The sequence below is a fragment of the Rhinoderma darwinii genome, chromosome 3 (genome assembly GCF_050947455.1).
Source record: "Rhinoderma darwinii isolate aRhiDar2 chromosome 3, aRhiDar2.hap1, whole genome shotgun sequence".
Classification (NCBI taxonomy): Eukaryota; Metazoa; Chordata; class Amphibia; order Anura; family Rhinodermatidae; genus Rhinoderma; species Rhinoderma darwinii.
This window is the reverse complement of record NC_134689.1, coordinates 234,602,750-234,891,107: the sequence shown is the minus strand read 5'-3', so window position 1 is coordinate 234,891,107 and position 288,358 is coordinate 234,602,750. Positions and strand designations below refer to the sequence as shown.

The 288,358-nt window shown below is 43.0% G+C and overlaps 3 protein-coding genes across 4 annotated transcripts; 1 reads left to right on the top strand and 2 right to left on the bottom strand.

Moving 5' to 3' along the window:
• Window positions 1-3,016: 3,016 nt before the first annotated feature.
• On the bottom strand, window positions 3,017-116,851 carry LOC142747990 (uncharacterized). Its single transcript, XM_075855103.1, has 20 exons — window positions 116,759-116,851; window positions 112,018-112,170; window positions 108,718-108,848; window positions 106,216-106,324; window positions 103,153-103,269; window positions 100,335-100,396; window positions 88,239-88,385; window positions 87,961-88,146; window positions 77,107-77,206; window positions 73,162-73,303; window positions 71,421-71,604; window positions 71,174-71,273; window positions 67,407-67,525; window positions 61,447-61,484; window positions 48,200-48,312; window positions 15,192-15,340; window positions 9,298-9,392; window positions 5,856-5,934; window positions 5,173-5,281; window positions 3,017-3,684 (listed from the first exon to the last, which is right to left on the bottom strand). The coding sequence occupies exons 1-20, from the start codon at window positions 116,841-116,843 to the stop codon at window positions 3,611-3,613; spliced, it is 2,292 nt and encodes a 763-aa protein (XP_075711218.1). The 5' UTR covers window positions 116,844-116,851; the 3' UTR covers window positions 3,017-3,610.
• Window positions 116,852-152,008: 35,157 nt separating this feature from the next.
• TMEM209 (transmembrane protein 209) lies at window positions 152,009-225,408 on the bottom strand. Of its 2 annotated transcripts, XM_075857525.1 has the most exons (15): window positions 225,153-225,408; window positions 213,205-213,346; window positions 212,391-212,449; window positions 201,735-201,866; window positions 192,778-193,019; window positions 189,194-189,398; window positions 186,764-186,939; window positions 177,422-177,493; window positions 177,234-177,330; window positions 173,224-173,349; window positions 167,898-167,995; window positions 164,782-164,896; window positions 163,630-163,727; window positions 159,779-159,852; window positions 152,009-153,292 (listed from the first exon to the last, which is right to left on the bottom strand). In XM_075857525.1, exons 1-15 carry the CDS (start codon window positions 225,196-225,198, stop codon window positions 153,235-153,237), a joined length of 1,740 nt encoding a protein of 579 aa, XP_075713640.1. In that variant the 5' UTR covers window positions 225,199-225,408; the 3' UTR covers window positions 152,009-153,234. The 2 variants fall into 2 exon arrangements, with proteins under 2 accessions (XP_075713640.1, XP_075713641.1); XM_075857526.1 differs by lacking the exons at window positions 152,009-153,292; window positions 159,779-159,852; window positions 163,630-163,727; window positions 164,782-164,896; window positions 167,898-167,995 and adding an exon at window positions 171,060-171,232.
• Window positions 225,172-284,469, top strand: LOC142749464 (carboxypeptidase A2-like). Its single transcript, XM_075857527.1, has 11 exons — window positions 225,172-225,398; window positions 262,437-262,518; window positions 267,174-267,308; window positions 267,495-267,593; window positions 267,848-267,949; window positions 278,260-278,358; window positions 281,104-281,214; window positions 281,734-281,824; window positions 281,947-282,146; window positions 282,380-282,464; window positions 284,198-284,469. The coding sequence occupies exons 1-11, from the start codon at window positions 225,355-225,357 to the stop codon at window positions 284,383-284,385; spliced, it is 1,236 nt and encodes a 411-aa protein (XP_075713642.1). The 5' UTR covers window positions 225,172-225,354; the 3' UTR covers window positions 284,386-284,469.
• Window positions 284,470-288,358: the final 3,889 nt, after the last annotated feature.

Here is a 288,358-nt window from a genome sequence, read left to right as displayed (position 1 = left end):
TAGAGGCCTATTTCCAGCAACCATCACTCCAGTGTTCTAATGGTACATTGTGTTTGCTAACTGTGTTAGCAGGCTAATGGATGATTAGAAAACACTTGAAAACCCTTGTGCAATTATGTTAGCACCGCTGTAAACAGTTGAGGTTTAGAGGAGCTATAAAACAGACCTTCCATTGAGCTAGTTGAGAATCTGGAGCATTACATTTGTGGGTTCGATTAAACTCTCAAAATGGCTAGAAAAAGAGAGCTTTCATGTGAAACTCGACAGTCTATTCTTGTTCTTGGCAATTTCTCAAAATGGAATAGCCTTCATTTCTAAGAAACTGAAGGGAGAAGTACACACCGTGGTAGGAAATCTTCAGAGGACGGCACACACAGGCTCTAACCAGAGTAGAAAGAGAAGTGGGAGGCCCCGCTGCACAACTGAGCAACAAGACAAGTACATTAGAGTCTCTAGTTTGAGGAATAGATGCCTCACAGTTCCTCAACTGGCAGCTTCATTAAATAGTACCCGCAAAACGCCAGTGTCAACGTCTACAGTGAAGAGGAGTCTCCGGGATGCTGGCCTTCAGGGCAGAGTGGCAAAGAAAAAGCCATATCTGAGACTGGCTAATAAAAGGAAAAGATTAATATGGGCAAAAGCACACAGACATTGGACAGAGGAAGATTGGAAAAAAGTGTTATGGACAGACGAATCGAAGTTTGAGGTGTTTGGATCACACAGAAGAACATTTGTGAGACGCAGAACAACTGAAAAGATGCTGGAAGAGTGCCTGATGCCATCTGTCAAGCATGGTGGAGGTAATGTGATGGTCTGGTGTTGCTTTGGTGCTGGTAAAGTGGGAGATTTGTACAAGGTAAAAGGGATTTTGAATAAGGAAGGCTATCACTCCATTTTGCAACACCATGCCATACCCTGTGGACAGCGCTTGATTGGAGCCAATTTCATCCTACAACAGGACAATGACCCAAAGCACACCTCCAAATTATGCAAGAACTATTTAGGGAAGAAGCAGGCAGCTGATAGTCTATCTGTAATGGAGTGGCCAGCGCAGTAGCCAGATCTCAACCCCATAGAGCTGTTGTGGGAGCAGCTTGACCGTATGGTACGCAAGAAGTGCCCATCAAGCCAATCCAACTTGTGGGAGGGGCTTCTGGAAGCATGGGGTGAAATTTCTCCCGATTACCACAGCAAATTAACAGCTAGAATGCCAAAGGTCTGCAATGCTGTAATTGCTGCAAATGGAGCATTCTTTGACAAAAGCAAAGTTTGAAGGAGAAAATTATTTCAAATAAAAATCATTATTTCTAAGCTTGTCAATGTCTTGACTATATTTTCTAGTCATTTTGAAACTCATTTGATAAATATAAGTGTGAGTTTTCATGGAAAACACAAAATTGTCTGGGTGACCCCAAACTTTTGAACGGTAGTATATGTGAACAGCCCCTTACATAAAATCAACACACATTATTATCAGTCACTAGCTTTGTCCCACTAGTCCTGCCCCATCTACTCATGCCTAAAACACGTGTGCTTTCTTTGCACCAATTTACAGATCCTACATACCGCCTGAAGGCAGAAGGTACACCAGAAATAAAATGGTGACCTTGTTCGCAGGCATTATAGCGATGTCATCTGTAGGGCAAAGAACATGTATTTGGTATCAGACATGGGAGAGGGATGAGACTGCTATGTAATATAACTTTTCTTAAACGAATTGTTAAATTATAAAAAATAAAATAAAGGGAACATAAAAAGAAAAAAAAAAAAAACGTTTTCAATCCAAATGTAGGTATATAGAGTTTAACCCACTAATTTTTCCCTACATAAAACATAGTAAAAAAAAAAGCAAAAACATACTGGTCTGTCTTGGTACCACATCAAAGCCCCATCTGTGGCCAAATGTTTTTTTGGGGTATAGTATAAAATGTATTCACCCATATGCGGTATACCAAAAAGGTGACATTTTGGGTATGTACACACTGCTTATTTTCGGCCCGTAAAATCGGAAGCGGACCACGAAAAAGAAGTGCATGTCACTTCTTGGGATGTTTTTCCACATACTCTATACAAAAACAGCTCCAAAAACGGCCGCAAAAAACGCAATGTGGAATAAAAAACGTCTGAAAATACGGAGCTGTTTTCAAGGGAAAATGGCTCCTGATTTTCAGACGTTTCTGGTTAAGCGTGTGAACATACCCTTATGCAGTGGAAGGCCTTGGTCTTGAAAGGGGTTAATGAGGGACTAAACAATTGCATTGGAGGCCTTGTAGCGGAGCCTATTCTACTGGGAGGGGTTATTTGGAAAGTAATGCGCCCTGTAGCCTGTGTTTGGATCATTCTACTCTGCATAGAACTGGTGTGGAAAGACTGCAGTTAAGACTTAAAATGGTCAATTTATCAAATTGCGGCTTTTGCCCTTTTTGCGCCGTCCCCACTTATGGAAAGGGTGCCTGGCGGCCAAAGTGGCGCGACAAATTTATTATCATTTACACCAGAAAACTGTATTATAATTAATATCTTACCGTGCCTTGTACCTTAACACACATCTGGCTACCCTTATCCAACAATTAAATATATTTTTAAAATTAAATTAAAAAAATTTGAATTAATATTCCTCACCTTCTCCCTCATCCAGGATTAAGCAGCTCATGCAAACTATCTCCTGAGGCTGCCTGCTGTGAATACGTTGTGTTACAGCACTCGTCATCAGTGCTGCGTTGCATACAACATCCTGATGCTGCTCGCGAGGATGTGGTTTTTGAAAAAATTATTCTATGGCCAATAAGGATAGAATTGATGTGGTACAATAGTAGCACATGGCGTTTGCCTCTTAATAAATGTGTTGTATCCTACTCCGGCTTTCTTTCCGGCTTGCCAGTCTTAATAAATTATTCCTAAGGCTAGCATTTGGACAAATTTTCCATTGTATACATTGGCCAGTGGGCCTTCTTACAAACCAATGATGTCCCATACACTAGACCACCACAGGAAACACTCCAAGGAAAATAATGCTTTAATCTTACAACTATTTACAGTACTTATCAAGTCAAATGATTCTAGTAATAACCATTTTATTAATTAGTTGACATACTTAATTACTACACAGCACAGGTTAATATTATACTATTTTATACACAGATTTGTATGAAATGTTATAGACCTATGTTCTTCAAAACATAATTGGAGAGTATTTTTAAGTAAAAGTCTTGCTGCTGACTTCTCTAAAACCACGAGAACACAAAGACCAAGGGTTGTGTAACAAGCCAATCACAGCAATATTTTTAGAGTTTGTCTGCTACGGTGTCCATCAAAAAAACAGTATGATAAAAACAGACTTCTATGAGCTGGATCATCCCAGGAAGATCAAAGAACCAAAACACATGAATAACCAGGATTGCTCGTGGTTGGGTTCTGCTCTGTGGATACTCCATATCCGGTTAGAGGTTTGCATAACATATTTCAATGGTCCGACAGCGGTATTGAATCGGAGGCATAAAGACAAAAATTCACTATTTTTCTTTATTAATGATCTTGTGCATGTCCTGCCTTAATTGAAGAAAATTCAAGTTACTACTCGATAGATTGCAAAGTCTTTGAAACGGATCCATCAGCAACCAGCAGGAGATGGTGCGAAGAAATACATGGCAAGTAGTATTAGGTAAACCATTACCAGGACAGTTCCTGTAAAAAGAAAATGCCTCGAATTACAGAATCTTTAGTTGAGGTTGAATCTGTGCAATGCTTTCCATACTAATGAATGTAGGTGTATATACAAGGGTCAACCATCCAAAAGCCTAAGCAATACTCCCAGCTCAGAATTTATACAACAGTCTGCAGCAGAGCATGGTTCTTCTGTGCATCAGTTTTGGAGGTACACAGGCTATTAACCCCTTAAACACCCATATGCCTTTTCACAGGGGTCATGGAAAGGGTACTTATGACCGTGCTATGAAAAAGCAGCACTGTGCCATAAGCCCAGGATCGGAGTCACCTCTGATCTCGACTCCCCGTTTTACTTCCTAGATGCCACGGTCGCTATTGGCTGTGGCATTTAGGTGGTCTCAAAGTGAGGGGGCAACACCATCGCACGGTGTCAATGGTTTCCATGGAAGCCTACTACAGGAAAACTACATGAAAAACAAGACAGTATTGCTGTTTTCTGTTCGTTCTGCCTTCCAAAGAAATTCAAACAAAAAGCGATTAATAAAAAAAAAAAAAAAAAAAAGCCAAATAAATGTCCAAGAAAAAGTACAATTCATCCTGCAAAAAATATAAAGCTCTCATACAGCTATGTCAGTGGAAAAAAAAAAAAAAAAGCAGTTATGGCTCTTCGAGTATGGTCACAAGAAGTGTTTTTAATGTGTAAAAAGTAGTAAATAAACAAAAAACCAACACTATAAACTTAGTATGTCCTTAATCATAACGATGAGCAGAATAAAGTTGTTATTTATACCACACGGTAAACGGTGTAAATTAAAGACACCAAAAAGAATGGCGAAATTTCTGTTTTTTCCATTACCACACAAAAAAATGTAATCGTCAATTTGTGCCATTTTTGGGTACATGTGATCATGTATGAATACATAAGTGTCTTACTTTATCAATGAATTATATCTATATTGACTGCTCAGCCAGCACACAAGTGTTGTGACCAATCAGGTGTTGTTCAGTTGGACAACCTGTATTCCCCATGACCACTTTTCCAGACACTGGCCCGTGTATCTCCAAACAAGACATATACAAAACCCTTCCCAAACTATTACGGAACTGGTAGGATGTACTTCAAAAAGGCGCGAGGTCAGGAGTGGTGCGCTCCATCAGCAGTGGGTGTCAGCTGTAACAAATATCCGACACCCTGCTGCAGTGGCTGAGACTGCTCCGATCCTGTTCTGTGGTCGCTATGGACTGTACCATGTAAGTGTTTCTGACAGAGGGAAGGGACTCCCTCTGTAAGCCCATCAGTGCTCCCGTGAAGTGATCGCAGGTTGCCATTGCAGCTGGGAGCCTACCAAAGCTCCCCAGGACTGACATGTAGGAGGGCCCAATAGGCTACCTCTCAGTATATGGCTAGGTTTACACCACATTTTTGCATCCTTTAAAAAGGTACTGGTTTGTTTGTTCTTTTTTAAGATGCCCAAAAGACTGGATCAGTCTGGATCCTCTCCTTACCTTGAAAATAGTCACACTTTCCATCCATAAAGATGTAGTTCATCAGGATCACGCTAAACATACTGGCCCACAGGTGCAGATCACTAAATACCAAAGTGAATCCGGTCGGCTGGATGGATTAAAACAAAATTAGGTCATAGGACAGAAATCACATCTGTACTGGTTTCAGCAGCACCATGTTATTTTAAATGAGGAAACAAAACGGTTACCTCATGATTCGTGCTGGATTTTATGGTCACAGCTGCTCATGTGATAGGTCACTGTTCTATAAAAGTGTATACTGTATCACGGTCATATGTAAAAGGAAATTGTTACAGATTGCAAGAGTGACAAAGTGTGTAACATCTCCCTTAAAAAAAAACATAACCTATGTTCACGTATTTCTTCTCAGTCAGGTTTCTAAGTATTTGTTCCCGAATAAAGCAACAGGCTGATTGACCCATTATAAGGTCGGTGGAATTGTGCAATAGACTTAAACCTGAAGGCCAGAATCACAAACACAGTTTTGACGCAGTTTGGGCCAAAGCCAGAAGTGGATCCAAAAGAAATGACAGGTATAAAAAAAATAATAATAATAATGAGACAAAAACTGCATCAAAACGGTTTGTGTGATACTGGTCTAAGGCGGAAGTGTATGAGAAGAAGATACAAGGAAGAGAAGAGAATGGTAAAAAGTTACTTACATAGAAAACAGAGAACAGCACTAGAATAGGAATCTGCAGCATGCACACCTGCACTGCAATGCAGCTCCCAATTTCTATGCTGGAAAGTAAAACAAAATATTAAAGTAAGGCCATCCAATCATAAATGTATACTCAATTACAAAGGTAAGAACAGAAAGATTCAGTATTACATAGCGCGTATATTTAAGAGTAACCAAAAAAAAAACACAACACTAGAGGGTTGAAAAACATTTACTGAGGAGCACGTTTTAATGACATTCTACAAAGCAGATGGTAGAGAAAGCGTTCTGATCTATACATAAAACCCGACATTATAATTCCTCAGACAGCTGTAGATGAATATCAGGAGTAGAGCAGTCAGAAATTTGTCTAACCTGCAGATATTTTTCCTTTCTGCAGATTTCTGTACCCGTTCCAATTTCTCTTTCCATGCCCAATAAGTGGATTGAATCTCCCTGGTGTGACGTTACAGCTCTGCTGTGTGCTCTGACCAATCACATTTATCCGCTTTGCTTATTCCCCTCCCCTTTTCCTCAGAGTGAGAAATTGCAGCTGCATCCCCCTTCTCCGGTTTGCACTACACACATTTTTTGGTGAGATTTCTAAACATTAAGAGACAGTCTGAATGAAAGTAAAAACAAAAAACTACAGCCTACTGGAGGGAGATAAAAACATACACAATAAGGCCTCATGCACATGGGCGTGCCTGTAATCACGGGCCGTGATTGCGAGCACGGCCGGCCGAGGACAGTCGCCCGCATATTCGGCCCGTGCTCCCATACAAAGTATGGGAGCACAGCCCGTAAAAAGCAAGAGATAGTAGGACATGTCCTATCTTTTACGGTACACTTCTACGGCCCGGACACCTTCCCGTAAATGAACGGGAAGGTGCACGTGGACAATAGAAGTGAATGGGTCCGTAATTGCAATTACGAACGATTTTGTATAGTTTTTTTTTCTTCTTGAACAGCTAGGACTCCGATATGACTAAAGCCTTTCCAAAATAATGCCCTGAACAGTTTAGTCTACTAGGAAAACGTTCTCAAACTTTACAACGAAGCAAAATCTATTATTCTTGATAAACACAAATCTAATCCTAATTAAACAAATTATTATCTTAAAAAGGCTATGTACACCTTTTAAAAAAAAAATTAAAAAATTAAAATAGATTAGTCAGTGTGTTTAGTCTAACTTAGTAAATAGTCTATTAAAAAAAATAATTTCACTTTGAGAAACAGCTGTTATGTAGAGAATACAGAACAGCTGTATCTCCAAAAGTAAATTTTTTTTTTAATAAAGACCATTTACTAAGTTACACTAAACACACTGGCTTATCTACCTAAAAAAAATATATATAAAAATAAAAAAAATGCCCTTTAAGAAGGTGTCTAACTTTTAAAAGGGGTTTTCCCAAAATCATAAAATTATCACCTATCCACATGATCGGTGGGGCCCTATCCCAGTGGTGAGGCCCCCAGCATTTAGGAAATGTATCACCTATCCTAACGATGGGTGTTTACAGAATACTAAAGAATCACCTCTTTAATTAAATAAATTCTTGCAGCAAAGTATAAATCTACATGTTTTGGCATGTTCACACATTCAGGTAGCAGTACAAAAAGAAGCTGAACTATAAGGCTACATTCACACAACAGTGAAAAAAAATAGCCATCAAAACGGATCAACAGTCAGGTTTTTAATGGCCATTTTGCATCAGCGGGTCTCCAAATTTTCATCCATTTCCAGTCAGCCTGTCATCAGTTATTCATGGCCATTAAAAATAAAGATTTTAATTTGTCAGGATTTTTTTTGACCCAACCCCCTGAAAACACCAGTGCACATGTAGATAGTGCCGCAATGTCCTTGTAGATAATGCCCACAAAGGACCAGTGCCCACATAATACACAGTGCACACTTTACAGTGCCAGTGCCCACATAGATAGTGCCCACTGTAGATAGTGCCACAGTGAAGTGCCATAGTTCCCACATATAAAGTGCCAGTGCCCATGTAGAGTGCCAGTGTCCCCTGTAGAGAGTGCCACACCTCCTATATAGTGCAACAGTGCCCATGTAGATAGCACCACTCCCACGTAAATAGCACCCCTCACATGTAGAAAGCACCCCCCTGAAGATATCACCACTAACTCCCTGTAGGAGTGGAATCCATCTGGCAGGGGATTCTGCTCATAGATGAAGCATCTGATGTCTGTCCATATATGGACTGACATCAGAGGCTCTCACTAAGAGAGCTGCCGTCAGCAGACCTCTGGCCGGGGATTTAGCTCCAGGAGTAACCCCTTGACGTCACTGCCCATATTTGGATAGTGACGCTGGGGGCTTCTCCTGGAGTGGAATCTCCGGCCAGAGCAGGGTCTAGTCGCTGGGGCTTCCACTCCTACAGGGAGCTACAGCGGCACTCTTCTGGGGGTTGGCCATCTACAGGCAGGGGGTGCTCACTATTGGGGGGGTTTGTGCTATCTTCATATCTACAGGGGGGGGGCAGAGGGAGTTCCTGACACCACTATCCATATATGGACAGTGACGTCGAGGGCTTTCCCAAGACAGGAGTCCCCGGGTAGAGATCTTGCAATGCTCTGGCCGGGAACTCCATAGTTGAAAACCCTGACTTCACTGTCCATATATGGACAGTGAGCGCGGAGCCCGTGGAAGCCCCTGACAGCAAAGTAGCGCAGTTTTCGGGGAGTCCTCGGCCAGGATCAGTTTTTATTGTCCGTTACAAGGATTGATTCCAGAAAAACAGCCGGTAAAAGAAAAAACTGATCCGTTGACTTCCATGGGAGCAGTCTAACCGTGAAAACGGACAAAAATAGGACATGGCCGTTTTTTTTTTAATGACCCGTGAGTACCAGCCGTCAAAAAAAAAAAATAGGACGTGTGAATACACCCATAGAACTTGATTGTTCTGAAAACTGATGCTTTTCATTCAGTAGGGGTTTTTTGTCCTAACCCCCTGAAAACAGCACAGTACCCATGTAGATAATGCCATCGTCACTAGATAGCAAAAAAAAAAAAAAAAAAGACACCCCCTGTAACAGCGCAAGACAGGAGTCCCCGGCCAGAGCCCTTGTGAGGGCCAGGATCAGTTTTTAAACAACTGTCACAAGGATGGCTCTCTCAAAAAGGCTCTTAAAAACTGATCTGATTGACTTCTTTGGGGTTGTGAAAAAGGCTCAGAAAATAAAGCATGTTCTATTATCGACAGCCAGTATTCACAGGACGTTAAAAGAAACGGGCGTATGAATACATCCATAGAACTTCATTCTTCTGAAAACGGTAGTCCCAAGGCTGTTTTTAACGGTCATCTGAATATAGCCTTAGGGATTATTTTATTTTTCCCCATAAACAGCCACATATTTACTATACAAATATACAAGACAGATTTCTTGACAGAAGTAATCGCTTGGTTTCTCAATTTACTAACCTTAGACTCAGGTTGTTAAGAAGAGCAAACTGGATTCCATTCACAATTTCTGGAAGTTCTGGGATCAATGCTAGGACAGTGACTCCAATAAAATACTGCCGCAAATGAAAAATACTTCTACATTAATGCTACAGTAAAACAGATCACACCCTCATCTTCAAAATTCTTAATGTTAATGAAACTGCACAATGCACTCAAACTATAATTAAACAGTACCTGAATGTACAGCCAATTTATTTAGGTCATATCCTTTTTGCCATTTTTACTGCAGAACTAAACATTTCCTGTTGCTACGTGACAACGTGTTGACAGAATTTATTATTGCACTATTATTTGTGGTGTGTGAACACCCAGGACAGAACGGCTGTCAAATTCATAGAATATAAAAATCAATGTTTATTAAACCCCCTCCAAACCATTCCCATTTTGCTTTTACACAACGATGCTTCAGCTTTGATCAGGTATATTTCGGTATAAATTTCCCGACTATTACAGGTTATAATTTGGTATGTTTGTTTAGACGCAATTGATTGGTTGAATGCCTCCTCTCACTATTCCATCCCCTCACTGGAAGGGGAATTGACAAAACCTTAGAACTTAAACACCAGGTACTCAACTCCCAAAAGGGGTTAAACAATCAATTGTGTTCAGACACGTTTCCTGAAAGGTACTATGGAAACGGTTTAAGCTTCCTTTCCTCCTGTCCAAACACATGCCCTTTTAGAGACATCCAGAGTTCCCGGTGGGGACACAAATTTGTGCAGTAATGAGTGGCCAAGGGGAATAATTTCAAAAATATTGTTGCAAGACCCTAGTAGTTGGCGGGCAAAGTACATAAATTGTCAATCATTTTTCTTATCGAAGGCAAAAGAAAGCCCGTTATTTTCCCCACTACACTAAATTACATATAGTTAATAACTACACTTTATGTAATATGTCATTTTGTTCATTAATAGAGTAAAATTACAATGTACAGAGAGGTGTAGTACTGAATACTAGAATTATTAGCAACTGTAAATGGACCAGAACGTAAGCTAGTCTGAGGTGATAGACTTAGGCCTCATTTACACGAGCGTGTGCGTTTTGCGCACGCAAAAAAACGCTGCGTTTTGCGTGCGCAAAAGGCAATTGACAGCTCCGTGTGTCATCCGTGTATGATGCGCGGCTGCGTGATTTTCGCGCAGCCGCCATCATAGAGATGAGGTAGTCGACGCCCGTCACTGTCCAAGGTGCTGAAAGAGCTAACTGATCGGCAGTAACTCTTTCAGCACCCTCGACAGTGAATGCCGATCACAATCTACACCAACCTGTGAATAAAAAAAGACGTTCACACTTACCATGAACTGCCTGCTTCCTCCAGTCCGGTCTCCCGGCCGTTGCCTTGGTGACGCGTCCCTCTCTTGTCATCCGGCCCCACCTCCCAGGATGACGCGGCAGGCCATGAGACCGCTGCAGCCTGTGATTGGCTGCAGCCTGTGCTTGGCCTGTGATTGGCTGCAGCTGTCACTTGGCCTGAATTGTCATCCCGGGAGGTCGGACTGGAGGAAGAAGCCGGGAGTTATCGGTAAGTCAGAACTTCTTTTTTTTTTTACACGTATATGTATATTGTGATCGAAAGTGGCTGTCCATGGTGCTGAAACAGTTTAAGTCTTTCAGCACCGTGGGCAGTGACTGTCTCCTGACGTCGCGTACCCGAACATTTTTTGCCGGGTTCGGTTAAAACGAGTTCGGCCGAACCCGGTGAAGTTCGGTGCGCTCATCTCTAATTTGACACTCCGTTTGGATGTTTGTAACCAGAAAAGCACGTGGTGCTTTTCTGTTTACATTCATCCTTTTGACAGCTCTTGCGTGATTTTCGCGCATGCAACGCAGGACCGTCAGTGTGGCATGCGTTGTTTTCACGCACCCATTGAAGTCAATGGGTGCGTGTTGCGTGAAAAACGCAAGAATATAGAACATGTCGTGAGTTTTACGCAACGCACTCACGCTGCGCAAAATTCACGCATCGTCTAAACAGCCCCATAGACTATTATAGGTGCGTACGACACGCGTGAAAAGCACGCGCGTATAATACGCTCGTGTAAATGAGGCCTTAGAGTGATAACGGGACATATCTGTAAGTTTATGCCCAGCCTCCTACAAGAGGCAATTATTGTTAGTCAAACTGTAATCACACTGAGCAGTAAGTGAAAATAAGTTGGCAAATGACCGATAATGATCAATAGTATGTGTCAGTAGCATGGTGCTTAAAAAGAAAAAAAAAATAAATCTGGCAAAACCCGCCCCCCTCCCGACATGTTTCACTACAACCGTAGTGTCTTCAGGGGTAAGGAGCAAATGGCGTCGAAACACGGAAAAGCAGACCTATTTAACAAATCCCCCCCAAAAAAGAGGGAGGAGAAAGCCAAATAAGCCAGTCGAAATGGCCCAACTGCTATGACCCCCTCATACCTCCTTGACTGTCATGTAAGGAGTCCAATAAACAGACCACAGTGCCAATGAACGGTGGACGCCAGCGCCGCCGCATTACATATAAAGGTAAACACAGAACAAGTGTCAGAACTCATACTGCGCATGTCACGGCACTTAGAAAATACTGGATCACGATCAGAGCGCATGCTCAGGCACTTAGAAATATTTTAATCCAAAAGGGAAACTAAGTGTCCCACGTTATCGTGGTGTACGGTGCATGCTCAGACGCTTAGAAAAATTTACAAATGTGGATTAGAAAAGGTAAGTAGCTATACCATAATGTTACAACCTATATTCTCAACAGAATGATGAATACAGATATGTAAATGACATTTCAAAGCAGTTATAACCAGCGAAAGCAGGACAGAGCAAAAGGAGGGGACCGTCAGAGATAAGAAAAATATTCAGGACTAGGAATAGAAAAAGTGGCTGATAGTAACAAATCATGATGATCAATAAAAGTAATAAGATATAAAAATATCTAATTTGAAAAAGAAAAGAAAAGCAGCACCAAAGAGAAAAATCTAATACGGTGTGTGCAAGCCTCAGGACCTCAACCTCCAGTTCCACATATAGATATCCAGAAGAATTGGAGAGTTTTCACATTACTGTCATGGAAGGGTCCTCAAATGCCGTTACATGCCCTTGTCCAAAGATGTATGTGGGCAAAACGATCCAACAGTTGAGGAGACGTATTTCTAAACAGATTGTAAAGAGGACACTTCCCCGTCTAGACATGTCAGGGACTTCCATGATAGTAATGTGAAAACTCTCCACATCTGGGGTAAAATTGGGCCCCAGGGGGAGATCTCAATCAGAGGCTCCTACAGGAGGAGGCATTGGATCCATCGTCTAAGCTGTTTGAGTCCGAATGGACTCAATGAAGGTTTTACCTTCACAGCTTTTCTTTAAATATCAGTTGGTTTTTCAAAAAATGTTTCAGTGACTACATACCCTCTTTATCATAACCTATCATCATAAGATCAATATATTATTTCTTAATACAATATATATATATATATATATATATATATATAGACTAATTCCACATTAAGCTATATAATTTTTCAAAATCAGATATTTTTATATCATTATTTGTTACCGTCAGCCACTTTTTCTATTCCTAGTCATGAATATTTTTCTTATCTCCGATGGTCCCCTCCTTTCGCTGGTTAGAACGGCTTTGAAATGTCATTTACATATCTGTATTCATCATTCTGTTGAGAATGTAAGTAGGTACACCATAATGTTACAACCTATCTTTTCTAATCCACATTTGTAAATTTTTCTAAGTGTCTGAGCATGCACAGTACACCATAACGTGGGACACTTAGGCACTTAGAAAAATAAAGATGTCAATATTAGAAAATACTGGATCACAATCAGAGCACATGCTCAGTTTCCCTTCTTGATTAAAATATTTCTAAGTGCCGTGACATGCGCAGTATGAGTTCTGACACTTCTTCTATGTTTACCTTTGTATTAATGCGCCGGCGCTGGCCGTTCAACAAACACACAACAGGAACCGCCAATGGACACCTTACATAACAGTTAAGGAGGTATGAGGGGGTCATAGCATTTGGGCCATTTCGACTGGCTAATTTGGCAGTTTCTCCTCCCTTTTTTTACGGGGAGTAGTTTTATTCAATACCTACAACTGCACTCATTTTGAAAACCTCACTTGGGAATTCAGAAACACAAAGCGCTTACTAACTCATTTGATGACTTGATAGGCAAGGGTGACTGTTGGCATACTGTCCATTTGCTGCACAGGTCTCTTAGAGATTGCCTGCTATCCATTCAGCCGAAAACGGTCTTTGAAAAGAGAGAGTGAATTCCGGGGGCTCCAGAAAAATATGAGAAAATATTACAAGTTTGGGTGAATGTTAGGGTCCTCAACGAAAAATGGAAGGGAAACATTGACACAATTAAATATATTGATTTAATTTCCCTGCCTCCGCCTTTTGACCTGATAAGACTCATGGCTTGCCCTAAATGCAAGGCACCATTAGTAGACCTCTGGCAAGGTACATGGCTATGCCCTAAAACATCACTCTACTGTACCGCAGTGTTCTGACACATTTCGTCCCTTTGGGAGTAACATTCTAGGTAGAGACCCGTTTATCATACGTTTCCACTCTAAATCTGAAGAGTCAATAGAAGCTGGGTGCTCTAAACCTAGGAGAGTCTTCCATTGCTTCATGTGATTCTTCTAGTAGCATTAATGAATTTATTCCTACAGGAAATACCCACTGTTCATGAGCTCATTGCACAACTGTATAAGCTTATCGGCCTAGAACGACTAGATGTTAATCGACAGAGAGACCCAGGCGAAAAAACTCTTAGACAAAAAAAAAGGTTTTTACTTAGAGGCTCTGTCACCAGATTATCAAATCCCCATCTCCTATTGCATGTGATCGGCGCTGCAATGTAGATAACAGTAACGTGTTTTGTTTTTTTAAAAGCGATCATTTTTGGCCAACTTATGAGCAATTTTATATTTATGCAAATGAGCCTTTCTAATGGACAACTGGGCGTGTTTTCTCTTATTTCCAACTGGGCGTGTATTGTGTTTGTAACATCTGGGCGTGTTTACTTGTTTTACTAGCTGGACGTTGTGAATAGAAGTGTTTGTCAGCATCATCCACTGAACCCAGCCTCATGTGCATTTTTCTAAATATGCTAATTTGCCTATCTATACCTGCCAAATGGTAGTTGACGCTTTCTTTTCCCTTTGGGCGGTGTAATGTTTTCTGTCTGACTGTCCAATCAGACTCATACAATTCTCTTCCCAGCCCAGCAAAACCGCTTCAAACTTGAGATTACGCTGGGCTGATTGGGCGGTGTAACGTTTTCTGTATGACTCTGTCCAGAGAGAAAAGAAAGTCACCTAGCATTTGGCAAGTACAGCCAAATTAGCATATTTAGAAAAATGCTCATAACTTTGCAAAAAATAAATGTTTTGAAACACAATTTACACACTAGTTCTCAGCATCACAGCGCCTATTTGATTAGTTAGGAGATAGGGAATTAAGAAACTAGTGACAGATCCTTTTTAAGCAGACAATTTTGGAATTCATCTTTAAGGCTTCATGCACACGACCAGGCCCGTAATTACGGGCACGGCCGGCCGCGGATAGACTGCCGTTTTTAAGGGCCGTGCTCCAATTATTAAGTATGGGAGCACGGTCCATAAAAAAATAAAATAAAATAGGACGTCCTATTTTTTTCGGCAGATTTCTACGGACATACGGGATGGTGTCCGTCGGCCATAGAAATTAATGGGCCTGTAATTACGGGCGATTTTACGGTCGTGTGCATGGGGCCTTGAGTATTTACACGTGCCACAATTAGAATACTACACTAATGGAGCTACACCGCCTTATATTAGTTTTTGGATAGAATTTACCTGACCTACTTACCTGAGACACAGTAGTTTCTTTAAGAATAGGGCTAATGTGTTCAGTAGCCAGATCTGCACAAGCCGACATTAATAGCGTAGATCCAATAAGAATGACCACTGCCCTCCATCGAGACCAGTGAACCACTGCACTGTGATGATGTCCAGGCACTAAGAGGTAAAGATAAAGCTAGCACAAATAAAGGGGACCGGTAAACTTAGACTTTTACAACATCAACAAACAAATTCAGATTCTTACACAGCCATCTCAATTCGCTTCATATTTTATTACATACCATTTGCGAGATTACATAGTGACATAGGTTTCGAAAAAAGGTATTTTTTTTCATCAATTACACGACTTTCACTGCTAGATCAGTTATAACCCTCAATGCCATTTGTCAGGAAATATACTGTACTATTTGGCAAAAATTATAGTAAATTTCAAATTGGGGTCTGAGAAGAATGCACGTGTTGGACATATTCAACGTTCGTCTGAGTAAGTCCTATGCGACGGCCATTAAAACAACGCCCGTCACACGGATGCATGTATTTCAATGGGGTCGTTAATACGGCCTTCGTTTCAATGGACCGTGTGAAGGGTCTGTTGAAATATAGAACATGTCCTATTTTCTTCTGTTTTCACGGATCCCTCTATAGACTCCATGTCTATGGGGATCCGTGAAAACGGGACCCGCATGGATGCAACGCAGACATGAAAAACTGCCGTTTTTCACATCAGACTCTCTTTTAGGGCTTATTCAGACGAACGTGGAGAAAGATTGTTCATAAGACCTGAATCTAACCAAGAGAAATGCTTATTGGCTCCTACAAATCACATATCCCAAATGGTCATGCAAAATGACCAAGCAAAATATAAAAAAAACAAACCCCAAAAAACTGAAGAAAAAGTTAAGCGGAATTAGATGTACTTAGAAATGTCCAAACATTTGGACATTTCTCATTATTACAGAGTTAAGGCTCATCGGCCATAGTATATAAATCCATTCAAATCATACCTTTAACTCTCTCGGCTGGATCCTTCATTTCTAACACTGCAAGTTTTATTTCATGGTATAACATTTTCTAATGTTATTTCTGTAACTTTGTCAAACTATTTGATCCTCATTAGGTTTTATTACATAGTTACATAGTTAGTACGGTTGAAAAAAATTACCATCAAGTTCAACCAAGGGATGGGAAAGATTTCTACACATAGGAGCGGATATTTATTTTGTTCAAGGAAATTATCTAAGCCTTTTTTGAAGCCATCTACTGTAGCTACTGTGACCAACTCCTGCGGTAGACTATTCCATAGATTCACAGTTCTCACAGTAAGGCCTCATGCACACAAACGTATTTTTGTCCTCCCATAAATACGGGTCCTTGGTCACACGTATTCGACCCGTATTGCACCAGTATTTACGGACTTGTGCCCGTAAATACGGGTCCGGTGTCACCCGTATTTACGGGTATGTATTCGCTGCAAAATTGCACTGCAGTAAATCGGCAGCCCTTCTCTCTAACCTGCAATGATAGAAAGAAGGGACAGCCCTTTCCGCAGAAAAAGTAAAAGAAATTCATACTTACCTGGCCGTTGTCTTGGTGACGCGTCCCTCTTTCGACATCCAGTCCGACCTCCCTGGATGACGCGACAGTCCATGTGATCGCTGCAGCCTATGATTGGCTGCAGCGGTCACATGGGCTGAAACGTCATCCCGGGAGGCCAGACTGGAGGAAGATGCAGGGAGTTCTGGGTAAGTATGAACTTCTATTTTTATTTACAGGTTGATCTATATTGTGATCGGTAGTCACTGTTCAGGGAGCTGAAAGAGTTACTGATGATCGTTTAACTCTTTCAGCACCCTGGACAGTGACTATCCCCTGACGTTGCCTAGCAACGCTCCCGTAATTACGGGTGCACACACGTAGTCACCCGTAATTACGGGAGCCTCATAGACTTCTATGGGCCTGCCCGTGCCGTTATTACGGCCTGAAATAGGACATGTTCTATATTTTTTAACGGCACTGGCACCTTCCCATAAGCATACGGTGAGGTACTCGTGGCCAATAGAAGTCTATGGGCCCGTAATTACGGGCGTTTTTACGTTCGTGTGCATGGGGCCTAAATAAGGCTTGTCGCATCTGCAGGTCGAACCTTTTTTTTTTTTTCCCCAGACGGAGAGAGTGCCCCCTTGTTTTTTGAGGGGGTTTTACATGGAACAGGATTGCACCATATTTTTAAAATCAATCATGTCCCCCCTAGTAGTCTTTTCAAGGCTAAATAGGTTTAATTATTTTAATCTTTCCTCAACTTAGATTCTCCATGCCCCTTATTAGCTTCGTTGCTCTTCTTTGTATTTTTTCCAACGCCAGGGCATCCTTTCTATGAACTGGAGCCCAGAACTGAACTGCATATTCTAGATGAGGCCTCACGAATGCTTTGTAAAGTGGTAATATTATATCCCTGTCCCGCGAGTCCATGCCTCTTTTAATACACGACAATATCTTGCAGGCCTTTGAAGCAGCTGATTGACATTGCATGCTGTTATTTAGTTTATGATCTACAAGTACACCCAGATCCTTCTCAACAAGTGACTCCCCCCAGTGTAGCTCCCCCTTGGACATATGATGCATGCAGATTGTTGGTACCCAGATGCATAACTTTACATTTATCTACATTAAACTTCATTCGCCAAGTGGATGCCCAAACACTTAGTTTGTTTAAATCCGCTTGCAATTCACGAACATCTTCCATAGACTGAACTATATTACATAGAAATAGTGCTGATGACACCAAGCTATTTTTGCAATTAATCCCATCCTCTACATCATTAATAAGTTGAATAATAGTGGTCCCAGCACTGAACCCTGGTGTACACCACTTATAACCGGGGACCATTCAGAGTAGGAATCATGGACCAAAACTCTCTGTAATTGGATGGAGAATTGGCTCAAGGACAGTATCCAAACGATACGATCTAAACCTATAGTCCTTAATTTACCCATTAGACGTCTATGAGGGAAAGTGTCAAATGCCTTTGCAAAGTCCAAAAACACTATATCCACAGCGGCCCCTGTCTAGGCTTCTGCTCACCTCTTCATAAAAACAAATCCGGTTGTTTTGACAGCTTCTGTCCTTCGTAAAACCGTGCTGGCGGTCACTTGTAATGCGATTTTTGTCACATAATCCTGTATATAGTCCCTCAGTAGCCCCTCAAACATTTTCCCCCACGATGGATGTTAAGCTTACTGGTATATAATTACCCAGGGAAGACCTAGAGCCCTTTTTGAAAATAGGCACCACATCTGCCCTGCGCCAGTCCCTTTGTAACTATACCAGTCACTAGAGAATCTCTAAATATTATGAGGGGGACAGAAATAACAGCACTAATCTCTTTAACCCCTTCAGGACAGCCTTCGGAGATCGTTTTCTCGTGACATTGTACTTTATGTTCGTGAAAAAATTGTCGATAAATTCAATATTTGTGAAAACATCAAAATTGAGAGAATTTGCAAAAATTACCATTTTTCGAAATTTAAATGTATCTGCTTGGAAGACAGATAGTAACTATTTTGTGTGGTATTACTATTTCACATATCCCATGTGTCTACTTTATGTTTGCATCGTTTTTTGAACATCCTTTTATTTTTCTACGACGTTACAAGACTTAGAACTTTAGCAACAATTTCTCATTTCAAAAGGCTATTTTTTCAGGGACCAGTTTAGTTCTGAAGTTGCTTTGTGGGCCTTATATATTAGAAATTCCCGATAAATCACACCATTTTGAAAACTGCACCCCTCAGGGTATGTTCACATGGCCTATTTTCAGACATAATTCGGGCGTTTTACGCTTCGAATTACGCCTGAAAAGACAGCTCCATTACACCTGCAAACATCTGCCCATTGCTTGCAATGGATTTCACGATGTTCTTTTCAGAGGAGGTGTAATCTTACGCGTCACTGTCAAAAGACGGTGTGAAAAATAAGACACCCGCGTCAAAGACGTGCATGTCACTTCTTTGGACGTTTTTGGAGCAGTTTTTCATTGACTACATTGAAAAACAGCTCCAATTACGTCCATAATGGATGCTGCAAAAAACGCGAGTACTTGCAAAAACGTCTAAAATTCAGGAGCTGTTTTCGCCCGAAACCAGCTCTGTAATTTTAGACGTAAATTTATTAAGACCTGTGAACATACCCTCAGAGTATTCAAAACAGCATTCAGAAAGTGTTTTAACCCTTAGGCGTTTCATAGGAATTAACCCCTTAAGAACGCAGCCTTGTTTTGGCCTTAAGGCTCAGAGCCCATTTTTCAAACCTGACATATTTCACTTTATGTGGCAATAATGTCGGAATGCTTAAACCTATCCAAGCGATTCCGAGACTGTTTTCTCGTGACACAATGGGCTTTATGGTAGTGGTAAAATTTGGACGATATATTCAGTATTTACAGGTGAAAAAACCTCTTTTTTATAAATTTTCTCTAAATTTTGAATTTTTTAGAATTTAAATGCATCTGCTTGTAAAACAGACGGTTATACCACCCAAAATAGTTACTAGTTCACATTTCCCATATGTCTACTTTAGATTGGCATCATTTTTTTTTAAAACTTTTAATTTGCTTGGACGTTACAAGGCTTAGAACATAAACAGCAATTTCTCATATTTTTAAGAAAATTTCAAAAGCCTTTTTTTAAGGTACCTGTTCAGTTCCGAAGTGGCTTTGAGGGGCCTATGTAGTAGAAACCCCTATAAAACACCCCATTGAAAACTAGACCCCTCAAAGTATTCAAAACAGCATTTAGAAAGTTTATTTAACCTTTCAAGCATTTCACAGAAATTAAAGCAAAGTAGAGGTGAAATGTGCAAATTAAATTTTTCTTGCTGAATTTCAATTGTATTCAATTTTTTTCTGTAACACAGAAGGTTTTACCAGAGAAACACTACTAAATATGTATTGTCCAGATTCTGCAGTTTTTAGAAATGTCCCACGTGTCTAGTGCGCTCGTGGACTAAAACACAAGCCCAAGAAGCAAAGAAGAACCTAGTACATTTTGAGGCCTCTTTTTTAACAGAATATATTTTAGGCAGCATGCCAGGTTTGAAGAGGTGTTGAGGTGCCAAAACAGTAGGAATCCCCCAAAAGTGACCCCATTTCGGAAACTACACCCCTCAAGGAATTCATTTATGGTTGTGGTTACCATTTTGACCGCACAGTTTTTTCACAGCACCTATTTGAATTGGGCTGTGAAATTAAAAAAAATTGAATTTTTTCCAATAAGATGTCATTTTTTAATCAAAACTTCTTATTTTCACAGGGAACAAAATACCCCATTTTGTTGCCCAATTTCTCCTGAGTGAAGCAATACCCCATTTGTGGCGATAAACTGCCGTTTGAGCCCATTGGAGGCCTCAGAAGGGAAGGAGCGCTGTGTGTTTTTTGGAGTGCAGATTTTGCTGGTTTGGTTTTCGAGTGCCATGTCGCATTTGCAGAGCCCCAGAGGTATCAAAGCAATGGAAACCCACCAGAAGTGACCCCATTTTGGAAACTACACCCCTCAAGGAATTCATTTATGGGTAACGTGACCATTTAGACCCCATAGTTTCTTCACAGAACTAATTTGAATTGGGCTGGGAATTTAAAAAAAAAAAATTTTTTTTCCAATATGTAGTTTTGGCTGAAAATTTCTTATTTTCACAAGAAATAAAACACCCCATTTTGTTGCCCAATTTGTCCTGAGTGCGGCAATGGCCAATTTATGGTGATAAACTGCCATTTGGGCCCATGGGAGGGCTCAGAAGGAAAGGACCACCATTTGACCTACTGGGGATTTTCTGGTGCGAAGTCATGTATGCAGAAGCCCCTGAGGTACCAGTACAGTTAAAACCCCCAAGAAGTGACCCCGTTTTAAAAACTACACCCCATAAGGCATTCATCTAGAGGTGTAGGGAGCATTTTGACCGGAGACATACACCCCATAAACTGTAATGTAGGTTCTCACGGGTATGGCAATACCCTCAATGTGGCTGTTATCAGCTGCCTGGGCACACAGCAGGGCACAGAAGGGAAAGATGAGGGGGATAAGCTGTGCGGAGTACATCAGGGTAAGTAAAAGTGGGGTAGATTAAAAATCAAGGGATGTATGATAAATTTTGAAGCACTCTTTCATACGAAGCCTTCGTTTTTCGGGACACGTCACATTGATATATTGTGTCCTCCCTTATCCCCCTCTTATAGCAGACTTTGTACCTCTTTTGACTTTTTCCTTTCTCGCCAGTTTGGGGAACTTCCCCTGGAAAGTGTTGCCCTGGTACGATGTGTGTGGCCTCGCTTCCAGAAGTAATGGGTGCCCCCCCCCCCCTTCTTGGTCCCTAAAAATTAGTTTCTTGATAACCACCTCTTGAAATTCCAGGAAAGTTCCCGTCTGGCCTGCACATCGACATACATACAGATGGCATTATACAATGTGTACGTGCTATGATGTGCACGGCCAGCTTCTTATACCACACCCTCGATTTCCGCATGGCGCTGTAGGGCTTCAGGGCTTGATCTGACAAGTCCACCCCTCCCATGTACCTATTGTAGTCCAGGATGCAGTCTGGTTTGGGGGTCTCTGTACTGGTAACTCGTACAGGTACATGGGTACTGGTGTGGCATCTCTTGTCTTGTACTTGACAGACAACATGTTGCTGCTAGTTTGTGCCCTGCTCTCACCCCTTCTGAGTGTTTGTCCAAGCAGAGTCTTAGGGAGGCCTCTCAGATTTCTTCTAGCAGTGCCGCATGACTTCTGGAAGCGAGGCAGTTGAAGAGTGGGACGCTGGTATAAAAATTATCCAGGTAGAGGTGGTAACCCTGGTCCAGCAGTGGGTGCACCAAATCCCAAACAATTTTTGCATTAATTCCCAGTAAGGGGGGGCATTCTGGGGGCTGAATACTGGTGTCCTTCCCTTCATATATCCTAAATTTGTAGGTATACCCTGATGCACTCTCGCACAGCTTATACATCTTCACGCCATACCTTGCCCTCTTACTGGGCAGGTACTGGCGGAATTGAAGCCTCCCTTTAAAATGTACCAAGGACTCATCAATAGAAATACACGTCTTGGTGGTGTATGCTTTGGAAAACCGGGCACTGAAACGGTCTAATAGGGGTCTCCGTTTATACAAACGGTCAAAACTGGGGTCATCTTGGAGTAGGCAATGCTCATTAGGAGAAGCGAAGAATTGCCTCATTTTTTTTATTTTTTTTAAGGGTCCAGTTCAGTTCTGAAGTTGCTTTGAGGGGCCTATATATTAGACACCCCTATTAAACACCCCATTTCAGAAATTAGACCCCTCAAAGTATTCACAACAGCATTTAGAAAGTTTATGAACTTTAGGTGTTTCACGGGAATTTAGAGCAAAGTAGAGGTGAAATTTACATATTTATTTTTGTCAGAAAATCCTCTTTATACCATTTTTTTTATAACACAAGGTTTTACCAGAGAAACGCAACTCAATACTTATTGCCCAGATTCTGCAGTTTTGAGAAATATCCCACATGTGGCCCTAGTGCGCTAATGAACTGAAGTATCGACCTCCGAAGCAAAGGAGCAACTAGTGGATTTTGAGGCCTCCTTTTTATTAGGCACCATGTCCGGTTTGAAGAGGTCTTGTGGTGCCAAAACAGTGGAAACCCCCCAAAAGTGACCCCATTTTTGAAACTAGACCCCTTGAGGAATTCATTGTAGTTTTTAGGTGGCGTGGTGACTAAAAAAAAAAGCAATTCTACTATTGCTTTTTTATTAATTTTTTTTTTACAGCGTTCACCGGGCGCTATAAATTACATTAACTTTATTCTGCGGGGCGATACGATTACGGCGATATCATAAGTTTATAGTTTTTTTTATGTCTTATGGCGTTTGTTGTGCATTCACTTTTTGTGTTATCTTATTCTAAGAGCCAGAAGTTTTTTATTTTTCCATCAAGAAAGCCGTGCGAGGACCTATTTTTTGCGTAACGAACTGTAGTTTCAATCATTACCATTTTTAGGTACATGCGACTTTTTGATCTTTTCATTCCATTTTTTGGGAGGTGAAGTGACCAAACAATTGTGATTGTGGTACGGTTTATTATTATTTTCTTTTACGGCGTTCACCGCACGGGATAAATAATGAAATAATTTTGTAGTTCAGGCCGTTACGGACGCGGCGATACCAATTATGTATAGTTTGTTTATCTTTCTATTTTTATTAATAATAAAGGACTGATAAGGGAAAAACATTTATTTTCTTACGTTTACACATCTTTTTTTTACTTTATTATTTTGTCCCACTAGGGGACTTGAGGGCAGTGGGCCCTGATCGCTATTTTAATACACTGTACTACATGCGTAGTGCAGTGTATTAGAGCTGTCAGCTACTCACTGACAGCAAGCATAGTGGGTCCTGTATCGGGAGGACGGCCGAAATGGCCGTTACTCCCGTGACGTACTATTAGGTCATGGAGCGCGAATGATACAGCTACCATGACCTAATAGTACGTCCAGGAGCGGGAAGGGGTTAAAGCAATCTAGAGGTGAACTTGACAAATTTCCCTTTTTTTTGGGCCAAAATTCATATGTAATACAGAAAAAAAAATGTAACAGAACGTTTTTCCCCAAAAATTCAACTCAATATTTATTGCCCAGATTCTGCACTTTTTAGAAATATCCCACATGAGGCACTAGTGTGCCAACAGACTGAAGCACAGGCCTCAGAAGCAAAGGAGCACCTAGGGGATTTTGGGGCCTCCTTTTTTTAGAATATATTTTAGGCACCATGTCAGGTTTGAAGAGTTCTTGTGCTAAAACCATAAAAACCCGGCAAAAGTGACCCCATTTTGGAAACTGCACCCCTCAAGGAATCTTTCTAGGGGTATAGTTAGCATTTTGACACCACAGTTTTTTTGCTAAATTTATTTTAGTTGGTGTGTGAAGATTAAAATCATTTTTACAAGGAATAAAAGGAGAAAATGGACCCCTACATTTGTAAAGCAAATACGGCAATACCCCATATGTGGTAATACACTGCTGTTTGGACCCACAGCAGTGCTCAGAAGAGAAGGAGCGTCATTTGGATTTTGGAGCACAGATTTTGCTGGAATAGTTTTTTCAGTGCCATGTCGCATTTGCAATGCACTAGAGGGACCAAAACAGTGGAAACCCCCCAAAAGTGATCCCATTTTGGAAACTACGCTCCTCAAGGAATTTTTTCTTAGGGTGTGATCACTTTTTAACCCCATTGTTTTTTTTTTTGCAGAATCTTGTGGATATCTGGCATGAAAAAGAACATTTTAAATTTTTCACAAATGCTTCATTTATAGGACAGATTTTTCAGACACAGAGCATGCAAGTGAAGAAAAGCACCTCAACATTTATTGGCCCATTTGTACCGAATTCAGAGATGCCCCCAAAGTGGTCCAAATATGTTGTGTGGACACATGTAGTGCCTGGAATTGAAGGAGCAGCCTTACATTTTCAGGGCCCAAGTTTTAAATGATTAGTTCAACAGCCCCATTTGATCTTTGAAGAGATTCTGAGCCCCCATAACGATGGAAAACAACCAGAAATTACCCCATTTCGAATTCTACACCCCTCAAGCAATTTATCTAGGGGTGTGATCACTTCTTTGACCGCACAGATTTTTTTGCAGAATCTTGTGGAAATGTGGCTTAAAAAATAACATTTTAAACATTTTTCACAAATGCTTCGTTTATAGGACAGATTTTTCAGATAGAGCATGTAAGTGTAGAAAAGCACCTCAACATTTATTGGCCTATTTCTTCGGAGTTTAGGGCCAATTTGAAGGTATTTCCAATCTGTTTTGCTGGACATATGGCAGGGGCAGAAAGTATTGGACCACCACAAGGATTTTAGGCCTCATTTTACTTGGATGATTTTTGGGCACATGTCATGTTTGCAAAGGCCTAAAAAATTGTGCAGATACTACACAATATTACAAATCCTAGGTATTCATCTAGGGATATAATGTTTTTTGGGTTTTGTTATGGGGGATCTTCAATTTTTGAATGGTGAAATGGTTATGGTAAATCAAAGGGACGATAATTATAAATGAAAGGGACAGATGAAAATAAAATGTAGTACTCCAGAGAGGTGTGGTATATCCGGAAGCACTCCTTTATACACAGTCCAGGGTGGGTGGGACAGGTGTTGCACTGGTATGTCGTGTCTTTTCGCATGCCTCTTCTGGCACAGACAACACTTTTTCTGGGGGCGCCTTTTTTTTTCTGTGGGCGGCACTTCACCGGGAAAGTGCTGCCCTTGAACTATTCTGGGGACATCAGTACTTGCAGAGGTAGAACTTTCTCCTACCTCTGCCACATTCCCAAAGTGAAGGGATTTGATCACCTTCTCCCGATACTCCAGGTATGTCCCCTCCTGACCATTGCTCCTGTACAGTAAAAAGGAGTTGTACAATGCCAGTGGCGTAGCGTAGTTTGTATGTGCCATGATGCCAGCACTTCCTGGTTAAGGGCATGGTTTGTTTAGACGTCACAGTCATATGGTACACTCAGTGTACCATGTCACTGTGACGTCACGAGTGGGGGCGTTCCAGCCACTGTGGAAGAGCAGATTCGGAAGAGCATGGAAAACTGCAGGTGAGCTGCAGAGGGGGCCCGTAATGTATGTGTGTTGTATTATATTGTCTGTGTTTGCGGTGGAGAGAGGAGAGGGGGGGGGGGGCTTTAAATTACAAGCCCCCCTCTCCACCGCAAACACAAACTGTACGACACAGTACATTACAAACTGTGGGTCGCACTCCCCCCAGGGGGATCGTGTGAAGACCTCCGGGGGGATCGCGAACCACTCACCGAGGTCCTGCTTCCAACTGTATTTGCGTCCTTAGGACGCAGATCCAGTTGAATTTAATCCTGGAGCAAGGAGCTGACGGCTCCTTCCTCCAGTATTCACTGCCGTGAGCTATTAGCGGCTCGGCGCAGACAGGCGCGATTTAGTGATGTCATCGCGCCTGTCTGCGCTGAGTCACTCAACACAGGGCAAAGGAGGAGAAGGATCTCCTCCTCCACTCGTGGTGGGAACGGGGGATAGGTAACTTTATTATTTTTCTATTATGTACATACGGAGGAATTATACTGTAGAAGGAGGGGGGCTGATATGGTGGCAGCTACGAGGGACATTATACCGTATGGGGGCATTATACTGTCGGGGGCTATTATGGTGGCAGCTATGGGGGCATTACACTGTAGGGAGACAGCTATGGGGGGCATTATACTGTGTGGGGGTCCGCTATGGGGGGCATTATACTGTCTGAGGGTAGCTACGGTGAGCATTATACTGTGTGGGGGTAGCTACGGGGAGCATTATATACTGTGTGGGGGCAGCTACGGGGAGCATTATATACTGTGTGGGGGGTAGCTACGGGGAGCATTATATACGGTGTGGGGGCAGCTACGGGGAGCATTATATACTGTGTGGGGGCAGCTACGGGGAGCATTATACGGTGTGGGGGCAGCTACGGGGAGCATTATACTGTGTGGGGGCAGCTACGGGGAGCATTATACTGTGTGGGGGCAGCTACGGGGAGCATTATACTGTGTGGGGGCAGCTACGGGGAGCATTATACTGTGTGGGGGCAGCTACGGGGAGCATTATACTGTGTGGGGGCAGCTACGGGGAGCATTATACTGTGTGGGGGCAGCTACGGGGAGCATTATACTGTGTGGGGGCAGCTACGGGGAGCATTATACTGTGTGGGGGCAGCTACGGGGAGCATTATACTGTGTGGGGGCAGCTACGGGGAGCATTATACTGTGTGGGGGCAGCTACGGGGAGCATTATACTGTGTGGGGCAGCTACGGGGAGCATTATACTGTGTGGGGGCAGCTACGGGGAGCATTATACTGTGTGGGGGCAGCTACGGGGAGCATTATACTGTGTGGGGGCAGCTACGGGGAGCATTATACTGTGTGGGGGCAGCTACGGGGAGCATTATACTGTGTGGGGGCAGCTACGGGGAGCATTATACTGTGTGGGGGCAGCTACGGGGAGCATTATACTGTGTGGGGGCAGCTACGGGGAGCATTATACTGTGTGGGGGCCGCTACGGGGAACATTATACTGTGTGGGGGCCGCTACGGGGAACATTATACTGTGTGGGGGCAGCTACGGGGAACATTATACTGTGTGGGGGCAGCTACGGGGAACATTATACCATATGGGGGCATTATACTGTCAGGAGGCTGATATGGTGGCAGCTATGGGGGCATTACACTGTAGGGAGACCGCTATGGGGGCTTTATACTATGTGGGGGCAGCTAAAGGGGGCATTATACTGTGTGGGGCAGCTAAGGAGGGCATTATACTGTATGGGGGCATTATACTGTATGGGGCAGCTATGGATGGCATTATACTGTATGGGGCAGCTATGGATGGCATTATACTGTATGGGGGCCGCTATGGATGGCATTATACTGTATGGGGGCCGCTATGGATGGCATTATACTGTATGGGGGCCATTATACTATATGGGGTCCGCTATGGGGGGGCATTATACTGTGTGGGGGGGTAGCTACGGGGAGCATTATACTGTGTGGGGGGCAGCTACGGGGAGCATTATACTGTGTGGGGGCAGCTATGTGGGGCATTATACTGTATTGGGGCATTATACTGTATGGGGTCCGCTATGGGGGGCATTATACTGTATTGGGGCATTATACAGTGTGGGGGCAGCTACGGGGAGCATTATACTGTGTGGGGGCAGCTACGGGGAGCATTATACAGTACGTGGGCAGCTATGGGGGGGGCGGGGAGTATACTGGGGGGCTGTTGGGCAAGGCGGCTGGCCATAGGCGCGGCAGGGGTCTTGTGGTGTTGGGGAGGCCCAAGCTGAATTCTTGCACCAGGGCCCATGACCCTTTAGCTACGCCCCTGTACAATGCCATTTGGATGAAGTACACCGCAAGTTTTTTTTATACCAAAGTTTGGCTTTCCGCATGGCATTGTACGGCTTGAGCATCTGGTCCGAAAGGTCCACTCTCTCAATGAACTTATTATAGGCCTGGATGCAGACAGGCAGTGACGTGGTGGTCGGTGTTGCACCGCGCACAGGGACAAGAGAGCAGGTGGCGTCATGGATTGAGGTCAGCATTAAGACATCCTTCTTGTCCCTGAATTTCAAAAATAGGACCCCTTCGCTATGGAGCGCCCTGCTCTCTCCACGCTGCAGTGGTTGGCCGAGTAGGGTTTTTGGGAGTGGTGTCTGGTTTTTGGGGACCGTCCCACACGCCACCATTTTTTTGCTCCGCCAGGCTCCCCTGATTAAACAGTCGGTGCAGGAGGTCCCAGACAATCTTCCCAGTTGTGGTCAGGACGGGTGGACAGTTTGGGGGCTCAATTGGACTGTCCCTTCCCTCATATTTTAAACGTGTGTGTGTAGCCAGAGACGACTCACACAACTTGAACTTCACCCTTCCCTTGAAATGCACCAGGGACTCTTCAATGGCAATTTCTCTGCCAGGGGTAGAAGATGAAAATTTTTGGGCCAAATGGGAGATAAGGGGTCTAATTTTGTCTATCAAAATTGGGGTCATCCTGGGGGGGGGGGGGGGGGGGGCACTGGGAATCATTGAAATGTAAAAATTTCTGTATTACCTCAAATACCTGGGCATTGTGGTGCGGTATAAGGGGCAGTGGTACAGAATATCTGTGGACCAATAAGACCTCGCTGATGGCTCCTTTGTTAGGCCCATATTCAGTACAGCAGCATTTCTGCTTGGTCGGTGGGATGCCACCTCTATGGCCTGGCATATAAAACTACTGGGGTTGACAGCAATTAATTGTTGAGCACAAATTTGTTTGCTCAACAATATTTTCCACAAGGCTATCCGAAAAATAGAGCTGGAAAGACTCAATCTCGGACAGCCCTGCTGTCTGAACTTGGACCCCTGCAGCAGCAGTAAAGTCCGGTACTGGGGGGGGGGGGGTGTAGGAGGTTGGGGGAAACCAATTAGGCTCAGGTGCAGGTGTAACTTGAGCACTAACCCTGCGGCGACTGCAAGGGGGTTCCTCGGTGTCGCTTGAGGAGGACAGAGCAAAAGCGGACCCAGCATCACTCGCAGTATCGGTATCCGATGCGAGCATCTCATACGCCTCCTGCAGTAAAGGTTTTGCGGGCCATTTTTATTGTATATGATTGAATGTATACAAAAAAAATTTTTTTTTCTTTTTTTTTTTTACATAAAACACGAATATATTTTTGTCTTTTTATTTTATGACACTAAAACTAACTGACTAAACTAAACTGACTAAAAAACAATGACTAACTGAAGCTAACTAACAGACGGTCTGACGCGGACTAACAGACTGTCTGAAACGAAGTGACGCTGACACTGACTGACTAAATAAAGACTGACTAAATGGACGCTGACTAAAACTGACTAAACTAAAAAGAGTTATGAATTAAAAAAAAAAAAAGAAAAAGCTGCCTTATATAGACTGAGAGGAAGGTGAGGGGCTGATTACAATTACACACTGTGATCAAGGGGTTAATGGGGATATTATGTGATTTTTTAACTTTCTTTTCTCTTCACACGACACGAGGCTCTGACTCCAACAGAGGAGATCAGAGCCTGTGACGTATTTCCTTCTAAGAAGTAAGATCTGATTGGTAAGTCTGCACAAACTAACCAATCGGAGCGATCTACAACAAGGGACCGCTTCAATTGGTCCCGAGGCAGGACCTAATATGCGAACTGCCAGATGATGAATGACAGTTACAATACACTGCACTACATAAGTAGTGCAGTGTATTGTCCCGGGGATAAGAAGACCAGATCTTCAAGTCCTCGGGTAAGTGTAAAAAAAAATTCAAAAAAAAAGTTTAAACTAATAAAAACAACAATCGCCCTGTTTCCCTGATCAACTCCTTTATTATTATTTTAAAAAAAATTAACATGGAAAAAAAAAAAAACTATACTTAATAGGTATCGCCGCGTTCGGAACGGCCTGATCAATAAAAATAAAATCACATTATTTTTACCGCACGGTGAACACCGTAAAACTTTGTAATAAAAAACAATGACAGCATTTTATTTTTTGGTCATCTTGTCTCAAAAGAAATGTAATAAAAAGTGATAAAAAAGTTGCAAGTAACACAAAATGGTACCAATAGAAACTACAGTTAGTCACGCATAAAACAAGCCCTTCCGCAGCGATATCAACTAAAAAAAAAAAAAAAAAGTTATGGCTGTCAGAATATGGCGACACTAAAACATGAATTTTTTTAAGAAAAGAGTATTTTTATTGTGGGAACGTAGTGAAACGTATAAAACAATATAAAATTTGGTGTCGCTGTAAGGGTATGTTCACATGAGGTCATTACATCCGTAATTGACGGACGTATTTCGGCCGCAAGTACCGGACTGAACACAGTGCAGGGAGCCGGGCTCCTAGCATCATACTTGTGATGTCTCTGCAGGACAACTGTCTCATACTGAAAACATGATTACAGTACGGGACAGTTGTCCGGCAGCGAGGCAGGGACTCCTAGCGTCGTACATAAGTATGATGCTAGGAGCCCGGCTCCCTGCGCGGTGTTCGGTCCGGTACTTGCGGCCGAAATACGTCCGTCAATTACGGACGTAATGACCTCGTGTGAACATACCCTAATCGTATCGACCCGCAGAATAAAGTTAACATGTTGTTTATACTGCACGGTGAACACTGTAAAAAATAAAAAAACAAAACCGTGCTAGAATTGCTGTTTTTTGGTGTCCTCCTCTCCCAAAAAATTGAATAAAAATAGGTGATAAAAAATAAATAAATTTGCATGTACCCAAAGATGGAACCAATAAAAATGACAGCTCGTACCACAAAAAACAAGCCCTCACACAGCTCCGTCAACGGAAAAAATAACACGTTAGGACTCTCAAAACACAATGATGCAAAATGATGCTAAAGGACGGCCCAGACTAATTTTTTAGGTCCAGTAGAATTTCATTAAATACCCCCACATCATCATTTGCTGGACCCCATAGGTGAACCCTGTAGACGCAGCGGAGATTAGGAAACTTTAGGGCCTTGTGCTGCTTATAGGGCTAGTGAAGAAGTAAGAGATTAGGCAATACTGGAGTGCAGATATTTTGTATAATACCCAATAAACCCGGCCTGTGCATAAAGTATTGGTTCAAAGCGTACCACACCAATCTATGGATTATTCATTCAACCATTACATCATCCTATTATGACCTGATGTACTCCGCCCAGCTTACATATACCCTGATGTACTCCGCCCAGTTTACATATGCCCTGATGTACTCCGCACAGATTACATATACCCTGATGTACTCCGCCCAGTTAACATATACCCTGATGTACTCCGCACAGCTTATATATACCCTGATGTACTCCGCCCAGCTTACATATACCCTGATGTACTCCGCCCACCTTACATATGTCCCCACATTATAAGCTGAAATACCAGTAAAACATCAAGCAAAATCTGCGCTTCAAAAGCCAAATGGTGGTCCAACTGAGCCTGGCAGTGTGCCCAAACGGCAATTTATTACCACATATGGGGTATTACTGTATTCTGAAGAACCCGCTTAACAATTTATGGGATGTGTGTGTCTACGGTGGTACAAGCTGGGCACAATACATTGGGCACTGAAATGTCATATCTGTGGAAACCGGCAATTTTCAATCTGCAACATCTATTGTTTACTCATTTTTGCAAAACACTTCTGTGGTCAAAATGCTCACTACACCGCTAGATAAATTCTTTGAGGGATCTAGTTTCCAAAATGAGGTAATTTTTCGGGGGTACCACTGTACTGGTACTATAGCTCAATGCAACATGGTGTCAAAAAACGTATCTTGTAAAATCTCCACTCCAAATACTAAATGGCGGTCCTTCCCTTTAGAGCCTTGCTGTGTGTCCAAATAGCAGTTTATGGGGTATTAGGGGTATTTCCCTACTCTGAAGAAGTTGCTTTACAAATGTTACGTGCTTTTACTCCTTTATTTGTTGAGAAAATGAATTTTTTTTAAACTAATGCTACGTCTTATTGGAAAATAATGTAATTTTTTATTTTCACTGCCCATGTCTAATAAAATCTATGAGACACCTGTGGGGTCAAAATGCTCACTACCCCCCTAGATGAATTCCTCAATGGGTGTAGTTTGGAAACTCCCCATAAGTGACTCCATTTGGCACTGTACTGGTACCTAAGGTCTTTGCAAAAGCGACATGGTGCAGAAAAAAAAAAATCAATCCAGCAAAATCTGCTGCCCAAAAGTCAAACGGCGCTCCTTCCTTCTGAGCCCTGATGTGTATTCATACAGTGGTTTATTACCACATATGAGGTATTTCCATATTCTGGAGAAGTTGCTTTACAAATGTTGGGGTGCTTTTCCTCATTTATTTGTTGAAAAAATTTAAAAATTCTGGGAGGTAAAGCTACATCTTATTGGAAAATAATGTAATTTTTCATTTTCACTGCCCAATTCTAATGAAATCTATGAAATACCTGTGTGGTCAAAATGCTCACTACACCCCTAGATGAATTCCTCTAGGGGTGTAGTTTCCCAAATGGAGTCACTTTTGGGGGGTTTCCTTTGTTTTTGCACCACAAGACCTCTTCTAACCGGACATGGTGCCTGAAATATAATTTAAGAAAAGGAAGGCCGAAAAATCCAATAGGTGCTCCATTGCTTCTGAGGCCTGTGTTTCAGGCCTGTAGCACACTAGGGCCACATGTGGGATATTTCTAAAAACTGCAGAATCAGGGCAATAAATATTCAGTTGTGTTTCTCTGGTAAAACCCTTCAGTATTACTGGAAAAATTGATTAAAATGGAATTTCTGCAAAAAAATGAAATTTGCACATTTCCCTTCCACTTTGCTTTAGGCCTCGTTTACACGAACGTATTATACGCGCGTGCGACGCGCGTGCTTTGCACGCATGTCGTACGCACCTATATTAGTCAATGGGGCTGTTTAGACGATGCGTGAATTGCGCTCAGCGCGTGTGCGCAGAAAAAAACTCACGACATGTTCTATAATCGTGCGTTTTTCGCGAACTCACGCACCCATTGAAGTCAATGGGTGCGTGAAAACCACGCATGCCGCACGGAAGCACTTCCGTGCGAACTGCGTGACTCGCGCAAGAGCTGTCAAACTCCTGAATGTAAACAGAAAAGCACCACGTGCTTTTCTGTTTACAAACATCCAAACAGAGTGTCAAATTCGAGATGAGCGCACCGAACTTCACCGGGTTCGGCCAAACTCGTTTTGACCGAAACCGGTAAAAAATGTTCGGGTACGCGACGTCAGGAGACAGTCACTGTCCACGGTGCTGAAAGCGTTAAACTGGTTCAGCACCATGGACAGTGACTTCCGCTCCGAAAATCCATGAACCTGTAAAAAAAAAAAGACATTCTGACTTACCGATAACTCCGGTCCGACCTCCCGGGATGACAGTTCAGTCCAAATGACAGCTGCAGCCAATCACAGGCCAAGCACAGGCTGCAGCCAATCACAGGCTGCAGCGGTCTCATGGACTGCGGCGTCATCCTGGGAGGTGGGGCCGGATGACAAGAGAGGGACGCGTCACCAAGGCAACGGCCGGGAGCCCGGACTGGGGGAAGCAGGAAGTTCTTGGTAAGTATGAAAGTCTTTTTATATTCACAGGTTGGTGTATATTGTGTTCGGCATTCACTGTCGAGGGTGCTGAAAGAGTTACTGCCGATCAGTTAGCTCTTTCAGCACCTTGGACAGTGACGGGCGTCGACTAGCCTCATCTCTATGATGGCGGCTGCGCGAAAATCACGCAGCCGCGCATCATACACGGATGACACACGGAGCAGTCAAATGCCTTTTGCGCGTTTAAAACGCAACAAGGCTGCGTATACGCAGTGCATACGCCATACAAACGTGCGCAAAACGCAGCGTTTTTTGCGCGCGCAAAACGCACACGCTCGTGTAAATGAGGCCTTAATTCCTGTGAAACGCATAAAGGGTTAAGAAACTTTCTAAATGCGGTTTTGAATACTTTAAGGGGTGCAGTTTTTAAAATGGTGATTTATGGGGACTTTCTAATATATAAGGCCCTCAAAGCCACTTCAGAACTGAACTGTTCCCTAAAAAAATAGCCTTTTGAAATGTTCTTGAAAATGTGAGAAATTGCGGCTAAACTTCTAAGCCTTGTAACGTCCTAGAAAAATAAAAAGGATGTTCAAAAAATGATGCAAACAAAGTAGACATATGGGAAATGTTGACTAGTCATTATAATGTGTGGTATAACTATCTGTCTTACAAGCAGACACATTTGAATTGAGAAAAATGCAAATTTTTGCACACTCTAAATATGTGTTTCACAAAAAAAATATTGAATTTAGCGACCAAATTTTTTTATGAATATAAAAGTACAATATGTCACGAGAAAATCTCAGAATCGCTTGGATAGGTAAAAGCATTCCAGAGTTATTACCACAAAGTAACACGTCAGATTTAAAAAATGAGGCTGTGTCATTTGGTCCAAAAGTGGCTGCGTCCTAGGGAATGTGTTGCTAGCAAAACATGTTTTGTTTTTTTTTTATTAAACATTTAGTGTGTAGGTGTTTAAACATTGTTCAAATTTTTTTTATTTTTTTCACGAGTCAGGAAATATTATAAATTAGATTCTAATTTATAATATTTCCCATTGCTGGTCACTAGATGGAGCTATTCCCAAAATTGCAGCATTGCATGTGGTAAAGCAACCACATTGCTTTTTGCTGCAAAATTGGGTAAAAAGCACTCGCTCTAGTGAGCTCTGAGAATCCCCCCCTCCTTTATCCTGGCTAGTGCCGGGATAAACGAGGGGATTGAACGGTCTAACCTCCTACACTGTGTGTCGCCATTTTTTGAGCTAACACACAGTGTAGTAGGTTTACATACAGTAAGTAGTAAACACACACAAACACGAACATACATAGAAATCTCTTACCTGCTCCTGCCGCCGCGGCTCCCTTCGGCCCGTCCGCTCCGTCTGCTGCCGCTGGTCCAAGTGCACAAGTCCGGAAGCCGCGGCCGGAAGTAGTAATCTTACTGTCCACAGGAAAATGGCGCCGGACGGCGCGCATTTCAAATTGGACTGTGTGGGAGCGGCGCATGCGCAGTTCCCACACAGACGGCGTACACAGAAGTGGATGGGACGGGACCCGTTCGCAGTCCCTATGGGACTGGCTGCTGTATTCCATGTCTGTATGTGTCGTTAATCGACACATACAGAAATGGAAAAAAAAATGGCAGCCCCCATAGGGAAGAAAAAGTGAAAAAATAGAAAAAAGTAACACACAAATAAATAAAAACGTTTTTAATAAAACACTAACATTAAACTGACATGATTTTTTTTTTTGTGGTGACACTGTTCCTTTAAGGGGTTAAAATTAAGTGTTTTTGCCCACAGTCTGTTTGTTTATGATCTATCGTTTATTCTTGCATTTCCACCGAATAGGTCGTTTATTTGATTAACCCCTTAATGACAACCAATTTTTGTTTTTTCATTTTCGTTTTTTAATCCCCACCTTCCAAAAGCCATAACATGCCGGACAAGTTGTAGTTTTTAATGGCACCATTTACTGTACCATATAATGTACTGGGAAAAATTAGAAAAAAATATTTGTGGGGTGAAATGGGCAAAACAAATTTTGCCTTTTTTGTGATTTTATTTTTACGGCGTTCATCGTGCAGTAAAAACTACATGTTCAACTTATTCTAAGGGTATGTGCACACGAGGGCATTACGTCTGTAATTGACGGACGTATTTCGGCCGCAGGTACCGGACCGAACACAGTGCAGGGAGCCGGGTTCCTAGCATCATAGTTATGTACGACGCTAGGAGTCCCTGCCTCGCTGCAGGACAACTGTCCCATACTGAAAACATGATTACATCCGTCAATTACGGACATAATGCCCTCGTGTGCACATACCCTAAGGGTTGATACGATAACGGCAATACCAAATGTAGAATTTTTTGGGATGTTTTACCACTTTTATTTATAAAAAAAAAATAAAAAAAAAAATATTATTTTTTTTTAATAAAAATAAAATTTTTATTGGTTTCCGAATATGGAGACACAAAAAAAATTATATTTTAGCGTCTATTTAGCGGTGTGATGGCTTTTTTTTTTTTGCGGGGCGAGCTGTAGTTTTTAATTGGTAATATTTTGGGGTACAAGCGACTTTTTGATCACTTATTTCGTTTTTTTGGAGAGCTAATGTGAACATAAAAAAACTAAAAACTGCCAAATTGCGGTTTCAAACTTTCACGGACGCAGCAAAGGTTTTTGTTTTTTTAAAATAAATAAATATATATATCTATATACAAAATGTTCGCAGCACTCCAAAAGTTGATTTAAAATAAAGATGTGGTTTATTATTCCACGTTCAATATCAAGCTACGTTTCAGTCCTCTCACAGGACCCATCTATCGATCTATCATTTTTTTTTTTGGTACATTAAAAAAGTTTGTTTTTTTTGTTTTTTTATTTAAGAAGTAGCAGACTTTAACCAGCAATCGTTGGATTGCTTGCAATTAGAGATGAGCGAACCGGGACAACCGAACCCGGTTTCGGTCCGAACTTCCGGAAAAGTTCGGTTCGCAGCGAATCCGAACTTCACCGGGTTCGGCCGAACCCATTTTGACCGAACCCGGCTACATTTTGGCGCCTGCCACATGTTACATCTAAAATGGAGGATTTCACAAGATCACCTGACATCAGGCTACCCCATAATACCTTGCAAACGGCTCTCCCAGCCAATCGGGAGGCAGCATAGGGGCGGGCTCAAGCCTGCAATAAAAGTCTATGCACGGAGCTCAGCGGCCATTTTACAGACAGGAGCTGTAGGGATAGCATCTCTGTGCAGTAAGGGAAAGCTTTAGGAATCTAAAAGGCAGGAATCCAGCAATCGAAGGGGCTCATCCACTACTCAGCCAGTGTGTGAATACGCTTTTATAAGGGGCTCATCCCCGTTGCATCCAACTTGCAATACAGGCAGGCTTTGTAGTACTACAATGCCCAGCATTCCCTGAGTCAGTGCACAGTGGCTGATAGAAATTCTTATTCATTGCCATTTGCCAAGCCAGTGTCAGTGTGTGAATACGCTTTTAGAAGGGGCTCATCCCCGGCCGTTAACAGAACAAACAAATAACAATCCAACTTGCAATACAGGCAGCCTTTGTAGTAGACGTAGTACTACAACGCCCAGCATTCCCTGAGTGCACCGCGGCGTGGCTGATAGAAATTCTCATTCATTGCCATTTGCCAAGCCAGTGTACGTGTGAATACGCTTTTAGAAGGGGCTCATCCCCCGGGTTTTGATTCAACTTGCTGCACTACAGCAGTGAAATGTCTGGTAAAAAAAAAAAAAAAAAAAAAAAAAAGTTGTGAAAGGACGGGGTAGAGGAAAAAACACCCATGCCGTCTCCTCTTCCAGTACAAATGTTGGATCTGTTGGTGCCAGACCCAGTACCAGCATTTGTGGCACAACACATGTGCCCAGTTCCACTAGTAGCAGCAGCCATGTGCCTGCTGGTAGTAGTAGCAGTATCAGCAAGCCAGACTTGTCCATCTCCTCCGGTGGGCGGGTTACTTTAGACAATACGGCCATTGTGGACTGGTTGGCTGGCTCGCGGTCATCTCAGCAGGAAGACTGATGATCTGGCTTCAAGCCAGGTTTCGTTGGATTCCAGATCCTCTACAGTTCCTTGGCACAGTGACAGTAGTAATATAGGTATTTCTAGCGTTTCCATTCTTCGCTCCCCCTTCCTAGCGGGAAGCCATCTTTCCTGAGAGTCCTAAGAGACATCTCCTCGGGTGCGAAGGAAGATACTGAACAACATAGTGATGATGACTATTTGTTTTCCGCGAGTCAGCCAACGAAGTGTGTTGCGGCAGTGGTGGAGGTGGAAGCGGTGTCCGAGACGCATAGCTGCGGTAGTGGGGGTGTTGGTGGTGGTAGCCGTGGTGGCAGACGCAGTAATGAGGGGGGCATGGAGCCCGCCAAGATGTCACATCACATTCACAACACAGTGACAGAAGTGGCGGGGATGATGAGGAAGGCTATGATGATGATGTGGTTTTAGACAGGACGTGGGAACCAGGTGACGAGGTGATGACGGCGTCAAAGGAGGAGGGTAGTAGTGGTGGCACTGGCCGTGATAAACAGCCAAGCCGAGGTAGGGGCAGAAGTCAATCTGCAAAACGTTGCAGCGGTAGGGTCAGCTCAGGAGTCTGTGACGGCGACACGGATGCTGGTGTAGGCTCCCGAAAAAAGCCTGCCAGACAAGGGGCAAGCTCGGGTGGTGGTGGACGTGGTACTACCTCTTTACGGTACTCTGCCGTGTGGCAATTTTTCTGTACCTTCCCGGAGTACGAAAACATGGCACAGTGCCGTATCTGCAAGCAGAAAGTAAGGCGTGGGCAGGGCAGCAATGTAGGAACTACTGCTCTACGTAAACACATGGATCGGCATCACAAGGCCATGTGGGACAATCGACATGCCCCACCATCATCATGTACATCTAATGAAGACCCCTCTGCCGCTGCTGCTGCTCCGAGTCCCTGTCATCTAAGTAGTAGCCAGGCCTTATCCACCATGTCTTTGTCATCATCATCACTGTCATCTAGTGCTCCTCCTACGTCCCGTCAGTTATCCATTACGGAATAGTTGTCCAATAAGCAACAATATATACCCAGTCTTCCACTTTTCGTGCCGCTTAATTCACACCTGGCTAAGTTGTTGGTGGTGCATTCGCTGCCATACCACCTGGTCGACTCCGCCGGCTTCAAGCAATTGATGGCGTGCGCTCAGCCTAGGTGGCAAATACCTAGCAGACATTACTTCTCCAAAACAGCTGTCCCTGCCTTGCACAAGCACGTGGAGGAAAAGATGCCAGTCCTTGCAATTATCCGTGTGCAGCAGGGTACATGCCACAGTCGACACGTGGAGCAGCAACTATGGGCAGGGACAGTACATGTCTTTCACGGCCCCCTGGGTCAATATTTTGCAGTCCGATGCACCACCGCAGCAATGCCAGGACTTACCACCTCCACGCTTGTATCTTTCTGGTTCAACTCCGGACACCAGGCACCGACCATCCTCCTCCTTGGAGGTCTTCCCGTCCCCGACAGGACACAGCGTATCTTCCACTCCTCCTCCCTCCTCTTTTCATAGGTGCAAGGTGAAGCGCCACAACGCTGTCTTACACCTGCTGAGCCTGGGCGAGAAAAGCCACACAGGGCAGGAGCTGCTGCTGTGCATCAAGGAGGAAATCGCACGCTGGCTGTCTCCTCTGAAACTCACACTGGGCAATGTTGTCTCTGATAACGGCAAAAACGTTGTGACTGCACTGCGTCTAGGTGACCGGACACATGCTCCTTGCATGGCACATGTGATCAATCTGGTCATAACACGCTTCTTAAAGTCATATGTTGGTTTGAAGGGTGTGCTGGCCATGTCCAGGAGGGTTTGCGTTCGCTTTAGACGTACGTATGCATTTAAGCACGCCCTCCTGGACTTGCAGCGTCAAAACAATCTCCCAGAACACAGTCTGATTTGCGACGTTCCAACACGCTGGAATTCCACCCTGCACATGTTGGACCGTCTGTACGAACAGCGGAAAGCCGTGAATGATTTCCTGATGCAGCAGACGGGCAGCGTTTGGAGCCAGTATAATTTCGAGCTCAGGCACTGGCAGCTGGTTAGAGACGCATGTCGCGTTTTGAGGCCCTTTGAAGAGGCCACACGATTTGTGAGCCGTGACGCTAGCGGAATGAACGTTGTTATGCCGCTGATATTCATTATGGAGCAAACGCTCACAGCGATGATTCAGCAAAAGGATGGAGGAAGGATCACATCTGGCTATGGATGTTGAGGAGGAGGAGGTGGAGGATGAGGAAACAGGACCTGAAGAGGAGCTGGATTTGGAGATGGAATCACAGGAAGGGATAGGGGACGAGGCAGCCGCACAACATGACAGTGATGGTGGTGATGACGAGTCGGACGACGACCTTGATGGACAACCATGGCAGTATGGGGCGGAGATGGAACCAACCGGGCCCTCTGAAACGCTGGCCAGGATGGCGAGCTGTATGATTCGTTACTTGCGCGCTGACTGTCATATTGTTAGCATGAAGCAAAGAGATGAGTACTGGATAGCCACACTCCTAGACCCTCGGTATAAAGCCAGAATGGGGGAGTTTTTTGCGCCTTCCGAGAGTGAGGCAAAATTGGCTTATTATCGAGAGAAGCTATGCAGCCAGCTTATCACGGCTTTCAAACGGCAAACACCTGCTGCAAGCATGTCTGACCAGGGGGCCGCTCTCCGCTCCCCACTGTCTCATCGTTCCACCGCCTCTGGCAGAGCTACCTCTGCAATAGGCGGCGGCAGCAGCAGCCAATTCAGTTTGGAAAATATGACAACAACATTTTTCCAATACCCAGACCTGCCACACATCGTAGTCACCAAAGGGATGTTCACCATCACCAGGTACAGCACCTAAACAACCAGGTTCACTCGTACCTGGACTGTGCCCTTTCTCTGTCAGAAATGCTGATCCCAGACCCCATGGACTTCTGGGTCAGCAAATTGGATCATTGGCAAGAACTGGCCCAGTTTGCCATGGGTGTACTGTCTTGTCCACCCTCCAGTGTAGCGTCAGAGAGGGTATTCAGCGCGGCAGGGGGCTTAGTCACCCCTAAGCGAACAAGATTGTCCGCCAACAGCTTGGAAAATCTCACGTTTCGGAAAATGAATCAAGCGTGGATCGGTGTGGACTTTAAAACCCCTGTGCCTGATGCCACTGATTAGATCTGACATTGCTGCTGCTGACGCCGCCCCACCACAGGGCTTTGTCCTGTATGGATGAACCCCGGCAGGAATCTGCCAATAAAAAGGGTCAATTTTTGGAGGGCTTGTGAAAAGCCATTGCTTGTTGCTTTTACATCCATGTATGGATGAACCCCGGCAGGCATCTGCCAATAAAAAGGGTACATTTTTGGAGGGCTTGTGAAAAGCCATTGCTTGTTGCTTTTACAACCATGTATGGATGAACCCCGGCAGGCATCTGCCACCATAAAGGGTAAATTTTTTGAGGGCTTGTCACAAGCCATTGCTTTTTCTTTTACCACCTTATATGTATGAACCCTGTCAGGCATCTGCCGCCAAAGATGGTTAATTTTTGTACCTTTTTTAACAATGCATTAAGCATACAACATGCACAAGTGCAGTGGTTTCTGTTAGTCATCACCGTGTCCCATCCGTTTTACTATAGCCATACAGGTTAGCGTAACTTTGACACTAACTTTGCCTTAAAGACAGCTCAAAAGTACTTGGATACACTCATGGGTGACCTAAGAGTGTTATACAGGGCTTCTAAACAGTGTTATACACGATTTTTAGGGGCTTTCTTGTATTACAGGTTCGGTCAGAACTAGTTCGGTCCGAATCGAACTTTTTCATGAAATTCGGCGAACCTGCCGAACCGAACTTTTCATAAGTTCGCTCATCTCTACTTGCAATATATACTGCAATACTAATAGTATGCAGTATATAGCGATTTTGACAGGCTCCTTAATAGGTGCACAAACATGGCAGACCTCAGGACCTTCATTAGGCCCCCAGGCTGCCATGACGACCATCAGAACTCCCCGAACACGTTGCGGGGGAGGGGGTGGCACGTCAGAGGGGGCCGCCACCCTCATTCTAACACCTTAGATACCGTGGTAAATTGCGAGCACTACTCTAAGGGGTTAAACGGGCCGAATACAAGTGATCTTTTATTCCGCCAATTGCAGTGGTGTCGGCTGTATTACGCAGCCAACACCCGCTAAGTTTGGAGTGCGCTCAGCCTGTGCAACCACTTCATACTTCCCCTTAACGCTATGTCACGTACATGTACGTGGCAGCTATTAAGGGGTTACTGGATGAACGAGTTTTATTAGGCCTAGATCTTTGCTACAACTACATTTATAGGGGAGCAGATGCTTGGGGAAATGCCGCAGTGGGGGGGGGGCACGAGGACAGAAGTCTTCTTTGGCAAAGTCTTCTTTGGCTAAGTGTCATTGTCAAAGCGTCGCTGCAGTTATAGCTTATCCTTCTTATGCCCTGTCTAACTGCCATGTATGTGATCTAAACAAACTTACATACATTACAATTAATAGTTTTTTTCGTCCTTTTTCCTTTAAAAAAAACAAAAAAAAACACAGCATGTTCACTGCCTTAGTCTTTGAATGAAGGCAAACAGCTAAAATAGACAGCCAATTTATGCCTTTGGTGGATTCTATCCACATCAGTCCCTCTCACCTTCCCTCACCCATGTACAGCTCCCATGAACTATTTACTTTCCTCATCTCATCCCACTGTGTAACATAAAAGTTGCTCTCATAACTCCCTGAACCATCTGCAGTCTCTCTCCATTCTCCTGCTTTTAGCAGCAGGGGACATCTCTTAACCCTGGTCTTCCCTTTTCTAACCTCTTGCTTGCCACACATAGAAACCCTGAAAATCTTAACATTCATTGTACTGTACATCTTTCTCCCGTCTTAACTGTGGGCTCTGGAAAGCTCGGTGCGTCTCTAACAAAGTCACCCTTGTTCAGGACATTCTTTTCTAACTCTCTCAACCTCCTGGCACTTGCAGAAACATGGCTTCACCGGTCTGACATGGCTACCGCTCTAAGTTATGGTGGTCTACACTTCCCTCATGCCCACAGACCTCCACCCTGCCTGTTCTCAGGAGTAGGCATACTTCTTTCCCCATACTTTGGTACCCTCACCTGGTTCACCCAACCAGTTCCTGGATCCCACTGCTGCCTCACTTCCACATTTTCTATCCTCTGAAACTTAAACTCACCGATTTGAACATCCCCATCTTCTCATCTGCCTTCCAGTTTCTATCTAACCTCCTCTCTAGGCCTTTCACAACTTACTAATTCTCCTACACATGAAAGGCGGGAATTCAATCGATCTGGTCTTCTTCCGGCTCTGGTCTGTTTCTGACTTTATTAAGTCTCCTCTCCCGCTCTTTGACCACATTCTCTCTACTACAAAAAAATTCTCTGCCTCTTCGGGACATACCTACCTATCAGAAATATAGAAATCTATATGCTATCAATGCTCAGCAACTCAGTCTTTATTTTTCCCCTAGATCCTCTCCTACCCCATTGTGTCTTCCAAACAATATAAGAAAACTCTCAAAAATGCCTTGGATGAAACAGTCCCCCTACACCCGACAGAGTCAACCTTGGCATGCGACTAGCTCGCTTTCTTCAGCGGTGCACCAAAGGACTGGAAAAGAAAAATCACGTCAGCAGATTTCCTCCTTTACCAATTCATGCTCAAAACTTACAACTCTGCCCTCCACCATGCCAAACAAGCCTTTAACCGCTCTCATCTCCATATTATCTAATAATCCTAAACTACATATTTTTCACTCAATCCTGCAGACGCCTTATCACAGATCTCAGTGCTGAAGACCTGGCACTTACTTTTAAGTTAAAATTTACAACATCCGGCATGATAGAATCTCCAAGCCTCTAAGTAGCATCTATCCCCTTCCCTCCCACACTCCCTATTCTTCACTTTCAGTATTTGACCCAATAACAGAAGAAGCCTCTAGGCTCCCCTCCTTGTCCCTGCATTAGTGATCTCATTTCCTCACACCTGGTTCTGTCTCTCCCCAGCTGTCCCTAGTCATCCAACCAAAATAGTCGACTGCGCTATTGATTCCGTCAAAAACTACTGAACCCTGTCACAACGGTGACAAACGGAAACCTTTAGCAAAACTTCCGTCACCATTGATATCTTACTCTTCTGGACCACTTACAATCTTGTTTCCGCACTCTACAAAAATTGCACTTACTAAAGTCTCAAATTATTTCCTGATGGCTAGATCGAAAGTCAACTACTCTATTGATTCTTCTGGATCGCTCTGCAGCCTTTGACACTGTAGGCCACCAACTCCTACTCAATATACTCCATTCTATTGGCCTTTTACGGACCAGTGTCACGAAAAAAATTTTTTTATATCAATTTGCTTTTAATGTTTTATTCAAAAAAAATTGTATTTGTGTGTTTTATTTTATCACTTTTTCTTCCCTATGGGGGCTGCCATTTTTTTTTCCATCTCTGTATGTGTCGATTAACGACACATACAGACATGGAATACGGCAAATACAGTCCCATAGTGAATGCGAACGGGGCCCATTCCATCCACTATGCTGTACGCCGTCTGTGTGGGAACGGCGCATGCGCCGCTCCCACACAGTCCAAATTGAACTGTGCGACGTCCGGCGCCATTTTCTTGTGGACCGGAAGTCGCGGCCGGACAGTAAGATTACTACTTCCGGTCGCGGCTTTCGGACTTGTGCACTTGGAGTGGAGGTAGCAGACGGAGCGGACGGACCGGAGGGAGCGGCGGCGGCAGGAGCAGATAAGTTAGATCTGTGTATGTACGTGTTTTACTGTGTGTTTTTACTACTGTATGTTAACCTACTACACGGTGTGTTAGCTCAAAAAACGGCGACAGTGTAGGAGGTTTGACCATTCAATCCCCTCGTTTCTCCCGGCACTAGCCAGGATAAAGGAGGGGGGATTCTGAGAGCTCACTAGAGCGAGTGAGTGAGTTTTCTCAAATTTTGCAGCATAAAGCAATGTGGTTGCTTTACCACATGCAATGCTGCAATTTTGGGAATTGCTCCATCTAGTGACCAGCGCTGGGAAATATTATAAATTAGAATCTAATTTATAATATTTCCTGACTCGTGAAAAAAATTAAAAAAAAATTAGAACAATGTTTAATCACCTATACACTAACTGTTTAACTAAAAAAAAAAAAAAATTTCTAGCGACACATTCCCTTTAAGGACACTGCTCTCTCTTGGTTTTCTTCCTATCTTTCTGCCTGCTCGTTTAGTGTATCATTTGCTAGTTCTACTTTCTCTTCCCCTTGCTGTTGGGGTCCCTCAAGATTCAGTCCAGGTCCGCTTCTATTTTCGCTCTACACAGACCCTATTGGACCATCAGCAGATTTGGCTTCCAGTACCATCTCTACGCTGATGACACCCAGTTATATACTTCTACCCATCGCATCACCCATGCTCGAATACAAGACGCCAGTGATTGTGTCCGCTGTCTCAAGCTCAGTTTTAGAAAGATAGTTTCAGATAGAAAGAGGACATGATGTTAATAGTCTTTCCACAATCTACTAACCTACCTAAACCTGATGTCTCCATTTCAGTGTGTGGTACTACCACAACTCCTAGGCAGCATGCCCGCTATCTTGGGGTTATTTTTAACTCAGATCTTTGCTTTACTCCTTATATTCAAATCACTTGCACACTTGTCACCTTCACCTCAAAAACATTCCCAGAATCTCCCCTTTTCTTACTGTGGAAACAGGCAAAACTCAATGGTGGCTTTGATTCACTCTCGTCCGGACTACTGTAACTCATTACTAATCGGTCTTCCCCCTCACTAAACGCTCCCCTCTTCAATCCATCCTGAATACAGAGGACAGGCTCATCTTTCTGACAAACCGTTACACCAATGCCTTTACCCTGTGCCAGTCACTGCACTGGTTGCCCATTCCTTGTAGAATAAAATGTAAACGTATTACTCTCACCCACAAAGCTCTCCACAATGCTGCACTTTTACATCTCTGTCTACCACCCTACACGTGCGCTACGCTCTGCAATCGACATTAAATTAACATCCTCCATAACCTCTCACTCCCATCTCGAAAAGGTTTCTTGGGCTGTACCAGTCCTAAGGAATGCGCTACCCGAGACAATCCGATTATTCCCCAACATTCACTGTAAAGCGTGCCCTGAAAACATGTTTTAAGACAGGCCTATCACATTCCCTAATCAGACTTCTTTCCTTTGCCCCCTATTACATTAGCCATGAGAACCTGACCCCTTCATTTAGCAGTATCCCCCACACTCCTTGCCCCCTAACGCACTTAATTTCTATCATACACAAGTACTGGCTGGTGAGTGGCTCATGCAGCGGTGTACTACCCTATGTTTATAAAAATAAAAATTACAACAAAAAAAGAAAAAGAAATTCCTGGACCATTGTACTTAAAAAGGAGTTGTCCGGGCATGGGTGTTTTTTTTTATACTAATAACCTATCCATAGGATAGGTCATCAATATACAATTATTGGGGGTCCGACACCCAGACCCCCACACATCAACTGCTCTGGCACCGGATATTTTGCAGTGGCCAGTGTCATAAGCAGATGGCTCCGGTCACAGTATAGCGGCCGTGCTGCAGCTCTGCTCCTATTCAAGGAGGAGTATTTAAAATCTCCCCGTTCCTGGACAACCCCTTTAAACATGGTATGATCATACCATATGTCACCTTTGCCACAAGTCAGGCAGTTCTAGCAGACCAGAAATATCACAAGCGAAGTGCAATTATTGTGAAGAAGCGTCTAGGAGTAACAGCTCTGTAATAAAGTATCAGACCACAGACTCACAGAGCGGAGCAGGGTTCTGGACCGTGTGGCGTATAAAAAAAAAATAAGAAATTAAAAATCACCTATCTTCGGTTGTATCACTAAATACAGAGTTCCAAAATGCCTTTCGAAAAGACACTAGCAAAAGAACTATTTCGGGAAGCTTCATGAAATGTGTTTCCACGGTCGAACAGCTGCACACAGGCCTAAAAATCACCATGCGCAATGCCAAGCGTCCCCCGGATTGGCGTTTTGGATGCTGCCACTGGACTCCGGAGCAGAGGAAGTGTGTTCTCTGGAGCCATGAATCACGTTTCACTATGCATGAATCCGGGTTTGACAGATGCCATAAATTTATACTGCCTGATGTAGAATTTCAAACAGCACAAGGTTGCTCACCACATCTCCTTTTCCAAAAACCATAATTATATATATATATATATATATATATACACACACACACACACTTTATTTATTATTAATGTCCCCTAATAATAGTTTTGTTTTATGGTCTGTCCCTCAAATGTAAAAAAAACAAACACCACAAATACACAGTAAAAAATAACCCTCAAAAAAACAGTCATACTGCTAATCCAAACTCCATTATCCTAAATTAGACATGTAAAACATCAAAACATACAACACAAAAGGACGAAACAAGAAAAAATAAAAGTCTTTTATTGCGAATACTATATTTTCATTAAAAGTATAAAAAAAAAAAAAAAAAGATAAATTAGGTGTATAAAAATAAGAGAAACCTACTTGTTCAAAAAAAAAAACAAACAAATAAAAGTAATAGCCAAACGAGCGCATACTAGAAACAGCTAAACACAGTCTGTTCCTGTTGGCTCAAAATACCCTGGGACCTGAACCGGTTAAATTCCCTAGAGTTCATGGATGTCTGTCTTTGTTGGCTCCCAAGAACAATCCACTAAATAAATATGATATTCAGCACCTCTTTGATAAAATGGATTCCTTTTATTTCAAACGCATGCAAAGCATGTTGTGTTATGGGACATGGCCTATGATTCTTACGCGTTTTGAACACGACCAGTTGTGTTTGAAACGCCTAAGCGTTAGAGATCAGGTTTACAAATCGCAACAGTCTTTCATTGCATTTGAAATAAAGGAATCTATTTTATCAAAGGGGTGCTGGATATAAAAAAAAAATTCTACAGTAAAAATTGGTGGGTGAGGAACAACGGTATAGGGATGATTTGCAGGGTTTGGCTCGGCCCCATTTTTCCTTCAAGGGTAAAGTTAATGCTACACTATACAAAAGGACATTCCATTTGCCATTATTTACTATGGTGGGGAAAACCCCTTTAATATAATTAACTTCATTAAAAATGACACCGCATGCAACATTATTAAGCTATATGTGTGCAGCAACAACCCCTTACAGAGATTCTCAAAATTAAAGGGTCACCATTCAAGAATGTGCTCCTTGCTTTGAGAATCATCTTAACTGCAGTGCAAAATACAACATGTTTTGTATAAACCAATCTGGTGTAGTCTTACCATGACAGTCACTGATGTGGATATCATAAATATGGGAATGTGTCTTCAGGGTGAAAATGAGTCCTATGACATAGGCAGCAGGCAGAAGAATGGACACTGTGTATACCAAGGGCCTGAGCAAGAAGATGAGAACACAAGTTTACTAATGAAACCACACGATTACCTATAATGTATTACCACTATACAATAAAATGTGAAAATTATTAGTCAAGAAACCAGCTCTAGATAGTATTCGAAGCCTTTTCTCAATGTTAATCTGAATAAAGCCTTATTTACACGAACGTGTGCATTTTGCGTATGCAAAAAACGCTGCGTTTTTTGCGTGTTGCAGTGATGTGTCAGTGTTTGCTGCGAGGCTGTGTGATTTTCACGTATATGCCATCCTTATGACACGCGGTTATGATGTTTAGAAAAATAAATGGAGGTGGTTTTATTTTTCCCTTCATTTCTTTATCTACTGTTGCGCGAATCACACGCGACACAGGGAAGTGCTTCTGTGTGCTGCGCGTGATTTTCACGCACCCATTGACTTTAATGGGTGCGTGATGCGCGAAAAACGGCCAAGTATAGGACATGTCTAAACGGCCCCATTGACTAACATAGGTCCGTGCGAAGTGCGTGATTTTCACTTTTCACGCGCGTATCACGGATATTAAACACGTTCGTGTGAATAAGGCCTAAGTGTCACTGCCATAATACCCTATGTGGGCAGGACTTTCTGGACATTTATAGTGGCACACAAGGTTCATGAAGTATATTAAAGGGGGGAGGATCATAAACCGCAGCAAAGTCATATGCAGTCGTATCGTACGAAGAAAAGACACAGATGGACACTCAGGTGGGGGAGAGAAATTAGGACTTACATTCTTGAGTGGAGGGGTTTTTTTCAGTTTTTGTTTTTTTTTGGAAAAGCAATCTACTATTAAGTACTGCATCATATATCATAGCAAGATGTAGAATCTACATATTAAGCTTTCTGCAATATTGTACATAAGGCCACATTCTTTCACCATTGCATGGATACAAACTAGATAACTCTTCCACCTCTGAAACACCCTTTTAAAGCTTCTAAAAAATGTTTACATTAAATGATTTGTGACTTTGTAAATACTTTTGCATCACTTATTGAGTACGGATCCTGAGCTACAGCAAAGTTCACAACGTTATCATGGTTTCCATAATGGAGATTTTTTATTTTTTATTAACTGGATAGAATTGCACAGCACGCCCGGTATCCTGTGAACAGAGCGTTAGTGTATTGTTCACACAAGGCCTTTCTGGCTCATTTGCGACATGCGAGCATACCCTTATGTCCAGAGGTTCAATATTGGAACCAATGGTCAGACACAGGTTAACTAAACTCCAACACCACAATGCTCTGTGCTTCTCTGATTTCTTGGAGAATTTGATGGTTTTGCATTAGAGTCATCTGTCCTGTGGTACCTGGCACCAAGATGTTAGCAGCAAATCTTTTAAGTTCTCTAAGTTGCGAGGTGGGGCCTCCATGGATTGGACTTTTTTTTCCAGCACATCCTACAGATGCTCGATTAGGTTGAGATGTAGGGAATTTAGAGGTCAACACCTTAAACTCAGTCATGTTTCTCAAACCATTCCTGAACAGGTTTTTGCAGTATGGCAGGGTGAATTATCCTGCTGAAAGAGGCCACTGCCGTTAGAGAATACCATTGCCATGAAGGGGTGTACTCGGTCCGCAACAACCTTAAGGTAGGCGGTATGTGTTAAAGTAACAACCACATGAATGCCAGGACACAAGGTTTCCCGGCACAACACTGACCAGAGCATCACACTGCCTCCGCTGGATTGCCTTCAACCCGTAGTGCATCCTGGTGCCATCCCTCCCCCAAGTAATCAATGCACGCCTACCTACCTGACCATCCACATGATGTATAAGAAAATCGTGATTCATCAGACCATTACCCCCTCTTATATTGCTCCATTTCCAATGCTCACGTGTAGGCGCGGTTAGCGGTAGACAGGGGTCAACATGAGCACTCTGGCCGCAGGCGTGCAGCCCCATACGTAGCAATCTGCGATGCACTGTGTGTTAAGACACCTTTCTATCATGGCCAACATTAACTTTTTCAGCAATTCTCACGCGCATCAATGAGTCTTGGGTGCCTATGACTGATGCCACTTCACCAGTTGGCTTTCCTTGGAACACTTTTGGTAGGTACTAAACACTGCATACTACGAACACCCCACAATACCTGCTGGTTTGGAGATGCTCAGACTCAGTCGTCCAGCCATCATAATTTGGCCCTTGTCAAAGACGTTCAGATTCAAACACTTCTCCCAGCATCTAACACATTAACTTCAAGAACAGACAGTTCATTTGCTGCTTAATATATTCCACCCCTTGAAAAGACGCCATTGTAACAAGATAACTCATTCTATTCAGTTCAACAGTGTAAAGGATCTGCCAGACACAGCTTCTGTGTCGACGCCCATGGTTAGTCAGTCTGCACCTGCTCCTAAGTCTGATAGAGTGACTCCCTCTTCTACCACTCAGGCTGGGAGGCTGAGGAGTGGGAGAGCCTATCACAGCCTGGCCAGACGGAGCTAGCTCCTGCCCTCTGTCTATTTATACCTGCATTTCCTGCTCCTCCTTTGCCTGTGATTCTGCTTGTCTCCTGGTTCTGCTGCTTGTTCTATTTGTCCTCTGCTTCAGATTGACCCTGGCTTTACTGACTACTCTCTTGCTCTGCGTTTGGTACCTTGTACACTCCTGGTTTGACTCGGCTCGTTCACTACTCTCGTAGTTCACGGTGTTGCCGTGGGCATCTGCCCCTTTTCCCTTAGCTTCTTTGTACCCTTGTTTGTCTGTCTGTCGTGCACATAGTGAGTAGGGACCGTCGCCCAGTTGTACGCCGTCGCCTAGGACGGGCCGTTGCAAGTAGGCATCGACTGAGTGGTGGGTAGATTAGGGCTCACCTGTCTGTCTCCCTACCCAGTCTTTACATAATCACAGGCCCATATACCTTTTCTAACCTGGTCCCTGACACACTATGGACACCCCTTGAGACCCAGGCTCAGCAAATGAAGGGCCTCTCCCTACAGGTTCAAGCCCTGACTCAGACGGGCAACCTGCATGATGCTACCCTGGTAGTGCCCCCCACCTCACCTCTTGAACCCCACCTCAAGTTGCCTGACCGGTTCTCAGGGGACCGGTAGTCTTTTCTCCTTTCGGGAGAGTTGTAGGCTCTATTTCCGTCTAAAGCCCCACTCCTCAGGTTCTGAGAGCCAGCGACTGGGTATAATTATGTCCCGGCTCCAGGACGGGCCCCAAGAATGGGCCTTCTCCTTGGCTCCCGACGCCCCTGAGCTTTCCTCTGTTGACCGTTTTTTTTTCTGCTCTCGGGCGCATATATGACGAGACTGAGAAGACTGCCTTTGCCGAGAGTCAGCTGGTGACCTTACGTCAGGGTAAGAGACCCGTTGAGGAGTATTGTTCGGACTTTAGGAAGTGGTGTGTTGCTTCTCTGTGGAATGACCCTGCCTTGAGGTGCCAGTTTAGATTGGGTCTGTTGAACGGCCTGAAGGACCCGTTAGTTAGCTATCCCTCGTCTGACTCTCTAGATCAGGTAATGGCTTTAGCGGTACGTCTTCACCGACGTCTCAGGGGAACGACGACTTGAACGTTTTTTGTGCCTTCTCCTCTGGCTCCCCCATGAAGGCTCCCGAAGTGCCGTTGCTTCGTTCTTCCACGGAAAACTCGGATGAACCTATGCAACTCCGTGTCTCCCCAACAACATAGAGAGTTCCGCAGGAAGAATGGTCTCTGCTTCTACTGTGGGGATGACAAGCATCAAGCGAACAACTGTCCTAGGCGTAAGAATAAGCAGCCGGAAAACTTCCGCGCCTAAGTGACCGTCGGGGAGGTCGCTTGGGCGCACAGGTATTTCCAGTTAATATGAAACCTAATAAGATCTTGCTTCCCTTTCAGGTCTCTTTTGGTGGTAGGTCTGCTACCGGCAATGCCTTCGTGGATTCAGGGTCTTCTGCTAATATTAGGTCTGTGGAATTTGCTATGTCTCTAGCTATGCCATTGATTGAATTGCCTAAACCTGTCCCGGTAGTGGGTATCGACTCCACTCCTCTTGCTAATGGTTATTTTACGCAGCATACCCCTGTTTTTGAACTCCTTGTTGGCTCCATGCATTTGGAGCAGTGCCCTGTACTGGTGATGCAGGGATTATCGTCCGATTTGGTTTTAGGCCTACCCTGGTTGCAGATGCATAATCCCACGTTTAACTGGAATACTGGGGATCTTACCTAATGGGGTAATGAATGCATGAAGTCATGTTTTTCTGTTAATTTTATTTCTCACCCTGAGGAGGTGAACACTCTACCTGAGTTTATTCAGGACTTCGCTGAGGTTTTTTCTAAAAAGGCCTCTGAAGTGTTACCTCCTCATAGAGAGTACGATTGCGCAATCGATTTGGTACCAGGAGCTAAGCTCCCTAAGGGTAGGATATTTAATCTCTCTTGTCCCGAACGTGAAGCCATGAGAGAGTATATCCAGGAATGCCTGGCCAAGGGTTACATTTGCCCCTCTACTTCTCTGGTAGGTGCTGGCTTCTTCTTCGTAGGGAAGAAGGATGGTGGTCTTAGGTCGTGCATCGATTACCAAAACTTGAATAAGGTCACTGTAAGGAACCAGTATCCTCTTCCTTTGATTCCTGATGTCTTCAATCAGGTTCAGGGGGCCCAATGGTTCTCTAAGTTTGATCTACGGGGGGCTTATCCCCCTCTTTGATGCGGATAAGGTTATGAGTGGAAGACTGCGTTTAACACGCCCAAAGGTCATTTCGAATACCTAGTCATGCCCTTTGGGTTGTGTAATGCTCCCGTGGTCTTCCAGAATTTCATAAATGAGATTTTAAGAGACTACCTTGGGGTATTTCTTGTAGTGTACCTTGATGACATACTGGTGTTTTCCAAGGACTGGTCCTCCCACATTGAGCATGTCAGGAAGGTGCTCCAGGTTCTTCGAGAAAACAAACTGTTTGCAAAGACCGAAAAATGTGTGTTTGGGGTGCAAGAGATACAATTTTTGGGTCAAATCCTCACTCCACATGAATGCCGCATGGACCCAGCCAAGGTTCAGGCTGTGGCTGAATGGGTCCAACCTGCCTCCCTGAAGGCGTTACAGTGCTTCCTGGGGTTTGCTAATTATTACAGGAGATTTATTGCTAACTTCTCGGTCATCGCTAAGCCTCTTACGGAACTTACTCGCAAAAGGTGCTGATCTCCTCCACTGGCCTCCTGAGGCCGTCCAGGCTTTTGAGGTCCTTAAGAAGTGCTTTATCTCGGCCCCAGTGCTGGTTCAGCCCAACCAAATGGAGCCATTCATCGTGGAGGTTGACGCCTCCGAGGTGGGAGTGGGTGCTGTCTTGTCCCAGGGTACCAGGTCCCTCACCCATCTCCGTCCCTGTGCCTACTTCGCCAGGAAGTTTTCACCCACTGAGAGTAACTATGACATTGGCAACCGCGAACGCTTAGCCATTAAATGGGCATTTGAAGAGTGGCGCCACTTCCTGGAGGGGGCTAGGCACCAGGTAACGGTCCTTACCGACCACAAGAATCTGGTTTTCCTAGAATCTGCCCGGTGGCTAAACCCGAGACAAGCTCGATGGGCGTTGTTTTTTACTAGATTCAACTTTGTGGTCACCTATAGGGCTGGGTATAAAAATATTAAAGCTGATGCACGGTCACGTAGCTTCATGGCCAGCCCTCCTTCGGAGGAAGATCCTGCTTGTGTTTTGCCCCCAGGTATAATCATTTCCTCTGTTGATTCCGACTTAGTCTCCGAAATTGCGGCTGATCAAGGTTAAGCTCCCGGGAACCTTCCTGAGAACAAGCCGTTTGTTCCCCTGCAATTCCGGCTAAGGGTACTCAGGGAGAATCATGACTCTGCACTATCTAGCCATCCAGGCATCCTGGGTACCAAGCACCTCATTGGCAGAAACTATTGGTGGCCTGGGTTGCTTAAAGACGTTAAGGCCTACGTCGCCGCTTGTGAAATTTGTGCTAGGTCCAAGACCCCCAGGTCCCGACCAGCGGGCTTACTATGTTCTTTGCCCATTCCCCAGAGACCTTGGACACATATCTCCTTGGATTTTATCACCGATCTGCTTCCATCTCAAGGCAAGTCGGTGGTGTGGGTTGTAGTAGACCGCTTCAGTAAGATGTGCCACTTTGTGCCCCTCAAGAAACTACCCAATGCTAAGACGCTAGCTACCTGGTTTGTCAAACACATCCTGCGTCTCCATGGGGTTCCTGTCAATATTGTTTCTGACAGAGGGGTACAATTTGTTTCATTGTTTTGGAGAGCCTTCAGTAAGAAGTTGGAGATTGATCTGTCCTCCTCGGACTTCCATCCTGAAACTAATGGCCAAACAGAGGACTAATCAGTCTCTAGAACAATATTTAAGGTGTTTTATCTCTGACTGTCAATATGATTGGGTCTCCTTAATTTCCCGCGCTGAATTTTTCCTTAACCCCTTAAGGACGCAGCCTAGTTTTGGCCTTAAGGCTCAGAGCCCATTTTTCAAATCTGACATATTTCACTTTATGTGGTAATAACGTCGGAATGCTTAAACCTATCCAAGCGATTCTGAGATTGTTTTCTCGTGACACTTTGGGCTTCATGTTCGTGGTAAAATTTGGTCGATATATTCAGTGTTTATTGGTGAAAACGTGCAAAATTTAGAGAAAATTTTGAAAAAAATTGCATTTTTCAGAATTTAAATGCATCTGCTTGTAAAACAGACGGTTATACCACCCAAAATAGTTACTAGTTCACATTTCCCATATGTCTGCTTTAGATTGGCATCGTTTTTTGAACATTTTATTTTTCTTGGACGTTACAAGGCTTAGAACATAAACAGCAATTTCTCATATTTTTAAGAAAATTTCAAAAGCCTTTTTTTTAAGGTACCTCTTGAGTTCTGAAGTGGCTTTGAGGGGCCTATGTATTAGAAACCCCCATAAAACACCCCATTTTAAAAACTAGACCCCTCAAAGTATTTAAAACAGCATTTAGAAAGTTTTTTAACCCTTCAGGCATTTCACAGGAATTAAAGCAAAGTGGAGGTGAAATTTGCAAATTTCATTTTTCTTGCTGAATTTCAATATTATTCCATTTTTTTGTGTAACACAGAAGGTTTTACCAGAGAAATACTACTAAATATGTATTGTCCAGATTCTGCAGTTTTTAGAAATGTCCCACATGTGGCTCTAGTGCGCTCGTGGACTAAAACACAAGCCCCAGAAGCAAAGAAGCACCTAGTGCATTTTGAGGCCTCTTTTTTATTAGAATATATTTTAGGCAGCATGCCAGGTTTGAAGAGGTGTTGAGGTATCAAAGAAATGGAAACCCACTAGAAGTGACCCCATTTTGGAAACTAGACCCCTCAAGGAATTCATTTACGGTTGTTGTTATCATTTTGACCACACCGTTTTTTCACAGCACCTATTTGAATTGGGCTGTGAAATTAAAAAAATGATATTTTTTCCATTAAGATGTAATTTTTGTTCAAAATTTCTTATTTTCACAAGGAATAAAACACCCCATTTTGTTGCCCAATTTGTCCTTAGTGCGGCAATACCCCATTTGTGGTGATAAACTGATGTTTGGGCCCATGGCAGGACTCAGAAGGAAAGGACCACCATTTGGCCTACTGGAGCTTTTCTGGTGCTAAGTCATGTATGCAGAAGCTCCTGAGGTACCAGTACAGTTGAAACCCCCGAGAAGTGACCCCATTTTAAAAACTACACCCCTTAAGACATTCATCTAGAGGTGTAGTGAGCATTTTGTCCCCACAGTTACTGTGTAAAAGATAATGCGCAGCAGATGGTGCAGAGTGAAATTTGCAATTTCCTATACATATATGCCATTTCAGTGTCCGATATATTGTGCCCAGCATTAGCCACCGGAGACATACACCCCATAAATTGTAATGTGGGTTCTCCCGGGTACGGCAATACCCTACATGTGGCTGTTATTAGCTGCCTGGGCACACGGCAGGGCTTAGAAGGGAAGGACCACCATTTGGCCTACTGAGGATTTTCTGGTTTAAAGTCATGTATGCAGAAGCCCCTGAGGTACCAGTACAGTTGAAACCCCCGAGAAGTGACCCCATTTTAAAAACTACACCCCTTAAGACATTCATCTAGAGGTGTAGTGAGCATTTTGTCGCCACAGTTACTGTGTAAAAGATAATGCGCAGCAGATGGTGCAGAGTGAAATTTGCAATTTCCTATACATATATGCCATTTCAGTGTCCGATATATTGTGCCCAGCATGTGCCACAGGAGACATAAACCCCATAAATTGTAATGTGGGTTCTCCCGGGTACGGCAATACCCTACATGTGGCTGTTATTTGCTGCTTGGGCACATGGCAGGGCTCAAAAGGGAAAGATGAGGGGGATAAGCTGTGCGGAGTGCATCAGGGTAAATTATAAATCAAGGGATGTATGGTAAATTTTAAAACAATCTTTTATACAGAGCCCTGGTTTTTCGGGACACGTGTCGCATTGGTGTATTGAGTCCTTCCTTATCCCCCTCTTATAGCACACTTTGCACCTCTTTTGACTCTTTCCCTTTCCACCGGTTTGGGGAACTTCTCCTGGAAAGTGTTGCCCTGGTACGATGCGTGTGGCCTCGCTTCCAGAAGTACTGGGTGCCCCTCCTTCCTGGTCGCAAAAAATTAGGTTCTTTATAACCACCTCTTGAAATTCCAGGAAAGTTCCCCTCTGGCCTGCACATCGACGTAGCACGTACGCATTGTACAATGCCATCTGTATGATGTGCACGGCCAGCTTCTTATACCACACCCTCGATTTCCGCATAGCGCTGTAGGGCTTCAGGACTTGATCTGACAAGTCCACCCCTCCCATGTACCTATTGTAGTCCAGGATGCAATCTGGTTTGGGGGTCTCTGTACTGGTACCTCGTACAGGTACATGGGTACTGGTGTGGCCATGTATTGTTGTCAATACAAGGACATCTCTCTTGTCCTTGTACTTGACACACAATATGTTGCTGCTAGAATGTGCCCTGCTCTCACCCCTTCTGAGTGTTTGCCCAAGCAGTGTTTTAGGGAGGCCTCTAAGATTTTTTCTAGCAGTGCCGCATGCCGCAGTCCTTCTGGAAGCGAGGCAGTTGGAGTGGGACGCTGGTATAAAAATTATCCAGGTAGAGGTGGTAACCCTGGTCCAGCAGTGGGTGCACCAAATCCCACACAATTTTTGCGTTAATTCCCAGTAAGGGGGGGGCATTCTGGGGGCTGAATACTGCTGTCCTTCCCTTCATATATCCTGAATTTATATGTATACCCTGATGCACTCTCGCACAGCTTATACAACTTCACGCCATACCTTGCCCTCTTACTTGGCAGGTACTGGCGGAATTGAAGCCTCCCTTTAAAATGTACCAGGGACTCATAAATGGAAATACACTTCTCGGGGGTGTATGCTTGGGCAAACCGGGCACTGATATGGTCTAATAAGGGTCTCAGTTTATATAAACGGTCAAAACTGGGGTCATCTCGGGGTGGGCACTGCTCATTATCGGCATAATGTAGGAAGCGAAGTATTGCCTCATAACGCATCCTGGACATGGCCATACGGTACATCGGGGTGTGGTATAGGATGTCCGTGCTCCAGTAGGTCCTAATGGATGGCTTTTTCAGAAGCCCCATGTTCAAGAGCAGTCCCCAGAACTTGCCCAACTCTGCTGCGTCTACAGGAGTCCACCTCTGGGATTGGGCATAAAATGAGTTGGGGTTCTTGGTGATATACTGTTGGGCATATAAATTAGTCTGGGTGACCATTAGCTCTATAAAGTCATCAGTGAAGAAGAACTTGAAAAAGTCCATCTCACTGAACCCTGCCGTGTTAAATTTGATCCCTGGGCTGCCCGTGTACTCAGGGATTTGGGGTTCATAATGGTCTGGTGTGGGCGTCCAAATGGGGTCACTTCGATCAGGGGTATCACTTGTTGTGGGGTCACTTCTCTCAGGGATTTCTACTATGGTGGTGGTCCTGGGGCGTCTCCTAGGGGGTGGTCCCTCCTCTTCATCGCTGGATGAGGAGGTAGACAAATAAAATAGTGTATCACCATCCGACGAGTCTGTGTCGGAGGCCAGAAATGCATACGCCTCTTCAGCAGTAAATGTCCGTTGGGACATGCTTGTTGTGCTAAGACAAAATTTATATACAGCAAAAAAATAAATCCCTAACTGGGAGCAATAGGCTAGCACAACTAGCACAAATGTGTGTTTTGTTTTTAGAGAGCAAGTGGACTTCCCTGACACTAAAGCTAACTAGGGCGAGGGTTCCTAACACTAAACCTAACTAAATTTTATGTGGACTTCCCTAACGCTAAACCTAACTACGGCGACGATTCCCTGACACTAAGCCTAACTAGATTATTTCAAGCTTCCCTGACACTAAACCTAACTACGGTGACGGGTCCCTGACGCTAAACCTATCTAATTATTCTGAGCTTCCCTGACGCTAAACCTAACTACGGTGATGGATCCCTAACGCTAAGCCTATCTACGGTGACCGATTCCTGACGCTAAATTCCCTGACACTATACCTAACTACGCTTTTTGACGGTTCCCTGACACTAACTAACCCTAATACTAAACTAACCAGTTAAATTGTCAAAATTGGCTAAACTAACTATTTTTTTTTGTTTCTTTTTTTCTTTTTATATTTTTTTTTTTGTTTTATATGTTTTATATAGAAAAAAAATGAAAAAAAAATCTCCAGGGACCAAGAAATGTGGTCCTGAAGACTGAAAAGTGGTCAGTGATAGGAGATCACTGACCAAAAAACGTGGGTAGAACTCAAAGAGGAAGGGAACAGGAGTGGGTAGTGGATGGGGTGGTGGGAAGCAAAAAAAACTTTGTTTTAGAAACTTTTTTTCACTTTTTTAACTTCTTTTCTCTCTGACTCTCTGCTCACAACCGATCTCAACGCCTCGCTAACTCCAACAGGGCGTTCAGGGCGGTTGCAGCAGGATGTGAGGTCAGAGAGAGGAAGTGAAGAGAATGATCGCTGCTATTGGCTAGTTACTCACTGACTAGCCAATAGCGGCGATCGGCGAGGCGGGACCATAGTAAATGGTCCCGGCCCATTATGCTGTGATAGCGTGCTGTCAGAAACAGCAGCTATCACAGCTCATGAACGCGCCGAGCGCGCGCACCGCTGTGCTTAATGAGACCGATCGCTGATATTGGCTAGTTACTCACTGACTAGCCAATAGCGGCGATCGGCGAGGCGGGACCATAGTAAATGGTCCCGGCCCATTATGCTGTGATAGCGTGCTGTCAGAAACAGCAGCTATTACAGCTCAGGAACGCCGGGCTCGAGCACTGCTGTGCTGAATGAGACCGATCGCTGCTATTGGCTAGTTACTCACTGACTAGCCAATAGCGGCGATCGGAGAGGCGGGACCATAGTAAATGATCCCGGCCCATTATGCCGTGATAGCCTGCTGTCAGAAACAGCAGCTATCACAGCGCATGAACGCGCCGGGCGCGCGCACCGCTGTTCTAACTGCAGGACGTACTATTACGTCATGGAGCGCGAACGATACAGCTGCCATGATGTAATAGTACGTCAAGGAGCGGGAAGGGGTTAATAACCGGGTCAGTAACTAGTCAGGGGTCTCCCCCTTTTTCTGTAATTTTGGGTTTAATCCACGGTTCTCCTCCGTTTCACTTGGTGGTTCCAACAATCCTGAGGTAGATGTCGTTTATCGGGAACCGTGCACAGTCTGGGCCCAGGTTCAGAAGAACCTAGAGGCGTCCCAGAGCATACAAAAGACTCAGGCAGATAGAAGACGTTCTGCTAACCCCTTGTTTGTGGTCGGGGATCTGGTGTGGCTGTCTTCTAAAAATTTGCGCCTTAAAGTCCCGTCCCCAAAAAATTTGCTCCCCAGTATATAGGGCCGTACAAGGTAATTGAAGTCCTTAACCCCGTCTCCTTCCGACTGGAGTTACCCCCGTCTTTTCGAGTACACAACGTGTTAAATGCCTCCCTCCTTAAACGCTGCTCCCCGTCCTTGGCTCCCTCGAGGAAACCTTCGGTCCCTGTTCTCACCCCTGAAGGGGTAGAATTCGAGGTGGCCAAGATTGTGGACAACAGGATGGTCCAAGGCTCCCTCCAGTACCTGGTCCATTGGAGAGGATACGGGCCTGAGGAGAGGACTTGGGTACACGCCCGGGATGTTCACGCTGGGGTATTGCTCAGGAGATTCCATCTTCGGTTCCCCAATAAGCCAGGTCCACCTAGAAAGGGTCCAGTGGCCCCTCATAAAAGGGGGGGTACTGTAAAGGATCTGCCAGACACAGCTTCTGTGTCGACGCCCGTGGTTAGTCAGTCTGCACCTGCTCCTAAGTCTGATAGAGTGACTCCCTCTTCTACCACTCAGGCTGGGAGGCTGAGAAGTGGGAGAGCCTATCACAGCCTGGTCAGACGGAGCTAGCTCCCGTCCTCTGTCTATTTATACCTTCAATTCCGGCTTCTGCTTTGCCTGTGATTCGGCTTGTTTCCTGGCTCTGCTGCTTGTTATATTTGTCCTCTGCTTCATATTGACCCTGGCTTTACTGACTACTCTCTTGCTCTGCGTTTGGTACCTCGTACACTCCTGGTTTGACTCGGCTCGTTCACTACTCTCGTAGCTCACAGTGTTGCCGTGGGAATCTGCCCCTTTTCCCTTAGCTTCTTTGTACCCTTGTCTATCTGTCTGTCGTGCACATAGTGAGAGTAGGGACCGTCGCCCAGTTGTACGCCGTCGCCTAGGACGGGCCGTTGCAAGTAGGCAGGGACTGAGTGGCGGATAGATTAGGGCTCACCTGTCTGTCTCCCTACCCCGTCTTTACAAACAGAGTGTAGTTTTAAGGTTATGGCTGAACGGTGTATGCACTCATAAGTGAGCAAAATTGTAAATGCAGCTATGGATGACATTTGGCTACAATACAGGAGGTAATTCAGGGAAAAAAAAAAAAAAAAAAAGGGGGTAAAATGGGTCAGACTCAGCATTGATCACAAATGAGGCCCATTAACCAACTTCTAAATTAGCATAGAAATGCATACATGCGCTCTATGCAATAACTATAATTGGAAGAAAAGTACCCATCACCCCTTAATCAACTGACTAATTTTATTTTTAAAGAAATAGGAGCATTAAAGAGAGTCAGTACTTACTTAATGTCACTATAGAAGGCTGTGCCGTTTTGTCCCATCTATAATTAGAGATATTTTCAGTGATGCATGCAATTTAGTTCAATAACAAAATTCAAAGTAAACTACCAATTGTCAACTCTTCAAGCCCATTTAAATAACCACAATAAAAGCAAAATGCATAAAAGGTTTATGAAGAAGAAGTTTCAACACAATGCCTCCCCTTTATGCTTCAACAGTTCCAATGCCGCTTAGCAGTAGAAATCTATCTATGACCAGATTATTTTTGCATTTTGTACCATGGACTGATTAAAAGCTATAATTATAGCCTTAAAGGGGTTGTCCGAGATATATTTTTATTTTAAAGTTAAACACACAATGCACACATTAAGTATTCCCTAATATACTTACCTGTGCAATCTTGCTTCTGTTCTCCGTTCTGGCAGCTCTTTTCTGCCGATCACATGTCTTCTGACGTCACGTTTTCTTCCTCCTCCACTGTCGTGTCGTGTCCCGATCACATGGTCTCGCCCCAGCGAGACCTCGGATGGGACACGACACGTCACTGGAGACGTGACGTTTCTGCGCGTGCCCGCCCACCCAGCCTATGCATCTTTTCACTGTGAACGCGCCTATGCGTGTTCACAGTGAAAAAAGTGAAGAGGGACGGCACCCGCGGACTAGAGAGGTAAAGTGACCTCTGTACTTTTAGTTCTTCCCCTATCAAAGCCTACACATAGTAGGCTTTGATAGGAAATTATACAACACTATGCAGCACACGGGTCGCATGCAGCCCTTGAGGCTGTTATCTGCGGCCCGCGGGACACCGTGCACTGTTTAACAACTGGTTCCCGACCGCTGGCTGTATTTTTACGGCCAGCGGTCAGGGACGGGTCCTTAAAACCCGAGCCATAGACTTTCTACGGCTCGGGTTTTAACTTGCTGCCCGCGCGATCGGGCAGCTGAATGTCGGGACTCCGGCTGTCAGTGACTGCCGGGGACCCTGAGGAGAGGATAGAAGCAGCTTTAGCTGCTTCTGTCTTCTCCAATGTCTTTTTACACAGCGCTCAATGAACGCTGTGTATAGGAATAGAGACAGCGGCCCCGTGTCGCTGTCTCTATTCCTCCCGGTGATCATATGTGGTCACATGATCACCGGGTGCCGTTACTGACAGACTGTTGCTGGGTCTTACTAGACCCAGCACAGCCCTATTAGTGACAATCGTCACTATGAGAGGGCTGATTTCCCCTGTAACTGGGGCTGCTGTGCAGCTCCAGTTACAGTGGAAAAACATGTAAAAGAAAGAAAAAAATATATATAAAGTTCCCCAAAGGTCTTTTCTGACCTTTGAGGGACAGACCATAGTAAAAAAAAAATAGTAAAGTAAAGTGCAAAAAAAAATACAATAATAAATACACATAAAATACCCACCCCAAAAAAATACCGTTCCCCCCGCCAATCATTGTTGTAACGCTAGCGCTGACCCAATTACCCTAATATAGACATGTAATATATACAAATTTACGGTAGACAATGACGATCACAAATAAAAGGTCTATTTTAGGGTAAAACTATGTTATTACCCCAAAAAAAAATAGCTGAAACGTAAAAAAGCTTTTTTTTTTACTATTATTTTCAAACTTTATGAAAGAAAATTCTAAAATGGCAAAAAAGGTGTGTATAAAAACGATAAAAAATGAAACCTGCATTGTCTACGGAAAAAACGTCGCAAAAATCACGTCGTTAGCCCAACAAATGAAAAAGTTATAGCCATTTAACGAACACGTGCTAAAAATGGCTAAACGGTATCTGGTCCTGAAGGCGCAAAATAGCCCGGTCCTGAACTGGATAAGATCTTCTGGGGTCCTGTATCTAAGCCTACATTGTTAGGGTATGTTCACACGAGGGTGTCCATAACTGCTGAAATTACGGGGATGTTTCCGCCTGTTTTTTTTTAAGCGGAAACAGCGTAGCAAAACTTGTAAAAAACGGCCCGAAAATTCGTACCATTGATTTCAATGGGAGGCGTCGGCGTCTTTTTCCCGCGAGCAGTAAAACTGCCTCGTGGGAAAAAGAAGCGACATGCTCCATCTTCGGGCGTTTACGCCTCTGACCTCCCATTGACTTCAATGGGAGGCAGAGAAAGCGTATTTCCGTTGTTTTATGCCCGCGGCACTCAATTGCCGGAAACATGACGGAAAACGACGCGAAAAACGCAACAAAAAAAGCCGCAAAAACAACGCCAAAAAGGCTGCGATAAACGCAGCGAAAAACATCGCAAATAAAGCCGCGAAAAAAGAGGCAAAAAACGCCACGAAAAACGACAGGAAAAACGCCACGAAAGACGCAACGAAAAACGCAGAAAAAAAAACGCAAACAGCGACGCAAAAAAAAGAGGCGAAAAAGGACGCAAAAAAGGATACGATAAACGCCACGGAAAACGTTGCGAAAAACATCGCGGAAAAAGCCGCAAACAAAGAGGCAAAGAACGCCGCGAAAAACTACTGGGAAAACGCCACGAAAGACGCAACGAAAAACGCAGCAAAAATAGCCGCAAACAACGATGCAAAAAAAGAAACGATACGAAAAAGGCTACGATAAACGCAACGGAAAACACAGCAAAAAAAGACGCAAACAAACAAGCAAAAAACGGCAAGATAAACGAAGCGAAAAACGGCCCGAACAAAGCGGCAAACAAAACCGCAAACAAAGCCGCAAACAGCGCACAAAAAACTCCGGGAAAAATGACGCAAAAATCAACGTGCAGGGAGAGGTAAATCTGCCGCAAACTTCAAGACGGAATTTTGAGGCAGATATTCTTCCTGCAAAAAAACTGTGTGTGAACATGGCCTTCGTGGAGAGAGACATGAGATAGAAGAGGGTGGACGAGGGTGAGGGAGACACGAAGAGGTTTATAGACCTGAAAAGAGAAAGAAAACATAAATGTGAAAAACATAATGGGGGGAGAACATTTGCTCATCATCCTTCAAGAATGTCAGCAAGGAGACAAGTCCAGTGAAGGAGGTCAGCGGGAGGAGCAAGGACAGCTCACGTGAACTCTTGGAAGGTACGTGCACGCTCATTGCAGCCTGCAATGAGCGTGCACGGGAAAAAAGTTTCATAACAAGGAAAGATCAACAAACCAGAGCTGAACTGCATGTAAACAAGCTGTGCTAAATTCAAAGAAGAAATGTGCTAAGTAGAATTTTTTTTTAAAATGATGCTTTATTTAGGTTGTCTGTATAAGGGGTAATGTATGACACAGTTTTTGAAAAAATGTTGGTATCTCGGACAACCCCTTTAAGCTTATGTCCAGACTGCATACAGGGTTTTTAGTTTGTAACTATGGAGACACACGTTTGCATAGGACCGGTATACACAACAGATTTTTTTTAATTTTTTTTTTTTTTTTAAACCAAGGCCAATTGCAAATGTTTATTTCTTGTGTTTTCCTATGTTATAAAGCATTGAAGCAATACAAATAAAATGATGATATACAGAAAATTAAAAAAAGATACCAAAAGCAGACCAAGTTCATATCTCAGAAAGTGGATAATGGACTGAAAGTTGGCAAGTCTTGTACAGACAGCTGGGTGCTGTAGTTTCTGTGATGGTCTATGGCACAAAAATTTTACATTTTCACAGCTTAGAGCAGAGGTCTCAAACACGCAGACCGCAGGCCACAGTCGACCCCTGAAGCGGTCATCTGCAGCCTGCTGAGAGCAGGCCGAAGGAGCAGCACCGCACACATCCCCCTGTAGATAGTGCCACACCACACACTGTGGACAGCGCTAAACCCCCTATCTATATAGATACATTGGGGCTCTAGGTGTGGAATCCCCAGCCAGAGCCCTTTGGCCAGGGATTCCGCTGATGGACGAGGCCTCTCACGTAACAGTCGTATATATGGACAGTGACATCAGGGGCTCCTCCAGAAGAAGGGGGATTCCACTCCCAGAGGGAGTCATCTATAGGGGGATGTGTCGGGAATTTTCTACAGAGGGCACTGGGGCTCTATCATACGGAGGGGTGGCAGTATCTACAGAGGGCACTGTGGCACCATCTAAAAAGGGGCTGCCCAATCTTGACATTTTTGTCTCTGCCAAACGCTGCCAACTGAGCAGCCAAACTGCATTTAGCGACACAAACTGAAAAACTGGATTGTTAAAATAAGCACGTGGCGCAAACTCACAAATTTCCAGTAAGTTTAAACCAAGTGGTATTATTATAGTAATATAGTATTGTTATAGTAGTTCAAATAACGAATTGATTAACAATAATTTTGTATTTGATCAAATTTGAAAGGAATGCGGCCCGTCAACTTCTTATTTTTTCTATGTGCGGCCTATTTACCTGGCCAAGTTTGAGACCCCTGGCTTAGAGGCAATGTACACTCTTGAAATAGACCTTTTTTATTAATAAAACAAAAACCCCCCCAAAAAAAACACTTTGTGTGATTGGTGCAACTTTCTAAATACTTTTTATTTAAAAAAATAATAATCTTTGAGATACAGCTGCTTTGTATCCTGTATACAGAGCAGCTGTATCTTGAGCGGAGACCTGAATCTGTCAGGTCAGCAGCACAGACGGTTCAGTCAAAGTAGTTCCTGCGTGTCTGACACGCAGGATCTACCGGTTATCCATCACATCTAAGTTACAAACTTAGATGGGTAACAGCTCGATCCTGGGTGTCAGAGAAATGCAGGACTCGCTGCCACTGAACCCGTCAGTTCCGCTGACCTGAGAGATACAAGTTTTAACGCTCGATACTGCTGCTCTGTATCCTGTAAAGTAAAACATTTTAATTTAAAAAAAAAAAGTATTTAGAAAGTTGCACCAAACACACTGATACATTTTTATGAGGGCGAGTCAAAAATTACCTGCACTCTGGCTGTAGAATTTATTTTTAATCAACTTTCAGAAAAGACAAACATAATTTTTCAAAATAATCTTCCTGCTTTTCAATACACTTTGTTCATCTGTCATCAAGCTTCCGTATTCCTACATTAAAAAATGCTTTAGGCTAAAATGCGAACCACGAATGCACCACGGTCTTCACCTCTTCATCAGACTTGAATCTTCTTTCTCGTAGGGGACCAAACAGGTGCTAATCCACTGATATGCATCAAATAGAATCAGTTCACGCGCACGCTTAATGTGGTCATCAGTTGTAGACGGGCGTCTGTCTACCCATTTATACACACTTCTTCGCGACAAAACACTTTCTCGATACTGTGCATAAAGTCTTTGATAAATATTGGTACCAGAAACACCCTTAGGCTATGTTCACACGGAGTATTTTGGGGGAGGAATATCTGCCTCAAAATTCAGTTTGGAACTTTGAGGCAGATTTTCCTCTCCCTACACGCCGATCTTCGCCCGCGGCCATTGAGCGCCGCGGGCATAAAACAGCGCAAAATACGCTTTCTCTGCCTCCCATTGAAGTCAATGGGAGGTCAGAGGCGGAAGCGCCCGAAGATAGGGCATGTCGCTTCTTTTTCCCGCGAGGCAGTTTTACTGCTCGCGGGAAAAAGACGCCGACGCCTCCCATTGAAATCAATGGGAGGCATTTTCGGGCCGTTTCTGCAGAGTTTTGCGACGCGGTTTCCGCGTCAAAAAACTCGGCAAAATACCCCGTGTGAACATAGCCTTAGACCACAAAAAAACAAATCACTGCACGCTGCTCTTCTTTCATGCAAATGACAAGTGGGGCAGCCATTGTTTCCCGCACTGTAATCACAAACAGACGTGCAAGTTTGAACGTGTTACAGCAGTGACTGGGGAGACAGCGGCCTCATACGGAAAGTGCAACTGAAGTTTTAATATAACTGGACTGCAGATAATTTATAACTCACCCTCGTATTAATAAAAAAAAATATTAAAATATATACATATACACAAACTTCAAAGGAGTACATAACCTTTAAATTGTTTAAACAATTGTATTTTACTTCAACGATCATGCAAAGACACTACTACTTACCAACTCAGTTTGGCAATTCTGACAGATGTACTTATCTGTTCCATTTTGTCCAAAATTCATACACTCTGCACAGATCATTTTTCCATATACTTTGGAGAAGAGAGTGGGTGCAAACACACCTGGAACATGAAAATATTCTTAAAGATTGTACAGCTGATAATACATACAAAGTGCATATTGTATGGTGCAAATTATTAGTATATTAAATCTACTGTACATACACAAAGCAATCAGAGGTCAGTTTTGAGAACAAAAATGTAAGTAAAAATAAATAAATCAGGGAACTCAGAGGGAGAAAAGCAAAAAGCACAGATTAAATTTTTTTTTAAATTACCTCAGTATGCTGGAGGTGTTTCTCTAGTGAGCTTTCCAGCATCTATAATGCCAGCTACAGGTAATTAACTATTTTATGCACAATTAAGTTTACTTGTGGCCTTGCACTTTGTTTGGGAATATGATCTAGACAGTTTTCCCTGGATAAATTTAGTGTGATGGATTAGACTACATTACAACTTTGTGGCTGGAAGAGTTGATGGTCTCGTTTGAGAGTGCCATAATGGAACGTGACGACATGTGTGACCACCTCACTGCTGCAAACAGGTAGACAGAGGACATTGAGGGACACACATTATATTTAGAGTCAAGGGCCACTTGATTGTTGGGGTTCCAAGCTGTGGGGCCTCCAGCAATCAGACAATTATCACCTATCTAGTTTATTAGGAATTCTGGTAAAACCTCATTAAAGGTGGTTTAGGGCAGGAAAATGGAGCTATAATTTATTTCCATTTCATCTAAATAACTCCAAAAATTCTTTAGAGTTGGTCAAACCTCTGTTTTATGATTAGAACTACAATTCCCAATATACTGTAGTCATAGGATAAAAATTCAATTTGCAGATACCACTATATCAGTATTTACAGTTTTTTTTATTAACCTCTATAATAAAGCCATATTTAGTGAGAAGAAAGATTTAGGCCCTGTTCACACGGAGTTTTTTGACACGTTTTTTGACGCGGAAAACGCGCCAAAAACGCGCCAAAATGACTCCCATTGATTTCAATGGGAGACGGAGGCGTTTTTTTACCGCGAGTAAAAAAAACGCCTCGCGGCAAAAAGGAGGGACATGACCCTTCTTGATGCGGTTTCCGCGTCCAAAACCGCATTGAAAGCAATGGGGACACGTCAAAAAACACCTCGAACTAGTGAGGTGTTTTCTGACGAGTATATTGCCGAGAGTTTTGGAGGAGTTTCTTGCAGTCTCCTGCTGCTAGTCCAGCCCAGAAAGGGGCTGTCATTTCCTGTCTGCTCGTGGAGGCTGAAAAACATCGTGGACAGAACTCAGGGATACAGAAAACCGAAGTCCTGCATCCAAATACAAGTAAGTGCAATTGCTCCTATGTTCCATACATGCTATACATGTATGGAGCTGTGCATTTTTTTTTTAGAATTTTTTTTTTAATTTTTTTTTCTGATTTTTTTTTTAGATTTTTTTTTTCAATTTTTTTATTTTTAATTTTTTAATTTTGTTATGCAGTTGTTCATGGATGTCATCTCTTTTTTATTTTTTTTTAACATTTCAGGAACAGAAATGACGACAGCAGAGGTGTACCACCGAATGGACATTGATGTTGGGAAATTGATTCAAGAAGTAAGTATACTTTTTTTTTTTTAATGTGGGCCTGTTCACATCAGCGTGGTTTCCGCTGAGGGGTTCCGTCGGTGCTTTCAGTCAGGGGAACCCCTCAACGGAAAGGCAAGTGTGAAGTGGTGACAGATCCGTTGCTAATGGTTTCTGTTTGTCCCCGTTGTGCAAAGGGTTCTGTCGTTTCGACTGAACCAATACCGCAGTGTAGGGAATCCCATTAGCAACGGATCCATCAGCATTGAAGTCAATGATGATGCAAACAGAAAACAATGTTTTTTTTAATGTGGGCCTGTTCACATCAGCGTGGTTTCTGCTCAGGGGTTCCGTCGGTGCTTTCAGTCAGGGGAACCCCTCAACGGAAAGGCAAGTGTGAAGTAAGTTCCGTTTGCATCACCATTCATTTCAATGGTGACAGATCCGTTGACAGAAGGCTGTCAGGCTGGGTTCACACGACCATGTTACGTCTGTAATGTACGGAACGTATTTCAGCCGGAAGACCCGGACCGAAGACAGTGCAGGGAGCCGGGCTCCTAGCATCATAGTGATGTACGACGCTAGGAGTCCCTGCCTCGCTGCAGGACAACTGTCCCGTACTGTAATCATGATTACAGTACGGGACAGTAGTTCCACGCAGAGGCAGGGACTCCTAGTGTCGTACATCACTATGATGCTAGGAGCCCGGCTCCCTGCACTGTCTTCGGTCCGGGTCTTCCGGCCGAAATACGTTCCGTACATTATGGACGTAACATGGTTGTGTGAACCCAGCCTCATGCGTGTGAAAACCTCGGCAAAAACAGCCTGAAAAACCGCCTGGAAAACCACGTCAAAAACCACGTCAAAAACCACGTCAAAAACCACATCAAACATGAAAACCTCCAGGGTCAGTTTTTACAGGAGGAATTTTCCTCCTGCAAAAAACTCCGTGTGAACAGGGCCTTAAAGTGGTTTTCCAGGACTTTTATATTGATGGCCTCTTCGGATCTGTCATCAATATAAGATAGGTGGGGGTCCATCTCAGTAGCCTTGCCAATCAGCTGACTGAAGGGGCTGCAGCACATTACACTTCCGTAGCGGCTGTGCCTGGGTTTGCAGCTTCCCAGAAACAGCCGCTACGGAAATGTACGGTGCTGTGCCTGGCAAACACTAAAGAGGCCGCGGCGACAAATGCGGTGGCCCCTTCAGTCAGCTGATCGGTGCGGGTGCCGATAGGCCATCACTATAAAAGTCCTGGAAAACCCCTTCTTTAACTTGGTTTCTCATGAACAGCTCAAGGGGGAGTGGGGGGATTCCAACCATTCCTAAGCACTCCGATACCATTAGATTTTTTTTCTTTAATCTGAAAGGGGTATTCTGAGGAGAAACATTTTTTTAAATGACATATTTAAAGTGTCTGATAGGTTAGAATCTAAAATATATAAATGCAGAAATCCACACACATGCACGGACAAGCTTTACCCTTCGACCTCCAAACGGTTTCGGTCTTATGGATATGCCATGAATGTGTTTTGTTTTTTTATTGGAAATACTTTTCAAATCAATTTACAGTGGCCTAATAATTTTTTACCTTTTAGCTGTAGTATACAGAATGCTTAACACTAGCATGAAAAAGGCGTCATATGTTATGAGTTACTGTCTCTTTAAATTTGTATTGTTTATTTCTGTTTCCATGGCATTCCACGTGACACACATAAGTAGCGTGATCATGTATTCTGTCATTAGAAGGCTCGCTGTGGCCTGTAATAGTCTCCGTTCATACCCTTTTTTTATTGAGCAATAAAGTAAAGAAGAAGAAAATTTTAAACTGGGCGAGTGCCACTTTTTCTCGACATTTGCACTATTTTGAATAAATTGCTGTTGGGTTTCAATTTTTTTTACACTTCCAATTAATGTTAAGCAAGGCCTTCAACACTTGGAAGACTCTTCAGAAGCAGCACTTGTCCTGCACTCTTTCTATACTGTAAAATCTTGTTCTAAAGCTTTGTGGGGAGGTTTAGGTAGATAACTAGTTGTGTTGTTGTTTCATGAATCGGACAGACTTTTATGCTTAGATTTCAAAATACTGTCAATTGCCAAGTTTCTTAAATGACCACACGCATTAGCCTACAACTCACAGGTTTCTTACCTCCAACAGAAATGAAGAGGAGAGCAGAGCCCACACCAGCCGAGCGACTGTTAAATCTTTGTTCCCGATGCTTTATTCCTCCAATCACCATGCACAACCCCTAAAAGTCAACAGAGCATGTTTGAGAATGCTTGCGAATTATTGAATGCATTCATTACAAATAGATTCTTATGAAATACTGTTTTATAGTCAATATTTAAAAAATAAAAACTTTACATATTAAGAATTTGAAATGCAGAGGACTCACAGGAACTAAGAGGACACACCCCAGCAATGTGCCAGTCAGGGCAGACTTCACCACTTCCTCATAGCACTTATCATCCTCCCTCGCCCCCTTAATCAGTGCAGTGATGTAGAAGGTCAGTTCGGTAATTGAGCCAAATGTAGCATTCACCACTGCTCCCAATGCAAAGTTACTCTGAGCTGAGATACTACAGAGTTTCACAAGATGGCAGCAGAAGAAATAAAAAAATAAAAATAAAAAAAACAAAAACACAGGACACGTTAACAGTACACACAAAATACAATGTAAAGCCTTAGCACGCTGTTTTAACTGTGAAACACACACACACTAGATTATATATACACACACACGCATATATAAAAAAATCGACCTGACAAAACACACCATGTGAACATACCCCAGCTCCTCTTATGATCTAAGGATGCTGCTTTCACCCAAACCCACCCCCTCTTAAGCTTTATACTTAATCTCTGATTGTTCATATTATTTTCTATGTATAGGAACACATTGGAGTGCTGCTTTCCATTACAGAAACCAATTGGGGGAAAAAAAAAAAAAAAGAAATAAAGCTTGGCAGCTACACATTAACGGAGGTACATGAGCCCCAGTAAGGAGAATGGATCCCAAAAAAATAGGAGGGATTCTCCCATCTGTGAACATAAATTCTTATAGTTGCATTTCTGAGCACAATAATAATGAGCTCTAATGGCAGAATTAATAAAGTAAAAATGTAATGGTTGATAAAATCAATACTTTTGATAAAACGTATGTAGACATTTTTCTTGCTCGTCTAGGGTAGTTGTAAACAGAAGTGAAAAATAAAGCCATAGTAAATATTTTAAACACTTCCCGCCACAGCCATTTCTCGATTTTAATTTTTTCCTCCTCACCTTCCAATAATTTTCAAACCAAAAATTGTTCTTTGGGACTCCTACAAAACTTATTTATGGCCTGTTCTTGGGTGACGAATATAAAAATATGGCAAAATACAAGTTATCATAAAGACCTAAATCTTGTTGGATGCAAAGTTGTTCATTCACATACTCAACAGGTAACACCAGAAGCGGCGCATGAGCATTTACACCGTTTGGGTATGTTCACACGTATTAAAAAATACAAGGCAGATTTCAAAAGAAAACAGCCTCTGAATCCAGGCATTTTTGGAGCTGATTTTCAATGTGTTTTTTGGAGTTTGCAAGCGTATTTTTCAGAATCAATGGAAAATCAGCTCCAAAAACAGCTCAAGAAGTGACATGCTACTGTTTACAAGCAGTTTTTTTGGGGGTTTTTTTCTTAAATCCAGCAGCATAAAAATACGCCTTATATGAACACCACCATCTATTTTCCATTGTATTAATAAGAAATTCCTTGCAGGTGTATTTCAAGTATATTTTAGAGAGTAATACGAGCATTTTACTCTCCAAAATGCCTGAAAGCTGTGTGAACATAACCGTATAAGATAAACGGGAGGATTCATCCCTGTGTTCTTATACCAAGTTACCCCATGGATTAGCTGGATTGTTGATTTTGCTGCACTTATTACACCTTGTGTGCAATGGGCATATTTAATTTATAAAAAACCTTTTATGTATGTGTGACACATACATTTTGTATTTAACAAATTGGTGCTTGGCCGATTTTATTTTATTTTTTTTTTAAATAAGAGGATTGCCTCTTCACCCAAACAAAGACCTATTTTTTGTTTGTGGTGCCCGCCGCCAAAGATGTACAAAGGTGCACTTACCTTGCTATAGCCATTCCAATGTAGTAGGACAGCGGTATTATGGAGAGCAAAGAAAGTGTGAATTTCACAGGGGAGCTTGTGTAATTGTTGTGACTGTCCACATAGCCAAGTACCAGCGACACAATTACCAATACTAGAAGATCTGCAAGAAATAGTTAAGGTGCTTGCCTGAAAACATAGTGATAGGAAAGAGAGAATACTTTATCAGATTGCAAACTCTCACCCGCCAGAAAATGTATCTGCCCACTTAAGCCAGGTTCCCATGAATCAGATACGCTGCGTAAAACTATGCAGCATATCCGACCTAGAACCCACAGCTCATTCGGTCCGAAAAGCCGCACCGAATTTCCACTGCATAAAGCAATGCTAGAAAATAAAAAATAAAAAAAGTTTTATACTTACCCTGGACGTAGTGATGATGCGTGCCTCAGTTGTCGTGCACCCCGGACTCTTGGGGTGACGCTGCAACCCATGTGACCGCTGCAGTCTGCGATTTGATGCAGTAGTCACATGGGATGAAACGTCATCCCAGGAGGCCAGCCTGGAAGAACAGAAGAAAGCGTCGCTATGACAATGCCCGGGTGGTAAGTCTAAAGGCTTACTTTTTTTCCCTGAGTTGCGACTTTTGGCTATTTGATGCAGGTTTTACATCTTCATTGAATTCACTGGGGAAAACCCACAACAGAAAGCAACGAAAACACATCGTAAATGGACATGCTGCGGATTTAACCCCTTAACGACCGGCATATAGTGTTTCTACGTCGGCCGTTAAGGGTAGTTCTTCTGAAGCGCCGCCTTTTCACGTCAGCGCTTCAGAAGTTTTTCCGCATCAGGCAGGGTGCTCCTGAAGCCCGGGCTGTTGCTAAGAGCCTCGGGCTTCAGGGCAATGATCGGGCTTTAGGGCAACGATTGGAGACTACTAGCAGTCGTCCCAGATCATGTTTAACCCCTCAGATGTGGTGCTCAATAGCAAGTGCCACTTCCGAGTGGTTTCAGAGGGAGGGGGCTCCCTCTCTCACACCACTGGCATCCCGCGATACAATCGCTGGGTGCGGATGGTTTCTATGGCAGCCTGGGTGCCCTAGCAAAGGCCCCCAGTTCTGCCATTAGATAATGCCCGTTAGGCCATGCCAGAGTCCGGGCCTAACAGATGCCTGTCCGTTTTACACAGACAGGCATAATACACTGCAATACAGAACTATTGTAGTGTATCATAAAAGCGATCAAGAGATCGCACCGTAAATCCCCCTAGTGGCACTAATAAAACAGTTAAAAAGTTTAATAAAGTTTCTAATAAAAGTCCCAAGTAAAAAAAAAAATAAATACATTACCCTTACAAAATGCTTTAGGGAAAAAACTGAAAAGTTACAAATTTGGTATCATCGCATCTGTAACTATCCCAACTCTAAAACGATTGCATTATTTAACCCGCATGGTGAACGCCTTAAAAAATAAAATGAAAAAAACAATGCCAGAATTGCTGTTTTCTATACATCAGGTCTTAAAAAAAAAAAAAAAAAAAAGTGATCAAAAAAAAAAGTCGCATGTACTGCAAGATGGTACCAATAAAAACAAGACCTCCCTCTAAAAAAAAAAAAAAAAAAAAAAAAAAAGGAGTTAGGGCTCTTAATATATGGCGACAAAAACAAATTTAGAAAAAAAAAAAAAATAGTGTGTAAAAGTGGTAAAACATGAAAAAATATATATATAAAATTTGGTGTCGCAATGACCCACTGAATAAAGTTATGTTCTTTATACCATGTTCAAAACGGGCTATCTTCAGGCCATAAACGTCCCGAGAAACGGCTGAAAAATCAGTAGCAGAACGCCTCCAAACATCTGCCCATTGATTCCAATGGGAAAACGTCGTTCTGTACCGAAGGGGCATTTATGCTGCAGTTTTGAAAAACGGCCGCGTTAAAAAACGCCCGCAAAAAAGTGCACGTCACTTCTTGAGCAGTTCTTCATTGCCTCTATAGAAAAACCGCTCCAAAAAACGGCCGTAAAAAACACTGCGAAAACCGCTAGTTAATTAAAATACGACTGAAAATCAGGAGTTGTTTTCCCTTGTTTTTTACTAAGCGTGTGAACATAGCCTAAGCGGCGTAAATTTAAGACTCGAAAAAGTGGCGAAATTTCAGTTTTCCTATTACCCCACCAAAAAAATCAATAAATTATAAGTACCCCAAAATGGTGCTATTAAACAATACAACTTTTCACACAAAAAACACACAGCTAGGTCGACGCAAAAATAAAAACTCTAGTTCTTTGAATGAGACGATGGATAAACTTAATATTGCTTGGTCACTAAAGTTTAATACCTTCGGTATTAAAGGGGTTAAAATCCACACTGTAGGTCAATTTATGAACATTTTCACTGCATGTTTTTTTCCGCAGCGTGGGCATGAGATATTCTAAATCTCATTCACTTTGCTGCGCATGTAAATTCTGCGGAACTTCCCCGCAGAATTCAATTACAGGTATTCTGTAGTGTTTATGCTACGTGGGAACCCGGCCTCACGGTTTGACAAGCACAGATTGTAGCGGATAAAATTGTTCCAATACTAACAAAATAGCTGAATTAGAAATCAGACAAAAAAAAAAAAAAAAAAGTCCCAATATTGACAATGAATGACTGAGGTCAAAATCAGATAACCCAAGACTGGCCAAATACATAACAGTCTTTCATTCAATTTGATACCTTAGATAGATTTTGTTTTATCAAATGGATTCAATGTTCGTTCCATAATAAAAAAAAAAAAATATTCAAATGAGTCAATCTATACAACGCTAGTAGAAGATGGGAAGGGCAGGCATTGATGACATCAGGGCCCTGTGGCTACAGCCTATAGCTGCACGGCAGTGACTGGTTTTTAGCAGCCACTGTCGCTCTCCCTGAATCATGGGGCAGTGGTCGCTAAAAAGCATTTCCAGGTAGAGCTACTGCCCGAACACCTCTAGAAAAAGGATTTAAAGGCCATGTACACCTTTGAAGGGCATTTGTCTTTCTTTATAAAACACAGGTCAGTGTGTTTGGTGTAACTTTTTAATTAATCTTTAAAGAATAAAAGGAAAACTAATTTTTAAATCGACACAGCAGCTCTGTATCGAGAATACAAAGCAGCTGTATCTTTCGCCATGGTCTGAATCCATCAGTCCCGCAGACCTGACTGGTTAAATGCCAGCAGGTCCTGCGATCCACCTGTAATCAAATATAAGTTATGAACTCAGATTACAGGTAAATCCTGCATGTCGGAGTCCCACGGGCCTCAGCGCTACATACAGCTGCTCTGATAAAGAATACCAAGCAGCTGTATCTCAAAGTAAAATACATTTTTAATAAAGTTACACACTGACAGACCGGCTTATTTAAAAAAAAAAAAAAAAAAAAAGAAAAAGGAAGAAGCAGCCCATCAAAGGTTTACATAGCCTTCAAAAACATTCCCCATTGAATGTCCATTCTCTTTGCTCACTTGCAATATGAATGTAACATAACACCCTTACATGGTGACATAATTGTATAGTTTAATAGCAAGCCAGTGACAAAAATCGACCATCTGGCAAAATTACATTCCACCAAATTGATAAATGACTAGCACAGATTTGGGATTGAATAATTGGAGACAAATGTGAGATTCATGTACCTGAAACTGTACAAACATAAATTTTCAATCATGGCCATGACTAAATGGTCATCAAATGAAAATATTGTTCCTTTTATGGGTAGATAAACGATACCAACCTAATACCATTACCTTTAGCAATTGACACCATGTAAAAATCACACCATGATGTGGATGCATGTACATGCCTCAATCTACAGAATTTACTTTTGCAATTTGCACAGTATCATGGAGTAAAACTACTGTCCGTTGTATCACAATAAACTTCACGCGGATAATAGAACACAAAAACACTTACATGTTCTCACATGGCAAAGGATACTAATAGCAAATACATTAAGTCCATCCACAGTGTACTTGTAGTAATAAACGTTAATAGCAGAATAGCAGCAGAGAATAACATCTGTATCATAGCAGTTCACCTAGAAAGTATATATAAAAAAAAAAAAAAAACACTTAAGATCCATTTCTATTGTTCTATTTTTTTTCTATTTTCACTCCCCTTAAGTGAACTGCTGAGATCAAGAACACAGACTTTTCCACCCACGTGAAAATCACTGCTGACAGATCTTGTAGGTGGTTGTAACTGGTACCACATTGGTGACTGAGGAAGGAGACAGTTATCACTTTGTCCGACAAGATTTTTATGCGAGAACCTTTTAGTCTGTCGACTACTGCTTTTAGGGTTTCCCAGACTGTCCGCAATTCTTAGTCAAAGTCATCAAACTACAATTTCCCAAGTCCATAGAGAATGAATTGATATCTAGAAGAGGAGCTCCCCAGCCTTACCAGCTTGTGTCTGTGGTTATCATGATGAGGGGTTCTTTAAAGTGTTGTCTGGGTACAACAGCTTAAATCTCCTGGTAAAAGGAGCATGGATTCTTGTTCCAGGATGAGATTTTGTAATAGCCTTGAAATGAAAAGATATTATATATGGCTCCAGTTTGGATGTATGAGGTCATTAATCCCAAAATTCTCATGCTCGCTCTTTTAAAAGAGGTGGAATATTTTTGTTGGAAGGAAAGGGTTTGGTTTTCTATTGTCATTTCTACAGGGAGAGATGTGGAGTCTAAAAGGAAAACTTGTCTGGGAATTCTTCTAGAGGAGAGATCTCACTTCTGATGCAGGCTAGATATTGAATTAAGGCTAGATTCACACGAGCGTTGCACTTCTCAGACGTGAAAAACTTTAGTTTTTCACGTCCGAGGTGCAGCTGTGCTTTTCCCTGTGGGATGCGTCATCACGCATCCTCCATAGACTAGTCCATGGAGGGACGCGTGAAGCGAAAAAAAAAAATATAGGACATGCCCTATTTTCTCATGGACCCTTCACACAGTCCGTTGAAACAGCCCAATTGAACTACATAGGTCCGTGTGACAGCCATTGTTTTGACGGCTATCACACGGACTTATAACACGTTCGCGTGAATAAGGCCCAAGTCTGAGACAATTTGCAAATGCTGGCGAAAAATGGATTCCGATTCTGCCACTAAAGAAGTTGTCCAGATAGGGGGATGAGGTTTATTTCTTAATTTTCCCAGAAAGCAAATTTACTAAGATTTAAAAAAAACAACAAAAAAACAAAAACACCAAAACCCTGGGATCGGATTTAATCCCAAATGGAAGACATTGGAATCGGTAGTATTGCTCTGAATTGTTCCTTCTTCCAGCAAACCTGAGAAACTGTTGATACCACAGATGTATCAGGACGTGGTAGTATGTGACCTTAAGATCGATCGTACACATTACCTAATCTCTAGGTATGAGAGGAATGATAGTCCTCATCGATTCCATTTTAACTTTTGATATACTACCCAACGATTGCCATTTTTAAAATTTATAATAGTTCTCTAGGCTACACTAGATTTCTTGACACCCATTGATTTAATAAAAAACGCTCTAAAAAAAAGTGCAGGCAAGTCCAAATCTGCCTCAAAATGGTCTAAATGAGGTTTGCTGATGCTTTCCAAGGTTTTTTGTAAATAGATCATCTGACTTGAGATCCATCGGATCATGAAGCTTGTAAGAATTCGCAAATGGAATAGTGGTTCATTTAATTACTTATATGCCCATTTTCAAGATTTCAGCCCAAATTTGTGCGTCCTAAAAGAGAAAAGTCTCTTTTTAGCATCTTCCTAGTCTTAAAGAATTCGTTACTTCAAGTTCTCATTAACTAGGAAGACTCCATCTCCTTGCCACGATGCCCCAACACAACCCATCTTGTATCGAACTTGGGGTATTCAAGTCCTCGATATTCAAAGTGCTACTGAATTTTAGGTGGAATAGATTCTGGAGGGGTCTGTAGACAGAGCAATGGGGGGGGGGGGTAGAATTGGCGCGCAGAATTGATAAGGACGTTGGGAACCCTGTGAGAATGGCATCCCACACAAGCAACTGCTCGGTAAAATGCTCATTCTTATACGGCTTGTAGAAGGGAGCAGACAACTAGCCCGGGACCCCTGCCCACAGGAGTATTGGTGTGGCATTAGGGAGAGAAGGGAGGTGCCAAGCACAGACCCGATCGGACCACGCTGCAGGTAATTTATTAAAAGTCGAACTACAGCGACCTCCATGCTGTATGTCTCTGGTGTTTAATATGGGGAGGGGCTATTGAACCTCTATGTGTTAGGCTGGGTTCACACGGCCTATTTTCAGACGTAAACGAGGCGTATTATGCCTCGTTTTACGTCTGAAAATAGGGTTACAATACGTCGGCAAACATCTGCCCATTCATTTGAATGGGTTTGCCGATGTACTGTGCAGACGACCTGTCATTTACGCGTAGTCATTTGACAGCTGTCAAACGACGACGCGTAAAATGACTGCCTCGGCAAAGAAGTGCAGGACACTTCTTTGCAACGTAATTTGAGCCGTTCTTCATTGAAGTCAATGAAGAGCAGCTCAAGATTACAGGCGTCAAAGACGCCTCGCATAATACGAGGAGCAGCATTTATGTCTGAAACGACGCAGCTGTTTTCTCCTGAAAACAGTCTGTCCTTTCAGACGTAAAAGCCTCTCATCGTGTGCACATACCCTTACTGCCCCTACAGTGGTCAAGAGGCAAACTACAATGTGTGGTCATGAAGGGGATGTAGTAGAAAAACAGCCAAGGCTCCCTTAAAAAGCCTCAGAAGTGCCGAAGACGTAAATAGTCAGTTATACACTATTGTTGATCATACTGAGGAACTTGTGTAGTTTGGGACGGTCAAACATTTACGTTTTTGTAGGGTTTTTACAGTGTAGACTTTGCCCATAACCAGTGGCAGATCATCATATGAGCGAACCACACCATTTAAAAAAAAAAATATACAAAAAAAAAATAAAAATCTGCATTGCAGCGCTGCTAATGGAGAGGGCAGGGCCGCATCGTCCAGCCTGCTGCCTCTGAGGGGGCGGCGGTGCAACTGAAGCCAGCCACTGTCACCCCACTTCTGCACGAATTGTATCTGTATCTATAGAACACAGGTACAATTACATGCATAAGCGCTGAATGGCGGGGTACGTTCCATGCCCACCATTTAGCGCCTTATAAGGACGCTGATTGGCAGGGCAGAATGAGTTCCCGCCAATCAGCGCCTTCCGTTGTTGAAAGGCACTGTTTGACGGGGCAAGTCATTCTGCACTGGCAATCAACGAATCTAGCGACGCAATGGCTTCCATTGTTAATGGGCGCGGATTGATAGGGCAAGTCATTCTGCCCTGCCAATCAGCACCTTTCAGCGACGCAAACGGTGCGATGTCATCAGCCCCAGCAGATCTGCTCAAATGAGAGCAGACCTGCATTGACACAGGATGGCGTGGGAACGGGATCAAGGTGTGTATGTAAAGTTTCGGTTTTTTTCACTTAAAAGTGTGAGCGGCATTAGCTACAGGAGGGGGGGGGGGAGCTATATGTGGGGCACTACCTACAGCAGGCACTGTATGTGTGTGTGACTGTGTCCCTGATTAGAATAGCACCATACACTGTGGATGGTTCCATTATAATTAGAGGTGCAGTGTATGGAACTATTATATTTAGGGTATGTTCACACACAAACTCAAAAAAAGTCTGAAAATCAAGAGCGGTTTTCCCTTGAAGACGTTTTTTGTGCCACTCGCGATTTTTGCAGCGTTTTTTACGGCCGTTTATGAAGCTTATTTCAATAGAGAGTCAATGGAAATCTGCTCCAAAACGTCCCAAGAAGTGTCCTGCACTTCATTTACGCATAAAAAAAAACGCAGCGAAAAACACTGTCAGAACACAACGCTGTTTTCCCATTGAAATCAATGGGCGGATGTTTGGGGGCGTTCTGCTTCCGATTTTTCGGGCTTTTACGGCACGAAAAACGGCCGTGTGAACATACCCTCAGGAGAGTAGCGTGAGGCACCATGAGAATGTTATTTGTTTATAGGTGCAGAAATGTTTGAAAAGTGAGAAGCTGAAGACATCTGAGTGGCAAACTGCAGAAATTGGTTGTGGCCGGGAGGAGTCAGTCATCGGAGAGGTCTGGACCGGATGGAGAAGGAAAGCGAAAAATAACTTCTAGAATATGAGATGAAGTCACTGGTGAGTCACTTTACGTAAATGTTTATTCTACCTCTAATATGTATATATGTACCGAGCTTTGTTCTGGTGCTGTATATATGTACAAAGCTTTGTTCTGGTGCTGTATATGTCAGATCTTGGTTCTGGAGCTGGAATTATATTGGATATATTTATAACAACAAAATTGCAGGGCAGATGGAGATGTTAATAATTCATTGTATATTTAATGGGAACCTGTTGGATAGTTTTAACCCCTTGACCCGCCACCAAGCGGTAATACAAGACCTGAAAAGATTTCCAAATATTCCCATATGTTTTTTTCAGATGCAGCAAAATCTATAAAAATCAACTTTTAAAACGGCGCACACGGGGCGGTGCCGCTATCATGAAGAGTCACATAGTCCGGACTCCAAAACCACCTTTCCATGCTTGATTGACATCCACATGGCTGTTATACATCACTACCAGTCTCCTCCAAATTTCTCGGATGCGCCATTGCCTGGTACTACTTGGGCACACACCATGCAGCGGGGTGTACTCTGCCCGGCTGCACAACGCATGCCAATACAAGGCAACGGCGCATCTGCAAGAGTTAGAGGAGGCTGCTAGTGATATAGAATAGCCAGGGGGATGTCAATCAAAATCTGGGGGGCACCATTTCAATTTTCACCTCAAGCAGCAGGAAATTAGGAATCAGCCCTGGGGGAGGGACAGCATTTGCAGGGGCAGGATAGGACACATCCGCTAGTGGTAGAAGTTAGTACGAGTCTCTTTGACGATGCACACACCGCCAGAGACCAACAGGAAAGCAGGGTGGTGGTCATGCTGTGAGGTTAGTGTGGTACTCGCCTCCTTCCACAGCCAAAACTTTAAACTGATCGGCCGACGCTAGGTAAGGGTTATATGGGGGGGGGGGGGTCCACCTAACTCACTGCAGAGGACTCTATTGGGGGATAATAATATCCCCCAATAGAGCACTCAGACGCTCAACCCCCCCCCCTGCTGTATAGTAAGTACTGAGGGCTCTATGGGGGGGGGGAATGGGGGAGGATTATTCCCCCCTTCAGAGTCCTCGGCAGTCACTTCTAAGGTTAGACCCCCTCCTTTCAGTATAATTCCCCCCTTCCCATAGAGCCCCAAGTCTTTACCCCCCCCCCCCCCCCCACACACACACACACACACACACACACACACACGTCAGAGTCAGACACTCAAACCTCCTATAGAGCCCTCAGCAGTCAGTCAGACAATCTGACCTCCCCTTGCAATATAATCTCCCCCATACAGCCCTCAGCAGTTATTTTAGGTCATAAACGTCAGACAGATGTGGCTCCCACCTCTGGGACCCGCACCTATCTCGAACGGGCCCCCTAAACCAAGTTCTACCTCTTTCTGCTCTCGCTGCCTCCCGGCCCCTTCCTGACTTCATGGTCGGGAGTTACGAAAACAGCGTAGCTCGCATGATACGCTGCTTCTGTAACTGCTATTCACTACTATGAGAGTTACGGAAAGTCCATGAAGTGGCTGGGAGGCAGAGAGAGCAGAAAGAGGTAGAATGATGTTTAGGGGGCCTGGTTCTAGAGATGGGTGCGGGTCCCACAGGTGGGACTTGCATCTATCGGACAGGATATGTCATAAATGTCCCTCATGGGAAAACCCCTTTAAAAAGTGTAACAGAGGTTTTTCAGAACTTCTGACATTTCATTGGCATGTCTAAAATTCTAAACTGTGGGGGTCCGAGCGATTAGACCCCCATTGATCACTAAAACAAAGTGGCAGAAGCGCTCAGGTGACCGCTGTGCCGCTTAGTTTCTGAATATATACATACATACATACCACACACACAGTTCAAAAGTTTAGGGTCACTTAGAAATTTCCTTGTTTTTGAAAGAAAAGCAGTTTTTTTTCAAAGAAGATAACATTAAATTAATCAGAAATACACTCTATACATTGTTAATGTGCTAAATGACTTTTCTAGCTGCAAACGTCTGTTTTTTTAATGCAATATCTACATTGGTGCATAGAAGCCCATTTCCAGCAACCATCACTCCAGTGTTCTAATGGTACACATTGTGTTTGCTAACTGTGTTAGAAGGCTAATGGATGATTAGAAAACACTTGAAAACCCTTGTGCAATTATATTAGCACCGCTGTAAACAGTTTTGCTGTTTAGAGGAGCTATAAAACTGACCTTCCTTTGAGCTAGTTGAGAATCTGGAGCATTACATTTGTGGGTTCGATTAAACTCTCAAAATGGCTAGAAAAAAAAAAAAAAAAAAAAAAGAGCTTTCATGTGAAACTCGACAGTCTATTCTTGTTCTTAGAAATGAAGGCTATTCCATGCGAGAAATTGCCAAGAAACTGAAGATTTCCTACAACGGTGTGTACTACTCCCTTCAGAGGACAGCACAAACAGACTTTAACCAGAGTAGAAAGAGACGTGGGAGGCCCCGCTGCACAACTGAGCAACAAGACAAGTACAGTGAAGGAAATAAGTATTTGATCCCTTGCTGATTTTGTAAGTTTGCTCACTGTCAAAGACATGAACAGTCTAGAATTTTTAGGCTAGGTTAATGTTACCTGTGAGAGATAGATTATATAAAAATAAAAAAAAACTGAAAATCACATAGTCAAAATTATATATATTTATTTGCATTGTGCACAGAGAAATAAGTATTTGATCCCCTACCAACCATTATGAGTTCAGCCTCCTCCAGACCAGTTACACGCTCCAAATCAACTTGGTGCCTGCATTAAAGACAGCTGTCTTAAATGGTCACCTGTATAAAAGACTCCTGTCCACAGACTCAATTAATCAGTCTGACTCTAACCTCTACAACATGGGCAAGACCAAAGAGCTTTCTAAGGGTGTCAGGGACAAGATCATAGACCTGCACAAGGCTGGAATGGGCTACAAAACCATAAGTAAGACGCTGGGTGAGAAGGAGAAAACTGTTGGTGCAATAGTAAGAAAATGGAAGACATACAAAATAATCGACATCGATCTGGGGCTCCATGCAAAATCTCACCTCGTGGGGTATCCTTGATCCTGAGGAAGGTGAGAGCTCAGCCGAAAACTACACGGGGGGAACTTGTTAATGATCTCAAGGCAGCTGGGACCCCAGTCACCAAGAAAACCATTGGTAACACATTACGCCGTAATGGATTAAAATCCTGCAGTGCCCGCAAGGTCCTCCTGCTCAAGGCACATGTACAGGCCCGTCTGAAGTTTGCAAATGAACATCTGGATGATTCTGAGAGTGATTGGGAGAAGGTGCTGTGGTCAGATGAGACTAAAATTGAGTTCTTTGGCATTAACTAAACTCCCCATGTTTGGAGGAAGAGAAATGCTGCCTATGACCCAAAGAACACCGTCCAGCATGGGAGGTGGAAACATTATGTCTTGGGGGTGTTTCTCTGCTAAGGGCACAGGACTACTTCACCGAATCAATGGGAGAATGGATGGAGCCATGTACCGTCAAATCCTGAGCGACAACCTCCTTCCCTCCACCAGGACATTAAAAATGGCTCGTGGCTGGGTCTTCCAGCACGACAATGACCCGAAACATACAGCCAAGGCAACAAAGGAGTGGCTCAAAAAGAAGCACATTAAGGTCATGGAGTGGCCTAGCCAGTCTCCAGACCTTAATCCCATCGAAAACTTATGGAGGGAGCTGAAGATCCGAGTTGCTAAGCGACAGCCTCGAAATCTTAATGATTTACAGATGATCTGCAAAGAGGAGTGGGCCAAAATCCCATCTAACATGTGTGCAAACCTCATCAACTACAAAAAACATCTGACTGCTGTGCTTGCCAACAAGGGTTTTGCCACCAAGTATTAAGTCTTGTTTGCCAAAGGGATCAAATACTTATTTCTCTGTGCACAATGCAACTAAATATATATAATTTTGACAATGTGATTTTCTGTTTTTTTTTATATATAATCTATCTCTCACAGGTAAAATTAACCTAGCCTAAAAATTCTAGACTGTTCATGTCTTTGACAGTGGGCAAACTTACAAAATCAGCAAGGGATCAAATACTTATTTCCTTCACTGTACATTAGAGTCTCTAGTGTGAGAAATAGACGCCTCACAGGTCCTCAACTGGCAGCTTCATTAAATAGTACCCGCAAAACGCCAGTGTCACCGTCTACAGTGAAGAGGCGACTCCGGGATGCTGGCCTTCAGGGCAGAGTGGCAAAGAAAAAGCCATATCTGAGACTGGCTAATAAAAAGGAAAAGATTAATATGGGCAAAAACATACAGACATTGGACAGAGGAAGATTGGAAAAAAGTGTTATGGACAGACGAATCGAAGTTTGAGGTGTTTGGATCACACAGAAGAACATTTGTGAGACGCAGAACAACTGAAAAGATGCTGGAAGAGGGATTTTGAATAAGGAAGGCTATCACTCCATTTTGCAACACCATGCCATACCCTGTGGACAGCGCTTGATTGGAGCCAATTTCATCCTACAACAGGACAATGACCCAAAGCACACCTCCAAATTATGCAAGAACTATTTAGGGAAGAAGCAGGCAGCTGATAGTCTATCTGTAATGGAGTGGCCAGCGCAGTAGTCACCAGATCTCAACCCCATAGAGCTGTTGTGGGAGCAGCTTGACCGTATGGTACGCAAGTGCCCATCAAGCCAATCCAACTTGTGGGAGGGGCTTCTGGAAGCATGGGGTGAAATGTCTCCCGATTACCTCAGCAAATTAACAGCTAGAATGCCAAAGGTCTGCAATGCTGTAATTGCTGCAAATGGAGCATTCCTTGACAAAAGCACAGTTTGAAGGAGAAAATTATTTCAAATAAAAATTATTTCTAACCTTGTCAATGTCTTGACTATATTTTCTTGTCATTTTGCAACTCATTTGATAAATATAAGTGTGCGTTTTCATGGAAAACACAAAATTGTCTGGGTGACCCCAAACTTTTGAACGGTAGTGTATATATATATATATATATATATATATATATATATATATATATATGCATGCAAACAAATAGATCCAGCAGCACCGGCAAACAGTGGGTGCAAATCCTCAGTAACAGACCACGTTCCAAACTCGATAGTATTCAAAAAATAGGCAGCACTCCGCAATAAATGTGAATAAAAGGGTACTTTTTATTGCCCCGTGCACAGGGGGCAATAAAAGTACCCTTTTATTCACATTTATTGCGGAGTGCTGCCTATCTTTTGAATACTAATATATATATATATATATAGTTAAAAAGCGCTACTTCATCCAAACGGTGGAAAAGAAATTGAAAGTATTTATTAAGGTAACACGTTTCAGTGCCGGACTGGCGCCTTCATCAGACCTAATTCATGTATTAGGGCTGATGAAGGCGCCAGTCCGGCGCTGAAACGAGTTACCTTAATAAACACCTAACCCATTTCTTTTCTACCGTCTAGATGAAGTAGTATGGGGGATGTTAATTAGCAACAATTTTGTGCGGATAACTGCCTGTCTTACAGGCAGATACATTTAAATTTAGAAAAATGCCCATTTTTGCAATTTTTCGCGAAATTTTGGTGTTTTTTACAATTGAATACTGAATGCATCGAGCAAATTTTGCCAGTAACAAAGTTTAAAGTGAAAATCTCAGAATCGCTTGGATAGGTAAAAGCATTCCAAAGTTATTACCACATAAAGTGAAACATGGCAGATTTGAAAAATGAGGCTGTCAGGAAGGTCAAAAGTGGCCAAAGAGGGGAGGGGTTAAAGAGGTGTTACAATTTTTTGTTATTATATAATTTTTTTTCTTTAACCCCTTAAGGACACGGCCAATTTTGGCCCTGAGGACAGAGCAATTTTTTTTACATTTCCCTCTTTGCATCCCGACGCTCATAACTCTTATTTTTTGTACGACGTAGTTGTACGAGACTTTGTTTTTTGCGGGACGAGTTGTACTTCATGTATTTGTACCAAAAAATGGTACCTACATAATAGTTTAATTTCTATAAATGTTTAATTAGATTAAAATGCAGAAAAAGAAGCAGTTGCGCAGCAGTTTTAATATTTATTTTTTTTACACCATACACCGATCATAAATGTTATACATTTGTTGTACAGGTTGTTACGGTCGTGGCGATACCAAAGATGTCTATATTATTTCATGTTTTGGGACTTATATTTTAAAAACTTTATTTTTTATTATAAAAAATGTTCAAAGGGTTAACAGCGGAGAGAAGATTTTTCTCTCCTCTCCGCTGTCAGAGCGGGGCCGTGGCTGTGTATTACAGCCGTTGCCCCGCTCTCGATCGCACACACAGAGACGGCAGAGACTGCTGTCACACAGGACGAGTATGCTCGTCCTAATGCGCAAAGTGCTTGCCGCTCAGGACGAGCATACTAGTCTTGTGTCGGCAACCAGTTAATAAAAAAAACAGTGTTTCAGTGTGTTTGTTGCAACTTTCCAAATACTTATTAAAAATTATTTTTACTTTGAGATACAGCTGCTTTATATCCTGTATACAGAGCAGCTGTATTGTATCCGTCAGGTTAGTGGCACTGACTGGTACGGTGTCAGCGGGTTGGGTGGGGTTCAATTGCGTGTGAGGGGGAAGGAGGGGGCCCATGTTGTGTGTCAACAGCCCAAGGCCCATGGTACACTTAATCCACAACTGCCCATAACACACCTTGTTTTCCTGACAGATATGAACATGCTCTGGAGGCATTAGAAGCACAGTGGATAAAACCCTGCCATTCATCCTTGACACTGGGATGAAAAAGACCAAGATCCAGGAGATGAAGCAGGCAAACCCATGGACTAATGCAAGCACAGGATACCCCAAGAAGAGCCAAATGTAAGTGCTGACACGCCACTGGAAGATACAAAAAGGGAGAAAACAAAAGTGTGGTTTCAACAAGGTATCATCAGCTGTAAGCACAGTATGGTTAAAAGTGCTAGTCTTACCCAGTAGTTGACCTTCGGGCCTTGGGAATCTGCATGTAGCCGCTCACATTTTTCTATAAGCAGAGTCTTCTCCACCTCATCAACCTCTGGTATGGCCTCGCAATTGGAGAACCTCACAAAGCATTTTCTATTGTGCGTTATAGGACTCTAGATAAAAAAAAAGATAGCACTCTAAATATTACTATACAAAAGTGCCAACACTTTGGGCTCAAGGATAGGTAGTTAAAACATACATGTACATTTTACTGGGTTGACAATTCACTAGTTTTTGAACAGCTGGCATACAAGTAATGTCTTGATAGTTTTAGAATCTCACAAAAACTACAGTTTACGGCTGGATTGACAGTGTTTTGCTGTGTTTTTAGTGTGGCCTGATGTTACAGTAACGTCTGTAGTAAAATATAAAATGCACTACACAAAACTGTGTTTTGGTTTGCGGTGTTTGGGAGGGAAAAAAATAAATAAAATCCCACTGACCTCAAATACAGCATGATCTGGGTATGGTGTTTTTAACCAAAGGTTTCTCTTTGGCACAGTTAAGTTCTTTTTACGCCGATTTTGACATGAAAACAGTGTTGGAATCAGTGCCAGAAAGAACTCCCGAAACAGCCTCATTGATTTAGAAAAAAAAAAAAAAGCGGCATGCTCTTTCTGCAGTTACGCCTCTGACCTCTCATTGATTTCAATGGAAGCAGAGAAGGTTCATTGCGACTTTCTTTGCCCGCGGCGCTCAATGATCACAGCAAAAAATGCAGCAAGAAATTGCAGGCATGTCAAAATCTGCCTCACAATTCCTGAAGGAATTTTGAGGCTAATTTTTTCTCTGCCTGCAAAAATAAAAAAATAAATTAAAAAGTGTGAACAGGGCCTCTGAACTGAGTGAACAGGGCCTTAACCCGTTAGTGACCGCCAATACACCTTTTCACGGTGGCCACTAATGGGCTTTATTCTGATGCATATGCCTTTTTACGGTACTGCATCAGGATAAATAAACAGAGCAGGGAGCCGTTAAATCTCCCTGCTCTCAGCTGCCAGAGGTAGCTGAGGGCTGGGGGCGTCCCTGCTCGAACGTGTGAGATCGATATTAGTATCGGTCTCACCCGTTTAACCTCTCAGATGCGGTGCTCAATAGCGAGCACCGCATCTGAGTGGTTTTGGAGAGAGGGAGGGAGCTCCCTCTCATCCCACTGACACCCGGCGATAAGATCGCCGAGTGTCTGTGTCTCCAATGGCAGTCGGGGGCCTAATAAAGGCCCCCAGGTCTGCCTGTAGTAAATGCATGCTAGGTCATGCCGGAGGCATGTCCTAGCAGATGCCGGTCCGTTTAAATGGACAGGCAGTAATACGCTGCAATACAAAAGTATTGCAGTGTATTATAATAGCGATCGGATGATCGCATATTAAAGTCCCCTAGTGGGACTAGTAAAAAAAAAGTGAAAAAAAATTAAACCCACCTTTTTCCCCTTACAAACTGCTTTACTATTAAAAAACCAAAATAAAAGGAAATAAGTTAATAATTTGGTATCGCCACGTCCGTAACGACCCCGACGATCAATTACATTATTTAACCCGCACTTAACGGCGTAAAAAAATTAAATAAACTATGGAAAAATTTCTGTGAATCCTGACTTAAAAGAAATGTGATAAGTAATCAAAAGGTCGCACCTACTCCAAAATGGTACCAATAAAAACTACAAGTCTTCCTGCAAAAAAAAAAAGCCCTCATACAACTGCATCGGCAGAACAATGAAAAAGTTATGGCTCTTCAAATATGGAGGCACAAAAACAAATAATTTGGAAAAAAAAAAGCATTTTTTTACTGTGTAAAAGTAGTAAAACATACAAAAACTATACAAATTTGGTATCATTACAATCGTAATAACCCGCTGAATAAAGTTATTGTTGTGTTATTTATACCACACGGTAAACGGCATAGATTTAGGACGTGAAAAAGAGTGGCCAAATTTCAGGTTTTTTCTATCCCCCCCCCCCCCCCTAAAAAAGTTAAACAAATAATAATATGTACCTCAAAATGGTGCTATTAAAAAATACAACTTGTCCCGCAAAAAACAAGACCTTATACAGCTATGTCGACGCAAAAATAAAAGAAGTTATAGCTCTTGGAATGAGACGATGGAAAAGACATAAAAAATGGCTTGGTCATTAAGGGGTTAAAGACTTCAAAAAACGCCAGGAAAAAACAAAAACAAAAGGAAAAAATAAAATAAAAAAAAAGTAGCACGTACTAAATCACACCAAATGGAAAAAAAACGCCACCAAAAATGCATGTTACATTTTATTAACACTAGCATTTTTTTGATGCATTCCGAATTGCCTAAAGAAGGCCTAAAAGATATTGATAGAAGGGAACAATTTAATAAAAAGCATACACGAATGATAAAAATAGTAAGGCCCCATGCACATGACCGTATCCACAAATACTGAGGTTTTTACGGTCGTGTGCATGGGGTCTCATTTTTTTTTTTTAATCAGTTCAAGTTTATTAAACAAATAACCAATCATTACAGGTCATTACACAATCTGACATGCTGTTAAATCAGAGCTTCAAAGACCCAAGAATGAATTACCATCAAAACAATTCACCCTACCCCCAACTTCCCCCTCCCCCCGCAACCGTCCTTCTTGCCACAGGCTTTCCTACACTATCTCCTTCTCCTCCATATTACAACTCCCCGCCTCCCTCCAACTCCCCTTGTGCACACCCCAGTCAGTACATCAGATCCCGAATGTGGAACCCCTCCACCCCCTACTGAAATGCTACCGTGCCCCATGTGCCAGTGTTATCCCCTGGAACTTCAGGACATTTTAAACTGGAACAACCGAGCGAAGCGCCAGGAGTCGAGGAAGCACAACCAGAGTGATCAATCCACCTAGCCCATTGTTTCTGGACCCCCTCTTGGAATATATCCTGTATTCCATCAAAATCTGAAAGTTAAGTGTACGTATAATTTCTTGCTTCGAGGGTGGTTTCGCATCCAGCCAGGGTTTTGCTATACCCTTCCTAACCTGGTACAATATTTTCGTGATTGCCAAACAGGTCATCCGATCCCCCTCCAAATCACCAACATATCCCAGCAACATTACCATGGGATTCAACGGGATCTGCACCTCAAACACTCGTCCCATTAACTCTGACATCTTTCCATAGGGCCCCCAAAATCCTGCAAGACCAAAATACATGAAAAATATCTGCCTTTTCTTCCGGACACCGAGGACACCTGGGATCCGCACGTAATCCCATATTTTGCAGCCTCCCAGTGGTCCTTGGGAATATGACCCACATCTCTTTCCCATTTAGCTTTAACTGGTGCCATAAGATCGTCCAGATGTTCCGACAGTAACCTGCAATAGACCAACGAGATCAACCCTCGTGATGTAACTGCTTTCGCAATATGTTCCAACACTCCCGTTGCATGGATCGTCATGTCCACCCTAGCAGCTTGTGTCTGCACAGCATGACGGATCTGCAGATACTGATAGAACAGGTGGGAATCCAGCTGAAACCCATCCCTTAGTTGCTGAAAGGATTTTAGTATGTCCCCCTCGTACAACTGACTCAGTCTTATAATGCCTCGCTGCTCCCACCCCTGCATCCCTTCCAATTTATACAATTCCCACAGATATGGATTCCACCAAAGTGGAGTATATTTATTGCATTCTTTTATCTCCATCAATTGCTTACATTGCCACCACACCTTATGTATGAGAAGCAGAGTGGGTCGATTACTCGCTAGCCTCTTATAACTGTGCTTCCAGTGGATTATCCCCACCCCCCAGATATGATAGAATCCGAGCACAGGACACCCAGGTTTCCTCCCGCTCCCACCCCCAAAAGTGCTGGCACTGAGCAGGCAAGTAATACACCCATGCATTGGGCAGAGCCAAGCCCCCATCGTCCTTAGGCAATTGCAGCTTCTCCAGTTTAATCCTGGGCACTCCCCGTTTCCACACTAGGTCTCTAAAAAGGTTATGCAGCCTCCTAAACCAATATTTGGGGATCCAAACCGGGGAATTATGGATGACTTATAACACTTGAGGCATAAGGATCATTTTGATTAAATTAGTCCTACCTAGAGCAGATAGTGAGAGCTTGTTCCAAGCCTCCACTTTGGACTTTATCTTCGTTAACATTGGCACAACATTAAGGGACATATAATCCTGCACTTTCGCCGTCACCTGAACCCCCAGATATTTAAACTCCGTGACCACCGGTATCGCCACTTCCCCATCCCCAGTCTGGATAACCCCCGGATCCATGAACATTAGAGCAGATTTTGACCAATTTATTAGTAATCCAGAATATATCCCAAAGCGTTTAATCAGGGCCATAACTAACGGTCGGGTGTGCTCAGTATCCACCATGAACAACCGCATATAATGCAATTCGCTCCTCCACTCCCCCATATCTGAACCCCTGTATGTCTTCAAGTTGGCGGACTGCACATACCAATGGTTCCACCGCCAGAGCAAACAACAATGGTGACAAGGGACAGCCCTGGCGTGTTCCGAGCCAGCGCAAAACGATCAGCGAAGGCACCATTCACCCTTATTCTTGCAGTTTGGGCTACATATAACAGCCTCACCCATTATATAAATTTAGGACCGAACCCCATTTTCTCCAGGACTGACCATAAATAACCCCACTCCACACAATCGAACGCTTTAGCAGCATCTAATGAAAGAATGGCTCTCCCCATAGGATTATCCGGAAGCACTGCAAATTCAAGAACAACCGTCTCAGATTCACTGCCGTTGACTTAGACGGCATAAAGCCTCTACTCTAGAAAGCCTAAGCGCCAAAACCTTCGCCATAATTTTAATATCCGCCGTCAATAGGGACACTGGTCTATAGCATTCTGGCAACTGAATATCCTTACCCTCCTTAGGCAGAACCACTATAGTGGCTTCATACATTGAATCCGGGAGCCGCCCCCTATCAAAACTTTCCAGCAGAGTAACCAGCAACTGAGGTGTTAGCTCCTCCCCATACTCCTTAAAAACCTCTACTGGAAGACCATCCGGCCCCGGCGCCTTTTCGTTTGCTAGTATCCCTATGGCTGCCTGGAGCTCCTCCAGAGAAATAGGCTCCTCCAATGTCGTTCTCTCCTCCCCTCCCAATCTGGGAAGACAAACCTCCCCTAGATACTCCAACTGTTGAGGCGTGTGCTCGGCTCTCGAGGCATATAAATCTGAATACAACTGCTGAAAGACTTTCAATATCCTTCCTGTATCAGTCTCTGGCCTTCCCCCCCTTATGGTGTATATATAATTATTCTCCTGCTGGGCTTGTGCCATTTTGGCTAACAACCTCCCGGTTTCCCCTTGCTCATAATATTGGCGCTTCAGAAACATCCTCTTGTTATCTGCCCTCTCCAACTAGTTCTGTTTTGACAACCTCTGCGCCTCCACCCAATTCCTCAAAGTATCTGGCGTATTATCCGCTATATGCAACCGTTCTGTCTCCGCCACCCTTTCCAACGTGTCCCCCAACTGTCTAGACCTGGTTTTTACCGCCGTAATGTGCTGGGTGAACACCCCTCTCAACCATGCCTTCATTGCGTCACACAGTATCTCCTGTGGCACTGTACCAGAGTTGAACTGAAAATATTCCTTTATTAGGTCTAGAATCTTATTTATCAACTTCAGCCAAAATGCATTGAGCTTCCAGCACCCCTGACCCTGCCCTGTCCTCCCCTCAGTCTCTACCTTCATTAACAAAGGAGAATGGTCCGATAAAGCTCTCTGCAGGTACTCTATCTGGGCAACAAAGGGTACGGCTGTAGGCGAACACAAAACTAAATCAATCCTGGAGAGAGACTGATACGTTGAGGAAGCACATGAGTACTAATACCGACTTCAATGCTTATCTCGCCATATATCCCGCCAACCCAGCTCAGCAATAAGACGACCAAACGCTGTTATCACTCTCCTCACCGTACCAAATTTATCCATACCAGTATTCATCACAGCGTTAAAATCCCCCATCAAAAGTAAAGGCACCCCCGGGAATCTAGACAGTTCTTCCACTACTTTCCTAATACACCCACTTGAAAAGGGAGGAGGAACATACAGCACCACCAACACACGTTCCCAATGATAGAGAGAACAATGTACCCCTACATACCGCCCCTCCCCATCCTGGAAGGAAGAATGACAAATAATTGTTACTGCCCTATGTATGAGAAGACTCACCACCCTGGAATAAGTAGTGTGGTAGGAATGAAAACTATGGCCTATCCAGGCCCTATGTATCATGGAGGCAGAGTCCCTAGTCATATGAGTCTCCTGTAATCCAATCACCACCCGTGCCTCCTGTTGCTGGAGAAGTTCAAACACCGCCTGCCGTTTCCTGGAGTCACGCAAGCCCCGAACATACCAGGACAGACAATTAAGTGATCCCATCAACCCTCAACATAACCCAACACTTCGTACCCTGTAGCTGTATTTGTACATATCTGACTGGCTGAGTCAAACTCCCCCCCACCCCTTCCCTACCCCCCCACTCCCTGTAACAACCCCAATAAACCTACCCCTTCAAAGGGTCGGGGCGACAGTGTCTGTAATAGCCCATAATGACAAGCATCGGCAGGCAATCACCGCCCAATTAGTGATACCATATCCTGCATACCACTCACCATACTCAACTGACCATTATTCCCACTGCCCTTTGCAAATAGGCCATCCCTTCAACATATTATTTTCCTTCCCCCAATGTCCATAGACAAACCCCCCCTCCCCTAGTCCTCAGTATTTACTGCAGAAAGGCCCAGAGAGGCAACCAGGAAACCATACACAGCAATAGGCCGTCAGTGCAAGTTCTTGCAATAGTCTACAGCACCTGCCATAGTCCCGTATCACCGGCCTCGTCGTCCCAGCCGGTCCACTCCAGATCAGCGTTGTCTCTCCGCATCCTCCGGTCTCAGTTGGCTTGCATGGCTGTCCAACCATCTAACCGCTTCTCTCGGCGTCTCAAAGAATGAAGTCGTTCCCAGGGCCAATACTGTAAGCCTCGCAGGATACATCATGGAGTATTGAACTTGCAAAGCCCTGAGGCGCCTCTTTATATCCACAAATTGCGATCTTTTCCGTTGCACTTCCATAGATAAATCAGGGAAGAAGGATACTCTCACCCCATTGAAGGAGATATCTTGACGTTCTCTTGCTTTCCTCAGGATCTTGTCTCTATCCTTGTAGTGTAAAATCTTTATGAGAACGGGTCTCGGCGGTCTCCCCGGAGGACCGGGTCTGGTCGGCACCCTGTGCGCTCTCTCCACTGCAAACAGAGGAGTCAGTTCCTCTCTGCCAAACGTTTCGATCAGCCATTTTTCAAAGAAATCATCCGGATTCGTGCCCTCCACTCGTTCCGGAACCCCCACTAAGCCAACATTGTTCCGTCTTAGCCGATTCTCCATATCGTCTGTCTTTGCTAGTAAGGCAGCCACAGCCTGAGAATGTGCTTGTACATCCAGCTGTATGTTAGGAATAGCATCCTCCATATCTGATACTCTCCCCTCCACAGCAGTGGTGCGTTCCGCTGCTTAGAAATGATCTGCAAAAAGTAACAAAACGTCCTCCTTCAATCCACCCATCTAGCATGATAAGGCAGTGAGGACCATGGAATTCCGCTTTACTGCAGTAAAAATGTCCTTCAATGAGGGTTCCCCCTTTCTTGCGCCACTCTGCCCTCCAGCACCTGGCTGAGCCCACATGGCACCGCACACCTCCTCGTCCCCTGCCAAAGGGGAATACCTTGATCCATATGAGGAGCCTCCAACAGCCGATCTCCTGCCGATTTTCCCTGCAGTGCAGCTGCGCCCCCTGCTCTCGGCGTACGGGCGAACCGCTCCAGCTTCTCTGCTTCTTCCTGCCTGAGGCCTCTAGTCCGGCCATCCTTCTCGCCAGCGCCATCTTGGGAGCAGGACCCGGGACTCCCCGGCGGCGATTTCTGCTTCTTCGAGCGGGTCATCACGACCGGGCACTCCACCACCACCTCCTCCAGATCGAGGTAAGGCACAGGGGAGAAAGTTTTCCCAGAATTCAGTGGGATATATAGGGCTTACAGGATGGGTACAGCAGGAGCTCCGGTCACACACAAGTCCTCTCACATTCACCGCTAGGCCACGCCCCCGGCCTCATTCATTTCTATTGGCCACGGACACCTTTCAGTATTTTTACGGATGGTGTCCGGGCTGAAAAAAACAAAAATTGAATCTGTCCTATTCTGGTCAGTAATTACGGCAAGGACTCTCCCATAGAAGTCTATGGAAGCTTCTGTAAATATGGACGGCTACTGATGTGCATCCGTATACAGTCCGTATTTACTGAAGCATTGCTAGTCAACATGTTGATGACATAATTTGCAACCTCCCTCTTTCGGTAAGGAGCCGTATATACGGATGGAATACGGACCGTACTTACGGACACCCTTCCATATATACTGATGCCTACTGATCCATATTAATGGACAGTATTTCGGGATAGATGAAAATACTGTCGTGTGCATGGGGCCTAAGTGTGACAACCATTTTAAGACTGTATCGGAGATATGATCATAGAATTGCCAACAACATTTATAAGTGAAGTGTTGGGTTATGGATTATTCTTGTATTTATTTGGATCCAAATAAAAATGCACAGATTTGCTACTATTCTAGGTCACATAGAATGTCGATATTATTGTATGTGGTCATTCGATTCGACATAAAGGATCAGTGGAAATACTGTACCTGAGAGACATCAGAGGAGGATAGGTCATCAGGACCTGGCAGGCTGTAGTCTTTGGGCTTATAAGATACTTGAACAGGGACGTAGGCAGCCCAGCCATCCACAGAGGTGGTGTACCTGGGAAGAAGAAGTGCTCTGTCCGGGGACTTTTGCCCTGGGGAAGCTCATGACATCAGTGTCCATATTTTGGCAGAGACACCAGGAGCTTCCTCAGGGCCGGACTCCCTGGACAGAGCATCATGTAGTGATCTGCCTGGGGGGGGGAGGGATAGAGGGGTTGGGGCTGCTTGTATAAGTGTATACTGTGATACGTTGCAGGCATACATCGAGAGTCATCCTGACGTAAGCCTCAAACAGAAGGCTATAACACGGTGAAGGGGGCCAAGGCCCTTGCAACGCACACTAATAAAATGTAAACATTTTACACCCAGTTTGTACACAACCGTCCTGACCACTTCTGGATTGAGAACCATTACACACTAGTCATAACGGTTTGAAGAAAAGTTGAGTGAAGGTGTTAGCTGTATTTTTATAAACCGCATGTTATGTGCCTTCTCCAAAAATGTTGGATTTTAACAGTTCATAGCGGTTGTACTATTTATTTATATATCAAGTTTGCAGATGAAGGGCAACATTGTATATACAAACTTTACACACCTTGATTTTTTATTTTAACAGTGTATTTTGTGGGTAAGCTTCTGAATGCATTGGATTTTTTAGGTGCAAATGCAAGATTTAAGGCTTTTTTAATTTGTATTATTCTTAATGGTCACAAAAGTTGCATGATGGTGTAAATGGCTGTAAAGAGCAGGTTAAAACAATGCAATTGTCAGACTGTCTTTCAGGAAATATATAGCATGTGGCATTACATTCACGTTTCAAGGCATGTAATTCCGGTTTGCAGTGTTAGTTTTTACAATTTTCATCTTAAAATGTTAGATATTCTGCATGACAAGCCCATTTTGCATGGGCGTTTGGTGCTCTGGCATAAATATGTTCATATTACGTAGAATGTATGTTACCCGAAACATAAGAAATAGCCCTGGCCACCATTTTAGGTCTGTTCTACCCCAGCCCTACTTGAACTTGTATCTTCACTTAAATTTTATACGTGGGGGACTTAAAGAGGCTCTGTCACCAGATTTTGCAACCCCTATCTGCTATTGCAGCAGATAGGCGCTGCAATGTAGATTACAGTAACATTTTTATTTTAAAAAAACGAGCATTTTTGGCCAAGTTATGACCATTTTTGTATTTATGCAAATGAGGCTTGCAAAAGTACAACTGGGCGTGTTGAAAAGTAAAAGTACAACTGGGCGTGTATTATGTGCGTACATCGGGGCGTTTTTACTTCTTTTACTAGCTGGGCGTTGTGACGAGAAGTATCATCCACTTCTCTTCAGAACGCCCAGCTTCTGGCAGTGCAGACACAGCCGTGTTCTCGAGAGATCACGCTGTGACGTCACTCACAGGTCCTGCATCGTGTCAGACGAGCGAGGACACATCGGCACCAGAGGCTACAGTTGATTCTGCAGCAGCATCAGCGTTTGCAGGTAAGTAGCTACATCGACTTACCTGCAAACGCCGATGCTGCTGCAGAATCATCTGTAGCCTCTGGTGCCGATGTGTCCTCGCTCGTCTGACACGATGCAGGACCTGTGAGTGACGTCACAGCGTGATTTCTCGAGAACACAGCTGTGTCTGCACTGCCAGAAGCTGGGCGTTCTGAAGAGAAGTGGATGATACTTCTCGTCAGAACGCCCAGCTAGTAAAAAGTAAAAACACCCCGATGTACGCACATAATACACGTCCAGTTGTACTTTTGCAAGCCTCATTTGCATAAATACAAAAATGGTCATAACTTGGCCAAAAATGCTCGTTTTTTAAAAATAAAAACGTTACTGTAATCTACATTGCAGCGCCTATCTGCTGCAATAGCAGATAGGGGTTGCAAAATCTGGTGACAGAGCCTCTTTAACATACATTAATAATGCACATACATATAACAAGTTTCGACTAATTGTGACTGTCTTATGATAGTCTCAATGCATGAAGACCCGCAGATGACTACTCTAGAAAGTTGAGAAGTTGTTTGCAAGGAGGAGCAAAATCGCTGGGTGTGAATGCAATCGCTCAATGGTCTAACAAAACGAGTGTTGCCATGCAAAAACCATCTAGTAGTGTAATAAGTCACCCTGAGGATAGTCACTCAACAGTATTTTGGTCAGGCCTCATGAACACGACCGTAAAAACACCCGTTATTGCGGGTCGTAATTACGACCCGCAATAACGGGCCCATAGACTTCTGTTAGTCACGGGTACCTTCCCGTTTTCTCACGGGAAGGTGCCCGTGCCGTTAAAAAAAATAGAACATGTTCTATTTTTTCATTTTACGGGCCGTGCTGCTATACTTTATAATGGCAGCACGGCTCGCAAAAGCGGCCGGCTGCCCGTGGCCGCCCGTGCTCATGAGGCCTCAGTATTTGTAAGCGAAGACCAGGAGTAGAAAATGAATTTAGAGGGAAAAACAAATTAAATAAGTTGTATTAAAAAAGGAAAAATTTGTACCTCTTCCGTATTTTGGCCCTAATCTTGGTTTTGGCTTAGGGTATGTTCACACGACAGCGTCCGTAACGGCTGAAATTACGGGAATGTTTTCAGGAGGAAACATCCCCGTAATTTCAGCAGTAACGGCATGTGCAGGCGCTTGACATAATTGGCGCTGCTAATCATTGGAGTCAATGAATAACGGCTCCAATTACGCCCCAAGAAGTGACAGGTCACTTCTTTGACGCGGGCGTCTATTTACGCGCCGTCATTTGACAGCAAAAACTCCCGAATTACGTCCGTAATTAGTGTGTGTGCACATACCCTTACAAATACTGAAGCAAAATACCGGCCAATATACTTGCGTGTAAAAGTGGCCTAAATCAATCGAAATTGCATGTAAAACCAAAATTGGATGCCGCGACAAAAAAAAAAAAAAATGGCCAAAAATCGGGTCCCATTGATTTGAGAGGTGGAGGAGTTTTTTTTTCGTGAGCAGAAAAAAAAAAAAAAAAAAAAAAAACGGCATGCTTTCCTTTCCGCTGTTCCATCTCTGACCTCCCATTGAAATCACTGGGAGGCAGAGAAAGCGTTTTTTCGCAGCGTTATTTGCCCGCGTCGCTGATTGACCGCAGCTGAAAAACTCGGCAAAGAAAGTGCAGGCAGGTCAAAATCTGGCCTTAAGTTCCTGAAGGAATTTTGAGGCCGATTTTTCTGCCTGCAAAAAACTGTGCATTTTCATGTTTTTGGCAATGTTCACAGACAGGCAAAATAAATAAAAAATATAAAAAACATCCATTCTTACCTTCAAAATAACTTTTCCAAATGGCCAAACAAAGTACCTTGCAAGCCTCCAACACAGCACACCTACATTAGGTAAAAAAATAAATAAAATCACACATTGACGAACTACCATAAAAAGTGTGACATTTATAGGCAGATGAAATATGTTTTTCATGTAGAAGTCACATATTGTCTTTTTACAAACACCATAGTTCCATAGTTAGTACGGCTGAAAAAAGACATGTCCATCAAGTTCAACCAAGGGACGGGAAAAGGGAAGGAAAAATTTCTACACATAGGAGCGAATATTTTTTTGTTCTAGGAAATTATCTAACCCTTTTTTAAAGCCATCTACTGTCCCTGCTGTGACCAGCTCCTGCGGTAGACTATAGAGGAAGTAGATTAATAACAGTGTAGCAAAATCGGTGTAAAACCCAGCAGATATGGCCCAAACTGGTCAATCATTAGAAATAAAGGGGCCATCCAACCATTGTTACACCGTTCATCCTTGGAATCACTAAATTCCCAACAATAGCAGTCTATAATGCATATTACGTGTGGATTTGCCACATAGATTTTCTTGCAGCAAATTGCTGAATCTGCCTTCAAAAGAAGGCTGATTTTGGATGCAGATTTTAAAATGCATGATGAGCAAGCAGTTTTGTTACTTTTCAGCTTCTCATTGCGTAAGGCCCCATGCACACGAACGTAAAAACGCCCGTAATCACGGGCCCATAAACTTCTATTGGCCACGGGTACCTCTCCCGTATGCTTACGGGAAGGTGCCCGAGCCATTGAAAAATATAAAACATGTCCTATTTTAGGCCGTAATTACGGCACAGGCAGGCCCATAGAAGTCTATGGGGCTCCCGTAATTAGGGGTGACTTCGTGTGTGCACCCGTAATTACGGGAGCGTTGCTAGGCGACGTCAGGGGATAGTCACTGTCCAGGGTGCTGAAAGAGTTAACTGATCGGCAGTAACTATCAGCACCCGGGACAGTGACTTCCGATCACAATATAAATCAACGTGTAAAAAATAAAAAATAAAGTTCATACTTACCCAGAACTCCCTGCTTCTTCCTCCAGTCCGGCCTTCCAGGATGACGTTTCAGCCCATGTGACCGCTGCAGCCAATCACAGGCTGCAGCGGTCACATGGACTGCCGCATCATCCAGGGAGGTCAAGCTGTATGTCGAGAGGGACGTGTCACCAAGGCAACGGCCGGGTAAGTATGAATTTCTTTTACTTTTACCTCGGAAAGGGCTGCCCCTTCTCTCTATCCTGCACTGATAGAGAGAAGGGGCTGCCGATTAGTGCAGTGCAATTTTGCAGCGAAAACGTGCCCGTAAATACGGGTGGTATATTGGTGACACCGGATCCATAGTTACGGGCACAGGTCCGTAAATACTGGTGCAATATGGGTCGAATACATGTGACCAAGGACCCGTATTTACGGGAGGAAAAAAATATGTTCGTGTGCATGAGGCCTTCATGGGAATTTATGCTACAAATTCTGTGCTAAGACGGTTTTCAGCGAGCGAATTCCCAATGGAAGCAACGCGAGCCAGTAGAGACACATTTTCAATGTGGATTCTGAAAAAAAACAAAAAACGAATCATATAACAAAAAAAAAAAAGCTATGTGAAAACCTGGCCTTATGCTGCCAAATATTAGGCGATGTTCAGGATAAAAAAAATAAAATGGTGGATTTAAATAAAAAAAATAAAATAAAAAAAATGGCAATGAAATCCAGGCGTTTTTTGGAGATTTTTAAAATGGTTTTAGATTTTACAAACTGTTTAAGTGTCAATGGGAAATTTAAAAAAAAAAATAAAAAATTACTACTAAAACTTCAAGAAATGTCATTTTTATATATAAAGCGTAATGTTACAAGATGTTTTTTAATTCAGCAGCGTAAAAATATGCCTTGTATGAACTACAAAGCGTATTTCCCGTTGAAAAGCAACGGTAAGCTGTTTAAAGGCACATTTCAAGCGCATTTTAGGGAATAATATGGAGCGTTTTACGTGCCGAAATACTCCTGAAGATATGCCGTCTGAAAACAGTCTTTGAAGGGTTATTCCCAGATTCGCATAATTATCACCTATTCTGTGGATAGGTGATATTTTAGATCACACCGCTGGGACACCCAAGGTCCTTTTACATGGGCCAATTATCGGGTAACGATAGTTCATAGAATGCTCGTAGCCGATAATGGTCCTGTGCAAATGCTCGTTCGTCTGCTGATCGTATAGTTCCAAAAAAAGATTAATCGTTGTCGGCAGCACATCTTCCTGTAACAGGGAGACATGCTGCCGACAGAATAATAATGTACGGGGACGAGCTATCGGAGTAATGAGCACTCGTCCCTATACTAGCTCCTTGTGAAAGGAGAAAACGAGCCCCGATCAACGAGCTGTCTCAATGATCGGCGCTAGTTTACACGGCCCAGTACGGGACGTGTAAGAGCACCTCTACCAATTAGAACGGGGGTCCCAGACCCCCAGATTCACCACCGCAGCAAGGAGGACATTGAATTGAGCAGTGGTTAAACATGTACAGAGGAGTACAGCGCTCGGCTGTTTCCATTAGTCATGTAAACATTGACTAGATCGGTGTGTGCATGATGGACTGCCGCTTCATTCATTCTCCTCCAAAGCAGGGTGCGCAGCGAGGAGGATCTGGGTGTTCGGGACCCCGGTTTTCGCCATCAGTGGGGATGACAGCGGTAGTGCCCCAAGTGATCACACCATTATCAACTATCCCGTGGATAGGTGAGAATTATTGATTCCAGGACAGCCCCTTTCAGCACAGAAATTAATACTGCTGTTTAACATACCATAGGGAAATCCAAGTACGGAGATAAACATCACAATTGAAATTAGGAGATAAAAAAGGCAGATCCACCATCCAAACAAGAGCAGATAGAGAATATTCCCAAAAGTAAGAGTCGAGTCTGAAATAAAATACCAGTATATTAGACTAAGATGTTGAAGCAATTATGGCCCAAATTATATTATAACAAAATTTTAGACGAGTGTATCAACCGACACTCTCAGGGAACTTGCCCAGATCCAAATCATAGGTTATAGCGATATATCGGAGAGAAGTAAGAGACTGCTTGTATGCTCAAAAATACTCCTGACGTTTATTGATCAAGCAATTACAATAATAGCTTTCATAAAAGTGTGTAGGTTTGAAGTTAACCAGAGGCAATGTGACAATAACCGATTCAGCCAATAGCATAAAATGAGAATATTTCATGTTAACCAATCACAGACATACAATACACTTCAAATGTAAAATTATAGTTCTAAACTTTACAATATGTCTGCACCTGCTATCCACATTCCCAGGCCAGAATATAATTTTGTCTCTTGCCTTGTTCCCTGCTACATAGAGAGAGTCCACTACTCACTTGGGTATTAAGAACAAAATTTGCATAACACTCAAAATGCTCATTACTTTGTCAAAAATAAAAGCTTATATATAAAAAAACAAAAAAAAAAAACATTACTTATCTACTTTAAAGCACCTATTAGATTAGGTAGAAGATAGGGCTGTTATAAATTGGTGACCGAGCCTCTTTAAAAAACTGTGGATGTTCAGAATTAATCTGATTGTCTGAGGTAGCACATTCCAGGGAGTTTGTGCAGCATGAGAAAAATCTTAGAAACGGGAGGCTCGGATTATGGAGGATTTTAATCTAAGGTCGTTGGTAGAGCGTAAAGCGCAAGTAGGGCGGTAGACAGAGATGAGGGAGGAGATGTAAGGAGGTGCAGCACTGAGAAGAGCTTTGTGGGTGAGTAATAAGTGTCAATTATATTATAAAGTGAATGGGAAACCAGTGCAGTGACTGGCACAGTGTAGAGGCAGTGGTGTAAGAGTTGGTCAGAAAAAGGAGCCTGGCTGCTGCATTAAGGATAGATTGGAGGGGGGAGAGTTTGAGTCAAGACGAGAGTGAATCAGAGCAACAATGAGAGTTTTGGTTGTTTCCACAGTAAGAAAATGTCGGATTCTGCTGCCTAGGTGATATGGTAGAGCCACACACTGAGATGGAGACATCAGGTTTAGGTAGGTTAGTAGATGGTGGGAACACAAGGAGCTCAGTTTTAGAGACAGCGGACAGACAATCACTGGTGTTTTGTATTAGAGCGGGGGTGATGTCATGTGAAGAGGCATATAATCGGGTGTCATCAGCGTAGAGATGGTACTGGAAGCCAAATCTGCTGATGGTTTCTCAAATAGGGGCTGTGTAGAGAGAAAAGAGGAGCGGACCTAGGACTAATCCCTGAGGAACACCAATAGCAAGGGGAAGAGTAGTAGAACCAGCAAATTACATACTGAACGAGCAGTCAGTCATAGGAGGAAAACCAAGAGATTGTTTGTGACTTAAGTAAGGGCAGTTGAGAGAGAAAAAAGAGAGAGAGAGAGAAAAAGAGAGAGAGAGAGAGAGAAAAAGAGAGAGAGAGAGAGAGAAAAAGAGAGAGAGAGAGAGAGAAAAAGAGAGAGAGAGAGAGAGAAAAAGAGAGAGAGAGAGAGAGAAAAAGAGAGAGAGAGAGAGAAAAAGAGAGAGAGAGAGAGAAAAAGAGAGAGAGAGAGAGAGAAAAAGAGAGAGAGAGAGAGAAAAAGAGAGAGAGAGAGAGAAAAAGAGAGAGAGAGAGAGAAAAAGAGAGAGAGAGAGAGAGAAAAAGAGAGAGAGAGAGAGAGAGAAAGAGAGAAAAAGAGAGAGAGAGAGAAAAAGAGAGAGAGAGAGAGAAAAAGAGAGAGAGAGAGAAAAAGAGAGAGAGAGAGAAAAAGAGAGAGAGAGAGAAAAAGAGAGAGAGAGAGAAAAAGAGAGAGAGAGAAAAAGAGAGAGAGAGAAAAAGAGAGAATTACAAGGGCAGGTAGTATTAATATTAATTGATTACTGTAGTTTAGTGAGGTAAAAGAGTCCCTTTAAGTGCCAACCTAATTTAGAGAGTAATCACTGAGTTAGGGTGGAATGTAAATAAACTAAAAAAGGTATACTGACTAATATCAGGGCAGAAACCGGACACTTACACTTTTCCTTTCTTGACAACAGTCAAAGGCTGGATTCACACGAGCACATTACGTCCGCAATGGACGGACGTATTTTGGCCGCAAGTCCCAAACCGAACACACTTCAGGGAGCCGGGCTCCTATCATCATAGTTATGTACGATGCTAGGAGTCCCTGCCTCTCCATGGAACTATTGTCCCGTACTGAAAACATGATTATAATACGGGACAGTTGTCCGGCAGCGAGGCAGGGACTCCTAGCATCGTACATAACTATGATGCTAGGAGCCCGGATCCCTGCAGTGTGTTCGGTCCGGGACTTGCGGCCGAAATACGTCCGTCCATTGCGGACGTAATGTGCTCGTGTGAATCCAGCCTTTGGGTAAGCTCACGCCACCGTTGATACAAGTTTACCTCTATTCCGTCAGAGGAAGAGAGGATTGAAACATTAAACGGAAAGCAACGGTTCCGTTAGAATTACCATTGATTTGAATGGTAATTCTTTTGTTTCAGTTGCTTTCAGTTTGTCTCCGTTCGCTAGGTTTCTGTTTTGTTTTTTTTATGGAAGCAAAAAGCGGTCTGCAGAACTTTTCTTTCCGTGAAAAAAAAACTTAAAAAACATAGCGAACAGAGACAAGCAGAAAGCAACTTAAATCAATGGCAATTCCAACGGAACCGTTGCTTTCCGTTTAATGTTCCGATCCGCTCTTCCTCTGACGGAAGAGAGGTAAACGTATACTAACACTAGTGTGAAATTACCCTTATATCCATCATATCTTACGATACCCGGAAACATTAATGGAAAAGTGAAACATTTGTAGACGTTTCCTTATGATACTCAGACTTTTACCATGAAACCACTCATATGAAGGTTGTATTACCAACTGATGATTTCACTACATTCAGTTCAGAGTAGAGTTCTTTTATAATATCAGAACGATCCTCCCATGGTCTCTCGGTCACATGGCTTTTCCATTTTTTGAAACCAAACTGTTAAACAAAAAAAATATAAAAATAAATGGAAATACGTGAAGAAAAGATTAGTCAACAAAAAAAGTGTAACATTAACTAGAAAACATTTTAAAACAGGTTCCTACTCATTTTAACCCTTTAATGAGCAGGACATTTTTCTGTTTTTTCATTTAAATTTTTCCTTCCTTGCCTTCTAAGAACCATAACATTCTTATTTTTGATATAGCCAAATAAAAGCTCTTTTTGTGGGACAAGTTGTAGTTTTCAATGGCAAACTTTTATGTACCATATAATATACTGGGAAACTTTTAAAAATTATTTTGTGGGGTGGATTGGAGAAAACAAAACAAAAACACACGTTTTAACATTATTTTTTTTTCTTTATTATATCCCCCCTAGGCTACTTGAACTAGCGATCATTGAATGACTTGCACAATATACTGCAGTATATAGTGTTTCAAGCTCCAGACTTAAAACGGGTTTACGTATGATCGCTAGGGGTCCCACCGCTCCATTCAAAGTTTACGCTGTACTTGGCTGTCTTTTTTCGGCCCCATAGACATTTAATGGAGTGGCAGCGCACCTGTGCAATCACCGCTCCATTCAAAATTCTCCTCAATGCAATCATGCAGTCAGGAGGAACGGGGGTCGGGACCCCTGTCCTAGAGAGGACAGTGGTGAGGCCTTCAGCAATCATACATTTATCACCTATCCTGTGAGATGTCCTTTGTGTTAAAACCCCTTTAATAAGAGGAGAGAGATGGCAGACCTGGGGGCCTTCATAAGGCCCCCAGTCTGCCATGACAAGCATCAACAACTCTCGGGGGGGGGAAGAGTTGCTGGAGGGGCTTAGATGCTGCAGCCACTGTAGACTTTCCACCGCAGCCATGTTTCGGATTTTAATTTTTGCTTTTTCTTCCCCACCTTCCTAAAGCCATTATTTTTTTTAATTTCTCCATCTATAAAGCCGTATGATGAGGGTTTGTTTTTTGCGGAACGAGTTGTAGTTTTTCATGGCATCATTTAATGTACTGAGAAACTGAAAATAAAATTCTTTATAAAAGGTGGAATGGGAAAATAAAAATATATAAGAGTGACATGTTAACTTTATTCTGCGGATCAATACTATTACATCAAAACAAAATAGATATATATATTTTTTTAAATGTTTTAATACTTTTACAAGAAAAAAACGTAATTGTCTAAGTGGTGTGAGGGCTTATTTTTACAGGGCGAGATGTAGTAGTCACATCAAAGTCTGGAATGTGCCAGGAAGCACAGTAAAAGGTAAAAATGTTCAGGTGAGACACAAATTTAGCTTTTTGGACAAAATTCTAAATTCTGGGAGTCGCAAAACTAACAGCCCATTCCACAGCCCCCATGCTACGGTTCTCACCGGAGATGTGGACCCTTAAATGGTATGGACTTTCCCAGTCGGATTCCCAGGTTGTTTAGTCACCAATTGGCAGCAAGTGCCCTGAAGAACTATAGCGTAGTCTGGAACTAACCCATTAGTTGTTACCAGAGGTGAAGGCAACCCAGACTAGAGAAGCAGGTCTGCGGCTGCCAACATCGCTGGAGTGGAGAAGAGAGTCCAGTTGCCTAGTAACAACAGCGAAGCATTGTTTGGGCAGCATCATGCTGTACAAATTATTTTCCTTAGCAGAGACAGAGCATCTTGCTTAAAATGAAAGGACAAGTTAATGGTACAAAACACAGGGAGATAGTATAGTGCAAGATCACCAGCCTCAGTCTGCTGAAAAAAACCGAAATAAGCACGGACAGCAGCTTGTCTGCCGCAAACGGAAAGGATCAGCCATTTTGACATTTTTACACCTGATCCTTCTTTCCCGCCCCTCATCTTCTGCCAGGGGGGGAGGGGGTTGAGTTGGGAGATCTCCATACACATTAGTCGACAGATCCTGCCAAAGTTGCTGGATTCGGACAACAATCTAACGTTTTTGTCCGGAATTGCAGACAGGAAGATACGCAGCGGAATACAGTAGCAGAATAGAGCGTTAGATTTAACAAATCTCATCCAGACGCTGCGTAAAATTCGTCCAGAACGTCACACGTGGTGCGTTTTTTTTCGGCACATGGCACATTGAAAAACTGCCACGTAAAAGAACGCACGTGAAAAAGAAGTGCATGTCACTTCTTGAGCCGTTTTTCATTGACTATAGAAAAACCGCTCCAAAAACGGTCGTAAAAACGTAGCGGAAAACGCGAGTTGCTTAAAAAAAAAAAAAAAAAAAAAAAAAAACGTCTGGAAATCAGGAGCTGTGTTCCCCTGAAAACAGCTTCGTATTTTCAGACGTTTTTTTGCTAAGCGTGTGAACATACCCTCACCCTGCTTCAACTTACCAAACAAGCAAAAGTAACAAAATTTTCCCCCTTAACCCAAGTCTTGCCTTGTAGTTGTTAGACAGTTTAAGAGCTTCAACCTCATTCTCTGCAGTTATGGTGGTTTTAGTAAGACAGATGTTGCAGGGCTGGACCTCTTCTGAGTGATCAGGACAACAGGATGGAGTGGAGGCTGCTCCTACAAGATAAAGAAATCAATGAGAGTTAGGCCCCATGCCCACAACCGTAATAAGGACCCATTCATTTATATGGCCGACGGACACCTTCCCATATATTTACAGCATGTAGAAAGCTTCCGTGAAAAAGAGGATAGGTCCTATTTTTTTTTATTTTATGGACCGTGCTCCCATACTTTATAATGGGAGCACTGTCCGCAAATACGGAGGACTGTTCGCAGCAGTCCGAACCCATAATCACAGACCGTGATTACAGGCAGGGTCGTGTGCAAGGGGCCTTACCGTGCATTCGGATAGTCTTCAGACCCTTTCACTTTTTTTTCATATTTGTGGTTATGTTGAGGCCTTTTGTTAAATTATTAAAATAAAAAGTGGTCTTTCTAAACATTTCTAAAATTCGATTAAAAGTGGAAAAAAAAAAACCAAAAAAAACAAAAAACAATAAACCTCAAATTTCACATGGACATAAGTATTCAGACCCTTTGCTATGACACTTGAAATTTAGCTCTGGAGCCTTCCATTTCTCTAGATAATCTTCAAAATGTTTCTACACCTTGATAAACCTGTGGTAAAGTCATTTGATTGGACATATTTTGGAAAGACACACCCCTGTCTATATAAGGTCTCACAGCTGACAATGCATATCAGAGCAAAAACCAAGCCATGAGGAGGAAAGAACTTCCTGTAGAGCTCAGAGATAGGATTGCGTGGAGGCACAGATCTGGAGAAGGGTACAAAAAAAAAAAGTTTGGAACAGCCAGGGCTCTTCCTTGGGCTGGCCACCCCACCAAACCAAGTAATCGGATGAGAAGGCCCTTGGCAAGAGGTGACCAAGAACCCAATGGTCACTCTGGCTGAGCTCCAAAGACCCTGTGTGCAGATGGGAGAAAATTCCAGAGTAGCAAAAAAGCCACCTCTCCTCAGTGAGACACACATGAAAGCCCGCCCGGGCCTAAAAGTCCTAGAGGACTCTCAGACTGAGAAACAAGATTGGTCTGATGAAACCAAGATTCAACTTTTAAGCGTCATGTCTGAAGGAAACAAGGCACGGCTCATTGCCTGCCCAATACCATCCCTACAATGAAGCATGGTGGTGGCAGCATCGTGCTGTGGGGGTGTTTTTCAGCGGCTGGGTCAGGGAGACTGGTCAGTGTTGAGGGAAAGATGAATGGATCAAAGTACAGAGATATTCTTAATGAAAACCTGATCCAGAGTGCTCTGGACCTCAGACTGGGCCAAAGGTTCACCTTCCAACAAGACAATGACCCTAAGCACACAGCCAAGACAGCACAGGAGTGGCTTAGTGACAACTCTGAATGTTTTTGAGTGGCTCAGTCAGAGCCAGACTTTAACCCAATTGAACATCTCTGGAGAGACCTGAAACCATCTGTCCACCGAAGGTCCCCATCCAACCTGACAAGAGCTTGAGAGGGAGGATCTGAAGAACAGCAGAAAATTCTCAAATCCAGGTATGCAAACCTTGCGGCATCATACCCAAGAAGACTGGAGGCTGTTATCACTGCCAAAGGTTATTCAACTAAAGAAGGAGTAAAGGGTCTGAATACTTATGTCAATGCAATATTTTAGTTTTTCCTTTTCAATAAATTAGCAAAGATTACTAACATTCTGTTGTCGCATTGTCATTATGGGGTATGGAGGGCAGAATGATGGGGGGGGGGGCAACTTGAATTTTATTTTAGCACAAGGCCTCAACATAAAAATGCATATGGTCCGAAGACTTTCCAAATGCATTGTATAACAAGCAAGATCAGGATTTTTATAGCATACCAAGATTTGATCAGTATTTTGTGTAACCATTTTGAAGCCTAAATCAGGACTGCATCCTAAACACAGGGGAAATATAATGGAAAGATTATCTTCTCTTTGCATCCCCTCCAGATTTTAGCTTTAAAACACTGATGCAAAACAGACCAAAAATATTGAAAGACAAATATGGCAAAGTTGAATCGTTAAAAGGAGTGGTCTTATCTTGACAATCCCTTTCCATATGCCCTATTTGAGCAACTGCACATCATAGTGGGACCCCTCTCTTTGAAAAAGGCACGCTCCCTCTGGCAGACCTAGTCCATCCATATTAAATGGATGGCAACTTATGTGAATTGCCAAATAAACCACTCTATCCCAGGAAGCTTCAACTATGATGTAGTAGATCACACCTCGAAGATCCGTCTAAACATTTAAAATTGCACTGATAAGTTAGTCACACGAGATTTGGACTGCCGTTTGAGACTTCCTGCTTCGGAGCTGGGAGAGCCCTGGGGTGAATGAGGGGAATGTGTGCTCCGGTCCGGTAATTGTGGGACACTCAGTGGACAGATGAAAAATGAATTAGGCTGGAATACCCCATTAAATAATAAAATGCTGTCTGCATGCAGTCACCATTAGGGGGAGCTTACTGCATACAGAAATATTACGGCGTTCAGTGGGAGCCATATGCAGTGATAGCTGCAGACAGCCAAAACATTAGGATTTAAAATCTATGACTGCGTGAAGGTAATCAGGATATCTGGAGCAAAACCCAGAGGGTATGTTCACACGCAGTGGTTTCAGATGTAATTCGGGCCGTTTACGCCTCGAATTACGCCTGAAAAGACGGCACCATTACGCCTCCAAACATCTGCCCATTGCTTGCAATCGGATTTACGGTGTTCTGTTCCCACGATGCGCAATTTTACGAGTTGTCAAAATACGGCGCGTAAAATGTTGCCGCGTCAAAAGTGCAGGTCATTTCTTGGGACGTTGTTTGGAGGCATTTTTCATTGACTCCATTGAAAAACAGGCGTAAAATACGCTGCGAAAACTGCGAGTTGCTACAAAAACGTCTGAAAATCAGGAGCGGTTTTCGCTTGAAAACAGCTCCGTATTTTCAGACGTTTTTTGCTAAGCGTGTGAACATACCCCGACTCACATGCACTGTGAAATAAAACCAGCAACTTTGGAACCACAATAAAAATTGTAAAAGTTAGATATTCATTTTAAAAGGGATCTACTGGTTTTATGTAAATAACACTTATTCTGGTTTTACATCCAGATTGTTTCTGTTTGCAGACAAAAGTGGCATTGTACACCTTTTCATTGGTGCACAACTCATCACCACAGAGAGCTAAAAAAAAAATATAAATATAAAAATAGATTTTTCTTTTCACTCACCTGGCAAAAGTCTTGGCGTAAGCAGACTATGTTGGTGAGATCCAGAATGAGTGTCTACCAAATCAGCCTGGACGTTTATGGCACAATGTCTATCACAGAGGGATCCTCTCCGATGTTGTGCGTCAGCACGGTGTTCAAATTCACGTGGGAAGTCTGGAACAAAAGTGCCAAGGCAAGAATTCACATCAACTAAAACAGCACACAATTAACAAAGAAGAAGCTACTAATCTATTTGCTCTGCTTTTGTAGAGTAAAACAGATAAGAGCAGCCATCATGTGTTTTTGTTAAAAGTACAGACACCATATCAGTTACTCTTAATCAAGTAAAAATTAACGCCCAAGATGAAAAGGACAGGCACTTCCATCACATCCAACTGAGAATCCCATACGACCATTAATAAACTTGCTGCCTTCGATGGCACTGTGCTCTCCTACATTTAGTGCCATTGGTAGGATAGAGTTGTCACAATGACAGCCGACTACTGAAATAATCAGTTCCAATTCACTAAAAACCCAGAACATTGCGTAGTTGGTCTTCAAAATGCAGAAGCCGCGGCTTCTGGCTATCACACAGCAGCTAGGGAACACCAAGACGTCATTGATAATCAGGGATCTAACTAAAAATAAATAAAGGCAAGTGTAAAAGCAAAAACAAAAAAAACCGTGTGCAGAGGCTGCATCCTAGGCCTTATTCAGATGAGCGTATTTCACGTCCGCGTGCTGTGTTATTTTCACGGACACCACACGGACCAATGAATCTCAATGGGGCTATTCAGACATGCGTTGTTTTTCACGCAGCGTGTTTCCGTTGCGTGAGACACTGAATGTCCTATTCTGGCGAGTTTTTCCAGATCAGGCACCCCTTCATTTCAATGGGTGCGTGAAAATCACGGACGTCATCCGTGTGCGGTCCGTGATTCACGCACCGGTTGCTTAAGAAATAGACAAAAATAAATAAATAAATAAATAATAATAAAAAAAAAAAAAGTGCACCAACACGAACACACTGATGGCACACGGAACTGCAACGCAGGAAAAACCCTGCTTTTTTTGCGGACGCAAAACGGACACGTTTGTGTGAATCTAGCTTAAAGATAAGGGCGGGGGATATACTATATGGCTGAAAGTGTTTGCACACCACTCCACACGCAAAAAAGGTACAGTTAGGCCCCCTGCACACGGCAGATTTTGTGCTTGCTTACCCCCTCCCTCTTCCCTGCGCAAAGTCCGGCATGACGTTGCAGGCCATGTGACGCTGCAGCAAGTGATTGGCTGCAGCGGTCACATGGGGTGACAAGTCATCCCAGGAGGTTGGACTGCAGGGAGGAGAGACTTCTGCTTAAGGCCCCATTCACATTGTGTTTGTGCTATCCGCCGAGCGTATACGTTTCCAAGCACTAAAAAAAGCATTGAAACGTATAGCTCGGCGTATACAAAGACTAGAATGGGTCAAATGTAGACCAAAATAGCATCCGTTTGGTCTAAGTTTGTCATGGTTTACGTTGGGATATTTTTTAGGTTAAAAAAACGGACAGAAACGTATACCAACGTATGAGTATACGCTAAACGTACATGCTATAAAAAACCAGATGTAAACAGAAAATGGTACATGTTTGTACAAGCTTTCATTGGTCCCCGTTTTTATAAGAGAAACGTATACGGTCGGCAGACAGCACAAACGCGATGTGAATGGTGTCTAAGTTAGTTTTTTTTTTTTCCTGGATTCGCTGAGACTCCACCGCAAAAGTCGCAACACTTGGGCTTTCTGTTGCAGGTTTTGAATCCCATTGTCTTCAAATGGGGAAAACACGCAACGGAAAACGAACGAAAACGCAGCATAAATTGACATGCTACGGATTTAAATTCCACACCGCAGGTCAATTTATTAACGTTTTCGCTGCGTTTTTTTCCAACGCACGGGAATGATATTTTTTTAAGTCTCATCCACTTTGCTGCTGATGTAAATGCTGCCGAATTTCTGCACAGAATTCAGTAGCATAATACAGCAGCGTGGATGGGATTTGAACAAATCTCATCCACACGCTGCGTAAATAATGAGCGGAAAAAACGATCAGAAATGGACACGAAGCGCAGAATTTCACTCCGCAGCATGTCAGTTGTATTTGCGTAAACGCTGCTTATTTATTGCGGGTTTTCCCGTTTGAATTCAATGGGGAGGTAAAACTCACAATAAATAGCAGATGTTGCAAGGTTTTTTTGCAGCGATTCCGCCGCAAAAAAAACGCAACTCTAAAAAAACAAAAATCTTATACTTACCCAGAAGTCTTTTTCTACCTCCAGACCAGCCTCCTGCAATGATGTTTCATCCCATGTGACAGCTGCAGTCACATGGGATAAAACATTATCCCAGCAGGCCGGCCTTTATCCCATGTGACCGCCACTGTAGCCAATCAGAGGCTGCAGCGGTTTCCTCGGATGAAACGTCAGGCTGGCTAAATGCTGCCGTTTTCCACAGCGGACATTCCGGGCGAAAAAGTGAACCACAGTTTGGTGCGGTCTTTTGCCCGGAATTCCCTGCAGCCACCGGGGCGGATACGCTGCGTAACTTTTTTGAAGACCTCTTAAAAATAAAAAATATAAAAAAAAGGGGGGGGGGGGTATGTTTCAGTGCAACGAGTAACTAAACTAAGTCTTGGATTAACATCGGTATGGCTTCGTTCACATCTGCGTTAGGGTCCCGTTCTGATGGAGGTTTCGGTCAGGACGGGACACGGAGTAGACCCAAACTGACACCCACGGAAACCAGAGGTTTCCGTCTCCATCACCACTGATTTCAATGGTGACTGATCCGGTGCCCATGGTTCCAGTTTGTGTCTGTTGTGCACCGGACCCGTCGTTTTGCCGAAATCAATAGCGTAGTCGACCTATGGTTTCCGTTTGTTTTAGTCAGGGTTCCGTTCTGACGGAAAGCTCCAACGGAACGCCTGAACGGAGCCCTGAGGCAGAGGTGAACGAACCCTTCATTGCAAAGCAGAAAAAAACGAAACATACAATGCCATCCTCAACCCAAGGAGTTCATTGTATAGTAAACATCAAAACGAGACAAAGTCACAAGTCTACAGAGAGATGGAGACCGGACCAGTTCCAGCCGCCACATCAGGGAATGGGAATTTACTAAATCAAAGCAAAAATTGACCTTGTTCCCGGCTCCGGTTACATCCGGTCATAGTTTCTCTCTCATATTCACATACGATACAAGTAACCTCACACTCAGGCCGGATTTACACGAGCATGTGCATTTTGCGCGCGCAAAAAACGCTGCCTTTTGCACGTGCAAAAGGCACTTAACAGCTCCGTGTGTCAGCAGCACATGATGCGCGGCTGCGTGATTGTCACGCAGCCGCCATCATTATGACACTGTTTGTATGTTTGTAAACAGAAAAGCACAAGGTGCTTTTCTGTTTTCAGTCATAGTTTTTACTGCTGTTGTGCGAATCACGCGCGTCCCACGGAAGTGCCTCAGTGTGGTGCGCGTGATTTTCATGCACCCATTGACTTCAATGGGTGCGTGATGCGCGAACAACGCACAAATATAGGACATGTCGTGAGTTTTACGCAGCGAACACACGCTGCGTGAAACTCACGGACAGTCTGCACTGCCCCATAGACTAGCATAGGTCCGTGCGAGGCGCGTGAAAATCACTGACAGTCTGCACGGCCCATAGACTAACATAGGTCCGTGCGAGGCGCGTGAAAATCACGCGTGTTGCACGGACGTATATCACGTTCGTCTAAATAAGCCCTCAAGCTGGAAATGGCAGAAATAAACAACCAGCATCTATCGGAAGGTTTTCCCACCTGTTCAGATATATTCACACACGTCAGATTTATCACAGAAGTTTATGTGGCTGCTCCATTTATCTAGATGGGGCTTGAAAAAATCCACTCACAAGCGGCAAAAACAACTCCAACCGTATACATCTCAACAAACGTGAAAAACGTGGCTGCAAAAAATCTCGAGATGTTGGAAGAAGGTCACCACTGGGACTTATTACAGAAGCAATTTATACTTGTCACACGTGTACTGTAAAGCTGGCCATACAGTTTATGGTCAGCTGCAACACCACACCGGGAAAGGAGAGATAGATAGATCTATCGCTCAGGTAAAACAGGTTTCTTTTCAGCTGACAAGGGGCAAAAAAAATCCAGCCTGGCAGATTTGCGTATAAATTTTGGATTAACAATCCGGAGCATAAACTGTAAAAAAAAATTTTTTAATATCAGCCGACTTTTATCCTATGTGCATGGCAAGTTTAGGCTGTGAGAGTTCAAGTTGGGGAAGTGATTCATCCTCGGGAGCGTGCACATGGCCTAATAGAGTGCTGTATATATATATATATATATATATATATATATATATATACACACAGTTTTTTTTCTCCCCGGACAAAACTACTTTAAATTTCAATTTAAAAAAAAAACATAAAACGATGTCAGCCAAGAAATACCGTCACATATCACACACACATCCACTATGTAAGTTTGGGCAATACGTGACTTGTAGTTCGACAGCACAACTAACGCGGTTTTGGATGGAAGGAGCGCGCTAATAAACAGAGGAGCCGCAGCAGCTGGTCCGGGATGCGCACACACGGATCAGGTGTAACCGCTCACAGCATTTGGAAGCACTGACACAAATCACCTGCAAGTCACGACACCAGTCACAATATTCATCACGACATAAATATCAGTGTAGACATAGTCCCACAACTGCTCTTACCAAAGGTGTCATGCGTGTACCTCCTGCGCCGTGCATACTCCGCATCTGTAGACATGTCTCCGCCACTGACACACACGCACGCCATCCACAGACCTCAACGCTGTTTTAAGAAATAGGATTGCTTATGTGCGCATGCGTGGTTTGTGTTGCTCTGAAGCACGCCGGGATTTGTAGTTGCAATTCCAATTAAAAGCACTAGGGGGCACACTTGAGGAATGGCTAGATATTCTAGAAGCATAGCAAATGAGGCTATGCATGCGATACCGGATGGTAGGCGTTACTTGCTTTTGTCTATAGACGTTAATCATGAATATGTACGTTTGTAATATCTTTTAAATATTAACTTTTGGATTTAAAGGAAATCTATTATCAGACGGTTTCATAATTTTTAACATTTTGTGTGGTGATTGAATAATGTAAACGTGAACTATTAAATATTGCAGTCTCATATTGTTCACATAAAGTTTTGTGCAACTAGCTACACAGCAGATTGGTGAAGAAACATCTCCATTTACGGTCTGCTGTAAAACTGAAAGTTATCATGTCACTATCACTAGTAAGGGATGGGTTAATGTCAGAATGACAGCTGTCCTGTAATGCCTGAGAAATATAACAGCAGGCTTTCACACTGCTAATAATTTGTCGTGATTGTCTAAAAAAAACTAATTTTTTACAGGTAAAAGCATTCCAAAGTTATTAGCACATAAACATAATAACACATGTAACATAATAACATGTAACAACACATGGTAATAACATATTACCACATAATAACACATGTAACATAATATCATGTAACAACACATGGTAATAACATATTACCACATAATAACACATGTAACATAATATCATGTAACAACACATGGTAATAACATATTACCACATAATAACACATGTAACATAATATCATGTAACAACACATGGTAATAACATATTACCACATAATAACACATGTAACATAATATCATGTAACAACACATGGTAATAACATATTACCACATAATAACACATGTAACATAATAACATGTAACACATGGTAATAACATATTACCACATAATAACACATGTAACATAATAACATGTAATAACACATGGTAATAACATATTACCACATAATAACACATGTAACATAATAACATGTAACAACACATGGTAATAACATATTACCACATAATAACACATGTAACATAATAACATGTAACAACACATGGTAATAACATATTACCACATAATAACACATGTAACATAATATCATGTAACAACACATGGTAATAACATATTACCACATAATAACACATGTAACATAATATCATGTAACAACACATGGTAATAACATATTACCACATAATAACACATGTAACATAATAACATGTAATAACACATGGTAATAACATATTACCACATAATAATACATGTAACATAATAACATGTAATAACAAATGGTAATAACATATTACCACATAATAACACATGTAACATAATATCATGTAACAACACATGGTAATAACATATTAAGACATAACACATGTAACATAATATCATGTAACAACACATGGTAATAACATATTACCACATAATAACACATGTAACATAATTCCATGTAATAACACATGGTAATAACATATTAAGACATAATAACACATGTAACATAATAAAATGTAACAACACATGGTAATAACATATTAAGACATAATAACACATGTAACATAATGACATGTAACAACACATGGTAATAACATATTACCACATAATAACACATGTAACATAATAACATGTAACAACACATGGTAATAACATATTACCACATAATAACACATGTAACATAATAACATGTAATAACACATGGTAATAACATATTACCACATAATAACACGTAACATAATAACATGTAATAACACATGGTAATAACATATTACCACATAATAACACATGTAACATAATATCATGTAACAACACATGGTAATAACATATTACCACATAATAACACATGTAACATAATAACATGTAACAACACATGGTAATAACATATTACCACATAATAACACATGTAACATAATATCATGTAACAACACATGGTAATAACATATTACCACATAATAACACATGTAACATAATATCATGTAACAACACATGGTAATAACATATTACCACATAATAACACATGTAACATAATAACATGTAATAACACATGGTAATAACATATTACCACATAATAACACATGTAACATAATAACATGTAATAACACATGGTAATAACATATTACCACATAATAACACATGTAACATAATATCATGTAACAACACATGGTAATAACATATTAAGACATAACACATGTAACATAATAACATGTAACAACACAAGGTAATAACATATTACCACATAATAACACATGTAACATAATTCCATGTAATAACACATGGTAATAACATATTAAGACATAATAACACATGTAACATAATAAAATGTAACAACACATGGTAATAACATATTAAGACATAATAACACATGTAACATAATGACATGTAACAACACATGGTAATAACATATTACCACATAATAACACATGTAACATAATAACATGTAACAACACATGGTAATAACATATTACCACATAATAACACATGTAACATAATAACATGTAATAACACATGGTAATAACATATTACCACATAATAACACGTAACATAATAACATGTAATAACACATGGTAATAACATATTACCACATAATAACACATGTAACATAATATCATGTAACAACACATGGTAATAACATATTACCACATAATAACACATGTAACATAATAACATGTAACAACACATGGTAATAACATATTACCACATAATAACACATGTAACATAATATCATGTAACAACACATGGTAATAACATATTACCACATAATAACACATGTAACATAATATCATGTAACAACACATGGTAATAACATATTACCACATAATAACACATGTAACATAATAACATGTAATAACACATGGTAATAACATATTACCACATAATAATACATGTAACATAATAACATGTAATAACACATGGTAATAACATATTACCACATAATAACACATGTAACATAATATCATGTAACAACACATGGTAATAACATATTAAGACATAACACATGTAACATAATAACATGTAACAACACATGGTAATAACATATTACCACATAATAACACATGTAACATAATTCCATGTAATAACACATGGTAATAACATATTAAGACATAATAACACATGTAACATAATAAAATGTAACAACACATGGTAATAACATATTAAGACATAATAACACATGTAACATAATGACATGTAACAACACATGGTAATAACATATTACCACATAATAACACATGTAACATAATAACATGTAACAACACATGGTAATAACATATTACCACATAATACACATGTAAAGTAATGACATGTAATAACACATGGTAATAACATATTACCACATAATAACACATGTAACATAATAACATGTAATAACACATGGTAATAACATATTACCACATAATAACACATGTAACATAATATCATGTAACAACACATGGTAATAACATATTAAGACATAACACATGTAACATAATAACATGTAACAACACATGGTAATAACATATTACCACATAATAACACATGTAACATAATTCCATGTAATAACACATGGTAATAACATATTAAGACATAATAACACATGTAACATAATAAAATGTAACAACACATGGTAATAACATATTAAGACATAATAACACATGTAACATAATAACATGTAACAACACATGGTAATAACATATTACCACATAATAACACATGTAACATAATAACATGTAATAACACATGGTAATAACATATTACTACATAATAACACATGTAACATAATAACATGTAACAACACATGGTAATAACATATTACCACATAATAACACATGTAACATAATGACATGTAACAACACATGGTAATAACATATTACCACATAATACACAAGTCAGATTAGAAAAATAAGGCTATGTCAGGAAGGTCAAAAGTGTCTGCAGCGGGACCTTTAGGGCATGACCACACATGGCGGAATTCCTCCGCAACTGTCCGCATCAATGCCGCACCTAATCCGGGTTGCGGATTACGGCTGCGGATCTGCACAAAATGTGCAGTACATTGATGCGGACTGGCCGCTGCGGACTGCAGGAAAAGTGCTTCTCTTCTCCCTATCAGTGCAGGATAGAGAGAAGGGACAGCACTTTCCCTAGTGATAGTAAAAGAATTTCATACTTACCGCCCGTTGTCTTTATGACGCGTCCCTCCTTCGGCATCCAGCCCGACCTCCCTGGATGACGCGGCAGTCCATGTGACCGCTGCAGCCTGTGCTTGGCCTGTGATTGGCTGCAGCCGTCACTTACACTGAAACGTCATCCTGGGAGGCTGGACTGGAGACAGACGCAGGGAGTTCTCGGTAAGTACGAACTTCATTTTTTTTTACAGATACATGTATATTGTGATCGGTAGTCACTGTCCCGGGTGCAGAAACAGTTACTGCCGATCGCTTAACTCTTTCAGCACCCTGGACAGTGACTATTTACTGACGTCTCCTAGCAACGCTCCCGTCATTACGGGAGCCCCATTGACTTCCTCAGTCTGGCTGTAGACCTAGAAATACATAGGTCCAGCCAGAATGAAGAAATGTCAAGTTAAAAAAGCAAGACGCATCCGCAGCACACATGACATGTGCATGACAGCTGCGGACTTCATTGCGGAACTTAGAATCTCCATTGAAGTCAATGGAGAAATTCCGCCATGAGTCCGCCACTGCTCCGCAACAGACAGAGCATGCTGCGGACACCAAATTCCGCTCCGCAGCCTATGCTCCGCAGCGGAATTGTACGCATCGTGTAAACGAACACTGCTAAATTAAAGTGAAAGTCAATGGAGAAACGGCTCCGCTGCGGAATAACGCTGCGGAGTGTCCGCAGCGGAATTTAAGTGAAATTCCGCCATGTGTGAACCCGCCCTTAGGACACAGCCTGTTTTGGCCTTGTGGCACAGCAGATTTTTTTTCAAATCTGACATGTGTTACTTTATGTGGTATTAACTCCAGAATGCTTTTACCTATCCAAGCAATTCTGAGATTGTTTTCTCGGTGACATGTTGGATTTTACGTTAGTAAAACAATTTGGACGATAAATTCAATATTTATTTGTGAAAAACACCAAAATTGAGTGCAAATTTGCAAAAATTTGCATTTTTCTAAATTTAAATGTATTTACTTGTAAAACAGATATTAATACCACACAAAATTGTTACTAGTTAACATTTCCCATATGTCTACTTTGTTTGCAGCAATTTTTGAACATCCTTTTATTTTTCTAGGACGTTACAAGGCTTAGATCTTTAGCAGCAATTTCTCACATTTTCAAGAAAATTTCAAAAGGCTATTTTTTTAGGGACCAGTTCAGTTCTGAAGTGGCTTTGAGGGCCTTATGTATTAGATAGACCCCATAAATCACCCCGTTGTGAAAACTGCACCCCTCAAAGTATTCAACTCAGCATTCAGAAAGTTTCTTAACCCTTTAGGCGTTTCACAGGAATTAGGCTGGATTCACACGAGCGTTGCGTTTTTACGCACGCAAAAACGTGGCGTTTTGCCTGCGCAAAAGGCACTTAACAGCTCCGTGTGCCATCACATAGGATGTGCGGCTGCGTGTTTTCATTCATCCTTTTGACTGCTGTTGCGCGAATCACGCTGTTCGCATGGAAGTGCTTCCGCGTGACATGCGTGGTTTTCACGCACCCATTGATTTCAATGGGTGCGTGATGCGCGAAAAAAGCCCAAAAAACGGACATGTCGTGACTTATTTTCAGCGGACTCACGCTGAGTAAAAATCACGCACATGTCTTCACAGCCCCATAGACTAATATAGGTCCATGCGACGCGCGTGAAAATCACGCGCGTTGCACGGACGTATATCCCGGTCGTCTGAATAAGCCCTTAAAGAGAGGTGGAGGTGAAATTTACAAATTTCATTTTTTTTGCCGAACTTCATTTGTAATAATTTTTTTTTCTGTAACACAGAAGGTTTACTAGAGAAACTCCACTCAATATTTATTGCCCAGATTCTGCACTTTTTAGAAATATCCCACATGTGGCCGTAGCGTGCTACTGGACTGAAGCACAGGCCTCAGAACCAAAGGAGCACCTAGTGGATTTTGGGCCTCTTTTAATTGGAATATATTTTAGGCACCATGTCCGGTTTGAAGAGGTGTTGTGGTACCAAAACTGTGGAAACCCCACAAAAGTGACCCCATTTTTGAAACTACAGCCCTCAAGGAATTGATCTAGGGGTATAGTTAGCATTTTGACCCCTCAATTTTTTGCTAAATTTATTGGAATTAGTCTGTAAATCTACTTTTTTCTGAAAAAACATAGACATTTTTAATTTTTACAAGGAATAAACGAGAAAAAGAACCCCAACATTTGTAAAGCAATTTCTCTCAATAATGGCAATACCCCATATGTGGTAATAAACTTCTGTTTGGACCCACGGCAGGGCTTAGAAGGGAAGGAGCACTATTTGGCTTTTGGAGCTCAAATTTAGCAGAAATGGTTTTGCTTCGCCATGTCGCATTTGGAAAGCTCCTGAGGGGCGAAAACAGTGGAACCCCCCCAAAAATGACCCCATTTGGGAAACTAAACCCCTTAAGGAAGCTATCTAGGGGTATAGTGAGCATTTAGACCCACAGGTCTTTCTCAGAGTTTATTAGAATTAGGCCTTGAAAATGAATATCAACATTTTTTCCACTAAATTTTTTTCATTTTCACCAGGGATAAAAAAGGAGAATAAGCACCCAAACATTTGTAAAGCAATTTTTCCCGAGTACGGAAATACCCCACATGTGGTCATAAATGTTTTTTTTTTTCATTAGAAATTAATTAACCCTTTCAGGACTGATCCATTTTTTCTTTTTCCACTCCCCGCCTTCCAAAGAGCCATAACTTTTTTTTTTTTCGTCAATAGAGCGGTGTGAGGGCTTATTTTTCGCAGGAGGAGTTGTAGTTTCTACTGACAGACACCATTTAAAGTACCACAAAATGTACTGGGAAACTGAAACATAATTATTTGCGGGCTGAAATTGGAAATAACTGATTCCTCCATTGTTTTTTGGGTTTTCGTTTTTGCGGCTTTCTCCGTGCGGTAAAAACGACAACTTAACTTTATTCTGTGTCTCAACACGGCGATACCAAATTTATGGTGTTTTTTTATTTTACTAACTCCTACAAAGAAAAAACTATTTGTTAAAAAAAAAAATTGTTTTGTTTTACCACATTCCGAGTGCCATAACTTTTTTTTTCTTTTTTTTATTGGTCCATTGAGCAGTGTTTGGGGGGTTCCTGTTTTTTGTAGGATGAGCTCTAGTTTTTGTTGGTACTTTTTATTGGTAGATACAACTTTTTCATCACTTTTTGTTAAACTTTTTTTAAGCTAAGCTTTAGAGCTAAGATGACCAAAAAAAAATGTGATTTTGTCGTTTGAAATTCTTTATTTTTTACGGCATTCACCGTGAGAGTTATGCGTATGAAGCAGGCTCAGCACGTGGCCCACTTCACACATCACCACCCGCACCACAACGTGCTATTACGTCATGGTGCCTGAAGGAATTAATGCCCAGTGTATGGTGCAAAGTCCAAATTAGAATTTTCCACTGATATGCCATTTTAGTGTACAATGTTGTGCCCAGTTTGTGCCACTGAAGAGAAATACCTCATAAAATGTTAAGCGGGTTCTCCCAGGTATGGCGATGCCATATATGTGGACGTAAACTTCTGTTTGGGCACGCTGTAGAACTCAGATGTCAGAGAACGCCATTTGGCTTTTGGAGCGCAGATTTAGCTTGTTAGTTCTGTTTGGGGTTTTGCTGGTATATCAGTTTATAATGTGGGGGCATGTGTAAGCTGTGCGCAGTACATCAGGGCATAATAAGGGGGTATAATAATGCAGTAAATAAATACTAATCCGCAGATGCGTGACCAGTGTCGCACTGATAAATCCACTCTTATCCACTTTTGGAACACTCTGCACATTTTGCCTCGCCATTGTTGTGGGGGGGGGGGCTTATTTATTGCGGAACAATCTGTAGTTTTCATTGGTACCATTTTGGGGTTCATGCGATTTTTTGATCACTTTTTCTTCTATTTTTTGACAAGCAAGGTGACCAAAAACAAGCAATTCTGACAATGTTTTTTATTCTTTTTTTTTTTTACTGTATTCACCGTGGGCTCTAAATGCCAATTGTACTTTATTCTGTGGGTCGATACGATTACGGCGATAACATATGTATATAGTTTTTTTTATGTTTTGTCGCGTTTGCACATTAAAATCAGTTTTTTTAAATAATAAATTTTTTGTGTCACCATATTCTGAGAGCCATAACTTTTTTATTTTTCTGTCAAAAAACCTGAGTTAATCACTTTTTATTCTATATTTTGAGAGGGGTGGTGACCGAAAAATAGCGATTTTCTCATTGTTTTTTTTTTTCTTTTACGGTGTTCACAATGTGAATGCTGGAGCAAGGAGCCGACAGCTTCTTGCTCCAGCATTTAATTCAACTGTATCTGCGTCCTGAGGACCCACAGTTTGTAATGTATTGTATTGTGCTGTTTGTTGAGGAGAGAGGGGGGCCTGTAATTTAAAGCCCCCCTCCTCTGCAAACACAGACAGCACAATACAACACATGTTGCCTTCACTTTGATGTTCTCTTCCTGACCGGCTGGAACGCCCCTCATGTGATGTCAAGGTCACATGGTACATACACTGAGTGTACCATGTGACCGTGACATCTGAAGAACCCTCAGCCCTGCCTATCCATTACTAGGCAGCCTAAACTCACCATGAGCCATTCCACTGCCACAACACTGTCAGAACACCCCCAAGAATGGCTCATGGTGGGTTTAGGAATGTGTGTCATGAGATTTTCATGGTTTATTTATGATTACTACCATTCATGATATTGTGGTTCTATTGAGGTTGGAGGTTGTGTAATGTTAGGCTGGGTTCACACGACCTATTTTCAGGCTTAAACGAGGCGTATTATGCCTCGAATTACGCCTGAAAATAGGGCTGCAATACGTCGGCAAACATCTGCCCATTCATTTGAATGGGTTTGCCGACGTATTGTGCAGACGACCTGTAATTTACGCGTCGTCGTTTGACAGCTGTCAAACGACGAAGCGTAAATGGACTGCCTCGGCAAAGAAGTGCAGGGCAGTTCTTTGCCACGTAATTTGAGCCGTTCTTCATTGAACTCAATGAAGCACAGCTCAAGATTTACGAGCGTCTCAGACGCCTCGTATATTACGAGGAGGAGCATTTACGTGTGAAACGAGGCAGCTGTAAACGGTCTGTCTTTTCACACGTAAATGCCTCTCATCGTGTGAACATACCCTTATATATATAATAATACGCATGGAACATGGTTCATATATACTGATATTGCATGCATAGCATCACCATTGTTTGCCCTGCCTTATATTCAACACTGTCTATTTCTTGTACTGATTGTACATTGTTTTTATGGGTGTACATTTTTAGAAAGTCTTGACCAACTGTGTTGTTTGTCCTCAATAAAGTATTTTTGTATTTTTCTATGATACGATTGGTTTGATCTTATTGTAGCATTTAGGGCTAATTTTTTGGTGTTTAAGCTTAATAGAAGCCTGTCAGAATCACGATATACTGCAATACATTAGTATTGCAGTATATCGTGCAAGCGATCTAACGATCGCTGGTTGAAGTCCCCTAGGGGGACTAATAAAAAAAGTAGAAATTAGTAAAATAAAGTTTTTTTTTGTGTAAAAAAAAAAAAATGAAATTAAAAGTTCAAAAAAATAACCTTTTCCCATTTCCCCCTACAGCATAGTAAAAACAAAAATTAATAAACATAATTGGTATCGCCGCATCCGTAAAGTCTGAACTATTACAATATATCATTATTTAACCCACACGGTGAACGCCGTAAAAAATATAAAAATTGTAAATGCCAGAATCTCTATTTTTTGGTCACCTCATCTCCCACAAAAAATGAAATAAAAAGTGATCAAAATGTCGCATGTACCCCAAAATGGTATCATTAAAAACTACAGCTTATCGACGGAAAAATAAAAAAGTTATGGCACTAGGAATTTGGCGACACAAAATAAATTTTATTTTTTACACTTAGGTTTTTACTTGTAAAAGTAGTGAAATCTAGAAAAAACTGTATATATTTGGTATCACCGCAATCGTGTTGACCCACGTGTTGTTTTAATTGCACAGTGAATTCCGTAAAATCGACGCACAAAAAACAATGGAGGAATCGCAGTTTTTTTTTTTTTTTCCTGTTTCCTAGTACTTTATATGGCACAATAAATGGTGCTACGAAAAATTATAACTCTTCCCGCAAAAATCAAGCCCCCATAGCACTATATCGACGGAAAAATAAAAAAGTTATGGCTTTGGAAGGTGGGGAGGAAAAAATGAAAATCTGAAAAAGGGCTGCGGCGGGAAGGGGTTAAAGTAGAACAGATAAAATGAAGATATTCAGAAGAACCTAGAGGCGTCCCAGAGCGTACAAAAAACTCAGGCTGATAGAAGACATTCTGCTAACCCCTTGTTTATGGTCGGGGATCTGGTGTGGTTATCGTCTAGGAACTTGCGCCTTAAGGTCCCGTCCAAGAAATTTGCTCCCCGGTTTATTGGGCTGTATAAGGTAATTGAAGTCCTCAATCCTGTCTCCTTCCGACTGGAGTTGCCCCCATCTTTTCGATTACACGACGTGTTTCATGCCTCCCTCCTTAAACGCTGCTCCCCGTCCTTGGCTCCCTCGAGGAGACCTCCTGTTCCTGTTCTCACCCCTGAGAAGGTGGAATTCGAGGTGGCCAAGATTGTGGACAGCAAGATGGTCCAAGGCTCCCTCCAGTACCTGGTCCATTGGAGAGGATACGGGCCTGAGGAGAGGACTTGGGTACCCGCCCGGGATGTTCACACTGGGGTATTGGTCAGGAAGTTCCACCTTCGTTTCCCCAATAAATCAGGTCCACTTAGAAAGGGTCCGTCCGGTGGCCCCTCATAAAAGGGGGGTACTGTAAAGGATCTGCCAGGCACAGCTTCGGGGTTAACTCCCATAGGTAATCAGTCGGCACCTGAGTCTATGTCTCTGAGACTGACTCCAGCTTCCACCACTCAGGCTGGCAGGCTTAGGAGTGGGAGAGCCTATCGCAGCCTGGCCAGACTCAGCTATCTCCCGCCCTCGGTCTATTTATACCTGCCTTTCCTGTTCCTACTTTGCTTGTGATTCTTCTCGTGTGGTTTCCTGGCCTTGCTACAGCTTCTGACTATTTGATCCTGCTCCATACTGACCCTGGCTTACTGACTACTCTCCTGCTCTGCGTTTGGTACCTCGTACACTCCTGGTTTGACTCGGCTCGTTCACCTCTCTTGTTGCTCACGGTGTTGCCGTGGGCAACTGCCCCATTTCCCTTAGCCTTGTGTACCCTTGTCTGTTTGTCTCGTGCACTTACTGAGCGTAGGGACCGCCGCCCAGTTGTACCCCGTCGCCTAGGGCGGGTCGTTGCAAGTAGGCAGGGACAGAGTGGCGGGTAGATTAGGGCTCACTTGTCCGTTTCCCTACCCCTATCATTACAGCTGCTGTGTAAATCAATGGAGAGGAGTGTATGGCGCTGACTGGTCATTGATTGGTCAGCGTCATACACGTAAACACGCCCAGTTAAAAACACAATACACGCCCAGTTGGACATAACGAAAAAAAAACGGCCAATTGTCCATTTCAAAGCTCATTTGCATATATATATAAAATAGCTCATATTTTGGCCAAAAATGAACGTTTTAGAAAAAAAACGTTACTGTTATCTACATTGCAGCGCCGATCACATGCAATAGGAGATTGGGATTTGAGAATCTGGTGACAGAGCCTCTTTAAGGCTCCAATAAGTCAGGAAAGAAATAATATGCAGTTGTGCCGACCCGAGGGGAACATTTCTTCTGTTTCAAGTGGCGAATTATCAAGGCCCCTAAAATTAGGGAACCAGGAAGGGGAGGGCCCAAACATATCTGCTGGAAGCGAGGGTGCCCGTATTATACCAGGACAACACTTCCCAGCAAAATTCCTCAAACTGCAAAGATGCCGAGTGTGGACCAAAAGGGGGATAAGAAAGGACACCATTTATTAGTGCGACATCGGCCTGTGCAGAAAGGATTGTGTCACAGCGTAACAAATATCTATGGATTATTTTGTTGTTTTTTTTTACCCCATTATTATACCACCTGACTATGCCCCTTATATACTCCGCCCGGCTTACATGTACCCCCACATTATAAATGTAAACACCAGTAAGACTCCAAACAAAACTACTACCAAGCAAAATCCACGCTCCAAAAGCCAAATGGCGCTACCTCCCTTCTGAACCCTACAGTGTGCCCAAACAGCAGTTTACTTCCACATAAATGGCATCGCCATACCCGGGAGAACCCTTTTAACAATTTTTGGGGTGTGTGTCTCCAGTGGCATAAGCTGGGCACGACATATTTCCCACTAAAATGGCATATCTAGGGAAAAATTTTAATTTTTACTTTGCACCTTCCGCAGCGCAATCATTCATGGAAAAGGCCTGTGGAGTGAAAATGCTCACTACACCCCTTAATAAATGCCTTGAGGGGTGCAGTTTCCAAAATGGGGTCACTTCTCAGCAGTTTCTTTTATTATTTCACATCAGGGCCTCTGCAATTGTGATCCAATACTTTGTAAATTGCCAAATTAGGCCTTAATTTTACATGGTACACTTTCACTCCTGAGCCTGGTCGAATGTCCAGGCAACAGATTAGGGCCACACGTAGGGTGTTTCTAAAACTGGGAAACACAGCATAATAATTAGAGAGCTGTCTTGTTATGGTGGCACAAGCTGGGCACCACATATTGGCATATCTATGGAAAAAATCCCATTTTCACTCTGCAACATCGAGTGCACACCAATTTCTGCCAATCACCTGTGGGGTTAATATGCTCACTACACCCCTAGGTGAATACCTTGAGGGGTGTAGTTTCCAAAATGGGGTCACTTCTGAGGGGGATCCACTTTTTTGGTCCCACAGGGACTTTGCAAATGCGACATAGCGCCCAGAAACCAATCCAGCAAAATCTGTACTCCAAAAGCCAAATGGCGCTCCTTCCCTTCTGAGCCCTACTCTGTACCCAAACAGCAGTTTATGACTACATATGTGGTATTGCCGTACACAGGAGAAGCTGCTTTACAAGGGTTGGGGTGCTTTTTTTCATTTATTTGTTGAGAAAATGACAAATTTTCAGCTAAAGCTACGTCTTATTGAAGGAAAAGGATTTTTTTTATTTTCACTGCCCAATTCTAATAAAATCTATGAAACACCTGTGGGGTCAAAATGCTTACTACACCCCTCGATGAATTCCTCAAAGGGTGTAGTTTCGTGAATCGAGTCACTTTTGTGGAGTTTCCACTGTACTGGTACCTTAGGAGCTTTGCAAATGTGACATGGTGTCAAGAAACCAATCCAGCAAAATCTGTGCTCCAAAAGCCAAATGGCGCTCCTTCTCTTCTGATCCTTGCCGTGTGCCCAAACAGCAGTTTATGACCACAAATGGGGTATTGTCGTACTCCAGAGAAGTTGCTTTACAAATGTTGGGGTTCTTTTATTCCTTTATTTGTTGAGAAAATGAAAAATTTTGAGCTAAAGCTACATCTTATTGGAAAAAAATGATTTTTTTTATCTTCACTGCCCAATTCTAATAAAATCTATGAAACCTCTGTGGGTTCAAAATGCTCACTTCACCCGTAGATGGATTCTTCAAGGGGTGTAGTTTCCTAAATGGAGTCACTTTTTTGGTGTTTTCACTGTTTTGGTCCCTTAGGGGCTTTGTAAATGTGACATGACCTCCGCAAACCATTCCTGCTAAATTTGAGCTCCAAAAGCCAAATGGCGCTCTTTCCCTTCTAAGCCCTGCCGTATGTCCAAACAGCCGTTTATTACCACATATGGGGTATTGTTTTACTCAGGAGAAATTTCTTTACAAATGTAGTTGTGCATTTTCTCCTTTTAGTCCTTGTGGAAATTAGAAAAAATTAGCTAAACCTACATTTTCTTTGAAAGAATGTCGATTTTCATTTTCACGGCCTGATTCCAATAATTTCTGCAAAAAACCTGCGGTGTCAAAATGCTCACTATACCCCTAGATAATTTCCACAAGCGGTATAGTTTCCAAAATGGGGTCACTTTTGGGGGATTTCCACTGTTTTAGCACTGCAAGAGCCTTTCAAACCTGACATGGTGCCTAAAATATTTTCTAATAAAAAGGAGGCCCCAAAATCCTCTAGGTGCTCCTTTGTTTCTGAGGCCTGTGCTTCAGTCAATAAGCACACTAGGGCCACATGTGGGGTATTTCTAAAAACGGCAGAATCTGGGCAATAGATATTGAGTTGCGTTTCTCTGGTAAAACTTTCTGTGTTACAAAAAAAATAGATAAAAAATGAATTTCTGCAGAAAAAAAAAGAAATTTTAAAATTTCACATCTACTTTGCCTTAATTTCTGTGAAACATCTAAAGGGTTAAAGAGGCTCTGTCACCAGATTATCAAATCCCTATCTCCTATTGAATGTGATCGGCGCTGCCTGGAGCCGATGTGTCTTCTCTCTTCCGACGCCAAGGTTGAAGGACCTGTGGGTGACGTCACGTGGTGTGTCTGCAGTGAAAGAAGCTGGGTGGGAACGATGAGGTCACCCACAGGTCCTTCAACCTTGGCGTCGGAAGAGAGAAGACACATCGGCTCCAGGCGTACGAGAGAGTACAGTTGAATCTGCAGCAGAATTACCGTGTGCAGGTAAGCATAGTAAACTCCCTAGAGTCGAGCATATTACCCTCTCGGACGGCTGGAGCCCATGTATCTTCTCTGTCCGACGCCAAGGTTGAAGGACCTGTGGGTGACGTCACGCTGTGTGACGCTGTGTTTTAAATATAAAATTGCTCATAACTTGGGCAAAAATGATCGTTTTTAAAAATAAAAAAACGTTGCTGTTATCTACATTGCAGCGCCGATCACATTCAATAGGAGATAGGGATTTGATAATCTGGTGACAGAGCCTCTTTAAGAAACTTTCTAAATGCTGTTTTGAATACTTTGAGGGGTAAAGTTTTTAAAATGGGGTGACTTATCGAGGGTTTCTAATATATAAGGCCCTAAAATCCGCTTCACAACTGAACTGGTCCCTGTAAAAATAGCCTTTTGAAATTTTCTTGAAAATGTGAGAAATTGCTGCTAAAGTTCTAAGCCTTGTGATGTCATAGAAAAATAAAAGGATGTTCAAAAAATAATGCCAATCTAAAGTAGACAAATGGGTGATGTTAATTAGTAACAATATTGTGTGGTATTACTATCTGCCTTACAAGCAGATACATATACATTTAGAAAAATGCAAATTTTAGCAATTTTTCGCTAAATTTTGGTGTTTTTCACAATTAAATACTGGATGTATCGAGCAAATTTTGCCAGTAACATAAAGTCCAATGTGTCACAAGAAAACAATCTCAGAATCGCTTGGATAAGTAAAAGCATTCCGAAGTTATTAGCACATAAAGTGAAACATGTCAGATTTGAAAAAATTGGCTGCGTCCTGAAGGCCAAAACAGGCTGCGTCCTGAAGGAGTTAAGGGAAACACCACATTTTCATATATAGTAATCTATAAAACTTTAACCAATTCATGGCAATTAATTAATGGAAATAATTTTTTTAAGTGTATTCAGTTTGTAAGTGCGCTGCCTAACACACACACACACACACGCACACGCACACGCACACGCACACACACACACCTGTGTGTGTTGATATGTGCCTGTGGGTATAGTTATCATCTCCTACATGATCTGTACTCAGAATTATCACTGTGTTATTTGTGGTGTTACATAGGACTGCAGGTAACATCTACATTATCTGTACTCAGAGAGTGTTACATAGGACTGTATGTGAAATCTACTGCATTATGTGTACTCAGAGAGTTACCACTGTGTGTTATCTGTGGTGCTACATAGGACTGCATGTGAAATTTACTACACAGCCGTTTTTCACTGTCGTGTGAATAAGGCCTGAGGCTCCATTCCCATGAAAAAAAATTGACATTAAAAACTGATCAACTGTCACTTTTTCATGACCATTTTGCATCAGTATGTCTTCAAATTTTTATCCATTTCCAGTCCATCTGTCCGTTTTTAATAGCCGCTTGTCATCCGTTTTTCATAGCCATTAAAAAAATGGATGGATTTAATTTGCTAGGCATTTTTTTGTCTCATCACCCTGAAAACACCACAGTGCCCATGTAGATAGTGCTGCAATGCCCCTGCAGATAGTGCCACAGACACTGTAGATAGTGCCCACATAGATAGTGCCAGTGCCCACATAGTACCACAGTGACCACATAATGCCACAGTGCCCACATAGTGTGTTGCCGATGCTCTGGCCGGGGATTCCGCTCCTGGAGAAGCCCCTCGCGTCACTATCCACTATCCCTCGCACCCCTAGAGTGGAATCCCCATCCAGAGCATTGCTGACGCTCTAGCAGCGTATTGTGCTCTTAAATAGCACCACCACCCCCGTGTAGATAGCACCACTGACGCTCTGGCCGGGGATTCTGCTCCCGGAGGTGCCCCTGACGTCACTATCCGTATATGCACAGTGACGTTAGGGGCTCCTTCTAAGAGCAAAATCCCTGGCCAGAGCATCGGCAACACCCTGGCCGGGGATACCGCTCCTAAAGTGAGCTACAGTGGCACTATCTACAGGGGTGAGTAATGGTATCTACAGGGGGTGGTGGTGCTATCTAAAGGAGGGTAATGGTGCTATCTAAAAGGGGGTGGTGGTGCTATATAAGAGCGGAATCCCCTGCCAGAGTCTATAGAAGTTGTCGGGCCGTGAAAACGGGTAAAAATATGACATGTCCTATTTTTTGACGGCCATTATTCACGGGCCGTTAAAAAAAAACGGCCATGTGAACCCATCCATAGAACTTCACTGTTCGTAAAAAAAAAAAAAACAGCCATCACACGGCCGTTTTTCACTGTCGTGTGAATGTAGCCTAATGGACGGCCCCTGGATGCCAGGCTTAGAAATGTCCCCAATATGACATCAGTTAAAGTACAATGGGAGCTGTTTCCCCTTGCATTATGGGAAATTAGCAATTCTCATAACATATGTGTATGTTCAAATGAAGGTGTTAAGTGTATTAACACACTGAGGCCGGATTCACATGACTGTGTGCGTTTTGCGCGCGCAAAAGGTACTTAACAGCTACGTGTGTCAGCTGCGTATGATGCGTGGCTGCGTGATTTTCGCGCAGCCGCCATCATTGTGACACTCTGTTTGTATGTTTGTAAACAAAAAAGCACGTGGTGCTTTTCTGTTTTCATTCATACTTTTTACTGCTGTTGCGCGAATCCCGCGCGTCACACGGAAGTGCTTCCGTGTGCTGCGTGTGATTTTCACGCACCCATTGACTTCAATGGGTGCGTGATGCGCGAACAACGCACAAATATAGGACATGTCGTGAGTTTTACGCAGCGGACATACGCTGCGTGAAACTCACGGACAGTCTGCACGGCCCCATAGACTAACATAGGTCCGTGCAAGGCGCGTGAAAATCACGTGCGTTGCACGGACCTATTATACGTTCGTCTGAAGAAGCCCTTACAGCCAGTATTTTGTCAACTACATGTCAAGACCAAGATATTGAATAATCCAAAATAATTTTAAAACATGTACAATAAGGGTACCTACCGTTTGAGCAGATTTCCAACATTTGATCCGGTGTCATTAACAACATACCTATGATAAAAGTATTGTCCGCTTTGGCCAAGTCCCTTTTGTTAGAAGGGTCTCATAACAGTAAGTAGATCACAGTGTCCCACTGCTGTGACCTTCAGCGGTCAGCTGTAATCTGTGTGTGTGTGTGTGTGGGGGGGGGGGGGGGGGCGACAGGGTTGTCAACCTGAGGTTTTCCCTCTTCAAGACAATTTATCCGAAAATCACTGACAACCAACATTGTTTACAGACAAATAGGAAAACCATAATGAATCATATAGATTATAAGTAATAGATGTCTATAGCGTAGAATACTGATATGAACACATTAGCAGCATGTACTGTGACCTCTAAAATGATCATAATTACAATCCCAAAAATCTAGACAAGCTCCTTTAACTTCCAAAAAATGTTCGGACATATACACTGAGAAAAATTATCCTCTGGCTGTCCAGGAATTTACGGATGAGTGGCAACCCTAGAGAAAGGGGGGGGGGGGGGGGACGGACCCAGCAGCAAGTGTTCAATTTCCCAGCAGCACCACTGCAGGTGATATGAGGCGTTACATAGAGCGCATTTAAATCAATGCCCATAGTATACTGGGTCCTCCATGGAAACAGACACTCTTTGTAATAGCTCTCCTCTCTGGTTAATAGATGAAGGTCCTAACTTAGAATTCCCTAGGGTGTCAAAAAAAAATGGGCTGTCAAAATAGACACTTTTAGTGATCATTTTTTACATTAACTATTATCGTTTTGTGTATGACCTTCTTAATTCTAGTTTTATAACTGCACTGCTTGAACAATGCCATCTCTTGTGTGTGTGTGACTGGTAACATATAAATGAAACTAATTTGGTGCGGAAGTAAGGCAGGCTGTCCTGTCTGTTGTGTAATTGAATTGCAGACTGACTATGACAGGAAAATCACAGATTACAACTGTACCAATCTGTGCACACGCTGTTTAATCACGAGTAGCTTTGGTTTTACTTTTTTTAGTGTTACAAATCAATTACAGTTTAGACAGCAATATTAGCATCATGGAAGGAAGATGCGCCACCATTTGATGCAGTCACAAGGTATCAATAAGTATTTACTACTTTTCTTTTTCCATCATATCTACAGTATCAGAAGACTAGACTGAGGATAACTGCTTAATTTCTAATACAAGTTAGATACAAAGCATCATTAAAAGGTTTTAGATTCTATTTTATTCACATATTAGTTATACACTATCCGGACAAAAGTATTGGGACACACCTCTTAATCATTGAATTCAGGCGTTTCATTCAGTCCCATTGGCACAGGTGTATAAATTGAAGCTCCTAGCCATGCAGTCTGTCTTTACAAACATTGGTGAAAGTATGGGTCGTTCTAAAGAAGTCACTGAATTCCAGCGTGGTACTGTAACAGGATGCCACCATTGTAACAAGTCAGTACGTGACATTTCTTCCCTCCTAGATATTCCACGATCAACTGTGAGCGGTATTATTGCAAACCACAACAACTCAGCCACGAAGCGGCATACCACGTAAAGTTATAGAGCTCAATAACTTCAGAGTTCCAAACCTCCTCTGGCATTTACATTCCCACAAAAACTGTGTGCCGGGAGCTTCATGGCATGGATTTCCATGGCCAAGCAGCTACATGCAAGACTTACATCACCAAGCACAATGCCAAGCATTGGATGGAGTGGTGTAAAGCACGCCGCTGCCACACAGGAGCAGTGGAAACGTGTTCTGTGGAGTGATGACTGACACTTCTCTATCTGGCAGTCTGGGTTTGGCGAATGCCAGGAGAACGTTACCTGCCTCACTGCTTTGTGCCAACTGTAAAGTTTGGTGGAGGGATAATGCTATGGGGTTGTTTTTCAGGGGTTGGCCTAGGCCCCTTAGTGTCAGTGAAGGGAAATCTTAATACTTCAGCATACCAAGACATTTTTTACAATGCTTCCAACTTTGTGGGAACAGTTTGGGGAAGGCCCTTTTCTGTTCCAGCATGACTACGCCCCAGTGCACAAAGCAAGTTCCATAAAGGCATGGTTGGGTGAGTTTGGTGGGGAAGATCCTGATTGGCCCACACAGAGCTCTGACACATAAAATAACCCTATTCTTTTCGTATCACTCACTACAGAGTTCCAAACTGGCTCTGGAAGCGACAAGGCACATCGCCATTGGAGTCTGGAGCACTGGAAATGTGCTTTGTGGAGTGTTGAATAAGAGTTCACTATCTGGCAGCCTGATGGATGAATCTGGGTTTTGTGGTTTACAGGAGAACGTTGCCTACCAGAATGCATAGTGTCCAATATAAAATGTGATGGAGGAGGGATAATGGTCTGGGGCTGTTATTAGGGTTTGGGCTAGCCCCCTTATTTTTATGTTAGTACTACAGCATATAAAGACATTTTTAACAATTGTATGATTCAAATTTTGTAGCAACAGTTTGAGCAAGGCCTTTTTCTGTTCCAGCAATGCTGGATAACTGTGCACAAAGCAAGGTTTTTAAAGACTTGGTTTCACGAGTTTGGTGTGGAGGAACTCCCGTGGCCCGCACAGACCTCTTAACCCATCAAACACCTTTGGAATAAATTGCAACGCCGATTGCGAGCCAGGCCCTCTCATCCAACATTACTGTCTGACCTCACAAATGCTCCTCTGGATGAATGAGCACAAATTCCCACAGACACACCCCAAAATTGTGGAAAGCCTTCCCATAAAAGTGGAGGCTGGTATAACCGCAAAAGCGGGCCCAACTCCATATTAATGTCTATGGTTTTGGAATGGGATGTCCACCAAGCTTAAATAAGTGTGATGTCAGATACCCATATACATTTGGCCACATAGTGTACTTTTATTTAAGACAAATGCACATCCACATTAACCCCTTAGTGACCACCAATACGGCTTTTCACGGTGGTCACTAGGGGGCCTTAGGCTAGGCTGCCGCATTTTCACGGCAGCCTGCCCTAAGTTCTGCACAGGTGTCCTGTGCAGGCTGGAGCTGGTGCTTGGCTGGCTGATGACAGCCGGGCTCCTGCTCCAGCGGTAGTGATCGAAGTTTATTTTATTGCGGCTGTTTAACCCCTTAAATGCTGCGGTCAATAGCGACCGCGGCATTTAAGTTGTTTACAGAGGGAGGGAGCTCTCTCACCCATCGGTGGCCCACAAATCCTATCGTGGGCCTCCGATGGGGTGCCATGGCAGCAAGGGGCCTAACAAAGGTCCCCAGGCCTGCCCTGGCTATATGCCAGAGGCACGTCCTAATAGATTGCCTGTCAGTTTTACACTGACAGGCAATAATGCTTTGGTATACTCAGTATACCAAAGCATTATAGCAGGGATCAAAAGATGGCACAGTGAAGTCCCCCAGTGGGACTGGAAAAATAAGTAAGTAATGTGAAATAAAAATTATTAATAAAGATTACAGTTAAAAGAACAAACATTTTTTTCATTAAAAAGTGGGTTTATTTACTAAAAGTGTAAAAAATAAATAAATGTACACATGCACGGTATTGCCGCGACCGCAATGACCCAAACAATAAAGTTAACATGTAATTTAAACAGCAATGTGAACACTGTAAGAAAAAAAAAAAAAAAAGCTATAATCTATGGCGGAATTGCTATTTTTTTCCATTGCCCCCCCCAACGTAATAATAAAAGTTAATCAATAAGTCCCATGAACCCCAAAAAGCACCAATGAAAACTACGTCTCGTTCCACAAAAAACAAGCCCACATATCACTACATGAAAAATAAAAACGTTACGGCTCTTGGAAAGCGACGATGCAAAAACATATAATTTTAGTTCAAAAGTGTTTTTATTGTGCAAAAGTAGTAAAACATAAAAAAAAAAAACTATACATATCTGGTATTGTCGTAATCGTACCGACCGATAGAATAAAGGTAATATGTTATTTACGCCGAACGGTAAACGGCGTAAATTTAAAACGCATAGAACAATGGCGGAATCGCAGTTTATTTTTCTATTGCCTAAAATAGGCTGGTCACTAAGGGGTTAATAACAATATAATAGAAAAAAACAAAAAACCTCCAATGCTGCGGAAATCTCTGCTTTGCTTTTAAGAACCATGGGAGGGGAAGATATCTAAAGGTTTCCGCTGGTTTTCTGGCGTAAATAAGTTGCAAAATTTGGAGGGTGCCATAGTTGTGCTAAAATTTGCATCTTTGAAATTTCTCGCCACTTTCTAAAAGTAGTGAGGAGAGGGAATTTAACATAGGGACGAGCCTCTATCAGAACGGGGCCTCTATCGGAATGACAGATTTATCATAATTTGTAACAGAATCTGGCGTAAGTTATGGAGAAAATCTACGCTTGCTCTTAGCAGGCATAGAATTGCATTTCTGTAGCACGGAAAGACAAAGATGCTCCAAATATATTAAGAGGTGTGCACCTCTTTATACATTTGGGGCATTTTCTGACGATGTTAATTAGTTTAAGACTGGCATTTGAAACGTCAGTCTTAATATATTCCCCCAATGTGTGTACGACTGTTGCTCTGCAGCTGCTGATTTATAGACAGGGAGTTGTTCGTCATACAGCATCTACTTTAGGGCTTCCCAGAGGAACTTAATACAGAAAGTACCAAGATTAAAGGGAACCAGTCATGTTGAACATGCTGCCCGATCTGCGGGCAGTATATTATAGAGCAGGAGGAGCAGAGTATATTTATATATAGTTTTGTGCATAACTTGTAATTTATTCATTTAAACCTCTTCTGATACTGAATTTATGCATCTAGTGGGCAGTCTCACTCAAGTACAGCAGATTAAATCTTAGGCTGGATTCACACGAGCATGTTCTGTCCGTAATGGACGGAACGTATTTCGGGAACAAGTCCCGGACCGAACACAGTGCAGGGAGCCGGGCTCCTAGAATCATAGTTATGTACGACGCTAGGAGTCCCTGCCTCTCCGTGGAACTACTGTCTCGTACTGAAAACATGATTACAGTACGGGACTGTTGTACAGGGACTCCTAGCATCGTACATAACTATGATGCTAGGGGCCCAGCTCCCTGCAATGTGTTCGGTCCGGGACTTGCGGCCGAAATACGTTCCGTCCATTACGGACGTAATGTGCTCGTGTGAACCCAGCCTTAGAGGACAGTTCACACCCATGTAATAGCCTGTTTGAACTGCTACCATCCATCTGGAAGGCGATATTGTGTTATTAGAGCACAAATGAGCAGGTTTACCGAGAGTTTCTATCCTACTGAAGTACGATTTTGAAATAAGCAAATGTGATTGTATGACGTGCTGGCCCAATGTGTTTCTTCTTTGATATGTTCCGACCGTTTGTGCTTTTACATTTTTCAATGTCTAAATTGCAGATTTTTTATTCTTTGATTGTCATAGTTGGCAGTTAAGTTTTCTATTCTATTCTGATTGACAACTTTCCCTGTGTAAGTGTACATACAGAGATAGCCCCAGACTAAGGCATTTAGCGTTGTAACGCGGGTTGGGGCGGACGTCCGCTGTGTATTTACTCCGGCATTAATATGGGTATGTTATTTCCCTAGACACCTATTTGCATTGCTTATGTTATTACCTGCTCTCATCTCTATACTGACCCTCTATGAGCTACATTGCTCTTATTGCTGTATACCATTCGCTTTACTTGGCACTCAGACATTATCTTTTTCATTATACTCGATCTGTGTAGTTTCTTTGGGGGCTGCTTTTGTCATTAGCTTTTCATCTTTGGATCCTTTTTATCTTGTATTCAGCTTTTATTGCTCAATTTAAGGCCTCATTTACACGAGCGTAATATACGCGCGTGCGAAGCGCGTGCTTTTCACGCGTGTCGTACGCACCTATATTACTCTATGGGGCAGTGCAGACGATGGGTGAATTTTGCGCAGCGCGAGAGCGTTGCGTAAAACTCACGACATGTTCTATAATCGTGCGTTTTTCGCGCATCACGCACCCATTGAAGTCAATGGGAGCGTGAAAACCACGAAGGTTGCACGGAAGCACTTCCGTGCGAACTGCGTGATTCGCGCAAGAGCTGTCAAACTCTGAATGTAAACAGAAAAGCACCACGTGCTTTTCTGTTTACAAACATCCAAAAGGAGTGTCTTAGAAATGAGCGAACAGTCCGAACCGAACCGAACTTCACCGGGTTCGGCCGAACTCGGCAAAAAATGTTGCGGTATGCGACGTCAGGAGACAGTCACTGTCCAGGGTGCTGAAATAGTTAAACTGTTTCAGCACCCTGGACAGTGACTTCCGATCCCAATATACGTGAACGTGTAAAAAAAAAAAAAGTTCTGACTTACCGATAACTCAGTCCAAGTGACAGCTGCAGCCAATCACAACCCAAGCACAGGCTGCAGCGGTCACATGGACTGCCACATCATCCAGGGAGGTGGGGCCAGATGTCAGGAGAGGCACGTCACCAAGGACGCGTCACCAAGGCAACGGCCGGGAAGTTCTCGGTAAGTACGAACCTCTTTTTTTTTAAACAGGTTGCTGTATATTGTGATCGGAATTCACTGTCGAGGGTGCTGAAAGAGTTACTGCCGATCAGTTAACTCTTTCAGCACCATGGACAGTGACTGACGTCGACTAGCCTCATCTCTATGATGGCGGCTGCGCGAAAATAACGCAGCCGCGCATCATACACGGATGACACACGGAGCTGTCAAGTGCCTTTTGCGCATGCAAAACGCTGCGTTTTTTCCGCGCGCAAAACGCACACGCTCGTGTAAATGAGGCCTAATAAAGACTTTCCTATACTCTTGGTTGTTGTAGCATCTATTCTTTATAGATTTGTCATGGTCTTTTGATGGTTAGGATTTAACCCTAGGATCAGTCCTCAGGAACGGTGTATGGTCTTCTTGTGCATTTTTGTCTGGTCTATTGGATCCCCGCTGATATTTTGGTTTATTTATACAGATAGCCATCCATCATTGAGTGGGACCACACACTGGACTCCTAAGCCCAGAATGAGCCGATACGTAAATTAATTACAATAAATAAATTATAGGTTATACTTTTCCCACAAAACTATATATTAATATGCTCAGCTCATACAGGTCTGTATTATGATATATCAGTCACATCACAGGTTCCCTTTTAGCCTACTGCGAAGAAAGGGGAAGTCTCATCTGACACCCACTCTAAATATTCTCTATTAGGGCATATGGACATCATTGAGAGGAGTCCCCAGTTCACCTCTATGAATAAGAGGCAGACTCATTTCAATGTGCACCATCTTATGCTACATTTCCTCTGAGAGTTCACTGGGAATTTGAGACACCAGGGCCAGAGACGAAGTTGTTCAGCTCTTCAATGGTTTGGGAACTGTTTATTTTAAAAGAGAACTACAAGTATATCAAATCCGCTTTAGTGAGTTATATATATATATATATATATACATATATTTTTTTTAAATATATAAAACATTTTTTCTTATAAAATATGTTATTCCAAGGGCAAGTTATCAGAGACAAAAAAACATGTGGTCTGTGAAAAGATCCTCTGTCATCTCCAAGCTATCAAATAGACACTGAGGGCTGATTCAGACGAGCGTATATGTAGTCCGTGTCACATAGACTCATGCACTTCAATGAGGCCGTTCACATGACCGTTGTTTCAACGGAGCGTGTGAAGGGTCAGTGAAAGAATAGGACTTGTCCTATTTTACTGCGTGTCACGCATCCCTCCATAGACTCTAGTCTATGGAGGATCCATGACAAAGCACCCTGCATGGGTGCCCCTTGGACGTGAAAAACTGCAGTTTTTCACATCTGAGGTTAGCTACGCTCATCTGAATATAGCCTTAGGCTATTCTTACATTTTATTTCAGCATCTGATCATAGCAGTACTGAAACAAAAATACTTCCTAAAATTAATATATGCCTACCATTTCAAGTTCCTGAAGTATTTTTAGAATGAGTTTTATTTCCTTTGTAAAACTTGCGCAGACAAAGTGTTGCCTTTACATATTTAAAGGGGTTATTCGAGCTTATGAAAAATACAGAAAAGTACCTATATGTGTCTTCATGCTAGTTATTTTTCATTATGTTGCCCAACTCCATGCAGCACTGTTCATTTTGCTAGGACTTGCTGTGGGTGGAATTACCAAAGCATAGGACTACAGTTCCCATCTCACAGAAATTGCCTTTCTATCACAAGGCATAATGCGGTGCTGTAATGACTCACTATCTTCACACACTGCTCTGCTATGGCCACTCTATGATTTGCTGCCCCTCCATAGAAAAGGAGTGGGGTGAGCTAGTGGAGATAGCAGGAAGAGACTAGGTTGTGTCACATCTATGACTTCAGGGCCAGGTGATTAGAGTATGAGAAGTCACGCAAGTAGGAGATAAAAACCGGGAGCACGTCATGTGACTGTACGAGACTGGCTTATGGTTATTCAGGAGAGCGTGTATCATGTAAGTGTGACGGCCGTTAAAACAAGGAGAAGAGCTGCTCCTCACAGACACGATGATGAAATGTTGCTGTAGGTGGAAATACTTTATACTCCTCTGTAAAATACTATTCACCTCTTAGATACCTGGATAGTGTTATCCGTCAGTGGTCACATGATGTGTGGGTGGTGGGTCACATGACTGACACCATATTTATTCCATTCAATTATCTTATAGACGCATCAGCAAGTAATATGTGAGGTATGCAATTTTTTGTTTTCTTCCCCCTAGACAGAAAGGTCTGTGAGCAAAATTTCTAATACATGTTAGAAAACTGTATGATTTCCTATTCAATAAATAGAAACTGCACAACCCCTGTAAGTTGTCACAGATAGTGTAGAGCTTCGGGACACCTTTAACCATATGTCGGCGGTACACGTCAAGAACATTCCCTGACAAATTCCCCAGACGTTTGCGTCTGTATAATCAAATTGGAAACGAGGGATTTATAGATTTCCCTCATCAATCTAAGTGAAACAAGTGACCAGGCCTTATCTATTATTTGTATGGCCACCATGTCATGTGTCCTCACTCGTGTTCAGGTTACATGGCAGGACGGCCCTATGCTATGTTCACACTGGCAATTCCTTTACTGTTATTTTGTGTATTCAGCTTCCATTATCCCTTTGCCGCAGACAGTTTTCACCTTCCTGACAAAGCCACATTTTTCATATCTGTCGTGTCACTTTATGTGGTAATAACTTTGTAATGCTTTTACTTATCCAAGCGATTCGGAGTACTTTTCAAAATGTGCTTTTCTCTGCATGTAAGAGAAATAGTTATACCACACAAATTAGTTACTATAACATTTCCCGTATGTCTACTTTGATTTAATTATTTTTTAAAAATATAGCCGTTATTTCAGTGACCAATTCAGTTTTGAAGTGACTTTGAGACGTCTATGTTAGAAACCATATAAAACTGCACCTTTGAAGTATTTTCGAAGTTTCCTAAAACTTTAAGGATTTCACAGGAAATCAAGCAAAGTGAAAGTGAAATCTGAAGAATTTATTTATTTATTTTTTGCAGTTTTTTTATCCTTTTTTTCTGTAACACAACATGTTACATTACAATATTTATCATCCTGATTCTGCAGTGTTTTTGTTTTTTTTAAATATCCCATATGTAACCCCTGGTGTGCTACGTGACTGAAACACACGCCTCAGCAATGAGGGACACCTTGTGGTTTTTGGGGCCTCCATTTTCTTAGGATGTTTTCCAGGCATCACGATTTTACAGAGGCCTTGAGGTGCCAATACATAAGAAACCCCCAAAAGACCCCATTTTGGAAACTAAGCCCCCAATGAATTCATGGTAATGGGGAGTTGGTCACAGGGGATCAAGAGAAGGCAGAGTTACTAAATGGGTTCTTTAGCTTTGTATATACAACAGAAGAAAGAGCAGCTGATGTAGCCGGTGCCAGTGCTGTTAATATATCAGTTGATATACTGAATTGGATGAATGTAGATCTGGTCCAAGCTAAATAAAAGTGCACAAGGCCCCGGGACCAGATGGGTTACACCCTAGAATTCTTAAAGAGCTTAGTTCAGTTATTTCTGTCCCCCTTTTCATAATATTCAGAGATTCTCTCATGACTGGTATAGTGCCAAGGGACTGGCGCAGGGCAAATGTGGTGCCTATTTTCAAAAAAGGGCTCTAGGTCTTCCCCAGGTAATTATAGACCAGTAAGCTTAACATCCATCGTGGGAAAAATGTTTGAGGGGCTATTGAGGGACTATATACAGGATTATGTGACAATAAATAGCATTATAAGTGACAGCCAGCACGGTTTTACTAAGGACAGAAGTTGTCAAACTAACCTAATCTGTTTTTATGAAGAGGTGAGCAGAAGTCTAGACAGAGGGGCCGCTGTGGATTTAGTGGTTTTTGGACTTTGCAAAGGCATTTGACACTGTCCCCCATAGACGTCTAATGGGTAAATTAAGGACTATAGGTTTAGAAAATATAGTTTGTAATTGGATTGAGAACTGGCTCAAGGACCGTATCCAGAGAGTTGTGGTCAATGATTCCTACTCTGAATGGTTCCCGGTTATAAGTGGTGTACCCCAGGGTTCAGTGCTGGGACCACTATTATTCAACTTATTTATTAATGATATAGAGGATGGGATTAATAGCTATTTCTATTTTTGCAGATGACACCAAGCTATGTAGTACTGTTCAGTCTATGGAAGATGTTCGTGAATTGCAAGCGAATTTAAACAAACTAAGTGTTTGGGCATCCAGTTGGCAAATGAGGTTTAATGTAGATAAATGTTATGCATCTGGGTACCAACAACCTGCATGCATCATATGTCCTAGGGGGAGCTACACTGGGGGAGTCACTTGTTGAGAAGGATCTGGGTGTACTTGTAAATCATAAACTAAATAACAGCATGCAATGTCAATCAGCTGCTTCAAAGGCCAGCAGGATATTGTCGTGTATTAAAAGAGGCATGGACTCGTGGGACAGGGATGTAATATTACCACTTTACAAAGCATTAGTGAGGCTTCCTCTAGAATATGCAGTCCAGTTCTGGGCTCCAGTTCATAGAAAGGATGCCCTGGAGTTGGAAAAAATACAAAGAGCAACGAAGCTAATAAGGGGCATGGAGAATCTAAGTTATGAGGAAAGATTAAAAGAACTAAACCTATTTAGCCTTGAAAAAGAGACGACTAAGGGGGACACAATTTATATAAATATATTAATGGCACATACAAAAAATATGGTGAAATCCTGTTCCATGTAAAACCCCCTCAAAAAACAAGGGGGCACTCTCTCCGTCTGGAGAAAAAAAAAAAGGTTCAACCTGCAGAGGCGACAAGGCTTATTTACTGTAAGAACTGTGAATCTATGGAATAGTCTACCTCAGGAGCTGGTCACAGCAGGGACAGTAGATGGCTTTAAAAAAAAATAAGGGTTAGATAATTTCCTAGAACAAAAAAGTATTAGCTCCTCTGTGTAGAAATTTTTACCTTCCCTTTTCCCGACCCTTGGTTGAACTTGATGGACGTGTTTTTTTCAGCCGTACCAACTATGTAACTATCTACAGGTGCAGTGAGCATTTTGACCCTACAGGTGCTTCATAGATTTTATTCTAAATTTGAAAAGGCTTATGTTTTGCTAAAAATTTTGCAATCCCAGAAGGATTAGAGGAGAAAAAGCGCCTCACCATTTGTAAAGTAATTTCCTCCCGAGTAGACCAATACCTCATCGGTGTACAAAATTCGGCTTAGGAGGGAAGGAGCGCCCTTTGGCTTTTGGATCGCAAATTTTGCTGCATTGGTTTCTGGGCACCACGTGACATTTGCAGAGCCCCTGAGGTACCAGTACAATGAAGACCCTCCGGAAGTGATGCCATTTTGGAAACAACACCCCTCAAGGCATTTATCCAGAGGCGTAGTGAGCATGTTAACCCCACAGGTGTTTTTCAGAAATTAGTGTGCAGTGGATGTTTCAGAATGAAAATGTTTCCATAGATATGCCATTTCAGTGCCCATTGTTTTGCCCACCTTGTGCCACTGGTTTTGAAAACAACCTACATATGGCCTTAGGGCATGCTCACACGGCCTTAAAAAAAACACGGCCTGTAAAAGGTGTTAAATGCGCTAGCATTTTTGGAATGTTTTTTTTAACGCGATTTGTGCACACTTTGTGCGCGTCTTTAGTACTGCCATTGACCATGTAAACGTTTGGCGCGTTTTATGCTGTAAATAATTGGCCTGACTTTTTTTTTTTTTTTTTACACGACACATTGTGTAAAAATGCTCACGTAAAAAACGTGTATGCGCTAACGGCTTGCTTTCCCATTGATTAGAAATCAAGCTTTTGACGCGCATTTCAGTTTGTAAAATGAGAAAAACCATGAATAAAATACACGGCCTGTGAACAGGGCCTTAAAGGGGTTTTCCCAGCCGAAATTTTTTTATGGCTATTCTCAGGATAGGCCATCAATAGCCGATAAGTCTGGGTCCGACTCCCCTGCCAATCAGCTGTTTTGAGGGGGCCGAGCAAGGCTTCCCCTTCACTTCTTCTTGCTCACTGTGATTGTGCGACACATTTAGTGATTCACAGGTATTGCAGTCTTTTCTCCCATTCACTCCAATGGGAGAAAAGGCTGCACTGCCTGTGAATCGCCGCTAAATGTGTGTCAAACATTCAGGGCTTGTCCACACCAAACGGAATCATGCAAGACAATTTCTGCAGCACTCCGCAGAAACTAGCAGACATTCCACTGCGGAAAAATTGCACCATTTCTTGCATTTGTTTACTGCAGAGACTGGTGTGGGTTTTGCTGCGTTTTTCTCTGGGAGGCGGTGATATCTCCTTTGAAAAACACAGTAATTCAGTCCACTTTCCGCAGCAAGAACGGACATGCTGCGGTATGAAAAATACGCACCGCAGGTCAATTTCTGCTCGGAAATTTTACGCAGCGTGTGGATGAGATTTGTTAAATCTCACCCACTTTGCTTCTACTGTATTCTGCTGCGTATTTTCCATCCGCAATTCCGCTGTGGGGACAAGCGTGTACAAGCGCTGCGGCCCCTTCAAAACAGCTGAACGGTGGGGGTCCCAGGAGTCAGACCCCGTCCCATCAGCTATTGATGGCCTATCCCGAGACTAGGCCACCAATTTTAATCTGCTGGGAAACCCCTTTAATCGTTTGCCTGGAAATACAAAGAGCTCAGTTAAATAGCACCATGCGAATTTGAGGCCTAATTTGGTGATTTATGCAGCACTGGCCCACAATTGCAGAGGTTCTAAAGTCAAATAGTAAAAGAAACCCCCAAGAAGTGGCTCCATTTTGGAAGCTACACCCCTCAAGGCATTCAACTAGGGATGTAGTGAGCATGTTAACATCACAGGTGTTTTCTAGAAATTAGTGCAAATTGGATGTAGCAGAGTGAAAATGGCAACTTTTCCGCAGATATGCAATTTTAGTAGCATTACATTATGTTGTGCCCATTTTGTGCCAGACACTAAGTTGTTCAGCGGTTTCTCCCCAGTCTGGGAACAGAATGACGTTTTTCCCATTGAAATCAATGGGCAGATGTTTGGAGGCATTCTGCTTCAGATTTTTCGGCCGTTTACAGCCTGAAAAACGGCCGAAAATAAGCCATGTGAACATACACGAAGTGGAAAATGCCAAGAGTCGCACATCCAAAACAATTTAAGTTACTTTATTACAATATACATGAAAAATTACAGTGGGCACCGAAGAACTCAGAAGGGAAAAAACTGAGAAAAGAAGAACACAAGTTACTGGTCTGAATATTTGCCCAGGAGAACCCATGTTACTGCCCTGTTAGAATTTAAAACAGGAAAAGGTCACTAAAAAGGGACACCCAGAAAAATCTGCACTTAAATAACTGGAAATGCAATATCAAATACAGTCTACAAAGACAGACAGAAAGGCAGAGAGTTTTAGGGGCGATCTACCATTTTAACTTTTGGAATTTTCGTCCTAAACAACAATCTTTGCAGGCAATCCTTGAACAAGAAGTCACTCAGGAAACAACCGTCTGAAATCACTAATGTATGGCCAACTTTAGAGTCTATTTGGATTTGCTCTGTAAATTCAGTTATTAAAATAGCTGTACCCTTAACTGAACATTTAGTTCACACGGCCTATTTTCAGACGTAATTCGGGCGTTTTACGCCTGAAAAAACGCCCCTAATACGCCTACAAACATCTGCCCATTGCTTTCAATGGGTTTTACGGTGTTCTGTTCCCACGAGCCTTAATTTTACGCGTCGCTGTCAAAATACGGCGCGTAAAATGACAGCTCAGCAAAAGAAGTGCAGGACACTTCTTGGGACGTTTTTGGAGCAGTTTTTCATAGACTTGAATACCGCTCCAAAAACGGCCGCGAAAAACGCGAGTTGCTCAAAAAAGTCTGAAAATCAGGGGCTGTTTTCCCTTGAAAAAAGCTCCGTATTTTCAGACGTTTTTTGTTAAAGAGGCTCTGTCAGCACATTATAAGTGCCATATATTGTACATGTGATCGGCGCTGTAATGTAGATTACAGCAGTGTTTTTTATTTAGAAGAATTATCATTTTTGACAGTTATAACCTATTTTAGCTTTATGCAGTGTACCAGAATAGCGATCGGAGGATCGCATATTAAAGTCCCCTAGTTGGACTAGTAAAAAAAAAAGTTTAAGTTAAAAAAATAAATAAGAAATGGAAAACCCACTTTTTCCCCTTACAAAATGCTTTACTATTAAAAAACAAAATAAAAGCAAAAAAGTTACACACATTTGGTATCACCGCATCCGCAAGAACCCTGACTCTAAAGCCATTACATTATTTAACCCGCACGGTGACCGCCATAAAAAATAAAATAAACAATGGAAAAATTGCTGTATTCTATGAATCCTGACTGTGATAAGTGATCAAAAACTCGCATCTACTCCAAAATGGTACCAATAAAAACTACAAGTCGTCCCGCAAAAAAAAAAAAAAAAAAAAGTTCATACAACTGCATCGGCGGAATATAATACAAAAAAATACAAAAAAAAATAAAAAATTATGGCTCTTCAAATATGGAGACACAAAAACAAATAATTTTGAAAAAAAAAAAAAAAAAAAAGCGTTTACTGTGTAAAAGTAGTAAAACATACAAAATCGATACAAATTTGGTATCGTTGCAATCGTAACAACCCGCTGAATAAAGTCACTGTTCTTTATACCACACAGTAAACGACGTAGAATAAGGACGCAAAAAAGTGGCGAAATGTCAGTTTTTTTTATCCCCCCCCCCCAAAAAGTTAAATAAATAATATGTACCCCAAAATGGTGCCATTAAAAAAAATACAACTTGTTCCGCAAAAAAACATGACCGTATACAGCTGTCGACGCAAAAATAAAAGAGTTATAGCTCTTGAAATGAGATGATGGAAAAACGTAAAAAATAGCTTGGTCATTAAGGTTTAATATAGGCTGGTCATTAAGGGGTTAAACTACAGGACAGACCTGCTGTATATTTACTAACGGTTTATTCCAGCATTCCAATTGCATTTGGTTTGATCTCTAAAGTTTCCCATAACAAGACAGATGCCATTGGTTATATCTGTCGCTCTACACATCTTATGATTTGCATGGGACCATTTCACTTGTATGTTGGGTAATAGAGCGTACTCCAACATAAAATTACAAGTATAGAATAATCCACCACTGAGGTAAATAAAAATTTCCCTCTATCTGTGCCCGACTACCCTTACAAACTAGGGAACAACTTTGCAGTAAATAAAAAAATTACAGAAAGATTAATCATGAAATTCAATAGTAAAAAGCACCATTTAGGTGGATAAACTGTATCTATTTTTAAAAGCTCTTAGTCATTTGTAACCTGCATTTATGTGTGTACATTAGTAATTGGCAGAACTAATTGAATTAGCTATGCATTACCTGTGTAATGACCACGTAGAGGTTAATCTTTCTTCCATGGCCACACACCTCTCCAACACCTGATCTATAAATTGGACATTGGACTCTCCTGGTGTGTGATGACTAAAAACCGAGAGGTTCGAAACGTGTAAGCGCTCTGTGCCTGGTATTTTATTTATTTTTTCTATCACCATTTGATATAAAAAAAGCAGCATTGTTTTTTAAGTATCATTTTTTGCCGGACCCATCTCTAAAGTACTTCTTTGGAAGCCAAAACCAGGAGTGAAACCTGCACAGAGAAAAGTATAATGGAAAGGATTGTACCTCTTTCCGTATTTTGGACCCACCCCTGGTTTTGGCTTACAAATACTGACGCAAAATAGTGACCTAAATGCTGGCGTGTGAAAGAGACCTTAATTTTGAATTCTATTCTGTGTTCAGGTTACAGTCCTGATTTTGGCTTTAAATTATTATTTATTTTTTTTTTTTTTAAAAAAAGGATGGGCATACACACCACTTATGAACCGTGTTAAAGCGGTCTTGGATGGGACCTTGGGTGTCATGTACACAGTCTAAATTTTGTCAGTATTTTATGTTTTTTTTTTTAAACCAAAATCAGAGGAGAACAGATATACAAAATACGGACCAAATCTGCACTGTGTACATGACACCAAAGCAGGAAAGTCTTTACAAAAGGTGTTTTCTTTACAATCTCCCTCCTGGCATAAATCAATATTTTTTTTTACAGTACCCCATTAATATTGGTCGGCAAATGCATTAACTTTTTTTGCTGGTTTCACAAATTTGGTAGTGGTAACAAAAAAACACGAAGGGCCCCAATTTAGACCTTATATGGAAGCACAAAGTCCCTATGGCTCCATATTACAGAGCCGTAGAGACTAGCTGCAGCCGGGACACAGCAATGCTTCCAAGGTTCATTTTTTTTTAATAGTATGCAATGTGGTGTTCCTCCTTGTGAAATCTGAGGCCTACAGGAGGTACGGTATGGGCCCATGGATCTGGGATAAGCCAGATTATAGATCAGAAATGTACACGAGCCCTTTGATTGGGTATTTTCCTCCTAGTAAAATAAACCACACAGTGGAACGTGGCACTGAAAAAAACTGTCCTAGTGACAGATTCCTTTTAACTCAATGGCTTTGTGAATGGAGGCAGGAGATTTTGAGCTAGGTAAAAAAAAAACAAACAGAGCTCCGACACTATACAGATGTATTATAAAATTAATCAGCAACAGACTTTGGGCCTATTTATATATTATTTTTTTTAAATAAAAATACAAAAACACTGATAGAGGTCTAAAGTATCTGTACTTTAATTCATTAGGTTTAATTAAAATGATCTCAGAAAAGGGGTCCTTTGTTGCCCATATCAACCGAAAAGGACCTGTGGTTCTATTGGAATTTAAAAACGGAATTCTGACTGGCTGCTTTTTTTCTACCACCTAGTCGCTTCAAGGGACGATTTATAAAATGCTTGACTAGTCCAATCTCTATACGGAGGTTCCATACGCGAAATTTTAAAAAGTTTATTTAATAAACAATTCCATATAAAATACCTTCAGCCAATTCAAAAATGAATTACAAAAACAAGCACTGTACAGAAATGAAAGGCATATGTAAAAGGAAATACTGTTCACATTATTTATCTTCATTTAATACTCTTCAATATATACATTCCTTGTTAATGCACAGGTCTAAATATTGTAACTTTTTTACTGCAATATGTATTTTTAGGGCCTGTTCACATCAGTATCAGGGTTTTGTTCCTGGGTTCCGCTAGAACTTTCCTTCGGAGGAACCCATCAACGGAAAGGCAAAACGCAAACCATAGCTTCCGTTTGAAATACTATTGATTTCAATGGTAATGCTTATGTTGCAAATGGTTTCCGTTCCGTAAGGTTTCAGTTTATTTTGGCTGAAATAATAGCACAGACGACTACAATATTGTTTCCACCAAAAAGACGTAAACCTCACGGAACAGAGACATACAAACCATTAGAGAGGAAAGCATTACCATTGAAATCAATGGTAATGCAAATGTAAGCTATGGTTTCCATTTGCCTTTGCACTGATGGGTTCCCCCGACGGAAAGTTCTAGCGGAACCCATGAATGGAACCCCGACGCGGATGTGAACACAGCCTTAAATAAAATAATTGGATAACTCAATAAAGATTAGGATTTCTACGGACATCCCTGGAATCCGATGAATCGCTTCACTGTTCTAAAAAGTGACTTTAAACCTCGATATAATGGAGGTCAGATTCAATAAGAAAAACATTAGAAAAACTGGATCACAGACAAATAGGAATTATCCAGAAAATATAATGTATGGCACCACATGGACATATTTGTGAGGAGGACACACAATGTTTCTACCAGAGGAAGAACAGTAACCCTTCATAATGTCAAAAACCTGGACTTGACCAACATGAAATATTTTTTTTAAAGACACTTATGTAGTTCACAATTCACACACTAAATGGGGGTATCTGGGAAAGTGGTTAAAACATAGGCATTGGAGTACAACTTTCTAATACACTGTCCAGTAAACAATAAATTATATAAGGTCTGTTAATATGCCGTCCATATGGGAAGGGAAAATAAAACCCGACCAAATATAATAGAAAGTTAATAGCACATCTAGAACCTTTGTTTTAGCCAGGTTTTATAATTTTCCAGGAAACCCCTTTAAATTACTATCAAAAAGTAACATTCATGTCAAAGATTATCATCATCATCAAAGGTCGCCAAAAATCCACAATATATTGACTCCAGATAAACCAAGATTGACTCTCCTAGAAGAGAAAAAGAAAATTAGAACAGGCGACTACAAAATAGTAGATCATACACATGATTTGACAACGGGATCGACCAAATAAATTCCTTACTGATAATTCTGCTTCCTGTAGAATGAATGGGAAAATTGGACTGTGGGTCGAGCATTAGGCGATGCATAGACATGCAGCATCTGAACCCATGGACAACGCGGTCATATGGAAGATCTTTATTTACATGCAGCCACTGTTATTATGGAGTACTGACTAGGAGGCAAATTAAACCAAACTTTCTATAAGGAAGGGACTTCAATTTATCAAATTTAAGGCAGCACAACAAACCAGTGACATCATTTCATTGCATAGTTCCAAGAGACATTATGAGCAGACATTGGAGAGAAGCGTAACATGCCAAGCTCTAATGACTTTCATGCCTCATGGTGGACATGGCTTTTCAGCGAATGCAGTTTTTGAACAGTTAAAGAGGCTCTGTCACCAGATTTTGCAACCCCTATCTGCTATTGCAGCAGATCGGCGCTGCAATGTAAATTACAGTAACTTTTTTATTTTTAAAAAACGAGCATTTTTGGCCAAGTTATGACCATTTTTGTATTTATGCAAATGAGGCTTGCAAAAGTCCAAGTGGGTGTGTTTACAGTAAAAGTCCAAGTGGGCGTGTATTATGTGTGTACATCTGGGCGTTTTTACTTCTTTTACTAGCTGGGCGTTAGGAATGGGAGTGTATGATGCTGACGAATCAGCATCATCCACTTCTGTTCGTTAACACCCAGCTTCTGGCAGTGCACAGACACACAGCGTGTTCGAGAGATCACGCTGTGACGTCACTCACTTCCTGCCCCAGGTCCTGCATCGTGTCGGCCACATCGGCACCAGAGGCTACAGTTGATTCTGCAGCAGCATCGGCGTTTGCAGGTAAGTCGATGTAGCTACTTACCTGCAAACGCTGATGCTGCTGCAGAATCAACTGTAGCCTCTGGTGCCGATGTGTCCTCGCTCGTCCGACACGATGCAGGACCTGGGGCAGGAAGTGAGTGACGTCACAGCGTGATCTCGAGAACACGCTGTGTGTCTGCACTGCCAGAAGCTGGGCGTTCTGAAGAGAAGTGGATGATACTTCTCGTCAGAACGGCCAGCTAGTAAAAGTAGTAAACACGCCCCGATGTACGCACATAATACACGCCCACTTGGACTTTTACTTTAAACACGCCCACTTGGACTTTTGCAAGCCTCATTTGCATAAATACAAAAATGCTCATAACTTGGCCAAAAATGCTCGTTTTTTAAAAATAAAAACGTTACTCTTATCTACATTGCAGCGCCGATCTGCTGCAATAGCAGATAGGGGTTGCAAAATCTGGTGACAGAGCCTCTTTAAGACAATACAATAGCCAATTTGGGGGAAAGAGGCATTTTTCTTCAATAACTTATCACAAAGTATATTATCTGCATTCTACTATTGATTTATGGCGGAAAATGTAAATGATAGGTGGGCTTTATATAAGGACACATTCAGAATGCTGTACTCCTAGATTGTGTTTTATCCCCTAAAGGTGGTAGGAAAATTGCCTACTTTTGCATGATTGGAATGGATAAGTTTTTCTTGGCAAGATAAAACAAACTGAAAATACGGCTGTGTAGATACGTCCTTAACCCCTTCCCTCTTTAGCCACTTTTGACCTTCCTGACCGAGCCTCATTTTTCAAATCTGACATGTGTCACTTTATGTGGTAATAACTCCGGAATGCTTTCACCTATCCAAGCGATTCCGAGATTGTTTTCTCGTGACACATTGGACTTTATGTTACTGGCAAAATTTGCTCGATATGTTCAGTATTTAATTGTGAAAAACACCAAAATTTAGCGAAAAATTGCAAAAATTAGCATTTTTCTCAATTTAAATGTATCTGCTTGTAAGACAGGCAGTTATACCACACAAAATTGTTGCTAACTAACATCCCCCATATGTCTACTTTAGATTGGCATCGTTTTTTGAACATCCTTTTATTTTTCTATGACCTCACAAGGCTTAGAACTTTAGTAGCAATTTCTCACATTTAAGAAAATTTCAAAAGGCCATTTTTACAGGGGCCAGTTCAGTTGTGAAGTGGCTTTGATGGCCTTATATATTAGAAACCCCCAAAAAGTCACCCCATTTTAAAAACTTCACCCCTCAAAGTATTCAAAACAGCATTTAGAAAATGTCTTAACCCTTTACACATGTCACAGGAATTAAAGCAAAGTAGAGGTGAAATGTACAAATTTCATATTTTTTTGCAGAAATAAATTTTTAGTACAATTTTTTTTATAACACAGAAGGTTTTACCAGAGAAATGCAACTCAATATTTGTTGCCCAGTTTCTGCAGTTTTAGGAAATATCCCACATGTGGCCGTAGCGTGCTACTGGACTGAAGCACCGGCCTCAGAAGCAAAGGAACACCTGGTGGATTTTGGGGCCTTATTTTTGTTAGAATAAATTTTAGGCACCATGTCAGGTTTGAAGGGCTCTTGCGGTGCCAAAACAGTCAAAATCCCCCAAAAGTGACCCCATCTGGGAAACTACACACCTCAAGGAAATTATCTAGGGGTACAGTGAGCATTTTGACCGCACAGCTTTTTTACAGAAATTATTAGAAGTAGGCCGTGAAAATTAAAATCAACATTTCTTCAAAGAAAATGTAGGTTTAGCGATTTTTTTTCTCATTTTTACAAGGACTAAAGGAGAAAAAGCACCGTAAAATTTGTAAAGCAATTTCTCCCGAGTAAAACAATACCCCACATGTGGTAATAACCGGTTGTTTGGAGACACAGCGAGGGTGAGAAGGGAAAGAGCGCTATTTGGCTTTTGTAGCTCAAGTTTAGCAGGAATGGTTTGTGGAGGCCATGTCACATTTACAAAGCCCCTGAGGGGACAAAACAGTGGAAACCCCCCACATGTGACCCCATTTTGGAAACTACGCCCATTGAGGAAATTATCTAGGGGTATAGTGAGCGTTTTGACCCAACAGGTTTATTGCAGAAATTATTGGAAGTAGGCCCTGAAAATAAAAATCAAAATTTTTTTCAAAGAAAATGTAGGTTTAAGCTTATTTTTACTCATTTCCACAAGGACTGAAGGAGAAAAAGCACCACAAAATTTGTAAAGCAATTTCTCCCGAGTAAAACAATGCCCCACATGTGGTAATAAACGGCTGTTTGGAGACACGGCTTGGCTTAGAAGGGAAAGAGCGCTATTTGGCTTTTGGAGATCACATTGAGCAGGAATGGTTTGCGGCGGCCATGTCACATTTGCAAAGCCCCTGAGGGGAAAAAACAATGAAAACGCCCAAAAAGTGACACCATTTAGGAAACTACACCTCTTGAGGAATTCATCTAGGGGCGTAGTGAGCATTTTGACCCCACAGATGTTTCATAGAATTTATTAGAATTGGGCAGTGAAAATAAAAACAATCCTTTTTCTTCAATAAGACGTAGCTTTAGCGCAAATTTTTTCATTTTCGCAACAAATAAAGGAAAAAAAGAACCCAACATTTGTAAAGCAATTTCTACCGAGTACGGCAATACCCCATATGTGGTCATAAACTGCTGTTTGGGCACACGGCAGGGCTCAGAAGGGAAGGACCGCCATTTGGAGTGCAGATGTTTCTGGATTGGTTTCTGGGCGCCTGTGGGCCCAAAACAGTGGAAACCCCCCAGAAGTGACCCCATTTTGGAAACTACACCCCTCAATGCATTTACCTACGGGTGTAGTGAGCATGTTAATCCTGCAGGTGTTTTGTAGAAATTAGTGTGAACTCGATGTTGCAGAGTGAAAATGGGATTTTTTCCACAGATATGTGGACAATATGTGGTGCCCGGCTTGTGCCACCATAACGAGACAGCTCTCTAATTATTATGCTGGGTTTCCTGGTTTTAGAAACACCCTACATGTGGCCCTAATCTCTTGCCTGGACAGTCGACCAGGCTCAGGAGTGAAAGCGTACCATGTAAAATTGAGGCCTAATTTGGCGATTTACAAAGTATTGGTTCACAACTGCAGAGGCTCAGATGTGAAATAATAAAAATAAACCCCTGGGAAGTGACCCCACTATGGAAACTGCACCCCTCAAGGCATTTATTAAGGGGTGTAGTGAGCATTTTCACCCCACAGGTCTTTTCCATAAATGAATGCGCTGTGGATGGTGCAAATTAAAAATTTATATTTTTCCCTAGATATGCCATTCAGTGGCAAATATGTCGTGCCCAGCTTATGCCACTGGAGACACACACCCCAAAAATTGCTAAAAGGGTTCTCCCGGGTATGACGATGCCATATATGTGGAAGGAAACTGCTGTTTGGGCACGCTGTAGGGTTCAGATGGGAGGAAATGCCATTTGGCTTTTGGAGCGTGGATTTTGCTTAGTAGTAGTTTTGTTTGGAGTCTTACTGGTGTTTCCGTTTATAATGTAGGGCATATGTAAGCCGGGCGGAGTATATAAGGGGCATAGTCAGGTGGTATAATAATGGGGTAAAAAAAAACAATAAAATAATCCATAGATGTGTGTTACGCTGTGAAGCAATCCTTTCTGCACAGGCCGGTGTCGCACTGATATATGGCGTCCTTTATTATCCCCCTTTTGATCCACACTCCGCGCCTTTGTAGTTTGGGGAATTTTGCTAGGAAGTGTTGTCCTGGTATAATACGGGCACCGTCGCTTCCAGCGGATATGTTTGGGCCCTCCCTTTCCTGGTTCCCTAATTTTAGGTCCTTGATAAATCGCCTCTTCAAACAGAAGAAATGTTCCCCTCGGGCACAACTGTATATTTTTATTTCCTGGCTTATTGGAGCCATAACTAATTTTATTTTTCATAGACGTAGCGGTATGATTGCTGGTTTGTTGCGGGACGAGCTGTAGTTATTATTGGTACCATTTTGGGGTACATGTGACTTTTTGATCACCTTTTATCCTATTTTTTGGGATGCCAGGTAAACAAAAAAACGCAATTCTGGCACAGCTTTTTTCGTTTTTTTTTTTATACAGCTTTCACCATGCGTTATAAATTACATGTTAACTTTATTCTGCGGGTCAGTACGATTCCGGCGATACCTAATTTATAGAACTTTTTCATGTTCTACAACTTTTTGCACAATAAAATTACTTTTGTAAAAAGAATGTATTTTTTCTGTCGCCAAGTTGTGAGAACCATAACATTTTAATTTTTTTGTCGACGCAGCTGTATGAGGGCTTGTTTTTTGCGGCACGAGCTATAGTTTTTATAGGTACCATTTTTGGATACGTGCGACTTTTTGATCACTTTTTATTCTAATATTTGTAGGGCAAAGTGACCAGAAAACAGAAACTCTGGTAACGTTTTTTAAGTTTTTTTTTACGCTGTTCACCGCGTGCAATAAATAATATATTTTGATACCTCCGGTCGTTACGGTCGTGGCAATAGCAAATACATATGGTTTATTATTATTTTTCAATAATAAAAGGACTTGATAAGAGTAAAAGGGGGATTGTGTTTTATTTGATTACTTGAAACTTTTACTGTTTTCAAACTTTTATTTTGTGCACTTTTTTTTACACTTTTTTATACTTTTTTTACACTTTTTCTCAAGTCCCACTAGGGGACTTGAAGGTCCAACGGTCAGATTTTTTTTTTTCTAATACATTGCACTACCTATGTAGTGCAATGTATTAGATCTGTCAGTCATTCACTGACAGCAAGCCGATTAGGCTTCGCCTCCCGGCGGGGCCTAAATCGGCTTCCGTAATGGCAGAGCAGGAGACCATTGGGTCTCCTGTTGCCATAACAGCAGTCGCCAGTATTGATTGCCTGTCAGGACTGGCGATCTGCTAGTAACCGCTACGATGCAGCAATCGCTTTCGATTGCTGCATCGAAGGGGTTAATGGCAGGGATCGGAGCTAGCTCCGGTTCCTGCCGTTACAGGTGGATGTCAGCTGTACAGTACAGCTGACTTCCACCGCTGATGACGCCGGATCAGCTCCTGACCCGGCGCCATCTTGCCGGCAGCTACGGAAGCCGATCAGGCTCCGCCGCCGGGCGGATCTTGACCGGCTTCGGTGCTAGGCAGACCGGGAGGCCAGTATTAGGCCTCCGGTTGCCATTGCAGCCACCGGAACCCCGGCAATTTCATTACTGGGGTTCCGATGAGCTGCAAACACCTTAAGTGCAGCGATGATCGCGTTTGAGCGCTGCACTTAAGGGGTTAATGGCGGGGATCGAAGCTAATTTCGGTCCCCGCCGTTACAGCCGGATGTCAGCTGTAAGATACAGCTGAGATCCGGTGATGATGGCACCGGCTCAGCTTCTGAGCCGGTCCCAAACATTTGGCGTACATGTACGGCAAGATGCGGGAAGTCAGTACTTTCCATGACGTACATGTACGGCAAATGTCGGGAAGGGGTTAATAGAAGGAAAATTTATTTGTTATGAAACTGCAGTAAATAGAAAAAAATAATAAATTTCAATTACACTTACCCAAGCATTCCAGATTCTTTACTCTTTATTATGTACAGAAACATTAGCAATGTATGGAACAAGTTGTTTCTCCCCTTAAAGAATGAAAAAAAAAAAAAAAAACAACAGCAAAGCTATTAGAATATCTTTATCAATGCTACCTTATCTTGTCAAAATAAATAAGATATGGGGGGGGGGGGGGGGCTGGCTGGCGAGGTGCAATAATGGCCAATGAAAAATACGGTGTTCTCTGGATGGCCAAAACTTGTGAAGTCAATGATACACTTACATTGTTCGATATTGTAATGCTCCCAGCACACTATCCCGACATAGAGCTGTCCATAGCACTACTCCCAACAAACAGTTACCCAAAAACTGGCCCACCCACATAGAAGTCACCACACAAATGTTTCAAGCAGTGCCCCTTAAATGCAATACATCAGTCTACAAGATTCTGCACCGCTTTCTAGTTCAGAAACGTGAGCAGCCAACAAGCAGCTATCACCTTGTAGCAGATATCAGAATTGGGAAACTCCATCATGCACTACATCCATCACAATTCCATTATGATCTACAATTAATCTCTTAAAGGGACAGGAGTGAGGCATTCCAGGATTGTGTCAGATATCATGGGCTGTGTCACACATTGCTGGAAACTTGTTTTTCATTATGGAGTCAAGATTCACAAAATTGTCCAGAGAACAGCATATGTGGACACTGGCAAAATATGTATGGGCTAGTTTGCCACAAACATGGCACCACATCAAACATTTTATTTGTCCTTGGTCGAAAGAAAATCCAATATTTCCACCATAGAGCTCAAATCAGATTTGGTTCTACTGCAACTAATTTCCTGATGGTTTTAGAAGAACTACAGGATTCACCGAGGGCAAGAATATGTACACCGGCCTCCCAATCAGTCTCTTATCTTGGGAAAGGGGACTCACCAGGGTTGTGTACCCCCTTGTCTTTTAGCATTGGAACTCCTAGCACGCAACGGGAGGATGGAAATATTTATTCATGTATCAAGGTTGAAAGATGCGAGATTAAACTTGCCCTATTTGCAGATATCATTTCCATGTCGAACCCACAAACACATCTCCAATCTATCTTTGAATGGATCAGAATTGAATTAGAATTGGGAGCTCCACATTACAGCACCTTCTGGGCTCAATTAGGTATTCCCATTATACCGGCTTTAGAATTAGATCACCTAGCTAAGTATTAAAATAGGAAAATCTACTGATACTCTTTACAAGCTATATTAAAAAAATAAATCCTAAAATCTTGCAGTTTTCACACTGGCCACTGAGCCTCACAATAGACTGACACTTCCTGCTCTGTAGAGATCGCTTCTCATTATCACAGGCAGGATTACAACGAAAGGTAGCGCACACACGCTAATTTAACATTTAAACTCATGTTAAATAGTAGTCAGTACACAGATGCCATTATTTAAAGTGATTCAGTAACCCCCATATAAAGTTCAGCTGTTCTATTAGGATTTTCCTGACATTTTCTTTGTTGCACGTGACAGCAAAAGCCATGGCCCATAAAGAGATTACAACACAAAGGGATCTGATTGTTGAAAGGCATCAGTCAGGAGAAGGGTAAAATAATTTCCAAGGCATTAGATATACAATGGAACAAAGTGAAGACGGTCATCAAGAAGTGGATTACATTTGGCACAACAGTGACATTACCAAGAACTGGACGTCCCTCATGACTTGCTGAAAATATAAGATGAATATTGGTTTGGGAGGCTACCAAGAGGCCTACAGCAACATTAAAGGAGCTGCAAGACTTTCTGGCAGGTACTGGGTGTGTAGTGCATGTGACAAAAAAAAACTCCTGTATTCTTCATATGTTTGGCCTGTGGAAAGGGTGGCAAGAAGGAAGCTTTTTGAAAGAAATGTTCTGCAAAAACCTAGATCATGTCTGCCAAAAGCATGTGGAAAAGCTATGGTCTGATGAGATCAAGGTTGAACTTTCTGGCCATAATTCCAAAAGGTATGTTTGGTGCAAAGCCAACACTGCACATCACCAAAAGAACACTAAAACGACAGTGAAGAATGGTGGAGGCAGCATTATGCATTGGGGCTGTTTTTCTGCAGTTGGAACTGGGGCTTTAATCAAGGTGGAGGGAATTATGAACAGATCCAAATTGTGTGGCCGAGTCAAAGTCCTGACTAGAATACCATGGAGTTGCTGAGCTACGCGGTTTCCATAACACCCATAGTCAAGAATGGCAGTTACATTGTCCGAAATCACACAATTCAGTGATGCTAAATAAAGGAGGCACTGCAAAATTTTGTCACGGACTTACTGGGAAATTTTTCAAGCGATTTAAGGAATTGCTATTGCCTCAACTATTGGGGGTAGACTACTTGTCATAATGAAAGAGGCAATTACTGTAGTGTTGCCAAAACTGGGATAGAGCCGTCCCTACCCGAGTCTTATCACCCAATTTCCTTACTTCCCTCGGATATTAGGATCTTTGCTAAGACTCTGGCAAAGAGATTAATTCATGTAATTTGCCATATTATCCATGATGATCAAACTGACTAAATAAATCCAATGCCAGAAATATTAGGCGGCTATTCCTGGACCTCCAGCTGAGCTCCCCAGACACCGGGGTCAGGATGGTCCTTTCCCTCAACACTGCCAAAGAAAAAGACATCATCGGGTTGGAATATTTGTGACAGTTATGCAACGGATGAAATTTGGGTCACATTTTCACTCATGTGTCCCATTAATGTATTATTGGCCCTCCACTTGGATACGGGAAAATGGGGTCTGTCGGACTAGTCACCCCCTCGTCTTTGCTATTGCAATTAAGCCATTGGCATGGATGTTACAATCTATTCCCACTATTGTTGCCTTTATATGTGGCTTCTTAGAAGAGCGGCTTTCTTTGGGTCTCCCACAAAGAGGAGCATATCATCGACATATGGAGAGGTCCATAACTCAGTGATGCATACCACACAGGAATACGGCACCTGGTCAGGATTGACCATTAACTGGCACAAATCGGTCCTCCGCCAAGATGACCCACTGCCCTTTTGCCTGGCGCATATACAAGATTTCAAGAGAGTAAGTATTTGGGAGTAGAAGTCTCTGTGAGACCACTGGACTATACGGAGCTAAATTTTCACCCTCTGATGAGTAGGGATGAGTCCAAAGTTAATTCTTGGTGCAGACTGCTGATGACCATGATCAGACAAGGCAACCTGAACAAAATAGTCTTGATGCCTCAACTATTATACATTTTAAACAATACCCCAACTTGGGCTCCTATGTATTACTTTCATAAGCCTAACAGCATTTTCAGGGAGTTATTGTGGAGCAAGCAGTATGCTAGAATACAATTAGACAACACAGGGGTAAAGATGTGGGTTTAACAGTACTGAACGCTTAAATCTACTTTTTAGCTTCTCAGCTGCAACATCCGGGCTGGGGACAAAAAGAGCACTTGGGCATAACAGGCCATTTATTCATGCAAGTTTTAAAATACAACTACACGCTGCTAATTTGGAACCTCTCCATCATACCAACTTGGTTTACAAGGTATGGGATAGACCTAAAAAGATACAAGGCTTGAAGGGATTGCTAGCGGTTCATACCTATACGGGGGAATGCTAAACTAACCGAGACTTCTAAAATGGTATACATACCATTGACCAGATCCAGGAGGGTGATGCCCTAAAAAGCCAATTGTGCTCAGAATTGTATATACCCCACAGGTTATTTTATCAGTATCTGCAGAATTTGTGCACTACTCAATTCAGGCCAATGAAGGTCCTGGTACTTTTCTGTACTTGTTTAAATGGTTATCTGTATGCATGTTTTAAGAAAAAAAAAAATAGGGATACCTTTGGCAAGTTGTATACGTGCTTTTGGTAAACAAGCTCATAATGGGGAGGACTGATGCTGCTCTGGTGAATGCAAAAAACATTTTCATTTGTAGTATCTAAGAAGAGAGAAACATAAAAACCATTACATTAAAATCAATTCAAATATTATGCCATTGAGGCTGCTCACTTCTACAATAACTATTGCATCTGTGATAGCTGTAAGAGAGGAATCAGACCAATAACTTATGTCTGTTACTTCCGTTCCCCTGAAACAAGTTTACTTTGTAATATAAAGTATGAAATGTTCCTGAAATATCAAGGATCGTGCTGCATAGCTTGTGAGGACATCCCCAATCACATCCTACTGTCATGTAGGCAGGGGCCAGGAGCTACACGAGGGATTCTAGAAAGAAGTCTTATGGTGAATTTAATAAAAAATCACTTTGGGAAAAAAATAAATTATATATGTACAGTAATGTACAGATACAGCATAAGGAATGTATAAAAGAAAATTAGAGAAGAGGCATGAAGATACACGCTAAAACATTTTTTTTTTTTTTTTTCTAAAATGAAAGTGAATTATCACTTTCGTGGTGAAAGAATTTGCTGTTTTTTCTTTCACGTTACAAAACCTCCGCAATGAGTATCTGCTTTGGTTAGGATATATTTTAATTAAAGCAAGAAGAACTAGTTCAAATATCTTGGAATATGAAAGCATAAATAGTGCTTAAAGAGAACCTTTCAACCGGCCAACTTGTTGAGCCTTACTGCTTTCGTAACTGCTATTCACTACTATGGGAGTTACGGAAACAGCGAAGCTCAGCGGTTTTCGTAACTCCTGACCATAAAGTCAGGAAGTGGCCTGGAGTCCGTGATAGCAGACAAAGCTAGAACGGGGTTAGGGGCCCCAGAGGTGGGACCCACATCTGACATTTATGACACATCCTGTGGATATGTCATAAACGTCCCTGATGGGAAAACCCCTTTAAATCACGAGTTCCTATAGTGACGTTAACTGAACACTTTATGCTCTCCTCTGATACATCACTTACTAGGAAAATCAGGGGCTTGAAGAAAATTATGAAGATTTAAAAACTTGCACTTTGTGCTCCACCCCTCATGTGATAAAGACATGCGCCTCAAAACCTTTTAAACAGTTGTGTTACATACCAGGTTTATCGGGTGTCTGAACAAAGTGTTGAGAAGTGAAGGTTTTGCCATCAGGATACTTGGGATGAGGGGGCAGCCGAGAGTCAAGGTATGTACAGAACATATGCATGAGTATCTATATATATTTAAAAAAAAAAAAAAGTTAACACTTCTTTTACTAGACTTCAACTATATGAAAGGAATTCTAAACAAACTGTATGCTATAAAACATTAATAACCTAAGAGTCACATTAAAACTGGAAAAACCCATCCTGTGTCACTTTTTTATTGTAGACATTTAATTTAGGTCTCCTGTAAATATAGTTTAAAGAGGCTCTGTCACCAGATTTTGCAACCCCTATCTCCTATTGCAGCAGATCGGCGCTGCAATGTAGATAAGAGTAACGTTTTTTTTTTTTAAAAACGAGCATTTTTGGCCAAGTTATGACCATTTTTATATTTATGTAAATGAGGCTTTCTAAAGTACAACTGGGCGTGTTTAAAGTAAAAGTACAACTGGGCGTGTTTAAAGTTAAAGTACAACTGGGCGTGTATTGTGTTCGTTACATCGGGGCGTTTTTACTTCTTTTACTAGCTGGGCGTTGTGTATAGAAGTATCATCCACTTCTCTTCACAACGCCCAGCTTCTGGCAGTGCAGACACACAGCGTGTTCTCGAGAGAACGCTGTGACGTCACTCACTTCCTGCTCCAGGTCCTGCATCGTGTCGGACGAGCGAGGACACCGGCACCAGAGGCTACAGTTGATTCTGCAGCAGCATCAGCGTTTGCAGGTAAGTAGCTACATCGACTTACCTGCAAACGCTGATGCTGCTGCAGAATCAACTGTAGCCTCTGGTGCCGATGTGGCCGACACGATGCAGGACCTGGGGCAGGAAGTGAGTGACGTCACAGCGTTCTCTCGAGAACACGCTGTGTCTGCACTGCCAGAAGCTGGGCGTTGTGAAGAGAAGTGGATGATACTTCTATACACAACGCCCAGCTAGTAAAAGAAGTAAAAACGCCCCGATGTAACGAACACAATACACGCCCAGTTGTACTTTAGAAAGCCTCATTTACATAAATATAACAATGGTCATAACTTGGCCAAAAATGCTCGTTTTAAAAAAACAACAAAAAAAAACGTTACTCTTATCTCCATTGCAGCGCCGATCTGCTGCAATACGAGATAGGGGTTGCAAAATCTGGTGACAGAGCCTCTTTAAGCTCTGTTCACATCTGTGTCGCCAGCTCCATTAGGAACATCTGTCGCAGATTGTTATTTTTGCTAGACAAAAAAAATCCAGCATGTAGCGCTATTTTTTCTGGCATAATTGCAGAAATCTGACGGAAACCACTAAAGACAGCAGCTTCCATCTGGCAACATTATCTGGATCAGGATCTGGCACTTCAGTTTCTCTTGTTCCTATGACTGAGCAGAACTAAAAAACAGATGTGAACATAATGATTATGTTTTTTATTTCCCCAAATAAAGCATATTTGCAATTGGTTTCTATTAAAAAAAATCTATGCACATCAAGCTGCTGGCTTCCGTGCGATGTGGATACCGACAGCAGGCTTGCTAATGTTTGCTATCGGGCTCGAGTCATGATTTCGCCAGCAGGCCCTCCTCTTGGAAACATGCATCTGTGCTTAGCACAGCAGTAGTGCAAAGCAAGAACGTAACAAGCAGCAGAGGGGAAGAGAGAACATGACACACGGCTACAAGCTGTGAGTAGGAGGAGCTATGCAAAACAGCTACTGCAAAGGAGGAAGGGGGTTTTATGCACAAAAACGTCCATACCTTTTAATATAGCAGATTTTGGCCCTAAATACCAGTAAAATTGTTTACCCCTGCTTTTCTTTGGACAGAACGTTTTACATTTTTCATATATGTAAACGTATGGCAGACTTGTTTTCCAGGACGAGTTGTAGATTTTTAATAATTTTCAATGTATTTTATGAGCAAAATTAATAAAAAAAAATAAATCACAAAAACAAAGTTTTAGCACCAGTCCCACCCCCCCATTATTTACTGATCATCATGCATGCGATTTTTAAACAAGTTATTATAGATATGGGACACCAAATATAGGTTGTTAGTTTGCGAGATTCGATAGATTTTTTTATTTTGTAACATTTTATTGACGTCAAATAGAATGAAGAGGAATCAATCAGGAGTAAAGCAGAAAACAACAAGTCAGGGGTGATGAAGAGGAGGGGATAGGATACTTCAATACACTGTTTTCACGGTTACTGTACTAGTAGGTCAAATTGTAACGTAAAATATGCAGCTATCTTTGTAAAATGTTGAAAGCAATACAGGGAACTTCTAAGCAGATCTTGTTTATAAATGAAGCTCTGTGCCGCCTTCTATCCCCCCTAAGGCTTCGTTCACATCTGCATCTGACTGACAAACAAACCAAAGGCTTCCGTTTCCATCACCATTGATTTCAATGGTGACAGAACCGGTGCCAATGGTTTCAGTTTGTCTCCGTTGTGCAGGGGTTCCGTCGTTTTGACGGGATGCATAGCATAGTCGACTAGTGTATTCATCCCGTCAAAACGACGGAACCCTTGCACAACTGAGACAAGCAAACCATTGGCACCGGTTCCGTCACCATTGAAATCAATGGTGATTGAAATGGAAACCTTTGATTTCAGTTTGTCAGTCAGGGCTCCGTCCAACGGAATGGAGCGCTGACGCAGATGTGAACATAGCCTTAGCAACATTAGCCTTTTAATTATCATGTACAGAGAGGCTGCAATTATTCAGGAATGAGAAAAAAAACAAAAAAAAAAAAACACAAAATCCCTGTAGTACATGCAAATTTGACTGTAGAGCGCATTCCTTTACATAGCAATGGGTGAAATTCATGACAAATACAGATCAAATCAGCGGCAGAACAGAGCAGGATTTGAATTTGGAAATCTGCATAATTTAAAATTCTTATAAACCTTGTTCACATGCATTGCCCCTTGTTGCGGATTTTCGGTGCGGAATCTGCACTGAAGATCCACAACTAATAAACAATGTGTGAACATGGCCTTATACCCTCCTTCACTTCAGCATATGGACAACAACAATTAAGCTAGCCTGCACTAGCCAGAAAACCAGTGCTCAAAGTGACTACTATACCGCAGAGTCGGTAGGAAGGTCAGAGTCCCATTTCCGACCTTTAAGGTCTCCACCGCCATTCCACCGGAAAGAGCTCATGCATCCCCCTTGGGACAGTTCTAGAAGAAATTAGAAAACAGCATATGAAGAAAACCAAATGGCTAAACTCCTTTCATGAATCACAAACACATTGAATATAAAAGACTGGATTTTTTATTTAATTTTAAGCGCACCTCCAGATACCTACTGATAGAAGGCTCTTTACCATATACTTTAGTAGGAACCATGACTCGTTCTCAGTAATACCTGCTCACCCGACTCCGCAGAAATAAATTGTAGAAATCTCCTAGCGAGACAGTGGGTTTTTAGTCACCCATACTAACTCTGAGATCTGACACTAAACTCTAAGTGTGTGAGGCTTGCCAACACATTACCCTAACCCCTTCCCGCACCTTGACGTTAATGAACGTCAATGTGTGCAGTAACTTCGCGCACCTTGACGTTCACTAACGTCAGTGCTTTGACAGTTAACCGCCGCGCGGCGCTACACCGCAGCGGCGGTTAACTGTGCAGGGTGTCAGCCCTGCTCTCCCTGTTGCCGATCAGCGGCCTGTCGCCGCTGAAATCGGCAATTAACCCCTTCGATGCGGTGGTCGATTGCGATCCCCACATTGAAGAGGTTTACAGCGGATCGGCAGCCCCCCACATGTATTTGCGGGGGCTGGCGATCCTTCTCACGGCAACCAGAGGCCAGACAATGACCTCCGGGTTGCCATGTACGGAAGCCTCGGAGGATCAGCCTCCGGCCGTTCCTCCTCTGCTTCCTGTCAGTGTGACAGTTACGTCACAATGACAGTTACAACACATTACACTACGTGTGTAGTGTAATGTGTTCCAGCAGCGATCAGAGCTGCAAGTCTAAGTGTCCCCTAGTGGGACAAGTAAAAAAAGTAAAAAAAAGATAATAAAAATGTTTTGAAAAAGTGTAAAAATAAAAGTTAGAAGTGACATAAACAAAGAATGCTTTTTTTCCTATAATAAGTCTTTTATTATAGGAAAAAAATTAACACAATAAAAAAAGTACACATATTTGGTGTCACCGCGTTCGTAACGATCCCGACTATAAAACTGTAATATTATTTTTCCCGCACGGTGAACACCGCGAAAAAATAAACGAAAAACAGTGCCCGAATCACAATTTTTTGGTTACCACCCCTCCCAAAATCGACAATAAAAAGTGATCAAAAAGTCGCATGTACGCCAAAATGGTACCAATACAAACTACAACCCGTCCCGCAAAAAACAAGCCCTTACACCGCATTTTTGACTGAAAAATAAAAAAAGTTGTCGCTCTCAGAATACGGTGACACAAAAAAGAATTTATTTTATAAATAAGTGATTTTATTGCACAAACGCTGCAAAACATCAAAAAGTTATATACGTATGGTATCGCTGTAATCGTATCGACCCGCAGTATAAAATATAATGGTAATTTATAGCCCAGGGTGAACGCCATAAAAAACAGTTTCAGAATTGATGGTTTTTGGTCACCTTGCTTGCCAAAAAATTTAATAAAACGTGATCAAAAAAATTTCTAGTACCCCAAAATGGTACCAATGAAAACTACAGATTGTCCCGCAAAGAATAAACCCTCACCCAGCTCCGGTGGAAAAAAAATAAAACCGTTCTGGCTCTCAGAATATGGCGATGCAAAATGTGCAGTGTTCCAAAAGCAGATAAGATCGGGCGCCTTTTATCAGTGCGACACCGGCCACATATCTGCGGATTATTATTTATTTACTGCATTATTATACCCTCTTATTATACCCTGATGTACCCCGCACAGATAACATGTACCCTGATGTACCCCGCACAGATTACATATGCCCCCACATTATATATTGAGACACCAGTAAAACCCCAAACAGAACTACTACCAAGCTACATCTGCGCCCCAAAAGCCAAATGCTGCTCCCTCCCTTCTGAGCCCTGCAGCGTGCCCAAACACCAGTTTACGCCCATAGATATGGCATCGCCATACCCAGGAGAACCCCCTTAATATTTTATGAGGTATTCGTCTTCAGTGGCACAAACTGGGCATAACATGTAGTGCACTAAAATGGCATATGAGTGGAAAATTGTAATTTTTACTCTGCACCATCCGCTGCACATTAACCCCTGCGCGCACCACAACATAGCATGTCGTAGTGTGGGGGGGGGGGGGTGATGCATGGAGCGTCTCACGTGAAAAGTAAAGCATTTAAAACAGCAAAATCACTGTTTTTTGGTCACCTTGGCTCTACCTAAAAATGTAATAAAAAGTGCTCAAAAAGTTGTATGTACCAAAAAATGGTACCAATAAAAACGACCGCTCGTCCCTCAATAAATAAGCCCTCACACCGCTCTATTGACTGAAAAATAAAAAAGTTGTGGCTCTTGGAACGCGGGGAGGAAAAAACTAAAAAGGAAAAGAAAAAAATGGATCAGTCCAGAAAGGGTTAATTACTTTATAATGAAAAACCATTTATGACCACACGTGGGGTATTGCCGTACTCGGGAGAAATTGCTTTACAAATGTTGGGCAGCATTTTCTCCTTTATCCTTTGTGAAATTGAAAAAATACAACATTTTAGTGGAAGAAATGTTGATATTCATTTTCACGGCCTAATTCTAATAAATCCTGCAAAAGACTTGTGGGGTCTAAATGCCCACTATATCCCTAGATAGATTCTTTAAGTGGTGTAATTTCCACTTTTGGGGGGTTCCACTGTTTGGCCTCTCAGGGGCTTTGCAAATGCAACATGGCACCCAAAAACCATTTCAGCTAAATTTGATCTCCAAAAGACAAATAGCGCTCCTTCCCTTCTAAGCTCTGCTGTGGGTCCAAACAGCCGTTTATTACCACATATGGCATATTTCCGTAATCGGGAGAAATTGTTTTACAAATGTTGGGGTGCTTTTTCTCCTTTATTCCTTGTAAAAATTAAAAATGGCTACCTTTTTTCAGAAAAAAAGTAGATTTTTACCTTTACAGAATAATTCCAATGAATTCAGCAAAACAACTGTGGCATCAAAATGCTAACTTTACCCCTAGAAAAATTCCTTGATGAGTGTAGTTTCCAAAATGGGGTCACTTTCCGGGGGTTTCCACTATTTTGTTCCCTCCAGTGCAATTCAAACGCGACACGGCACTGAAAACTATTCCAGCAAAATCAGAATTTCAAAATCCAAATGGTGCTCCTTTCCTTCTGAGTCCTGCTGTGGGTCCAAACTGCAGTTTATTACCACATATGGGGTATTGCTGTAATCGGGAGAAATTGCTTTACATATGTTGGGGTGTTTTTTCTCTTTTATTCCTTGAAAAAATAAAAAAATTCTACGTTTTTTTCAGAAAAAAAGTAGATTTTCATCTTCACATACTAATTCAAATACATTTTGCAAAAAAACTGTGGGTTCAAAATGCTAACTATACCCATAGATAAATTCCTTGAGGGGTGTAGTTTCCAAAATGAGGTCACTTTTGGGGGTTTTTATTGTTTTGGCCCCACAAGACCTCTTCAAACCTGACATGATACCTAAAATATATGCTAAAAAAAAAAGGAGGCCCCAAAATCCACTAGGTGCTTCTTTGCTTCTGAGGCCTGTATTTCAGTAAATTAGCGCACTAGGGCCACATGTGGGATATTTCTAAAAACTGCAGAATCTGGGCAATAAATAATAAGTTCCATTTCTCGGGTAAAAACTTCTGTGGTATAGAATTTTTTTTATTACAAATGAATTTTGTAAAAAAAAAAATGACATTTGTAACTTTCACCTCTACTTTGCTTTAATTCCTGTGAAACGCCTAAAGGGTTAAAACACTTTCTGAATGCTGTTTTGAATACATTGAGGGGTGCAGTTTTCAAAATGGGGTGATTTATGGGGACTTTCTAATAAATAAGACCCTCAAAGCCACTTCAGAACTGAACTGGCCCCTGTAAAAATCGGCTTTTGAAATTTTCTTCAAAATATGAGAAATCGCTGCTAAAGTTCTAAGTCTTGTAACGTCCTAGAAAAATAAAAGAATGTTCAAAAAACGATGCCAAACTAAAGTAGACATATGGGGGATGTTAACTAGTAACTATTTTGTGTGGTATTACTATCTGTTTTACAAGCAGATACATTTAAATTTAGAAAAATGCTAATTTTTGCAAATTTTCTTCAAATTTTGGTGTTTTTTACAAATAAATATTGAATTTATCGACCAAATTTTTTCCGTAACATAAAGTACAATATGTCACGAGAAAACAATCTCAGAATCACTTTGATAGGCAAAAGCATTCCGGAGTTATCACCACATAAAGTGACACATGTCAGATTTGAAAAATCGGCTTCGTCCTGAAGGCCAAAACAGGCTCAGTCCTGAAGGGGCTAATGAAGCATATGGGAAACAGCTTTTTAGAAGTAGTGAAACATATTGAAATGCATTTATAACTACAATTTAATTTAAAAAAAAAAAAAAAGACGCACTTGTCAGATAAGTCTGTGCGCCATTAATAAGCAATACCAAGCCTTTAAAATGTAACTTCTCATCCAGACAATTCCTGCATACTTGGATATAATCTATAACATACGATTAGCTGTTTTTGTAAATGGTCAGTGACAGTATCATCGTGTGGTTACAGCTGCAAGCAGAGACATGGCGGTATGCTTTATGCCTTCCTACTTACTCCTAGCCAGCAGTTCTAGTTTAGCACTATATAGGGCCCCATGCACTCGAAAGTGCTTTTGAGGCCGCAATTCCGCCAAAAATCCACAGGAGAATTGCGGCCCCATTCATTCCTATGGGGCCATGCATGGACCGTGGTTTCCACGGTCCGTGCATGGCCCAGGAGTGTTCTGCGGTCCAGGCTCATAGCAAATAATAGGCATGGCCATGTGCGGGCGGCTCGTGGGTGACACTTCGCCCCCGGCCGACCCGAAAATCACGGCCGTGCACATGGCTATGGTCGTGTGCATGAGGCCTAGGTGTTCACACTATTGCATGCCATATGCAACCCCTTTAGGCCAGGATCTCACACATTATTGATGCAGTTTTGCCTCCATTTATTAAGCCAAACAAGGGAGTGGGCAGAAAAGAAAAAAGATGCATCAGTCTTTTCTTTATACCTTTACTTCCGTTTGGATTCACTTCTGGCTTTGGCTAAAATAACTAAATACTGCATTAAATCTACATGTGTTTTCCTGGACTTAATCACACTTGGGGACCAGTTGTATCTGGTGAAATACAGAAAAGTAGCCTAAATTGTTACTGTGCAACAAAAAAAACATAACTATTGCGTACCATATAAAATACAGAAGTGGTTACCTTTAATACGTTCAAAGAGGTACTCCTGACTTGGAGTGATGTCCAGATACTGAACAATAACAGTGAGCGACGGTATTAGCGGTGCCTTTACAAGAGCCGCTTGCTTTAAACTGCTAATGCTGGACTCTAGAAATAAATACAAACAATTATGCTTTTTATGACAAGATTGCTGGGATGTCTAAAGGCATTTATACTGCCCTCCTTTTAAATCTTCTGTATACAATATGATAACTATGAAATATAGCAACCAATTATCTAGGAAGGAGCGTACCACACATTAAGGGCTATGTAAACTTTTGAAGGCAATTTTTTTAAATAAAATCAGATGTTTTCATTTCGAACAACTTTAAGGCTGGGTTCACACGACCTATTTTCAGACTTAATGGAGGCGTTTTATGCCTCGAATTACGCCTGAAAAGACGGCTCCAATACGTCGGCAAACATCTGCCCATTGCTTTCAATGGGTTTGCCGATGTACTGTGCCGACGACCTGTCACCTTACGTGTCGCTGTCAAAAGACGCGTAAAAATTACAGCCTCGTTAAAAGAAGTGCAGGACACTTCTTGGGACGTTTTTGGAGCAGTTTTCTCATAGACTATTGAAAACCGCTCCAAAAAAACGCTGCGAAAAACGCGAGTTGCTCCAAAAACGTCTGAAAATCAGGTGCTGTTTTCCCTTGAAAACAGCTCCGTATTTCAGACGTTTTTGGGTCAGCGTTACCAGAATTGTTCTTGTTCACACAGTGCAGATGCATGCATTTTTAAAGCCGAATACAGAAGAAGATACTTTAAAGCCTTCCATTATACAGTGCCCACCAAAAGTTCCAGAACACCCTCATAACTGTTGAACGGCTCGAGGTAGAGGGTTGAAATTTGGTAGATTTTATGACCCCATTAAATCCCACCAGTTAATGCCAAAAAACAAAACAAAACACCCCCACCCCCTTTGCGGGGGCAGCAAAATCTTAAATGGCACGGGGGGGGGGGGCTCATTTGAAAGCTCTTTTCAATACAAAAATGATGCTGCAAACGATTTTGAGATCGAATTTTTTTTCGCTGAGATATTGAACATGAAAATTATCTTAATTATCGGCTACCGCCGGTGTTAGCATTACCCAAAATGTACCGCGAGGGTAAAATCCTAAATGTCTGTGGGCGTGTGTGCGTGGGAATGTCACATCAAGAGGACTTTAAATGACGTATTATTACAATCGGCCTCGGCGATACAAAATAGACCTGGTCTACAATTGTAACATGATTTCAAGTGTACACATTTCGGTAGTCGCTTGTTGTGCTCCACTGTACATGATAATCCGAATACATCTGTCTCCAGTGAGCAGAACATCTAAAGCATTTTCATCATTACGAGCATGTTTGGGTCTTCCGGATCTTGGTGCTTCTTTAATTGAACTGGTTATTTCGAAACGTTGAGCCGTTCTTTTAACAGTTGACAATGAAATTGGATCACGGATAGGATAAGTGGCATTGAATAAAGCCGCTACCTCGATAGGATCTTTTTTTTTTCTTCGCCATACCCTCAATAAAGTGATCCTTTCCGTTTCGGTCAAATGCATTTTGTGATAGGACAATAGAAATGTATAAAACTTACTCTCTGAATTAGCGCTCTCTGAAATTCACAAACGGCTAACGCAATGTGTACCGATGAAATCGTGATACAATCGTAGACAAGGTCCATTTTGTATCGCCGAGGCAGATTGTAATAATACGTCATTTAAACTCACCCTGATGGGACATTCCCAAGCTCTCACAAACGCGCCCACACACGTTTAGGATTTTACCTGCGTGGTACATTTTGGATAATGCCAACACTGGCATTAAAGTTAAATATCTTAGCGAAAAAAAAATCCTATCTCAAAATAGATTGTGGCATTGTTTTCGTATTGAAAATAAATTTCAAATGAGCCCCAACTCGACCCCCCCCGTGCCATTTCAAATTTTGCTTCCTCCGCCCACTCCACGTGGGTGGGAGGTGTTTTTTTTTTTGGGTGTTAACTGGTAGATTTCATGACCATTAAATCCCACCAAATTTCAACCCTCTACCTCGAGCCGTTCAAAAGTTATGAGGGTGTTCCAGAACTTTTGTTGGGCACTGTATAGTTCGGTTTAGGTTGCATTCCTGGTTTTGTCGTAAGAAATAAATTCAAAATCTACATCAAATCTGTGAACAAGGCCTGAGATAATCCTTTAAGGACTGTTCAGAGTTTTTGCGGCGGTTTTAGCCGTAGAAACCACGTCAAAACCGCCTCCCATTGATTTCAATAGGGGGCAGAGGAGTTTTTTTTTCTCCGCGAGTTGGAAAAAACATGCTCGCGAGAAAAAGAGACATGCCTTTTCTTTGGGCGTTTCAGTCTCTGACCTCCCATTGACCTCAATGGGAGGCAGAGAAAAGGTTTTTCACTGCGTTTTTTGCCTGCGTCGCCCATTGGCCGCGGACAAAAAAATGCGGCAAACAGTGTGCAGTCCAGCATGACTCCTCCCATGCAGGCACTAGGCTAATCAGTTTCTGAAAAAGCAAAAAAACTGTTAGAATTTGGTAAATGTATGTACCGAAGCCCAGGTGAAGACATGAGGCTGATGCCGCACCGCCCAGGATGCACTGACAGCACTTGTGGGCACTTAACCGAAGGAGAGGAAGCTTACCCTTGGACCGATGGGTTTCCATGATCACAGACCAAATCCAGGGAGCACTGGTAATTCTGGAGGCCTATAGACCTTTGCGAGGACCTTCACAAATGCAAGGAATCACAAATAGGGTGGTCGACGGACAATAGGACTCAGTAGCAGTAAGGTTGATGCACACGGCACTAACGACACAGATTGAAAACGAATGACCCAGAGGGAGCGGAAGAAAGAGTGGACTATTTCCTCATTGATGATGGAGGGAAAGGAAGGAACAAGTCATAACCCCACTATGCCCATGTTAAGAACTATGAAGGGTCTCCCAGTGTTAGAACTATAGTTTTTCTTAGTCTTTATTTCAGCCAAGTCAATACTGGTGAAGTATTAAAAATCTGTCACTGTGTCGGCTATCTCAGAATTATTTCGGTATGTGAATAAAAATTATGCTATGGAAAGAACTATTGCCTCGATTCAAGGGAATTATGGGTTCTACACCTTAAAATGAAATGAGTGGATTAACTATATGGCCTCATGCACACGACCGTAGTGATGTGGACGGCCGTGATTTTCTCCCCCGAGAACGCAGACCGGTCTCGGATGGAAGTAGTCTCGCCAGTGGTTGTAGTAACAAGGAGATCTCTTGGGGAAAACCAGGCATGTCTGGTTCGCTTTGGTGGCATGCCCCTTGGGGCCGAATTAGTCCTCCTTATAGGAGACACCGTGGAGGGACCAGCCTGAGTGGCCAGCCGAGGTGTCAAATGCTGCAGGGCACAGTCAAGATAGGTCTATGACCTGAAATCCTCAGGTTGTAGGACATCCCGACTGACAGCGTCAAAGGAATCCTAAAGCAGATAGGGAGCAGAGAATGAGAACTCTCGAAAAAGAGAAGAAAAAGAGGGAGTGGGACAGAGGTGGTTTCATTCGCCTGCCTGTAGTCTTCAGGTGCGTGCATGGAGAGTGGGTTTACCAGCATAGGTTTAGCAGGAGAAACTTGACCGTCAGAGGAGAAAGAAACAGTACAGTAGCCTGCTTGGTACCATCAGGGAAGTACAACTAGCGTGGTGGTCCAGCACTAACGACAACCCTGATGGAGAAGGTAAGAGGGATAACAGGAGTCTGACCCGTTTCAGTCACCACCCGTAGGGAGAGAAAAAAAAAAAAATAGAAAAAATGCAGCAGACCTGCCTCCTACGCACACTAGGCTAAAATTGCTTAGCCCAGTACACGTGGGAGGGGTATAGCCTGCATGGGAGAGGTCACGATCCCTAGTCCCCTAATGATATTACTAAGTACAGCTGTTTTTACATAGTCCTGGAGAACGGTTATAAAATAGACTACACATCTATTACAATTTAAAAAAAAAATCTCTACCCCCTATTTGCAGCTCAGGACATCCAAGCCTTCTCATCTGCATGTTAACAGTTTCCATCTCTTGAACCAAAGGCACCAAAATGGTTTCATTTATCCACTAAGGAAAAAAAACAAAAAACAAAATGTATGCAAAATTAACAGTTAATCTTCCCGGCAGATTACAGATTTCAAATATTAGAGGGACATACATTCCGGAATTTTTCGGTCCATGAATCCATATGGTCCAAAACTTGACGATTCATTGCAACTCTTGCCCAGATCTACAAAGTAAGAATAAATTATACGGTTAAACTTTGGAATTTGGCTTAATAGAAGCGTTCCAGTTAAGGACTTTCCCATGAGAGAAATTTAGGACATGTCCGAAGGATGTTATAAATGTCAGATAGATGCGGGTCCCACACCCATCTCCAGTACGGGGCCCCCTAAACACCGTTCAGCCACTCTGTTGCAGGTGAATACCGACCATGAAAAAGGTTATATGGATGCGGTTTCCGTAAGTCCCATAGTAGTGAATGGCAGTAACGGAAGCAATGTCGCATACGAGCTACGCCGATTACGTAACTTCCGACCATATAGCCTATTTTATGGTCGGAACTCACCTCATTCAGCCACAACACAGAGCGGCTGAAGGGTTTAGGGGGCTCTGTTCTGGATATAGGTGCGGGTCCCATATGTGGAAACTGCATCTATCTGACATATCCTGTGGATTTGTCATAAATGTCTCATGGGAAAACCTCTTTAATGACAAGTTCTACAAGTTTTGAATATAATTTGGGGTAGATTAACGAACACTGGCATTTTCGGTGGAGTAATGCAATTTATTAAGAGGCGAACACCTCTTAATAAATCTGTTGCATCCTTCAACTGCACTTGTGCCTCAATTGTGGCGCAACGACTGTGGCTGCACGCCATCCACTTAACCCCCCCCCCCCCCAACATAAAATAGATCCTGACCTCTTCGCTTCTCCCCCTCCGGCTTTCACTACAGGCTGTGGCTCATGCAAGGTCTTGACGTCGAGCAGCTTCAGTGCCTAATATGCAATGCGGCACTCAACGTCCTAAGTGCTGCGTCACACACAATGGCATAGGGTACGTTGTACGAGCTGTGGCATGCAGAGGAGACCCATATGGGAGAAGATACTTTTTTTTATTGTCCAATTGGAGGTGGGGAGGGGAACATGTCACGGGGCTCTACGTTGCTACATCACACAAAATGACATCTAATAAACAAATTCTTATAAATTTGTCGATCTGTGTTGGCCCGCCCCTTTTGCTATAAACGCTTAATTCCCCAAAAGTGGCAAAAATCGCGGAAAAAGACTTTAAAAAAAAAATAAAAAAAATTTGATTGCCAATAAAATTGCTAATAGATTTTTGTGTTGAGCTCATAGAAAAAAACAGCATTAGTAGATGTAAATCGAAAAGTTGCTGAAACTTTTCTTTACTGCATAGGAAGTATGAAAATTCCCCAAGAAGAGAGCCAACTACATATAGCTACGAGAATAAATTCAGAAATATTTAATAATTTACTGCAATGAATAGAGGAATACATTGTGTATCCCCCCAAACTATATAGCTCATTAAGTAATGATTAATTGTGCTAGAAAAGATGTAGTGTTTTCATATATAGTGCTTTTTTGCCAAAATCATTCTGTTGATTGGTTTACACCAAATATCATATTGACAGATCACCAAATATGAATGGAATACAAGTCTAGGTTGAACTTCCAAATAAAACATTTAATTTCCCAGGTGTGGACAGTAACATACCACTGATTTGTTAGGTCTTATTTCTCAAAACGTACAAGGTTCAGTCATGCGCTTGGGACTAAACACATCACTTTATCCAAAGAGAACACAAAGGCAAAATTATTTCATGGTCTATAAGGCAGTAATCCCTCCGTTACAATGAATAAACTCAATGTATGCATTAGGGTGTGTTCAGATGAGCGTTAGGAGGTTTCCGTTGGGTTAACGCCTTAGCGGAAAGTCAAACGGAAACCAAAACGACGGAACCCTGTCACAACGGTGTCAGATGGAAACCATTAGCTAGGTTTCCATCACCATTGAGTTCAACGTGAGGAAAACTGAAGCGGAGGTTTCCGTTTGACTCTCCGCTGAGGGGTTAACCCGACGGAAACCTCCAACTGAACCAGTCAGCGGAAACAAACGCTGATGTGAACGGGCCCTTATTCCAATGAAGTTAAGCAAGTGAGCGATATTCACTCAAAAAGATAAACAAACATTTTTGGTTACTCAATGTAAAGGCACTTTTGCATGCCCCAATGCAATATTCAGGGTAAGTTCACACAGGGCGGATGTGCAGTGTAAAAGGCACACAGCGTATCTGCCCCAGCAGCCGCAGGGGGTTCCGGACGAAAAACCGCTCCAAATTGTGGGACAGTTTTTTGGCCGGAATGTCCGCTGCAGAATTTAAAACGGGAAAACCCACAACAAAAAAGCAGCGATTACACAAATAAAATGGACATGCTGCGGATTAAAAAAACACCGCCGGTTAATTTGAGTGTTTCTTTCCGATCATTTACACAGCTTGTGGATAAGATTAGGTTAAATCTCATTTACTCTGATGCTACTGTATTAAGCTGCGGTAAATCCGCAGTATTTACGCTGTGTGTGAAACCGGCCTTAAAGGAACAGTGTCACAAATTTTTTTTTCTTTACATCAGTTTGATTTTAGTGTTTTATTAAAAACTTTTATATTTATTTGTGTGTTTGTGTTTTACTTTTTTATTTTTGAACTTTTTCTTCCCTATGGGGGCTGCCATTTTTTTTTCCATTTCTGTATGTGTCGATTAACGACACATACATACATGGAATACGGCACATACAGTCCCATAGTAAACGCGAACGGGGCCCGTTCCATCCACTATGCTGTACGCCGTCTGTGTGGGAACGGCGCATGCGCCGCTCCCACACAGTCCAAGTTGAACTGTGCGACGTCCGGCGCCATTTTGCTGTGGACCGGAAGTCGCGGCCGGACAGTAAGATTACTACTTCCGGCCGCGGCTTCCGGACTTGTGCACTTGGAGCGGGAGGTAGCAGACGGAGCGGACAGACCGGAGGGAGCGGCGGCGGCTGGAGCAGGTAAGTTATTTCTGTGTATGTACGTGTTTTAGTGTGTGTTTACTACTGTATGTTAACCTCCTACACTGTGTGTTAGCTCAAAAAATGGCGACACAATGTAGGAGGTTTGACCGTTCAATCCCCTCGTTTCTCCCGGCACTAGCCAGGATAAAGGAGGGGGGATTCTGAGAGCTCACTAGAGCGAGTGAGTTTTCTCAAATTTTGCAGCATAAAGCAATGTGGTTGCTTTACCACATGCAATTTTGGGAATTGCTCCATCTAGTGACCAGCACTGGGAAATATTATAAATTAGAATCTAATTTATAATATTTCCTGACTCGTGAAAAAAATTAGAACAATGTTTCATCACCTATACACTAATTGTTTAACGAAAAAAAAAATAATATTTTTTTTCTAGCGTCACATTCCCTTTAAAGTGCTTACCATCCCACTAAGGCAGTGTTCCCCAGCCACACGTGTTTCGCAACCCCCTGCTGTGTGGCTCACCAAAGGAACCCCGAGTTGTAACCATATACTCTGGCTACAATATGACATGCACATTAACAATATTACGGACATATCCTATCCACAGAATAGTGCCAGTTTGGGTGGTGGAAAACCAGTGCGTTAATTTCAAATTGGAATAATTACATACAAATTGAAATTTCATAATTTAGTGTTTCTTCAAGTTTAAATATGTTAAAATGTTTTACTTAAAAGGGGTTTCCCAGTTTCTGACAAGTGATGACCTATCCACTGGATAGATAAGCAGTATATGATCAGTGCGTGTCCGACACCCAGGCCCACACCAATCCACCACTCTGGGCGATGTTGACTGAGGCAGATGGCTCCGGTCAAAGAATAACGGCCGAGCTGCAGCTCTGCTCCTATTCAAGTGAATAGGAGCAGAGCTGCAGTTCAGCCGAACGGCCACAATGCAGTGGTCGGAGCAATCTGCTACTGGCTCCAACTACTGCATCCCATTCTACACAATACGGTGCCCGGAGGCAGCTGGAGTTGCAGATCTGTGCGGGGTCCGGATGTCGGACACGCACCGATAATATACGGAATACCTATCCGGTGGATAGGTCATCAAATTTTCAAAAAGTGGAGAACCCCTTTACATGTGGCTACCGGTAATAACTCAAAATTAAATGTGGCTCACAAGGTAGCAAAGGCCTACACTAGGGCCTTATTCACACGAACGTGTCCGTTTTGCATCTGCAAAAACCGGACACGTTTGTCATGCGTTGCAGCAGTTCCGTGTGGCATCAGTTGTTGACGTCTGTTTATGTACACATTTCTTAGGATCTTGTGCGTGAATTACGGACAGCACGTGGATGTGCGTCCGTGATATTCATGCACCAATTGACTTCAATTGGTGCGTAATGCGTAAAAAACGCACAAGACATGCAGTGAGTTTCACCAACGGAAACACGCTGCGTGAAAAACACTGTACGTCTGAATGGCCTCATTGAATTACATAGGTCCGTGTGACGGCCGTTTTAACAGCTGTCACGTGGACGTATTCAACGTTCCTGTGAATAAGGCCTAAGGGATATATGATACGCCTGACAGGCTTCCTTAGATATAATGCAAAACATAAATATCATAATGTGATTTACATGTTAAAATGTCCTGGTGTAAAATCTTTTATTAGACAAGCTTCGAGACAAAAATAGGATTAACCCCTTAGTGACCAGCCTATTTTAGGCCCTAACGACCAAGCCAATTTTTTCTTTTTTCTATAGTCGCATTCAAAGAGCTATAACTTTTTTTTATTCTTCCGTCTACATAACTGTATGAGGACTTGCTTTTTGCGGGAGGGGGGGGGGGGGGGGAATAGAAAAACCCCTGAAATTCTGCATTTGTTCTATGCGTCTTAAATTCACGCCGTTCACTGTGCGGCGTAAATAACACATTACCTTTATTCTATGGGTCGGTACGATTACGACGATACCACATATGTAGAGGTTGTTTTACTACTTCTGCACAATAAAAACTCTTTTGAACTAAAATTATTTATATTTGCCTCGTCGCTTTCCATGAGCCACAATTTATTGTTCCCATCAATGTAGTTATAGGAGGGCTTGTTTTTTGCGGGAAGACATGCAGCTTTGATTGATACGGTTCTGGGGTACGTGGGACGAATGAATGAATATATATATCTATCTCTCTCAATAGCAGTTTATTTGTTTTGTTAGCGTAGATATATAGATATATTTATGTTAGTGTGTGTGTGTGTGTGTATCTATATAAATAATCGGTTATAAAGAATAGTTTGTTTAGTTAGTGTTAGTGACATTATGGCGAGGGCGTCATATGCCATGCTGTGGTCAGAGTGAGACCGCATCAGAGATGGAACCGGTTTTAGGCAGGTACTATGATAGCGTCACTTCAGGTTCATCTTCAGGGGACGTTATCTCTGACCCAGTAGAAACAGCGGAACATGGAAGCGCAGGGCCTATTAGCGCTGTAGCACAGGTCAGCCTGGTCCCTCCAGTTCAGGCTCTTGTATGGGCACCTGCTCCATCATTTGGGCCTAGAATCCACAGATTTACTGCCACTCCTGGCATAACTGTGGACAATACAAATGGTGTCCAAATGGATTACTTAAATTCATTTCTTACAGACTACATCCTAAATAGGATTGTCCACGAAACTAATTTACATGCCGCTCAGTAGATCAAAGGCAGAAACCTTCATCCACCCATGCCAGAGATTGGACGCCCATCAATTTGCAGGAATTAAAAAAATATATACATTTGGGGCTCACCCTAAATATGGGTATTGTAAAAAAGCCCTCCATTGGGTCTTACCGGTCAACAAGACCCGCCCAAGACACGCCAGTGATTTCTGCAGTAACGCCCAGGTCTCGTTATGAAATAATGAGGTTCCTCCACTTCAATGACAACGCACAGGCTCCACCGATGCAAACCGTGATCGGTTGTTCAAAATAAGGCAGCGAATAAATTCCCTCAATTTATTTCTGCAACTCTTCACCCTTGAGCACAATGTAAGTGTGCGCGAATCCCTCCTCAATTTCCATGGAAGACTTAGCTTTCGCCAATATCTACCTTCCAAAAGGGGCAAGATATGGCGTTAAGCTTTATAAGTTGTGTGAAAACAGGCCAAGATATACCACCGCCTTCAGGATTTATGAAGGGCAGGACCGCACAATAAATGTTCCTGGATGCCCCCCTGATCTTTCCACCAGCAGCAAAACTATGTGGGAGATAATGCAGGCTCTGCTTCACCCATACGGCGACAATTTTTATTCTAGTGTGCCCGTTTAGGCAATTGCATGCTGCAAGGACCGGGGCATGTGGTACCATGCGCAAAAACCGAATTGGATTTCCGCAGCAATTAGTGGGGAAGCGCATGGTAAAGGGGACACCTGTGCTTATGCATCAAAAGAATTCCTGGCGGTGATGTACAGGGATCGCAAAGACGTATATGTGCTAAGCACGATTCATACCGCAGGAACAGTGGCAGTGAGGGAAAGAGGGGCAACATCGGACAAGCACAAACCAGTGAGCGTGTCCGAATATAACAAGTACATAGGGGGGGGTGGATTTAAGCGACCAGGTTTTACAGCCCTATTTAGTGAAACGCAAAACAAAAACCTGGTACAAAAAAGTGGCCATTTATCTTCTGCAGGTGGCAATCCACAACTCATTTGTGCGCTATAAAAAAAACAGAGGCAGAGACACATACCTGGATTTCCAGGAGAAAATTATTGAAGGCCTCATATTTGACGTTCAGGACACCAGAGAATGCCCCCAGTCTGAGGATGTCAAGCGACTGACAGACATTTTATCACCCCCATTCCCCCAAAACCAACCCCCAGAAAAAGTGCCACGTCTGCAGAATAGATGGGCGCTTTAAAGAGTTCCGATATTTCTGTCCCTCGCAACCAGGCCTGTGCATTAACCCATGTTTTAAAAAATACCGCACTGTTCTGTATTGTTGGATTTTAGTTAATTAGTTGAAAATATATTTGCCCTACATTACATATTTATTTTTCCAATGATTTTACTCCAAGGGTGAGGGAGGGAATGGGTGGGGGGTGGATGTCATGTTTGCATATTTTCTAAAGTTCATCTGCTGGAGAGCTCCATTTGCATAAACCTGCAATTTCTTATTTTAGGAAACCCAAAAAAATAAATTCCCATTATACCCCTAGATGAATATTTTGGGATTTCTGCTTCAAGAGCAGATATTTTGGAAGTGTTATAGAAACTCTGTTGAGTTTTGTAAAACCAGCTTTGAAAAAAAGCGATTTGTGAAATAAGCTTCTTCTATCGTCCGCCCTCCTACTTCTCTATGTGATAAATAAGACACACATATTTGGTATCCCCATGCACATAAGTGGCAGGATGTGAAAGGAGATTAATTTTGGCCGAGGTCTATACTGTGTGTGAAAAATGCTGGTATAAACTGACGCATTTGCTAAAAAAAAATAAAAAAAAAAATGCTAATTTTATTTAGTTCCATCCTATTCAAAGAAACTTTCAGAAGAAAACTGGACTTTCTAAAAATATGATAAACCCCTTGAAGGAAACCTTGTGGGGTCTACTTGTGTGAATGAAGTCATTTATGGGGTGTTTCTAATGTTTCAGCAGCATTAGGCCCCCCAGAAAACAGTATAAAGTAAAGTGCAGAATTCCTGGACCGAAAAGGCCAAAAAGCCTCCTTTTATGCCAAGCCCTGGCACATGCCCGCACAGTGAATAAAGCACACATATTTGGTATCCCCATGCACGGGAGAAGTGGAAGAATATTGAGAGATTAATTTTGTCCGTGATCTATACCGTGTGTGAAAAATGCTAGCATGAACTGACGCAATTGCTAAATTCTTGCATTTTTTTCCAATTTTGCCCACTAGAGAAAAAAATAAAAATGATGTATACTGACAAACGCCACTAAAACAAAGCCCTATCTGTCTTTTTAAAAGAGTGTCAAATTCAAGGATGAATTTTATTCACCTGCAGAGTTAATCTAAAGAAGCGCATAGCAAAATTGTGAAAATGTCTCTGGTCATTTTGCTGTAAAACAGCCTAGTCCTTAACCGGTTAATGCCAGACTTTTAGACGCTTCAATGATTATTTTGTCTAAACAAATCAGGCGTATACAGATTTATTCCAATTTCTTTTTAGGAGTTTGCCTGACCTAAGACATATGTACAAGAGAAGGGAACAATATTTGCAGAATAAAAAGGAGGGGTTTCTTTTTTTCTTACCCTATGTAAGGGCCTGTTCACATCACCGTTCATTTCCGTTCCGGGGTTCCGTCAGAGGTTTCCGTCAGGTGAACCCCGCAACAGAAAGTGAAAATGACAGCACAGCTTCCGTTTCAGTCACCATTGATCTCAATGGTGACGGAAACATCGCTAACGCTTTCCGTTCGTCACCATTCCGGCAGGTTTCCGGTTTTCCGACGGAATCAATAGCGTAGTCGACTGCGTTATTGATTCTGTCGGAAAACCGGAAACCAGACGGAATGGTGACGAACGGAAAGCATTAGCGATGTTTCCGTCACCATTGAGATCAATGGTGACTGAAACGGAAGCTGTGCTGTCAGTTTCACTTTCTGTTGCGGGGTTTACCCGACTGAACCCCGGAACGGAAATGAACGGTGATGTGAACAGGCCCTAAGTCTTGCCACCTCTTCAAGTACCGGACTAGAGGATCTTGTGGCAACCGAGCGGTCAGTGTGTCCTGCTGCTTCTCCTGTCGTTTCCATTGTGGAAGGAGATGCTGGATACTGTGGCTCCGTTTGTTGAACCTTGGACTGGCTGGGGAGGCCCTTGACTTCGGACGCCATTAAAACCTCCCCTCCCAGTTAGGGCCGCCGGAACCACCACTTCCTGAGACGTGGGAACGTCACCCGCCGGAAGGGACGCGCCGCCGCGACTGGAAGTGTCACAAGAATGCGCCGGAAGCCGCCGAGAAATGCGTACCAGCTCAAGGGAGCGGTGCGTGGCCCAGGGAAAACCGTTCTCCCTCCAGGGAGAGGAGGGAGTACCTACCCCAGGCTTAAGGTTGCTCCCTTCAAAGGAGACATACCTTCAGAGCAGCCCTAGGGGGAGAAGGTAAGAACCTACTAAGGGGTCTGCAATCCAGGGAGAAGTATTTTGCTTTGCCAACAGGACAATCCCATCCTGAGGACAGGAAACCTGACTGGGTGTGTGGAGAGGGGAGTCCTTTTTTTATATCCTCAGGCTTCCTGTCCAGCGAATGGGATGCCCTCCAGGGGTGCAGTCATAGGTGAAAGGGTAAAAGATGAGGTTACCCTGTGCACAACTTGCATTTACGTGTTTGGATTGCTGAGTGAGGAGCATGGTGAGGCTCCTATGCAAGTGGCAGTAGTCACAATTATCTTAGATCGCTGCACCCACTGATTTGTATATAGAGCATTTGCATCATGCCTTATTTACTACTTTACCTCTTCTGCTGCCTGCTTGGAGCCAAGGTCTGCCTCATCCTTGTGTGCAGAGGGAGCCTGAGATCTGGATGCCAGCTGGTACTGGTACTTCCTGAGAGTGTGAGCATAATCTCCCATGGAGCGACTGTAATTCCAGAAGGTTGGGCTATTTGATGTTGAACTGGATTCCGGACTCCCTAAATTATCAGTCAAAAAAGTATTGTAGTGATATTAGTGAATATTCAAACAGGAGAAACAAACCAACTCTAGTCTATGTGAAAAAAACTGAATCAGGAACAACCCCAGACGATCAATTGTGTGATCAAATGGTTTCCGTTTAGATTCAGTTCATGGGTTCCTTTAACCGAAAGCTCCAATGGAAACCATGAACAGAGTCCCGACGCAGATGTGAACGAAGCATTAGTATTGTAGCACATGAATGTAGTCACTGGTATGATGTGATGGGGCTGGTGCTGCACTAATGAGCGGCGCCACCGCTGCCGGCCCTGAAGTCAGAACATGGCGAGCGCACTGCAAAACACCCCCATGTTCGGTCTTCAGTGTCTGCCGCTCATTAGTGCAGTGCTGGCTGCATCACATCATGCACAAGTGTGCGCGCGCGCGATCAGGAGCGGGGCAATGGTTGTAATACACAGCCGCAGCTCCACTCTAATGGCGGAGATCAGAAAAACCTCTGATCGCCGCTGCTATTCCCTTGAATGCCGCGATCAAAGCTGCCCGCAGCATTGAAAGGGAAAACGAGTTGAAGGATACCCCTTCAATCACGTCACAGGGAATCCCTGTGACACCATCAAGGGACATACCATATATGGGCAGACAGCCCAGGGTCCATTGAAGGACCCCAGGGCTGTCTGACCATATTTCCTGTTAGGGCATGCTTAGGTATGTCCTAACTGCCTGTGTATTATCAGTTCACAGGCTAATGTACTGGCATATAGATATGCCAGTACACTCAAGATTACTTTATTTCTTTTAACTTTTCTATTTTTTTTATGTTAAATAAACACAAAAATTAATTTTTTACAACAAACTTTTAAATAAATTATGCGACTGTTTTCAAACGAATCGGCAAAAAAAGAATATCAAATATATTAGTAAGTCACCAAATTCTACATTAATACAGGATGGCCATAACATTTTCTGGCACTAAGTAACCCCGTTAAAAAGTACCCTATACCTCTCAGGTGACATTTCAGAATAAGCACTCGTGTGTACATGTGGAATAACACTATCTAACCATTATATGACTTGTACATGGCTTTTTTCAGCAGTTTTCTTCTTTTGTAGGTTCTACTTCCAATTGACAGTTTTCAAAGGGAAGGAGACTGTGCTGTGTTTAACAGCTAGAGAGGAGGAGAATCTTACGCCATTAAATCTATTACACATATAGAAGCAGCAGGAATAGAGGACATTATACAAAGGTACTGAGTAGTAGCTGTGAATCCAGCTCTGGGGTGAGATTAAACACTTCCTAGAAGGTGCAGTATCTTCTGTGTGCCTCTCTCTCTGCTCCGGCTTTACCCTCCCCGCTCCATAGACTTATGGGCAGCTGTGACCTGATCCATCAGTGAAGCAGTGAATAAGTCACCTCTCTGATCTAGACTCTAACGCTGGGTTCACACGACCTATTTTCAGACGTAAACGAGGCTTATTATGCCTCGTTTTACGCCTGAAAATAGGGCTACAATACGTCGGCAGACATCTGCCCATTCATCTGAATGAGTTTGCCGATGTACTGTGCAGACGACCTGTCATTTACGCGTCATCGTTTGACAGCTGTCAAACAACGACGTGTAAAAATACAGCCTCGTCAAAAGAAGTGCAGGACACTTCTTTCAGACGTAATTTGAGCCGTACTTCATTGAACTCAATGAAGCACAGCTCAAAAATTACAGCTGTCAGAGAAGCCTCGCAAAATGCGAGGAGGAGCATTTACATCTGAAACTAGGCAGCTGTTTTCTCCTGAAAACAGTCTGTCATTTCAGACGTAAAAGCCTGCTACCGTGTGCATATACCCCAAGACTGAATTATGAGTGAGTGAACATTTAAAAGGAGGTGCAGAGGAGGGGAGGCAGTGGTGGTAAGAAAAAGGAAAGTGAAGAAAGGCATTTTTTTCCCATTATAAGATTAGATACTTTGTATTCTATCTTCACTTGTACTATTGATTTATGGGGGAAAAAATATTTGTGAAATGTAGCTAGAAAATTTTTATTTGGTCATATAGCCAAAAAGGCTACTTCTAAGAGACAGTTTTGACAGGGCCCAGATTATATGCACGGATATTAAGAGATCAATAACTCGGCACAAGCCTCATTGGCAAGTTATTTATTAGCTGTGCCCAGCGAGAGCTGAAAGATTTGACAGCAACTCAAAAATACCTTAGCAGTTGAAATCACTATAAAGCTTAAAGCTTCTTTAAAAACCTTATACCTAGCTGAGAACGTTGTTGCTTTTCTTCTTCACTACGAATGAAGGTATCCAGTAACTTGAGATCAGTCATGTAGTCATCCTTGCCAGCAGGGGAACTGTAAGCAAATGGCGACGTGCGATAGCGAGATCTTAAGCCACTGTTTTCCAGTGGACCAAGACTACTGGGGTATGATGGTGATCCTGGTGTGGGACTAAAGCTTTGCATCTGAAAAAAGGGAGAAAGAATATAAAATGACAATTGAATATTCAGAGACAAGGGGAAAAAACCCCAAAACATTTAACCCATTAAAAAGGACCAAGTGCATCTTTTTTTGTTTTTGCCACCTTGCAGTTCGTCAGTCATAGCGGCACTCCCAGTAGGGAACAGAGGGAGCCCCCTCTATTTTTGAGAGCCACGATCAGTACTAGATTAAATGGCCAGGTTGCTGGCTTTTTCTATGAGCCTGGCCGTTAGAGCAGGAGTGTGGCTGTCAATCAGAGCCACCCAATGACTGGTGATTGTGTGCACAGCTGGGCACTTGAAATCACCATGACGTACGGAATGGTGGGGGAAATTACCTTCTGTTGATGTTGTACATGTACGTCATATTGCAGGAAAAGGCTAGTGTTACCATTATACAACAAACTACAAAAAAAATAAAATCTAAAATTGAAACCAGCTGGCTCTCAGAAGCAGGTAGAATAAATTAAAAGGAATACTAAACTCAGAAATAATAAAAAGTAAAACCAGATATATACTGCATTTGCTCACACTATCAGACAGTATTTTCTGAATGTCCCAGAAACAGTCAAGCAGACACAGGTGTTAAAAGGTTTGTATGAGATTAGAAAAACATGGCTCCTTTCTACCAGAAACAGCACCACAATTCTGTAGGCTGTAGGTAGGACTGAGCTGCAATACCGGACCCAGCACATCTTCCATCTGATCGCTTCCTTTCTTGTCTGACAGATGGCAGTGGGACATAAGCAAGGGGCAGGGTTTCACATGCTTTGTTTTCTATAGCAGACAGAACAGTGGGTAAAAGGCTGCTTCTGCATCCAGCTGTCTTTTCTTATTAAAAGGGATTATCTGGGATTAAAAGATTGATGGCCTATCCTTAGGAAGCTTCTATGCAAAGTGTATGCGTAGAAGCTGCATCTCAAAAAATGACAAATTTATAATAAAGAAATATTAGAAAAAAAGATTTTTAGCCCAAAATACATGCATTCCAAAAACATGGATTTCAAATGGTAAGGCTTCCTTTGCAAATTTATGTTTGTTTCCGTTGATGCGAACAGGCCCTTATGCAAACTCCTGCTCCAGGGAGGACAAAGAATAAAACGTCTTGAAGTCAGCATTGCTTACTGATTTGATAATTGTGTACTTACCAGTTACTCTATATATTTTACACTTCATTGTACACTATTATTTGGATTGCATTCCTTTGCTCAATGCTTCCAATGCCTTCAGACGAGCATAAAACTTGTCCGTGAGCTGTGCATGAAAATCACACACAGCACACTGACCCATTGATTTCAATGGGGCCATTCACACATGCAGGAGTTTTCACGCAGCGTCAGTTGCATAAAACTCACTGCATGTCCTATATTGGTGCGTTTTTTACACACCTATCGCCCATTGAAGTCAATGGGTGCATGAGAATCACGCACATCACACGGATGTACAAAAAAAAATAAAAAAATAGATGTGCTTTGTGAGTGGGTGAATAACGCATGCCCCTCGCAAACACACTGATGCATAACGGACGTTTTATCACGCGCGAGAATCTGATAAGCTCGTGTGAATGCAGCCAAATGACCATTTTGATTTTTTTGTTCTTTACTCATGCAGTTTTCTTCTGCCTTGTTCCTTGCTTGTATGTGATATTTGCTGTATTGCAATAAACCGAGAATTAATATAAATAAACGCCATAAAAACCATGACAAAAATGGTGTGTGTGGTTCCAGCTTAAAAAGGAATCACCTATTTTTTCCTAATTAAAACCAGACCGTGAAAATATTTTTCTATTCCTATTTTCTGATTGTAGATTTTTTTTTTTGCTCTATTTTCTATACATGATTATGGTGGCAGCCATCTTGTCTGATCTGTGGTTGACAGAATTTATATGCTTTACAACAGCCACATGGACAATAGGAACCTGTGAACAGGAGGGACCCATTGATAGAGTTTTCTAGGCATGTTCTGAGACCAGTGCAGAGGTCATTGCGCAGGAAGGCATAGGAGGGGAGCTGTGCCCATCACCTGTCGTCAATGGTGGAACCTGTGTCATCTGCATATAGGCGTTACCTATCATTGTAAGGGTATGTTCACACGGCAACGCCAATTACGTCTGAAATTAGGGAGCTGTTTTCAGGAGAAAACAGCTATTAAATTTCAGACGTTTTGACAAGTGCACGCATTTTTCGCGCCGTCTTTTACGGACGTAATTGGAGCTGGTTTTCATTGGAGTCAGTCAATGAAAAACGACATGCACTTTGAGGCGGGCGTCTTTTAGGCGCCAGCTTTTGACAGTGGCACGTAAAAAAAAAAGCCCGTCTGCACAGAAGACCGTAAGACCCATTGAATTCAATGGGCAGATGTTTGCAAACGGTTTGAAGCAGTTTTTTTGGCCGTAATTCCAAGGCGTAAAACGCCTGAATTACGTCTGTAAATAGGGCGTGTGAACATACCCTAATACTGCCTGTGATGAGATGACTGCTGAGAAGTGATCTCTACAGAACAGGAAGTGTCAGTCTTTTGTGAGGCTCAGGGGACCAGAGTGAAAACGGCAGGATTATTAATAAAAATAGTGACAAAAAAAATAATACACCACAAATACTTACAAATATGTTTTACATAGAAGCTTGATTTTAAAAAAAATAAATAAAAAAATAAAAAAAAAAAGATCACTTCATGACACATTCCTTTTAATGGAGCAGAATTTTTAGGAGTGTTTGCACCACTGCTGATCCCGAAAACTTTCAGTGCAGGCAGCAGGAGGCCATACAGTTGCACGCAAAGAAAATGGCACACTTCTGCTAGATGTCCGCAGGAAAGAGACTCAGTTTCATAGGCATCTTAGATCTGGAGCATGCATCAATATATTCTACGTGCTCTTGAAGCTTCCAGCAGATGTACAAAACTTGATTACAAAAAAATTTGTACAGAGGAGTTTGAACATAAAAAGGTGCCGAAAGGAGAGGTTGGTAGATGTTCTACATGTATTCAAGGCTCTTGTTTTGGAAATAATTTTTAGATAGCTATGGTCATTGCGGACGTAAAATAAGCAGGAATGCAGTAAAAATTGTAACCGATCATTAAAACCTTTATATATTGTATCTCAGCATATGTAAATACTTTATACAGACCACTGCATAAGCTCCTACCACCCCTTGATGGCTGCAGTGTGTGCTGCGCTGCCTTTTCTATCTGTTCTCTCCTTTTGACAAAATGGCATTCGGGGGTGAGGAGACAAGGTCACATCGTGGCATATCAGACACTTTTATACCATCCAACTCCAAATACATAAATTTTATCCCACTTAATAAATAACTGGTAATGGAGGATTTTAAGAGCCAATCAAAATGTACTTATAAAATATTACCTTGGTGTAGCTATTGTTTGGTGAGTAGGGCCCAGATGTAGCAAAAGAACTGCTACTGCTTGGTAACAGAGCCTGCATTTGGGGGCTGTACCCACTGATGAAGCTAGAAGAGAACTTGGGACTGGCGCTAGGTGAACGTGACGGACTGTAGCTCAATACACTTTGCCCTTGAATGCTAGGAGAAGGTGTGGATGCTGGGATTGCGCTTTTCACAAGATCCTTCGGTGGAGTACACTGCACATCTGAAAATCAAGTAATATAAATCAGGTAGTATTACAGAAAAACACACACACACACACTTCGAGAAACACACACACTTAGAGAAACACACACACACACACTAAGACTGGCATGTTAAAGGCCAGACTTAAAATATTTGTCGCGTTTTCTGCTGATGTACATTAGTTTAAGAGGTTATACCTCTTAATTTAATTGGCGCATTTTTGGATGTCCGTGCAACAGAATGCAAATCTATGCCTGATATAAGCAGGTGAAGATTTGCGCAATATAATTCTGACAGTTTCCGCTGTAAATTCGGATAAATCTATTGTTCCGGTGGAGGCCCATCCCTTTGACTTGCCCCATTTTTGGACCACTTTGGAAAATGGTCACAAATTTTAGCGTGCGCCAAAATTACCTACATTTTTACACCAGAAACCAGCTGTAAAGCTGTTGATATTTTTGCCTCATTAACTTTGTTTCAAACTAAATGTTCTCAAACTATATAACGAAAGTGGTTTGAAACAGAGGATTTTTCACTGTAAAATCCTTTTCTCTTCCAATCCATTAGGGGACACAGACCATGAGTATATGCGGTTGCCACTAGGAGGCGTGACACAGTTTTTGCCTCAAATGTAGGACGTGTGAAAATAAACTCAAAGGCTGATTTCAAGATGAAAGCCTCTGAATCAAGTTCTTGATTTTTGTAAGTAGATTTTTTTAAGCTTTTTTTGCAGTGTAAATAGAAACGTAATACCTATACCAATTCAGGCAAAAGGCATAATGATCGTCCCTGTATATCAATACAAAGAAAGAATACCTATAAGCCAATATGTAGACTATTTGTATAAAAAAAATAACTAAATCGCACAGAATTTGTACCATACAAAAATTGCCCATCAAGACCTAAAATAACACAATTAAAAAACATAAATGTGGTGGTAGTTAGGGGACCACAAGTACATACAAGAAGAATCACACAGTGAAAATAAAGCATAATACAGTATTATATACTCCAAGGGAAGACAAGTATGCACACTCAATATATCACAGCATATAAATGCACTTCCACAAGAAAAAAAATTAAATTGTATGTACATATATTGGCACTTTTGGCAGTGTGGGCAGGTGCCAAGTCCTGCTGGAAAATAAAATCAGCATCTCCATAAAGCTCGTCAGCAGAGGGAAGCATGAAGTGCTCTAACATTTCCTGGTAGACGTTGCATTGACCCTGGACTTGTTATAATATAACACAGTGGACAAACACCACCAGGTGACATGGCTCCCCAAACCATCACTGACTGTGGAAAACTGGACCGCAAGCAACTTGAATGAAAGTGCCTCTCCACTCTTCCTCCAGACTCTGGGACCTTGATTTCCAAATAAAATTAAAAATTTACTTTAATCTGAAAACAGGACTTTGGCCCACTGAGCAATAGTGTTGGTCCACTGTGTTATATCAAGTCCAGAGTCAGCGCAGCCGTCTAGCAGGACATTTTTGAGCACTTCATGCTTCCCTCTACTGACAAGCTTTATGGAGATGCGGATTTCATTTTCCAGCAGGACTTGGCACCTGCAACACTGGCAAAAGTACCAATACCTGGTTTAATAACCACAGTATCACTGCGCTTGATTGGCCAGAAAACTCACCTGACCTAAAGGAGATACACCAGACCTAACAATGCAGACGAGCTGAAGGCCGCTATCAAAGCAACCTGGGCTTCCATAACACCTCAGCAGTGCCACAGGCTGATCGCCTCCATGCCACATTGATGCAGTAATTCATTCAAAAGGAGGCCAGACCAAGTATTGAGGGCAGATACTGGACATACTTTTCAGTAGGCCTACACTTCGGTATTAAAAATCATTTTTGAAATTGGGCTTATACACCGTGTTCCAAATTATGCAAATGTTACTTTTAGCTGATTTTCCTAAATAGTCGATGCAAATGAGTCAGTATAATCTTCAAGCCATCAATTGTTGGAGTATAATGCGAATTTTATTGAACAAATCTAATAGATTTTTTTCTTAGAAGTAAAAAACTCAAAATGCACTGTTTCACATTATTATGCTCAGAGATCAAAACATTTTAAAGGTTGTAAAGAGAACTATAATGGTAATTTGTTGAATTTGCAGCATTAGGAGGTCATATTTACAGAAATCAAAAGCTCTTTCAATCAAAAAAAAACATAACAGGCCAAGTTACATGTTAACATAGGACCCCTTCTTTGATATCACCTTCACAATTCTTGCATCCATTGAATTTGTGAGTATTTGGACAGTTTCTGCTTGAATATCTTTGCAGGATGTCAGAATAGCCTCCCAGAGCTTCTGTTTTGATGTGAACTGCCTCCTACCCTCAGAGATATTTTGCTTGAGGATGCTCCAAAGGTTCTCTATAGGGGAACATGGGGGCCACAGCATGAGTTTCTCTCCTTTTATGCCCATAGCAGCCAATGACACAGAGGTATTCTTTGCAGCATGAGATGGTGCATTGTCATGCATGAAGATAATTTTGCTACGGAAGGCACGGTTCTTTTTGTACCACGGAAGAAAGTGGTCAGTCATAAACTCTACATACTTTGCAGAGGTCATTTTCACACCGTCAAGGACCCTACCAGCTCTCTCCCCTCATGATTCCAGCCCAAAACATGACTCCGGCACCTCCTTGCTGACGTCGCAGCCTTGTTGGGACATGGTGGCCATTCACCAACCATCCATCCATCCATCTGGATCATCCAGGGTTGCGCGGCACTCATCAGTAAGCAACACTGTTTGAAAATTAGTCTTCATGTATTTCTGAGCCCAGTGCAACCGTTTCTGCTTGTGAGCATTGCTTAGGGGTGGCCGAATAATAGCTTTATGCACACTTGCAAACCTCTGGAGGATCCTACATCTTGAGGTTCGCGGGACTACAGAGGCACCAGCGGCTTCAAATACCTGTTTGCTGCTTTGCAATGGCATTTTAGCAGCTGCTCTCCTAATCCTATTAATTTGTCTGGCAGAAACTTTCCTCATTATGCCTTTATCTGAACGAACCCGTCTGTGCTCTGAATCAGCCACAAATCTTTTCACAGTACGATGATCATGCCTAAGTTTTCTTGAAATATCCAAGGTTTTCATACCTTGTCCAAGGTATTGCACTATTTCACGCTTTTCGGCAGCAGAGAGATCCTTTTTCTTTCCCATATTGCTTGAAACCTGTGGCCTGCTTAATGATGTGGAACGTCCTTCTTAAGTAGTTTTCCTTTGATTGGGCACACCTGGCAAACTAATTATCACAGGTGTCTGAGATTGATTACAATGATCCAAAGAGCCCTAAGACACAATACCATCCATGAGTTTAATTGAAAAACTAATAATTAAATGTTTATGACACTTAAATCCAATGTGCATAATAATTTGGAACACTGTGTAATATTCTAATTTTCAGGGAAACTAAATGTTGGGTTTTCATTAACGGTTAACCATAATCAACATTAAAAGAAAAAAATGCTGGAAATGGATAACTGTGTGTAATGAATCTATAGAATATATGAGTTTCACTTTTTGAATTTAACTAATTTAATAAATGAACTTTTTGAGGCTATTCTAATTCTAGTCGACTATGCTATTCATCCAGTCAAAACGACGGAACGCTTGCACAACGGAGACAAACTGAAACCATTGGCACCGGCTCCGTAACCATTGAAATCAATGGTGATTGACACAAACTAAAATCAAAAGGTTTCCGTTTCAGTCAGGACTCCTTTCCGACAGAAAGCTCCGATGCAGATGTGAACGAGGCCTGAAACACACTAAGAGCCCCACATGTGGTACAAATTGTGTTCTATTAGTTATTTTTTTATTTTGATACAAATACCGTATTTTTCGGACTACAAGACGCACCCAGGTTTTTGAGAACAGAGAATAGAAAAACATTTATTTATTCTGTTTCACAACATTCTGAGAGGCAAATTTTTTTTCGATTTTTCTTAATTGATTGAGCGGTGTGAGGGCTTATTTTTTGCGGGACAAGCTGTAGTTTTATTGGCACCATTTTTTTGGTACATACGATTTGTTTGATCACTTTTTTTATTTCATATTTTAAGCACTAAGGTGACCAAAAACTATTTTGATGTTTGAAATTTTTAAACTCACCGTCCGAGATAAATAATGGTATATTGTAAATCGGTCAGATTTTTACAGACACAGAAATAGCAAATAATTTTATTTTTTACATTGTGCTTGGGGGAAAAAAAAAAAAAAAGGGAAAAAGGTTTGTTTTTTTTTTACAATCCTGAAAATGTATAACTTTTTTTTTTCTTTACACATTTTATTAGTTCCCCTGGAGGACTTGAACCAGCGGCCACTTGGCTACATGTGGAATTACTGAAATAGCGTAACTATGCTGTTTCCCGAATTCCCATAGTAGTGAATGACAGTTACGGAAGCAGCGCAGCATGCGAGCTATGCGGTTTCCGTAACTACTGTTCAGTTCTATGGGAGTTACGGAAACCGCGTAGTTCTGCAAGATACGCTGTTTCAGTAACTCCACATATAACCAAGTGGCCGGGAGATCACAGAGAGGTAGCACGGTGTTTAGGGGGCCCCGTTCTAGCGATAGGTGCGGGTCCCAGAGGTGGGACCTGCACCTGACATTTATGACATATCCTGTGGACATGTCATAAATGTCCTTCATAGAAAAACCCCTGTAAACACCGCGGTCGCTATTGACCACGGCATTTAACTAACTAGTTAAAGAGGTTTGCCATAAAAACACATGTATCCCCTATTCACAGGATAGGATCTACATGCGAGATCGTTGGGGGTCCCACTGCTGGGACCCCCAGTGATAAGGAGAACAGGGAACCGAACGTCACCCAGAGCGCTACATGAGAAGCCTTGACTTCCGGGTTCTGTGTCCGGCTTATCTGTTACGCAGCTCCAGAGAGATCAATGGAGAGCCGCTCGCTCGTGCGCAGAAGAATCCCATTGATCTCCATGAAGCTGCCGGACACAGAACGCAGAAGTCACAGCTTCTTATGCAGCGCTCTTGGTAACTTTCGGTCCCCGTTCTACTTATCGATCACACCTGTATCTCCTAGCCACATGATAGGGGATACATGTGTTTTATGGCACAAGCCCTTTAAAACTGCCAGGAACAGCGAAATTGCTGTTCCTGGCTGTTGGAGCAGCGTGTATGGAGCAGACACCTGCAGTGTATGGAGCAGACACCTGCAGTGTATGGAGCAGACACCTGCAGTGTATGGAGCAGACACCTGCAGTGTATGGAGCAGACACCTGCAGTGTATGGAGCAGACACCTGCAGTGTATGGAGCAGACACCTGCAGTGTATGGAGCAGACACCTGCAGTGTATGGAGCAGACACCTGCAGTGTATGGAGCAGACACCTGCAGTGTATGGAGCAGACACCTGCAGTGTATGGAGCAGACACCTGCAGTGTATGGAGCAGACACCTGCAGTGTATGGAGCAGACACCTGCAGTGTATGGAGCAGACACCTGCAGTGTATGGAGCAGACACCTGCAGTGTATGGAGCAGACACCTGCAGTGTATGGAGCAGACACCTGCAGTGTATGGAGCAGACACCTGCAGTGTATGGAGCAGACACCTGCAGTGTATGGAGCAGACACCTGCAGTGTATGGAGCAGACACCTGCAGTGTATGGAGCAGGCTCACCGCGTGAGCCCGCTCCATACATCATCCCCCTCCCCACTCCATGATGTGCCGGCACGTCATGTGTCGGGAAGGGGTAAAGTAATGAAGCAGTCATGGCGCCCGGCGATGCCAGGTCCCTTGACTGCGGACTATAAGACGCAGGGACTTTTTAGCAAGATTTATTCTTGCTAAAAACTACGTCTTACAGTCCGAAAAATAAGCGCAGGGAACATACCACCTAGAATAGATAGAAAGAATATGTATCTACCACGTATTGAAAAATAGAAATCTTTATTGAGAATAGATAACAATACAATACATGGTATCACAAATATATAAATTAACAAATCAATAGATAAATTAGAAATATACAATATAAAACAACAAAATAAAATATATATACACACACACATGACCAAAACGTATGCCACAAAAAAGTGGTATACATTTTGGTCGTGCGTATGTATATATATATATATATATATATATATATATATTATATTATATATATAAAATATATTTTCTTTATATTTATTAAATTGTTATTTCATATATTGTATATTATATATGGATTATGTGTAGTTTGTATTAATTTTTTGTGGATATCTGTAGATCGTATGATGAATTTCATGATATACATCATAGTCATTGTGTATATGTTATATTCATTATAGATTTGTATTTTACTTTCGCCTGTGTGCTACATGCACATAAGCTTATTGGAGTAGAAGTGGAGGTGAAAATGCCTTCAAAGAGGAGATGAAACGTTGTGGTTCCATGTTGGATGAATAAATTCACTTTATTTGAGTGCTGCTTCACGTTCTCTTTTTTGGGTCTTACTTTATGTGCATTTATCACCTATTCCTACATACCTATAAGGTTTATATTTGACTTTCTGGCCATTTTTGCTTAGTCAGTCATGCTTTGTATTTCATGGTGAGGTGGAGTATTGGACGTTTTTTGGTTGAGATGGGTTGTTCTGTTTACCTCTGGGTATTATTACATCTATACCACTGATGCTGCTCTTCGTATATGACCTATTCTACTTTGTTCATTTATATATTTATGTGATACCATGTATTGTTATCTATTCTCAATAAAGATTTTTATTTTTTGATACATGGTAGATACATATTCTATCTATTCTGGGTGTTATGTTCCCTGCGCTTTTAGGTTGTTAAACTCCGTAAATAACCCAAGCGGCCTTTACACCTCTTTGACAATGTTCTAGGTATGTGTCCCCCTACTGTAATTCACTGGCTCAGTGTCTGAGTGGGGATAAGAGGAGAGTAGGGAGTGCCAAAGAAAGATTCTATCCTTTGCAGAGAGTTCATAGGGATCCTAGCACCGACAGCTCCTTGCAAGACGTACTGTGTGCCGTGTTCTCGGCTAGTCTAGTCTATGAGAAGCAGAGAGCGGTAGAAGAGGATCCGCCCATTATTCATACGATTGGTTGCTGATCACTGGCTAGGAGGAGAAGTAGAAGTCCTGCCCCCTACAGAGTCAGCACCTAGAGACTGGCAAGCACAGTGCCTGTAGGAGGGGCCAACACTTTATTCTTAGTGTCAGACCTCCTAGAGGCAACAGCATGTACCCACGGTCTGTGTCCCCCAATGAGAAGAGCAAGAATAATTTCTTTCACAATATTTTTGATGGAAAAGAACTAAACATTATACAGTACTGTGAATAAATGGATAGCAGCCCGCTGGGGATACAGCAATAAAACACCTTAAAGAGGCTGTCACCAGATTTTGCAACCCCTATCTGCTATTGCAGCAGATCGGCACTGCAATGTAGATTACAGTAACGTTTTTATTTTTAAAAAACGAGCATTTTTGGCCAAGTTATGACCATTTTTGTATTTATGCAAATGAGGCTTGCAAAAGTACAACTGGGCGTGTATTATGTGCGTACATCGGGGCGTTTTTACTACTTTTACTAGCTGGGCTTTCTGACGAGAAGTATCATCCACTTCTCTTCAGAACGCCCAGCTTCTGGCAGATCACGCTGTGACGTCACTTCCCCAGGTCCTGCATCGTGTCAGACGAGCGAGGACACATCGGCACCAGAGGCTACAGTTGTTTCTGCAGCAGCATCAGCGTTTACAGGTAAGTAGCTACATCGACTTACCTTCAAACGCCGATGCAGAATCATCTGTAGCCTCTGGTGCCGATGTGTCCTCGCTCGTCCGACACGATGCAGGATCTGTGAGTGACGTCACAGCGTGATCTCTCGAGAACACGCTGTCTGCACTGCCAGAAGCTGGGCGTTCTGAAGAGAAGTGGATGATACTTCTCGTCAGAACGGCCAGCTAGTAAAAGTAGTAAACACGCCCCGATGTACGCACATAATACACGCCCAGTTGTACTTTTACTTTAAACACGGCCACTTGGACGTTTGCAAGCCTCATTTGCATAAATACAAAAATGGTCATAACTTGGCCAAAAATGCTCGTTTTTAAAAATAAAAACGTTACTGTAATCTACATTGCAGCGCCTATCTGCTGCAATAGCAGATAGGGGTTGCAAAATCTGGTGACAGAGCCTCTTTAAAGGGGTATTCCCATCTTAACGTAGCTTACTGTGCTATGTTGTTTCCGTAGCTTCCATTCACTTCAATAAGGCCAGAATCACAGAGTTTTGGTGCGGTTTATGGAGCCAAATCTAGAATGGATCCAAAAAGGAAGGAAATGTATAAAACAAAAGACTGATGCATCTCCTTTCTTTGGTGTCCACTCGTGTGTTTGGCCCAAAAAAAAACTGGGCCGAAAACTGCATCAAAACTCCATGTGTGATCCTGGCCTAAGAGTTATGGAAATAGTGTAGCTCAGTGAGCTTGGCGGTTTCCAAAACCCAGACCACCTTTGAGCGGATTCCCAGCAGCCATCTTACCAGGAGGGGACAGGGCCAGGGGACCCCCGAAACTCAATAGATTCTGTTACAGTTCTCAGACCAGACATGCTTTGGATATGCCATAAATGCCTGAGATGGGAAAACCACTTTAATTTAGGGAAGACTGGATATTTGTATCTATCAATTCTATGATTACAAATAATTGTTAACAAAACTGCATACTCACATGAATTTTGGACTCCAAGAAGTTTTTGCTGAGAGGGGCTTAGTAGAAGACTTGGTGACGTCATAGTAGATTTGAAATACCTCCAGAAGTCAACCAATGCATTCAGACTGAACAGTAAAGCAAGTGCCAGTTCTGTTAAAAGGAAAACAAAATTTCAAAATAAACAAACAAAAACAAAAAAACACATTCAGGTTTTTCTACAACTACTGTTAAGTTTATTGCGCGTGATCTATGACAACTTGCTTATTCCTTTTTGACCTATATAAGTTACGCTAAAATAAGTATACACCATCAAGGGGTTGTCCTGACTTAACTTGAGCAATACCTACTCTCAACAGCACTTTCATACAATTCCTTAGTCTATTTAGTCCCCAGTGATTTAAAAAGCAGCAGCACAAATAACCTAGGCTTAGGCTCTATTTACACGACCGGGTCGAGTGTCGGCCGATTAAAATGGCCGTTTTGCATCCGTTCCCGGCCGCGTTTCAGTTTTTAATGGCTGATTTTGACCCGTTTTTACAAAAGCTGATGCAAAATGGATGAATGTCATTTGTTATTTTTTTTTATAACACCGCCCCTCGGTAGGCAGTGCCCCACACACCCCCCCCCCTCGGTAGGCAGTGCCCCACACAGCCCCCCCCTCGGTAGGCAGTGCCCCACACAGCCCCCCCTCCGTAGACAGTGCCCCACACAGCCCCCCCCCTCCGTAGGCAGTGCCCCACACAGCCCCCCCCCTCCGTAGGCAGTGCCCCAAACAACCCCCCCCCCTCCGTAGGCAGTGCCCCACACAACCCCCCCCCAGTAGGCAGTGCCCCACACAGCCACCCCCCCACTCAGTAGGCAGTGCCCCACAAAGCACCCCCCCCCCCTCGGTAGGCAGTTCCTCCGGACATCTTGGACACCTCGCATCAGTCCGAAGACCCATTTTCTGTAACACCAGAGTACAATAGACTCTATGAAGTAAAAATAACGGAGATCTACGGTGTGCCACATTAAATGAAATCAACGTGACATCCGCCAGGATGCTTTTCCAAGCCTCCTCAGATATATTACCCACATCACGAGACCATTTTTCTCTCACCTGATGCAAAGGTGATTTCAACACAAGTAAATAGTTGACCGTATAGAAATGAAATGACACCCTTCACACTACCCGCAGTCTCAAGCACGAGTATAATCACTGAGGTCTGTACCTTCGGGGGAAGAGTCTCCATATTGTGCGGTCAATGCATGCCACAACTGTAGATACGGATTAAAAAATAAAATAAATATGTATTGGGCAGAGCAAACTCCTCCTGCAACTGTTGGAAAGACTGGAGTATACCATCTTTATAAATTTGCGCAATATATTTGACCCCAATATTGTCACACTGTTCAAACCCGCTTAATTGATATAACTCCCATAACCGTACGTTGCGCCATAGAGGTGTGAATTTAGTAATCCCCGAGAAACTTTGTAAATCCAGAGTCTTCCACCAAACCTTATGAATCAAAGAAACAGTCGGCATAGGGCTGGGAGGAAGTCTAAATAGGTGTGCTTCAAGCAAAGACAACAAGGAACCCTGTCCTATCAGATGAGATAATATGGCTCCGCTGGAACTCCCATATTCCGAAACTCCCCAACCTTTAAGATGTTGCCATTGCATGGCCAAAACAGTGGCCAACTGCAAAGTCTCCAACTTAATCCTAGGAGTTCCCCGTCCCCAGATAAAGCCCCTAAATATTTGATTAATTCTGTAGAACAGAGAGTTGGGGAATCCATACTGGGGAGTTGTGCAAAACAGAGCAGTTGCGACATCAAGATCATTTTTAGCAAACTAACTCGACCTACCAATCCCAATGGTAATTTACCCCAGGCCTCAGTCTTCATTTTAAATTTCCACTGGAAGCAAGGCAGACTTATTCCAATTGATAGGAAGACCAGAATACGTACCAAACAAAGTGATAGTTCGAACAGCCTGAGATAAGGACTTCCACGCATCTCCCAAAAACAAGGAGATCGGCATAGAATGCCACTTTCTCCTCCAACCTTCCATATAGAAACCCTACAATTTCCTGAGTCATCCTAATCTTAATTGCCAGGGGCTCTATCGCCAGAGCGAATAGTAAGGGTGACAAGGGGCATCCCTGCCTCGTACCTCTTTCCAGAGTAAAAACATCAGACACCAGATTATTAACCCATACCCGAGCGCTAGGTGTATTATACAGTATTCGCAGCCACGAGATATATCGGGGCCCAAATCCCATCCTCTCCAGGATGGCCCACAGATAAGCCCATTCCATACGGTCAAATGCTTTGGCAGCATCCAGAATTTTTGCTTTGTGTTTAATGTATACTCTGGTAAAAAAAAAATAATAAATCAGCAATGTATCTTACATGGTATCAGAGAATTTCCCATTCATTGCTCTGCTATATTTTCATCAGGCTGGCAGCTAAGGGGCATGTACTTTCGGTTGCAGCTCCTCCTCCTCCCGGTCACAGCTTGTATAGTCAGATGTTCTGTTTCATTGCGTCTGACTCCTCTCTAAGGCTCGATGCACACGACTGTAGATTACGGACCCATTAATTTCTATTGACCACAGACACCATTCACGGTCAATAGAAGTGAATGTGTCCGTAATAGCAGACCGCAATTACGGACGACTTTTACGGTAGTGTGCATGGGGCCTTACTGTGTGAGTCTACGTCTATAGTACAAGTAAGATTTCTGAAAAAAAAAGCTTCTTCTGCAGAGAAGGCATTTTCTATTGGCTGGTGGCAGTTGGTGAGAGGAACTAAGCATGTGCGTCCGCATTGAGCTCGGTAGGAGGACGTGCACACTGTTATACAGTGGGCTACATTCTAAAGCAATAAAAGGCAATAACTTGAAACTAGAGCATTTTAGCAACATAAGGTATATTACAAAACGAATTCATTTTCAATGCTAAATTATATTGCAGCAACACTGAATACTAGGACAACACCATTAAAAGGTAGGCTGTGACAATTGCCTTAGGGGGTTAACCCCCAACTTTCCAAAAAAATAGAGCATGCTCTATTTTTGGCCGTTTTAGATAGCAATCAGATTTTAACAGCCGGTTTTCAATCCGTCAACACTCTGGTCAGGGATTCCACTCCTGGAGGAGCCACAGAAATCACTGCTCATATATGGACCGTGATGTTAGGGGCTTTGAGATACCGCAATCCCCCGCCTGTGTATTGACAGAGCCCCTTAGGTCACTGTAATCAGGGTCTAGTGACCCCTGTTCTCAATATAGGTGCGGTCCCCAGAGATGGGATATGCCATTAATGCACCTTTGATATTGGCATCTGTCAGAATAGAGTAGAATGGTATACATCATGAACTCGTATACATTAAACAGATACCATTATAATCTATGGATGACGAATGTGACTATTCGGAATCCATTTAACGCATACAGTGCATTCAGAAAGTCTTCAAACTATAACAACTTTTTTCAAATTTTATTATGTTGAGGCCTTGTGCTAAACAAATTAAATTTAAAAAAAAAATCCTGTCCCCCCCCCCCCCCCATAATAAACACAGCAAAGACAGAATTTTAGACATTTTTGGAAACTAAAAAATGAAAACCTCAAATTTCACATGGACATAGGTATTCAGACCCTTTGCCATGACACTTGAAATTTAGCTCTTGGGGACTTCCATTTCTCTAGATCTTTTACATTTTTCCACACCTTGATTAGAATCCACCTGTGGTAAATTCATTTGATTGGACATGATTTGGAAAGACACACCCCTGTCTATAAATTTAAGAAGTTTGGAACAACCAGTACTCAATGGTCATCCTGGCTGAAAACGCTACAACTTTGTAACAAATCATTACAACAAAAGATAGGACAGGTTAGTAGGAATTAAAATACACATTTTTCTAGGGAGTTTCATAACATGAATAAGCTGTATTTATAGAAGACTAGTAAAGCCTTTCAACCATTCTCCCAAGACAGCTTTGGTTTTTTAATCATAGGCGAGACGGAGCAAACTTTGTTATTGAATTAATAACCAAGTACAGGTAGCAGGTAATTCAAAATAAAAGTTCTTCATTATACGAAGGCCAAGCTCAGACTTGGCAGATTAGGCACCAGAAACCCCCTTCACACAAAGCAAAAAAACTCAACATGGATTTTAGGACATTTTAAACGAAATGTACCTATACTGGATTTGAGCGCACTCATAAATAGAACCCACATTCAGACCAGTTATGCCTCCGAAAAGGAACCTGCACTTTGACTTTATTGGAGATGTTGGTTTCATTTCGTCAGGAAATTAAGTTTTTAACCACCCATACAAACAAATGGACCAGTGTGAAGCCGGGTAACTCTGCTATTCTATATTATAAAAGACAATGTCTGTCTGTCCTCTATAGGCATCCAAACGCCTGAACCATTTGACCCCCAAAACCAGCACATAAGTACATCGGGTGTCTGGGAAGGTTTTTGTAAATGTCCCAACCTTGCCGTTGTTCTCGGTTATCAGCCATTATAGCGAATGTCTGTTTGTCACCCTCTATAGGCATCCAAACACCTGAGATATTTGACCCCAAATTTGGCACATCGGTACATAGGGTGTTCAGGAAGGTTTTCGTGAAGGTCCCGACCTTGCTGTTATCAGCCATTATCAAATCATCACGACCCAATACTATAATATTTAATGTCTGTATTCGCTTTTATAGTAGTGCACTTTACAAGATAATCCTAGATGGGAAAGTACAGGGGAGCGGTTACCCATAGCAACCAGATTACTGATCACCAAGGACCAGTTTAGAGGTTAGGTCTTTAGGAAATTAAAATTGAAAAAAACAGTGTTTAACCGCTGGGGTATATAGGGCTACTAGCTATTTCCCCATAAACCAAGAAAATACGAGGGGATGGATTGGCCTCCTGGGCACCCTTGGAAATCCAATGAGAAAACAGACAGACCGACTCGTTATACTCAGGCAGTGCCAGGTACCTTGTTGTATGCGGTTTATGTACAGCCAAACAACTGGACCAAATTGGGCAAATAACTAAATTAGTCGCATCCTAAGGTTTTAGTCCGGGTTTCAGCTCTCTAGGACCTACCGTTCTCAACATACTCACAAAAGTAAATATGGCACCACTGGCTTTCACATCAAGGACCTTCCTCTATATCACATGACCTGTACTAGCCAATAGAAGTTTGCAGGTCCTTCATTCTTAGCCTCACTCACATACACAGTTTTAGACCAGGTTTCCATTAACAACCGAGCCATTTTTATTTACTCGACAGGTTACTCGCCATTAGAGGACCTATACTACACTGTACTTACACTGGATTTCAGTGCTCATATAAATTGAAACCCTTTCACACCAATCAGGTCTCCAAAAAGGAACCCTGCTCTTGGATGAAAGTCTACTGTGGCAAAGTGCATGGCTGCTGCCAGAAATGCTGAAACCTCAGCAGACCCAAGTCCGTCTCCAGGCTGACAAGACGCGCCACAGCTAACAAGCTACTGAAACTGAGACTTCAAGTCGTTCCTCAGTCTGTTGCAGAGACAGACGAGCAGCAGAGACTCCCCAGCAGACCTAAGCCCGTCTCCATGCCAACCAGGTGCGATATGCTAAACGACAAGCTACCACCTGGGCTGATATGCGTAATGCTGCTTTCCATTACAATTTAAAATCCCAGTATGGCCAATCTGTTGCTTCTGATTGGCCGAATGGAGAAAAAGTGAACACTGTAAGGCACTTAAGTACGAAGGTGAATTACGAGGAATGTGCTACTCTGGTGGAAATGTCAGAATAACCGATTTACCTGTTCCACCAGCAGAGCTCACAACTTTGCTCGATGGTTCCTCCGCACACTTTGCAGAGTCTCTGAAACATATCCGGGTCTAGAACAATGCCTTCCAGATTACATCATTTGGATGTGGAAAAAGTGTGCTGGAGCAAGGATGCGTATCAACGTTCAAGATCCAGGGGCAAACCTACCACACGATTGGATCTCTATTGCCACCGTATATCTTCAAGTTTTATTCATGGGTGACAGCACTACAGAAGTAAATGCCCGTCATAGAAACAATCCACTCACTAAGTGGCACATTGTCCGCACGTTGCAAAACATGTTGCACCAGCACAATCCATACCAGTAGCAAACAAAGTTTTAAACCACACACAAACAACAAATGAAATAGACCAATGCGAAGCCGGGTAACTCAGAAATATCCCACATGTGGCCCTCATGCGCTAATGGACTGAAACACCGGCCTCAGAAGCAAAGGAGCACCTAGTGGATTTTGAGCCTCTTTTTGAATATATTTTAGGCACCATGTCAGGTTTGAAGAGGTCTTGTGGTGCCAAAACAGTGGAAACACCCCCAAAAGTGACCCCATTTTGGAAACTACACCTCTGAAGGAATTTATCTAGGGGTATAGTTAGCATTTTGAACCCACAGGTTTTTTCGCTAAATTTATTTGAATTAGTATGTGATGAAAATCTACTTTTTTTTCTGAAAAAAATAAAATACATACATTTTTTTTTTAATTTTTACAAGAAATAAAGGAGAAAAAACACCCCAACATATGTAAAGCAATTTCTCCCGATTATAGCAATATCCCATATGTGGTAATAAACTGCTGTTTGGACCCACAGCAGGGCTCAGAAAGGAAGGAGCGCCATTTGGATTTTGGAGCACAGATTTTGCGGGAATGGTTTTCGGTGCCATGTCACGTTTGCAACGCCCTAGAGGGACCAAAACAGTGGAAACCCCCAAAGTTACACCCTTTTTGGAAACAACCCTCAAGGAATTTTTCTAGGGGTATAGTGAGCCTTTAGACCCCACGGGTCTTTTGCAGAATTTATTAGAATTAGGCCGCGAAAATTAATACAACATTTTTTTTCCACTAAAAATTTTCAATTTTCTTATTTTCACAAGGGATAAAAGGAGAAAAAAAAAACAAAAAAAAAAAACCACAACCAATTTTTGTAAAGCCATTTCTTCAGAGTACAGAAATACCCCACATGGGGTCATAACATTTTTTCATTAGGAATGAATTAACCCTTTCAGGAATGATCCATTTTTTGCTTTCTTATTTTCGTTTTTCACTCCACGTTCTTAGAGCCATAACTTTTTTCTTTTTCCGTCAATAGAGCGGTGTGAGGGCTTATTGCAGGAGGAGCTGTAGTTTCTATCGACAGCATTTAAAGTGCCATAAAATGTACTGGGAAACTGAAAAAAACATTATTTGCAGGCTGATATAGTAAGAAAATCCGATTCCACTTTTTGGGGTTTTCGTTTTTACAGCTTTTGCTGTGCGGTAAAAACGAAAACTTTACTTTATTCTGCGGCTCAATACAATTACGGTGATACCAAATTTATATAGTTTTTTTTTTATATACTACTTTTACAAAGAAAAATCGAATTGTTAAAATAAAAATTGTTTTGTTTCACCATATTCTGAGAGCCGTAACTTTTTTATTTTTCGGTTGATGGAGCGGTGGGAGGTCTTATTTTTTGCGAGACCAGCTGTTTTTATTGGTACCATTTGCTGGTACATAAAAAGTGATCAAAAAGTTGTATTTCATTTTTTTTTTGAGAGCTAAAGTGACAAAAAAAAAACAAAACAGCGATTTTGGCGGTTTAAAGTATTTACGTTTTTTACGGTGTTCACCGTGCGATTTAAATAGTATATTGTAATAGTTCGGCCTTTTACGAACGTAGCGATACCAATTTTGTTTATTTTTTTTTACATAACTTAAGAAAAATGGGAAAAAGTTTTTTTTTTTCATCTTTAAACTTTTTTCTCTCTCACTACTAATAACTAATTCTTCTACACATTTTATTCGTTTGCTTAGGGGACTTGAACCAGCGATAATTGGATCGCTGGTACAATATACTGCAATACTAATGTATTGCAGTATATTGTTATTTTTACAGGCTTCTGTAACCGCACGATCAATGTTCCTATCTGTTAGTCCTGGGTGTCAGCTGTAATACACTGAGCAGGCTCAGCATGTGAGCCCGTTCCATACATCAACCTCCGCCCCATGACGTGCTATTGAGTCATAGTGCGCAAAGGGGTGAACGCACAGCGGATGGTGTGAATATTGCTATTTTCCACTGATATGCCATTTTAGTGCATTAGGTCGTGCCCAGTTTGTGCCACTGAAGACAAATACCTCAAAACGTTAATAGGGTTCTCTGGGGTATGGCAATTCAGGGCACGCTGCAGGGCTCAGAAGGGAGGGACGCCATTTTGCTTGGTAATAGTTCTGTTTGGGGTTTTGCTGGTATTTCAGTTTATAATGTGGGGGGGCATATGTAATCTGTGCGGAGTACATCAGGGCATAATAAGAGGGTATAATAATGCAGTAAATAAATAATAATTCATAGATATGTGGCCGGTGTCGCACTGATAAATGGCGCCCGATCTTATCCGATTTTGGAACACTGCACATATTCTTAGAGCCAGAACTTCATTATTTTTTTCCACCGGAGAAGTGTGAGGGCTTATTTGTTGCGGGACAATCTGTAGTTTTCATTGGTACAATTTTGGGGTACATGCGATTTTTTTGATCACTTTTTATTCAATTTTTTTGCAAGCAGGGTGACCAAAAACAAGCAATTCTGACAATGTTTTTTAGCTTATTTTTTGCAGCGTTCACCGTGTGCTATAAATGACAGTTTTACTTTATTTTGCGGGTCGGTACGATTACGGCGATACCATATGTATATGGGTTTTTTGTATGTTTTGCAGCATTTGCGCAATAAAATCACTTTATCAAATAATTTATTTTCTGTGTCACCATATTCTGAGAGCCGTAACTTTTTTATTTTTTAGTCAAAAAAGCTGTGTAAGGGCTTGTTTTTTGTGGAACGGGTTGTAATTTTTAATCGGTACCATTTTCGGGTACAAGCGACTTTTATATGCTGTGCCCGTAGGTCTTCACTCGTAGCAGGGGACATAAATGGTGGTATTGTGCTGCTATATTACTGCTCGTTCTGTAATAAGTACCAATAACACAGCAGCACAGTCAGGTATTACATCACCAGTAATATGGCAGAACAATTAGCATAAAAATAAGCGTATTATACCTAGATTACTGGTGCAAATATGGCAGCACAGTGAGGTACTAGTATACTATAGCTTTGTTGTTTTCTACAATAAAAATAAAAAATAAATACAGGCTATTTATAGGAGCACTGCTGGTGCATTATTTGGGGTAATACACACACGTTATAAGTTGAGACTGAAGTCTGCCTGTGTCTTAATTAACAAGCAACCCTTTGCACACTTTAGCAGCTGTTGCATCCACATGTAGTGGGACAAAAAAAAAAAAAGCGTTGAATTGAAGAAATGCTAAAGATTTTCTAATCCATAGCATGTCGATTCTGTTGTGGATTGTCACCGCAGATTTCTCCCTTTGCAATGCATAAATTAAAATTTGCACCAAAATTAACATGCGGATTTAGGAACTAATTTTTTGCGGATTTGATGTGAAAAAATCTTTGTAGTTTGTGGACTTTGTATATTTAGTGTAAGTGAGTGCTCCGGAAAGAACAACCCACAAAAATATATATTTTTTTATTTCTGCGGACAATTCCCTTTGGGGAAGGAAAGGCAATGAATAGTGTCTACAGACTAATATATTCTGGAATAAAATGAATGAAGGCGAGCTCAGGGAGGACAGAAACCTCCTGTGGAGCGGAAGGGCTAAAGCTTGGCTTGAGGGATGACTTGCTTAAAAAATAAAAATAAAATGTAGCCAACTAATTTTTTTTAATAAAAAAAAAAAAAAAAAAAAAAAAAAAAAAAAAGACTAAAATGGCTGGTTAATATAACTTTCCATATAAAATCATAAACTTGATTTAGAATTTACTTTTTTTTCTCCGTTTAAGTCAATGGGTAAAAACTAACACCATTCACAAGTAATCCGCAACTAATAGAGCAAGCTGCTAATTTTGATGTTGCTGGATTTTGCAGTTATGCCTTCCTGTTCATCCACTTTACTGTAAAAAAAACAAAAAAAACCTGACCTATATAGGAAATTAAAGACTCGCCTCCGAAAACCCCAATAATCAGTTAATAGCTTAGGATGTTAATTCCAATTGTGTAAATTTTATTTTTACTCACTTGCGTTCCTCCACTATGAGCCTGCAAAAGTCCTATCCATTATATCGCCGAGCTTAGGAGTCCTCTCTATGCATCAGAATGCAGCACACAAACTGATTGCGGACTTACAGCAGGGGAATGCAGAAAAAAAGTAGAGTTGAAATATAAAAAAATGACAGATTTGTAATCCGCGTCTTTTAAGCAATATACTGATTATTGTAGTTTAGGTAGATTTTCAGGTTTGACTGATTCTCTTTAAATTTACTTGAACTAGTTGGTGAAGTATACCAAGGCCTCATGCATACGGCGGCCACATTTGCAATTTTGCAGTATGACTCCTGAATAGTGTCCACAGCTCGCTATGGGCCCGTACTGTATCTCCATGTGCAGATTATGCACGTTAGTACACTGCGCTTCTATCACAAATTCTGACCAAAAACAAAATAAATGCCGTATTTTAGAGGTATTCTCCCCTAGAAGCATTAACTAAAATAGTGTTGAGGGAATAGGATGAAATAAGCATTACAAATGTAAATATTTGATGAGAAAAAGCGCATCATAACTTACCAATGTACCATAAGGGCCAGAATGAAATCTTATAATATGTGCCAATTATTTTCCCAGTCCTGAAATAGAAACAAATAAAAACTGAATTAAAATATCACAAGATATTATAGAATGCATAAGGCTAAGTTCACACTACCACAGACTGCACTTTTGCTTCCATGAAAAAAAACTGGAACCTAGCAAACGGAGAGCAACTGAAAAAGAATTACCATTGAAATCAATGGTAATTCAAATGGAAGTATTGCTTTACGTTTAAGATTTCACTTCCTCTGACGGAAGAGAGTTAAACGGAAGATGACGGTAGTGTGAACTTAGCCGAAGATAAGAAATGGAAGTGATGTTCTCTCTCTACTTTCAGGTAGACTTAGGCCTCATGCAGACGAAAGTAGCAGTGTGCACGGGCAATGACTTGCGGTTTGGACGGCTGCGGAGTGTCACTTACAAATCACAGGCCGTGCACATTGCCGTGTGCATTAATTTCAACAAGCCTGGACCACAACATGCGGCCATAATAAGACATTGTGTGAGGATTGGGGGATTGTGTGAGGACACTAGAGGAGAGTGTGTCCACCCCAAATTTGCAGCATAAATCAATGAGGTTGCTTTACCACAGTGACCATGCTGCAATTTTGGGAACTGCTCCCTCTAGTGGGCAGCATATGGCAATGTTATAAATTAGAATCTAATTTATAATATTTCCAGACTTGTGAAAAAATGTAAACAATGTGTAATCACTGAAATATTAATTGTTTAACTGAAAAAAAAACAACATTTCTAGCGACACATTCTCTAAGCTTTTTTTTTTTTTACTCACATTTCCGTATAAAGCATTCCTGCCAAAGAAAAATTCAAAAGTCCCCAGGTCAGGACAACATTTCCGGCATGTGCCTCTCTTCTCATCTTGATCGCTGTATCAATAAACGATGTAGATGGACTTCTCTGCTCAGTCTTCTCTCCTAATAAAAGAGGATTAAAGCAATACAAAGTAAGATCCAAATAAAACACCCAAGTATCCCTGGCATACACCTACTTGCGATTTAAAGAGGCTCTGTCACCAGATTATAAGTGCCATATCTCCTACATAATCTGATCGGTGCTATAATGTAGATAACTGCAGTGGTTTTTATTTTGAAAAACGATCATTTTTGACGGAGTTATGACCTATATTAGCTTTATGCTAGAGTTTCTCAATTGACAACTGGGCGTGTTTTACAATATGGCCAAGTGGGCGTTGTGGAGAGAAGTGTATGAAGCTGACCAATCAGCGTCATACACTTCTCCCCAATCGCACATAGCGATATAGCTATATCGCTATGTGCAGCCACAAACACACTAACGTTACTGCAGTGTCCTGACAATGCATATACATTACCTCCAGCCAGGACGTGATGTGTATTCAGAATCCTGACCCCTTCTCTGCGATTTAAAGCAAAGCAGGCGTAGTCTCGTGAGATTACGCTCTAAACGGTCATTTACAGCGAGATCTCGCTGTGCTGTAAATCACAGACACACTACAGAAGTGGTCAGGATTCTGAATACACATCCTGTCCTGGCTGGAGGTAATGTATATTCATTGTCAGGACACTGCAGTAACGTTCCAGTGTGTTTATGTGGCTGCACATAGCGATATAGCTATATCGCTATGGGCTGTATAAATGGAGAGAGAAGTGTATGACGCTGATTGGTCAGCGTCATACACTCCTCTGTACAACGCACACTTGGTCATATAGTAAAACACGCCCAGTTGTCCATTGAGAAACTCATTAGCATAAAGCTAAAATAGGTCATAACTCCGTCAAAAATAATTGTTTTTCTAAATAAAAAACACTGCTGTAATCCACATTACAGCGCCGATCACATCATGTACAATATAGGCCACTTATAATGTGGTGACAGAGCCCCTTTAAGGGCTCATGCACAGGATTGTCCTAAGAATCTTGGTGTACAGATCTGTAATATGATTCACTGAAAGAAAGTGGAATGGATATAAGTAAAGATAACTTTTAATAAGGACATTTAAAATATAGTGGCTTTCGAGTACGTTCCGATTGATGTTACTTGTTTTGTAACTTTTTGCAATAATTTGACGCTAGAAAACCCAGTGTCTTAATATGTTTGCAACCAAGAGATAATAATATGCAGTGTTATTAGTCAACCAAGGACAAGGGTGTGTTAATCTGGCTGCATAAGTAACTATATCAAGTAATTAACCCCTTCCCTCTTTGGCCGCTTTTGACCTTCCTGACAGAGCCTCATTTTTCAAATCTGACAGGTTTCACTTTATATGGTAATAACTCCGGAATGCTTTTACCTATCCAAGTGATTCTGAGATTGTTTTCTCGTGACACATTGGACTTTATGTTACTGGCAAAATTTGCCCGATACATTCAGTATTTAATTGTGAAAAACACCAAAATTTTGCGAAAAATTGCAAAAATTTGCATTTTTCTCAATTTAAATGTATCTGCTTGTAAGACAGGCAGTTATACCACACAAAAATGTTGCTAACTAACATCCCCCATATGTCTACTTTAGATTGGCATCGTTTTTTAAACATAATTTTATTTTTCTAGGACGCTACAAGGCTTAGAACTTTAGCAGCAATTTCTCACATTTTCAAGAAAATTTCAAAATGCTATTTTTACAGGGGCCAGTTCAGTTGTGAAGTGGGTTTGAGGTCCTTAGATATTAGAAACCCCCAATAAATCACCCCATTTTAAAAACTGCACCCCTCAAAGTATTCAAAACAGCATTTAGAAAGTTTCTTAACCCTTTAGACATTGCGCAGGAATTAAGGCAATGTAGAGGTGAAATTTACAAAGTTCATTATTTTTTTCCAGAAATTCATTTTGAATCCATTTTTTTTGTACCACAGAATGTTTTATCCAAGAAATGCAACTCAATATTTATTGCCCAGGTTCTGCAGTTTTAGGAAATATCCCACATGTGGCTCTAGTGTGCTACTGGACTGAAGCACCGGCCTCAGAAGCAAAGGAGCACCTGGTGGATTTTGGGTCTCCTTTTTATTAGAATATATTTTAGGCACCATGTCAGCTTTGAACAGGTCTTGTGGAACTAAAACAGTGGAAACCCCCAACAAGTGACCCCATTTTGGAAACTACACCGCATGAGGAAATTATCTAGGGGTACAATGAGCAGTTTGACCCCACAGGTGTTTTACAGAACTTATTGGAAGTAGGCCGTAAAAATGAAAATCTACATTTTTTCAAATAAAATGTAGGTTTAGGTATTTTTTTTTTCATTTCCACAAGGACTGAAGGAGAAAAAGCACCATAAAATTAGTAAAGCAACTTCTCCCGAGTAAAACAGTACCCCACATGTGGTCATAAACGGCTGTTTGGACACACGGTAGGGCTCAGAATGGAACTAGCACCATTTGGATTTTGGATAGTGTCTGGGTGCCATGTCACATTTGCTGAGCCCCTGTAGTACTAGTACAGTGGAAACACCCCAAAATTGACTCCATTTGGGAAACTGCACCCACTAAGGAATCATCTAGGGGTATAGTGAAAATTTTGATCCCAAAGGTTTTTTGCTGAATTAATTAGAATTAAGCTATGAAAATGAAAAATCATTTTTTTTTCCAGCAAGATGTAGTTTTAGATCAACATTTTTCATTTTTACAAGGAATAGAGAAGAAAAAGCACCCCAACATTTGTAAAGCAATTTCTCCCGAGTACGGTAACACCCCATATGTGGTTATAATCAGCTGTTTACGTATATGGGAGCATTCAGAAGTAAAGGAGCGGTATTTATCTTTTGGAGCGTAGATTTTTCTGGAATGGTTTGCGGACGCCATGTTGCATTTGCAAAACCACTGATGTACCAAACAAAAGTGACCCCGTTTTAGAAACTACACCCCTAAAGGCATTTATCAAGGGGTGTAGTGAGAATTTAGACTCCACAGGTGTTTTTCAGAAATGAATACGCAGTGGATTGTGCAAAGTGAAAATTGCAATTTTTCCACTGATCTGCCCATTCACCGCACAATATGTTGTGCCCCTAGAGAATCTTACCCCATAAATTGTTAAGCGGGTTCTCCCGGGTATGGTAATGCCTTACTTGTGGCCATAAATTGCTGTTTGGGCACGCTGTAGGGCTAAGAAGGAATAGACCGCCATTTTGAGCATGGATTTTGCTTGGTAATAGTTCTGTTTGGGGTTTTGCTGGTATTTCCGTTTATAATGTGGTGGCGTATGTAATATGTGAGGAGTACATCAGGGTATATGTAATATGTGAGGAGTACATCAGGATATATGTAATATGTGAGGAGTACATCAGGGTATATGTAATATGGGAGGAGTACATCAGGGTATATGTAATCTGTGCGGAGAACATCAGGGCATAATAAGAGGGTATAATAATGGGGTAAATAATACAATTATCCATAGGTGTGTGTTACGCTGTGAAACGATCCGTTATGCACAGGCCGGCGTCACACTGATAAACAGTTTTCTTTCTTATCCGCCTTCTGTAACGCTCTGCAGCTTTTGGGGACTTTTTCTCCTTCGTAGTTTGGGAAATATTACTGGGAAAGTTTTGCGCTGGTATAATACGGGCGCCCTCGCTTCCAGCGGATGTGCTGTGTCCCTTACCTTCCTAGTTCCTCAATACTAGGGCCCTGAAACTGAAGGAATGTTCCCCTCCGGCCTGCGCATTGAGATGTTTTTCATCACCGCATTACTAGTGCCATAACTTTTTTGTTTTTCAGTTGATTGAGCGGTGTGCGGGCTTGTTTTTTGCGAGACAGGCTGTAGATTTTATTGGTACCATTTTAGAACACATACGACTTTCTGATCACTTTTTATTTCATTCTTTGGTAAAGGAAATGACCAAAAACAAGCAATTCTGGAATCGTTTTTTATATCGGCATTCACAGTGCGCCCTAAATTACATGTTAGCTTTATTCTGCGGGTCGATACGATTACGGCGATACCAAATTTATATAGTTTTTTTATGTATTGCGGCTTTTGCACAATAAAATCACTTTTTATAAAATCATTTGTTTTCTGTGTCGCCATATTCTAAGACCCATAACTTTTTTATTTTTGCGTGCACTAAACGGTGTCAAGGATTATTTTTTGCGGCACGGATTGTAGTTTTTATTAGTACTATTTTGGAGTAAATGTGACTCTTTGATCACTTTTTATAGCATTTTTTGGAAGGAGATGTGACCTAAAAACAAAGATTCTGGCGTTGTTTTTCATGGGTTTTTTTTACGGCGTTCACCGTGCGGGATAAATTACATAATAGTTTTGTAGTTTGGGTCGTTACGGACGCGGCGATACCAATTATGTATAGTTTTTTTTTAATTTTTACGGTTTTTCCCATAATAAAAGACTTACTATGGGAAAAAAGTCAGTTTAGCTTTATTTTTATTTGAAATGTGTGTGTTTTTATTGTTTTACCACATTTTTATTTACTTTTTTTTACTTTTTTTACTTGTCCCACTAGGGGACATGAGGGCCTGATGCCCCGATCGCTACTCTAATACACTGCACTACATACGAAGTGCAGTGTATTAGCGCTGTCAGTTATTCACTGACAGCAAGCCTATGAGGACACGCCGAAGGCGGGTCCTCATCGGCTCCCGTACAAGGCAGACTCGGACGCCATTTTCTGGCGTCCGATTGCCACAGCAACCCAGCGATTGCATCACTGGGTTGCCGATCGGGTGAAAACCTATCAGATGCTGCGCTCTATTGAGCGCAGCATCTGAGGGGTTAATCTGCCGGATCGGAGAATAGCTCCGGTCCTGGCAGTTACAGGAGGGTGCCAGCTGTATAATACAGCTGTCACCCCGCGGTGATGGTGCCGGCTCTGCTTCTGAGCCCGCACAATCACTGCGCCGTACATGTACGGCGCTTTGCGGGAAGCACCTCCCGACAGCGCCGTACATGTACGGCGCATGTCGGGAAGGGGTTAAATATCTTGCACAATTCGTGCTAATTGTTTATTATACACCACAGTGGTTGAAAGCAAAGGACACTGAGGGGGACCCGGCTCCCATCCACACACCGTGCTGATAATTGCTAGACGCTTTCACTCATTCACTCAGGCCTGATCCACACGAACGTGTCAAACATCCATGGGACGGCCGTTAAAACAGCAGCCGTCCCACGGACCTATGTAATTCAATGTGGCCGTTCACAGCCGTTGTTTCAACGGACTGTGAAGGGTCCGTGTGAAAATAGGACATGTCCTATCTTTTCACGCATCACTCCATAGACTCAACTATGGTAGATGCGTGACATCGCGTCCCGCAGCGCTGAGTACGGATGCACTTACGACATGAAAAACTGCAGTTTTTCACGTCAGAGATGCGCAGCGCTCGTGTAAATCAGGCCTCAACGACAATTACTGTAGTGCTATATTTTCGCAATTAACCACTTCAGGACTGAGCCTGTTTTGGCCTTCAGGACGAAGCCGATTTTTCACTTTATGTGGTAACTTGGGAATGCTTTTACCTATCCAAGCGATTGAGATGGTTTTCTCGTGACATTGTACTTTATGTTAGAGAAAAAATTTGGTCGATAAATGCAATATTTATTTGTAAAAAAACCACAAAGATTTGGAGAAAATTAGCAAAAATGTGCATTTTTCTAAATTTAAATATATCTGCTTGTAAAACCACACAAAATAGTTACTAGTTTACATTCCCCATATGTCTACTTTATGTTTGCATTGTTTTTTGAACATTTTATTTTTCTAGGACGTTACAAGGCTTAGAACTTTAGCAGCGATTTCTCATATTTTCAAGAAAATTTCAAAAGGCTATGTTTTCAGGGACCAGTTCAGTTCTGAAGTGGCTTTGAGGGCCTTATATATTAGAAAGTCCCCATAAATCACCCCATTTTCAAAAACTGCACCCCTCAAAGTAATCAAAAGCGTATTCAGAAAGTGTTTTAACCCTTTAGCTGTTTCACAGGAATTAACTGGTTCACGACCGCTGGCTGTGTTTTTACGGCCAGCGGTCAGGGTCCTTAAAACCTGCGCCATAGACTATTTACGGCGCGAGTTTTAACTTGCTGCCCGAGCGATATGGCAGCTGCATGTCGGGTCTCCGGCAGTCAGTGACTGCCAGGGACCCTGAGGAAAAGATAGAAGCAGCTTTGCTGCTTCTGTCTTCTCCGATCTCTTTTACACAGCGCTCAATGAATGCTCTAGGCAGCGGCCGCACCACTGTCTATTGGTCCCTGTGATCATGTGACTGGTCACATGATCGCCAGGATGCAGTTAGTGGCAGACTGCTGCTGGGTCTTACTAGACTCCCCAAAGGTCTTTTTTGACCTTTGATGGACAGACCATAGTAATAAAAAAATAAAAGTGAAAAAAAAAAAAAAAAATTGAACACACATAAAATACACACCCCAAAAAAAAAAAAAAAACTTAACCCCCCCCCCCCGCCCGCCAATCATCGTCGTAACGCTAGTCCAATTACCCTAATATAGACTTGTAATAAATTAAAATTTACGATAGACAATGACGATCACAAATAAAAGGTCTATTTTAGGGTAAAACTAGACCAAAAAAAAAAAAAAGAGCTGAAGTAAAAAAAAGGTTTTTTACTATTATTTCCAAACTTTAAGCCTAAAAATTCTAAAATAGCAAAAAGGATGTGTATAAATTTAAAAAAAAAAAAAAGGAAACCTGCATTGTCTACAGGAAAAAAAAAAAACACAAAAATCACATCGCTAGCCCAACAAATAAAAGTTATAGCCATTTAACGAACGCGTGCCAAAAATGGCTAAACGGTGTCTGGTCCTGAAGGATCAAAATAGCCTGGTCCTGAACTGGTTAAAGCAAAGTAGAGGTCAAATTTACAAATGTCATGAATTTTGGCAAAAAAAATAAAAATATGTAATACATTTTTTTCTGTACCACAAAAGGTTTTACGTTTTGTATTTATTTATTACTTGGGGCCTCCTTTTTTTAGTATATATTTTAGGCACCATGTCGGGTTTGAAGAGGTCTTGTGGGTCCAAAACAGTAAAGACCACCAAAAGTGACCCCATTTTGGAAGCTACACCCCTCAAGGAATTTATCTAGGGGTATAGTTAGCATTTTGAACCCACAGTATTTTTGCTAAATTTATTTGAATTAGTATGTGAAGATGAAAACCTACTTTTTTTCTGAAAAAAGGTAGCCATTTTTACAAGGAATGAAGGAGAAAAAACACCCCAACATATGTAAAGCAATTTATTCAGATTATAGCAATACCCCATATGTGGTAAAACTGCTGTTTGGACCCACAACAGGGCTCAGAAGAGAAGGAGCGCTATTTGGATTTCTGATTTTGCTGGAATAGTTTTCAGTGCCAGGTCACGTTTGCAATGCACTGGAGGGAACAAAATAGTGGAAACCCCCTAAAAGTGACCCCATTTTGGAAACTACACTCCTCAAGGAATTTTTCTAGAGGTAAAGTTAGCATTTTGACCACACAGATGTTTTGCTGAATTCATTGGAATTAATCTGTAAAGGTAAAAATCTACTTTTTTTTCTGAAAAAACAGCCATTTTTAATTTTTACAAGGAATAAAAGGAGAAAAAGCACCCCAACATTTGTAAAACAATTTCTCCCGATTACGTAAGTACGCCATATGTGGTAAACTGCTGTTTGGACCCACAGCGGGGCTTAGAAGGGAAGGAGCACTAATTGGCTTTTGTAGCTCAAATTTAGCGGAAATGGTTTTCGGGTGCCATGTCGCATTTTCAAAGCCCCTGAGCCCAAAACAGTAGACACCCCCAAAAAGTGACCCCATTTGGGAAACTACAGCACTTAAGGAATCTATCTAGGGGTATAGTGAGCATTTAGACACCACAGGTCTCTTGCAGAATTTATTAGAATTTGGCTGTGAAAACGAATATCAACATTTCCACTAAAATGTTGAATATTTTCATTTTCACAAAAGGATAAAAAGGAGGAAAAAGCCGCCCAACATTTGTAAAGCAATTTCTCCCGAGTACGGCAATACCCACATGTGGTCATAAATGTTTTTTTTTCATTATTAAGTAATTAACCCTTTCCGGACTGATCCATTTTTCTCTTTTTCGTTTTTCCCTCCCCGCATTCCAAGAGCCATAACTTATTTTTTCCGTCAGTGGTTTGAGGGCTTATTTTTTGCAGGACGAGCTGTAGTTTATATTGGTACATACAACTTTTTCAGCTTTTTTTATTACATTTTTTGGTAGAGTCAAGGTGACCAAAAAAACTGCGATTTTGCAGTTTTAAATTCTTTATTTTTAACGGCGTTCACCGTGCGAGTTAAATAATGGTATATTGTAATAGTTAGACTTTTACAGACACAGTGACACCAATTTTGTGTCTTTTTTTTTACATTACTTTAGAGGAAAAAATGTGAAATGTTTTTTTTGGGACTTTAAATATTTATTTAATTTTTTTCACTAATAACTATGTTGTCATTTTTCAGGCTCCTGTAAAAGCACGACCGCTGTTCCTGTCCACAATTGAGAAAAGTAGCACTACAAGATGTATTCTGAATTAAATGAATGTTAGGATCCGGCAGATATCAGCTTGGGTCATATATCCTAGCTGGGAGCTAGGGCCCCCCCCCCCCCCAATAACATTTACGTGTACCTACTTTGACGCACAAGTTAACTTTACTATCGGAGTTTACCCTAATTGAGAAAATATAGCACTACAGCAATTGTCGTTGAGTGAAAGCGTCTAGCAATTATCAGCACGGTGTTTGGATGGGAGCCGGGTCCCCCTCAGTGTCCTTTGCTTTCAACCACTGTGGTGTATAATAAACAATTAGCACGAATTGTGCAAGATATTTAATTACTTGATATAGTTACTTATGCAGCCAGATTAATACACCCTTGTCCTTGGTTGACTAATAACGCCCCATGCACACAAACTTATTTTTTTCCTCCCGTGAATACGGGTCCATTGTCACACGTATTCGACCCGTATTCCACCAGTATCTACGGACCCGTAAATACGGGTTCGGTGTCACCAGTATTCCACCCGTATTTACGGACCAGTTTTCTCTGCAATAATCGGCAGACCCTTCGGGCAGTTTCCGCAGCGTTTGACAGTAAAATAAAGTTCATACGTACCCCGGCCGTTGTCTTGGTGATGCGTCCCTCTTTTAACATCCAGTCCGACCTCCCTGGATGAGGCGGCAGTCCATGTGACACATGGGATGAAACGTCATCCAGTGAGGCCGGACTGGAGGAAGGAGTTCTGGGTAAGTTAACTTTTAATACTATTAACTCCAGCGTTAGTCACTGTCCCGGGTGCTGAAAGAGTTACTGCCGATCAGTTAACTCTTTCAGCATCCTGGACGGTGACTATCTCCTGACGTCGCCTAGCAACGCTCCCGTAATTACGGGTGCACTTACGTAGCCACCCGTAATTTACGGGAGCACCATGGGCCTATGGGCCTGCCCGTGCCGTAATTACGGCCTGAAATAGGACATGTCCTATATTTTTAAACGGCACGGGCACCTTCCCGTAAGCATACGGGGAGGTACCCGTGGCCAATAGAAGTCTATGGGCCCATAATTACGGGCGTTTTTATATTCGTGTGCAGGACGCCTAACACTGCATATTATTATCTCTTGGTTGCAAACATTAAGACACTGGGTGTTCTAGTGTCAAATTATTGCAAAGTTACAAAACAAGTAACATCGGAAACGTACTTGAAAGCCACTATATTTTAAATATCCTTATTAAAAGTTATATCTTAATTTAATTATATCCATGCCACTTTCTTTCAGTGAATTATTTTTGACAGTGGACGCGTATTTATCCACTACACAGAGATCAATAGATCTGTAATATGGTAGAAAGTGACTTATGGGCCAACACTACACATCTGTGACTCCAATTTCATACAAACGCTTTTTCTCACATTGGTTCACGGCATCTATGAATGAACAGAATTGTGCCATGTTCCATGGCATCATGCTGTATTACAGAGGTAGTCACCTGGAAAGCACCGCACGGCAGCGCACACACACAGTGATACGGGCCCATTAGGAAATAAGGGTACACAGAATTCCTGCAGTATGAACTATTTCTGCAAGTATTGTATATTTGCATTGACATTCATGTTTTTCTTTGACAATAGTAAACAATACTAGAGTAGGATTTACCCCTAAGGGCAGGTTCACACCAGCGCAAGTCTTTCCGTTGTTCTGCTTTGTCAGAGAAGAACAGCAAAAATCCCAGAAGTACCGTTTTACGACAGACACCACTGGCGGAACAGATTGACTTTACTGGGTTCTGTCTGGTTCGCGTGGTTTTACCAGAAAAAATAGCGCAGCATGCAGCACTATTGTTTACGGTAATATTCGTTGGATCGGCAACGGAGATCCCTAACCGAGCATCCAATGCAGATGTGAACAGAGCCTAACAGCCAAGAACATTTTTGAAAAGTGAACAATAATTGTTCTGAATGATGGACCTCTCCCCAACAATCACATTTAGCACCATTGATACGATCATTCAGGTTTTATTTTATTTTTTTATTAAATAAAGATTATTGTGATATACCTTGTGTTTCGATTTCTCACCAATTTTTAGCTTATTGCTTATGGTCAGTGAATGGAAACTTTTTTGTGAAAATACAGAGGCTGAAAATCCATTCGTATGTCCAACGGATACAGGTGCACAGCTCGCTCCTTGCTTTTCATTCAGTGAAAGCAAGCAGTGATATGAAGATAAATTTAAACAGTGCTTCCGACCCAGTTTTCATATTTCTGAAAGTGTTCTGATACCTGCGACAACATTCATCAGTGAATAGAAGACGTGCAAACAATGTAAAGTCTGTTTAGTTTGAGAATGGGGTAATAATAAAAGTTTCAACTTTCTAAAAAAATAAAAAAATGGGGATGTGTTTACCAACACTGGCACTGGGGTGTGTTCACATCAGCCTTAGTTTCTGCTGAGGGGTTCCGTCGGAGGTTTCTGTCGGGTCAACCCCTCTGCAGAAAGGCAAACGGAAACCTCAGCTTCCGTTTCTCTCACCATTGAACCCAATGGTAACAGAAACCTAGCTAATGGCTTCTGTCACCGCTGTGACTGGGTTTCCGTCATACCGGATCTGTCACCATTGAAATCAATGGTGAAGGAAACCTATAGTTTCCGTTTGTTTCAGTCAGGGCTCCGTTCTGACGGAAAGCTCAGATGGAGCGTCACAATGGAGCCCCGATATGTGAACGTACACGTCAGGGGTGAAGCTGCCTGGTTGGCAGCGATACGCATGGGCGGATTCTTTATGCCGTAGCTCTATCTGGGTCACGTATATTATTACTATATAGTTTACTTACCTTCTTATTATTCTGTTTCATGACATCACAGTTTATGTTTTTGTACCACATAAATAAACTATGGTGTGTGTGCTCTTGCTCATAAGGGGTTACTTGAGCTTTAGTGGTATTTGTGGGTGTTTGTAGCACCCCACCCTCAGGACTTCTTGGTGGTGCCCATACCCCCTAGTTTTTCAGCAGTTGTACACATGTTGCGTTATATGGTTACAGGTGTACGCCGTATTAGGGAATACGGTGCACTAGTATGCCATGGAGCAGCAATGCCAGTGTTAGTAAACACACAACCGCCCATTTTTTAGAAAGTTGCAGAGCTTTTCATTACCCCATGATCAAACTAATCACGGGCCATTCCGAGGGCACACATCATCTCCTTGTCGGGACATGCTTTACACGGCCATTCTGGCCACCTGTTTTACCTGCAGAACCAATAAATTAATAGTACCTGTCAGGTTATCGAGGAAAGACGCGTTCTTGTTCCCGTCAGCCATCACGAGGGATTAATAACCGGCGCTGCAGTCACGCTTACTGAAGCGGGGATGACATAAAGTCTTTTTCACACCAAAAAGTAGCCTAACCGGTACGGAACAGCTCCAGTAATCATTCTGCTCCTCCACAGCTCGGTGCAGGACTACCAAGCGTCACCCATGTATGAGAGAACTTCCCGCCTACCGGTGCCGACCAGCATGGAGTAAGTAAATGATGACATCAAAGTCACGTGACTGAAATGTACGGGAAGGGGCGGGGCGATGTATAGAACGTCTCTGGGGGTGTAGTGCGGTGTTCCTGCTGATAAGTGGTGTGAACGTGCTGACATGAGGAATGACAAGAACTGCCGCAATACTAAAAAGAACCCTAGTTGGTTCTGTGAGGAGAAACCCATAGTCATTTGTTTAGGCCAGTATCATCCACACACGCTGCTTTGGTGCGGTTTTTGGCTCAGTTATTTGAGCCAAAGAAAGCAGTGGATCCAAAACGAAGTGAGGACTGATACATCTCTTGTGTCCACGCTTGTGTATAGCGCATAAAACGGAGCCAAAAACTGCATCAGGGTATGTGCACACACACTAATTACGTCCGTAATTGACGGATGTATTTCGGCCGCAAGTACCGGACTGAACACAGTGCAGGGAGCCCGGCTCCTAGCATCATAGTTATGTACGATGCTAGGAGTCCCTGCCTCTCTGCAGGACAACTGTCCCATACTGTAATCATGTTTTCAGTACGGGACAGTAGTTCCACGGAGAGGCAGGGACTCCTAGCGTCGTACATAACTATGATGCTAGGAGCCCGGCTCCCTGCAGTGTGTTCGGTCCGGGACTTGCGGCCGAAATACGTCCGTCAATTACGGACGTAATTAGTGTGTGTGCACATACCCTTAAAACTGCGTGGGCGATCCTGGTCTTGAGTTCACACAGAAAATTCTGCCTCAAAATTTCGTTTGGAATTTTGAGGCAGATTTTCATCTGCCTGCTCGCCGTCTGCCGCGTTTTTCGCTCGCGCCCATTGAGTGCTACGGGCAAAAACGCAGCGAAATACGCTTTCTCTGCCTCCCATTGATGTCAATGGGAGGTCAGAGGCGTAAACGCCCGAAGATAGTGCATGTCGCTCGTTTTACCGCTCACGGTAAAAAACCGGGTCCGCAGCATTTTCGGCCGTGAACGTCAACTCCGTGTGAACAGGTCAATTTGAGATTTTCATTTTTTTCCTCTCCACCTTCCAAAAGCCATACCTTTGCTATTTCTTGTCCACATAGCCATATGAGGTCTTTTTGCGGGGCAAGTTGTAGTTTTTCATGGCGCCATTTATTGTACCGCATAATGTACTGGTAATCTGAATTCTTTTTATTTGTGGTGTGAAATGGGAAAAAACAGCTATTACACCATTTTGGGGGGTTTGTTTTTACGGCGTCCATCAGTCGGTAAATATTCACCTTATTCGACAGGTTGATATGATTACGGCGATACCAAATTTATATGTTTTCTTTTAAGTTTTACCACTTTTAAAAAAATAAAACTTTGCTGAATTAAAAAAATAATGTTTTGTGTCGCCGTATTCTGTGAGCGTAACTTTTATTTTTCCATCAATTTAGAGGTGTGACGGCTTAAATTTTGTGGGGCGAGCTGTAGTTTTCACCGATAACATTTTGGGGTACATGTGACTTTTTGATCACTTGTATTCCTTTTTTTTTTTTAGGGATAAGGTGACCAAAAAAAACAGCAATTTGCATGTCTTTTATTTATATATATATAGTTCAAATAGATGCAAGAAACACAGCACTCAATGTAGACAGGAAATCAGGCCATGTGCACGTTACCATTGTAAGGCTGGGTTCACACGAGCACATTAACGTCCGTAATGGACGGACGTATTTCGTCCGGAAGTCCCGGACCGAACTCACTGCAGGGAGCCGGGCTCCTAGCATCATAGTTATGTACGACGCTAGGAGTCCCTGCCTCTCCGTGGAACTACTGTCCCGTACTGAAAACATGATTACAGTACGGGACAGTTGTCCTGCAGAGAGGCAGGGACTCCTAGCATCGTACATAACTATGATGCTAGGAGCCCGGCTCCCTGCACTGAGTTCGGTCCGGGACTTCCGGCCGAAATACGTCCGTCCATTACGGACGTTAATGTGCTCGTGTGAACCCAGCCTTAGGATGAATCAACTCCTTGGAATGAAATAGCAGGAATAAAGAACAAGTAACGGCACCAGGACTTCAATGTTGGGGAGATGTTGGTTTATTCACCACCAGGTGGAAAGAATGAGCGACGTTTCGGTTCACACCTGAACCTTTCTCAAGCTAATTACAACAGTGCATAGTGCCAGGTATATATATAGGGATACAAAGAATGTACATTCAACAGTGCAATTAATAATATATATGTAAAAAATCCATTAATATACAACATATAGTTATACAAAAGTAGACATATACCAATATGTGTGTCCAATAAATGTGTTTAAAGAGGCTCTGTCACCAGATTTTGCAACCCCTATCTGCTATTGCAGCAGATAGGCGCTGCAATGTAGATTACAGTAACGTTTTTATTTTTAAAAAACGAGCATTTTTGGCCAAGTTATGACCATTTTTGTAGTTATGCAAATGAGGCTTGCAAAAGTCCAAGTGGGTGTGTTTAAAAGTAAAAGTCCAAGTGAGCGTGTATTATGTGCGTACATCGGGGCGTTTTTAATACTTTTACTAGCTGGGCGCTCTGAAGAGAAGTAACATCCTCTTCTCTTCAGAACGCCCAGCTTCTGGCAGTGCAGATCTGTGACGTCACTCACAGGTCCTGCATCGTGTCGGCACCAGAGGCTACAGTTGATTCTGCAGCAGCATCAGCGTATGCAGGTAAGTCGATCTCATAATATATGATAAATAATACAGGGAAAATAAGGTAATATTATAATTACCCTAATCAAAAACACCAGCTCATAATGAAGGGGGAGGAGCAGAGGGAATGTTCCAACGCAATTATAGTGGAAAAGAAGTAATATTATATCATAAAACTTACAGTGTCAGCTCTCGGTGATGCATGGAATAAACCATGCGCAAAATGGCGAACTGCCGGAAATGTGTCATGTGGAACGCATATCTGAAACGCAGTATAGCCGCGCATGCGCAGACAGTGAATTCTGTCCCGACGTATGTTTACATCAATATGGAAAAAAACTCAAAAGAGTATATAACCAGCAATCAATAGTTTTTATATATAGATAGCCCACATAAGATATATATATATATGGGGGATATATTTAAATGTCTATAAGGCCTCATTTACACGAGCGTAATATACGCGCGTGCTTTTCACGCGTGTCGTACGCACCTATATTACTCTATGGGGGAGTGCAGACAATGCGTGAATTTTGCGCAGCGCGAGTGCGTTGCGTAAAACTCACGACATATTCTATAATCGTGCGTTTTTCGCGCATCACGCACCCATTGAAGTCAATGGGTGCGTGAAAACCACGAAGGTCGCACGGAAGCACTTCCGTGCGAACTGCGTGATTCGCGCAAGAGCTGTCAAACTGAATGTAAACAGAAAAGCACCACGTGCTTTTCTGTTTACAAACATCCGAACGGAGTGTCTTAGAGATGAGCGAACCGAACTTCACCGGGTTCGGCCGAACTCGTTTTGACCGAACCCGGCAGGAGACAGTCACTGTCCAGGGTGCTGAAAGAGTTAAACTGGTTCAGCAACCTGGACAGTGACTTCCGATCCCAATATACGTGAACGTGAAAGTTCTGACTTACCGATAACTCCCGGCTTCTTCCTCCAGTCTGACCTCCCGGGATGACAATTCAGTCCAAGTGACAGCTCCAGCCAATCACAAGCCAAGCACAGGCTGCAGCGGTCACATGGACTGCCGCGTCATCCAGGGAGGTGGGGCCAGATGTCAAGAGAGGCGCGTCACCAAGGACGTGTCACCAAGGCAACGGCCGGGAAGTTCTCGGTAAGTACGAACCTCTTTTTTTTTAAACAGGTTACTCGATATGGTGATCGGAATTCACTGTCGAGGGTGCTGAAAGAGTTACTGCCGATCAGTTAACTCTTTCAGCACCGTGGACAGTGACTGACGTCGACTAGCCTCATCTCTATGATGGCGGCTGCGCGAAAATCACGCAGCCGCGCATCATACACTGATGACACACGGAGCTGTCAAGTGCCTTTTGCGCACGCAAAACGCTGCGTTTTTTTGCGTGCGCAAAACGCACACGCTCGTGTAAATGAGGCCTAACAAAAAGACTCATTTATGTAGTCTAAAGGGAATGGCCACGAACCACAACATAAATGGAGAGAACGGCTATACCTACAAATAGGTGGCCGTATCTCACAGAGACAACATAGTCTCAACCACCCACTCATGTCTTTTTGAATTAAGGACCATGTTATAGACATAAATAGAAAAGTAATGATTTATTACATATATTGATTATAATTTATTCCACATGATTTCCACAGAGAGCATATAATACACATAGAAAGTTTCTGATTTACATCAAAGAAAATCTGTATATAATCCTTGGAACAAAATTGATTAGGAAACGTGACCTCTGCTCCCATGATGTACATCCCTTCATATAAGTTGGTATCTGTGAATAGAAAAAAAATTTTTTGTATAAAGTGAGAAAAAAAATAATATATAAATATAAATAAAAATACATCTGTATTTATATAGATTTAAAAACAATGTAAAAAAAATCCCACCTACACTCAAAAGAATGGATCGTATAGAAATATATCAGAATAGATCATGTCATATATACATGAACTTTCAAATATGTGGGAAATATGTATATTCTACATTAAGTCCTTTTGGGGACATGGTTTCAAGAGTAAAAATCCACTCAAGTTCTTTGCGTTTCAGGGCCAGCTCTCTATCACCTCCTCGTCTGTTTAGGGGTACTGAATCAATAATTTTAAAGCGCATTTGGGATACATTATGTCTACAGTCTACAAAATGGCTAGAGACTGGTAGATCTCGTCTCTTGGTGTTGATACTAGATTTGTGGTTCCTCATTCTAAGCGTTACTTCCGTAGTGGTCTCACCCACATAGTATAGGCCACATGGACAAATCAATAGGTAGATTGCAAAGGTGGTTTTACAGGTATAGAAGCCCTGAATTGTAAAAGTTATACCTGTTTGTGGATGACAGAAACTATCTCCCTTAATCATATGATTACACATATTGCATCCCAGGCACGGGAAACATCCATATTTTGGAGGGGCTAGAACACTCTGTGAGTGTAGGTGGGATTTTTTTGACATTGTTTTTAAATCTATATAAATACAGATGTATTTTTATTTATATTTATTTTTATATATATATTTTTTTCTCACTTTATACAAAAAAAAATGTTCTATTCACAGATACCAACTTATATGAAGGGATGTACATCATGGGAGCCGAGGTCACGTTTCCTAATCAATTTTGTTCCAAGGATTATATACAGATTTTCTTTGATGTAAATCAGAAACTTTCTATGTGTATTATATGCTCTCTGTGGAAATCATGTGGAATAAATTATAATCAATATATGTAATAAATCATTACTTTTCTATTTATGTCTATAACATGGTCCTTAATTCAAAAAGACATGTGTGGGTGGTTGAGACTATGTTGTCTCTGTGAGATACGGACAACCTATTTGTAGGTATAGCCGTTCTCTCCATTTATGTTGTGGTTCGTGGCCATTCCCTTTAGACTACATAAATGAGTCTTTTTGTTATAGACATTTAACCTCTTCCCGCGCTGCACCGCAATAGTACGTCCTGCAGAGGGGTTAGTTCCCGCATTAGGACGTACTATTGCGGAGTAGTTCCCGGCGCACACTGTCCTAACGGACAGTGTCCGGGAACCGGGAGGTCAGCTGTCCCTGACAGCTGACACTCCAGCCTTGCCGGTCAGCGGACCATCGCCGCTGATTTCGGCAATTAACCCCATAAATGCGGCGACGGATTGCCGTCGCCGAATTTAAGTGGTTTGAAGCACATCGGCAGCCCCCACGAAGTGATCGTGGGGGCTACCGATGCTTGTCGCGGCAATCGGAGGTCAGATAATGACCTCCGGGTTGCCATGTATGGAAGCCTCGGAGGAGCAGCCTCCGGCCGATCCTCCGATGCTTCCTGTCAGTGTGACAGTTACGTCACAATGACAGTTGGAGTACATTACACTACGTGTGTAGTGTAATGTACTCCAGCAGCGATCAAAGCTGCAAGTCTAAGTGTCCCCTAGTGGGACAAGTTAAAAAAGTAAAAAAAAGAATAAAAATGTTTTAAAAAAAAGTGTAAAAATAAAAGTTAGAAGTGACATAAACAAACACTTCATTGTTTTCCTATAATAAGACTTTCATTATAGGAAAAAAATTAACACGTTAAAAAAAGTACACATATCTGGTATCACCGCGTTCGTAACGATCCCAGCTATAAAACTATAATGTTATTTTTCCCGCACGGTGAACACTGTGAAAAAAATCAATAAAAAACTACACCAGAATCGCTATTTTTTGGTCACCACCCCTCCCAAAATAGAGAATAAAAAGTGATCAAAAAGTCGCATGTACCCGAAAATAATACCGATAAAAACTACAACCCGTCCCGCAAAAAACAAGCCCTTACACCGCTTTTTTGACTGAAAAATAAAAAAGTTACGGCTCTCAGAATATGGTGACACAGAAAATAAATTATTTTATAAAAAAGTGATTTTATTGCGCAAACGCTGCAAAACATAAAAAAAACCTATATACATATGGTATCGCCGTAATCGTACCGACCCGCAGAATAAAATATAATGGTCATTTATAGTGCACGGTGAACGCCGCAAAAAATAAACGAAAAAACATTGTCAGAATTGCTTGTTTTTTGCAAAAAAATGTAATAAAAAGTGATCAAAAAAATCACATGTACCCCAAAATGGTACCAATGAAAAGTACAGATTGTCCCGCAACAAATAAGCCCTCACACAGCTCCGGTGGTGAAAAAATAAAGACGTTCTGGCTCCCAGGAATATGGCGATGCAAAATGTGCAGAGCGTTCTAAAAGCGGGTAACATCCGACACCATTTATCAGTGTGACACCGGCCACACATCTATGAATTATTATTTATTTACCGCATTTTTATACCCTCTTATTATGCCCTGATGTTCTCCGCACAGATTACATATACCCCCACATCATAAACTGAAATACCAGCAAAACGCCAAACCGAACTATTACCAAGCAAAATCTGCGCTCCAAAAGCAAAATGGCGTCCCTCCCTTCTGAGCCCTGCAGCGTCCCCAAACAGCAGTTTGCGCCCACATATATATGGCATCACCATACCCGGGAGAACCCGCTTAACGTTTTATGAGGTATTTGTCTTCAGTGGCACAAACTGGGCACAACATATTATGCACTAAAATGGCATATCAGTGCAAAATTGTAATATTCACACCATCTGCTGTGCATTAACCCCTTTGAGCACTGTGACTTAATAGCACGTCATGGTGCGGGGGTGATGTATGGAGCGGGCTCACGTGCTGAGCCCGCTCCATACGCTGCGGGCGTCGGCTGTGTATTACAGCTGACACCCGGGACTAACGGACAGGAACAGCGATCGCGCTGTTACAGGAGTCTGTAAAAATAACAATATACTGCAATACATTAGTATCGCAGCATATTATACCCGCGATCCAATGATCGCTGGTACAAGTCCCCTAAGGGGACTAATAAAATGTGTAGAAGAATTCAAGTTATTAGTAGTGAGAAAGAAAAAAAAGTTACAAAAAAAAACCTTTTCCCATTTTTCTTCAAAAGTAATGTAAAAAAATAAACAGAATTGATATCGCTACGTCCGTAAAAGGCCGAACTATTACAATATGCCATTATTTAACTCGCACGGTGAACACCGTAAAAAACTTAAATAATTTAAACCGCCAAAATCTCTGTAGTTTTCGTTTTTACTGCACGGCGAAAGCTGTAAAAACGAAAACCCCAAAAAATGGAATCAGATTTTTTTCCTATATTACTATATTTTCCTATTTTTTTTCAGTTTCCCAGTACTTTTTATGGCACTTTAAATAGTATCAATAGAAACTACAATTTCTCCCGCAAGAAATAAGCCGTCACATCACTCTACTGACGGAAAAAGAAAAAAGTTATGGCTCTTGGAAGGCGGGTAGTGAAAAACGAAAATAAGAAAGCAAAAAATGGATCAGTCCTGAAAGGGTTAATTCATTTCTAATGAAAAAAACGTATGACCACATGTGGGGTATTTCCGTACTCGGGAGAAATTGCTTTATAAAAATTGGTTGTTTATTTCTCCTTTATCCCTTGTGAAAATGAGAAAATTCAACATTTTAGTGGAAAAACATTGTGATATTAATTTTCTCCGCCTAATTCTAATAAATTCTGCAAAAGACCCGTGGAGTCTATATTCTCACTATACCCCTAGAAAAATTCCTTGAGGGGTGTTTCCAAAATGGGGTAACTTGGGGGGCTTCCACTGTTTTGGTCTCTCCAGGGCGTTGCAAAGGCGGCATGGCACCGAAAAACAATCCATCAAAATCCGTGCTCCAAAATCCAAATGGCGCTACTTCCCTTCTGAGCGCTGCCATGGGTCCAATCAGCAGTTTATTACCACATATGGGGTATTGCCGTAATCAGGAGAAAATGCTTTACAAATGTTGTGGTTCTTTTTTTCCTTTATTCCTTGTAAAAATTTAAAATTTCTATACTTTTTCAGAAAAAAAGTTGATTTTCATTTTCACTGCCTAATTCCACTAAATTCTGCAAAAAACCTGTGTGGTCAAAATGCTAACTATACCCCTAGATAAATTCCTTGAGAGGTGTCGTTTCCAAAATGGGGTCACTTTTGGGGGGTTTCCCCTGTTTTGGTCTCTCCAGGGCGTTGCAAACGCGACATGGCATCGAAAACCAATCCAGCAAAATCCGTGCTCCAAAATCCAAATGGCACTCCTTCCCTTCTGAGCCCTGCTGTGGGTCCAATCAGCAGTTTATTACCACATATGGGATATTGCTGTAATCAGGAGACATTGCTTTACAAATGTTGGGGCGATTTTCTTTATTATTTCTTGTAAATATTAAAAATTTCTATGTTTTTTCAGAAAATTTTCATTTTTACAGACTAATTCTAATAAATTTAGCGAAAAACCTGTGCGGTCAAAATGCTAACTATACACCTAGATAAATTCCTTGAGGGGTGTAGTTTCCAAAATGGGGTAACTTTTGGGGTGTTTCCACTGTTTTGGCACCACAAGACCTCTTCAAACCTGACATGGTGCCTAAAATATATTCTAAAAAAAAGGAGGCCCAAAATCCACCAGATGCTCCTTTGCTTCGGAGGCCGGTGCTTCAGTCCATTATCACACTAGGGCCACATGTGGGATATTTCTAAAAACTGCAGAATCTGGGCAATAAATATTGAGTTGCATTTCTCTGGTAAAACCTTCTGTGTTACAAAAAAAAAAATGTATTAGAAATTAATTTCTGCAAAAAAAATAAAATTTGTAAATTTCACCTCTACTTTGCTTTAATTCCTGTGAAACGCCTAAAGGGTTAAAACACTTTGTGAATGCTGATTCGAATACCTTGAGGGGTGCAGTTTTCAAAATGGGGTGACTTCTGGGGATTTTCTAATATATAAGGAAGGCCCTCAAAGCCACCTCAGACTGAACAGGTCCCTGAAAAAATAGCCTTTTGAAATTTTCTTTAAAATATGAGAAATTGCTGGTAAAGTTCTAAGCCTTGTAACGACCTAGAAAAATAAAAGGACGTTCAAAAAACGATGCAAACATAAAGTAGACATATGGGAAATGTTAACTAGTAACTATTTTGTGTGGTATTACTATCTGTTTTACAAGCAGATACGTTAAAATTTAGAAAAATGCTAATTTTTGCTAATTTTTTCTAAATTGTGGTGTTTTTCAGAAATAAATACCAAAATTATATCGACAAATTTTTTTCACTAACATAAAGTACAACATGTTACGAGAAAACAACCTCAGAATCGCTTGGATAGGTAAAAGCATTCCAACGTTATTACCACATAAAGTAACACATGTCAGATTTGAAAAAATCGGCTGGGTCCTGAAGGCCAAAACAGGCTGGGTCCTGAAGGGGTTAAATATATCCCCCATATATATATATCTTATGTGGGCTATCTATATATAAAAACTATTGATTGCTGGTTATATACTCTTTTGAGTTTTTTTCCATATTGATGTAAGCATACGTCGGGACAGAATTCACTGTCTGCGCATGCGCGGCTATACTGCGTTTCAGATATGCGTTCCACATGACGCATTTCCGGCAGTTCGCCATTTTGCGCATGGTTTATTCCATGCATCACCGAGAGCTGACACTGTAAGTTTTATGATATAATATTACTTCTTTTCCACTATAATTGCGTTGGAACATTCCCTCTGCTCCTCCCCCTTCATTATGAGCTGGTGCTTTTGATTAGGGTAATTATAATATTACCTTATTTTCCCTGTATTATTTATCATATATTATGAGATGTTGTTTCTTAAACACATTTATTGGACACACATATTGGTATATGTCTACTTTTGTATAACTATATGTTGTATATTAATGGATTTTTTACATATATATTATTAATTGCACTGTTGAATGTACATTCTTTGTATCCCTATATATATACCTGGCACTATGCACTGTTGTAATTAGCTTGAGAAAGGTTCAGGTGTGAACCGAAACGTCGCTCATTCTTTCCACCTGGTGGTGAATAAACCAACATTTCCCCAACATTGAAGTCCTGGTGCCGTTACTTGTTCTTTATTCCTGCTATATATATATATATATCTTTATTTATTTTTACGTCGTTCACCGAGCGGGTTAAATAATGCTATATTGTGATAGTTCGGACTTTTACGGAAGCGGCGATACCGGTTATGTTAACTCTTATTTTTTTTACATTGCTTTATGGATAAGGGTTTTTTTTTTTAACCTTTAATTTATTTTTTTTTGGAACATTATAAAAAATGTTATTTAAAGGTAATGTGTCGCTAGAATTTTTTTTTTTTTTAGTTAAACAGTTAGGGTATGTTCACACGTGCACGTCCGTCAGGAGAAAACAGCCCCGTCATTTCAGCCGTAATGGCATGTGTAGTTGCTTGAACGCCGCATCCATTACGGATGTAATTGGTTCTGCTATTCATTGGAGTCAATGAATAACGGCTCCAATTACGTCCCAAGAAGTGACAGGACACTTCTTTGGCGCGGGCGGCTATTTACGCGCCGTCTTTTGACAGCAACGCGTAAATATACGCCTCGTGTGAACAGACAAACGTCAGCCCATTGCTTTCAATGGGCAGATGTTTGTCAACGCATTCAAGCCGTAATTTCGGACGTAATTCCAGGCGTAAAACACCCGAATTACGTCGGTAATTTGGCCGTGTGAACATACCCTTAGTGTATAAATGATTAAACATTGTTCTCATTTTTAAAAAATTTTTCACGAGTCAGGAAATATTATAAATTTGATTCTAATTTATAACATTTCCCAGTGCTGGTCACTAGATGGAGCAATTCCCAAAATTGCAGCATTGGCATGTGGTAAAGCAACCACATTGCTTTATGCTGCAAAATTTGAGAAAACACACTCGCTCTAGTGAGCTCACAGAATCCCCCCTCCCTTATCCTGGCTAGTGCCAAGAGAAAGGAGGGGATTGAACGGTCAAACCTCCTACACTGTGTGTCGCCATTTTTTGAGCTAACACACAGTGTAGTAGGTTTACATACAGTAGTAATCACAGACTAAAACACGTACATACACAGAAATAACTTACCTGATCCTGCCGACGCCGCTCCCTCCGGTCCATCCGCTCCGTCTGCTCCCTCCGCTCCAAGTGCTTGCATTAGAACACAAGTCCGGAAGCCGCGACCGGAAGTAGTAATCGTACTGTCCGGCCACGGCTTCCGGTCCACAAGAAAATGGCGCCGGACGTCGCTCGGCCGAAGACCTTCCATTTGGACTGTGTGGGAGCGGCGCATGCGCCGTTCCCACACAGACGGCGTACAGCATAGTGAATGGAACGGGTCCCGTTCGCATTCACTATGGGGCTGTATGTGCCGTATTCCACATCTGTATGTGTCGTTAATCGACACATACAGAGATGAAAAAAAAAATGGTAGCCCCCATAGACAAGAAAAAGTGCAAAAATAAAAAAAAGTTAAACACAAACACACAAATAAATAAAACATTTTTTCATAAAACACTAAAAGCAAATTGATATAAAAATTTTTTTTACGCGACACCCGTCCTTTAACAGTTTTTTTTATTAGTCCCCCCTAGGGGACTTGAAACAGCGATCATTTGGATCGCTTTCATGATATACTGCAATACTAATGTATTGCTGTATATCGTGATTCTGAGGCTGGGTTCACACACCCTATTTACGGACGTAATTCGGGCGTTTTAACCTCAAATTACGTCCGAAAATACAGCTCCAAAACGCCGGCAAACATCTGCCCATTCATTTGAATGGGTTTTACAATGTACTGTGCCGACGGTCATTTCTTTTAGGCGCCGCTGTCAAAAGACGGCACATAAAAAAGACGCCCGAGACTTCCGGTTCCGGCGCTGGCGATGCAGGACGCGAGTGACTGAGCTCCCGCTCCCAACCAACCTGCTTGACTGAAACAGTCGCTTCGGCGGCGCAAACCTGCCGTCAGACCCCGGCCCCGCACACAGGAACGTCTCCAGTGGCGCCTGCATGGACCGCTACCTCCACCGCAGCGCACAAAAGCCAGCCATGGAGGATTCAGCCGCGGCCGTTGAGAAGGGAGGTAAGATGGCGGCGCTTTCCGCCACTGGTCCCCCACTGTACACACAGGAAGACAAGTTGCTGCAGCCTCAGTCCCCGTCCTCATATCATGCAGAGCCCTATGCTTCTCCTGCACCTGTTGATTACATAGCCCTGGCTCATGAAGTGGCTAAGCGGATAGCTCCTGACCTGCAAAAAGCACTGGAAAAAAACGGTGCAAGCTTCTCTTAACCACATGCATGAGGATCTGGCCCAACTAACTTCCAGGACTGGTGAATTAGAACAGCGTATAACGCTGTTGGAGGATGAAAATGAACGCCTGCAAACAAAGCTTAAAGTGGTGTTGTCTACTACTACGCAGTTGGGGGACAAGATTGAGGACCTAGAAAACCGCTCCAGGAGGAGCAACCTGCGACTTGTGGGTCTGAAAGAGGTAGTTCATAATGATTTGCAGCGCCTGTGTGAGAGGGCATTGCCAGCAGCACTGGGTCTGCAGCGTCCCTGCCGGGTGGAAAGGGCGCACAGGGTGGGACCAGACCCAAGAAATCTCCCGTTATCAGACGGCAGCAGTTCGATTCGCCCCAGACAGGTCATCTTTAAGCTGTTGGATTACAATGACAAGGTGGCACTTATGAAGGCATATCGCAGCAGATCTCGACCCTTGGTGATAATGGGCATGAGGGTGCTACTTTTCGAGGACTATTCTATGGAGGTCGCGAAACGCCGTCGCTCTTTCAGCAAGATCTGTACTGCACTGTTCCAAGCGAAAGAACGTTTTAACCTGCAATACCCAGCCATCTTACGGGTGTTTCAAGCGAATGGTCGGACCAAGACATTTACTACAGCGAAGGAAGCTGAGGACGCACTTGCAGATTTATGTAAAAGCCGCCCCCCGCATGAGAAGCAACGCAGTCCAGCACACAGCCCACGGCGCAAGTCCAGAGATGTCGGTCGGAGTTGCTCAGATATGGAGCGGACTTGGGCAGAAGCTCTCCTGCCCACACCCGGAAGAGATCGTGGAGGAAGATCCAGGAACAGAGGGAATCTCCGAAGCCGCAGAGACGGCCGCGGGACCGCACCCGGTCTCCGTCTCCTGATTGACGATTGAAGTTCCTTCAGGACCCTTCTATCTTATGGGGTGGTTCTGTAGACGCCGTAGACCAATCGCAGGGTTCAATCTTTTGCAGATAATTCTGAATGGATGCACATGAATGCCTTATAGCGCATCACTTTTTCTGTTTTCAAATGCTCTGATGTTACAATGTCTGCTTTCTGATATAATGTCGTAATATCTACTGCAGGGGGTATGTGCTAGGGCCTGCTCTAAGCTCTATATTTATTTACATCTCCGATTGAGAATTATACAGGGCCTTTCCATATTACGGGTTTGTCTGTGGTCGTGACAGGTCAACTACTCGGTGAATTTTCTGCGGGGGCCACTGGGTCGCTGTCCGTGTCGGCCTTGTAGCGGAGCATTGTCTATGTTATTGTAAGATCGGATTCTGGGCTGTTTGCTCTATGATATAATACTGTATACCTACAGCAAGGGGTTTCTGGTCTGATGTACCTCTGTCTATATACGTCGTATATATTTTACTATGCAGGTCTGGGAGGGAAGGTGAGGGAGGGATGTGTTTTGCACACCAGAAAAAAGCAAAGTCTCTTACGCCAATGGGGACTAGGGGGTTGACTGCCCTTACCGCAGGCGTTCTTTTTCTTTCTGTTTGTCAAAGTCTGTTTACCTTGATTTTGCGTTTATTTTTGTTTTCTAAGCCAGGTTGTGGCCTTGTTATTAATGTTCATACATGGCTTTTATGTAAAGATGGATCCGACTCCCCGAACCGATCGCGGCTTTTTGACGTCTTGACTCATTTTATGCACAGCCCAATAACATGAAAATAGTTTCATGGAACATCAAGGGGCTTAGATCCCCACAGAAAAGGACCAAACTTTTACGGCATATGAAAAGATTACATCCAGATGTAGCCTTGTTACAGGAAACTCACCTTACCGAACCAGAATTTAAAGAGGCTCTGTCACCAGAATAAAAATGCTCTATCTCCTACATCAGTTTATCGGCGCTGGAATGTAGTTACTAGCAATGTGTTTTTATTTTAAAAACGATGTTTTTTAACAAAGTTATGGCGTTTAGAACATTTATGCAAATGAGGTCCTTAATGCCCAACTGGGCGTTTTTTAATTTTCAACCAAGTGGGCGAATGACAAAGAGGTGTATGACGCTGGCCAATCCGCATCATACACCTCTCTGCCTTACACCCAAGCTAGATTCACTGAGCAGCGTGATCTCGCGAGACCGCGCTGTGACGTCACTTCCGCCCACAGGTCCTTCATCCCTGCGTCTGAAGACAACATCTTTCGTCTTCCTCCAGGCTGCTGCTGCTGCTGCTACTACCGATCCGACGACTGGGACTTCTCATCGGCCTGGAGGGAGACGAAAGATGTTGTCTTCAGACGCAGGGATGAAGGACCTGTGGGCGGAAGTGACGTCACAGCGCGGTCTCACGAGATCACGCTGCTCAGTGAATCTAGCTTGGGTGTAAGGCAGAGAGGTGTATGATGCGGATTGGCCAGCGTCATACACCTCTTTGTCATACGCCCACTTGGTTGAAAATTAAAAAACGCCCAGTTGGGCATTAAGGACCTCATTTGCATAAATGTTCTACACGCCATAACTTTGTTAAAAAACATAGTTTTTAAAATAAAAACACATTGCTAGTAACTACATTCCAGCGCCGATAAACTGATGTAGGAGATAGAGCATTTTTATTCTGGTGACAGAGCCTCTTTAAATATTTACAAAAATTCTGGGAGGGTCTAGTTTTTGGCTCGGCTGCTAGAGACGGTAAGGCGGGAGTTATAATACTGATGCACAAAAATTTTGCTTTTACATTGATGTCCCAGGAACGTGATGATGAGGGCCGTTGGATCCATCTAGTAGTGTAACATGCAGGGGAAACTTTTAGTATCTATAATGTTTATGGTCCGAATGCGACCAATACCCGTTTTTTCTGTCAGTTGGAAACCCAGCTTCAGCAAGATCGCACCAAATTGTTAGTGCTAGGGGGAGACCTTAATACTGTAAGGTCGCCTAGGGAGGATAGGAGCGCAGTGTCCATTTCGCATAGGCATAGGGACTTGGTCTTAACAGACTTCTTGAGACACACTGCCCTTACAGATGTTTGGAGATGTTTACATCCTGATGCTCGGGAATTCACACATTATTCCCATGTCCATCAATCGTGGTCGCGTATTGATTATTTACTGGTGAGTGATGCCTTTTCCCGCCGGTTACGTGACGCGACGATAAAGGATCTAGTCATCTCTGATCATTCCCCGGTTACCATTACAATGGCCGACACAGTAGCTAAGGGGATGGATTTTATATGGCGGTTCCCCTCCTTTCTGGCGGCGGATGAGGGCTTCTTACAGAAGCTAAGGGGATGGTGGACGGAATTTGATGGGGATAATGCGGCGCATCGCTCGGACCCATCGTTGTATTGGCGTACAGCTAAAGCGGTGATGCGCGGGAAAATTATGCAATTTCTGTCTATCCTTAAACGCAAGACTACCGAAGGGTATAGGACAGCGAGCGAACGACTGCGATGTGCATACACGGCATTTCTACAATCTCCGTCAACGACTCGGGGGGATGACTGGAGGGAAGCCAAGCGGCAATTTGATCAATGGTTAGATAAAAGAGAAAATATTTATCGGTCTCAATTTGACGCTGATCTTATGCGGTTCGGCAATAAAGCGGGCAAATTATTGGCACGCCTAGCGAGGGGGAGATATACCCCATCACACATTTTATTTTTATTTTTTTATAAATTCTTTTATTTGTCATTTTGTTTTGTTTTTTATATTACAAATCGTACAGAATATACACAACATAGTGCGAAAAAAGGCAATGAAAAACAGTTAACAGATCACAGGTCAGTTATCGGCCTCACATAAGTACATGGGGGTCACCTGAAAGTACCATGTCGTTAAATACAGTTAATTAAGGAATCTCCGATATGCACCCTGAACCCGCAGCCGTGCATGATATATCCTGAGTGCGCACAGGGGCATTAAAGGAGAAAAAAGATGCAGAGACAGAAAGAAGGAGAGGCAAAATAGTGAGGAAAGAAAGAGAAGGAAATGGGGGGAGAAAACAAAAAAGAGGGGAGGGGGGGGGGAGCTGACCTGACATACCGGGTCTAGACGGGAATTCACGAGGCCATGATGGTTTTATATTCCTCGGTCATTTGGAAACTAATCCATTCACGCTATGTTTTTAGGAAGGAGGCATGAGTCCCCTTCATTGATGCCGTGAGGTCCTCCATGCTCATGATCTCCTGGATCTTGCCGAACCACATGCCCACCGTCGGCGGACCGGACTGTCTCCACAGTTCAGGAACACATGCCCTAGCAGCATTTACCAAGTGACGAACTACCGAACGTCTATACGAGTGCAGCGGGACCTCGCACAAATGAAGCAGGAAGAGGCCCGGAGATCGCGGGAGAGGACAATCCGTGAACTTTGAGGAAATATGCCACACCTCGAACCAGAACCCAGTCAGGAGTGGGCAGTCCCAGAAAATATGCAAGATTGTACCCACATGGTCCCCACATCTCCAGCATAGTGGCGAGGCCGCCGGGATCATTGCATGCAATCTGGAAGGCACCCTGTACCAACGGGACAATATCTTAAACCCTGCCTCTTGAAATCTACTGGCCATGGAGGACTTATGCGTCATGGTGAACAGGCGGTCTCGTTGTTCAGGGGTGAATGTTTCGCCCAAGTCCCTCTCCCAGCTACGCAAGTACGGAGGTGGCGGCAAATTGGAGGGCGAGATCAAAAACGCATAGATTCTGGACAAAGCATGTCGGATCGTGCCTGTGCCTGTACACAGGAGTTCAAGCGCGGAGCAGTCCCGTTGCTGCACTCCAGGATGTTCTAGGGACATCAGGAAATGTCGCAACTGGGTAACCTGCCACGCCGAGAAAGAGACCGGGATCGACAGAGCTCGTATTTGATCGCTCGTCATCCACCTCCCCTCCTGCTGAAATTGTAGGGCCTGCCCCTTACCCGCCCGCAACCATACTTGAAATGGGCCACTATCCAGTCCCGGTGGAAATGCAGGGTTGCCTAAAATCGGAAATAGCGGGGAGGGGGACGGCGAGAATTCTGCCCGAGGAAACACCCGCGCTGCGACTGCTAGGGTGGGACCGATTGTCAGGTGGGACCGCGCGACCCTGGTAACATGTCTGCCCAACCACGGCAGGGCCTGCAGTGGGATAGATATAAACGCCTATTCCATGGACACCCATTATTTCATCCCGCCGTGCCGGAACCAATCTAAGATTCGTGTCAAGTGGGAGGCGTGATGATAGGAGACAAAGTCCGGAAGACCAATGCCCCCCTCCCCCTTTACACGAAATAGCAACGATCGGGCGATACGTGCTGGTTTCCCTGCCCATATGAATTTGTGCACTAGGGACAGTAGGGACTGAAAGAACGGGCGTGGGATATGTATCGGTAGGGCCTGTAGGAGATACAGAATCCGTGGTAAGATGTTCATTTTAAAAATCGCGCACCTACCGAACCAGGTGAAAGTGCCCGACGTCCAAGTGTCTAGGTCCGCCTTTATACGTTGAAGTAGCAAAGGGAAGTTCACCGCATAAAGGCGAGATAGATCACCGGGAAGCCGAACTCCCAGGTATTTAAGCGAGTCCCTTGTCCACTTGAAAGAAAAGGACTCCGTCAGGTCAGCGACCAGAGTCTGTGGTAACGAGATGTTAAGGGCCTCCGACTTCTAGTAGTTTATTTTGAAGTTGGATAATCTCGAGTATCTACTCAGCTCCGCCATCAGGTTGGGCAAGGAAATTCTAGGGGCTGTGAGGAAGAACAGCAGATCATCCGCGTAAGCGGCAACCTTATGGGCTCTGCCGCCCAGGTCCAAGCCTGTAATGTCCGGGTTGGAGCGGATGTGACACAGCAAGGGCTCCAGGCATAAAATAAAGAACAGAGGCGATAGGGGGCAGCCTTGGCGCGTGCCGTTAGTAATCGTGAAGGAGGATGAGAGGTGCCCATTGGCTTTGACCTAAGCTGACGGGGAGGAGTAGAGACCAGAGATCCAGGACATCATATGAGTCCCTATTCCGATATGTCGTAAAGTGGCCAACATAAAGTCCCAACTGACCCTGTCGAAAGCCTTTTCCGCGTCCGTTGACAAAAAATTAGTGGGGAGTGACGTGACTGCCGCTTGGTACATTAAATTAATTGCCCGTGTGGTGTTATCTCTCGCTTCCCGTAGGGGCATGAAACCCACTTGGTCAGTATGTATCACGGTTTGAAGGAGTGGAGACAACCGATATGCCAGAATCTTGGCAAAGAGTTTCAAGTCTACATCCAGTAGGGAAATAGGACGATAATTCTGGCATAGGGATGGGTCCTTCCCTTCCTTGGGTATAACCGTGATATGTGCCCTCAGTGTATCCCTGGGAATGGAGCCCCCTTTGGTAAGCGAATTAAAGGCCCGGATAAAGTGGGGTTCGAGCACTTCTGAGTAGGTCTTCTAGTACGGCAGAGACAGGCCATCCGATCCCAGGGCCTTCCCCGTAGGTGAGTCCCTCAGTGCCCACGACCACTCCTCCGGAGAGATAGGGGCCTCCAAGGCTGCTAGATCATCAAGTGGGATGGATTTCATCCCCGAGGATCGGAGATACTCCTCGATCCTCTCCAGTTGGCTACCGCCATCCTGTGAGGAGGGTGCCTTTGGGAGATTGTAGAGAGAGTGGTAGTAGGCACGGAAGGTCTCTGAGATGTCATGTGGTAGTTGCAGTCGTTTATTCTGGGTACCTGTGATGTGCGGGACGTATGTACGCAAGTGGGTTTTCCGGAGGGCGCGGGCCAAGGTCCTACTTGGTTTATTACTGAATTCATAAAAATGCCTTCTACATTTAACTAGTGTGGCCTTCGCCTTCGCAAGACAGAGTGAGCGCACCTGCTCCCTCAATTGCCCTAATTCTGCCCCTAGTAACCGGTCCTGTGATATCTTATGGGACTGTTCCAACCTGTGTATGCGTAACAGTAGGTCTCTGAGATGAGCCGTCCGCTCCTTCTTGAGTTTGGCTCTCATTCGTATAAGGGAACCGCGCACCACACATTTATGCGCCTCCCATATACAGAACGGGTCCATCCCCGGTGTGTCGTTTATATCAAAGTATTCCACCAGGTCTCGGCGTACTTCAGAGACCACTGTCGTATCCTGCAGGAGGGACTCATTCAGTCGCCACTGCCAGGAGGGAGGATGGGCCAATGGGCGGGCTAGGGTGAGGGAAATAAGGGCATGGTCAGATATCGTTATGTCATCTATGGAGGATGACGTCAGGCTGGGGAGATGTGCATGACGCAGGAAGAAATAATCCAGCCTGGAATAGGAGTTGTGAGGCACCGAGTAGTATGTGTAGTCTTTGACCAAAGGATGCATAACTCGCCACGCGTCCACGAGTTGATGGTCATGCAGCAATCGCCGTATACGACGATGTGCTGCCCTGGGTAGGGAGGAGTGTCCTCGTGATGTGTCTTAGGCTGGGTTCACACGTGGCGGAATTTCACTTAAATTCCGCTGCGGACACTCCGCAGCGTTAATCCGCAGCGGAGCTGTTTGTCCATTGACTTACACTTTAATTTAGCAGTGTTCGTTTAGACGAGGCGTAAAATTCCGCTGCGGAGCATAGGCTGCGGAGCGGAATTTGGTGTCCGCAGCATGCTCTGTCTGTTGCGGAGCAGTGGCGGACTCATGGCGGAATTTCTCCATTGACTTCAATGGAGAGTCAAAATTCCGCAATGAAGTCCGCAGATCTTATGTGTGCTGCGGAGCGTATTGGTTTTACTACCATGACATTTCTTCATTCTGGCTGGACCTATGTATTTCTAGGTCTACAGCCAGACTGAGGAAGTCAATGGGGCTCCCGTAATGACGGGAGCGTTGCTAGGAGACGTCTGTAAATAGTCACTGTCCAGGGTGCTGAAAGAGTTAAGCGATCGGCAGTAACTGTTTCTGCACCCGGGACAGTGACTACCGATCTCAATATACATGTATCTGTAAAAAAATAGATAAGTTCATACTTACCGAGAACTCCCTGCGTCTGTCTCCAGTCCGGCCTCCCAGGATGACGTTTCAGTCTAAGTGACGGCTGCAGCCAATCACAGGCCAAGCACAGGCTGCAGCGGTCACATGGACTGGCGCGTCATCCAGGGAGGTCGGGCTGGATGCCGAAAGAGGGACGCGTCACCAAGACAACGGCCGGTAAGTATGAAAATCGTTTACTTTCACTAGGGAAAGTGCTGTCCCTTCTCTCTATCCTGCACTGATAGGGAGAAGGGAAGCACTTTTCCCGCAGTCCGCAGCAGCTAGTCCGCATCAATGTACTGCACATTTTGTGCAGATCCGCAGCAGAATCTGCAACGCAGATTCTGTGCGGCATTGATGCGGACAGTTGCGGAGGAAATCCGCCACGTGTGGTCATGCCCTAAGACGGGGTCTAGGGTGACATTTAAATCCCCCCCCATGACTAAGGTACCTTCTAGAAAGCCATCCAGAGCCCTCAAAACTCTGTCCAGGTAGGCCACCTGACCAGAGTTAGGGAGATAGTATGAGGCCAGTGTGTACAGTGCATTATCCAACTTACCCTTTACGAAAAGGTACCGTCCCGCTTCATCTGCGCAGGTGTCCACGTGTTCCCAGTGTAGGGAGCGGGAGACCAGGATGGAGACTCCCTTGGTCTTGGAGTCAGGGGACGCACTATGATACCCCGCGGGGTAGTTGGAGTCTGTAAGCTTTTTGATGTTGTCTGCCCGGAAGTGAGTTTCCTGCAGGAAGGCTACGTGTGCTTTCCGTTTCCATAGGAGACGGAGAATGGAGGACCTCTTTTCTGGAACATTCAGACCCTGTGCATTTAGGGAGACAACAGTAATGTCAGACATGGCAACTGAAATGTCCGGAGTGGCCCGAGGGGGAAAGGAGAGGAAGAAAAAGAGAGAAAGAAGAAAAAGTATGTGTATGCAGAGCAAGCTCTCTAAAGTCGGAGTACAATACCTCTCCACTACTCAACGCGAGCTGTGTCGCCCGCCAGAAACCCTCAAACACGACACAGCTACACGGAACCCTAATAGGGAACAAGGAAAGACCGGAGTGCAAAGACAGCGCAACAACAGTTAAAATGTCAACTAGAAAATTCAATTAACCAAAGTGCTTTAGAGCTCCGGACTCACCCTATTAACAGTTAACATTCCCAGTATCCACCTTCCCCTATGTAATAACACAGATTGGGCAGGCAAAACAATTAAAGCAGGTGAACTTATTTAAACCTCCCCCAACCGGTGTGTATCTGCCCGCCCCCTCTACCCACAGTGATACAACCAGCTATAAGGCAGTTCCAGCAATGTGTTCCTGACAGTCCTCCAGGAACCCTATGGGAAAAAGATAGAGAAGGAGAATGCAAAATGTAGTCCAGGAAAATGTCCACATTAAGGCGGCTGTGAACATTCAGTCCCTCCGCGGCGATCGTCGTCCAGGGGGATGGAGGTCAACGGATCCCGACCCTCTGTCTCTGCGTGGAGATCGACGTTCCAAGGGTCGGAGATCGGGTGGCTCTGCTCCAGGTCGGATTGGCTGACAGGACCCATAGTCCGGAAACGGGCCTCCTCTGGGAGTGAATGGTGGCGGTGGTTCGGTCCAGTCTGGTAACCGCACCGGCGAGGTCTCCAAGAACCGGAATGCTTCCTCCAGATCGTCGGGAGAGCGGACAGCGAATGACATTCCCTGCTTTCGAAGGATGCTGTGGAACGGGAGTCCCCACCTGTATGTTGCGCCTGCTGCCCTTGTTGCTTCCAATAATGGGCGGACAATTCTGCGCATGGAAAGCGTCAATCTGGATACATCCGGCAGGACGGTGATATCGGCGCCATTGTATGGGACAGCCCCTTTTTCCCAGGCTCTGCGGGCAATCTCCTCTTTTTGCTTGTAGAAATGCACTCTACAGATAACATCCCTCGGTCGATTGCCGTCTCCATTCCTGGGGCCCGCCAGTCTGTGAACTCTGTCCATCTCTATGGGCATATCTCGCGGGCGTTCCAGGAGCTTGTTGAAAATGTGGGTCACAGCATCATAAAGTCCGTCGGGGGGTACAGACTCGGACAAACCCCTCAGTTTCAAATTATTACGCCTTCCCCTATTCTCGACATCATCTAAGTGTAGGGAGAGGTCTCGGAGTTGCGTAGCTTGGGTAGCCAAGGACTGGGAGAGGACCGATATGTCCAGGGAGTCGACAGAGTGCTGGCGCTCTAAGGTGTCCACTCTCACAGCTAGGGCCCGTACTTCTTGTGTGACCTCCCCGATGGCCCTGTCGTGTTTCTCCTCTAGTCGTGCGAGGCGGAGGTCTAAATCCGTTTTAGTGGGCAGTACCTTGACCATCTCCCAAAGTTCTGCCAGGGTCCGTTCCATGGAGAGCGGAGGGCCCGAGGACAGGCCTGCGTGGCGGTCTCCTGTGTGAACTGGCGGGGTGGGGGAGAGGGTCTCCCTGAAGATAACCGGCAGCCCCTGGCTCTGCTGACTGCCCGGCACGGGTGTGGGCCGCTGGGCCGGTGATGGTAGGGGTGTCTCACATGCCCCACCTGTGGGCGCCATGTTAGGGGCCCTATGTCTGGTAACGGGCTGGTGGTGGCTCTGCAGAAGGGGGATCATCACTGTCTGGGCCGGTGGAGGTGGCCCTGTGCTTCCTGCCCCACACTGACCTCTGTCTGCCGGCTGCATCTCTCCTCCAGATCCGTCGGTGCAGGCGCCGGGCTGTAGCTGGCCGGAGTGAGAGGGTGGCGGGGTGTGTCTCTGCGGCGAGGCGGGAGGCTGATTGCGGCCTACTGGAGGGGACGAGGAGGATCGCTGCGGCGGGCCTTCCTGTGCCGACCGGAGGAAACGGCCGATGTTCGGGGTGCCCGAAGTGTCCGGGGGGTACCGATGGTGTTTCCCCTGGTCATGCTGGTGTTAAGCGGCTGGTAGGTGAGCCCTGGCGGGCGATATTCGGCGGGGTGAGTCCGGAGCTGCTGCTGCACGCGTCCTCACTCCGCCATGCCTAAGCCACACCCCCATCACACATTTTAACCCTTAAAGATACCAACGGAATTCCAACATCAGACCCAAAAAAAATTAACACTATTTTGCGTACATACTACCAAGCCCTTTACTCAGACTCGCCCATTGACTCCCAGAAAGGTAGGGAATTCTTGGGGAAGGTTAATCTGCCTGGACTCACTCAGGAGCAGAATGATTTCTTGAGCGCAAAGGTCACATTGGAGGAACTTACGAATACCATTCGGACCCTATCTAACGGAAAGGCCCCGGGGCCGGATGGGTTTACGGGAGAATTTTTGAAGTCCCTAAGAGAGGAAGTTAGCCCCATCTTGGTGGATTATTATAATGTTTTACTGAAGACAGGTACTTTTCCAGCTGAGGCCAAAACAGCACATATAAAGGTGTTGCCCAAGAAAGGAAAGGATCCTCTTGACCCGGGTCCTATCGCCCTATATCATTGATAGACCAAGACCAGAAGCTACTCTCTAAAATTTTAGCAAATCGCTTGGCTCTGTATTTGCCTACATTGGTGGGAAAATCCCAAGTGGGCTTTGTTAAGGGTAGGGCAGCAGTGACTAATCTGCGTAAGGTGTTGACAGTGCTAGAAACAGTCAGGCATGATCCCCAGCCAGGTACCCGACCGGCACTCTTGGCGTTAGACGCAGAGAAAGCTTTTGATAACATCCAGTGGGAATGGCTGGGGATGGTGCTGGATAAAATGAATGTCCAGGGCGCCTTTAGGATCTTTTTGAACAGTGTCTACGCTAATCTCCAAGCTCGCATTTATTCCTCAGGATTTCTGTTGGCTCCCTTTCAATTGTACAAAGGGACCCGTCAGGGCCGTCCCCTGTCGCCACTATTATTTAATTTAGCTCTGGAACCTATGGCTAGATTTCTGGAGGAGTCCGCAGTGTTCAGAGGTATTCAGGTGGGGTCTTTGGCAGTTAAGTTAGCCTTGTTTGCTGACGATATTATACTTTTTATGTCTAATCCCCAAGAGCACTTATTGACGGTTTTTCATATTTTGCATGACTTTGGGCAATGCTCGGGATACAAAGTAAATGTAGCTAAAAGTGAACTGCTGGAGTTGGGTAAACCGTTGCCTAGGACCTTTTTGCAATCCTTGGGATGTGGGATTTCTCCGGTTAAACAGTGTATTACTTATCTAGGCATTAAGATAGGGAAGGGGCCTGAAACCCTGTATGGCCTGAACTATCCACCGCTATTTAAAAAAATACAGGCGGAACTCACAAGATGGCGTCAGTTGCCGTTATTCCTTCTGGGGAGGTGCCACTTGATTAAGATGGTTAGTTTCCCTAGACTTTTATATCCCTTTCAAACGCTCCCGCTCTTGCTGAAGCATGTGGATGTCTCAAAATTGAATGCTTCATTTACAAAATTCATATTGGCAGGGAAGAGGCCTCGCATTGCACTCACTAAGCTTATGCTTGGTAAGCATGAGGGGGGGGGGCTGAAGTTCCCAAATGTCAGGGGTTATAACGTGATATGTCTATTTCGCCATGTAGTAGACTGGCTCCATGAAACGAGTCATTATTCCAACTTAGACCTGGAAGGGGCGTATACCTCGCCCTGGAACTTGAAAGCCCTATTACACTGTAGAGTTGCTTCTCTTCCGTGCCGTCTCAAAACCTCCATTGTTCTGAGGGATACAGTCCTAGCCTGGAAAGCGGTTCGTAAATTCTTTGACCTGCCTCACTTACTCTCTAAACATATGCCTTTGTGGGGACATCCAGAATTTTTACCGGGAGTAGACAGTGGGGATAGATTTACCTCTTGGGGGGATGCAGGCCTTAGCTGCGCAGGTGACCTTATGCATACAGAGGAAAGGAGATGGTTAACCGGGTCGGAAATCAAAGCTAAACTTCGGCCCTCAGATGGTAATGTTGCGTTCATTTTGTACATCTCGACTGAGGGATTTGACTAAGGAAGCCACCACACATACTCTAGATGAGGTCATAGGTCCAACGTCTCTTCGGGCGACTATTTCAAGGTTGTATAGCGCACTTGGGGAGTGCTTTGTTCGCCCGCGTCATCGAACTGTGTTCAAAGTTTGGGAACGATGGACTCAAGATCCGGCTATAGGGGAGACCATATTGGAAGACGGTACGGAAGGTTATCGTGAGCGAGAGCTGGAGGGAAACCTATTTTAAGTTAATGCATTCGGCTATATATGGCTTCAATATTTTACCTTCACAGTTCTTCCCTGATCGCATCACTGGTTGCCCCAAATGTAGCACCCCCCTGACGAATTTGTGGCATGGAGTATGGGGTTGTGCTGATGTTAAACGATACTGGGGGATGGTACAAAACTATATTTTGGATCATTAGAAGGCGAAACATCCAATGACGCCTCAGGCACTGCTGTTCCATCAGGCGCGGCCGCCAGAGGGGGCTCGAGGGACGAGATCTCCTCCCCCCTTGATACACACAATTTTACTGGTGGCTTTGAGATGTCTTCTATGTAAATGGCTGGAAATCGATACACCAGGTCTTGACATGATCGTGTTACGTTTGAAACGGTTATTAGCTCTTGAGCGGGTGGAGGTGGAAAGACGGAAGGAAACCGGAGCTAAGAAGTTATTTGCTAAATGGCGAATATTTATTGAAACGCAGTGCACAGAAATTATTACGCCTTTTAGGCACACAGCTTGGTATCATACGCAGCTTCTAGCAGGTACTTTAGGAGGTTTGGAACTTTAGTCTTGACAGGGGATGGTAGGGGGGGAGATCTCGGGCTCTCGCTGGCACCGGTTTCTTACTATTATAATCTAGGCGCTGTTACTTTTTGCTGATCTAAGTCGTGCTCAGGCAGGGGCGTAGCTAAATGCTCATGGGCCCCGATGCAAAAGTTCTTATTGGCCCCCCCCCCGCAAACTTCTCATGGCCGACGGTCCGCAGCTTTCAGCTGCATCGCTGGGTCTCCTAAGTTACCCAACAATGCAGCACTAGCAGCCGGGGCGTCACTAAGGACTTAAAATGTCAGGGGAAATAGCCCCAATACATATGTGTCCGCCCCCAAAAAATGTGTGTGTGTGTGTGTATAGGAGACAGCATAGCATATCTATAGCACTACGCCCCTATAAACTATGGATAGGATTAGATACATTGGCTCAGCAGACAGTATCACACATGATGGGATTAGATACAGTGGCTCAGCAGACAGTATCACACATGATAGGATTAGATACAGTGGCTCAGCAGACAGTATCACACATGATAGTATTAGATACAGTGGCTGAGCAGACAGTATCACACATAATAGGATTTGATACAATGACTCAGCAGACAGTATCACACATGATAGGATTAGAGATAGGGCCCAGCAGACAGTATCACACATGATAGGATTAGATACAGTGGCTCAGCAGACAGTATCACACATGATAGGATTAGATGCAGTGGCTCAGCAGACAGTATCACACATGATAGGATTAGATACAGTGGCTCAGCAGACAGTATCACACATGATAGGATTAGATACAGTGGCTCAGCAGACAGTATCACACATGATAGGATTAGATACAGTGGCTCAGCAGAGAGTATGACATATGATTGGATTAGATACAGGACTCAGCTCGCTGACATTGCGGCTCCAGCGCTGGACCAGGCAAGGTAAGAATAATAATTTTGCTTCTTTATGTGTTACTGATTATTTTTGTGTGTTTGTGTTTTTTTACAGGTTCGGTTGTTGGACTTCGGATACGAGGACTTCAATGACAGCACTTTTTATTCTCAATAAAATGGTTAATGAGGGTTGTGTTTTTTTATTTCAATAAAATATTTTTTCTATGTGCTTGTATCTTTTTAAACTTTATTATCACCGCCTTAGTAATGGCCGCTGGCTGATTGACAACCTCCATTACTAAGGCGGGGCTTAATGTTAGTCGGTGCAAAGGCCAACACTAACCCCCATTATTACCCCGGTACCCACCGCCACCAGGGGTACTGGGAAGAGCCGGGTACGAACCAGTACCCGACTATCTGTAGTGACGGTCAGACACCGGGGCAGCCACAGGCTGGTAGTATTAGGCTGGGGAAGGCCAAAAACAGTGCCCCTTCCCATCCTGGTAATGCTGCCTGCTGTGTTGTATCTGGCTGGTTATGAAAATTGGGGGGGGACCCGACATCATTCTTTCCAATTATTTTTTATTTTATTTTTTTTAAATGACGTGTAGTGCCCCCCATTTTTCATAACCAGCCAGATACAATAAAGCAGCAGCAGCCTAGCATCACCAGGGTGGGAAGGGCCACTGTTTTTGGCCTTTCCCCTCCTGATAATACCAGCCTGCGGCCGTCCCATTGCCCGACCATCACTACAGATGGTCAAGTACTGGATGGTACCCAGCTTTTCCCAGCACCCCTGGTGGCGGTGGGTACCGGGGTAATAAAGGGGGTTAGTGTTAGCCTCTGCACCGGCTAACACTAAGCCCAGGCCTTAGCAATGGATACTGTCAATCAGCCGGCGGTCATTACTAAGGCGGTAGTAATATAGTTTAAAAAAACAACACAATGACATAGAAAAAATATTTTATTGAAATAAAAAAAAACCACACAACCCTCATTAACCATTTTATTGATAATAAAAAAAAAAGCCGTCATCGAAGTAGTCCTGGAATCCGACGTAGTCCAACGACCGAACATGTAAGAAAACACACAAAAAAAACGATTAGTAACACATGTGTTAGGCTTAGATACAGGGCCCATGTGTGATACTGTCTGTGGGACCCTGTATCTAAGCCTACCACAAAGTAGGCTTAGATACAGGGTCCAGCAGACAGTAATCTTATACAGTATAAGATTACTGTGTGCTGGGGCCCTGTATCTAAACCTACAGTGTTGTAGGCTTATATACAGGGCCCATCAGACAGGCTCACACATGGGCCATGTATCTAAGCCTACCATGTGATTGGCTTAGATACAGGGCCCTGCAGACAGGATCACACAATCTGTGATCCTGTCTAATGGGCCCCCTAAGACTGCTACATCGTAGGCTTAAAGGGGTTGTCCAGTCCCTAATCATTGATGGCCTATCCTCAGGATAGGCCATCAATAGCTGATGTGTCGGGGTCCGTCTCCCGGGACCCGCCAATCAGCTGTTTTGAAGGCCGCAGCACTCGTACGAGAGCTGCTTCCCCTTCATTTCACTACTCGCTCACACTGTGAATCGCCGACACGATTCACAGTGTGACCGGAATGAAGGGGAAGCAGCTCTCGTACGAGTGCTGCGGCCCCTTCAAAACAGCTGATTGGCGGGTCCCGGGAGTAGGACCCCGCCAGTCAAGGCTACTAATCTTACCTTCCTCTTCAGCCACGGCGGACGTTCTGTCCTCCCGATGTTGTGCGCGGCGCATAGCGCTGTGACCTCATGCGCTGCGCACAGCGCTTGACGTCAGGACCTCCGCTGCGATCCGGAACCAGGAAGGTAAGTACAGTCTGTTACTATAGTAACAGGGGCCCGCGGCCCGAGTTACTATAGTAATTTTTTATTGATGTGGTGCGGGGGGGGGGGGGGGGGGGGTTGGGCAATTGCGACCGCTGCGACCCCTATAGCTACGCCAGTGTGCTCAGGGATAGGGGAGGTCTTGTTCTTTTATTTGTTATGTGGATCGAACCATATGCCATGATTGTATGTTATTTTATATTGTTTGCAGTTGCGCGTTGTTCACTTATAACGCAACCTTTATGTAATATGAAAATGTGAAAACTGTCAATAAAAATTATGTTTTAAAAAAAAAAAAAAAGACGCCCGCGTCAAAGAAGTGCCTGTCACTTCTTGAGACGTAATTGGAGCCGTTTTCCATTGACTACATAGAAAAACAGCTCCAATTACGTCCGTAGTGGACGCAGCGAAAAACGCCTGCACATGCCATTACGTCTGAAATTCAGGAGCTGTTTTCTCCTGATTCAAAGGAGTACAAAGATGGCGAACCTGGGGGCTTTTATTAGGCCCCCAGGCTGCAATAACAACCACTGTAAACGGCCGATCGTGCCGCGGGGTGGCGCGATGGCGTGTTTTTGAGGGGGCACCCCTTGATTTTAACAATTTAACTGCCGCGGTCACGATTGACCGCAGCATTTAAGGTGTTGCAGTGAGGCTTTGACTGTGTAACACAGCCATCACCCGCTGTGTATGAGGCGAGTTCAGCCCGTGAGCTCGCTCCATACTTTCCCTTAACGGCTGCCGCACACCAGTACGTGACATGTCGTTAAGGCCAGGATCACCCACGCAGTTTTAATGCAGTTTTTGACCCGCCACCCATCAGCTACTCCGGGCACCGGATGTTATGCTGTATTCAGTGCATGAAGTAGATGGCTTTGTACACTGCATAGCGGCCGTGCAGAAGTACTTCTACTTTGCTCCTATTCGCCACCTGCTTCCGGCACATACATCCACAGCAGCTGATCGGACCCGCACCGATCATATACTGATGACCTATCTGGTGAATAGGTCATCAGTTGTCATAACATGGAAAATCGGGCCAGAAAAGGATCAAAATAGCCCGGTCCTTAACCAGTTCAGGACCGGGCTATTTTGAGCCTTCAGGACCAGACACCGTTTAGCCCTTTTTAGCATGCGTTAGTTAAACGACTATAACTTTTTTATTTGTTGGGCTAGCAATGTGATTATTGCATTGTTTTTTTACGTAGACAATGCAGGTTTCTTTTTTTATCATTTTTATACACATCCTTTTTGCTATTTTAGAATTTTTAGGCAATACCTGGTGGAAGTGGGTGAAAAATCATTTCTATATAACCTATAATTGTCTTCTCAGTCGGCTCTGTACCTTTAGTATTCAGTTTTTTAGTGTTCCCACACCGTATGCTAATGAGCAGAAAAGAGTCAGATCTTCATTTGAAAAGAGTTATATCTTCATTCCTCAAGCCTTTCCGAGTTTACCCTGCCTCCTTACTTTTGATTGACAGCCCCTCGCCCTTCCCCCAGCACACTTGTGTATTGATGTCCTCTTCTGGGGTGTGCGCACAAAGGGACACCGAATTATTACGATAAAAGGCGCAAAATGTTTGCAGACCGTTATTAACAGTCAGAAGGAGTTTAGGAGAGGGGATAACGGTGATGAACTTTTGATAGCAGCGGCCAGTGAGGGATAAGTAAACTTCAATAGGTGAAATGCTGGTGACAGGTTCCCTTTAAAGTTTGAAAATAATAGTAAAAAAATAAGCTTTTTTACATTTGAGCTATTTTTTTCTGGTAATAACATAGTTTTACCCAAAAATAGACATTTTATTTGTGATCGTCATTGTCTACTGTAAATTTTAATATATTACATGTCTATTTTAGGGTAATTGGCTCAGGGCTAGCATTACGACAATGATTGGTGGGGGGACGTTTATTTTGGGGTGGGTATTTTCTGTGTATTATTATTAATTTATTTAGCATTTTATTTTTCTTTTATTTTTTTTCTACTATGGTCTGTCCGTCAAGGGTCAGAAAATACCTTTGAAGGACTTTATTTATTTATTTATTCTTTTACGCCATGTTTTTCCACTGTAACTGGGGCTGCACAGTTACAGGGGAAATCAGCCCTCTCATTGTGACTATTGTCACTAATAGGGCTGTGCTGGGTCTGGTAAGACCCAGCAGCAGCCTGCCACTAACGGCATCCCGGCGATCAATGCACAACCAGCGGTCGGGAACCGGTTAAAGGGTTATTCCCATCTACAAAAATCTAGCTATTAAGCTCACCCTTCTAAACGTAATAATTTTTCTAATTACCTGTCTGTAGCCCAGCGATGTCTTTTTCCTGCTATTCTTGATTAAAGTCGCTGTCAGTCCCTCTTTGTTTGTAGCTCGTTGTCTAGGGATCCGGCCACCACTATTTACCTTTAGCGGTGGCCGCGCATGCGCAATGATATCCTCTCCGTCCTTAGTAGAGGATGTCATTTATCTCAGGAACGCGCATATCGGCGCATGCACAGTAGATGCAGGGCAAGGCACCAGTCGTGACAAGAAGTCTGCGGTTCGCTGAAGGTACATGCACAACTGTATATATTATGCTGAAAGATTACATACAGTGGACAGTTTGAAAAACATCAGCTGTTCGGTGTATGTAATCAGAAAAAATGTCATGCTTAGATACAATTGCCCATGTGTGAAATATTATCAAGGCAAGTGTATCTAAGTGTAAAAGATTATATGCTTACATACACGACCTGTTTAGACAATGTGTGTGTGTGTGTTTGTGTATATGTGTGTGTACACCGTGTTCCAAATTATTAGGCCGGATTCACACGAGCGTGTGCTTTTTGCGCACGCAAAACATGCAACGTTTTGCATGCGCAAAAGGCACTTAGCAGCTCCGTGTGGCATCACCATATGATGCGCGGCTGCGTGCTTTTCGCGCAGCCGGCATCATTATGACACTCCGTTTGGATGTTTGTAAACAGAAAAGTACATGGTGCTTTTATGTTTTCATTCATCCTTTTCACTGCTGTTGCGCGAATCACGCTTGTCCCACGGAAGTGCATCCGCGTGGTGCGCGTGATTTTCACGCACCCATTGACTTCAATGGGTGCGTGATGCGCGAAATACGCAGAAAGAACGGACATGTCGTGACTTTTTCACAGCGGACTCACGCTGCGTAAAAATCACGCAACTGTCTGCACAGCCCCATAGACTAATATAGGTCCATGCGACGCGCGTGAAAATCACGCGCGTTGCACGGACGTATATCCCGTTCGTCTGAATAAGCCCTTATGCACATTGGATTTAAGTGTCATAAACATTTAATTATTAGTTTTTCAATTAAACTCATGGATGGTTTTGTGTCTTAGGCTGGGTTCACACGACCTATTTTCAGGCGTAAACGAGGCGTATTATGCCTCGTTTTACGCCTGAAAATAGGGCTACAATACGTCGGCAAACATCTGCCGATTCATTTGAATGGGTTTGCCGACGTATTGTGCAGACGACCTGTAATTTACGCGTCGTCGTTTGACAGCTGTGAAACGACGATGCGTAAATTGACTGCCTCGGCAAAGAAGTGCAGGACACTTCTTTGCCACGTAATTTGAGCTGTTCTTCATTGAACTCAATGAAGAGCAGCTCAAGATATACGAGCGTCACAGACGCCTCGTATATTACGAGGAGGAGCATTTACGGCTGAAACGAGGCAGCTGTTTTCTTCTGAAAACAGTCTGTCATTTCAGCCGTAAATGCCTGCTATCGTGTGAACATACCCTAAGGCTGGGTTCACACGACCTATTTTCAGACGTAAACGAGGCGTATTATGCCTCATTTTACGGCTGAAAATAGGGCTACAATACGTCGGCAAACATCTGCCCATTCATTTGAATGGGTTCGCCGACGTACTGTGCATACGACCTGTCATTTACGCGTCGTCGTTTGACAGCTGTCAAACGACGACGCGTAAATTGACTGCCTCGGCAAAGAAGTGCAGGACACTTCTTTGCTACGTAATTTGAGCCGTTCTTCATTGAAGTCAATGAAGCACGGCTCAAAATTTACGGCTGTCAGAGAAGCCTCGCAAAATGCGAGGAGGAGCTTTTACGGCTGAAACTAGGCAGCTGTTTTCTCCTGAAAACTGTCTGTCATTTCAGACGTAAATGCCTGCTACCGTGTGCACATACCCTTAGGGCTCTTTGGATCATTGTAATCACTCTCAGACACCTGTGATAATTGGTTTGCCAGGTGTGCCCAATCAAAGGAAAACTACTTAAGAAGGACGTTCCACATTATTAAGCAGGCCACAGGTTTCAAGCAATATGGGAAAGAAAAAGGATCTCTCTGCTGCCGAAAAGCGTGAAATAGTGCAATACCTTGGACAAAGTATGAAAACATTGGATATTTCAAGAAAACGTAAGCGTGATCATCTTACTGTGAAAAGATTTGTGGCTGATTCAGAGCACAGACGGGTTCATTCAGATAAAGGCATAATGAGGAAGGTTTCTGACAGACAAATTAATAGGATTAGGAGAGCAGCTGCTAAAATGCCATTGCAAAGCAGCAAACAGGTATTTGAAGCCGCTGGTGCCTCTGGAGTCCCGCGAACCTTAGGGCGGATTTACACGAGCGTGTGCAAAATGCACTTGACCGCTCCGTGTATCATGTTCATATGGATGCGCGGCTGCGTGCTTTTCACGCAGCTGCCATCTTTATGACACTCCGTTTGGATGTTTGTAAACCGAAAAGCACGTGGTGCTTTTCTGTTTACATTCATTTTTTTACTGCTGTTGCGCGAATAACGCGCGTCCCACGGAAGTGCTTCTGTGTGGTGCGCGTGATTTTCACGCACCCATTGACTTCAAAGGGTGCGTGATGCGCTAACTACGCCGAAATATAGAACATGTCGTGAGTTTTACGCAGCGGACTCACGCTGCGCAAAACTCACGGACAGTCTGCACTGCCCCATAGACTTGCATAGGTCCGTGCGACCCGCGTGTAAATCCGCCCTTAAGGTGTAGGATCCTCCAGAGGTTTGCAAGTGTGCATAAACCTATTATTCGGCCACCCCTAAACAATGCTCACAAGCAGAAACGGTTGCAGTGGGCTCAGAAATACATGAAGACTAATTTTCAAACCGTGCTGTTTACTGATGAGTGCCGCGCAACCCTGGATGATCCAGATGGATGGAGTAGTGGATGGTTGGTGAATGGCCACCATTGCCCAACAAGGCTGCGACGTCAGCAAGGAGGTGGCGGAGTCATGTTTTGGGCTGGAATCATGAGGAGAAAGCTGGGAGGCCCTTTTAGGGTCCCTGACGGTGTGAAATTGACCTCTGCAAAGTACGTAGAGTTTATGACTGACCACTTTCTTCTGTGGTACAAAAAGAAGGACCGTGCCTTCAGTAGCAAAATTATCTTCATGCATGACAATGCACCATCTCATGCGGCAAAGAATACCTCTATGTCATTGGCTGCTATGGGCATAAAAGGAGAGAAACTCATGGTGTGGCCCCCATGTTCCTCTGACCTCAACGCTATTGAGAACCTTTGGAGCATCCTCAAGCATAATATCTGAGGGTGGGAGGCAGTTCACATCAAAACAGAAGCTCTGGGAGGCTATTCTGACATCCTGCAAAGATATTCAAGCAGAAACTGTCCAAATACTCACAAATTCAATGGATGCAAGAATTGTGAAGGTGATATCAAAGAAGGGGTCCTATGTTAACATGTAACTTGGCCTGTTACGTTTTTTTTTGATTGAAAGAGCTTTTGATTTCTGTAAATATGACCTCCTGATGCTGCAAATTCAACAAATTACCATTTTAGTTCTCTTTACAACCTTTAAAATGTTTTGATCTGTGTTGTGCATAATAATTTGAAACCGTGCATTTTGAGTTTTTCACTTATAAAAAAAAACCTGTTATCATTAGGAGATTTGTTCAATAAAATTCACATTATACTCCAACGGTTGATGGCTTGAAGATTATACTGACTGTCATTTGCATCGACTATTTAGGAAAATCAGCGGAAAATAACATTTGCATAATAATTTGGAATGCGGTGTAGATAGTGCCCACATAGATAGGGCCAGTGCCCTCATAGATTGTGCCAATGTAGAAAGTGTCTACATAGATCGTGCCACCGTGCTCATTTTAGGTAGTGCCCACATAGATATAGTGTCACTGTGCCCACTGTAGAGTGGCCACATAAATAGTGCCACAGTGCTCACTGTAGATAGGGCTACTGTGTCCACATAGTGCCGTAGTGACCATGTAGATAGTTCCACACACATTACCCATGTAGATAGCACCACAGTGTCACCTTTAGATAGTTCCCTCATAGTACTACAGTGCCCATGTATCTAGTGCAAATACTGACGTCACTGTTCCTTGGGCACTATTGGTGTCCATCATGCTACTAATTTGTTGCTTCCATTATTTTCATTGTTTCACTTCTCCTATGACAGAGAAGAATGGAAATCGCAACGAAAGTGTGAACAGAGCCTCATTTCCTATATATTGCACCCTGTCCAGTGACTATCCAGCCTTTGTATGGGCCTAAATGTTTCATGAGCTCTCCATGCATTTGCATATTTATAGTTCATCCATGATGACATGAAATTCCAGTATAACGCAATACGTAAAACACATTTCAGCCATTTCTATACGCAATATACTTGTTACATAAGAAATGGAAAAGAAAAGCAAGTGTTGAACAATAATTTATGCTTTATATGACTGAGTTACCTTGAGATAACCCTGACCATCTGGAACTTCTCACTGTGTTGTAAATGCAGATCTCTGTTCTTATAAATACCCAGCACTAAGCGTGCAGACTTCTCACTTTCACCATGAAACTGCCACTGCTCCTCACTGCCCTAGTGGCAGCTGTGCTCTGTGAAAAGACGTTTATAGGGTAAGTTTATAATTGTGCTATTTAGTAGCGGCAAAGTAAATTGGCCCTTAGGGAGCTGCCACCTGGTAATATTTTTCAATAAAAAAGTTCCTGGACTGGATGTTTTTTGATAACTAATATCTAAGTATTGATTGACCATGTGGGCGAACTTGAGCAATTGGAATTTTTGGGTGTTGTATGTAAACTATTGTATTTCTATTTAGAGGATAATAATCAACAAATATAGTTTGGGTATGTTCACACTGACATTAGAATCTGTTCCGTCAGGATTCTGAAGCTTTTGGATGGGTAGAATAGCTTAGTCTGCTGAATCGGAAACCTGGCGAATGCATTATGGCATTGAGATCCATCAGGTTTTATTAAGATATGTTGCATGAAGCATCTGTCATAAAGGTCAGGCTCTGGAAATAATAACAGCCATGATGCTAGTGTGAACAGAGTCCTATATTGTGTACCAGGAATGTAAAACTATAATAGGGACACATTTACTATTGTGGCTGCGGCTGTTTTTTAGTCATATTTTGCACATTATGTTTTAGACATATTTGTTACAAGAGTGCACCAAAAAGAACAGATGTTTGTGCCTCACTAAGCACTTTTCAAAAGTGTCTAAAAAAAGATGGCATGGTTTAGTGGAAAAGAGGAATGGCTTAAAATGTGCCATGTGCGCCAAAATTGCAGCAAAAGAGATAGTATAAGGAAGAGAAGAATGTCTAACATGTCATTTATCACACAGCATGCGCCACTGTGAAAAGTTTGGCGCATCTTGTGACTGCCCGTCTAAGTTTATGCTGTCTAAATCTGTTTTCTCTAAAGCAATCTTTAGTCAGTCTATTTATCTACCTGCGGAAAAAGCAGCAATAATGTTGTTTGGAGAGATAGATTTACTGTCATTAATAGAGGCAATATACTGTAAACCCTGGCTGGCTTTTTTTCAGAGAGCAGGTGCTTAGGATCAAAGCAAGCAATGGGGACCAAATCCGTCAGTTGCAAGATCTCCAATCACTCACACACCTCCAGGTATGACTACTTTATTTCTAACGCTTAGGGCTTGTCCACAAGTAGCGGAATTGCTGCAATTTCCCCGTCCGGACTGCGGACGGAAAAAACGCAGCAGAATACAGTAGCAGCATAGTGGATGAGATTCAATTAATCTCATCCACACGCTGTGTAAAAATTCCGACTAGAAATTGACCTGCGGTGCGTATATTTCATACCGCAGCATGTAAATTCCTGCCGCGGAAAGTGGCCAGAATTGCTGCATTTTTCAGAGAAGACGTCACCATCTCCCAACATTGTGAAAAACGCATCAAAATACGCACCATTTGCTGCAGTAAAAGTCGCAGGAAATGGTGCGTTTTTTCCGCAGCAGAATGTCTGCTACTTTCAACGGAATTGCTGCAGAAAATTTCTGCAGCAATTCTGTTACGTGTGGACAAGCCCTTAGGCGAGAATTCAACAGGGCGTTTTTTCTGCCATTTTTACCTGCGTTTATTTGTTTATGTGGAGCCGCAGCAAAACAATGGCTAATGTTAGTCTATGTAGTTTAACCCCTTAATGACCGGGCATGAAAAGGCCTTAATGACCAGCTACATTTTTCAGTTTTTACCTCTCTGCATTTCAGCAGCCATAACTTTTTTATTTTTTCATTGACGTGGTCGTATGAGGCCTTGTTTTATGTAGAACAAATTGTATTATTTTTTTTTTCCATTGTTCGGAGGTAGGAAATAATTATTTTTACGGCGTAAATATAAGAAAAAGCGATTCTCTGCATCGTTTTTCTTGTTTCTTTTTTATCCCGTTCACGTTTCATGATAAATAACCCATTAGATTAATTCTTCAGGTTATTACGGTCGTTTAGATGGCTGATATGTGTGGGTTTTTTGTTTTTATTTAGTGTAGGGGCAATAAAATGTATTTTATGCAAAAGAATGACTTTTTTTGGACTTTTTTTTTATTTATAATTTTTTGTTACTTTTTTTTAAATCCCATTAACCCATTCCCGCCGCAGACCTTTTTCAGATTTTCATTTTCGTTCTTTCCTCCCCACCTTCCTAAAGCCATAACTTTTTTATTTTTTCGTCTATATAGTCCTATGAGGGCTTGAGTTTTGCGGGACGAGTTGTAGTTTTTCGTAGCACCATTTATTGTCCATATAATGTACTAGTATACAGGAAAAATATATTTGTGGGGTAGAAAATGAAAAAAACAGCAATTACTCCATTGTTTTTTGCGCGTCGTTTTTACGGAATTCACTGTGCAATTAAAACATGTTAACTTTATTCTATGGGTCAATACGATTACGGCGATACCAAATATATATAGTTTTTTCTATATTTTACTACTTTTACAAGTAAAAACCTAAGTGTAAAAAATAAATTGTATTTTGTGTCGCCAAATTCCGAGAGCCATAACTTTTTTATTTTTCTGTCGATTAAGTGGTATGAGGGCTTATTTTTCGCGGGATAAGCTGTAATTTTTAATGATACAATTTGGGGTAAAAGCAACATTTTGATCACTTTTTATTTAATTTTTTGTGGGAGATGAGGTGACCAAAAAATAGAGATTTTGGCGTTTACAATTTTATTTTTTTACGACGTTCACCGTGCCGGTTAAATAATGATATATTGTAATAGTTCAGACTTTTACGGACGCGACGATACCAATTATGTTTTTTGTTTTTTTTTTACTATGCTCTAGGGGGAAAATGGAAAAAGGGGTTTTTTTGTAACTTTTATTTAAAAAAAAATTTTTTACATAAAAAAACTGCTTTATTTGACTAACTTTTACTTTTTTTATTAGTCCCCCTAGGGGACTTAAACCAGCGATCGTTAGATCGCTTGCACGATACACTGCAATACTAATGTATTGCAGTATATTGTGATTCTGACAGGCTTCTATTAAGCCCTTCTCATTAGGCCCCCAGGCAGCCATAGCAACCATCGCTCCCCCTCCCCCGCGATTGCATTGTGGGGTGCGCAATGAGCTGTTAGAGGGGGTCGCCCCACACTTTCTACGATTTAAATGCTGCGGTCGCTATTGACCTTGCCATTTAACGGCTTAAACGAGCGGGATCGTATGTGAGCCCGTTCCATACTTCCCCTACCCGACTTTGGCGTATGGATACGTCAAATGTCAGGAAGGGGTTAAGGGATAACTTTATTTTTTACTTGTAATGTATTAGCATACTCCTATATGCTAATACATTACACTGTGTCACTATGACACAGGCTGCTGTTAGGGCAGCACATGGTGTGCCCGAACAGCAGGCTTACTGAACAGACAGCCCTGGGGTCCTTTGTAGGTCCCAGGGCTGACTGCAGAGGGATTCCCCGGTGTTTGATCACGTCACCGGGTTTCCGATGACGAGATCAAAGCGGGTAGTTCCCTTTGATCATGCCGCGGTCACGTACCGCGGCGATCAAAGGGTTGAACATCTGGGGTCCGAATGTTTTCCGACCCCAGCTGTATTCAGCAGGCTGCTCTAAGTTCAGGAGTTGTAAGTTACAGCTACTGCTTAGAGGATGAACTCACAGGAGCGCTCATCAGCCTCTTCTACAGCGACGCCAGAAGACGTCGCTGTAAACTAAGGACATGCACCGCCTGCCGTCAAAAGACGGTGGGCAGTCATTAAGGAGTTAAGTGGTTTTTTTTTTGGCCATTTATACGGAGTCTGTCAGGCGATTTGCTGCAGATTGTGCATGTGTTATTTAAGCCAAAATCACGAACGAAGCCTAAACAAAGGAAATATATAAAGGAATGCCTCATAGGTCTTCTCTCCTGTATCCACCACTGGTTTTGGCTTAACCCCTACCCAATGTCCCATTGTCATGGCAGTGCAGGTCCAGAATCTAGAACAATGGGTTTTGGCGTCGCTGTACAAAAGACTTATGAGTTCTCCAAAGAGCGCTCATTCTCTAAGTAGGAGCTGTTACTAGCTGCTCCTGTTCTTAGAGAAGCCTGCTGAATACAGGTGGCATCGGAGAAACCGACTGACGCCAGCAGTTTAACCTCAAGATCGCCACAGTCCTTGACCGTGACATGATCAAAGTAAACTCCCCTCTTTCATCACTCACTGGAAACAAGGTGGCGTGATCACAGACTGGAGAACCCTCTGCAGTCAATACTGTGGACCTAGAAAGGACCTCAGGGCTGTCTATTCAGTTAGGGCACACAAAAAAACAATGGCAAAAATCATTTTTTTCTAAATTCATGCCGCAAAAATAAATGACGTAACTTAGGCTGTGTTCACACAGAGTTTTTTGCAGGAGGAAAAATCCTCCTGTAAAAACTGCTCCAGACGTTTTTTGCACAGTGGTTTAACAAAAACTCATCAAAACACTCGTCAAGGTGTTTTTTTTTTACCCATTCTGACTGATTGAAATGGTAAATGGTAAATGTTCAAAAAACTTCTGACATGTCAAAAGTTTTGATCGATGGGGATCTTTTCTCAGAAAGCCGAGCAATTGGTGTAATGGCTCAATAGAAAGTTTATGAGACGCCCACCGTTTAAAACTTCTGTCATGTAACTATGACCTATTAGAAGTTTTTTGAAAGTTTAGTTACCCTTTAATGTTAAACAAAAAAAATGTTTCTTTTTTTTCAGATTTGCGATTTTTTGCTGCAGAATCGCAGCGTTTTTGCCGCAAAATTGCATCTTATGCGATTTGTTTCAGGGTTTACCTACCCATCGAATTCAAATGGGAAAACTTGCAACAATAGAGCAACGATTCCGCAGAATAAATTGACATGCTGAGGATTAGCACAGCAGGTCAATTTATGAAAGTTTTCTCAGCTGATTATTTTCTGTGTGTGTAAGATTTGTTCAAATCACATCCACTATGCTGCTACGGTAAATGCGGCGGATTTTCCGCACAGAATTCCACAGTATTTACGCTATGTGGAAAGCCAGCCTAAGGGGTTAAAAAATGCATGCAAAATCTGCAGCATATCTGCACTGTGTGAACATAGTCTAATTGATTGAGTGCTGTGCAGGGTTCATGTTCAGTTCTGCTTGTTGTTCCCCTGGATGATTTTTCAAGCTGGCCATAGAGTTTCCAATTATGTATTCAGGTTCTAAAAAATGCAATGTTTACTAACGCAACAAACTGCACTGTGGAATCGCAGCCTCATGTGTTTTTCAGTCATATAGATATTGCTCAGGTTAATAGAATAAGGGTATGTGCACACGATATCGACAATTACGTCTGAAATTACGGAGCTGTTTTCAGGAGAAAACAGCTCCTGCATTTCAGACGTAATTGCTCGTACTCGCGTTTTGCGAGGCGTCAATTACGGCCTTAATTTGGAGCTGTTCTTCATTGAAGTCAATGAAAAACGGCTCAAATTACGTCCCAAGAAGTGTCCCAAGAAGTGTCCTGCACTTCTTTGACGACGCTGTTATTTTACGCGCCGTCTTTTGACAGCGACGCGTAAAATTACAGGTCGTTGGCACAGTACGTCGGCAAACCCATTGAAATGAATGGGCAGATGTTTGCTGACGTATTTGAGCCGTGTTTTCAGGCGTAATTCGAGGCGTAAAACGCCTCCATTACGCCCGAAAATAGGTCGTGTGAGCCCAGCCTTAGTTTACCGTATGTAAACCAGATTAGATCATGACCTTTCACTCTGGGTACAATAAGTATGGGAGGACATTTACATTTCTCTCTTTGCAGCTTGATTTCTGGACTGAACCATCTAAGCCAGAATTACCAGTCGATGTTCGAGTTCCCTTTGATAGTCTTCAGTCAGTGAAGATTCATCTGGAATCCAACAACATTGATTACTCCATAATGATAGCGGATCTACAGGTGAAGTATTCATAGGTGATATATGATGACAATGTGAATGCAAACACCATCTGTCAAAAAAACGGGAAGATAATGCAACTAAACAACAAATATCATTGCTTATTGGGGAGGGGGGTGTCTCAATTGATGAGAATGAATGATACAGTTCTCTATAACGGCCTAATTATTTTTGTCTATATATTGTAGGAGGTGATTAATGCGGAGAAGCAGGAGATGGAAATCGATGGAAGGAAGGAACGCAACTCTGGCACCTTTAACTATGGGGCTTATCATACTTTAGACAATGTAATAAAGCATATTTATATAGAGACCTATATTGATCTAATAATTTGCTGTACATTTATATCCAGAGACAGGCTAATTGCCTATGATTTTCTGCACTATATTATGTTATATTTAACATCAGCAATCAGAACATAAGAGAATAAGATACTGAAAACAAATATAAATATATATATATATATATAATTTATCACAACTGCCTGGTAACTTTCTTTATGTGAAGGACTTGGGTAACGTTCATTGTTTTTCTATGTTAGCTTTATAGCGCTATTGATGCCATTGTGCTGGATTACAAATCAATTGTCAGCAAACAGCAAATTGGACTATCATATGAGGGACGTCCTCTCTACGTTCTAAAGGTAAATGTCTTAAAAACATTTTAATATGACCCATTATTTCTTATTGAAAGGTCAAGCCTTTTAAATTAACTGTGTCCAATATCTAGGATTCAACTATTAGGCCTTATTCACACGAACGTGTTAAACGGCCGTGTGAAGGCCATTGGAACAATGGACCGTGTGAAGTGTCTGTGAGAAAATAGGACATGTCCTATTTTTTCACGCTTCACACATCCCTCCATAGAAATAAATAATGGAGGAATCCTCCAGCTCACCCACTGGCCCTGAAGACAGAGAACATGGCCGACGCACTGCAAAACACCCCCATGTTCTGTCTTCCATGCCGGCGCTCATTAGTGCCTCGCCGGCTGCATCACATCTCTCTGACAGCGTGCGCAGACTTGTTGTCAGAAGCGGGGCAATGGTTGTATTACACAGCCGCAGCCCCGCTCTAGTGGCGGAGATCAAAGAAACCTCTCATGTCCGCCGCTATTCCCTTAAATGCTGCAATCAAGCTGACCGCAGCATTCAAGCTGTAAATGAGAAGGTGGATACCCATTTGATCGCATCACAGGAATTAAAGTACTCCAGGGCTGTGTGACCAGGGCCGCCATCGGGGGGGTATTAGGGGTACTTCTGTAAGGGGCCCGGCCAGTGGCCCGCGGCATGAGGGGGCCCGTGTCGCCCGCCGGCACGGGCCCCCACCATGGCCGGAGGCTCCGCTAGCAGCCGCTATGGCTGCTACAGCGCGACGCCACTGAACACTACGGCAGAGCAGGGAGGTATCTCCCCGCTCTGCCATTAAACAAAAGACATGTATCCCCTATCCACAGGATAGGGGATACATGTGTGATCCCTGGCATTGATAGGGAGAACGGGGGACTAAAAGTCCCCTGAAGTTCTTCATCACAAACCTCGGACTTCCGGGGTCTGTGTCGGCAGCTCCTTACTAATGAATGGAGCGCCGTTTGCGCTTCTGCGCATGCGTGACCAGCGCTCCTTTCATTTTTATTGAGCTGCGCAGACGCCGGAAGTCAGAGGTTAGTCATGGAGAACTTCGGGGGACTTTGGTTCTCCCTATCGCTGCCAGCGATCACACATGTATCCCCTATCCTGTGGATAGGGGATACATGTCTTTTGTAGGACACACTGTAGGTCAGATTTTTTTGGGGGGGTTGGGGCTGCGTGGCGTTACCTACAGGGGGGGCTGTATGGTGTTACCTACAAGGGGGGCTGTATGGCGTTACCTACAGGGGGGGCTGTATGGCGTTACCTACAGGGGGGGCTGTATGGTGTTACCTACAGGGGGGCTGTATGGCGTTACCTACAGAGGGTGCTGTATAGCGTTACCTACAGGGGGGCTGTATAGCATTACCTACAGGGGGGCTGTATAACGTTACCTACAGGGGGGGCTGTATAGCGTTAACTACAGGGGGGGGCTGTATGGCATTAGCGCCATACATCCCCATCTGTAGATAACGCCATACAGAGTCCCCCCTGTGGGTAACGCCATACAGAGTCCCCCCTGTGGGTAACGCCATACAGAGTCCCCCCTGTGGGTAACGCCATACAGAGTCCCCCCTGTGGGTAACGCCATACAGAGTCCCCCCCTGTGGGTAACGCCATACAGAGTCCCCCCCTGTGGGTAACGCCATACAGAGTCCCCCCCTGTGGGTAACGCCATACAGAGTCCCCCCCTGTGGGTAACGCCATACAGAGTCCCCCCCTGTGGGTAACGCCATACAGAGTCCCCCCCTGTGGGTAACGCCATACAGAGTCCCCCCCTGTGGGTAACGCCATACAGAGTCCCCCCCTGTGGGTAACGCCATACAGAGTCCCCCCCTGTGGGTAACGCCATACAGAGTCCCCCCCTGTGGGTAACGCCATACAGAGTCCCCCCCTGTGGGTAACGCCATACAGAGTCCCCCCCTGTGGGTAACGCCATACAGAGTCCCCCCCTGTGGGTAACGCCATACAGAGTCCCCCCCTGTGGGTAACGCCATACAGAGTCCCCCCCTGTGGGTAACGCCATACAGAGTCCCCCCCTGTGGGTAACGCCATACAGAGTCCCCCCCTGTGGGTAACGCCATACAGAGTCCCCCCCTGTGGGTAACGCCATACAGAGTCCCCCCCTGTGGGTAACGCCATACAGAGTCCCCCCCTGTGGGTAACGCCATACAGAGTCCCCCCCTGTGGGTAACGCCATACAGAGTCCCCCCCTGTGGGTAACGCCATACAGAGTCCCCCCCTGTGGGTAACGCCATACAGAGTCCCCCCCTGTGGGTAACGCCATACAGAGTCCCCCCCTGTGGGTAACGCCATACAGAGTCCCCCCCTGTGGGTAACGCCATACAGAGTCCCCCCCTGTGGGTAACGCCATACAGAGTCCCCCCCTGTGGGTAACGCCATACAGAGTCCCCCCCTGTGGGTAACGCCATACAGAGTCCCCCCCTGTGGGTAACGCCATACAGAGTCCCCCCCTGTGGGTAACGCCATACAGAGTCCCCCCCTGTGGGTAACGCCATACAGAGTCTCCCCCCTGTGGGTAACGCCATACAGAGTCTCCCCCCTGTGGGTAACGCCATACAGAGTCTCCCCCCTGTGGGTAACGCCATACAGAGTCCCCCCCTGTGGGTAACGCCATACAGAGTCCCCCCCTGTGGGTAACGCCATACAGAGTCCCCCCCTGTGGGTAACGCCATACAGAGTCCCCCCCTGTGGGTAACGCCATACAGAGTCCCCCCCTGTGGGTAACGCCATACAGAGTCCCCCCCTGTGGGTAACGCCATACAGAGTCCCCCCCTGTGGGTAACGCCATACAGAGTCCCCCCCTGTGGGTAACGCCATACAGAGTCCCCCCCTGTGGGTAACGCCATACAGAGTCCCCCCCTGTGGGTAACGCCATACAGAGTCCCCCCCTGTGGGTAACGCCATACAGAGTCCCCCCCTGTGGGTAACGCCATACAGAGTCCCCCCCTGTGGGTAACGCCATACAGAGTCCCCCCCTGTGGGTAACGCCATACAGAGTCCCCCCCTGTGGGTAACGCCATACAGAGTCCCCCCCTGTGGGTAACGCCATACAGAGTCCCCCCCTGTGGGTAACGCCATACAGAGTCCCCCCCTGTGGGTAACGCCATACAGAGTCCCCCCCTGTGGGTAACGCCATACAGAGTCCCCCCCTGTGGGTAACGCCATACAGAGTCCCCCCCTGTGGGTAACGCCATACAGAGTCCCCCCCTGTGGGTAACGCCATACAGAGTCCCCCCCTGTGGGTAACGCCATACAGAGTCCCCCCCTGTGGGTAACGCCATACAGAGTCCCCCCCTGTGGGTAACGCCATACAGAGTCCCCCCCTGTGGGTAACGCCATACAGAGTCCCCCCCTGTGGGTAACGCCATACAGAGTCCCCCCCTGTGGGTAACGCCATACAGAGTCCCCCCCTGTGGGTAACGCCATACAGAGTCCCCCCCTGTGGGTAACGCCATACAGAGTCCCCCCCTGTGGGTAACGCCATACAGAGTCCCCCCCTGTGGGTAACGCCATACAGAGTCCCCCCCTGTGGGTAACGCCATACAGAGTCCCCCCCTGTGGGTAACGCCATACAGAGTCCCCCCCTGTGGGTAACGCCATACAGAGTCCCCCCCTGTGGGTAACGCCATACAGAGTCCCCCCCTGTGGGTAACGCCATACAGAGTCCCCCCCTGTGGGTAACGCCATACAGAGTCCCCCCCTGTGGGTAACGCCATACAGAGTCCCCCCCTGTGGGTAACGCCATACAGAGTCCCCCCCTGTGGGTAACGCCATACAGAGTCCCCCCCTGTGGGTAACGCCATACAGAGTCCCCCCCTGTGGGTAACGCCATACAGAGTCCCCCCCTGTGGGTAACGCCATACAGAGTCCCCCCCTGTGGGTAACGCCATACAGAGTCCCCCCCTGTGGGTAACGCCATACAGAGTCCCCCCCCTGTGGGTAACGCCATACAGAGTCTCCCCCCTGTGGGTAACGCCATACAGAGTCTCCCCCCTGTGGGTAACGCCATACAGAGTCTCCCCCCTGTGGGTAACGCCATACAGAGTCCCCCCCTGTGGGTAACGCCATACAGAGTCCCCCCCTGTGGGTAACGCCATACAGAGTCCCCCCCTGTGGGTAACGCCATACAGAGTCCCCCCCTGTGGGTAACGCCATACAGAGTCCCCCCCTGTGGGTAACGCCATACAGAGTCCCCCCCTGTGGGTAACGCCATACAGAGTCCCCCCCTGTGGGTAACGCCATACAGAGTCCCCCCCTGTGGGTAACGCCATACAGAGTCCCCCCCTGTGGGTAACGCCATACAGAGTCCCCCCCTGTGGGTAACGCCATACAGAGTCCCCCCCTGTGGGTAACGCCATACAGAGTCCCCCCCTGTGGGTAACGCCATACAGAGTCCCCCCCTGTGGGTAACGCCATACAGAGTCCCCCCCTGTGGGTAACGCCATACAGAGTCCCCCCCTGTGGGTAACGCCATACAGAGTCCCCCCCTGTGGGTAACGCCATACAGAGTCCCCCCCTGTGGGTAACGCCATACAGAGTCCCCCCCTGTGGGTAACGCCATACAGAGTCCCCCCCTGTGGGTAACGCCATACAGAGTCCCCCCCTGTGGGTAACGCCATACAGAGTCCCCCCCTGTGGGTAACGCCATACAGAGTCCCCCCCTGTGGGTAACGCCATACAGAGTCCCCCCCTGTGGGTAACGCCATACAGAGTCCCCCCCTGTGGGTAACGCCATACAGAGTCCCCCCCTGTGGGTAACGCCATACAGAGTCCCCCCCTGTGGGTAACGCCATACAGAGTCCCCCCCCTGTGGGTAACGCCATACAGAGTCCCCCCCCTGTGGGTAACGCCATACAGAGTCCCCCCCCTGTGGGTAACGCCATACAGAGTCCCCCCCCTGTGGGTAACGCCATACAGAGTCCCCCCCCTGTGGGTAACGCCATACAGAGTCCCCCCCCTGTGGGTAACGCCATACAGAGTCCCCCCCCTGTGGGTAACGCCATACAGAGTCCCCCCCCTGTGGGTAACGCCATACAGAGTCCCCCCCCTGTGGGTAACGCCATACAGAGTCCCCCCCCTGTGGGTAACGCCATACAGAGTCCCCCCCCTGTGGGTAACGCCATACAGAGTCCCCCCCCTGTGGGTAACGCCATACAGAGTCCCCCCCCTGTGGGTAACGCCATACAGAGTCCCCCCCCTGTGGGTAACGCCATACAGAGTCCCCCCCCTGTGGGTAACGCCATACAGAGTCCCCCCCCTGTGGGTAACGCCATACAGAGTCCCCCCCCTGTGGGTAACGCCATACAGAGTCCCCCCCCTGTGGGTAACGCCATACAGAGTCCCCCCCCTGTGGGTAACGCCATACAGAGTCCCCCCCCTGTGGGTAACGCCATACAGAGTCCCCCCCCTGTGGGTAACGCCATACAGAGTCCCCCCCCTGTGGGTAACGCCATACAGAGTCCCCCCCCTGTGGGTAACGCCATACAGAGTCCCCCCCCTGTGGGTAACGCCATACAGAGTCCCCCCCCTGTGGGTAACGCCATACAGAGTCCCCCCCCTGTGGGTAACGCCATACAGAGTCCCCCCCCTGTGGGTAACGCCATACAGAGTCCCCCCCCTGTGGGTAACGCCATACAGAGTCCCCCCCCTGTGGGTAACGCCATACAGAGTCCCCCCCCTGTGGGTAACGCCATACAGAGTCCCCCCCCTGTGGGTAACGCCATACAGAGTCCCCCCCCTGTGGGTAACGCCATACAGAGTCCCCCCCCTGTGGGTAACGCCATACAGAGTCCCCCCCCTGTGGGTAACGCCATACAGAGTCCCCCCCCTGTGGGTAACGCCATACAGAGTCCCCCCCCTGTGGGTAACGCCATACAGAGTCCCCCCCCTGTGGGTAACGCCATACAGAGTCCCCCCCCTGTGGGTAACGCCATACAGAGTCCCCCCCCTGTGGGTAACGCCATACAGAGTCCCCCCCCTGTGGGTAACGCCATACAGAGTCCCCCCCCTGTGGGTAACGCCATACAGAGTCCCCCCCTGTGGGTAACGCCATACAGAGTCCCCCCCCTGTGGGTAACGCCATACAGAGTCCCCCCCCTGTGGGTAACGCCATACAGAGTCCCCCCCCTGTGGGTAACGCCATACAGAGTCCCCCCCCTGTGGGTAACGCCATACAGAGTCCCCCCCCTGTGGGTAACGCCATACAGAGTCCCCCCCCTGTGGGTAACGCCATACAGAGTCCCCCCCCTGTGGGTAACGCCATACAGAGTCCCCCCCCTGTGGGTAACGCCATACAGAGTCCCCCCCCTGTGGGTAACGCCATACAGAGTCCCCCCCCTGTGGGTAACGCCATACAGAGTCCCCCCCCTGTGGGTAACGCCATACAGAGTCCCCCCCCTGTGGGTAACGCCATACAGAGTCCCCCCCCTGTGGGTAACGCCATACAGAGTCCCCCCCCTGTGGGTAACGCCATACAGAGTCCCCCCCCTGTGGGTAACGCCATACAGAGTCCCCCCCCTGTGGGTAACGCCATACAGAGTCCCCCCCCTGTGGGTAACGCCATACAGAGTCCCCCCCCTGTGGGTAACGCCATACAGAGTCCCCCCCCTGTGGGTAACGCCATACAGAGTCCCCCCCCTGTGGGTAACGCCATACAGAGTCCCCCCCCTGTGGGTAACGCCATACAGAGTCCCCCCCCTGTGGGTAACGCCATACAGAGTCCCCCCCCTGTGGGTAACGCCATACAGAGTCCCCCCCCTGTGGGTAACGCCATACAGAGTCCCCCCCCTGTGGGTAACGCCATACAGAGTCCCCCCCCTGTGGGTAACGCCATACAGAGTCCCCCCCCTGTGGGTAACGCCATACAGAGTCCCCCCCCTGTGGGTAACGCCATACAGAGTCCCCCCCCTGTGGGTAACGCCATACAGAGTCCCCCCCCTGTGGGTAACGCCATACAGAGTCCCCCCCCTGTGGGTAACGCCATACAGAGTCCCCCCCCTGTGGGTAACGCCATACAGAGTCCCCCCCCTGTGGGTAACGCCATACAGAGTCCCCCCCCTGTGGGTAACGCCATACAGAGTCCCCCCCCTGTGGGTAACGCCATACAGAGTCCCCCCCCTGTGGGTAACGCCATACAGAGTCCCCCCCCTGTGGGTAACGCCATACAGAGTCCCCCCCCTGTGGGTAACGCCATACAGAGTCCCCCCCCTGTGGGTAACGCCATACAGAGTCCCCCCCCTGTGGGTAACGCCATACAGAGTCCCCCCCCTGTGGGTAACGCCATACAGAGTCCCCCCCCTGTGGGTAACGCCATACAGAGTCCCCCCCCTGTGGGTAACGCCATACAGAGTCCCCCCCCTGTGGGTAACGCCATACAGAGTCCCCCCCCTGTGGGTAACGCCATACAGAGTCCCCCCCCTGTGGGTAACGCCATACAGAGTCCCCCCCCTGTGGGTAACGCCATACAGAGTCCCCCCCCTGTGGGTAACGCCATACAGAGTCCCCCCCCTGTGGGTAACGCCATACAGAGTCCCCCCCCTGTGGGTAACGCCATACAGAGTCCCCCCCCTGTGGGTAACGCCATACAGAGTCCCCCCCCTGTGGGTAACGCCATACAGAGTCCCCCCCCTGTGGGTAACGCCATACAGAGTCCCCCCCCTGTGGGTAACGCCATACAGAGTCCCCCCCCTGTGGGTAACGCCATACAGAGTCCCCCCCCTGTGGGTAACGCCATACAGAGTCCCCCCCCTGTGGGTAACGCCATACAGAGTCCCCCCCCTGTGGGTAACGCCATACAGAGTCCCCCCCCTGTGGGTAACGCCATACAGAGTCCCCCCCCTGTGGGTAACGCCATACAGAGTCCCCCCCCTGTGGGTAACGCCATACAGAGTCCCCCCCCTGTGGGTAACGCCATACAGAGTCCCCCCCCTGTGGGTAACGCCATACAGAGTCCCCCCCCTGTGGGTAACGCCATACAGAGTCCCCCCCCTGTGGGTAACGCCATACAGAGTCCCCCCCCTGTGGGTAACGCCATACAGAGTCCCCCCCCTGTGGGTAACGCCATACAGAGTCCCCCCCCTGTGGGTAACGCCATACAGAGTCCCCCCCCTGTGGGTAACGCCATACAGAGTCCCCCCCCTGTGGGTAACGCCATACAGAGTCGTCCCCCCCCTGTGGGTAACGCCATACAGAGTCCCCCCCCCCCTGTGGGTAACGCCATACAGAGTCCCCCCCCCCCTGTGGGTAACGCCATACAGAGTCCCCCCCCCCCTGTGGGTAACGCCATACAGAGTCCCCCCCCCCCTGTGGGTAACGCCATACAGAGTCCCCCCCCCCCTGTGGGTAACGCCATACAGAGTCCCCCCCCCCCTGTGGGTAACGCCATACAGAGTCCCCCCCCCCCTGTGGGTAACGCCATACAGAGTCCCCCCCCCCCTGTGGGTAACGCCATACAGAGTCCCCCCCCCCTGTGGGTAACGCCATACAGAGTCCCCCCCCCCCTGTGGGTAACGCCATACAGAGTCCCCCCCCCCCTGTGGGTAACGCCATACAGAGTCCCCCCCCCCCTGTGGGTAACGCCATACAGAGTCCCCCCCCCCCTGTGGGTAACGCCATACAGAGTCCCCCCCCCCCTGTGGGTAACGCCATACAGAGTCCCCCCCCCCCTGTGGGTAACGCCATACAGAGTCCCCCCCCCCCTGTGGGTAACGCCATACAGAGTCCCCCCCCCCCTGTGGGTAACGCCATACAGAGTCCCCCCCCCCTGTGGGTAACGCCATACAGAGTCCCCCCCCCCTGTGGGTAACGCCATACAGAGTCCCCCCCCCCTGTGGGTAACGCCATACAGAGTCCCCCCCCCCTGTGGGTAACGCCATACAGAGTCCCCCCCCCCTGTGGGTAACGCCATACAGAGTCCCCCCCCCGTGGGTAACGCCATACAGAGTCCCCCCCCCGTGGGTAACGCCATACAGAGTCCCCCCCCTGTGGGTAACTCCATACAGCCCCCCCTGTAGATATCTACAGAGGGGGCTGTATGGCGTTCTCTACAAGGGGTGCTGTATGGAGTTCTCTACAGAGGGGGCTGTATGGCGTTAATGTTGTATATAAGAAAGTTTGTTACAATGTATCAGTCAATCATATGTGAGCTAAACGCAGCAACAGCACAAACCCCTCTCCTGTGCTGGACTCCAGGCAGAGGGCTCTTATCTACACTGATACATTGTAACAAGACCATCAGCTGTGAAAGTAATAAGCCAGGACTGGTTTTAATGTTCTCATTCACAGACAGCAGGCAGAGATCTTGAAAATCATGAGGAACTGAAGCAGGAAGACAGAAAGCTGCAGAATGTCATTATACATTAGGCTGGGGTGCTGCACCACTCGCAGGGAATTTATACGTGTAAGGCTATGTTCACAAGGAGTATTTTGACGAGTTTTTTGACGCGGAAACCGCGTTGCAAAACTCGTCAAGAAACGGCCCGAAAATGCCTCCCATTGATTTCAATGGGAGGCGTCGGCGTCTTTTTCCCGCGAGCAGTAAAAGGGGGGGCCCAGAAAATTTAGCTGTATGGGGCCCTGAAATTCCTGATGGCGGCCCTGTGTCTGACCATATTTCCTGTTATTAGGGCATACTTATGTCCTAACAACTGCCTGTGTACTATCAGTGCACAGGATAATGTACTGGCATATAGATATATGCCAGTACATTAAAGTTTAAAAATAGAAAAGTAAAAAAATAAAATAATGTTAAATAAAATGAAAAAAATCCACATACACATTTTTTACAATAAACATTAAAATAAAAGTCTCAATACATAAAACATACACACATTCGGTATTGTCGCGACCGTAATAATATGCACAACAAAATTTATAGAGTCTTTTATAATGTAAACGCTGTCAAAAATAAAAACTGCTTTCTTTCACTTATTAATGTGACGCACGTGGTATTATGAATTTTGATCCTCCATATGCCTCACATTAATAGTACATAACCCCATCATCTACCTCACACATTAACCAAATGTTGTCCATTATGACTGAGAAACATGGGGTTAATTACTATTAATGTGAGGCACATGGAGGTTCAAAATTCATCACACCTCGCGCCTCACATCAGAAAATGGAAGGACTTTTATTTTAATATTATTGTTGGCAAAGTATCGTTTTGGTATCGAGAATCGCAATACTACACTAAGTATCGGTATCAAAGTCCAAATGCTGGTGTCGTGACATCCCTACTGTGAACTATTTAAATGTTTAGAAATATATTTGTGTTACTTAAACGCCTATTAATATTACAGTTCAGCACTGGCGCTAACCGTCCTGGGATATGGATTGATGCTGGCATCCACTCCCGTGAATGGGTCACCCAGGCTACTGCTCTCTGGACTGCACACAAGGTATTTGTCAGCAATATGAAGACAGTCTGAGGACTTGTAGTGAGTTATTACCTTTTTGTTAGATTTCTTTTCCTCACTAAATGTATTGTCATTAGTAGTAAAATCATTACCCTACCACATTAATTTAGTTTAAAAGAGGAAAAAAAGAGTAGTTAATACATTATAATATAAGATGGAGCATACATAAAGCAGAGTACAAGCTAATATTGTGTTCTGATAATTAGGAAGAAGTATAGCCGGACTGTACGCAGTAAAAGTGGTTCATAAGAATAACATGCAACTGATGAGCAGTAATGCAGTGATAAATCAAATGCATAGTCATGTTGGTATAACTAGTGCAAGATACCTTTTAAGGGCATTTAAAAAAAAAATAAAAAAATTGCTTAGTGTAACTTTGTAAATAGTTTTTATTAAAAATTCCTTTTAATTTTGGAGACAGAGCTGTTGTGTATTCTCTATACAGGACAGCTGTATCGTTCACTTTACATTGAATCCGTTGACAGGTTCAGAGTCGGCGGGTCCTCCCTGTCCCTGACACGCATGATCCACTTGTGAACGATCACATCTAAGTTCATAACTTACATGTGATCCATTACAGATGGATCCTGTATGTCACAGACCCGTAGCACGCACTGTCACTGAAGCCGTCAGGTCCACAGGCTTGTCCACACGTAACGGGATTGCTGCGTATTTTCCGTCCGGCATTGCGGACAGAAAATACGCAGCAGAATACAGTAGCAGCAAAGTGGGTGTGAATGACTTAATGTCATCCACACGCTGCGTAAAATTTCAGTCCTGAAATTCACCTGCGATGCGTATTTTTCGTTCTGCAACATGAAAATTCCTGCTGCGGAAAGTGGACTAAATTCCTGCATTTTTCAGAGGAGATGTCACCATCTCACAGACTTTAAAAAAAAACTGCGCTATTGATTCCGTCAAAAAAACGTAACCCTTTCACAACGGTGACAAACGGAAACTATTAGCAAATTATCCGTCACTATTGAGATCAATGGTGATGCAAACAGGTTTCTGTTTGCCTTTCCGTTGAGGGGATACCCTGATGGAAAGCTCAGACAGATCCCCTCAACGGAAAGACAACGCTGATGTGAACACACCCTTAGTGACAATCTTACAATATATCAAGGGGGAAAAGCTCCATAGTACAGGAAGCATACCAAATGTTTAAAACCAGAGGTCAAATCCAGTGAGCAGTCCTGCAAGTGGCAAAAGCGCAGCAGTTCAGCCTGTGCCCATGATGGGGATGCAGGACTGCCAACAGTGTTATGGTTAGTGCAGTAGAGGTGCCCTTACACCCCCGGTAGAGAGGTTGGTTACCGTCCACAAATAGGGGAATGAGGTGGTTGTCTGTAGGCTGCTCTCTGTGATAAGTGTCCCAATCGTCCCCCGAAAGTGACAACAGTACATGGCAATGACCCTGGATCTCTTAAGTGACATCTGAATTGGTCTTTTGATGTCACCCATGTCGGTAATAGTAAGATTTGGGCTATATAATCAGCAAAAGAAGCAGAGCAGTATGAGAACATATCTATCCCAAATCGCTTCTGGCCACACACCCAACAAAGAATCTCTTTTATTTACTATAAAACAATGAATTGTAATATTGACTCCTAAATAATGTGAAATACTTAACAACAAATTATAGCATATATGTCACTCCTGTAAATTGCATTGGATTATGGAATCTGAAATTATTTGAATGTTGTAAGAATGTGTTTTTTTTATGGCTGTCCCTGTGTTGTCCAGTTTCTAATAAGTAATGTTTAGTAGACGGAAGTCATAAGGGTGAAAAATAAATGATGGTGCCCCCCGCCACCACCTAGATGGGGGATAAACAAGGGATAAATAGCAGTGTCATGTAACAGAGAAGAGACCACACATGAGATAGAAAACACAAGGTCACTTGGTTTTCCACCCAAAAAAATTAATGATTTTCTTGCACTTGACTGGGCCCCTCTTCCTCTGGGCCCCATAGCAGCTGATACAGCTATAGTTACACACACACACACACTTATTTTTTTTAATTTTTTTTTAAATGTTCAATGAAATCAATAAACTATTTATTTTTTTACAAATTGTGGTACTGATGAGTTTTAAGATCTGAAGTAAAGGATCTGCCAGACACAGCTTCTGTGTCGACGCGCGTGGTTAGTCAGTCTGCACCTGCTCCTAAGTCTGATAGACTGACTCCTTCTTCTACCACTCAGGCTGGCAGGCTGAGGAGTGGGAGAGCCTATCACAGCCTGGCCAGACGGAGCTAGCTCCCGCCCTCTCTCTATTTATACCTGCATTTCCTGCTTCTCCTTTGCCTGTGATTCTGCTTGTTTCCTGGATCTGCTGCTGCTGCTTGTACTATTTGTCCTCTGCTTCATATTGACCCTGGCTTTACTGACTACTCTCCTGCTCTGCGTTTGGTACCTCGTACACTCCTGGTTTGACTCGGCTCGTTCACTACTCTTGTAGCTCATGGTGTTGCCGTGGGCATCTACCCCTTCTCCCTTAGCTTCTTTGTACCCTTGTCTGTCTGTCAGTCGTGCACATAGTGAGAGTAGGGACCGTCGCCCAGTTGTACGCCGTCGCCTAGGACGGGCCGTTGCAAGTAGGCAGGGACTGAGTGGCGGGTAGATTAGGGCTCACCTGTCTGTCTTCCTACCCCGTCTTTACAAATATTTATGGTCATTGAGGATTGTACATATGATGGTAATTCTTAGTTTTCCGTTTTTAAAGCTTGCTTTTGACTATGGAAAGGATGCATCTGTAACCTCTCTGTTCAACAGTTATGACGTATTTCTCTTGGCTGTCACAAATCCTGATGGATATGTCTACTCCCACACAAAAGTAAGTATACAAGTGCCATTCTGTGTATTATTATTATTATTATTATTATTGCTGATACACTATATTTTAAGTAGAGGGAGACATAGTGAGTTCATTTTCAAACTATCTTTACTTACTTTTGCGTATTTATTTTTTTTACATTTTCTTAACATGGTAACATAGAATGGATGTAGGAGCAAACATGGCTGGCAAACAAGAATGGCAGGCAACAATGCTTTGATCTTGAACATTTTTATTTGCAAAGTTTTATTAAAATCACATTAAAATATCTACCAAAAGAGACATATTTAAAGTTGATCTCTACATTATTTGTGCTGCTATTGCTTACAATAATTACAGTGTATGGCATACAGTGCTATAGCATAACAATGCCACAAGCACATTTGGCTTATACTATACAAATTAGATACACGATTATCTTGTTAAGATTATGATGATGTCATCTTATAACAAATAAACGAACATATTGAAATAAGTTAAAGTGCAACACTGCATAAATGTAATTCTCTCTATCATCAGGACCGTCTGTGGCGTAAAACCCGCTCTATTGTCAGTGGTAGCCGATGTGTTGGTGTAGACCCCAACAGAAACTGGGATGCTGGCTTTGGGGGTAACTAAGATTTCACAAACCGTTGTTCTTAATCGCATTTAAATACCCAAGAGGATGTTGTCTTTCTTTTATCATTATAATACTTTATGTTCATTACTTTCTCACTTCTCAATTCTTTGTAGGTCCAGGAGCCAGTTCAGACCCCTGCTCTGACTCATACTATGGATCAAGGGCAGAGTCTGAGGTGGAAGTAAAGGCGGTCGCCAACTTTATTAGAGGACATGGCAAAATCAAAGGGTTCATAAGCATCCACAGCTACTCCCAGCTACTGCTTTTCCCTTATGGATATAAGTGCACCAACCCGGCTCATTTTACAGAACTTGTAAGTTAGTGCCAAACTAAGAATCTCGAGTTCACTTTCACAACTTCTGTGACAAATATTTGATCAGTCATAAAAAAAGATTTAAAATGTATTATACATTGATAGTTAATTGACTCCTGATAATGCGAGTCTATAGAAAGCAGTGTGTAAGAGTTAATAGTATAGGCAATTCCTTGAACTTGTCATATAATGAGAAATATCACTATGATTAAATATTTGTTATGTCTCTGTAGAACAATGTGGGAAAAGCTGCTGCTAGTGCATTGAGCTCTATGTATGGCACCAAATATACAGTTGGAACAATCTGCTCCACTATTTGTAAGTATATATAGTAACATAACATTACTAAGTGCTATTTATTCATTTGTTCTTACACTGGAACTCTTGACATATTCACGGGTGGTTATTGATCAATCTATACATCTAATATAGTACATTTATACAAACTGCACCACAGGGGCATCTTTAACTGCAAAGGGGTACTATAATATTTTAACCCACCTCTTTTAGAGGCACACACTATTGTACATTATATACCCTTTGGAGAACCCCTTTCCATCTGCCCTGTTAAGGCATAAAAAGATTATAGAGAAGGTCGCGTCAAAGCAAGACCTTTTTCTGTTATGTAAATCAGAGGCACCAGAAAGAGAGACTTTGCCTCTGAAGGAGTAACGGTATCATTGCATTATATACATGCGCATTTATTATAGCGGATGCCGTGTGACGCTTCAGGACTCTTGCAATCAGTGTCATTCCCTAGATATTCTCTGGTGTAGTGTCCTTTTCTGGTGTGCCACTGATATGCCTTAAAGACTGGCGGTTCAGTGCCAACCCTCTATAATCCACTATTGATTCAATGTAGCCAACTTAATGACCCAGCGGCCATCCTTCAGAAACGTAGGGAATGTGCATGCAGCTTATTTTGAGTCATATTTTGGAGCATAAAACGCATGTTTTACACTCCGAAATTTAATTGAATTACCACTGCAAACAGATTCCCATTGATTTCAAATAGGAAATACACTGTGCAGCTCAAACTGTGCAGTTCATATGATGCATATTTTTACGTTGCTGAATTAAAAACACCTCGTAAAAATATACTTGGTAGAGAAGAAGTGACGTGTCACTCACTTCCTTAAAGTGTTTTACAAGCTGAATATTCCCATTTCCCATAGACACTTCAAAAAAGAACTTCAAAAACACTTGCAAAAATCAAAAACACTTTGAACATTAGCTCCAAAAACGCCTGGTTTGAGAGGCGGTTTTCTCTTGAAATTAGGCTTGTATTTTTCAGCCTGATCAGATGCCATGTGAGCATACCCATGTGTGCAACGTCTGGCGATCTAGAGGTGTATTTTTCATCCCTTGTGATCCAGTGATTTTGCTTGTGTTGCTCTGTGATGTGCTCTCTCAAGTGCATTGTCCATCTCAGATCTTTTTATTTTAGTAAAAAAATCCTAGCAATCCAGTCATTTCCACACCTGTCTCCCGGTTCCAGAGATATACAGGCCTAGTGACACCCTTGACTTTCTTATTTATAAATGGATGTTATTTGCTGTATATTGTCACAATAGAAAATGTATATCTTTAAGAATGGTGGCTTATTAGATACAGTAAATGCAAGGAACAAGGGTGTAATATTGCTTGTTGCAACACTTAGAAAATATTTTACCAGCTAAAGGGGTTCTCCATTTTGTCCAAACTCTACTTAGAAGGGTCCCTTAACAAGCAGGTCGCAAAGTGTCCCTCTACTGGTATCTCCAGCAGAAGCTATAATCTGTGGGGAAAACTGGCATTCAGTGTCAAATTTTCTTGCGGCGCCACCAAGGGGGAATTTTAAGTGCTTATTTACAATGGGTTGTCTGTATAATGGAGAGCTGGAGAAGTCCTCCAGGGCAAGAGAACCTTGTAACCGCTTTCCACTCTGGCCAAAAGATGAGGATCCTGAATAGGAGGTCCCCCTTTTGTTAACTTAAAATTCCCTAATAGGGTACATGAAAATGGGTTTCCAGTGGAAAACCCCTTAATATAACTTTTGTTTTTTCCTTTAGATCAAGCTAGTGGTGGAAGCATTGACTGGACCTACGACATTGGAATAAAATATTCATTTGCCTTTGAGCTTAGAGATACAGGATTTTATGGTTTTATGCTTCCATCTGCTCAAATCGTGCCGACAGCCCAGGAGACCTGGTTGGGGCTGAAGAAAATTCTAGAGCACATAAGAGACAACCCTTATTAAACAGGAACCAATAGTCAGTAGCACAACAACAGCAATAACATTTCCAAATATGTTTCTCAAATTTAAAGAAAATGTTTAACCTTTTTTTTTTTTTTTGTCTCTCATTTTTACTGATTTCTTAAAAATTCTCCATATGCAGACACTAGTATTGTGTATACAGAAATACAGATAATATTGCAAATTCTAAAACACCAAAACAATACATTTATGAATATTAAGTTCATATCACAAAATTTTACCTTAAAATGTTTCATTGGTCAAATGTTGTCTGGTGAGGTAGCAGCTTGTGTGCAATATCATGCACTACTGGAAAAAACTACCTAAGCTTGCTAAAATGGGACCATACATGCAGATTTACCAATACAGCCGAAAGTGAATGTTTGTACCAAAAATCACTGTATGCATTTATAACTGATCATTTTTAACCAATAAAAAGCCATAACATTTTTTAATTCTTTATTTAATGAGCAATTTTTGTGTATAAATAGTAATAAAATTATAATTTTCTGTGCTACTTTTTTCTAGACATTATTTTTGTGGTAAAAATAATTTCATTAACCATAGTAAACATCAATTATACATGTATACAGATTGTTATTTGGAACAGTATTTTGTTTTTTAATAAAGCAGACCATATGACCATACATAAACAATTCAAAAGTCTGTTAACCCATTAAGGACGCAGCCAAATTTTGGCATCAAGGATGCTGGAAATATGTTATTTTTGCCTCAATGCATTTCTAGCTGTCATAACGTTTTATTTTTTCGTTGATGTAGCTGTACGAGGGCTTTTTTTGTGGGATGAGTTTTATTTTTCCATTACACTATTTTTAGTATAACATCACATTTTACTTTTATCAATTTTTGTACGAGGGGGGGCGTTAAAGAAATGCAATTTCTTTTTTTAATTATCATTTACACTAAAATTCTATAATGCATTGGTGTGCTACCACCAAACAATAGAATAATAAATCTATGAGCGTTGTAGTAGCGGCTCTCCTATAATCACCATCACCTAATACCACCCTTGTCTACTAATAGTTACTGGCTGAAACCAAAAAACATGTATGCACCAGAACTAAGAATATATTAAAATGCATTTTTGTTGGTCATATACAGGAAATATATTAAATGCAAGGGTATTTATTGGGTTTTCAGCAGAACATATAACGAGAGTAACAATTGGACCCTAGTAAGTGGTGGGTAAAAATCTTTGTATTATTTAATATAAATTTCCAAGAGGAAAAAAACCCTATTTCCACATTACTTGATTTCTAAACAATAAATAAAACATAACTTATTACTAACACTATGGCCAAAGACAGATTAAAATTAAATGTGAATCCCTAGACTAATATAGGTAGAGGTATATAACCTTGGTGGTTCAGCTAATTGCAATATTACAAATTCAAAGAAATGCTTCCAATTGCGACTGCAGTCCGCAATGGGAATAATTTTGTCAATACTGGGATTATCACATTAGGGTTAAAATCATAGAACAAAGCCCCCTGACATGTTTTGCCCTGTACCAGCGTCCTCAGGGGTATATGGGGCTATATAGATGTCGCCGGGTCACTTATAATCCCTAGAAACAGCTACCTCCTTTTAATAGGGGTAAGTTCCTGTACCCCTGACCCATCTACAATATTACCGGCAATTAATATTGCAAGTAAGAAATAATTACCGGCCGTGCCGGTAATTCACCGGCTGATTAGCAACCCTAGTGACGGCAAGGAGCATTACTGGAGATTGAAAATCACTGTTGCCCTCCTGTAGCTTCAAAGAAATGTTGTGCTTCCATGCCTACCACTGCCTAGTTCCTGTTTGGGCAAGTTGCAAGAAGTTGGTAAAGTCTCCATTCACAAAATCACCACTGCGGTTAGTCAGAGGCAGACACCGAGAGCAAAGGGTCCTTGTGCAAATAGAGAGTCCGGGCCCTATTCCCTTTGATGACAACAAAGCGATGCAGAGATATAATATAAATTATTATACAAACATTATTTAAAAAAAAAGAATTGTAATTCATACTTATAAATATGTCATGTATACAGCACGCACACATTTAACACATTCCGCACATACCCTGCCACACATACCCCACTCATACATTGGTAATATGTTGCACACACCCCTCATATATTACATACTACACACAACCTGTCATATGCTGCAAAGACGGCACTTAAACATTAGATGCATACACACCATTCACATTTTGGAAACTTATTAAACATGTCGCTCACAATTTAGACACGTGTGCCATACACGCTACTTAGACAATTTGCATATTTCACTCATACCCTGCACACATCACTCACACTACACGCATATCACACTACAAACGCACAAACACTACACACAGTATTGACACTCAGGGCCGCCATCAGGTCAGTACTAGTGGTACTGCCGTCAGGGGCCCGGCCACATGGATAAAAAAAAGGGGCCCGTGGGATTAGCAACACCTCATGGGCCTCCTGCCCACCCTTGCAGGCCCCCCCCTCATCGCAGCACCCCCACCCCTCTCACGTGCTGCCCCCGCAGACCTGCTGTAACTTCTCCCTGTCCTGGCAGGCTGTCAGGAGAGGGGGAACAGTAATAATAATAGTAGTATTAAAACACGTTTTTTTTCCTTCTATCTATCTATCTATCTATCTATCTATCTAAACGCTCACATATATATTGCTATATAGTATGGTTCTAGGCTGGGGCTACACTATGACTTTGGCCACAACACAGGTCCCATGGCCAAAAATCACATTTGTCCAGTAGCCTACATTGCAAGTAAAATGACTGCGACCCCATTCATTGTTATTACTTGCCATGTGAGCTACAGAACATAGTAATCTTTAGCCATGCGACCTGTGTCGCGACCAAAGTCGCAATGTAGCCTCAGCCTAAAATTATACTATATATAAATATAAATGATAAATAATCTTTATTTATATGACACAAAAAATCATTTAGATAGATGATTATTATAATATCTTTATTATGGACGAGATAGATAGATAGACATCCAAAAAATATACAAAAGTAGGCAGCACTCCACGTAATGGTGAAAAAAAGTGTGTTTCTTTATTCGCCCTGGTGCCAATAAACTCACTTTTTTCACCATTACTTGAAGTGCTACCTACTTTTGTATATTTTTGGATATTGGATAGGGAACTTTAGTTGGATCCCTGAGGCATGCACAATACTTTAAAACGCTGGTGCTGCTGGACCGTGGACTTGTAGATAGGTAGATAGACATCACTATCACTATCCAAATATGGACATCAGGAACAGCGCCGTAGTCCATGGGCAGAGAACTAGTAGAAGCTCCAGCCCTTGGAAAGCTACTAACGTCACTGTCCATTTATGGACAGTGATTTCAGGAGTTTCGCCAGGGCCATTCCCTGGGCGATGTATCCCAGGGTATACCGTACAGTGGGATACGTTTAGGCTGAATTGAACAAAATCCAGTGCATTAACCGGTCATGTGCCTGACCCATGGTTTCGGTCACTGTAATTGACATCAGTACGAAAATCAGTTAACGTGCATAACGTACAAAGGTGAACGCACCACTCTCCGTTGCCCAACCCTCGGTAATGGAGGGGGGCCCAGACTCCTTGGCTGTATGGGGCCCAGAAATTCCTCATGGCGGCCCTGCCCACACTATAAACATCAAACAATTGAATACACTTAGAAGGGTTGTACAGGATTAGAACATGACTGCTATTTTCCAAAACAGCACCAAACCTGTCCAGAGGTGGTGTGTGGTATTTCAGCTAAGCCCTATTCACTTCATTAGAACTAAGCTGCAATACCACACACAAGCTGTGGACAGGTGTGGCACTGTTTTTAAAATAAACCAGCCATGTTTTTCTAATCCTGTACAATCCCTTTAATACGTACATGTTTCCTTTTTTAGATAGCTTGATACAGGCATCTCTGCTTAGCTGCCACCAGGACCGCAACACAGCTGAGCTCCGC

Excerpts from the sequence above, each read along its gene's own strand:
- LOC142747990 (XM_075855103.1), bottom strand. The coding sequence starts at position 116,843 with ATGGCGTGCGTGTGTGTCAGTGGCGGAGACATGTCTACAGATGCGGAG. Across the intron at positions 108,849-112,017 it reads TACGCCAAGACTTTTGCCAG|GAGCAGCCTCCACTCCATCC; the intron begins GTGAGTGAAAAG and ends TTTATCTTGTAG. Across the intron at positions 73,304-77,106 it reads ACTTAATGTATTTGCTATTA|ATCTTCTAGTATTGGTAATT; the intron begins GTATCCTTTGCC and ends TATTTCTTGCAG.
- TMEM209 (XM_075857525.1), bottom strand. The coding sequence starts at position 225,198 with ATGGCTGACGGGAACAAGAACGCGTCTTTCCTCGATAACCTGACAG. Across the intron at positions 212,450-213,204 it reads GGAATGCTTTATACGGAAAT|GACTGGGAAAATAATTGGCA; the intron begins GTGAGTAAAAAA and ends TTTCTATTTCAG. Across the intron at positions 173,350-177,233 it reads TCCTGAGCTGCAAATAGGGG|AGTCCAGCATTAGCAGTTTA; the intron begins GTAGAGATTTTT and ends ATTTATTTCTAG.
- LOC142749464 (XM_075857527.1), top strand. The coding sequence starts at position 225,355 with ATGTATGAGAGAACTTCCCGCCTACCGGTGCCGACCAGCATGGA. Across the intron at positions 262,519-267,173 it reads AATCACTCACACACCTCCAG|CTTGATTTCTGGACTGAACC; the intron begins GTATGACTACTT and ends CTCTCTTTGCAG. Across the intron at positions 282,465-284,197 it reads AACAATCTGCTCCACTATTT|ATCAAGCTAGTGGTGGAAGC; the intron begins GTAAGTATATAT and ends TTTTTCCTTTAG.